Genomic DNA, 288,358 nt, shown 5'->3' on the forward strand with positions numbered 1-288,358 from the left:
ACCGGTAGGAACCCACCTCTGTACTGGTTCGCCCAAACCAATCCAAACCAGTAGAATTCCACTCCCAGTCACAACCATGAGGACATGGAATTTGACCAGAAGACAACCAACAACTATGTAAACTCCATGGTTATAAGTAGTCCTTGGCGTACGGCTACAATTGAGCCCAAAAGTTATGTTTGTAAGTGAGACAGGAAACTGAAACATCAAGAAAGAAATTTTTAATATTTATTAATTCAATTTCTATAACTGACCATCTCAAACAATGAATCTGAACAGTTTACAATTGAAAAAATATACAAGTAAAGCAATAAAAACAGTTCAAAATAATGAAAACAATATTAAAAAGTCCAAAATAAATATATACAACATATGACATACTTGGCCAGGTAGCAATTAAGCCAGGAAATGGGGCCCTAAGCACAGTCGGCACTCAGAAACACAGTCAGGTTTTTAGAGCCTTACAAAAGGCTACCAAGGTTGGAGCCATTTTAATTTCTGAGGGGAGGGTGAGCTGCTTTCTGAGCTGCAAGCCTATTGCAGAAAAGGCCTGTCTTCAAGTCTCCATCAGCCAATCCTCTTTGGCTAACAGGATGTGCAGCATGATCCTTTATAGGATGTCTGCTTGGTCAAATTGGCTAGACAGAGACTCATTAAAAAAGGCGGTCCCTCAGATAACCTGCTCCCAAGTCATAATATACCATGATATTTAAATATACTGCACATAGGAGAAATCAAGAGGACAAAGAGTCCAGATTAGTTGGAACTTGAAGGAGGTAGTAAAAGTATAACTACTAATGCAACAAGGAAAATATGGCACAAGAAATCAATGTGGAGAAAGAAAGAAAGAAAGAAAGAAAGAAAGAAAGAAAGAAAGAAAGAAAGAAAGAGAGAGAGAAAAGAAAGAAAGAAAGAAAGAAAGAAAGAGAAAGAAAGAAAGAAAGAAAGAAAGAAAGAAAGAAAGAAAGAAAGAAAGAAAGAAAGAAAGAAAGGAGGGAGGGAGGGAGGGAGGGAGAAGGGAAGGAAGGAAGAGGAAAAAAGATAGAAGATTCAATTGGTATAACACTTTCAAAATGTCTAGTTTGGATGAGGCTGAGTGGAAGATGGGGAAAGGATTTAAATTTATTATTTTATTTTATTAATTAGATTTCTAGACCGCCCCCTCTCCCCGGAGGGACTCTGGGCGGTGTACAGGTATAGATTTAAAAACCCATACAAACAATAATATACATCGTTAAAAGTAGATTAAATAACCCCTGTACAATTTATAAAAATTAAAACTAACCCATAAAACCAATCATAAAATTTTAAGAACCAAAGCCGAGGTGGGAAGGCTGGAATTAGGCCAGGCCGGCTAGCTGGAACAGGTGGGTTTTAAGTTTCTGACGGAAGGAGCGGAGATCCGTAGTCAATCTAATGTCAGGGGGAAGGTCATTCCAGAGGGTCAGGCCCATCACAGAGAAGGCTCTTCCCCTAGGCGTCGCCCGCTGGCACAGCCTAGTGGATGGCACCCGGAGGAGTCCCTCTCTGTGTGAGCGGATAGGCCGAAGGGATGTATAATCTCCTTTCCTTGTCTCACTTGCTCTTCCTTCATACTAGGTGAGATATGCACAGTGTGGCCAGTTGTACTGTACAGTGGCTAGACCACTGGAGAGCTATCCAAGTTAAAGGAAAAATAAAAATATATAAAATCTACATTTGCTGGTCAATTACCATACTAATAATAAAAATGGTGGTAATTGTGGATCTATCTAATCTCTTACTGTGTCTTTAATATAATAGTATTAACACTTATAGACCACTTCACAGTGCTTTACAGCCCTCTCTAAGCAGTTTACAGAGTCAGCATATTGCCCCCAACAATCAGGCTCTTCATTTTAGTGAGGTTGGAAGAATGGAAGGCTGAGTCAACCTTGAACCGGTCAGAATCGAACTGCTGGCAATTGGCAGAATTAGCCTGCAATGCTGCATTCTAACCACTGCATAATGGATAACTGGACTCTTTTAAAGACTTTACATACCTCCGTGCATATTAAAAAGAGCTTATTCAGATACGTTTTCTTTTCCCCATTGTCCTGAGTTCATCACCTTCATCTTATTTTATCCACAATGCTCTTTGCATGTTTTGCATGCAATGAAGAAACCAGCCTCATTCCCAACTTTTTGACCTAAAAGAGAAGTTACAACTTCTTTCCCCCACACCCACCCCTGACGGTCTGTCTGTCTGTCTTTCTGTCTGTCTTGCTTCCCAATCAACTACAATCCTGATTATTACTGGCACTGTCTTGAACAAACCAAATATTCTGCATCTCTCTCTGAGAGTGATATTAGCATTTCTCTGCTCCTTTCAGATGGTTTAACTAAAGAGTGCAAGCATTAGAATCACTTTCCTCTAAATTGCATACCACAATCCCAGCTAGTTCAGTCTGACATCTCGCTGTAACTTTACTCTCCTTGCTAGTGTGGAGTTGATAGCTAATGGAAGTTTAAGAGCATCATTTCAGAGCATTAGTGAACCCATGTTATTTGTAAGCCACATATAGGGCATTTTGCTATGACCAGTTTAGAATGTCACAATAACCCAGTAATGCTCCCCAAGAGAATTATTAAGAGAGACATGCATCCAAATCCATATAAAGTTAATAGCTGGAGTTTTACAAAATAGTATACAAGCTTTGCAGTTAACAAAAACTATTCATCAACTAAATAGTTAAGGAAATCTAGAGAAAAGCAGGAGAATAAAGAAAATATGATAGTTGTTAAAACTATGTCCTTACCAGCCTAGAACATGGAATTTGGTCATGTTCCTTGTTACGGAAAGAAGCAGTATTTGGTTGTACCATTGATCATATTAAGAAAAGGAACTAAATATATACTGTAGTAATTGGTATCTTCCCCATTTTGGGGAGGTGGAGTATAAAATATAACTATTAAATTTAGCTATTGCAAGATAGATTCTTTCTAATATTAGTTAGAGCTTTTATTAGCCAAGTTTAAGCTAATTATAAACCAAGAGATGAAGGGATGGCCTCATGGTAGAAGGTCATCCATTCAATCAACACAGTCCAAATGTACTTGGTTTTGAATTTGCATCCTCCTCTTTTTAAAGTATTGCTGGCAAAGTTTGTTGCTCTGCAGATGAGAGGCAGAGGAGGGCCATGGATGAGTATACATCCTAACCTTGGGATCATAATTGGAATCAGATGATGGATGAGTTTGTTTTTAATGAGGGTATAGTTAATATGGGGGTGGTTAAGATGGAGAGTGGGCTGGCAGAAGTGGCTTTTGGCCAGATAGCTGAATTATTTTGTTAGCGGATAGAAGGTAGCAAATAATTTTACTGATTCATTGGCAGGAATTCTGCATGATTGGTTGATGATGAACGAGTCTAGGATTCTTCACTGTGTTCCCCCATTGACAAACAGGAGAAGATATGACAAAAAGTATTGATCAGCTTTTCCAGGAAAGAAACTGGCAATTTGGTATTGGTCCCTCTTCCGGTCCAACAGCTTTCTCCATGTCCTAGAGCAGTGGTTCCCAAAGTGGGCGGTACCACTCTCTAAGAGGCGGTGGGATGACTTAGGGGGTGCTAAGAGGCAAAGGGGGTGGCAGGGAGGCGCTAAGAGGGCGAGGAAAAAAAGATCATGTATTGTGTTGGCTGCAGAGGGCGTCGCCCCTAGGTTGGTAGCTTCCCCTTAGCTAATTCTCAGATGGAAAGGAGAAACTTGTCGAGTAGAAGATGGACTGTTTAAAGCCCATCGGCGCAGGCAGAAGATGAAATTACCCAAACAAACCTGGAAATAGCTGCAGGTTTCCCTTTAAGCAACGTCACCACCCTCCCCCCCCAATCACTGCCTTCCTCCCAGGAGAGGGGTGCACGCCGCTTCAATCACCCGCCCCCCAACACCGCCTGCATCTTAACAGACCAGCTAGGCTTGGGGAGATCATGCATGGTGTTGTTAGGGGGGGGAACCCCACCAATCGAATTCTAGTTGAGCTTGCAAGAGAGCTCTGCCACTGGTTTAAAAAACGGTCACATATTTCGTGCCATCCTTTTCCTTTGTATGGAGACACTGCTGGGGGGAGGGGGTGATGACCGGATGTGCGGTCGCTCCCTTTTGGTGGTGTGGTTTTGATTAGGGAGGTTTGGATTACCAGCAGGAGGGAGCTCGCATTGCAATCTTCCGTTTCTAGCCTTGGAAATATGGGTGTTGTTAAACTCACAGGAGCATTCTTTGATATAGGTATAGTATACTATTGTATATACTACTATAGTATAGGTCAGGAGTCCCCAAACTTGGCAACTTTAAGACTTGTGGACTTCAACTCCCACAATTCTCCAGCCAGCATAGCTGGGAGTTGAAGTCCACAAGTCTTAAAATTGCCAAGTTTGAAGACCTCTGGTATAGGTTCTCCTGCTTGAGCAGGGGGCTGGACCAGAAGACCTCCAAGGTCCCTTCCAGCTCATTTATTCTAAAGCAGTGGTTCTCAACCTTCTTAATGCCATGACCCTTTAATACAGTTCCTCATGTTTTCTTTTGTTTTAATACATTTTATTTTTAATTTTAATTTTCAAAACAAACACAACACATCCTTCATTACATACTGTAGAAAGTGTATCAGTTGGTTACAAAAAGGCTTTCGTGCATCTCTTCCACAGTCAACAAACATAATTCATATTAACTCAAGTATTCAGGTACTCAAGTACTCAGATATTTATACATGTTACCATCATCATACCTCCATTTTCATTTGACTATAAACGTCCTTCATCATAAAATATACCACGATTTAATACATAACCACATACTGACATTTTATTTACTATTATTTTATTTTATTTACTATTTACTATTATTTTATTTTATTTACTATTTATTATTATTTTATTTTATTTACTATTTATTTACTATTATTTTATTTTATTTACTATTTCTAAAATCTTCCAATAACACTGGATCCTTATATCCTATTCTAGCTAAACATCCATAATATTTAATAACAAAGTTTTCTAATCCTCCTTTCCAAATCATTGTTTACAATTTACATCGAGTTTCCTTATGTTGTACCCATACCTGTATATACGTTGTTATCATTATCCCTCCTTTATTTAACTATATCCTGCATCATAACATTTTCCCCATAATAATCAAGACTTAACTGTATCTAACTTAGTTCTTTTTATTAACCTTTATATATAATCCAAAAGGATTTCTAATCTTCCTTTCATGGGCGCCATTCAATATTCATATCCAATTATTACTTATCATAACACTACACATTGTATACATTATTATCATTATCAATTATTTATTTGACTATATCTATTATCACTAAATTTCACTAAGTTTAACTAGTTTTAAGTTATGCTCTTCCGTCTATCAACCTGTATCTTTCCAGTAGCAAAACAGTCTCATATCTTCTGCTATTTTAGTGTCAGTCCTCTAATCATCTCCTTAATCAATTTTGTATGGACTCCTCTTAGCAACTCCTTATTTATAAAATCTCTCAGGTAATTTTGATGCCCTTCTTCTGTTTCCTTAATCAGCTTATCTTTGATTGTCGGTAGTGTTATCAATGATATTGCTAATAAAATTTCTCTCTTTAAATCTATAAATTCTTTTGTTTTTTCTTCTGTATCTTTCCATCTGGGGTAAATTTCCTCTCCATTTAATTCCCCCTTCAGTATTCCACTCTTTCCATTTTCAGAGACAAACCAATCACCACAAATATGAGCAATTTTAATTTCTTTATATTCATTTTCCTCTTCGATTTTTAGGATTTTAACCACTACTTTTTCTATTTGATAAACATCTCCAACTTCTTCTCTATCCTCTCATATGTGTTTGATAATGTCTGTATTTCTGAGAATATCTTTTGCAGACTTAAAATTTATTTCTGCTGTTGAAATTGTGCCATTATCTCCAGCTAACAAACACTGCTGCTCTAGCTTGGAAGGTTTTAACAAGATTAAGCATAGATTCACAATAACATTTTATTTTCACCTTTCTCTGGTTAAAGATATACATCAAAGGGACATCTGTATGCTTTTCTTCTTATCACTCTCTATAAACAAGCAGTGAGACCTTGGAGTGCCAAGCCAGGATAATCAGTGAGAAAAGTAAGAGTGTTTCGTTTCCAATACACAAACCACCAGCCTCCGAGTAGCAGTGTTATTGTTGCAATCTTCTTGTTACTTTTTGTATCTTTTTTTGTATTTCAAGTTTTAAAAAATAGTCCGATTCTTGAATGAGTTAGAAGAACACCCACAGTAATGAAAGAGGAGAATTTGTAGTCCATAGGTTACAAAGAATAATAAAAGAAAAAAAATAGAAGAAGAAAACTTAATCCATTCATTTTAAAAGGCTTGCATAAATTCCATCCATGAAGATAGCATTTAAAAAGTAAGATAACCCACTCTCCAAAACCATTCCAAGTTTAATTCCGCCACTTATTTCTTCTGTTCTCCAATTTAAATTTAAGTTTTTTATAGGCAGTCTCTTTTAAAACGGTAAAAATTCCTCACCAGCTGGAAACACTTTCTCTCTCCATATCCTTCTGTTTTGGAGCCGCCCTGACTTCATCAGACTAATGGCTGGATTTTTTGTCACCGGCTTGAAGAACTTCTCTATCTAGCTTGCCATTGCTTTCATCATAGGTCTGAGAACATTACTTTCTTTCTTTCTTTCTTTCTTTCTTTCTTTCTTTCTTTCTTTCTTTCTTTCTTTCTTTTCTCTACCTTTCTTTCCCCCTGATTTGTTTCCCTCTTTTCCCTCTCTCTCATTCTCTCCCTTCAGCTCTCTTTCATTTCTTTTTCCCTCTCCCCCTTCTCTCTCTAATTTGTTTCCCTCTATTTTCCCTCTCTCTCATTCTCTCCTTCCAGCTCTCTTTCATTTCTCTCTCTCTCCTGCTCTCTCTCTTTCTCCCCTTTTCTCTTTCATCTCTTTCTTGCATGTGCAAGCAAAATATACTCCTGGGCCAGGATCACAGCGGCGGGGACAGCAACTCCTCCCGCTGCCGCCACTGACAAGTGATACTCAGTTTGGTCCCCTTCATGTTGACTCAGGAAAGAGCTGGACTAGTCATCTCTGGATGCAGAGTTCCAGAGCCCTGCGCAAGGAGAGCTTTTCCCTCCTGCACCCAACCAGCTTCTGCTGCTGCTCCCCATTCTCCTCCTTCCTGAGCCAACACGAAAGGGACCATGGCTTGCGCTGACCTGAGTCTGGTGCTGAGGAGTCTCCTGCGCTGCATACCCAGTTACTCACCTCATTGCACAGTGGCAACAGCAGGAGGAAAGTCATTGTCCCCTTGCCTTGATACTTTGCTTGCGCGCACGTGAGCAAGAGATGAATGCAAGAAAGGGGTTGGAGCTCTTCCCGACACTGAGTTGCCTGAAAAGGACGTGGAATCGCAAAAGCAGGCAAGAGGCTCGTGCCTTCTCAGGGCGGAGAGCAGATTGCGCGATTGGGTCAGCAGGGAACCGCCGGAGAGGGGTCAAAGCCTATTAACACTGTTACGCATGCTAAGTCTTAATAGGGAATATCAGTGTACGCTCATCCCATGTTCCTTTATTTTATTTTCCCTGCCTTGTTTTACACCTCAGAAATGGTACCTCCTGGCTTCCTTAGCTCTGCTCATCAACCTCCATCACTCGGAGCGAGCTGCTTTCCCAGCGTCTCTCTTCTCTCCCTCCTCGCCTCCATTCCGGCTCCTACTTTCCCCCCACCCACACACCCTCACACACACCGCTCTCCTTCCACCATGCACGGAACCCGAGCTGCTCCTTCCCTTTTTGGGCCAGCCTCTCTGGGGGAGGCTCCTCGGTGACCCCTGTGAAAAGGTCATTCAACCCCAAAAGGGGTCACGACCCACAGGTTGAGAACCGCTGTTCTAAAGTTTTTAAAAGCTCCACTCAATGCTGGTCCCGGGTGGATTTTCTTTTAGGATATGTTTTTAGTTTTTGAAATATCTCCATTTCCATCCTTTCTCCTTGCGGAATTATTGGTTTTGAATAGTTGGTTCGGCGAGCAGAAGTTTAGCCATTGAAACCACGTAAGCACTTAAAGGCAGAATGTTTGCGTCATGCAAAATAATTGGCAATCTGAAGGACATAAGATTATATTGTATGTCTTTGTATGTGTGGATATGTGCACACATAAATTTTGCAGCAGGATTAACAATGACCAGAGCACCTCTTGGTTAGCATAACCAATAATAAACTTGGCCAATAATATTAAGGCAAGTATGAGCAATTATCTGTCCATGGCTGCTTTTAAAAAAATGATACCAGAGTTTCTTGCCATTTTTGGATGGGGACTGGATGAAAACAATAATACAAATCTTAAAATTGAGATTTTTTTTTTAAAGGAAAAATAGATTGTACTTCAGTTTTGCTTAGATGTGTGATGTGAGTCAACCATTTTTGATATTTAGACCACCAAATCTTAAAGACTATGCAGATGGTTTGGAAGGGCTTAGTAGCAAAACTAGTGTTGATATTGTGGAAATTAATGAAACTAAAAATTACAATGATGTTATTGCAAGGATGTGACTATCCAGCTAAAGTTGTTTCTCTGACATTCTAAGGCTTAGATGTCTGAGTGATATCAGGATCTTCTTTTGATGGAAATTCCAGATTGGATGATAAATCCATTTTCAGATACTGAGGATGATGGGGTAGTGGAGGAACAACTCATAGAGCTGCAAAATGACATTGAGCTGAAGCCAAAGTTTAAGAAATCGTACCAAGAGTTTTGGTTACAGAAAGAAATTTCTGATCGCTATCCTGCACTATGGACAGTGGTTAAGAAGCTCCTTGTTACATTTCCAACATCATATTTGGTGGAACATGGCTTCAGTGTGGTCATCCAACTTCTCTCCAAGCAAAGAAATCGACTCCAGATTACTGAACGTGGTGATTTAAGACTCCTGCTAAGTGACTTAAAACCAGACATTGGGAAACTGGTATCCCTTCATCAAGCCCATCCATCACATTAAGAATTTACTGAACAGTGAAGTAGTTACTAAATTTTACTGAGTTTACTAAGTTACTAGTTACTAAGGTTCCTGATAAATGACTATCAGACTTTGAAAGCCTGGTATCACTGGATCATGTTCAACAATTTTGTTGAATTAACATTAACTAAAAAGGTTTTTTAAATTGGATTTTGAATAAATGTGCAATTAATTGTTGCAGTTTTGAATTTTACTGTTACTATCTTCCTTCCGTTGTGCAAACTGCCCAGTCACATGACCCTCCCAGCCACACCCACCAAGCCACGCCCACAGAACCGGTAGTAAACAAAAATGAATTGCACCACTGCGTGGGGGGCACTGAGAATCAGTTTGTAGCACCAAGCGGGCAGTGGACTGAAAAAGTTTGGGAACCACTGTCCCAGAGGCTGTAAAACTGATGGTATTGAAGCCTCACTAATCTATCAATTTGCCCTAAAGCAAATGAACAAGCACATCTGTTCTGTGTAACTAAGTACTGGTTAAATGAGGACGGTAATGTTGCCTTAACAGATATTTGTCCATTAGATTAGAAGTTCATCTTGCAAGCCCAAGGCTGGAGGGTGATGGAGATGATCCTTTGAAACCCTGGTTGTGACTGGGAGTTCAGTTTCACAACTGACTGAATGTGACTGACCCTGCATTGGACTGAGGACCAATAGAGATATTGGTGATTTTTCTCAAATGTTGACAATGAGGCATTTCAATCTTTATGTCCTGGGATTATGATATGGGAAGGATCAGAAATTTATGACCTCTGTTGTAACCATGAACTGGTCCTTGATTAACAGGTCAAATTCATAGAGATGATAACACAATGGATCTAGCTTTTACCTTGGAACGGTAATTTGAAGGTGAAGGACATTGTGATCAGTTCTTTGTCATAGTTACATCCGTTCTTAGTTAACATGTAGCTCCTTGATACCTTTGGTTCAATGATTAGGTTGGTCAAACCAGACACCTTATGGATTTTGCCATTGATCTGGCAGGCAAACTATGTCTCAGTGAATTCTGGAATGTAGAGACAATGAGGACATTGGGTGTGATAGTCTTTAATTAGCTTCTGTTTGTTCACCAATTCTAGAAACTCCTTGATTGACTGAGGAACTCTTAAAGGTAAAAGACTAAAAAACAGTGCCTACAGCCTGAGGAATTAGTAGGAGCAAATGCAGACACTATATGAAATCAGCTTTAGGCCTACATTGTGACAATAAGCAGTTTTCAACCATTACTGGGTCAGCAAATATTAATATGTATCTTGTTGGATAGAGAGAGCTTTGGGATGATCTGTTGTCAGGCTTTATCTCCTGGCAGAAACAAACCGTGATGGCAAACTCACAAGAAATCCAGGAATCGTACATAAAAAAATATTTATGAAAGAAAATAAGAAGCCATAATTAAAGCATGTCAGAAACGGCTGGGAATCAATAATAAGCCTTATATATAGAAAACCATGTTCAAATCTTGCATTTCATTTTCCTCTCTGCCCTTTCTAACTGATTACTTGGCCTCCTCCTTTGAGTGGGCTGGTTTGTCTCCATCTGTCCTTTGTTTTTGCAATTTTCAGATTTGCTGTCATGTTGTTTTTCACCGACTGTGTGAGAACTAATTCTCATATCTCTCTTTGGATCGCTGTGACATATTTGTTAGACATTTTGCTGATAAAAAACACTTGTATTTGTTGTGGAATAGATTTGAAGAGAATCCAATGAGTGGACTTGGGCAACAATTTGCTAAGTCATTTGGGATTTACTTTAGTTTTGTATAATAAGAACAAGGATAGAATTCTCTGTAATGCAACTCTACATAACTGCAGGTCCTGGCCATGCTCTACCTCACTTCTTCAGACACTTGTATATGAATGTGTGTGTTTGGATCTGAGAGATGATCATTCTTCTTTGAATAGAAGATGACATTAATTGCCCTGAAGGAGATGGTGGTACACTACATCTCAAGAAAAAAAAATTATCCTAATATTTGGCAAAGCCTGTCTGGTCTTCCCTTCCAATGAAGATGTGTAGATGTGATTGAGCATCAGTTGTAGATAGTCCTATAGAAGACAGGTGTTTTTTTATACCTTTCAATTGGATTCAGACTGATATATAGGATCAGACTCATATAGTACCATCAATACTTGCAAGCTTCAAGAATTATTGAGACCCTCCTCACCCATCTCTCCACTTAATTTGTAGGATACATTCATTTTTTTTGGGGGGGGGGGCTTCCTGTGAATTTTTTAGAATATATATTAAAAGGAAATTTTAAAAGGCTGCATTAGAATTAATTGATTTTAGTTGTAAAGCTAAAATTTCTTAAGTAAAGTTTAGAGTTTTAAAGTGAATATAAAAGGATTTTCTCTTTAACACTAAATAATCTGAAATAGTACAATGATTTTTGTTAATGTACTGTAGATCAGGGGTCCCCAACCCCTTAGACCACAAGACCACAAACACACACACACACACACACACACACACACACACACACACACGTGTGTGCATGTGTATAGGGGAAAATAGATTGCATTAAGATGGCAATGTGCTGTAAATGGTTTTAAACTAAGAGATTTTATTTGGTCTTGTTTCTACTGCAATACTGCTTCTAGTTTTTTTGCTTGAAATATAAAAAGAAACAACATTCAGAATTTAGTTTGAAGATTTAATAACAAGTTTTAGAACTGACTTGTAATAATTCTAAATAATGTAAAAAGTTCAGGTTGCAAAAATAAAAGTTGCCTTATATATCTATAGCTTCCATATGTTCCAATGGAAGTCTGTAAATAATGGAATGTTTTACTGAATCGCACAGAGAAGTGTTATTGTTTTTGAATATCCCAAGCATTCCTTCCAAATATCTTTCAAAGCATGTACAGTCCTGGTGTATGGCCTTTGAACCGTTCCTCGGTCAGCATTCCAAAACTAGAAATCAGCCCAGTATGGACCTACCAGAAGGCCCAAACTGTACAACAGTGCACCATTAATGAATTGAATAAGTGGTCCTGGTGTATCTTTACTCTCTTTCACAGCTCGATACTATGGTAGCAACTATCTACATGTACTCAGGTAACTCCAGAAAGTAAAAGGAAAGTTGTTGAAATAGATTGTGTCAAGTTCTTGCCCTCTGGTATGATGATAAGTGATAGCTAGGCAATGGGAATAAAGCATCTCAAAGCAGACATGTTGCCTCCTGATCACTTCTTCCTAGCATCAGTTTCAGGACTTGGTTAAGTATCTGCTTTCCTTTTGTAGGTTACCCTGCCAGTTCTCTATCTCATGGTTCCCTCGGATTCAGGGCGTACATTGCAATATTTTCTGGAACTGGGAGAGAAATGCATCCTGATCCGTTTGTGTGTGTGTGTGTGTGTGTGTGTGTGTGTGTACACCATATTTTTCGGAGCATAAGACGCACCAAGATTTCGAAGAGGCAAATTAAAAAAAGGTTTTGCATTCTGCAGACCTCCCAAAAGCGGCCCGTTTTTCACAAAAATGGCTTTGTTTTTTGTCAAAAAAGGCATGCATAGCCTTTAGGAGGCTTATAGAGTGCTGCTGGAGGATGGGGGGGTGTTAGATTGGGTAATGGATAGGCACACACAGGCTTAATGGTAACAGCAGCTCTTTATAAAGTACAACAAGTGAGAACAATCCAGTGAAGGTTGAGTCTGACACCAGCCCTTTTATAGGGAGCTGTCAGACCCTTCGACCAATAGGATTAAACTTCTGTTCCCGCCGGAACAGAGGACCTTGGTGGAAACCACTGTAGTTAGAACAAATATCTAACCGGGGGGGGGGGGGAGACGAGTTAAAAACCACCCGCTTTTTGCTCGTTTTTACCCTCCCCAGCCCCCAGGAGCATTCTGTAAGCCTCCTAAAGGCTATGCACGTCCATTTTTGCAAAGGGGGCAGGGTTTTGGGAAGCCAAAAATGCTGTATTCAGTTTATAAGATGCACTCAAATGTTCACCCTCTTTTTTGAGGAAAAAGGTGTGTCTTATACTCTGAAAAATATTATATATATATTGGCTAGCTGATGAGAGCTAATTAGCTCGAAATAGATCTATCCTAGTCTCCCTTTATTTATTTATCAGTACAATTACAACACAAATATAAAAAGGCAACAGTAAAAATAAAAAAAATATGGTTTTCTGCCTGCATGGTCTTTGTGATAAGCCGAAGGACAGAAAGAGGGAGTAGTGACCTTCCTCCCATATTTAGTCATACCAGGGGTTGTAACATAAATACATACCTATTTCCCTGGCTCAACTGATAAGGAAGAGAACCCGTGGCTTAGTGGTTAAGACTCCTGCCTAAGATATATACAACCCGGGTTCTAATCCCAGTAAGGGTTGGCTAGCTGATGAGAGCTAATTAGCTCGAAATAGATCTATCCTAGTCTCCCTTTATTTATTTATCAGTACAATTACAACATATATATATATATATATATATATATATATATATATATATATATATATATATATATATATATATATATACATACATACATACATACATACATACATACATACATACATACACACACACATACATACACACACATACACACACATTTAATATAATATATATTTAATATTTAATATTTATTATTTATTTAATATAATATATATATAAAGGTAAAGGTTCCCCTCGCACATATGTGCTAGTCGTTCCCGACTCTAGGGGGTGATGCTCATCTCCGTTTCAAAGCCGAAGAGCCAGCACTGTCCAAAGACGTCTCCATGGTCATGTGGCCGGCATGACTAAACACTGAAGACGTATGGAGCACTGTTACCTTCACACCAAAGGTGGTTCCTATTTTTCCACTTGCAATCTCAGCACTTTTGCTATAGAAAATAGCAGTCTGTATTATTAGTCTCTACTGGAAGGAATTCAAGGTGCTTTATTTCAGTCTAAAGTGTTATAAAGCCATACTTGCAGAGACAGCAGTTGGATGCACCAGAGTGCCCATATAGCACGATAACTTCATATTGGTTTGCTGTTCTTTTAGGCCAAACTAAATTTATTGTCCATAATGAAAGATTGGAACTAATTTGAAAAGTCTGAGAATATAAGAGAAAGGACAAAGAGGAGGAAAGAAGCAGGAATGATTTCAGCAATCTCTTTCTTGGATTATTCCCAGGACATTGTCTTATCTCTAAACCCAATAAACTGGATATAAAATGTTGCATGCTCCACATATTTTGCTTATTTAAGATAAGAGAAGGATGGGTCAAAAATCTTCTGACCTTGCCTGAAGTTATCAATTTGCTTCCATTCACTAGAAATTCAGATTCGGTCTTTGCCCCTCCAAATAGAAGCTGGAGGTTTTAAAGAAACGTGGGCTGCTTCCCATACCACATTGTTAGATATACACAGAAGATTATTTAAATGTGTACATCTAAATACTTTGCTGTGGAGGCAACAAATAAGCATGTTTATATTTTTCCCCAAGGCAGGCTCAGCTGCTCCCTCACATTGTTTATATAAATTAGGGATAGGACACTGGGTGCTTTCCAGTTGTTCTGAACTAACTTGCTGGAACTCACAGAAGTTAAGGTCAAAACCAGGGGTGTCCAATCTGAGCAACTTTTAAGACCAATGGACTTCAACTCCCAGAACTGTTCAGCCAGCCACGCTTGGTCTAAGTACTCAGTAGCAAATCCATCTTTCCAGAGTTGTTGTAATTCTTGCTGGATCGGCCATCTCATATCACTGAGTTATTTGCAGACAAAATTAGAATACAGGAAAAGAGTGATGTAAGATGCCTTGAGTTTTATGAAGGAAAGCACATTCAACAAAAAAAGTTTCACATACTTTTAAGTCACCTACAAGTGTTGAAGAATCAAGGGAGGGATGTTGCCTTCACACCCTCAATATTTCCAAAAGCTGCTGAAATCTGCCAAGCTTTGTGTGGACTATTAGTGCGCAATGCTGTGCTGCAATCTGGATTTCAGTAGAAGGTAATCTGGAGCATACATGAGAATCAGGGGTGGACTTCAAAAGTTCCAGCAGTGGGTTCATTGCCCTGTTGCTGGGTGGGAGTGGCCATGGTGGAAATGGCCCAGTCGGCCTCCTGCACCATGGGGGAGATTTTTCACACTCCCTGGGTGAAAGCCACCCTGCGGAGGCTTTCCTGGAGCCTCCGGGAGGGCAAAAACCGCTTCCCCCAGGCTCCAGAGGCCCTCTAGAGGCTGAAAACGGCCCATTCCTGAACTTCCAGAACCTCCGGTAGGCCCGTTTTTCGCCCACCACGAGCCTCTACCCAGGTCCTGCACTTACCTTGCATGATGAACGGGCCACATGGAGACTTCAGGGAGGGGAGGGGTGGGAGGGACAGGGAGGGGTGAGCGGAGCCAGCCAGGGGTGGCATTTGGGGGTTCACTGAACCAGGAAAAATCCTTGTTAGAGGATCGCCCAAATCTGTGCAAAACCCCAGCAGCCACTCCTGATGAGGATGCATATTATATCTGACCTTGCCTCCTGGTATAAAATTATTCTTCCACAGAAAAAAAAATAAAGCAGTTACTTGCAACCTGAATAATATGGATGTTTAATTGTGCTCCAAATCATGTTTTCTCCTTTGAATACAACTTCTGTGAAAATGGCTGACAGAGGGAGGACAGAAACAGCTAAACCTCCAGGTAAACAGAAAACAGAAATTTTGGCCCCAAATTGGAAATTTTTATTCAGGAGAGCCACCAACTATGCAGAGCGCAATAAGCAAGCCAGGTTTATAAACCTTTGCAGCTTTTTATACTCAGTGTGCAGACTGCACTGCAGTACAGAATATTGGGGGTGACGGTGGGGATATCAGGAGCAGCGTTCGCACACACATCTCCTTGCTACCCAATTTCATCTCTGCAGACATTTGTGGTTCACTTGTATTCATTTCCTACCCCAGCTTGGCTCTGCCATGTTTAGAATAAAATTATACAAATCGCTGGGAGAATGGTGGGATTAACATTGTGGCTAATGTAATCACAAGAGGCTTGAACAGGTCAAGGGGTCACTTGGACAAGTCTTCCAATGTGAAATATCCCCTTTTAAAACGAATTCTGGTATCCTCCTCTTTGTCTTAGCTCTTCTAAAGTTATGGCTCCTGTCAAAGGCTTCCAGGCATTAGAGCCAGGCAGATTTGCAGATGTGGAACATTTTCTAAAGGTGATACAAACACAGTTAAAATTAAATCAAAATTTAAAAGATGCACAGAGTAACAGGTGGCTCTTGCTATTCACAAGGGTTATGTTCCAGCATGAAACAACAGATACCTAAACTATGAATAACAAGATCTGGCTTCTAGGGGGGGGGGGAGTTTCAGAAGTTTATGATTGTCTTCTTTCTCCCATAAGAATAATTGAATTTGGATTTGCTCCTCTTCTGATTCATTTGTGGCAAATATTGCTAGGTCAACCTAGGTTAAGCTCTAGATTGCCTCCCAATGACACTAACCCTATTCTGAGTGAGTTGCTCAACTGGGATCAGATGGAATTACCCACTCACTTCAAGTCTCACATTGGTTTCTAATTTTGCACAACTTCTTCATGATTGTCATGGCCAGCCTTTGGAGGGCATGGCGGGACAAAATTATTGCCCCACCGGCCACTTGCACTGGTCAAAGAAAACCACAGAGTGACAATTGTGAAAGTGGCAGAATGTGAGGTTTAGGCAGGAACTGCATACGCTGAATGGCACACCCAAGTAACTGGCAGTGAACGTCTGTACAGGACGCATCAAGACCTTCCCAAGTTCAGATGGAAGATTCCAGAGAAGGTTGTGGAGAATAATAGGGCTAAGATCCTATGAAACTTTCAGATCCAGACAGATAGCAGATACTGGCTAATCAACCAGACCTTGTAGTAGTAGACAAAGACCAGAAGACAGCAGTGGTGATAGATATAGCAGTGCCAGCAACATCAGAAAGAAGGAGCATGAGAAGCTGGAGAACTACTGAAATAGCCTGAAAGAGGAACTGGAAACGATGTGGAAACTCAAGGCCAAATTAGTCCCAGTGGCAGTAAGACTACTTGGAGCAGTGATTCCTAAACTGGGAAAGTCCCTCCAAAAGATCTCAAGATAATAATGTCAGAATTGTCTGTGCAGAAGAATAGAATAGAGTAGAATAGAATTCTTAATTGGCCAAGTGTGATTGGACACACAAGGAATTTGTCTTTGGTGCATATGCTCTCAGTGTACCTAAAAAGACAAGATACAAGAAGGGAACAACTAAGATACTGCACAGAACTTCAACTCCCAGTCTCTCTGGTAGAGGACCTGAGATTCAGGAAGACAATGCTCATAATGCAAGAAAGTGATGAGAAGGAATGGGATTGAAGAGGACAAGATCTGTGATAATGTTTAATTGGGTTTCTAAACAAAGCAGGATTTATATTTTCCAAGGCTAGTATTTTGCGTTTTGTGGTAACAGCTTTCTTTTGTCGCTCCCTTTTTCAGATCTGCCCTTGGCAAGTGGCCAGCAGCAATATTAGGGGTGTTGCAATAAATTGCTTAGTAATGCATTCATTTGCTTAGCCAAATAAGGATACTGGAAGGTCTTCTCCAAATGTGGCTTGTGGTGGATTTTAATTTATATCTCTTTGCATTGCATAGCTTGAATAGAACAGTGTATGCCAAGCTACAATGTGACACTTTGCCCATTCCTCTAGAATGGGTGAAATTTGGACAATAATATCCTGAGATTCACCAGAATAATTATGTTTAAATGATTAAGAAATTGGAAAAGGAACGTTTAGGAATTGCATACATCTTAATGCAGTAGTGAAACCTTAAATGGTATCAAAACATTACTCTCTATACTAAGTAAAAGGATACCACTGATATCAAGCAGAAATAGGATTGATTTCTAAGTGCTAAATCTTGTTAACCCTCTCTTCAGGAGGAGACAAACCTTAGACTGTTCTTCACATGCAGTAGATAGACGATAGATCCATCATGGTGAACCTGTGGCACGCATGCCAGCAGTGGCACGCAGAGCCTTCTCTGTTGGCACAAGTACCGTTGCCCCAGGTCAGATTTCCCCGGCATTTCTTTTGTGAGCTTCTGTTTCCCTGCAAACAACGAAACAGAAGCTCATGAAAGAAAAGGATCTCACCTCTTGCTGCGCTGCCAGTGTTGGGATGCCCCACCTCCCACTGGCCATCTGGTCTTCAGATCTCTGCTGCATATGCATGCATGTCCGTGTGCATGTCTGCACATATGTCCGAATGTGCATGTATGTCAGCACATTCCAGTGGTGGGTTACGATTGGTATGCCCCGGTACGGGTGTACCGGTGCCTACTGGGAGCATCAGGTACCGTTCTGGTATGGTGCTCTGGAGGGCCCACCCACTTGCCCGCGCTCCTTACTGATATTTGAAGTTTTGGGGACTTCCACACACACGCACAGAGCATACGGCACCTGCACGACGCTCCGCCGAGCAGCTGGAGTGTCACAGGTGGTAAGTATGCATGTGAGCACTGCACGCGTTCATGTGGTGGGCGCCCGGCCCCGTTGCACTGTATCAGTTGCACCAAGATCCGGAACCACCACTGGCACATTCGCACATGTATCCTTCAGTTTGGGCATGTGCATGTGCACAGTTTGGGCACTCGGTGTCTAAATGTTCGCCATCACTACAATAGATGACGGATGAATAGATAGAGACAGACAAACAGACAGACTGTGATTGTAGGTTATCCCAACCCAATTCCTAAAGTGAATCTTAATTTCATTCAGATAGTGTAAGTTATGTCCAGAATTGAATTTAGTGAACTGAATGGTAGCCAAAGAGATACCTAGAACTTCACAACTCATGTTAGATAACTCTTTCTTTTTGAACTAAAGATATTTCATAGTTATAAACATGCTTGTCTAGAGGTCGTGATCCTTGAAACAGCAGTGGTTTATTTGTTTAGGGAACTAACCATGCAAGAAGAGCAAGTCTTTTCTTGCATGGTTAGCTAAACAAGTGCATACATATGCAAAGGTATTACAGAAATGTATGTAGGTGTGGATCAGCTCCTCCTTTATTCATTAGAAATACATGGTTCCTTCCAGAATATTTATTTGCAAATTACAGCCATGTAATCAACATGTAATCGAACCAGTAAGGCCAGATTCCGAGCCAGCTCATCTCTCCAGTCCTTTTGACAGAATGTCTCCATGAAGCATCACCTACCTGCCCAGCAATAGGCTTGCTGTAATGAATATTGGTAGTGGGATCTGCATTACTTGGCTCTAATCTATCTTATTATTATTATTTTATTATTTATTCACATTTCTAAACCGCCCCCTCTCCCAAAAAAGGGACTCGGGGCGGTGTACAGTCCACAATAAATCACAGATAAAATACAAATATAAATAGGGCTATAAATATATGTATGTATGTATGTATGTATGTGGAGGAGGTTAAAATTAAGAGTCCTGTACAGAAGAATAAATAAATATGAGGCTAAAAGCCCTAAAAACAATTAAAACTAAAACATTACCCTTAAAATAACCAGATGAGAATATACTACCAGGAGTTCATAGATGTAACATTTATAATCATGCCAGGCCAGCTAGTCGGAACAGGTGAGTCTTCAATTTTTGACGGAAGGAGCGGAAGTCCGAGGTGGTTCTAATGTCGGGGGGGAGGTCATTCCAGAGGGTTGGGCCCATCACAGAGAAGGCTCTACTCCTCGGCGCCGCCCGCTGGCATTGCCTAGTGGACGGCACTTGGAGAAGGCCCTCTCTGTGAGAGCGGATTGGCCGCAGGGATGTATGTGGGAGGATGCGATCCCGCAAGTAACTAGGTCCTGAGCCATGGAGCGCTTTAAAGATAGTAATCAGGACCTTGAAACGCACCCGAAAAACCACAGGTAGCCAGTGCAGCTCGCGCAGGAGCGGTGTTACGTGGGAGTATCTAGACCTCCCCATGATAACCCACGCGGCCGCGTTCTGGACTAGCTGCAGTCTCCGGGCGCATCCCAAGGGAAGCCCCATGTAGAGAGCATTACAGTAATCTAGGCGAGACGTCACCAGCGCATGAGTGACTGTGCGTAGGGCATCTCGGTCCAGTAGGGGGCGCAATTGGCGCACCAGGAGAACCTGGTGGAACGCCCCCCTTGCCACGGCTGCCACATGGTCATCCATTGACAGCCGGGCATCTAGGAGGACGCCCAAATTGCGCGCCCGTTCCACAGGGGGCAGTAGCTCGTCCCCTATGGCCAGCGATGGAGTCAGCTGGCTGAACCGAGGTGCCGGAAGCCACAGCCACTCAGTCTTGGAGGGGTTGAGTTTGAGTCTGTTGTCCCCCATCCAGACCCCGACGGCTTCCAGACACCGGGACATCACTGCAACAGCCTCGTTGGGGTGGTTTGGGGTTGAAATGTACAGCTGCGTATCATCAGCGTACAGATGGTATTCAACCCCAAAACCACGGATGATCTCGCCCAGCGGCTTCACGTATGCATTGAACAGAAGGGGCGAGAGAACCGACCCCTGCGGCACCCCACAAGAGAGTGGCCTCGGGGTCGATCTCTGCCCCCCTGTCAACACATATTGCATCCGGCCGGAGAGGTAAGAGTCGAACCACCGTAACACGGTGCCTCCGACTCCCATCCCCTCCAGCCGGCGCAGAAGGATACCATGGTCGATGGTATCAAAAGCCGCTGAGAGATCTAATAGGACCAGGATAGAGGAGCAACCTCTATCTCTGGCCCTCCAGAGGTCATCAACCAACGCGACCAAGGCTGTCTCAGTGCTGTGCCCGGGTCGGAAGGCGGACTGGCATGGGTCTAGATAATCGGATTCATCGAGGTGACGCGGAAACTGCTGCGCCACCACATTCTCAACAACCTTCGCCAAAAAAGGGAGGTTGGAGACTGGACGATAATTAGCTAGCTCCATTTGGTCGAGTGAAGGCCTCTTGAGTAAGGGCCTCACCACCGCCTCTTTCAAGACGGTAGGTAAGGATCCCTCACCCAACGAGGCGTTCACCAGGCCCAGAAGCCAGCCTCGTGTCACCTCCCAGGATGCCAGTACCAGCCAGGAGGGACACGGGTCCAATGAACATGTGGTGGGTCGCAGCCTTCCACGCAACCTGTCTAAATCCTCGGGGGCAACAGAGTCAAACTCCTCCCAGAGTGGACTCACAAGACTCACTGTTGACGGCCCGTCCAGACCACTGGAGGGGGCCCATCTGCTCCGGATCTGAGCGACTTTGTTCTGCAGATATTCTCCAAACTCCTCTGCTCTACCCTGTAAGGGTGCCCCCCGCGTCTCTTGCACCAAGAGGGAGCGGGTGACCCTAAACAGGGTGGCAGGGCGGTTATCCGCAGACGCAATAAGAGTGGCACAATGTCTACGTTTGGCCGCTCTCAATGCCACAAGGTAAGTCCTTAAATAGGCTCTTACCTGTGTTCGGTCAGACTCGGAGCGTGAGGACCTCCACCTGCTCTCTAGACGTCTCCTCTGGCGCTTCATCACCCTCAGCTCCTCGGTATACCAGGGAGCCCGGGTGGGTCGCTGCCATAGGAGAGGTCGCAAAGGCGCAACCCGGTCCAAGGCCCCAGCCGTCGCCCTATTCCAGGCGGCCACTAGGTCCTCCAACCGAGCACGGGTCAGGGCTACAGGTAGCGGCCCAAGCTCCAACTGGAACCTATCAGGTTCCATCAGATGCTTGGGGCGGTACCAGCTTAGACAAACTGGTTCCACCTCCTCGCGGTGGGGGGTAGCGCCAGGGAAGTCTAGCCGGAGACAGGAGTGATCTGACCATGACAGGGGAGTGATGTCTAAGTCCCCTGTTCCCAGATCACTCGTCCACTGCTCAGATACAAAAACAAGGTCCAGTGTGTGGCCACCTTCATGTGTGGGGCCCTGAATTAGTTGGGTCAGGCCCATGGCTGTCATGGAAGCCATGAACTCCCGAGCCACCTCGGATGCTGCTCCCGTCGACGGCAGGTTGAAATCCCCCATAACCAAAAGTTTGGGGATCTCCACCGCCGTCTCTGAGATCAGCTCGAGGAGCTCGGGCAGGGCTGCTGACGTATAGCGAGGAGCCAAGTATACAATCAGCAGACCCCACTGCCTCCCTGGGCCCCATTTCACACCAAGTGACTCACACCCGGGTATCTGAGAAACAGTGAACTCCCTCGGCTCTAGACCATCCCGTATAACCACCGCCACCCCTCCACCCTTACCCAGGGCCCGGGGCTGATGAAATGCATGGAAACCTGGTGGGCACATTTCCACGAGGGGCAAACCACCCTCGTGACCCAACCAGGTCTCTGTTATTCCTGCAAGGTCCAGCTCCCCCTCAGAGATCAACTCATTAATGAGGGGGGCCTTGTTGGTCACGGACCTTGCATTGCAAAGCATCAGCCGCAGGCCCTGTCTCTGTAGATCCCGACCACCTAGGTTGCGGGGGTTGGTACAAACGACCGGGTGTAGCCAGCAGCCACGGTCTCCCAACCGACCTTGTGATCTTCTCTTGTCCTCGCATCCCCCCCTCCCCGCGACCGTTGTAATAAAACAACCCTCTACTGGAATAGTTTGTTCCCTCTCCCCCCCCACTCTGCTCACTTCCCTCCTGGACTCACCTGTTCATGTGGCACTGGCTTCCCTCCTGGCCTGGTTATCCCCCCCCCCTTCCCAGAACCCCCTAAAAACAGTATAAAACATTTTGCTAAAAAGCCCCTCAGCTTCCTCTTCTTCCACCTCTCGGGGTTCACGAACCCGTCATCAAGGCTGGCCCTTGAGAGAGCCAAGGGCCATACCTGCGAGAGAGGGGCCTCCCCCAGGCGAAGCAGGTCTGTCCTCGAGTAAATTGGTAGGTTGTTGACCCTCCCGATAGGGTAGGGGTGCAGATGATATAAAAGTTAATAATTAAAAACCAGTGGGCTAGAGTCTCAATGGAGGGCGGAGGGTTTTTCAATGTCCAGGTGGTACTTAGAACTTGGAGAGAAAGGGGGGGGGAGAGCAAGCCATGATTGAATATCCCAGATGGTGGGGGGAAAGGCAAAGGTGGTAAATGGAAAATGTAGGCACAGGATAGGTGATAGTTCCATTCATCTGTTTCATGGTGTATGTGGCCCCCCCGATGGATGGGGGGGCATTCTTGGCCCAGCTGCTAGGCTCCCAATGTTAGTCCGCTCGAGCCAGCAGGGGCCCGGGAGGGGGGGGAATGGGAGTAGCCAGAAGCAAGTAGCCAGGAATGACAAGATGACAAAATATCCCAAGGGGTCCCTGGCTGCAACTTCCTCCATTCAACCATCGTCGCAGTCATCTCCCCTTGTCTCTTCCAGCAGCCTCCGGCTGCCTCCCAGTCCTTCTCACCTATCAGATGTTTCCTGTTTCTCTCCCTCGGGTCCTTTGATGTTTCAGGGATCTCTCCGGTGCCTCCAATGCCTCCAATGCCTCCGGGGCCTCTCACCCCCTTCTTCTCACTCTCCTTCAGCTTTTCTGGCTCTTTTCCGGCTCTTTTAGGGTTTTTCGGTGTTTCTCTTCTATTCTTGGTGTTTCTCAGCGTTTCCCGCCGCCGCAGCCATTGCTTTTTCCTGCCGGTGGCCGTTTGCAGCCGTTTGCAGCCCTCCAGTCCTCTCCTCCCTCCAGTCTTCACCGACCACCCTGGCGGGCCAAAACAAGCCCGAAACATGCCTGGGTGGTCGGGCTATCGAACTCTCGGCCCCCTCGGATGATACGGGGGCCGGCAGCAACCCTTAATCGGGCGGGAGCTCCATGGTGTTCTTGGAGCTCAGGAGACGCCTGCCATCATCATTGGAAGCTCCTCCTCCTGTCAGCCATCTGTCCTTTTTGTTTTGTTTTTAAATATCACTCAGCACCAACATTGTGATAAAATTATCACTGGCAGCGATCAACAATGGAGCAATTGGCTAAGGGTACCAAACTCTATTATTGTTTTAATAGCAATAGCAAGATGTTTAAATAGCAGTAGCACTTATATACTGCTTCACAGTGCTTTACAGCCCTCTCTAAGCAGTTTCCAGAGTTCAGCCTATTGCCCCCAACAATTTGGTTCCTCATTTTACCATCCTCGGAAGGATGGAAGGCTGAGTCAACCATGAGCCTGTGAGAATCAAAGTGCTGGCAGCCGGTAGTCGGCAGAAATAGCCTGCAGTACTGCATTTTAACCACTGAGCCACTATGGCTCTGTTTACATTTGTTTAGTGGCATCATTTGAATATATTTATTGTTTACATTTGTTTAGTGGCATCATTTGAATATATTTATTGTGGGTGTGATATGCAGGCATGTTAATTGGTTAAAATGTCAAGTTAGTAGTTGCAAGTGTGTGATGCAAGCCCCATCTCTCTCTCTCTCTCTCTCTCTCTCTCTCTCTCTCTCTCTCTCTCTCTCTCTCTCTCTCTCTCTCTCTCTCTCTCTCTCTCTCTCTCATGTGCTACCTCTACAATGTTTATAAACAGAGAATGGGGCTGCAACCACACAATCATAATCACCATCTTTATTTTTTGACAAATACAACCTGTATGGATGCCTTAGTACTCAGGACATTTTAACCGCTGTAAGCTGCAATGAGTTGAATGAAATTGACTCATTCATTCAATAGATGATAATTTCAGTGATTATTACTATTACACCTGTGAGTCTCCTTTTTGTTAACGGTACCAGTTTTTTTTTATTAATTGGAAGTGATGCTGTAATCACAATAGCTCCATCTTTAGGGCAGGCAATATGTCCTGAAATGGACTTTTTATTATAATATTCTATGGTTATATTTTATAAGAGCTTGCATATCACTCTGAATGGGAACTTGTGCCTGAAATGGTGATATAAAAATTAAATAATAAACAGAAATGAATATTGCTAATTGGTGAATTGATTTTATAATGAGCTATTATAACCACATCATCACGACCTACTAGAATTGTGGTTAGTTTTTTAAAAGAAAAGCCTGTCAGAGCAATTTGGAGAAGTCCGCAAAGACAAAAGACAATGCTTGCCTCTTGTCTAAAAGAACAGGGAATACATGAGCTATAATATCACAGTTTTTTGTCCAAATAACTCTATTTCTAAATTTCAATTTCCCATTATTAAGAAGGACACATTGTTGATATCATTCAGAGGATGAATGAGGAAAAAAGCTGGCACACTGAGCATATCAACATGCCATATAATATTTTAATAGAGAGTAATATTTAATAGAGCGAAATATTACATTGATCAGAGCAACTGTGCAATCAATCTAACCAGGCTTCATCCAAGCGGATGGAAGAGGTGGGAATATTTGCATTTCAGATACTTAAATGTAGAGAACAAACTACACAGTCTGGCTTTTCTCTTTTGAGAAGTCTATCAAGTTTTGAAGAATTCCAAAGTATAAAAATCTGTGTCGTTTTCATTGTGAATTGTGTGGCAAACAACTAATTCCAATTTTGTTTCCAAAATGCTTTTTAGTTTGATTAAAATTATTTTTCAGATCTCTGCTGAATACTGCCTTTCAACTGTTATGTCTGTGTCTTAAGTAGTTAAAGATTCTTTATTCACTCATTTACTGATTTCTTTCAGACAGAGTGCTATACAGGGTTTTATTCTTGCTTTGCAGTAAACTGATCTGAGATGTATCTTCCTTCTTGTTTGCAGGAAAACAATTTATCAGAGATGAGTCAGTGAAAGTGCTGCTATCTAACTTCAGAATGTAGGGTTGAGTTTCTAGAGAACTGAGATTTACAATCAAACCAGGGCCAGAAGTCTGACACTTCCCCAGTGCTATCAAGAAAGGAAGATAAAATGGAAGAAAACAGTTTCTTACAGTTGGCTGTAAGGTTCATCATTGTTCCCCTTAGGGTAAAAGTAAGTAGATGCCACATATTATCCTCCTGTATGGCAGTGTTGGGCAACTATGCCCCCTTTACAACTTGTGACTTCAACTCTCAGAATTCCTGACTCAGGAATGCATAGCTGGCTCTGGAATTCTGGGAGTTGAAGTCCACATGTTATAAAGGAGCCATATTTGCCTATAGAGGAAAGCAATTGAGGCTTTTAGTTTTCCTTTTCCTCTTATTTCTATCCAAACAAAATAGCTCTCACTGTCATTTCATGAATGCATAGTTAACCGAATTAACATGCAATCAGGAAAATGTATGCATGTGGCACTATCAAGAGTCAAATCAATTCATTTTCAAATGCAAAAACTATGATAATACGGCAATGGTTGCAGTGAAGATAAGGATTTTTTTTCAAATTTAAATGTATTGTTTGGAAAATATGCATGTTGGGTGCGCGTGCGTGCGTGCGTGTGAGACAGAGTGCATATATGAAGTATCCAGACTGAAGTATCCACACTATATGTGATTAAAGTATATCTACTATATCACACAAGAATATTTGATCTCAAGCATTAAATGTGACTGAATTGTTTTATTACTGCAGTTATTACACCAGAAGTGCCTCTATAGAGCTTTTATGCAAGGATTACCATTTCTATAACAGGAAAAGGGGATCTTCCAAGCTTAAGAAAGAAAGAAAAAATGGCTACCTTTGCTTTGGGCAAATGTATCAGTTTGATGGAAGGGAAGCTGTCTTTCACTTTGACTTCGCAAAACAACTTCTTCTTCTCCCTCCTCCTGCTCCCTGCTTGCCTTGATCATAGATGTGATCAGTGTCAGAGGTGGGATTCAAAATCTGTCAATGAAGCTATGAATATGGTGCTGCTTCATTGAAGAAAAATGAGATTGAATTGTGAGGACAAGTATACACAGTGGCGTAGCGTGGGTTGTCAGCACCTGGGGCAAGGCAAGTAATTTGCGCCCCCTAAAGTGAGGGCGGCCCGACTGCAGCTGCCCCTGGGTCGGCATCAGTCAAGTGAGGCTCTCCATGCTGGCCTCCTGCCTTCCTCCCGAGGAGGAGCTCGAAGGGCAGCGGGAAAAGGCTCGACTGAAGGGAAGCAGGTGCCGCGGGGGTGGGAGGCGCACCGGGGGCTTCGGGAAGGCGCCGGCTTCCCGGGGCGCTCCAGGCGGAGCGGGAGGACGCGGTGGCGTTGCAGCGGCGGGCAGATGGAGCGCAGCGCAGCGCCGCTCTCCTTCGGCTCCGCCTGGAGCGCCCCGGGAAGCCGGCGCCTTCCCGAAGCCCCCGGTGCGCCTCCCACCCCCGCGGCACCTGCTTCCCTTCAGTCGAGCCTTTTCCCGCTGCCCTTCGAGCTCCTCCTCGGGAGGAAAGAGACGGCCACAGTCCGGCAAAGGGCGGCGCAGGGCGAGTCAGGGCGCCCCCCCAGATGTTGCGCCCGATGCGGCCGGCCCCCCTGCAACCCCCACGCTACGCCACTGAGTATACAGATGTACGTGTGGGAGAAAAATCACTAGCAGTAGCACTTAGACTTATATACCACTTCATAGTGCTTTTACAACCCTCTCTAAGCAATTTACAGAGTCAGCATATTGCCCCCAACAATCTGGGCCCTCATTTTACTGACCTTGGAAGGATAGAAGTTGAGTCAACCTTGAGCAGGTGAGATTTGAACTGTCAAACTGCAGCTAGCAGTCAGCTGAAGTAACCTGTAGTACTGCACTCTAACCACTGCGCCACCTCGGTTTTCTAGAGGTAGCACATTTTCCAGCCAACAAATTTGATTAAAAGATGTAAGCTTTCATGAGCCACTGCTTACTTCACCAGATGCATCGAATGGTTAGACCAGTTTTTCCAAACCACTGCAATTTCCACATGTGTTGTCTTCAAATCTCAGAATTCCACAATCAGCATGGAATTCTGACTTAATAAGAATTTTAGGCATTGAAGATCACAACTTGGAAGTTGTGGTTAGGAAACAGTGGGCTAGTCCGATTTAGAATTTAGATTGGGTTGAGGTGAGGTGAGGTGAAGGGAAGACAGGAAGGAAAGGCAGTTTGGTTACATAGAAGCATGTTACATGAGACACTGATTACAAGTACTTGATCAATGAACAATTTTAGTGTGTCAAAATTCCGTTGTGTTTGTTGAGCCCTTCTGAGATGGCCCGAGATGTGTGACAATTGAAAAACCCTCAAAGTCCCATTTTTCCAAAACCCTCACTTTGATGTCTACTGTAGAATGTCTTGCTCTGATCCTTTGCTCTTGAGTCCTGATATCAAATTTGTATCCATTAATTCTTTTGCACAAAGTTTGTCTCATTTGTCTTACATTGAATTTGCAGAGATGGCACATGATGGCATATACATCACATTAGAGTAGGGGTGTCAAACTGGCGGCCTGTGGGATGGAGGCGTCATGTGTAGGCCAGCTCCGCAAAGGGGAAAAACATCACGAAATGTCACATGATGGCAACGTGACGCCGTGAGTTTGACACCCATGCATTAGAGGAAGAAGATGCACAGACACTTCTAATCTCAGGCTTTCAGTTACAGTGACTACCAGGAGGAAACATTTACCAGTTTCAACCTTCTTTCAAATATTTACACATGGGCAGCCAGATGTTATTCTAAGGAGTTCCAACCCTCTACCTGGAGTTGACCTCAATCTTCACACTTTAGATGACTACTTATAGTGCATCAACTTTGGAGAACAGAGGTTTGAAGTCATGTAAAATCCCATATGTGGGGGCTGGACATAATATAAGGAGTTCTTGGGGGCCTTTGTATAGCTTCTAATTGTGCACCAGTTGTGGCCATTCTTGGATCAGGAGTCCTTATGCTCAGATACTGACATCAAGGTCATAGATTACTGCAATAAGCTATGTATATATGCCCTTGAAGAGCATCCATAAACTTTGCTGGCATAAAATGTGATGGTAGTTATGTGGACTCCTAGGTCAGCACATTCCTCAGCTCGGTGGGCTGAATGGGGTACCCATTTGCTCCTGAGTTCAATTCGAGGTGCTGGTAATGTTCTATAAAGCCCTTCATAGCATGGGTCGATTATTTGAAGAATCTACTCATCTCATCAGATCTGGCTGAAGTGGCATGGTGCACATCCCATCAATAAGAAATTCTATCTGATAGGACCTAAGGGAGGAGCCTTTTCGGCTGTGTCACTCTTCCTCTAGAACATCATTCCTACTGAAGTCAAACTGCCCACAACTTTGTTGACTTTCCAGAAGGGCTCAAAGCAGAGATTGGTTGCTACCGGTTTGCACCGGTTCGAGCGAACTGGTAATGGTATTTTGGCCTTGGTTGCAGAACCAGCAGCAACCCAGGCTAGCCACGCCCCCAAACAGGTCCCCCAATCGCCACTCCTGTTGCCAGCATGTTTTTTAGTAATTTTTTAATGTTCTGTGCATGCAAAGCATGTGTGAAGCAAACCAGTAGCAACGCCGGCGGCAACCCACCCCTGGCTCAAAGCAGAGGTGGGATTCACTTACCTTCTCTACCGGTTCACAAATGTGAGCGCACTCATGCATGTGTTCACTTCGCTAGCAGGTGCCTCATCTGTGCATGCGCGCAGCCTTCTGTGCATGCACAGTGCTCCCACATTACGTTGGGGCAGGTTGGCCAAGCTTCCTGCAGCCGCTGCTACCAGTTCGCCCGAATTGGAGAGAACGGACTGAATACCACCTCTGGCTCAAAGACATGAGTGTGTCATCTGGCCTGGGGATCAGATGACATTGATGGAGAGTCTGCTAAGTGGTTGTAACTTTAGGAAAATGAATGGTGCTCTACTGCTGATTATGTGTTTATGGTTTGAATAGTTTTATATTTTGCTTTGAAATAGTGTGTATGTGTTTGTGTGTGCTTAGCTTTGTAATCCAGAGTCCAGTATATGAAATGGGCAGCTATACGCGTTGAAAAAATAACTAAATAAAATAGATACCTGAATCCCTTTGCTCTGAGAGCTTTATGGAGGGTATGTACAGGTAGTCCTCAACTTACAACAGTTCATTTAGTGACCATTCAAAGTTATAAGGACGCCAAAAAAATTACTTAGGATCACTTTTGCCAGTTACGACCTTTGCAGTGTTCCTGTGATCGTGGGATCAAAATTCAGATGCTTGGCAATTGGTTTATACTGATGACCGTTGCTGTGTCCCATGGTCATGTGATCCCCCATTTTGCAACCTTTTGACAAGTAAAGTCAATGGGAAAGCCAGCTTCATTTAAAAACCCAGGTTACTAACTTTTCAACTGCAGTGATTCACTTAACAACGTAGGCAAGGAAGGTAATAAAATGTGGCAAAACTCCCTTAACAAATGTCTCACTTAACAACATAAATCTTGGGTTCAGTTGTGGTCATAAGTCAAGGACTACCCGTGTGCCCTTCTGATCAGTGGTGGCAGTAGTGGGTTCCGGCCCCGTTCCAGACAGCACAGTTGGAACAGGCCTGGTGGCGTCCACATGGATGCGCGCAGCATGCACATGCGCCTTAGCGTCTCCACGAGCCTCCGCAATGTTCCAGCTGCTCAGCAGAGTGTTGCACAGGTGCTGTATGTGCCATGCATGTGCGTGGAAGTGCTGAAGACTTAAAAGACAGGTAAGGAGCTCGGGTGGGCAAGTGGGCCCTCCGCACCACTGTACCGGAACTGTATCCGGTGCTCCGGGCAGGCTCCGGTACGCCTGTACCGGGGCGTATTGCCTGCAACCCACCACTGAGCGGTGGGTTCCTACCAGTTCGGCCTGGTTTGGCCAAACCAGTAGTAGTACGGCAGCTTTGGTCACTGGAACTGGCAGCGACTCAGTGACCGCCGAACCAGTTCTCTCAGCACTGCCGTCAGCACCACCATCTTTTTTTTAAAGTACTGCACATGCGCAGAACAATTTGAATTGAATTGTGCATGCGTGTGCTAGCGAACCAGCAGTAAAGCCGGGCAGAAACTACCCCTGCTTCTGATAGTGTATTTAAACTTATGGGTGAAACTTAATGGGGCCATTGATAGTTGCTGCAGATTGACGTGCAAAGTAGATATCTGGTTAGATGCAGGATCTGGTTCCAGTGGTTAACATCATTGTTTCTTATTGCCTGTGAGAATCGGCTGCAAGGTGGGTGGGTGTCCGTATGCAGGTACAGGCCCACTGTCTGATGCCAGAGAAAGTGCAGTGTTGTTTGTTGTCCAGAATGGGCTATAGTTTATTAATAAAGCGATGAATGGTTTGCGCTCCAAGCTGTGAGTGACAGCCGGGGCGTTCTGTCGTTCTGTTTCTGGATTCTGTCTTTTAATAAGTCCTCCCTAGGGCTGCGTGGGAGAGAAACCGAACAGAACGTGTGCGTATGTGAAAGGGATCTTTGACAGCCTCTTTAACTGTTACAAGCCATCAGGCTGTCATGGGCGAGACTGCTACACACACCCTGACACATGTGTACGCGCACCAAAAGGATAAACTTTCCTTTCATCTTGGCAAGAACTAAGTGATTTATGGTAAACTTTAATGTCGTGATGCGCCACACACAATTTGTCAGCGGTGCAGAGCTCCACTCGCTTTCATGTAAACAAATCAAGAGTTGCTCTTTCCAGACTGCTGTTTGACACTCTCGGTGAGTGCCAGAGCAGCGCAGTGGTTTCCTTTCCCTGCTAATCCTACAGCTGGTTTCCCACCGACAAACCTGATCCATTGGTTTCACCTCCGAAGCTTTCACTTCCTTGTGTTTGCCTAATTGACACCATCCAAAGCTCCAATCCTTGCATAAACAAAGCCTGCAATAAATCCTAACAGATTTTTAACTAGACATATAAAAGCAGAGCTGGACCAAAAAAAAAAAGGCAGCCAGAAGTTGGAGTGGCTGTAGATGACAAGGAAAAGGTTGCCTAGTTCATACATCTCCCATGTCAGGCTGTTTGTAGTCAAGGGCTATTCTTAAATTAATTCACTGAACTGGAATTTTAATGGACTACAAAAAAGTCACACAATCAGCTGAAATCCACAGCTAACAAAACTGATTACTTTAAGTGATGAATGCAGGCTGGATGGGAGAAAAGACACGATGATAAATCTGCTTTTACGCTCACTGTCCTTGCATTTGCAGCAAGTGTGAACTTTGTGAATCAGAGCAGCAATGCCTAAAGAGCAAATCCTGGCAATTCACATTTCTAAATGAAATTATGCAAGTGATAGACATCTGTGACTAAGACTGCAATGCTTGGCACAATTACTCGGCCATCAATTTTTATTGAACTCACCACAGCCAACTTAATAACGCTTGGCTTTTTTATTGTTTCACAGCACTCTCCATGTACGAAGGGCTTCACGTAGTGGCAACAACAACCCTGCAAAGAAGATCAGGAAGATTATTTTTCTGTTGAACATAAGGACCCCAGGGCTGAAAGAGGTTGTGTGACTGTTTGAAAGTTGGCCAAACATCTTCCCAACAGAATAGCCCTCAACGTTTATGGGGTGAAAATTTGTTAGAATGCATGCAGACCAGGGGTGGTATTCAGTTACCTTCCCTACCAGTTCGCAAATGTGAGCACATGTGTGCACATATGCATGTGCCACCTCCGTGCATGTGCACAGCCTTCCGCGCATGCACTTTCATCAAGAAAAGGGCCTAAACGGGATGCCATAGAGCTGGGGCAGGTGGGTGGGGCCACCCATCATTTCCGCTACTGGTTCGGGTAAACCTGTCTTTACCAAAAGAAAACCACCTCTGTTGCAGACACATACACACCAGAGATGGGTTGCTCCCGGTTCGGCCCAGTTCAGCTGAACCAGTAGTGGTAATTTGGCCTGAGTCGCAGAACCGGCAGTGACCCAGGCTGGCTATACCCCTGAACCGGTTCCCTGGTCACCTCTGCCATTGCCGGAATGTTGTTTAGTACTCCGCGTGCATGAGCAGTTCACTGTAAATTGGTCTGCGCATGCGCAATGATCAATTTACATTGAACTGTGCACATGCTTACAGCGCACACGAAGTGAACCATTAGTAAAACCGGGAGCAGTCCACCTCTGATACACACACACACACAATCTTGATGGCATCATTTTAATTCCTGGTTTAGAATTGCATTTTTAAAAACATGCTTTTTTTTTTTAAAGAACCCTTCATATTAGAAATGCAAAGGTGGCTCAATAAATTTTGCTTCTATTTGGCAGAATGCAGCAGCCAATGGTGCTCCCTCCTGCCATCCCTTCTGTGTCGAGCCGAATAATACCAAAGCCAGTTAAATTATTTTGGCAGGTGAGGAGGAAAATCTCCTAAGCACCACTTCCCCTCCCTGGTGTTAAAAATATAGTAATAATAGCATTAAGCAAACAATGTGCTGCCCTTTGCTCAGCCAAAATGCTATGGCAGGTCCCGTGCTTTTATTGTGGCTTCCCTGTTGCGCTAAGTAGACTTTCTCCTTCCTGTCTTTCGCCATTTTCCATAATTTAAGTCCTCCTCTTGAACTCTGGTTTAACTCCCAGCTTTCCTCACACTCTGTAAGAAAGTGTGAGATTCTACTCATGTTCAGAGAAAGCAGGAACGAGCCCTACCTACCCTCTTCACATCAGGCTCCGTAACTAGAGGATGACTTGTTGGAGGAGAAATCTTCTTCTGATGTTAGAGATCCTCCGCTTAGTTGAGACTCCCAGGTTTCTTGACACAGAAGAGGCTCTTTCCTATAGCTTTTTATTCTCTCTGTAAGGAAAGTGATGCAAAGGGGCAGGATGGTATGCTTGCCCTAAGCCCCCTCCGAATGTAAGTAGAAGCTTGTCTCTTTTCATCACTCTTGAAGGCTGCGAAGACTCTCCATGATTAATTCTAAAACTGAAGTATGCATGCTTAAGGTAGTCTTGCTGACCTTCAATTGTTTGCTTTTTTTTTTTGTCTTCCACATAACAGGGGAATATACATATCTGTAGTGATAAAAGATGAGGGGAAGAAAGAGAAATCAAGGGAAACTTTAAATTGGGAACAAGGACTTGTTAACCAAACCCCACCTATGTGTCATTTCCAGTGGTGGGATCCTCCTGGTTTAACAATCGGTTCGGTGATCATGTGATTTGCGCATGCACAGTTTGAAGAAATCTTCACTTCTGGGTTTCTTCGGAGGAGTAACACAGCTGATTCGCATGGCGATCTGCTCTGCCACGCAAATCAGTGAGAAGATAACGGTAGGAAAATAGCATGGGTGGGGGTAAACCAGTTCACTCCAAGCTGATTGTTGGAGCTACCGGTTCGCTCGAAACAGTCTTAACTGGTAGAATCCCACCCCTGGTTATTTCCCAAGGAGATCCTTTACACCAGGGCTGTCAAACTCATGGCTCGCAGGCCGGACACGTCATATGCTGGCCATGTCCATGCCCAGTTTAGCAAAGGGGAAAAAAGTCCCAATATGTCACATGACACGCAGGTTTGTCAGCCCTGCTTTACACAATAACTTGAGCTCACTGAGGTTCCATATATGTATAAATCAGAATCACCCTTCTGTCTAGGTAAGAGTTGCTTCTTTCTGAGGGAAAGGCATTGTGATAAATAAATAAAATAAAAGTAAATAAATTCCCTCTCACCCTTTGAAACACATGAACACAAGAGTTCTAGCCAAAAGGAATGTTACAATCCCTACATAATCCCAATTCATTTCCAGTTTTATTTAGGAATGCATAGTTTTACAAGTTTGCTTAGTTGAAAGGACAATAGATCTGTCAAAGAGTGAAAGAATCTACATTTATCTTCCATTTTTCACAGCAACAACAGAGAACCCCTTGCTAAATTTTTGAAGCCCACCCCCGGCTCTAACAGAGTTTGTCCTATAGCACCTTTATCTTCTCAAGGTTAAAAAGTTGGTAGATAAAATACTACTACTTATCAATGATTCCTTGGATGTTTCACTCTTTTTTTTTTACCCATCACAATTATCACCATGATATGGTTAATGGTCTTTTTTTCACAAGCCAAGACAGCCAACAGAAAGAGCGAAGACAACTGTATTATTAGTTTCAACTTTATTCATGAGGTCTCCTCCCAAGTCCATCACCTGCTGATGCCTTGGAAGTTCAATGACATGTAGCCAATAACCTCTTTTGAAAAACAGAGCAATTTTCAGACATAAGCTTACACCCTTGCTTTAATGCATCTGCTACACACAAGATGAGCAATACATATTTAGGAACAGTATTTTACGGGTTTAAGAAAAAGAAAAAAAATGGCATTTTTCTCACTTCTGCTTTCCTTCCACTCCTCCGTCAGCTTAACAGATCTTCCACTTCACTTCCAATCACCTAAATGCAAAGGTAGGCTACCCAGGAAGTCTATATTGGATGAGAATTATATAGCGTGCTTTGATTTTAATTATACCAAATCCTGCTCTCCACAGGGAGAGAAACTTAATTCTAAAGGTGTCTCTATCAGCATTTTATCCATTAGTAGAATGATTCTGAATGATTTCACGACATCTAATTTTTCAAAGCAACCCCTCATTTGGGGAGCATAATGGAAGAGGCATTATAAAGGCACTTTGCCACAAGGACCCATCTTCAGAAATAAATAAAGTTGCCTTTTTCTTTGTATCTGCGCTTAGAGGCTATCCACTTCCTGCTTGGAAAGGAGACCCAGTGTAGCAATTTGGCCTACTTCAGAAAATTTAGCTTGGGTAAAATTACATAGATAACAGTCTTGACAAGCAGCATGGTTGCCACAAGATGCTTTTAGCAATTACTGATTGTCATCCAAAGGGCACATTTAAAGTATTATACTTTAAATGTCATCTCCCCATTGCCTTCCTCTTTTTGTTAAAATTTGAATTTTGTTTCACTTCCCAATATAGAAAATGTGTGTCCTTTAAAACTACTTTTTTTCATTGGCCGAATTCTTTCCCCGGATGCAATTTTGAGTCTACACACATACAGGTAGTCCTCAGTTTACAACCATTTATTTAGTGACTGTTCAAAGTTACAGGGCACTGAAAAAAAGTGACTTATGGTCGTTTTTCATATGGATGACCGTTGCAACCTCTCCATGGTCATGTGACCAAAATTCAGACATTTGCCACCAACTCATTTATGACGGTTGCAGTGTCCTGGGCTCATGTGATCACCTTTAGCGGGCTTCGGACAAGCAAACTCAAATGGGGAAGCCAGATTCATGTAACAACTGTGTTACGAACTTGACAAATGCAGTGATTCACTTAACAACTGTGGCAAGAAAGGTTAGAACACGGGGCAAAACCCACTTAACAACTGTCTTGTTAGCAATGGAAGCTTTGGAAACAATTGTGGTTGTAAGTCAAGGACTGCCTGGGTACTCATATGCCCACCCACACAAAATTGCCCATTGGGGGTCAAAAGAAGAGAATATAAAAGAAGTGAAGTCTCTGAGCGACCAAGAGAAAATGGTTAGGAAAGGAGGAAAGAAGGAAAAGGATTTACTAGCAGAATAAAATGAAAGACGCTAACATTGCCAATGGTATATAGTTAATATGATGTGAGGGAAATAGATTAATACTATTAATTGTGGATAATGAACTAAGTGAAATGTTTACTATACAAAATTAAATCTGAGGATATATGTTATCTATAGTAAAATAGAATAATAGTTGGAAATGAAATGTTGAATTTGATTAACTTGGAGGGACAAATAACGATAGATATTGTTTATCTACTAAGAAAATAATATGGCTGAAATTGGAAATAAAAAGATGATGTAAAATGAACTATGTATATGAGAAGATGTTAAGGGAAAAAACCCGGGCAACACTTCATTTATATAAAAAAAGTTAAAATATGTAACAAAAAATAAATAAAAACTTTGTTTCAAAAAAAATTGCCCATTGGATATCATTTTGGGAAGGGGGGTGGAATGACAATTCATAGACTACTATTTATATAGAATGGAACACAGTAATTATAATATTGTCTCGCACGTTGGCCCCCAAAATGCTGCATCTTACATTTTGCTTCAATTTTTCAGAAGGTGCTATTCAAAATGTTCAACAGCATATTCTGAGAGATTCTTTTTTCTGTCTAACATTCTATTTTGAGAAATTGGAAAGCACTCTCCTTTACTGGCAAGATAATCCTCTTGGTCTCTACAAAAAGGTAGTTTTATAAGGACTGGGAAAAACGTTCTTGACTCAATCCATAAGAAATGCTTTACTGCAGTCAAGAGCAGTTTTATGGATAAGTTGTAAATGTCAGCCCACACCTTTTTTTAATAATGAAAAAGACACCATAATACTGTTTCCTTTGTAACCGGGACAGAAAATCATTTGGTAAAAGTAAACAAACAAACAAACAAAAAACACTTATTGGGTTTGACATTAAAAAGAAAAAAAGGAAGAAAAACGACCGTGAAGCATAGGTACGACTGTACTCCAAACACGGTCTCAAAGGTTAGGTTAAGAAACTTTTGGTTCAAAAGCAGATGTGGCAGGTACATAATTTAAGAGCTTGTGAAAGAGAAACTTCTGTAGCATACTTTTTCACGCTTCATCTCTCCTGTTAAACATAAAGGGGGCCCACGGTGGAAAAAGGGAAGCTGAAAGCATCAATCATTGTTGTGCCCATGTGAATATTTCTGTTGTTGCCCCAGACTATATTGCATAAGCCCTTCACCAACCCCTTAAAATCTTAGTGCAAAATCCTTTGTACAAATAAGGATTATAACTTCTTCATCCATTCCAAAGAGCTTAAACTTCTAGCAACTTATTTGTGTTGGAATTCCAATTTTGATTACATGTTATTTTTCCCCCCCAAAACCTTGTATACGATATAAATATACCTCAAATAAAAATATACCCAAGCAAATGAGAACTACCCAACGGCACCCGGGGTGGTGGTGGTGGGACCATATACAGATAATCCTCAACTTACGACCACAATGGAACCCAAAATTTCTGTTGCTAAGTGAGTTGTTAAGTCAGTTTTGTAGCCCCCTTTTAGGCCCTTTCTTGCAACAGTTGCTAAGTTAATCAGTGCAGCTGTTAAGTTAGTAACATGGTTGTTAATCTGGATTCCCCATTGATTTGGCTTGTCAGAAGGTTGCAAATGTGATCACGACCCCGGGACATTGCAACCGTCATAAATATGAGTCGGTTGCCACGCATCTTTATTCTGATCACAAGACCATCGGGATGCAGCAACTGTCATAAGTGTGAAAAATGGTCGTAAGTCACTACGTTCAGAGCCGTTGTAATGTTGAGCAATCACTACATGTTGTAAGTCGAGGACTACCTGCACTGTACCTTTAGAAAGCCACTTGGAAGCATGACAGCCGAAGAAATGCTGAGAAGAAAACAACTTTTAAGGATAACTTCATAATGAAAGCTTTAACTTCATTTTATCGTCAGTAAAATCAGCAGCGAGGTGCGATGGGAACAGGGATCACATCTCATCTCACTGAGAATTGATCAGTGCAATCCTAAAATGACCAGTGGCTATTTTTTTCCATTCAGTGTGCAATTGAAGCCAGTGTAGGAGCATACCAGGGATGGGCTGCTGGGGGTTCGCACGGGTTCGGGCGATCCTCTAGCTAGGATTCTGCCCAGTTCAGTGAACCCCCAAATGCCACCCCTGGCTGCTCACGCCCATCTTCCCCTCCCTGGAGTCTCCACATGGCTTGTTTATCATGCCGGGTAAGTGGAGGGCCCAGGCAGAGGTTCGGGGAGGGGGGAAAACAGGCCTACTGGAGGGTCTGGAAGTCCGGAAACAGATTTGTTTCCAGCCTCCAGAGGGCCCCCGGAGCACAGGGGAAACAGTTTTCCCCCTCCCAGAGGTTTGAGGAAAGCCTCCAGAGCCTGGAGAGGGCGAAAACACCCACCACCACCATGGTGCAGGAGACCAAGTAGGCCACGTCCACCCAGCAATGGGGCAGCGAACCCATTGCTGCAATACTTGAAGTCCATCCCTGGAGTATACTATGATGATCATGTCATACTTGAATGTTCCACTTCGACAGCATTGAAATTTACTGAACGCTTTGCCAGATGAAGGGAGACAAATACGTTACCCTCAAAATCTAGGTTGAAAGCTATAAACCAGTGTTTCTCAAACTTGGCGACTTTAAGTCCTGTGGACTTCAACTCCCAGAATTCCCCAGCTGGGGGATTCTGGGAGTTGAAGTCCACAGGACTTAAAGTCGCCAAGTTTGAGAAACACTGCTTTAAACAGAAGGAAGGGCCCTATGAATCAAACCTTGAAGGGCCTAAAGGGATAAAACAGCCTTGGAGTCTTGTTGCTTTGTTGACTCTCACACTTCTGAAATTTCTCATCTGTTATCGTCTTGCATCTCTAAGGATGACATACACTGGGATATGATCTGCTTTTTAATCTATTCATAAAACTACCCAAAAAATATTCGAGATGCAAGAATGTATTTATGTCATAAGCCTAAGTCAGGTTTATGTTTAAGTTTAGCAATGCCTTTTGGCAATGTCATGAAAAAACAAATGGAAAGTTTCTGTTGGATGCTCTTAACACATCAAGAGCTTCCAAAATTGTAGTTGTAGATAAAGACTATAATTCCGTGGTTTTTGCTGAACTGGAAATATAACCCTCCCTGATAAATGTGTATGTAAGCATAGCATTACAAAATGTAGTAAATAATTTTGGATTAAAATTGTCCATAAAATATTTTGCTTAAAAAATAATCCGAGCCAATTCACATATACGAACCATTGTCCCATATGCAAATTCTGTCTCTTTCATATTCCCCCCTTTCATCAGAATCAATAAATGAATGGATGGATGGATGAATAAATGAATAAATTGGGGGGGGGTGTGAGACTAGGATAGAGATAGGTAGCTTAAAGGTAGTTGAATTGCAAAAGGAAGAGAGAAACATGGGCACATGGGTCACACATAGAATTGTGGTGGTGAAGTGGTTAGAATGCAGTATTGCTCACTGCCAGGAGTTCAATCCTGACTGGCTCACGGTTGACTCAGCCTTCCATCCAAATTGTTGAGGACTATATGCTGATTCTGTAAGCCGCTTAGAGAGCGCTATGAAGCAGTACATAAGTCTAAGTGCTACTGCTATCTTACACCAAAATATGTCTTTTCTTGGGGTTATGTTACAGCATGGAGGGCAGTCATGTGATCGTGGGAAAAGCTGCAGCTACTTTAAGGAGTTTCTGGAAGCTGCCATGTGAGTCTCCAACACTCTTAGAAGCTGTTCGTTTGTTCAGCTGATGTAAGATAATTGCATATACCTACCTCATTCATGCCTAGGAAGCAATCTTGTGTTTTTATAGGCTGAATAAAGAACTAAGAGTGTTATGGGTCTTTGGGGCTCTCTGAGCTTTGTTGTTTTCCTGCAAGCAACAACGACCCCACAGTTCAACCCTGAAATAATAATATTCTCTTCCATCGGTACTAAGAGGTTCCCCTCCCCCCCATCAAGGATTTGTTGAACAAGTCAGAATGGCATGGCTCACATGCCACCCTAAGTTAACAACCAAACACACTGTGGTTTACTGCCACATGAAAAGCGGGTGACTACAGCTGTACTATAGGAAGAAAGATATATTAATGGAAACCATATGCTGAAACCGTATCTGGCACTAACATCTACAAAGTTGCCAAACAATTCACTTCATATAATCACACAATGTTTTTGTTTAATAAATTCATTCAGAGGGAAAAAAAACTATGGAATGGGAAATACCTTTTAATATGCATCATATGTTCTTAGAGTAAGTTGAAAAAGCAATAACATCTGTTTTCTGGTTTCGTACTGTATCACACAAAAGAAGGAAAAACTAGAAAAAATCTTTTCTTACAAGTTACTTATGTTTAATGCTTAAAAGTTTGAATGCACAAACAATAACCTACCATTATAGAAGTACTTGTGGTCAATACAATGCATTAGAACTATGTACAATGACACAGTTTAGTATCAAAATCTTTCTACACTGTAGAGTATTACGAAACTGTTAATGACATCAAACACTGAGCACTTAACACATTATTATTATTAATATTATTATTTGCTACCACATTTGGAACTTCAATGAACAGTCCATTTTAACTTGCAGCATTAACCCATTTCTAGTATGAAATTAAGTAATTTTCTACTTACACAATAAAGGTTTATCTACACAGTTCTTTTGATTTTGATCCATAGCAGCAAAGGCACTGTACATCAGCAGATCCACAGACTTAAAAGGTTTTTTTTTAAAGCATTCAAAAGGAATATGTCACAGGTCATAGTTTAACAGCAACAACAACAACATAAAAAGATAACACATGGTTTCTGGCACAATGGCTCAGCCTGCGTCCATTTCAGAGACGTTCAACTAAGACTTGGATAGAACTGGCGGTAAATAAAGCAAGTCCTTCTCCGAGTGAAAAATCCATTTTGTTCTGCACTTCAGAATGAGTGCTCTTCTAAATTCTAACTCTGAGGTCCTCACTTTTATAGTTTGTATTCGTGTTGGAATCCATTCCCTTCTCAGTGCCATCTCCAATGAATGTATCAAATCTTTTTTTCTGTAATCTTTAGAACTGCAAAATTGCCCAAAGGCGGTGCATCTTTCTTTTCAAAGAAATGTAGCAAAAACATCCAGAAAGAATGAAATGATCTTTGAGACACATTATTGTACTTCTCTCTGAAATATACAAAATAAAAGTGATATTAAAAATTCTGACCAATGCATTCTACTTAAATGTCTCAAAGTCTAGCCATTATATACTCTGCAGGGGGTTGACAAAACACTGTCAAATGGCTGCTTAAAATAACTTGTTAAGAGCATAGTTGGTTTTGGCATGTATTTTCACAATTTCTTGTATTTAATTTTCCCTTAGAAATATGAACTTACTGAATTTGCTCATAATATGGGGTCCACAAAAACACGCATGTTCCCTCATGCAGAGCACATCCTCAAAACAATATTTTAGTTTTAAGCAGGACTTAAGGAAATACTCATTTGAATCAGAAATTGATATTATCTGAACTACCTAAATGATTTGTAAAACATCGTAAGAATATAATTAGGATACCAAGCCACCCAAAAAAAACATGAGTGACTGACAACTCAGGCTAAAATAACAAGAAAGTGGTCTTATTAAATAAAACTTGGGAGATGAGTAGAAGTTATAGAACACGGGTGTCAAACTCGCCACGTCACGTTGCCATTACGTGACATTTCAGGACATTTTTCCCATTTGCAGAGCTGGGATGCGCATGGCCTACACATGATACATCCGACCTGTGGGCTGCCAGTTTAACACCTCTGCTATAGAACATGGTAAAATAGGATTTCACTCCCTTCCAATTTTTGATGGATACATATTTTGCAAGAAAGAGAGAGAGAATACAATGCAGTATAGATTGAGCAAATTTATAGATTGGCTGTCCATAATTGTTTTCAGACATAAAACTCAATTACAGTTTGGTAATTGTAATTATGGCAATCTTCCCTGACCTGAGTTTCCTCCAGATGTGTAAATTTTAGCATAAAGCAATGGCTAGGAATTTGGGAAGTTGAAAATCAACTCAACTGGATAGTGTCCAAGTTGCATAAGACTTTGCTCTGGGAATAAACCTGGCTAAGCCTTGGATTTACAAGCTTCCCCTTTCCTTTTATTCTAGAGCAACTTCAAGGAGATAAAAAAAAAATCATTCTTGATTATTGGCTGTATTGGTTGAGATAGTTGTTAACATCCAAAACAGCTGAATAGCCTGAAGTTGAGGAAAGCTAGTTTAGGAGAAATAAACACAAGACTATCAACTATGATTTGAAGTATGTTTCTTTTAATAAATCCCTCTCAATATGTCTCAGTTTGTCTTAGTAGACTTCACCAGCCATACTTTATTTATAATGAAAATGAATGCTTTTCATTTCATTGCAATGCACTACAGAAAAAGCCTGTGGTTTTCGGAAGGTTTATACAAGCAACACTTAATAATAGATTAGTGTTATTTCTGGACAAATCCATAGTCTGGGAGGTGGGCCTATCATTACTGAAATTTCTGTATCCTGTTCAGACATTATGACCATCCGTATCTGAATGGTAAGATAAGTAATGGAGGAAAGATCCTATTTCTCTAGCATGTTTCATATTTCATATCCCTACAGGCTAATGTGAACTAGGTCATTGCCATTTGTAATACTGTATTCTTTTTAAACTACATGACTTAATGAAACTCTTGGCTTAAATAATATCTGCATAACTTATAACTTATGCAGATATACATAATAATAAGCATGCACGCACACATAATATTTTCCCTTTGCTTCCCAACAGTCACACACAACCCAACAATGTAAAGTCATCAAGAATGCAACGCACCTTCAAATCCAAGAAAGACGCCGACTACTTTGTTTAGTCAGTTCCTTGTTAGAAAGATTTCTTTAACAAAATAAATACGTTACAGCTATGTTACATAATTAAAAGAGTCAGTTCCCTGTTAAGTATGCTTATTCCATCTTCTTCCAAGTAGATAGCTGAAGATTTGGTTTTATATGTTCTTAATGAGTGCTTGCTATTAAATAGCAAGTCTAGTGGGAAAATTCCACAACCGTGTTGAACATTTCCATCCCTCAGATTGGGAAACAAGAAAAAATAAAAGTAATATACAGCAAAGTGCTACTAGAAGGAGTACGATTTTCATTCAGATTTGTCTCTAATAAATAACTTCATAGACTGTAGCCTTCTTGTCCCCAGAGCCAGTGACGATGTATTTGTCATCCACAGAGATATCACAGCTAAGTACAGAAGATGACTCTTTGGACTAAAACAAGAAGAAGAAAAAAACCATGTGTTAACCATTCTCTGCATAAATCAGATAAAATAGTAAATTAGTTCCTTTTAAGAAATAAAACAGTTACAGGATGGTTCAATTATACATTTCTGCTTCCTGTCTGGTATTATTCTCCAGTCTGTGCATCTTCAAACTTAATTGCAGTTAACTCTCCAGGCTTGAGAGAATAATAAGGTTGCACTTGGCATACATGTACTCTTCTCTAGAGATTAAAATCAACAAAACACACTTGTTACACAGTATTATTTTCCTTCTTGCAGCCTTGAAGAGTTTAAATAAAACAGAAGTGACCTAATGTGTATTCATAACCAATTGGGATAACCAGATGTCTAAAAGCAGCCCACAGAGGAGGCAGTTTGTGATAGAAAATGAATGGTTTGGTTTGCTTAAATACAGTTCAAAGCCTACTTTTAGCTGAAAAATCAGTCAGACGCTCCATGCGGTGGAGAAAAACTTGGAACCTAGCTTGAATCCAGGCTTCGCAGGGGGAACAATTAGGCCTCAGTGATCCTGTCAGCCAATTGTGGTTTTGCTGCCTGATTGTGGGAAACAGGCCTCAAACCAAATAGAGGTGTGGCATGAGAAAAATGCAAAAGGCAGACCGAGTGGGGTGAAAGGAAGGCTCAGGAGGGCCAGACTCCAGAGCAGCAAAACAAGATCCTTGGGATCAAGAAAACAGATCCTTGGGATCAGGAAAACAGATCTTTGGGATCAAGAAAACGGTGGGAAACATGCCCACATGTGTTTCCGAGACAAATGATTGAAATCTCCATACTTGGTTTCAGAATACTACCCAAAGCCACCAAAAGCACCTTTAAATTCTCCCTAGTGAGTCATAGGCCTTGTTTCCCTTTCATTGCCTCTACTGTTTTGTTCAATATTACACGGATTTCTCATATTGTAACATTTATCCATGTTTGGTTATCATACTGTTGTTATTGTGTGCATACGCGTTTACAGATATGCATGCCTACCACAAAAATGTCTGATTGCTACAAAGATTCCACTTTGTAATAGGTGCGGAAGAAAACCCAGCGTTATTACTCTTTAATAGCAATTTCAGCAATGGGGCTGGAAATGGATTCAGCATAAAATGAAAGGCTTAAAAAACAGCAAGGCTTTAAAATGTTATATAATGTTCTCAAAGGATGAATACTGCAACACTACTGAGAGCAGATTTGGTCAACGGATGTGCTTTGTAAAATCTACCACTGACAGAGTTTATACAGTACATGCAATTATTATCTGACATAAGCTAAAATCAAACGAAGCACTTAAAATTCATGATATCAGTCCATCCCTGGGATTTGCCCAGAGAATATTCATCTTATCTTCCTCCATTTCTTCTTCCTGACTGCTCTATGCTGGATCATTAGGTCTACATCCAGGGCGTCCAACCCTGGCAATTTTAAGTCTTCTGGACTTCAACTCCCAGAATTTTCCAGCCAAGATGATTGGTTGGGGAATTCTGAGAGTTGAAGTCCACAGTTCTTAAAGTTGCCACAGATCTACATGATTTGGGGCTGAAGGGAGAGGGACTGGATAATGATTTTTACCTGAAATATACTGGCTCCATAGGGTGTTCTCCATGCATTCAGAAGATTATCCTTTCCAGTGCTTACAAACCACTTGCCTGAAAACACATTTTATATTACAATTAGAAGAAATGGATTAATTCTACATCAGCAAACCTCCACTTCTTATCTCCCTGTCTCCATTTGTGTTTTCTTCTGGTCAAAGCAATACATTGCACCAAACATTCAGTCACACATGCAAAATTAAACATTATTTTTCCTTTTCTGTATCTTTTAGAAATATGTTTAGCAAATAGATGATAAAACCAGCATTTACTAAATTGCTTACCACAATGGGCAAATTTAAGGGATAACACACAACTCTCGTGAAGATGAAGCTGATACTTGTCTGGTTTTGTGACATGCAACACTTCAACATTGCTGTTCTCCATTCCTACTGCCAACCATTCTCCAGTAGGGCAATAGCCCAGCGAGAAGATCTGAAATTATAAATGCACAGAGATTATTATGACTTACATACCTAGTGACATAATTATTTTTATTTGAAAGATTAAAAACCAAAATAAAAGAAAAAAAAATGTCTACAGGTTTCTTTCAAAAGATCTACTGATCTATTGCAGTAGCTCAATATAATAAATTCCTAAAACTAAAACACAATTAATGCTGGTGGACTAAAGTAATAGTCTCAAAGAAATTATTTTGATGTATGTTCTGCAGAAAGGATAATGATTATCTAGAGCAGTGGTGTCCAACCTTGACAAGGTTAAGATTTTTGGACTTCAACTCCCAGAATTCCCCAGTTACCATGACTGGCTTGATTCTGGGAGTGGAAATTCATAATTCTTTATGTTGCTAAGGTTGGACATCTCTGATCAGAGGACTCATTCAGTCTGACAGATTGTGAATAAGACTCAATAACCTCTTGGGGATCAGGAAAGAACTGCTATCTCCCCAAATCTACAATGTTAAAAAAAGCACTTCCTTTCATGGCCTAATCTAGTAAAAGAATGCAGAAAGCAAAACTGAAGAGAACAATGACTTCCATATGTGCCATGGGTTCTGTAGAAGAGTACCTGGGAGGTGAAGTCGTGCTGCTGCAGTTGCCTCCCTTCCCTCAGGTCCCAGGATCTGACAGTATTGTCCAAGCCTCCCGTCCAGAGCTTAGTGCCATCATTAGAAATGTCAATGCAGCTGGCTCCATCTGTGTGGCCCTGGAATTGCCTAAAGATGTCAAGTTGGGAGACAATCACTTTACACTGCTAAAACATTGCAAAAGCTCCCATGCCGATTTTAAAGAGCTCCCTCAAATAACAGAGAAATCAAATCAATGATTTCTTAAAGGGGAGAAGGACATCCACTGAATTTTAAAATGCTGGAAGCACTTTTCTAAATTCCTGCAACTATTTGAAGTTACAAAGGCACTGAAAAGAGTGACTTACAACCAATCCTTGCACTTACGATTGTCCCCATAGTCACAGGACCAGATCTCAGGCACTTGGCAACCAGTATGTATTTACAATGGTTGCAACATCCCTGGGTCATGCGATTCCCCATTTGTAACCTTTCCATCTGACTTCCGATAAACAAAGTCATGGGGGAAGTCAGATTTGCACCTCGAGCATATGATTTACTTGAAAACTGCAGGGATTCATTTAACAGCCATGGCAAAAACTGTGAAATTAGGCATGCTTCAATAAGTGCCTAGCTTAACAATGGAATTCTGGTCCCAAGTAAGTAAAGGACTATCTGTATAGATCAGGGGTGTCCAAACTTGGGAACTTTAAGACTTGTGGACTTTAACTCCCAGAATTCCCCAGCCAGCCATGCTGGCTGGGGAATTCTGGGAGTTGAAGTCCACAAGTCTTAAAGTTCCCAAGTTTGGACACCCCTGGTATAGATGAAGACTACAAACGAAAGGACATTTTCAAAAGCATTAATGCAATGGGGTTTGATATTTTTAAAGGCCCTTAGCAAGGATATGTGTTTTATTACATTATAAGGTTAACCTGCTACATTAACACCTTTTTTAAAGTCTGGCATAGAGCCGCATAGAAATATAAGCAATAAACAAATTAATAAATAAAAGGTTATGTTTGGAGAAGGGTTCTGTGTCATAAAAGTCCTCACCTCCAGTTTTTAAAATGCTAAATGTTTCAATAAATAATGCCTCTTATTGCAATATTTTTTCTGAAGAAATCTATGTACCGTATTTTTGGGTGTATAAAACACCCCCCCCCCAAAAAAAAAGTGGGTAGAAATGTCTGTGCATCTTATAGAGAGAATGTCTCTGACACCCACTGGCCCCCACCCTTTGGCCTCCAGACATCCCGTTTTCAGCTTCCGTGTGCCCCATTTTCAGCCCGTTCCAAGCGGCAGGCATAGGCGGCAGTGGCAGCAATATCCATCAGCTGAAACGGCCTGAAAATGGATGCACAGAGACTGAAAATGGAGGCCGAAAATGGTGTGTGCAGAGGTGGCAGTGGCAATGGGCGGCGATGGTGGCAATGGGTGATGGTGATCCCTGCAGCTTGGAACAGCTGATAGGCAGTATTCTGGGAGGCTGATCCAGCTGCCAATCAGCGGCTTGCACTAAATCAAGCTGTGCTGAAGCTGACCAGGCTGTTTGCTGCAAGGAGGCAAATTGCTGGGAGGCAGAGTTAGATTTTTTTTCTTGTTTTCCTCCCCAAAAGGTAGGTGTGTCTTATAGTCCGGACCATCTTATAGTCCAAAAAATACAGTAATTCAAAGAATGTTCCAGTTACAATTTTTGAGGAATATAATCAAATAAAGATATTTAACAGCTCAGTATATACCCAACACCATGTCTTCTAACACTGTAAAATCTTTTTTAAAAAGATATTTAAAACAATTCTTTATTAAAAAAAAAAACTAAGATTGTTAAGCACCTTCAACCGTTGATAAGATAAGTACATCCTGCATGTGACTAATAGTTTATCATTTGCTGCCATCCATGCCACTCATCATGCCTAGGGCACAACTATCCTTACAGAGCCTCCACGGAGGCTGCTTAATATTGCCTGGTATTCCAGGACCCTAAAACAGAATGGGCATCTTGCTACTCAAAGACATCTACACAGAAAGCTTGAAAAGAATACTACAATACAATACAATAGCAGAGTTGGAAGGAACCTTGAAGGTCTTCTGGTCCAACCCCCTGCCTAGGCAGGAAACCCTACACCGTTTCAGACAAACGGCTATCCAGCATCTTCTTAAAGACTTCCAGTGTTGGGGCATTCACAACTTCTGGAGGCAAGCTGTTCCACTGATTAATTGTTCTAACTGTCAGGAAGTTTTTCCTCAGTTCTAAGTTGCTTCTCTCCTTGGTTAGTTTCCACCCATTGCTTCTTGTTCTACCCTCAGGTGCCTTGGAGAATAGTTTGACTCCCTCTTCTTTGTGGCAACCCCTGAGATATTGGAACACTGCTATCATGTCTCCTCTAGTCCTTCTTTTCATTAAACTAGACATACCCAGTTTCTGCAACCGTTCTTCATATGCTTTAGTCTCCAGTCCCCTAATCATCTTTGTTGCTCTTCTCTGCACTCTTTCTAGAGTCTCCACATCTTTTCTACATCGTGGCGACCAAAACTTAATGCAGTATTCCAAGTGTGGCCTCAAAGGCATAATATAAAGTGGTATTAACACTTCATGTGATCTTGATTCTATCCCTGTTTATGTAGCCTACAACTGTGTTGGCTTTTTTGACAGCTGTGCACACTGTTCGCTCATATTTAAATGGTTGTCCACTAGGACTCCAAGATCCCTCTCACAGTTATTATTGTTGAGCAAGGTACCACCTATATTATACTGTGCATTTTGATTTTCTTTCCTAAATGTAGAACCTTACTCTTTTCACCATTGAATTTCATTTTATTAAATAGTGCCCAATGTTCACGTTTGTCAAGATCCTTCTGTATCTTAAGCCTGTCTTCTGGAGTGTTGGCTATTCCTGCCAGCTTGGTGTCATCTGAAAATTTGATGAGTTTCCCATTAATTCCCTCATCCAAATCATTGATGAAGATGTTGAAGAGTACTGGGCCCAAAACAGAGCCTTGGGGTACTCCACTGCATTCTTCCCTCCATGTAGATGCAGTTCCATTGAGGACTATACATTGAGTGCGGTTGATCAGCCAGTTACGAATCCATCTAGTGGTGATGCTGTCCAACCCACATTCTTTTACTTTATCTAGTAGTAGGTTATGGTCTACCTTATCAAATGTCTTACTGAAGTCCCAGTAAACTATATCGACGGCATTCCTCTGGTCCACTAATTTTGTCACTTTGTCAAAGAATGCAATAAGATTAGTCTGGCATGATCTGTTTTTGACAAACTCATGTTGGCTTTTGATTATTACTTTGTTTACTTGTAGGTGTTTGCTAATTCGTTGCTTGATTATCTTTTCCAGAATCTTTCCTGGTATTGAGATCAGGCTGATAGGTCTTTAGTTTCCTGGATCTATTTTTTTTCCACATCAGCTCTTTTCCAGTCCTCTGGCAGTTCCCTGGTGCTCCGGGATCTCTGAAAGATCTCATCTGACAGTTCCTTCAGAACCCTGGGGTATAATCCGTCCGGTCCTGGTGACTTGAACTCATTTAGGGTACACAGGTGCTCACTTACCATTTTCTTCCCTATTTCAATTTGTGTTCCTAATCTGATTTTTGTGCTGCTGTTTTTGATAGGTTGGACTGTTTTGTCCCTTTGTGTAAAGACAGATGCAAAAAATGAGTTAAATAGTTAATAAAATAGAAGAGGGAGATGGATGGAGTAAGCATTTTCCTCTCTGCTTTCCTTCCACACAGTTGATCCGATAGGCTTTGTGAACGTCTGAGCAGGACTTCAAAGTGGGTTTAATACAGAATATCCTCCATTTGGTTATGAGCTGATGACATCTCATGTTTTCACAGAGAATTATTCTTTAGATTCTGCACAGGCTATTCGTTTTCATTTAGTTTTCCTTTCCACTAGAGATAACTGCAAACCAATATATCTCTGTGAATTCCCAGCCTGGGGCTACTCATACTCTTATCTCTATTTAATTAGGTTTACTACCTGCCCTGCCCTCAGATCTCAGGAGCAAATTAAATTCAGACATAACATTTCTTTTCTCCCCCCTCTGCCCCCAGGACTCATAATGAGACAAAGAAGAAATAACAAAGGCAAAGATGGATTTTTTTTAAAAAAAAGAATAAAAACACAAATGACTGGTATACTAGTGACACTCTTTGGCAGGATCCCAAAATCATATCTACATGGTTATTACCATCTGCAAGCATATATTTTCTATTGCCATCTAGTTCTTCTTTATCCAGTTACAGAGACACCGTTTTATTTTAATCTCCCTACCGTATCTACACATAATTGACATTCTAGTGGATGCCCCGAGGCATCCTATGAATTTGGAAAATCAATAGAGTCCTGCACGAATCAGAAATCTAGCTCTTCCCTGCCAGCTGACAGGCAGGCAGGCAGAAAGACAGACACACTCACTCAAGCTCAGCTTAAGGTTGAAAGAGCTGCTAATGGGTCCTGTTGGGAAAACAGCACTTTGCTGATGAATTTCTTCCGTGATGGAACGAAAAGGCACACAACAGGCCCTGTCACGCTTCCCTGTCTAAAAGACGGAGCATCAAAGGTGGGAGAGAGATTCTGAAAGGTAAGGCACATTAAGAAGCTTCATAACATGGCAACAGTTCCTTTTACCAATGCTTTTTAATCTGGTTTTGATTGACCTACCTGACCAGGGTCTGATTGTGTAGGTCCCATACTGCAATGTTCCCATCGCTACAGCAGGAGAAGCACACCTTGGAATCGGGGCTGATTGCTAGAGCATAGCAGGCAGGAGCCGAGGATGTCAACTCTGCTTTTATACGTGGAGTGGGCGCTGCCAGGTCCCAAATGGATAACGTGCTGGCTTCCCCACCAACGATCAGGGTGCGGCCATCGGGGAGTAATCTGCAGGAGCGGATGTAGTTATCTCTGTTCTGTAGACACAGAAAGCACCACCAAGAGATTACTCGGAAGGAAAAAAAAGCATAATAAAAAGAAACAGAAATCTATAAAATTACTGTATTCCCTCTTGGTTTTAATGAGCTCGTGAACTATTTGAATGCAGGGCTAAAAAATAATAATGAAACAATGCTTTGTTTTTCTTTAAGATGCAGCCACATTCTCAGCAAAAAGTTCTCTTTGTAAAAAAATGTCCCCACGACTGATTAGTTGCAAAAATCTGAATGCTCCAGCAAGAGTGATCTGGTAAAATAGAGATGGATCTGTTTCACAGAGTTTTCATTCAGCATAAATCAACAGATCATGAAACCTCAAATAACAAAACACCACATCTATGGGTAGGAGAAAGATTTGGTCCTAGAGCCCTGAGAAATAGCTTTCTTTCTTTCTTTCTTTCTTTCTTTCTTTCTTTCTTTCTTTCTTTCTTTCTTTCTTTCTTTCTTTCTTTCTTCTCTCTCTCTCTCTCTCTCTCTCTCTCTCTCTCTCTCTTGAACTTGAACTTGATGCTAAGATCCATCAGGAGTTGAGAGAGTTTCCTTTGCTCTCCCAAAATGTTGTGCTAAATCTGCCCCTAACTTCATCACAATTCTCTGCTGTGCATTTGTTCCATTTTCACTGTGGAGGAAATTAACATGCAGGAAGGTGAAGATAACACAAGAATGCTGCAGATCACTGGGAAATTGTGGGGGTGGAGGACGGGTGCCGATTTCTGCACACATGCAAAATGAGAAACAGATCAGAACAGCAGGTCAAAAACCAAAGATAAATTAAATTGTTTAGTGTGAATAATGGGTCCTAGTCTATAATTAACAGCTACATGAAATCATGGATGAGACTGCTAATAACAAGGTCCACCTGTACCAGTGGTGTAATCCTATGAAGTCTGCTACTGGTTTGGTGAGTCTGCTATCGAGAGCACACTTTGTACACATGCGCGCCTGAGGCGCGCCCACACAGCACTAAAAAGGAACATTTTGAAGCCTTCCAAGTCTGCAAAGGTAAGTAGAACAGCGGGGGGGAGGGATCCGCTGTGCCACGCGATTTAGATTAGCTAGAATTAGCAGGAAATCCGACGATTCTAGCTACTATAAATCGGGAACCACAGCTTATTGTCGCCCAGCTGATCGTCGGAAATACTGGTTCGCCCGAACCGGTAGCATTTTTTACTACCGGTTCAGGTGAACCAGTCCGAACTGGTATCATTTCAACTCGGACTTGTATCTTTCTTAATTTACTCATAGAGTTCAGCATACTTTCATTTGGTACTGTTTTCAGTAAAAACAACAATATTAAATAGGGGAATAAGGAAATGTATTGTGGGAGTTTTACTTTGCCTCAGTGTACTAACAGAATTCTGCTATTTGGATTTGAATGCTTCTTATTTGAAGATGAGAAAATAACAGGGGCAATTGTTTCTTCGTGTTCTAAAAAGTACCGACCTATTGAAATGCAGTGAATCAAGCTTTAAAGTGAAGAATATGGAATTAAAATCTTACTTTAGCTGGTTATGCTTAATGGTGTTTCTATTAAACTATCCTACTGCCACACTGGTTTCAGCCAATGGCAAACCTGATGAATTTTTTAAAAAAATATGTCCCAAAGGACAAATTTGGACTGGCAAGAAAGACTTTTAGGAGACAGTCACGTGGCATGAGGAATATGGTTGCATTTATAAACAAGGATCCTTCTACTCTTCAATTTAACTACATTGTGTACCTTTAGCCATATAACTTCATTCTTAAGCATGATGCTTCTATTAAAAAGTGGAGAGGTCCTTTTAGCATTCATTAAATTCCATAGTTGGTACGAAATGGTTAAAGAATTAAGGAACTAGTAAAGCTTATAATTCTTGGCCACTTATATCTAAACCCTACAATATCACAGCCACTGAATTATGTACACATGCCACAGATATCCTTCTATTATTCTCATGGGACCCCCCATTGAAGATTTCTTGTTATTTTTACTCACCAAACAATCCAGCTGAGAGACAGGACTTTTGTTTCCTGGATGACTGATATCCCAGACCTTGACACATCCTTTTCCACCGGTATACACGTGCCTTGTTGGGTTGCTGATAGTAACTGCACATACCACTTCCCCATGGTTTAGGGTGTTAATCTGCCGAGCATGACGTGGAATTCCTGGCCCAATGAGGGCATCGGGAGGGAAAGGTACAGGTTGCATCTGACCATCAGCACTTACATGAAATGAGTATGCTCTAGGTTAAGCAGAGAGAAATCCTGTTTTAATAACTCATCTACTGACCAATGAAAACTTACTAAATATGCTTAACGCTAATGTACAGTTTGTAAAATACATAATGTTATACTGTTATATTTTAGGTTGTTGGGGAGTGGAAAAGATATTTTTATTTTGAACGGAACACAAGGCAGGTTGGAGCATTCTATATAGTCAAGGAAATAGCATTTTTAAAAAATCAGAAGTAGGACACTGTAGGACTGGCAGTTATGTCACCAGCAAATCATTTATCAACAAGTTTCTGCAAATGTTCTTCCAAGGAAAGAGCATTTCAGTGCTTAAAATTGCTATGCTTATGGCATCATGTGTTGAAGTCCTTAGATAAAACTTCATTAAAGTTGATCTAGAGCATACTGCAAGGAAATGTATAGTTAATAGAGACAATGTCCACATGGAAATCTAATTTAGGATAGCGAACATAATTCACAAATTTCTTCCTTGAAACAAAAACCTGTCTTCTTTTTTGCAGTAAAAGAAAGTAAACTTAATTAAAATATGTCAAAGAAATGGTACTTAGTGCTATATAGAAGTTATGGATGAAAACATCTATCAATTCCAACCATTGCTTATACTGGCTGGAGATAATATCAATTGCCATCCAAAACAGCTGGAAGGTTTTACATTGCCTGTTCTTTATTTTCAGATAAATAAATACTATCATATAGTCTACTTAGTGATTGAAAATGTAATCACATTATAGAAAAATATCTGAAAGGACTTAAGCTACAAAGGCAAGAATTTGAGGAGATTAAACTATTCACCCATGGCTGCCAAACTTCTACTTATAAAGGATCTAAGTGCTAAGTTACCAAGTGAACATAGTAATTCTAATAGTTCATGAATGGTATCATTCAGGATAGGTCAACTAAATATATTAACTATATATAGATCTTTTCTATATGCGATCACCCCACACGCATTATATAACTGGGCAAGTCATTTTCCTTAGTCTTATTGGACTTTATTTAAGTTGCTGCTTGCCTTCACAGGAAGAGCTCAAACAATTATACTGGATTTGTTGTGTACTTTTCTCTTGCTGAGAAGTAAAGTAGGCGAAAACTCTACACCTTATTGTCTATAATTGTTTCTCTTAATAGCCTAGCTAGTTACAGTAGGTCAGCAGCTTTTTTAGTCAATTTCCTCAAAGATCCATTTGTGCACTATGATATCATAATTCTTTTTCGGTACTTTCAATCAAACAGAACACACCAGTGTTCTTTTGTGCAACGTTGTTGTTTATGGAATCCAGCGAGTCTGCATTTCATCGCAGGGCTTCTTTTGTGCACAAAGAAATTATTTTTAAAACAGAGGGGCAGAACGCTAAAGGCATGCACTCCACAGAGCCTTTTGTAGTGTGTCTTTCTGTGCCAAGCAGAGTTACCTTAGTCCAGCATGCCTCATTGCAGAAACATAACCCTTTCCCTATGCCCTTCTTTTATCCACGGCATCTGATACCCTTGGCATATAGTCTCCTACAGGAAAAACTGCCAAATAGGCTTTTAAGATTAAAAGGAGGATTAACCACCCTCTGCCACACATGGAATTCAGTATCGAGAGGAAGCAAAGGAAACAAAAGCTTAATAATATGATTGAGTTAGTGTGTTTAACACTCACGGTTTTCCTCCTGGGATGCCTGTCAGATTCGGAGGAATGCCTGGGACTCGCATATGATGATGTGGATCAAAACCAACCTGGAGTTTTCCCACAAACAGAACAAAGAAAGTTTTAAGCATTAATGGGAAATGCTGGAACACTGCTTTTTCAGTCTTACATCAAACGTTACTATGGAGAGCCTTCTACAAAGATTAAAAACTATATTGGACTGTGCCAAGGTCCACAATTCAACATCCTGTTTCTAAAACTAGCCACTCATTTGCTTCAAAGAGACTTTCCACCTCATCAAATAATATTCCGAGGCACAGTGCCTCTGAAGATAGTGGCAAGGAAATCCTTTAAAGCATCAATTGTCAGGAAAATAGTAAACAGAAGTCGAAAGCGGCCGTGGAGAGATTAACTGAAATTAAAAATTCTATCTGTTCGATAGATGTCTAAGAAAATAAAAAAATGGAACAGCATTTATTTTGATGCCTGGAAAACCTGATGCACCAGTGAGCCTCTATGGGAAGTGTTACAAGTGGGAGGAAGGTCCTGTGTCACCAGTCAGCTGGGAAGGTTACAAATGGCGATCTCATGGGACGTTGCAACCCTTGTAAAGGCATGCCAATTGCCAAGCACACAAATTTTGATCACATGACCATGGAGATGTTGCAATGGTCATAGGTGCGAGGTCCCATCATATTGTGACTATTTTCAGTGCCGTGGTAACTTCCAACAGTTGCTAAATGAATGGTTGTAAATTGAGAACTACCTCTATTCAAAACTTTCATAATCAGGACAAAGAATGCAATGTCCAATTTTCCCGCCACCCCCACCCTGCTTAATCAGTCCCTAGATAAGCACAAAATTTGACAAGTAGTAACTCATGAAATCACAATGTATTGCTGGCAGAGAAATAGACAAATACTTCTCAATTGCAGTCATTGAAATTAAGTCAATATAATGTCCAGAGTCCTCCACTGGTATAGATTGTCTCTAACACAAAAAAATACTATCAGCAACCATTATCTTAAATAATGCCAAGTAGGTCCCATTTCCCAAGGAACCGTTCAGTTTTCCCTCAGCAAATGATTAACAGTGAGGTCTGATTCATACCTTATAAGCCACCACCTTATTGAAAACAAGCTCCTCCCAGCACAATCAACTCTTACTATTGTATAATATGCAAGAAACATACCACTGGGGATCTTCCATAGGCGGCTGCAGCAGCAGCAGCTGCGGCTGCTGCACTCATCTGAGGAGAGATGTTATGCAAACCCGCATATGCGGCCCCAGGACTGGTCAGTTCACCATTCATTCCAGCATGGGGTACTATTCCAAATGGGGCAGGATAAGGGCATGGGACTGCCATGGGTGTTCTTAATCCCGAAGCTACAAAAGGTAAGAAATGGGAGAAAAGGAAAGGTTATTTACAAATCATATCGTAAGAAAATTGACAGAACAATTAATCAGTGGAACAGCTTGCCTCCCGAAGTTGTGAATGCCCCAACAGTGGAAGTCTTTAAGAAGATGTTGGATAGCCATTTGTCTGAAACGGTATAGGGTTTCCTGCCTAGGCAGGGGATTGGACTAGAAGACCTCCAAGGTCCCTTCCAACTCTGCTATTGTATTGTATTGTATAAAATGCTGGACTGAGGAAAGGGAAATTCAGATGGGTAAGAAAAGAAAAACAAGCTGAACATTACAAGGATTCTGTACTGGATTATCTCAGTTTTTAGAGGGCTAAAACAGAGTGCCATAATTCCTTTGCAGAGGGACGTGGTGGCTCAGTGGCTAAGATGCTGAACCTGTCAATCAGAAAGGTCGGCAGTTTGGTGGTTTGAATCCCTAGCACTGTATAATGGAGTGAGCTCCCGTTGCTTGTCCCAGCTTCTGCCAACCTAGCAATTCGAAAGCATGTAAAAATGCAAGTAGAAAAATAGGGACCACCTTTGGTGGGAAGGTAACAGCGCTCCGTGCACCTTCGGCGTTTAATCATGCCAGCCACGTGATCACAAAGACTTTTTCGGACAGTACTTGGGAACGACTAGCACATATGTACAAGGGGAACTTTTACTTTTAATTCTTTTGCAAATTTACTTAAAGATATTGCTCCTAAGTTATGCATGATTGAAGAGGTCCCAAATAAAATTGAAGGAATTGGACCTAGTATTATGGACCTGAAAGAAGCTATTTAAGTTCAGTGGAGGAATTCAAATGAAGAAATCCCTGCCTGGAGGCTACTATCTAGTCTTTACACATGCAGAAGAAGGAAGTTCACCACCTCCCTAGTCAACTGTTTCCCCTATTGAATTACTTTTCCTGTTCAAAAGTATTACCTTACATTCAACTGATATATGTCTTCTTGTAACCAAAAACTATAATTTCATCATCAATTAGACCTGGTGCTATTTAATGTAATATTCTTTTAGGAATGAAAAGAATGATAACATATTCCTGCTTTGTTTTATAAAAAGAAGAAGATACTCATTTGCTCCCTTTCTTATTACTCTATTTTTCGGAGTATTAGACACACTTTTCCGCCTTAAGAGAGGGTGAAAAATTGAATGCGTCTTATACACCAAATGTAGTCCTACCCACCCGCCGGTCCCCACCCTTCGGTCTCTACGCATCACATTTTAGAGTTGTTCCAGGCTGCAGGGATCATCACAGATCCCCCTCTCTGCGCCTTGCCTTTTTGGCTTCTGCACCTCGCATTCTGAACGCTTCATTTCAGAGCCATTCAAGGCTGTGGGGATTACCAGGCACATCACTGCTGATCACCACCTCAGCGCATCACATTTTTGGCCTCCAGATGCCCCATTTTTGGCCTATGTGCGTCACGTTTTCAGGCGACGATTGGCGACAATGTCCTTTGGCGATCCCCAAAGCCTTGAACAGGTCTGAAACGGAGCATTCAAAGGCTTAAAACGCAAGGCACAGAGGCCAAAAACGCAGCCCAGCACTGCTGCTCCCTTGTCAGACCGGTTCTGACTACTGTGCGTCTTATACTCAGGAGCATCTTATACTCTGAAAAATATGGTAAGAGACTTAATTTCCAGGCTTTTGATCCTTTTTGTTACTCTTCTTTAAACTTTGTTTGAACCCTTTTTTAAGCTGAGGTGTCCCAAATCCCTATCACCCTTTGGCCACTGCTGGGTGGGATACATTTTCTTGGTTTTTCATTATCTTAGTATTTTAACATTGAGTAGTTGGTACACTGAATATTTTCTCTTCTTTTCATTTTTAAAATAAATTGCCTCCCCTCTTTTTTAAACATTTCTTTTGTAGTTCTCAACAAAAAACACTAATGTCAACATACATTCTCAGTAGTCCTTCTGACACCTTTGTGCTGTGGGGTACCTGGTATTTTCTTGGGGTATATATTGTTTTGTTTTATTTTCAGATAGCACACCCTAAAATAATGCAGCTAGACTGATTCCTATTGTTTCTCTTGAATTTTTTATTTAAACATATAGATCCTTTTTAAGGACTTTCACCCATCCTATTAGCTTTCTTCCCTGAAATCATGCATATTGCTAACAGTATTGGAGTTAAAAATGCATATTCATAAACAAAAGAAATGTTGACTCAAATGTTGACCCCCCCCCCCCAAAAAAAAAGGAAACTGGACTGTTTTTTATTTAAGGAAGAAGAAGATGTTTTGCTTTTTATCCAATAAGCTTCATCAGTTGTGTAAGAAGCAAAGTTTTCTTCTTCCTCAAATAAAAATAAAACAGTCCAGTTGCCTTTTGAAAAAAAATATATCCACAGACATTTCCTATGTTGAGTGCAAATAGCAAATTGTTTTTTACACTGAGTTATTCAGACACAATCTTTCTCCTATAATGCGGAGTAGAAAGACTAAACCTGTTTTTGAACAAGTTTATAAGAAATATTCCTATCTAGGTGTATTTCACTCTTCTCCAATCCGATTCACTCCATATATTTTGCATTACAGCTCATATAATCTCCAATCATAATGATAATTAGCTAGGCTTATTACAGATTACAGAAGTTGTAGATCAGCCCATTTGGACAATGTCAGACCAGAAAAAAACAGATGAGACTTGCCCAAGATGAGGTAGCAAATCTAAGGAAGACATAAGATCTGACCCTAGGTCTACATTCAATACTCTACAATTATGTGTGTGCAACAAGCAGCATACACTTGACAGATAAATCTACTCTTTCCCTCTCCAATTACATTTACTAACCTAATGGATCAACTCCTGGTGGCTTTCCAGGAACAGGCCTTAATCCAGGTGTAGAATTGCTTCCGGGTGTTGGAGCATCTGTACGTGGAGTTGGGGTATTTGATTTAGACACAGGGGTGGTGGATTTCTCATTCTGACAGGGAGAGAAGCAGATTTTATGAAAAAAAATCACAGTGGATGAAACTTGCATGAGTTGATTTTATTGAGATCTACATTGGTGTACTTTTAGTACGCATTAAAACAAGGAACATATGTATGATGGAGCACTTCTTTGCCCATTGTAATGAATATAAAACCACTGCATTCTTTGAACCAAAGAATTTTGATATTTCATACATATCCTTGCCACTCACCATCCAGAACATGCCAAGTTGAATGACTGCCTAAAGAACGGAATAAAGAACAGGACTAACGAATAATATTTCATTTAAAGAACAGAACAGAATGAACAATATTTCATTTAACAAGATGCAGGGTATTATATTATCCAATAGCAGTCCAACCTGCAGTTGTTTGTGCTAACAATAGAGTTCAAGCAAACTGCATGGTAGAAGCTGAGACAGTATTGAGAAATAGCAGTGGTTGTTTGAATCTAAATCTGCAAAATATTAATGGCACATTATGCTCATGAGAATTCAGCCTTATTTACTGTTAACATGTAATATGAAACTAGTAATATTCAGACATCATCTTTTTCTAAATACTCAGAATGTGAAAAATTCCCTTTACCTAATTTATAAACTAGAGCATGGTATTATAACCATACAACATAACCAAACAAGCAATACCTTTAAAAATCCTGTATTAGATTACTTCAGTTCTTTAGATTGTTGTAATTCCTTTGCATATTTGCTTCGCAGATTATGCATATTTACCTAGAGCCTATCTAAAACTGAATAAAATGAGACATAGAACCACAGAATTGGAAGATGCCTTTTAACTTCCATGTAGCAGTTAAATCAAAGCATCCCTGCTGGATGGATATCCAACCTCTGCTTGAAATTGTGCAGCAGGAAGAAGTTTAACCCTATTCCTAATTATATACTATGTTTATAGTCAACTCTTTTTTATTAGAGTTGATTTTTTCTTTACATTAAATAAGAATCCATCTTCTGTATTTTTGAATTTGTAAGAAAAAATAGTCTAATCTTAGAAAAAGCTAATGATTTTAGTGATTTGCCTAAGTCCATCCTATTAATTTCCTGAAATTGCAACTGTGTTGCTTATCTCCTGGTTAAGACCCCCAGCCCTATACTCCCTTTTAGGGGGTAGCAGAGGGACTACTGGCGACTACCTGGACAAGTCCTTGCCGTTTTCTTGGCAAGGTTTTTGGAAGTAGTTTACTATTGTCTCCTTCCTAGGTCTGAGAAAGAGTGGCTGGCCCACTGTCACTCAAACTGGCTTTGTGCCTAGTGCAGGATTAGATTTTACATTCTTTCAGTCTCTAACTTGGTATCTTAACCTTTACAACAAACCAGCTTTCTTCTATTATTAACTCATTATTCAAGGAAAATATTATTGGGTAAAGTTTGAAAAAGCTGGATTACCAAAATTCATGAAACAAGCATTATTTGAAGTATATGCCAGAAGATGACAACAGCAAGACATTTCTGCATAATTACAGAAAAACAGGGAGTTACCCATTGTGTTATTTAGAGTTAAATATGACTTGGAGATGTTCCTTTAATAATTAAGTGTATTACAATTTCAAAAAAAAAAAGTTGAATGCTACCTGAAATTTGTGTTTGACCCTCCTTAGTGTGTGTGACAATTTTATAACATCAAAATTACACGTGGCCCTCCAAAGACCTTTAAAAATTGCCACTAAATTGCACGCCTCCGTCTTATATATTCATGTGAAAATCTCAGGTGAAGAGACTAGTTGTGTGGTAATTGTGGCAGATCGAGAGCCTAGAAAAACAACTAGTCTCTCTCATGCAAGTTCACATACATGAACAGAATATCAATCAAAGGAAGTCAGTACTGTTCTCGGTTTGCAAGCAGCCTTTCTCTGAATTGTGACTTGTGCAAGAAAAGAAAGGCTATTGTAAATGACATATTATTTCTTAGGCAGAATATGACTGTAGCTAGATATAGCCAAGTAACACAAATAAAGCCAAGAACCAAATCACAACCAAGCAGAAAGCTAAAATTACTGTAAATTGTCATACCAAAATAAAATAAAATAAGGTTCAAAAAACCCCTGTGTGCTCTTATTTATTCACAGAATAGCAAGCTTCCTGACAGGAAAAAAAATACAATAAAAGATAGATACATTATTTTCAGAGTTGGCTAGCTGAATAAATACTTTCTATCACTCCAAAAGATCCTGAGGTGCAAAATATATTTTTTGGGGTAGAAATATATTGAACTTAGTGTTATATTATGATGTACTACTGCGACACATCTCATTATCTTCCACCTCAAGTTATATACCCAACGGTGCACACACAGTTATGAAGATGAATTTGGATTGTACAGTCACTTACAAGGCTAAGTTCTTTGGATTTGGAAGAAGGAGTGCTGCTTGAAGATGCTATTGAGGCTGGGCTAATTGGTGCATCTTTTTTGAGTAGGCGAGCCTTGTCCAAGCCGTTCTCCCTTGGAGAATGTGCTGGGCTTCCTCGTGGAGATGACGGATCCTAAAAAAGAAGCGTAATGATTATCAAGGTCTCCTACTTGTTCCAGTGAATAACATATGGCTCCTTTGTGACTGCATCCCATAGGGAAGTTCATGAATGGTATACTATATTCTTCTGCCTGCATAAATCATTATTCACAAAGAAATCATACTTCCATCTCAAGATATGGATTAATACAATGATACCATTTTACTACAGCAGAGCAAAACTATTTTTATGTTTTATTTGTTATACTGATTTACCACCCATCTCAGCACAAGGTGAATCTGGGTGGCTTACAAAGTTAAAAGCAGTAAACAAATACATGTAGAAATAAAAGTTTAAGTGATGGTAAAAAGATGGGGTGGGAGGGAACAAGGTGTGCAGGGGGTGAAGTAGGATTTGCTATTAGTGTATCAGCCACCTGCAGTATAGAACTCCCCCATTTTCTAAGCATCCTCAATGTTACCTGAGGAATACAGGCAATAAATTATGCCTCCCAAAGCAAAAATTCACATACCTCATTGGATACATCAACCACCAAGTTATCATCACTTTTTTCGCCATCACTATCCTGCATTGAAGAAGAAAACAGTTAAGTACCCCAAAACAGTTGCTTGTCAAAGCTGCACTTTTCATTCAATAACAAAAACTCAAGAAATGCAATGCAAAATGGGTAACAACATCAGTTAGGACTTTTAATTCATATAGCTGCTCTTGGGCTATAATACAACAAGCCACAGTTATATTTTTAAATATGCGGTTAGTAGATCATTGCTTCTGGAGTAATACAGATTAGAGCAGTGTTTCTCAACCTATGGATCGGGACCCCTTTGGGGGTCAAATGACCCTTTCACAGGTCACCTAAGACCATCGGAAAATACATATTTTTGATGGTCTTAGGAACCGAGACACCCATTTTATGGTTGGGGGATCACCACAACATGAGGAACTGTATTAAAGGGTCGCGGCATTGGGAAGATTGAGGCCCACTGGACTAGAGGATGAGTCAAAATTTGAATGAGTTTACAAAAAAGGAGCTTGGGAACACCAATCTCATCAGATTGCTCGTCAGGAATTTTAAGCAGGCAATGAGTATCTCTCCCTTTATAATTTAGCATGTTATGTTTCTGGAAGTTGCAACTGGATGTTGCAAATGCAGCATCTGACCAGATAAATGAGTAAAGAAAAGGAATCAGTCAGTGCTTTATATCATAACAAAATATTTACTTGCTTGGCAGATGTAAACGTGTTGGTATTGGCTAAACACTTTAAAATCTCATTATCTGAGAGATCACCTCTCCCACCGCAAACCTCTCTGAATGCTGATATCTGCAGAAAGACCCTTCTGGATAGAAAAAAAGCTTGTCTATCTGGTGTGCGGGAGAGGACTTCCTACTGCATCACTCCTAGGTTATAGAACTATGATGGAGAACCTATGGCACACAGTACCACACTGTTGCCAGTTGCTCTTCTGGATTCTGCCGTGCACATGCATGCTGGCCAGCTGGTCTTCGCTACTTCTCATTCAATTAGTAGGCCCCTTTCGTTTCCTTACACCGGCAATAATGTGGAGAGCATTTTAGGGCATTATGTGCACAAGAAGATATGCCTGAATGTAATTTAGACTTCAGTATTAATCAACTTTCTAACTGACCGATGCTACAAGCTCTGAAATAACAGGCCTTAGCGTGGCGGCCAACTGCTCTTCTCGGTTAGGGAGCACACGTGCATGCCGGGACCCAAAAGAGAGCAGCTGGCCGGTACGCATCACTGCATAGAACAGTCTTCTTGAGAAATGCATTTGGCAGTTTAAAAAATATATATCAAAATTAACCCCAACATTTATAAGATCAGTAAATACACATTTATTTTAGTCTGTTAATTATGGGTTACTTTCAATATCAGGCTTTTGTTATTTTATTTTTTAAATTAACTGCTCACTTAAACAGAATATAATGCAAGGTGTATAAAAGAAATACAACAGGTATAGGAAAAGTTTGCATATTTGTCAATGAGAGTCCCGCGAGATGGTGCCGTTTCCATTTTTCAAGGCATGAGGAGGAAAGCCAAGCTTGTTAAATTTTCTTTTCCCTGACCTAAGTTCATCTGAGAAGGGTTTTTTGGAGACAAAAGACAGGATTCATTTGAGACTGTACAGAAGAGCCTAAAACTCTTTGGGGCGAAATTTGTGCATCCTTATCGGCAGTATAAAATGACAAACAATAAGAAAAAAATATATTGCGCATGGTTTCCACTCACGTAACGAGTTGCTATCTCTTTTTCTTCTGTCTTCTGTTTTTTACTTTCAGAAGAGTAATCTGTTGAGTTTCTGTGCTTCTCAGAGGCTCTAAAACTTGCTGATGGAGATACAGATGAGCTCTAAAATGAGAGGGAAGAGAAGGAAAGATGACGGATGGCACAGTTTTCCAGTTTTGTTTATACCATATCCCAATGAGAGGACAAAAGCTATGCCAGCATGGACAGAGCCATCTACGCCTTTCTAAAACAAGCAGATATAAATGATCTCTCCATGAGCTGCTCCTGGATCAACACAGCAGCAACCAAAAGTCTACCGCTTCAGAATCAGGTTGCAGTTACAAACAGAGCCGACTGACTTTTATAGGCTGGCGTGCTTACATTACTTGAAAAGTAGACCTGCAACAAAACATGGCAAAGTGGAACCATTTCTTGTGAAGAGATCTCTGAAAGGAAACACTTCCATGTTACCTTTGCAATAAGCTAACAAGACCGGTTTCCCCAGAGGATGCAATTCCTAATACCGTGTTTTCCCAAAAATAAGACCGGATCTTATGTTATTTTCTGCTCCAAAAGATGCATTAGGGCTTATTTTCTGGTTAGGTCTTATTTTGGAGAAAATACGGTACTAATTGTGACAGTCTGGCAGGCGATCTTAACAGGGGCTTAGTTTGGGGGTAGGGCTTATATTATGAGCATCCTAAAAATCATGGTAGGTCTTATTTTCCGGCTGGGTCTTATTTTCGGGGAGGCACGGTAGTTTTCTGATGTCAATAGGAGAAAAAAAACCTATGCTAATTACTTTTCAAGTATCCACTTTTCACTTTGTTACATAAAAGATAAAGCTGAGGAATCCCTGCTCCAGCAAATCCATATGCTGGTGCAGTTTGTGTGTGTGTGTGTGTGTGTGTGTGTGTGTGTGTTTGTGTTTTGGTTTCAATACAAAATCTGAGAAAAAACAGTATTTTTTCTGATGTGTGAATGTTGCACAAAGGTTAATGCCACAATACATACACACACAATCCCCCCACCGCCAAAACCCCACACTGTAATGCTTATTGACCCACAAACACACACAAGAACACAAACAAACTATCCAGCAAACTATATCATAATAATACCATACTAGCATTAGTAAATTTTCTGCAAGGTACAGGGCAGCTATGAAGGAGATAAAGAAAGAATTGGAACTTTTATTTTTTTTAAAAAAAAGGACCACTTCTACTATCACTTGGACTCCTGAAAAAAAAATAACCAGAGAACCACTGAGTTGCAAAATGCCATTTCAGATCCTTCACTCAGTGGAATGGAATCAAAATTAAAGCATCCCTGAGAGGTGACTATCTACCTTTTCTATGACCTTCTAGTGAGGAGTGCGCCCTTCCTCTCTACACAAATTGGTTTCATGCTGAAACTGTTCCTTCTTCTAACTTAATTGCATTATTCTGCACTCTGCACTTCATAAAACAGAGAACAGTACGCGATAGACATCCTCCAATGTAGAAATACAACACACTCTGTTAACTCAGCCAAAATTAACTTTATAATTATTAGTGAACCTTTCTGAATAATTAAAAAGTAAGGACATAACTAACATTGATTGGTGGAAGAAAATGATGCAGTCAATATTTTTTGCAACTTTTTGTAGTCCAAGTCCTTGATTATATTTCCTTCCTGTAAGAATATCACGCCTGTTCAATCTTAGCAACAAAGGTATCAAAAATGAAACACTAACAATGTATTGTTTTGTACAAAGAAGCATGCGATGCATACAGAAAGTGTGGATCTGAGTACATAGATATCCTATGATTCATGTTTTAGCATTAGTTGACAGAAGTGATTTCCAAGTGGTCTGGTCCTATGCTGCACCAGTAATGTATGTAAATAAAAACATAGATTGGACTATAAAAATTACATCAGAAACATACAATTTTGGCATACCTCTTAATAAGTATGATTTATGTATATTCCATTTTCCTTTCCTAGATAATAGCTTTATTTCTCCCATCCTTGTTATCTCTTAATATTATATTGAGAGAGTTTGATTAAAGAAGGGATCAATAGAAAGATGTTTTAAGCTTCCTTTATCTATAAGAAGAAACATTTAGAAGCTGGGCCAGTTCCCTCTATCCCAGTGCTATTAAAATCTGTAGCTTTTTTACACATCTTTATGCAAATTGTCTTATGCATGTCTTAAAAATACCCTTGCTCCATTTATATTCATTGTACAAATGGAGAGAAGACAGATTATAATTTGAATTCAATTCACTATGACTCATCTCTCTCTTTCCCTTTGTAATTGGCTGCAATAAAGGAGAAAACTAATTACGGAATGACAATTAGAATGATGGTTTAAGAGCCAAGAGTAAACTACCACTCTGATTTCAATCCAAGTATTTATTTTCATAAGTTTGAAATAACATAGATATATTTTTCTCAATCTAGTTAGCTTCACTGCTACAAAGAGTGTTGCGATCTCTGATTGTGGTGCTTAATAAAATTATAATTTAGAACACCCTACTAGTGTGATAAAGTAGCTAATTATGATTAGCTGTTTAAAGGATGAGCTGCACACTGTGCCGATCTATGCTGCTCAGTAGCTTAACAATTTGGAACATGTGTAGACAAATATGTATTTGCAAGAAGTGCTCTTGTTATGGTACCTGAAGCCTGACCTTGATATCAGAGTATAATAAGCAGAGAGAGACAGTTCTGAGAAAAAGAAAATCATTTTAAAATGAGCATATTAGCTTTCTGATGAGTTTAGAAAGCCAGGCTGGGAGTCTCTACGAGAAGATAGCATGCATTTGAATTTTGACAGAAGTAGTATGACAATTACACCATTACCTTTTTCTTTTCTTTTTTTGCTTTCTAAGAAATGGCACACAAATAGGTGTGACTGTAGAAGAGAGGTAGGGCTGGGGGGGAGGGGGGCAAAGGCATAGTAAAACATCATCAGTTTAGAACAGGGGTCTCCAAATTGGCAGCTTTAAGACTTGTGAACTAACTCCTAGAATTCCTCAGCCAGCCAGCCAAGAGATCCACATCCAGCCCCCTTGAATTGCCTTGATCTTTATCTAGCACCAGTTTAGTGTTGATGGTTAGTTGAGCAAATACATTTATGCTGCAATTTGCACAAATGGTTTTGATTCTTTGGGCCTGACAGCCACTTGATTTCTCTCTGCAATGGGCATGAAGTTATATCAAGAAACCTGAATGACATCAATTACTGACAGGAAGGATAGCCATACTAGTTCCAGAATCATGAATTCTACTTGTCAGGCCAAAATTTAGTACCATAGTGAAGGTATATATATGTTTTAATAGATTTTCACGGGTGTAGGTATGACCTCGCTGAAACGTTGCCAAGACAATCTCAATCTTTCACGGGAAAAGACCCAAATACAACAAGACCAGCATATATATATATATATATATATATATATATATATATATATATATATATATATATATATATATATATATATATATATATATATATATATATATATATATATATATATATATATATATATATATATATATATATATATATATATATATATATATATATATATATATATATATATATATATATATATATATATATATATATATATATATATATATATATATATATATATATATATTATTATTATATAGTGTGTGTGTGTGTGTGTGTGTGTGTGTGTGTGTGTGTGTGTGGTTTTTTTCTGTTAAGATACAGCCTGTTGTGCCTTAAAATGACTTCTACTGTATAGCACAGTGGAGTTGCCATGTTAACAGCTTCACAGTATTCCACAAGGGGGCTCCCTCTGGTAAGGGGGAAAATCCAACATTAGAAATTACACTTCTGGCGACACAGGGAAAATATTTTTAACTAATTTAATTGTCGCCGAAATCAGGGCTCAGGAAGAAGTTGCTCTTGCCATCACTTCTCCAGGAATTTCAGGTTAAGGTTAGGGTTCACACTAATCACCTTTGCCTCATCTCCATGGTCACATGATTAAAATTTGGATGCTTGGCAAATGGCACATATTTATGATGGCTAAGTGTTCCGGGGTCATGTGATCCCCTTTTGTGACCTTCTGACAAGCAAAGTCAACGGGGAAACCAAATTCACTTAACAACCATGTTACTAATTTAAGAACTGCAGTGATTCACTTAATAATTGTTGCAAGAAAGGTTGTAAAATGGGCCAAACTCATTTAACAAATGTCTCGCTTATCAATAGAAATTTTGGGCTGCATTGTGATTGTGGGCCAAGGTGCTGGATTGCAGGTCCCAAAGTCAGATGGAATTCAACATGTTGCTGAAGAGGAATTAAATATATTTTGATGAAGCTTATGACAGGATCAAATTAACCTCTTTGCAACTTCTAGTTGCTGATGTGTTATTTGAGAAATAAAAATCTAAAGCTGTAAAAACAGAAACAGAGTGGGAATACTGAAAGTTAAGAAGCATGAATATGAGAAAGTTCAACACAGCGGAAGGAGAAATGAATTAATGACATTTTAGGCATCAGTAAATTGAAATGGACTGGAATTGGACACTTTCAGTCAGAAGATCATTTTTCTGTAACAATTATCCAAGGTTTTCCTCTGACCACTGATACAGAAGAAAAAGATGTTTTAAAATTACTTAAATTCAACCTGAAATTGACAGAATAACTAAGCAAGATGTGCTGCTTGTGGTTAGAGACTGGAATTTCCAAAATTAGAAATAGTAAGGAGGAAAATGTTATTGGACAGTATAGATTTGGAAACAGACATGAATTGGATGAACAAAGCATCTGTTTCTGCCCACCCTATGATTTCTTTGATGTTAAGGTACTCGGTCACCAAAATGACACCCTCTAGATACAGCCAGGACTATATGTTACCCCAAATAAATTACAATAACTTGTATTATTTAGAATGAACTAAGGCTGGTGTGATCCAGTCCAAACTTATTACCGTATTTTTCGGAGTATAAGACGCACCAGAGTATAAGATGCACCAAGATTTTGAAGGGGCAAATTAAAAAAAAAAGTTCTTGCACTCTGCAGACCTCCCAAAAATGGCCCATTTTTTTTGCAAAAATTGGCCCCCTTTTTTTTTTTTAAAAAAAGGGCATGCACAGCCTTTAGGAGGCTTGCAGAGTGTTCCTGGGGGTTGGGGGAGGCAAAACACGGTCCGTGTTTTGCTCATTTCTGCCCTCCCCAGCCCCCAGAAGTACTCTGCAAGCCTCCTAAAGGCTATGCAGAGCCATTTTGCTGAAGGGGGACGGGGTTTCAGGAGGCAAAAAAATGCTGTATACGACGCACCCAGATTTTCAAAATACGGTAGGTCTAAACTTTAAACCATCACTATATTTCTGTGAAAAGTAAGTGTGAGGGACAAAAAGGTTATTAGAAGGGAATATTATGAATATTACCTTGATTTACTGGAAAAAAATAGTGGGGAAGAAATCATATATGTGTGTGTGTGTGTGCGTGCGTGCGTATGTATGTATGTATGTATTTGTGTTACAACCCCTGGTTTGCCTAAGTCACTTCCGGTTTGCTCGGAGGGTGGTTTTAAGCGTTCCGAAGGCTTCAGGGAAGCCTCCGGACAGTCCCTGAAGCCTCCGGGGGGCCTCTGGGGGGGCGGGGGATGCTCTTTTCATCCTCCCCAGGCTCCTATAAAGCCTCTGGAGCCTGGGGAGGGCGAAAAAAGCATGTAAAAATGGGGGGGCGTGCATTGTGCGCGCATGCGCACGGGGGGGGTGCATTGCATTATGGGTGTGGCACGCCTGCACACGACCCCCCCTGCGCTCCCCCCACTTGTGGCACGCGAGCCAAAAAAGGTTCATCATCGCTGGACTAGACGAAACTGACTCTCTCTATATGATTATTATAATTAGTAATGAATCTAATCTAACTTATATAACAAAGCTCTTTTGCATTGCAGGTTTGATAATTTTGCTTTTCAAACTTACATGAAGAGTGAAAGATTTAATGCTATATACTCTATGAAGTGATGTTTCATGTATCATGCTCAAATTTCTCCAAGTTGCCCCAGCATAAATACGTTACATGGAAAATATACCTGCCACTTGTTCATATAAATAAGCATTTGGCCTTTATATTAAATAGGAAAAATGATGGAAATAGAAAAAAAAACTGCCTTACATTGCAAGCAAGGTATCAGAATTTGTCCCTGGATTAAAAGCAACAGTGGAAGCTTCAGTTAAAAGAACAAAAAAACCCCATTAAAATGTAAGGCTGGATGTAGACTGAACAACAGGATAGCAAATCCATTTCCTATTATTCAATTTACCAAACCACTTCAGTCATCTGCTTGTCTCTTCCAATATAATTCTGAAAAAATATGGGAATAACATTTCCCCCCCCCCCCAAAAGTGTAACTTAATATGAAATTTTCTGGTTTCAGATCTGGTTGAGATCTGGAAAATTCTCATTTTCTAAACAACATGTGAGTGAAAACTCAAATATGGAAAAAAATGTATAGACATCATGTTCCAAATACAAGAAATTGTCGTAAAATACACAACTATAGAAAGGTCATATATTTATTTTAGGACAAACATATTATGGTGAACTATATTGAAAAATTACTGATTTTTATAGTGTGCTGGGATTTCTGCAAAGACATGTGTTTTCCAATTTAAAAATAATTTTTAAAATTAATTGGATTTCGACCACTGAGGACTTGCACATAGTAGGACTTGCACATAGTATTACTTGCTTCTCCCTACAACATGATTTTTTACTTCATAGGCTAAGCTTAAACACTCCAAGAAGTTTCCACATTCCTTTAATTATTGCAATATAATTAATTAAATACACTGCCATGACAAGAACTGTTTTCTGTTGTTTGAAAACACAGAAATATCCCTGTATTGTTATTTTAAAATGCTTTCTTTATGCTGCTAGTGGGAAACAAATTACTAAAAGAACTGAATTAGCAAAGATCATGTAGTATGCTGCTAGCAGACTTGTGGTTTGAATACAAATCCCATCCCCCCCCCTATTTTTATATTTCACCTTTCCTGTAAGAAGCACCCGTATCATCTTCCTAATTTTGTTTTCATAGCAAACTTGCAATTAAGTCTAGCAAAGGCAATAGGACTTTTGCAATTAGGTCTAGCGAAGGCAATCGGACAAAACAATTGGTCTTGGGTCAATCTAACAGTCAAATTACTTCCTTCATCCTTTATGGAGATTTAATTTCTTATATGAATGTTCCATGCTCATTACCCGAAAATCTTAATCAAAGATTAAGACAAACATATTTTTAAAAGCATACATGACATTACGGTACCAATAGCTACATTTAGAGGGGTTTCTTTTCTATCTAGTTTGATAAGACTAAGCATTTTTAGTGTGTTTTTGTTATCATCATAGTTGAAATAACTATGTCAGGACTATTTAATGATTTACGTCTATAAGCTTCCTAGGGTTAACTCAGCGAGGTGGGTGGCACAGAAGTTTAATAGTAAATTAAAAAATAAACAAATGTCATTTCCATCCACATGGTATCTTTATAGCCAATCCAGGCTCTAGCTAAGGCACTTGATTTCTATGATACGTTAAGCGTATTATAAGAGGGACTACTTCATTTAGAAATGTTCACATTCCAGCATCGCGAGAGAGTGTAATACCACCAATTAGGATGGACGTAAATGTGATCTAGAGGATGGTACAGCGGTGAAATCCTCTGAAGTCTGCTACCGGTTTGGTGAGTCTGCTACCAAGCGCACACATGGATGCCTGAGGTGTGCCCGTGCAATGCTAAAAAAGGAGCATTTTAAAGCCTTCTGAGTCTGCAAAGGTAAGTAGAACAGCGGGGGTGGGGGGATCCGCTGTGCCACACAATTTAGATTAGCTAGAAAGTAGGAAATCCGATGATTCTAGCTAACATAAATCACGCATCTCAACTGATGGTCAGAAATATTGGTTTGCCTGAACTGGTAGCATTTTTTTAAACTATTGGTTTGGGCGAACCAGTAGCATGTTTTTTCTACAGGTTCAGGAGAACCGATCTGAACGGGTAGCATTTCACCCCCGGGACGGTACTAACGGACCTATGAATGGAGTTGGTACTCTGTCTGTTTGCATAGTTTTAGATATCAGCACATTGATGGTAACAAGTCCCATTATGACTGTGCTCATTTTTCCTGATCATTAACAAGGTGAGAGAACCTCTCTTAGAAAGTCATAAATATCTCATCAGCATGAGGGCAAGCATCGATGTCCTCTCTGCTTGCAATAATTAGTCCTTCAGATCACTTGAACAAGCCAAAAATTATTATTACCCTTCAACCCCCAATGTCTGCTGAAGATTACTTACATTAACATGCATGGCTCCAAGGGCAATGAGGGAGGAAAGCAATACAGCTGAATAAAGAACAAACTAAGCAACCGGCTTTTGCCAAGCCATGCTGTTCAGCCATTTGATAAAGCATCAGGCAGTTGACCTCAGGTGGGCATAGAAGAAAAAGTAAGGCAATGAAATTAGTATTAGAAATAATGACTAAAGGGAGGCAGGGAGTCTTCCATGCAATAAGGCTGGGAACTCAAAATCTCTGCAAGGTGTAATCATTCCCTTGTGAAGCTTTACAGCACTGGGACAATGATGCATTTAGAGTACAATAATTAAAACAATAATTCCCAACAAAGTCAGGATCATGAGATAATTGACCATCCTGAGGTATTAAACAAACCCTAGTAAAAGCCAAGGATGCTCAGCTCAATGGTCAATTACACCATAATTATCTGAATGGCATTATTGTGGTTGTAAACCTTGTTCAAAGTACAAAAGAAACTATAAAAAAGTGATAAAGTATTCGCAGCAGGAAAATGACCTTCAAAGAAAGCTATGTGGCTGATTTTCAGAACTTCCGCTGAGGTTTTCCAAAACAAAATGCATTGCTGACGGATTCTGATTTACTCTGAAGTAACGTCATACAAAATAATTTGGCTTTTGGAGTGTAAATATATTTGAAGCCACTTGGGCATTGGTGTATATCCCTTCTCATTCATAAACAGCTCACCTAAGCCTGGATCCTTTTTCCTTGGCTTTCTCAGATAATTAGATTGATGTTAGTAATTCAAGGACATGATCATTACTTTTTAATAGAAACTCTGGTTTTTAAGAGGTGGCATTTGATGTTTATATGGCATTTTACCCACTAATTAACTTCATTAATTGCTGATTAAGTAAAAGTAATTAATTAACAGAGAACAAAGTCCTATATAACAAGAATATGAATCTTCCCTTCAATAAAGTTGATAAGTTTTGGGGGAAAAATAAGTCTTATTTTCCTTTTTGTTTGCTTCTATTTAGAAAAACCACATAGGGCAAATTGCTAACAAAGTGGCAACAGCATTGCATAATAATAGGATGGAGGAGAGGAGAAACCTCAGAAGGCCTCAAGAGCTCAGGTGTGATAGCTGACATTTAGAGATTTGTATGGGAGACCTCCAAGGAATTGTAGGGCTTGGGCTAAAGTTGAAAAAAAAATAGAAAGAAAAATCTTGCCAAGAAAACTAAATTGATTCAGCCATGAAGTTACAAAGAGAGTTTGTTTTTTAAAAAACAACAACATTTCTTTAATAAATTTATCTTATGTCTTGATCACCTGTATAGCCCATACAGATGGTTTAACCTTCACAACTAAGTAAAGAATGCCAGCTTTATTGTATAACACAATTCTAACAGGATGGACTGTGGTTCTTTTGGCTCCTCCTGGGGCACAAGTGTACAGAAGACAGCTTAAAGCTGCAGTTCGGGCCACTGCCAGGATGAATGTTTAATGTTAATCCTTTTACAGGCCAGTTTCCTCTACAATTGTGGACCTGAAAACAGGCAACGCCGCTGAGGTGCAGTTACTCCAGTACTAAAAATGTGAAAGTCAATGGAGGGTGGAAAAGTAATCAACCATGCTTGAAATATCGCAGTGAAGGGAATCCAAGACCTCAGCAGCAAAGCTGGTGGGAAAGAGTAATTGGAACATCATCATGGGGTGGAAAACTAATAGAAATAAAGCGACACAAAATAATAATAAGGATCTCTACTGAATGAAACAAATAGGAAGAATTTCTCCTGCCCAAAAATAATCCCCTTCTCTATTTGTCAGTGATAAAGAACTTGCTTCATTAGGTGCACATAAAAGGCCAAAACGCCCAGACTTACAGTCTTGACAGGCAGTTGGTTTGTTTTTAGTGACTGCCTTATTTGGTGACTATTCACAGTTACAATAGTGATGAAAAAGTAACTTTACCACCATTTATCACCTTCTGTAAAGCAAAGAAAGGCTGAAGCCCAGGTGTGGTTTTAGTTAGTGACCATTTTGTTTAATGAAGGAGTTGCCAGTCCCAGTCATGGTAGCTAACCAAAGACTGTCTGTATCTGCATATATCTGTGTGTATGGAGAGTTTGGCCCTGTTTCTTGCACGTGATGAGCACACTGCTGTCTTCCATGAAAGGAACATATTTTGTAATTAATACATAATCCCCTTTCCTTTCTGGTTGCATGGATGACAAAGTTCTGCACACATAAGTCTTTGTGCAAGTTTCAGAGGAGTTGGTGTACAGTCAGCATAGGTAAAAGCTAATAAATCTAGGCAACAGATACAAACACAATTTCAAAAAAGAGAAAAAGCCTGGGGATCAAAATAGTGATGGTATAAAGCTGATTCAAGGAAACAACATGCCTAGACACAAAGGAGGTCTCTGATAATCTCAAAAGTTACAGGATGTCATTGTTGCCTGAACATCACTAGTTTACATGCACAAACCAATTCAATAAGTACTCCCTAGGATGACTTGTTGACTGCTGCTGGGAAAGAGGTACATAAAGTAGGGACAGTAGAATCTGGTTATATAGGATTATATTCTTATAAACTTGACCCAAAATATCTAGGAACAAGGATATGAATAATGTCTTCCCGTATCACCTGCTATCTGTCTTTTTGATTGGTAATGCCAATGATTGAACTTGGAATCCTGCAAATAAGCCCAAATGTGGAGGTCAACAGAAATTTAACAGTGACTGAGAGCCAAGCCACAATTTAACTGCAGATTTCAAAAGGAACGTTGTGCATGTAAGCCCCTCCAGCACGAAAGATGGCATAATCCCAAAGTCAGAGTATTTCAAAACCCAGCACCACACAATCTTGTCAGGGTTCATTTGAACTTTGTGTTCCCCATCCTAACCCTCACAGCATCCAGGAACCAGGATAAGATAGTCAAAGCAATGGTAAATTTGCCAGGGAGCCCTGCAGAACCCCAGAGATCTATACTATGCACTGTAGTAGTAGCATTTCCCCCTCATATTGATGAACAAGAATGACTCATGGATTATGGAAAGAATTGCCAATGTATATTTCAAGGCTAATAGTCCATAAGCTAAACACAACTTCTGTTTTCACTCACTTTGGAGAGTGAGCAGTAGGAAGAATTTTGTTCCAAGACTGTAGCAAATGGCAACTTATTTGACTGATCATTCAAACCATGGTTATTGCTACAGAAAATGAAATTCCCTTTATCTTGCTCTGGCTAAAAAGACAGCCCCCAGAAATAAGCTTTGCTATATACCAGTGATGGCAAACCTTTTCTCCATTGTGTACCAAAAGTGGGGACGACGACGACAGGGGGCCATGCATGGGTGTGCCCACACCCATAATTCTATGCGTGTGACTGCATGTTCATGCGTGCGCAACCCCCACCCTTCCCCCGCTTTTTGGCTCGCAATGGACCCAGCTTTCGCCCTCCCCAGCTCCAGAGGCTTTATAGGAGCAAAAAACAGCTTTCCCCCCTCAGAAACTTCAGAAGGCTTCCCTGGAGCACCAAGAGGGACAAAAATGGCCCTACGAGCAACCATGAAGTTCGGGAACAGACTTCTGGTTTGCCTGTAAGGATACTTTTTGCCCTCTGAAGGGTTCCCTGAAGCCTCCGGAGGGAGAAAAATGGCACAACGCACAAACCAGAAATCTGTTCCCAAACAGAAACAGGAAGCCTCCGGAGGGCGAAAAACAGCTGAAAATGAAGCCCAAAGTCAGCTGGCCATCACGCGCATGCACACTGGAACTGACAGGGCAACTCCACGTGTGCCCTAACAAATGGTTCCACGTGCCACCTGTGCCACACGTGCCATCACGGCTACATACAATAAACAAATGGCAGTCTGCCTGGAAAACACTGCATTTCAAATAATAGAACATGGATTTGGGAATTACTTGTTAATGAAATATGAGGTTTTAAGAGAATTAAGAATAAGTATTCTTATATTTTTTAAAAAGTGATTTCTTATTGATGTGTGTGCTAATTCTCAGTTTAATGGATTTTTTTTTAAAAAAGAAGAATTCCCATCAAAACCAAGCATGGCTTGATAGTCTCCCTGATGACTACAAAGTGGTAGTGAATTTTAAGTGTTTTTACTTTGGGTGTGCAAGCCATTTTGCCTCGTCAAAGCACGAGTGCTATGAAATGCACAATAGGCTTTGCCACGCACTTTCCCTATGCAAGATTCAGTAGCTTAAAAAAATTAGTGACACCCCCCATCTAAGCTATTTGTAATGCATTAGGAATCATGATACAGAGTTTGAGAATCCTTAATTAATTTGTTAAATTAAAATCAAACAGATCTTATTACAGTTTAATGCACAACATGAACTCTATAATTAGTGATTTTCTCCAGCATTGTAATGAATCTGTTCTAAACATCTCTAGTATATTTAGTTATGAACTTTATCAGCATTCTTTTTTAAGAGTAACTTGTAAATAAGTTAACAGAATTTGAGTTCATTCACATGCTGTACTTTTAACTGTAGTAGATTCTCCAACTGAGTAATTATTTATTATAGTTCTACTAAATGTGTAAATAATTGGCTCATTCTAAACAATTATACACTGACTTAATAGCTATTTGTCTGATTTCAAAGAAAATTCCATGCTACCATTTTTTAAAAAGAAAACAGTTCCCTTGAGTTAGTATCAGTAGCAATTATAGAACTGTAGAAATATATTTTTATTGTTCTAGTGAGACAATCATTTTCAAAGTTTTTGCAGAGAAAAGTCAGATAATTTATTCCAAATGCAATTCTGAAGACATTAAGATAATCATGGGGTACAACCTTTTTACACTTTGAACATTTCATGAGCTTATTAAAGATTGTCCTAATAAATTGTGACAGAACTGCCTTTAGTTATGGCTTTTGACGTAGTTTTAGAAACGGTGATCTAAAGCAAAGAAGAAAGCACATATATTACTAATTTTAAATAACATTTGGTAGTAGTGATTAAAAAATATTAGATACATTATCCCAATCTGTACAGTCATACCTCACAACTTAATAAATTGGGTAAGAATTAGTCCTTCTGCAGCATGAGTGATCAAACCCAGAAAGCTTTTGATTAGCCATAATATTCTCCATTACCTAAACTAGAACCAATAGTTACTACATTTGGAACAAAGGAAAATATTAAATAATTTTCAAACATTGCTTGGTTTATTATAATCACTATCCCAACCGCAAGTTCCTAAATTCAGCCAAAATGAAAAAGAAGGAGAGGATTGAATCTAATATGTGAGCATTGAGTGGCCAATAAACTTTTTACTTTACAAAAGAACAGCTGAAAAACAGGTTTTGTTGTCTACTCCCCAAATTTTATCAACACAGTAAGTATCATAGTGTCACAGCTGGATATTACACATGTAACCTTTTGTTCTATTCAAAAGAGTTATCTTTAGATTCATGAAAATGTCTTTTGATGAGTACTCCATAAAAGAATCCATATTTCATTTTGCTTTTGTTAACAATGAATTACAGTAATCTCAGTAAAACAGTGTTCTGGCATATATTCCTAAATTATATAATTTGCAAGGTCAATCCAGCTGTTACAATCACTTTCAAGGAAAGGGGATTTAATGTGTTAGTATTATAGTTCTAGCACTGGAACTGAGCTTTTCTTAGCTTTATTCCTAACATTCTCATAATGAGTAGGCATTTTAAACACAACAAAATAAAAACCAAACCATAATCTGGAAGGTTTTTTGAATACTATATAGCCTCACCTTCATTTTAAATAGTTTAGAAATGAAATTGTATAAACAGAAGGAGGAAAATATGCTTCGGTAGCAATCTGGCAATATCGTTTTAAGGAGTGTAGGCATGTTTCCAAACAAGCTACTCCAGTATACAAATAACCCAGCAGGGACAAAGATAACAATGTCTCTGGTGTAGGTTTAAATCTTTGCAAAAGTTAACATTTCATAAGTGTTGTCTAGGAAACTACATCCTTAGCTATCAGACTTCAGATGTGAACTGAAAGTATCCTAGTTTGGGATGCTTCACGAGACCTACCAGACACCAGTGGACAATTTAAAGGTGATTACTTTTACAAGGTAAAATCGAAATTCTACTTTCTAATTATCATGTGCTATGAGTCACTGGAAGTCAAGTGGCATACCAATTTAATAACTGATGGTTTGCCACACAATAAGCCAGATGTTTGGGTTGAGTTTGATATTTTTATCCCCCTATTTACCTGAGATAGCCAGATGTGGTTGTTTGATGGTGTTAAAGGTACTGTTGCAGGAAGTAAGTTGTTCTAAATAAAGCTGCTTTTTGCAACTGACTAATGGCAAATAGGGTTCAATTGGTACTCCAGTTGTTTTGGGGTTGTGCCCAAGGTGCCTATTATTATTGGCACTATGTTTGCTTTCTTTTGATACAGTTTTTCTACTTCTATTTGCAGGTCTTTGAATTTTGTGATTTTCTCCACTTCATTCTCTTCTGTCTCCAGGTTCTGCTATGTCCACTATTCAGAATTTTTTGTCTTTCATATTGACTATTGTTATGTCTGGGGCAGAGGTGGTATTCAGCAGGTTCTGACCAGTTCTAGAGAACCGATAGCAGAAATTTTGAGAGAGAACTGGTAAATACCACCTCTGACTGGTCCCACCCCCATCTATTCTCTGCCTCCTGAGTCCCAGTTGATCGCGAGGGTATGGGGATTTTGCAGTAACCTTCCCCTGGAGTGGGGAGGGAATAGAGATTTTAAAGTCTCCTTCCCCTGCCATGCCCGCCAAGCCATGTCACGCCCACAGAACAGGTAGTAAAAAAAATTGAATCCCACCATTAGTCTGGGGCGTTAGATTATAGGTGCCTATCTAATTGAATTCTAAAGTCCCAAAGCACTTCAGGTTTTTTTCATTTTTTATTACTTTGTATATTCTGTGGTCCCATCAGTTCTTGATTGCAGGCAAATGGTATTTCTTGAAGATATTCCTATGTACCATTGTTGCTACTTTGTCATGCCATTGTTTGTAGTTTGTGTAATGTTCTTGTAGCAGCTAGCTAATGGTCCAGTTTCTTCAGCTTTTTTGCATTTGCCATCTGTTGCTGTCTTCCAGCAATATGATTATTTCTAATTGTTTTGATAGGGAGTTTGGTTTGTTTCATGTTGAGATACTTTTATTTTATTTATGGTTTTTATTTTAATATGACAGTTTTATAATGCAAGCCTCCTACAAGTGCTAGATGGGATGACATGCAAATGAGGGTGAATGAATAAATAAAATAAGCAAACCTTGTCAGCTTGTATCACATAAACATAATCAACTGCAGTTATTCAAGAAAGCCAGGGTTCAACCATGACTTAAAATAATATATGGGCCTAGTCTATAAATCAACAAAGGAATACCATAGCTCATGCACAGCTGGCTCTAAAGGGAGAGTTGGAAATGACTATTACATTATAAAGTGGTTCAGTTTGCTTTGCTTTGTTTTAAAATTTTAAAGTTCACTTGTAACTACTACGCACAGAAAAGGCTTCTAAATTTGCATCTAGTTAAAACTATCCAGCACATCATTTAGGTAATACCTCTATCCAAACGTTAACACAAACAGACCTTGAATTATCCAGTAAGGCCTCAAATATTCAAGCAGCAAAAATGTTGTCTTTGCACTGAAATACCATTTCCTTTCTATAAAAGACTACTAAACAGCACAAACTCTACCACTATATTGATACATACATGTGTGCGCACACCAGGGGTGGGTTCCTGCCATTCTAACCTCTTCTATAGAAGAGGTTCCACAAATCTACAGTGCCAACTCCCTCCCCCCGCCCGTCCACACATCATCAAGATGAAGAGCGAGAGGAGGAATTCTGGGAGTTGAAGTCCACAAGTCTTAAAGCTGTCAAGTTTGAACACCCCTGGTTTTTTTTCTAAAGGGTTAGGGGTGCAAGGGTCTTGTAACTTGACAGCTTTAAGACTTGCGTGCTTCAAATGCCAGTTTCTGAGTCAACATTTTGGTTGCTAAGCAAGAGCGTTGTTAAGTGAGTTTCACCACATTTTACAAGTTGGCCATGCCCACCCAGTCACATGACTGCCAAGCCACTCCCACTCGGTCACATGACTGCCAAGCCACTCCCACTCGGTCACATGGCTGGTAAGCCACTCCCACCCGGTCACATGGCCAGCAAACCACTCCCACAAAGCAGGCCACACCTACAGAAGAGGTTCTAAAAAAAATTGAAACCCACCACTGGCCCACACACACACACTCACACATAAACAGGAAAGATTCGGAGGCTCAGCAGAGCCTTGGGATTAGCTGGAATTGCAAAAAATCCAGGGAAATTAAGTCTACAGGGGAAGGACAGAAATACTGGAGATTCCTATGATGACTTAATGTCTTCAACAATTATGGAATATAAGGGGAAGAGGGTGGGGAGAAATGAAAAGACCCCCCCTGAAAACTGGATAAGAAGAGGAGTAGGGGGTAGTAGGAGTAGGGCAGCTTCTGCCAACCTATCAGTTCGAAAGCATGTTAAAATGCAAGTTGAAAAATAGGGATCCCCTTTGGTGGGAAAGTAACAGCGTTCCATGCGCCTTGGGTATTTAGTCATGGCGGTCACATGACTACGGAGATGTCTTTGGACAGTACTGGCTCTTCGGCTTTGAAATGGAGATAAGCACCACCCCCTAGAGTTTGGAACGACTAGCACATATGTGTGAGGCGAACCTTTCTTTTTACCTTGGGGGGGGGGGGAAGGAAGCTATCAAAGACGACATGACTTTCTGGCAAAATGGCCTGGAATATTCCACTCTACAATAATTTGTTGCAGACTTCCTTTCTTCTATGACTGTTCTTGTTCTGTCTTGCGGAGAACATAGTGGACAAACGGAGGTGAGCCAGGACTTAACAAAATGCTAACAGTTTATTGCTAACAGGTTGCCAACGCGGCAATTCACATTTCGCACGTTTAGCTAACAGGCAACAGCTGAGCTCTGCTTTGACAGCCTTTATATATGCCGGCTGTCAAGCAGCCAGCCAATCAGCGTTTAGCACAGTGCCCCCTAGTGAAACGGACCAGAGGGAAAACGTGATACATAACAGTTCTCATTTTAGATTAGGAGCTCTTGGCCATATTTACCATCCATGGTGAAAGGTGACAATGACTGAGTTTGTAATGTGATTTGTTTTGTTTTGATTTGGCATGTTTCATCAACCCAGTCTCTATAGTTTTTTAGCCATTTTAGTAGAATGTATGTGGTTTATGCAAACAACTACCATATTTTTCAGAGTATAAGACACACCTTTTTCCCACAAAAAAGAGGCTGAAAATCTGGGTGCGTCTTATACACTGAATACGGCATTTTTTGCCTCCCGAAACCCCGCCCCCTTCACCAAAATGGCCGTGCATATCTTTTAGAAGGTTTCCAGAGTGCTCTTGGGGGCTGGGGAGGGCAGAAATGAGTGAAAAAAGGAGTATTGTTTGCTCAATTTTGGTCCCACAACTCCCAGGAGCACTCTATAAGCCTCCTAAAGGCTATGCACACCCTTTTTTTTTTTTTGGCCAAAAACGGGCCTGTTTTTCAAACGGGGTGTTTTTTGCTCAATTTTTTTGGGGGGGACACCCTCCAGGAGCACTCTACAAGCCTCCTAAAGGCTATTCATGTCCTTTTTTTGAAAAAAAAAACACTGGGCCCATTTTCGCGAAAAACAGGCCATTTTTGGAGGTCTGCAGAGGGCAAAACCTTTTTTAAAAAAAATTGCCTCTTCAAAATCTTGGTGCGTCTTATACTCCAGAAAAATACGGTATGTTTAGAACTAAACAGTTTACAACATGTGTGAGCCAAGCTCACCTATTTTCTTATTGTGAGCATTTTTATATCTTTTCTGATTAAAAAAAAATACAGTTGTGGAAAAAATGTTGCTTGAATGATAGTTGGGTAACATCTAGGTATACAATAGAAAACTCAGGTCTATAAAGGCAGATGATAGATAGATAGATAGATAGATAGATAGATAGATAGATAGATAGATAGATAGATAGATAGATAGATAGATAGATAGAGATAGAGGGGGTAGAGAGATAGAGATAGATATGTAGATTTATATTCATAAGTAGTAACTGATCAAGAGGTATGAGTCTATGTCTTATAATCTGTGAATCACTGTCACAATTCTACTGTATGTAAAAGAACAAATCTAACTTTAAGGGGTCGATCCCTTATATTGTAGAATTGTCCCCTCTCTCACACACCACAATTTTCTTGGTTTCAAATCCACTAATAATTTCCCCATTGCTAGATTATGACTATACTCAGTCAGAAATTCTGTAACAGACTCCTTTCACTTTATGAAGATCAGAAAGAGCAGAACAAAAAGGAGGGGGGAGAATTCAAATTTTATCCTCCTTTTAAAACACTAAATGAAACTGTCTTGCGGAGGATAGCTGTCACTCACAGTCATACTGTGCTGTCCAGTAAACTGAATTGATAATTCCTCATGAATAAAAATTCCAGCATTATCATCCTCAGCAATATTGTTGACATGCTTTTTTCCCTATTTCACTAAAAATACCATTAATTTTCTGGCTTCACAACAGCTGAGCTATTCCCTATTTGAATATACAAAAGAGCATTTTGTTTAAACCAAATTAAAAGCGTTCCAGTAAATGACTTCAATTTTGCTGGTTATACCATTCCAATGGGCAATAGTCTAATCCTGCAACTACCCTCCCACCCTACCATTCTTTTCAACTCTCTGTCTCTTCCACTCCCCCCCCTCTTTTTTTATTCTTAACTCTTACAGTATCATGTACCAGATTCACCCACATTAACAGCCGAGGGCAAAGCTGAAACTCCACCCAGAATAAAAACAAAGAAATGCTCAAGCAGAGAAAGGGGAGAAGCAGACTTACTCTGACGTATTAACAATTGAAATAGGGAAGGGGAGGAGAGGAGAGGGGGGGGGAGAGAGAGAGAGAGAGAGAGAGAGAGAGAGAGAGAGAGAGAGAGAGAGAGAGAGAGAGAGAGAGAGAGAGAGAGAGAGAGAGAAATACAAACCGCGTAGGAACTTTCTAGGCACTTTCCCATCCAAGCTAAGTGCCGACAGCTCTCATCTCAGTCAGTCTGTAAACCGGCGTGCCTGCCAGGCCCTCCTGGCACCTCACCACTTTATTTGTTCCCATTTGTATCTAATGCTTTTGTCAACAGTTCAACACAAGGCAAAGCAAACAACCCACTACAAACACTGGGGGTAACAGCAACGCACAGCAAATCCTTCACAATTATCCAACCCCAGCTGCTCAAGGCCTGTCCAGGCCGCTTTCATTTACAACAATGTCAACAAAAGGCTGAAACCCAATAACCAGGGGTGGGTCAATACTACCACTGTAAAACCCTCTGGAGGAGGAAATGCTCTTCTCCCGCTCTACTGCTTCAGCAAACATGCAGAATAATTCAGCCAGATAGATGAGGCCTTGTCTAATCATTTGTCGTGCATGAATTATTCAAGGCTCGTCACATAAACTGCTTAAAGGACAGCTCCTCAAATATTTCAGAGGAAGTACCAGCTGTCCAATTTGTTAAGCGGAAGGCGCATTAGGCAAATCCTAACACGGAGAACAGGAGTAAACTTCATTTATTTATTTTAAAAGACCAACTTATTGTTGCATTATATATTTTCTTCTCTAAATATGTTTGGGTACAATTACAAACAAAGGAGATTCTGGCATATATGTAACTGTGGTAACTACCTGAGGTTGGCTGCTTGTATCTCTGAGGTTATATTTATACTCCACAGTTTGATGAGAAAACACTCTGAGACACTCTCATTATGTGCTAACATTCAGAGGTGGGTGATTAGCAAGAAGCATCGTGTTTGAATAGTACTAGATGAAAGAGTAAGGTAGTGGATCCTTAATGTTCTAACTTCTGCTCAGCTGGGAAACTCACAAGGTAGCCTACCAGCACTACTTAGAAGGCAAGGATATAATTAGATTAGGAGAAAATGGAAAGGAATCTAAAAACAACAGTGTAATAGACAGTGCGTGCATTTAATCACTGACTCTACAAAAGTGTTCCCATGCGATGGAGGAAAAGGCATGGATAGAAATTGTCATTTATTAAATTGCATTTTACCATGACAAAAACATATGTCCTCCAATTTATTTCAACACAGCATGTTATGTGTGAAGGTGGGGAAAGATTTATATTTCACACTGTATTTTGTCTAAATCCCATTCCAAAACAGGCCTCTGGTTTGAGTAAAAGCATAGACAAAGCCACCTGTCTACAACTTTTTAAAGCAGCTTCGTATTTTCTTAGGGTTGCAAAGATGTCCTTTGGAATAGCTACCTGATGCTGGAAAAAATGGCTGCTTTAAAGAGCTACCAAGAAAAATTACATTCATAGCTCCATCTGAAGTAGTGCACATTCCGAGCAGGCCTGCAAGCATAGAAAGCATATATGCTCATACATCCTAAAAGGAATATTTACTAGCAAAAGGCAATTATCTCACTGGACAGGCAGATGTATTCCACAGCAAGCAACCATGGAGATTTCTAGTCCTTGCATTTAAAATTAATAACCAACACTTTCAATTGCACCTAGAAAGGCTAATGAAAGTTAATACAGCTCCCTGAAAAAGGATGTTAACATGGGCAAATTTAGGTGTACTTAATTTAATTCGGGGTAGTCACACACTAAATCAGTTTCAGCTTCCAGCTGACCTTCAAGGGCAGCTCAATATAGAGCAAACTGCAATAGGCAAAGTGTAAGGTAACCTGGGCATACAACATTTCCTGACCCTTGAAAGGTCAAAAGTAGCACATGTTATTGTACAAAGGTTGCTCTGCTACAGCCTTCACCTGCTGCTAAAGCAGGAACTATGGGTCCTGGTTGTGAACTAATCCCTGTAATGAGGGAACACAACCTCAACCAGATGTATAGATGGACCATCTCTGATTCAGAAGGCTTTGAATCCTCAGTCACTTCATGGAGTTCAGCATGAGTCTATTTCTTCCTATCAAGGCCTTCACTGTCTACAGACACAGGAAGGCAGAGCTGGAGACCTGGGTATCATTAGCATTTTGACAACACCTTTGCCAACAAATGATCTCACCTCATGGCTTTATACAGATGCTTAGTAGAAAGGGGAAAGTGATGAGACTTGCAGCACCCCGTAATGAACAGACCAAGGCCCAAAGTCTATCTCACTTCCCTGGGATGATATTGATTTCTCAGAAAGGAACCACCTCAAACAGTGACCTACTTTGCACAGTCAAGCCAAATATGTGACTGTTGATAACAAGGACTGTACTGAAAAAAAGTATTAATCAAGTATATACTTTAAATGTTTTATCTTCCTAAATGCCACATTAAAATACCCCTGCATTTTATTCGACTGTCTTCATGTTGTTTTCTTCATCGTATCCAGGCCCAAGTTGAAGTACCTTAACATCGCATTAAGCTATTTCATGTAGTAATGTTTTCCCTCTTCTTCCACAGGCTGCTTCCAAGTGCTGCCAGCCAGTATTTGGGAAGGTTTTTTTTTTATTTTTTGGTGAAAGGGAGAGGGACAGTTTCTGTTGAAAGCTATATCTGTAGACTGTTTTGAAAGCAGCCATTAGGCATCCTATCCATGTGAAGACCAGCTCTCACAGCTTGTTATTGATTGCTGCCTTCTGTTGTACCCAAATGCCTTAATATGGACCTGTGCTCTGCAGCCAGGTTATTCCTGGACATGGGCCTAGCGTTTAGAAGAGCACTAGACCTGTGTTTGGAAGTAGTCCGACAGATAGCAGATACAGAGCAACTCCTCACCTGTCACCTGTTAGTCAGGCGAGGTGACAAGTGGCTCTCTGTCCTAAGCATTCATCTATACTTATCCATCTTCACATATTAAGAGGAGTGATTGGTGGTAGGTGACCCACACTAGAAAGGGAAATGCAGCCAGGGGAATCCAGCAATCACTTTTCTTAACTTGTCCTGCATTACACCAGTAAGGTTGGCGCCACTTGTCAGTCTTAATACTGAGGGATAATATGGATCAGCAATGAGGGAATTAAGATTTATGCTAGGATGTACTTTTTTGTCCACTCATGCATTGGAAGGAAGTGCCCAGGTTGTGCCCAATATTCTCACACATTCCAGAATATAAAGAATATCTCCCCCCTTTAGTAAAATAATAATGCACAAAATAAATATTTCATAAAAAATACACCTCTAGTCTATCATCTACATATAATGGTTTGAGGAAATACACAAGACAATGTTAACTTCAGAACAGAAGATGAATGATTAAGACAAACATATCTATAATAAAAATATGAGGAGATGCAGCATTATGTATCTTCCATATGTGGCAATTTATGGCATATTATTTGAAACACTGTCCCAATTGTCCACTTCTCTTCCTTGTTAAGGATTAGATTAATATCCATCCCAAATCACTAATATAAAGTCATATTAACATAAACATTTTGTGTAACATTTTATTAAAAGAGGGAAAGCGGTAATTATGCCTAGTACTGCAACCTAGCTTTATACTGGGCAGCATCATTTGAGGTGGGAGCACAAGATTAAAATGCTTAATAATTGAAGTCATGAAATCTACAGCAAAACTCTAACATAAGTGCCAGACAAGAGTAAGAACGGATAATTGCCATTTATGATTGATTGGTTTGAATTTCTCAGGACTAAATGCTTGCCATTGCAAAAATGTACTATGACATAGAGAATCTTATCACAAAGAAATCACATTTCAATATCATATCATTTCAGCAATCTGTTGGTGATATACCTCTTAGTCCTTCCTCCATACTCATGTTAATTGTAGAGTTAGAAAGTATAAAAAGAAGAAAGAATGAACATAATTAAGAATGTAATATTCTTTAATTTCTAAACTTAATAGGAAATTGCTGGTGAAAATTAGGTAATACTGGCAATAAAATGATGTCTTATGTAAAGTATATTATAAGGTATCAGACTAGTATTTTGTTGACATTATTAAGAAAATGGGTTAGAGATTGGACTAAATAACCAAACTGCTCATTGAGTCACCATTATACAAACAAGGTACAAGGTACAATAAGTCAACTATCAATTAACAAGCTAATAATGATTGTTTTTTGTTTGTTTGTTAAGTTCTTTATGGCCAAAATTAGTTGGAGGTTAATCAACAGGGAGCCCTGGGCAAACATACAGCATCTCTCAGGGACGTGCGGTCAGGGGAGGCATGGGAGGCAGAGCCTCACCTCTCTTCATGAAATAATAGTAGAAAGCCAGTCGCTTTCGTGGCTTCATCATCCGGGAGCGCTGACAACATTTCTGCCTCCGCAGTTCCCGGGCGCGGCCGCACGGATGTAGCCACAGCAAAGCCGAGGCGGTCCAGGCGGACGAAAGAGCGAGCGAGGCAGCCTGATCCTCGGTCGCTCACCCGCCGGACTGCCTCGGCGCCATTCTGGCTACCTCCGTCCGGCCGCGCCCAGGAGCTGCGGAGGCAGAAATGTTGTCGGCGCTCCTGGATGACGAAGCCACGAAAGCACCTGGGGAACGACGAGAACCTTCCTGCCTCTGCTGGATTTCGCGCGCCCCTCGCGACTGCAATATGCAGTCGCAAGGAGTGCGCAAAGTCCAGCAGAAGCAGGAAGCTTCTCGTCGTTCCCCAGTCGCTTTCGAGGACTGCGGAGCGTGAGCTGGTGGAGCACACTCAGGAAGGCGGGGAATGGGATCACGTGTGCTGGAGGCTGAGGCAGCCTCAGCCTCCAGCACACATGGTCCCATTCTCCGCCTTCCTGATGATGTCACCAGCCTCACCAGCCATAAACCTCACCGCACGTCACTGCTCTGTATATTGCAAATATTTAATAAGATGGTGCTCATGTGTAGGAATCAGGTATAATAATTAACAGACTCATTGAACAAATATCACCATTTAACTATTTCATAGCTACTTGAGGACTAGATCTATACTTTTAATAAAAGTATAACTATGGTAGCTAATTTTGGGGGTTGAAAACACACACACACACACAATAAGAAAAAGACCCATATAAAGTGAATTTTCACATTTCTCCAAGGACTTGTTTTAATTTTAGTAAATTATCTAAAAATATACCTAAGAAATATATAGAATAACTGCTTCCTTTCACACAATTGAATAAAAGATGTAAAAAAGTTGCAACCTTGATGAGAGAATATCTGGGAATCCTCTAAAACAGGGGTCTCTAACCTTGGCAACTTTAAGCCTGGAGAACTTCAACTCTCAGAATTCCCCAGTCAGCTGGCTGGGAAATTCTGGAAGTTGAAGTCTGCTAACTTAAAGTTGCCAAGGTTGGAGATCCATGCTCTAAGTTGTTATATTGAAGCTGTTCAGTTATCATACCTGACGAGAGCAAGAAATTGGTATTGGTAATTCATTAAGTAGGTACTAAAATGTATTTTAAAAATCATTTTATATAATACAGAGAAAGTATTTACAATTGACTACATTTGTGAGCAAGTCTATTAAGTTGACTGAATATTTGAGCTATCATCATTGGATATGGCATTAAATAAGCAAGTCATCTAAACATATTTTAATACCATAGAATGGAAAACACATATACATACATTTTAAATAATCCAGGATTTAGGATTTTCTAAAATGTATTTAATTCTGCAGCCCTATGTTTAAATGTTGGAATAATTTTAAAAGCCATCTTAATTTAGGGAATCACAAACCAATTCATGACCCAAAAGCTATTCAAGATGGCTGCAATTCAAGTTACTTAAGAATAAGCACCACTGAACTTAATGTTACTTAAGAATACATAAATATATAGATAAATATATAAACTTAAAAAATGTTGCACAATGATTTAGATTTTATTACAGAGTAAGCACTGCATATGGATGAAATTATGGCACTTTTTTTCAATTTCCCATATATTTTCATCACATATATGTTCCCTTTTTAAAAAAAAAAATCAACATGTAAGTACATAAATAATTTGATGATATCCAAAGTCTCTTAAAGTCACCAATTGGGGAGGGGATATTTATTCATAGATTTATATACAGTATAGACATTTTGCTTAAGAGTTCAAGGAAGTTTACAAAGAAGGACAAATTTTGTCCAGCACTGGAAAAGAGATACTTTGCTGATAACATCAGACTTGGAAGAGTAACTGTGAAACCTAACCTAATGTGTACTATTAGTTTTGCAGCAATGGCAAAACTAAAAGTACACATCCAGAACAGAAATTTAGTCAATAATAGCTTCTATATATATATCACATGTCACACAACAAGGCAAATTCAGGTATTTTTGAAGGTAGGTAGTTTTTAAGGAGAAAATATTTAATGTAAAGAAAGTAACCAGAATCAATTGTATTGTTTATAAATATTTTGATGTAACTACCAGTTATGTACAATCAGAAGGAATTTAGAATTTAACATTGTTTTCCTTATTTTTAAAGCCATTTCTTATTTATTTATTTTTGTAAATTAATGATTTAATCAATGAAACAATGAATTTAAAATGTTATGTCAACTATACATTTTATTATTGATATTTTCTTTTTCACCCCCAATTAGCTTTTTCACTTTCTTTTTTTTCCCTTTATGCATTCATTTCTTTTCCCAAAAAGAAGGAGGGGGAATAGACTCAATAGTAGAGTAGAGTTCAGACCAGCTTTCACAAAAGAAAAAAAAAAGTATACGCCTCCAAAAAAATCCTCCTACTATTTTTCTGCACAATAACAACTCTGCAACAAAATTGGGCTGAAAGAAAGTGATTGACCAAAGTTGCAGAGTCCAACATCTTAACCAGTATACAATACTGATGCTCATTAACATCTAGATTCAACTGGAAAATATCACTATTCCAATTCAGGATGATTGGCAGTAAAACCGCTGAGCTGTTATAGTATTAAAGTAATTTTATGCCCAAGAACTTAATTGAAATGAGTGGCTTAGACCACTGAGTCTAAGACCTGCTCAAATCAAGGTTTAGAACTTTTTAAAAATGGTTGCCAAGCTTCCTGGACATATAACCAGTGGACTTAACAGTAATTGGTTTCACTGTTAAACTTATTTTATTGTTGGTATGTTTTTCTCAATATTCTCTACAAATTATTTCACTATCCCTTAAGGCCACTGTAATTGTATTCATTGTATTCTGGAACAATATAAAAAAGTTCTACCCACTTGCTTTATGATACACTCTTAGATATACAAAGAATGTTATCATGTACCACTTAATCTTTTTTTCCCCTCAAGGCTAAATGTCAATCACTCGTTGGAGAGCTATTTCTACTTTCTGATTACTTTTCCTACCCTTTTTAGAGTATGCTCAATTTTGTTTGTATTCTGTTTAAAATAAATACAAAAAGAAGAATTCTTTCAACAGAATGTATGATGTTACTGGTATTTATGAAAGACCCCAGGTGTTGATTTAAAGAATGGTTGGAGAGATACTAGAATTACATAGAAAAATACTGATTCTAAATACTAAAGTCATAGAAAAATACTGAGCATCAATAGTTTACTTATCTGGTAACTTAACTTTTACTTATCTGAGATGTAAGTCAGCCATTTAAGCAGTTCCATAAAAGAAATTTAAAACTTCACCAGAGTAGAAATCGTGGCCTGCTGATCAACTATGCTACAAGACTTCAAATATCTTCAAATCTGGTTAATTACTCAATTTCAGTCACATAAAAGTACTTTTAACATACTAGTAGTCCTCAACTAATGAAGAGTCACTTAGAGACCATTTGAAATTACAACGGACACCAAAAGGGGACTTATGACCTGGATCAAAATTTCCAACAGTCTCCCCCCCCCTTTGAAACTTTGGGCACTTGGAACATAAAATCATAAAATGATTTATGGTCATTTGCCGTGTCGTAGGATCAGATAACCACATTTTATGATGGTTTTGTTAAAAACTAACACTTCTGGATTTCGGCAAACCTGCGTCATAGTGAACGATGAGTTCACTTAATAACTGTAGAGTTCACTTAAGGACCTTGGCTTTTGCTTTATGACTGCCACATTAACTTAATGTTCACCACAAAAAAAGATTATAAAATCAGGATGGTCATGTGACTGAACCGTTTGGTGTGACCGTTATGACTCACAGTCATAATGGTTATACTATAATGCATAACTAAATGGACCAGCATGGGCAGGCTCCATTATAGTCAAAATGTGTAATTTACCTGTATATCACATGTATTTAAACTGTATAAAAATGCAATATTTCAACACTAAACAGATTGTCATAGTCAGACAAGTATCAGACAAAATATTTCATCTTGTTGAGATATGAAGTTATTATTTTTGAATCATTTAAAGAATTCTACATGTTTTTCTGAGAATAATGCTTTTCTGAAGTTGTTTCTACTTTTATTGCTTTTCAGCTCTTCCTTTGGTATTCGCTATCTTCAAGCTTGGTAGCGGCTTTCGGATTGTATTTACATTGAGTCTAACAATGTCATATATAGCCTTAATTTTCTGGAAATTAAGTGAGATAACTTCCCTTATCTTCCACAAAGTATGACTGCTAAGACTGCTCTGGTTAGACTAATGTACAGCAGGACCTTAGAGAGTATAATAAAACGTGGGCTGAAACAAGGGTGAAAGATAGGAGTTGATAAAATCATATAATATGAAGGGAAGTGAGAAGACATGAAAAGGAGGGATTGTAAAATAACCAATGAAGCAGTAAAGGTATTTAGGAGAAAAAATTCTGGGGACCAGATATACTTTAGCTCTGGCTATTATTAGGAGTGTTGTCTAGATATAATATGAAATAATGCTTCTCTTTCTATGTTCATACTGCTTGCTTTGATGAACATGGAAACCTTTATGTTACCTTGTCTTCAACACAGGGTATTTTTTATATGCCCATAAGACATATAATTGTTGAAAATCGGACAGTTTTGAAGTGGAATTTAACAATATTTCTATTATGTTCTGAATTCAGCAATAAAAGAGTTGCACACCCCACTTCAACATTACAGTTCTTTGATACAATAATACCAGGGGGGGGGGGGAATGAGGGAGAAAATATAACAGAAAATACATTGCTAGATTTAAACTAAAGTAATATTAATTCATAATGATTCTAAGTGATAGATTATTCATGAGAAACAATGTGGGTTCTTACCTAAAAGGACAATATTACAACTGTGTTAGACATTTTAGAATATTTGGAACAATATAATGAAAAACAAGCTGTTTTGACTTCTTTAGATGCAGAGAAGGCCTTTGATAATTTGAACTGGACTTTTCTGCCATTTTGAAAGCTGTGAAAGGTAGAGAGGATGTTTTAAAATGGTAAAATAATTTCAGCTTCAGAGAAAGTATATCTTATTGTTAATAGAAATCTAACAAAACCATATGAGTTGCAAAGAAGAACAAGATATGGCTGTTAAATGTCTCCTCTTGTATTTATTTTGGTTGTTGAAATACTGAATAGAGTCATAAAATGAGAGGATTGGGAGTAAAAGTCTATGGAGATTCTCAGTCATCCAGGTCATGGTTGTCCCAGAGGTGCTGTTCAAAAGGCAACTGGAATTTCTTGTTTTTTTTTCCTTGAAATTGTTTCACTTCTCATCCAAGAAGTTTCTTGGATAACAAGCAAAGCTTTTTCAAAGAAAAACAAACAAACAAGAAAGTCTAGTTACATTTTGAATAGTACCTCTGGGATATATATGAGTAAGAATTTTTTAAAAAGACTTATTTGTTAAGAGATTTTATAGATGACTTGATACTGGTTATGGAAGATGCTTTAAGTGAGTTTGAAATATTAATGGGTACATTAAAATTTTGGCACATTAGCAGGCTTTAATCTTACTAATAAACAGAAGAGAAAGTTGTTAACAAAAACACAAAAATACAAGATCAAAAAGAATTGATGAATAAAATAGGTTTTAAGAAGGAGAAGAAGGTAAAAATACTTGGATATCATTATGACAAATATGAATTGAATCTTATTTCAAAATATTTTGCAATAACTTACACATGGAATTAAGTTTTAAAAGGTACAAGAAAATACAATTGCCATTGCTGGGGAGAATCTCTGTGATTAAAATGAATGTCTTACATAGAATGTTATTTTTGTTTCAGACAATATCTGTTTTGACAACTGATGTACCATTTAAACAATGGCAGAAGGATATATCTAAATTTGTGTGGCAGGGAGGAAAACTATGAGTTAAATATAAGATGTTACAAGATGTACAAAAAAAGGAGAATTGGCTTTACCTGATTTGAAATTATGTTTTACAGCTTGCTGTATAGTTTGGATGAACAAGTGGATGGCATTGAAAGATATAAGTAAAAGGTTTTTAGAGCTAAGAGAGCATGACTTGAGATTGGTGTGGTGCGGATATTTATAATATGACAAAAATTTTAAAATCATTTTGTCAGCATGCCATACTGAAAATATGGAATAGATATAAAGTCATATTGTGCCCAAAACACGTTTGTTTTCCTCAGCCCAAGAGTGTTCTCTAGATGAGAAATTATAAATAAGCACAAATGGCTAGCTTATTATGAGATAGCAGAGTTTTGTCAAGGGAAAATGTAAACTAGTACAAGAAAAGATCTTATGCCAGAAGGACATACTTGTCAACAATTTTCTTATATACAATGATTAAAAAGATTTAAAGGAGACAAAATAACATTTGGTTATGAACAGTATAAGTTTCAGTTTGAAACAAAACCATGTACAAATGTTGGATGTGTTATTGCTAAAATGTATAAACTTTTACTGAAATTTGAAACAGAACCTAAAAATGAAATAGTGAGAGAATATGTGGCTGAAAGGACTGAAAGTTACACAGTGTGTTATAATCTTAAAGAGAGTTTTTTTTTCTAAATGATATATTACAGGTATACGCCATTGGAGAAATTGTCTATAATGTATAAAGGTACTGAAAAATTATGCTGGAAATGCGAAGAACATGCTTGATGACATCTAAAAAAGCCAGAAAGTATTGTGTTCAAATACATACACTACTTCAGAAGATGTTAAAGATGAATATATAATTGAAATCACAGGTTTTTCTTTGGGGACTGATGGATAAACAATGAGGAAAAAAATCATGGAACTTGCTTTCTATACATGACAACTTCAGCAAGATTTTTATATGGTTTAAAGATGTGACATTACCCACAATGGAGAGGTGGATGATAAACATGATAGAATTTGCTGAGAATGGTCAAATTGACTTCTCCGATTAGAAAAAAGAAATTATTTATGTTTGTTGCTGATAGATAAAAAACCCTTTAGAGTTTTTGTGTGAAACAGAAAAAAAAGGAACATGACTTATGATTTGATGATTAGAAAAAAAATTGATTATAGAAAAATTGAGAGTCATGTTGTAACATTAGAGTAAGAGGTAAATTTATTCTTATATTTATAACTTATAAAGAAATCAGAAGCTACTTCTTTATATTTTCTTTTACTTCTTTGTTCTGCACTTTTGGCTATTTCCTTTTTTCCTTCCTTCCTTCCTTCCTTCCTTCCTTCCTTCCTTCCTTCCTTCCTTCCCTCCCTCCCTCCCTCCCTCCCTCCCTCCTTCCTTCCTTCCCTTATTCTACACTAGTTTGCATTACCTTTTATCTTCCTTTTTAACAATTTCAATGAAATCATTTTTTTTAAAACAACAACAACCCTACAAATTAGGTTGGGCTGAGAGGCAGTGAGTGGTTCACAGTTACTCGTGGCTTTCCATGGCTCAGAGATAGCTAGAAACCACTCCAAGTTTTTAATGGAGTACTTGAAACACATTTCCTCTGTTAAGTGAAACAGAATATTACATGAATATGTGAAAAATATATGTGAAACAGATCATGTCTCATAAATACTGATGAATATTCTATGTATGTTAAGCATTGATAAGTAAACATTCCTCCACCACCACCACTCATGTACTAAGGCCATTGCAAGAGGATTTCTCTATTCTCTGAAGGCAGTCAGCTGACAATCAGTGGGGAGATCTTGTTGACTATATCTTCTGCTTTTGAAATGTCGCCCCAGGAGACTCACTTGCTATTCATTCTCGTGTCCTTTTTGATAAACAATTTTGAGTTTGTGAAAAAATTCCTAATCTCTCTCAGCTGATCCTCCTGACGTATTTCCCTCTTTCTCTTTTACACACACACACACACAAACACACACACAATTTAATGCACTGTTTTAATTATGTGGTTGCTCTTCATCTTCTGTTTTTATTGTTATCCATTGGGTTTTAGATCTATTAGCAATGTGAATGCAAAGCTAGTAGAATGTAGAAATATAAAAACAAAAGTAGATGGCATTCCAGCCATTTATTTATATAATAAAGGTATACCCCAACTTCTGCTTAAGTTGTAGAGAAGAAACAATAGTTCAAAAAAATTAATTTGTTAGAAGCAGAGTATTAAAAAAAAGAACAAAGTGGTCAATCAAAGACAGTAATGATAGCAGCATCAACCATCAACAAGCAAGATATCCTTCTTAATAAAATCAATTTAGTGCAGCAAATAAAAATACAAATTAGTTTACAAGCTAAAAATGATTCACACACTCAAAGTCCTTCTAAACAAATATGAATTATTAATTTGATTCACATCCAAACATGTTTCACTATAGCAAAAAATATGAAATAAAAATGCTAACCGAGTTACATCAGATGGTGTAATTATAAGAGTTTACAATAGTAATTATCACATCTATTATTGTCTGCTAAGTACAGGATATTTTCTTCCATCATTAAAAGTGGTTGGTGTGTGTGTGTATGTATGTATGTATATATCTAATCTATATCTATATATCTATATCTATATCTATATCATCTATCTATCATCTATCTATCATCTATCATCTATCTATCTATCTATCTATCTATCTATCTATCTATCTATCTATCATCTATCTATCTATCTATCTATCTATCTATCTATCTCCAATTTTTAACCCTGATCCAAAGATTATTATTCCAAAGTAAAAATTATTAAGGGCAATTTATCCTTATCCTTAACTCAATAATCTGTAGTATTTGGATACCTGCCATATAATTGTAATTTGATGGCTAATAAAATTTGCAATTTGTAACATTTCCTACAGAAGAAGCCTATTGAGTACAGTAGTTCATCTTCCAATTAAAGTAGCATTGAGTTTACATGTGAATAAACATCTACTGCAGCGGCAATTTCCACTTTTATTTATTCCCCAAACAAAGAATATTCATAGAAAGATATTCCATCTCAGGAGATCCAGACCGCCGAGAGGTAAAATTTCCATCAGTTGATATTTAGATATAAATAGTTAAGGGCTGACTCAATGCAGCACGCATCGCTCAAACACGGTATTCTTTGATAAACTTATAGCTCAGAGGAAAGAGAAATACAGAGCAATCTGTTGCCCTCTTAATGCAATTAGCAGATTAAAGCTGTATTTCACTTCATTAAGATACTGACTGCATGCAGCATTAACTGATTATATGACGTATGCAGTGTTCCCCCTACAGTCCTCTCAGCGACACAGTGGAAAACAACAAGGGTAAGCCAAGCAGTTTACAAGTGAGCATCTGGTATTGACATTAGGAGCCGAACACAAGATCTACGTTGTAGTGTGCCCAAGGGGTGCCCTGGAAAGATGCTCTACATACAAACGCGCAGGCTCATCTGAACAGCTCACTGCTGGCTGATGTCGATCCGCTTTGCAATTATGAAGCGCTGCGCTCCAGCTCTAGCAATACTAAAACAATACTCACCACCGCCACCATTTCAGCTCTCACATTTAAAGATCTGAGAGGAGACGCCAACATGCGCTCTAATCAAAGGGCAGCGCTTGGTCTTCTTCCGGGTTTCCATCTGATCTCTTTCCTGAATATGTTTTTTCTTTCTCTCCCTCCCTCCCTCGCCCGATAAGAGCCGTGTGTGTGTGTGTGTGTGTGTGTGTGTGTGTGTGTGTGAAGGTCTGGTAGACTATAGCATACACCCTAGTGATTATTTCAATTTTCCCCTCCGATTATTCTTTCGTGGTCATCCAATCAAGCCCATCATGCCTAGAATTACTAGAGATTTTTTTTTTTATTCATTTCCCCAAAGCAGGAAGAAAGTAAGCTAATAACGTCCCACCGAGAGGGCTGTCAGACTAAATCCCTCAACTACTGAAAGCACTGCCTGGATAAATCTCACTTCACTTTCCATTCTGCCAACCACTTAGGGCAGGGCCCAGGGGAACTCTTCAGTTTATCCCTCCTCGCGCATTGTCACAAGCGCAAGCCAGAATGGCCCAATCAGGGCCAAGAAAAGAACAAACTAAAAAAGATTAATTCACAGATGTTCATGCATTTCACATACACTGTGCCCTATGGCCCGTTGCTAGGGCAACAGGAGACCACCAGTGTGTGCTTTATTGGCTTTATGAAGTGCGTCTCAGGGACTATAGGCCAAGAAATGCTGCATGATAATAGCAAGGCTTTTCAGAGCCTTGTTTTGTGTTTATCCACATTTAACCCTCAGAGTATTATTAAGCACATTGCTATGCACAGCCATGGTGCGCACAAGCACACACACAGACACACACACACACACACATCAGTCAACATACTCATAAATAGGGTTGGAAAGAGAGTCAGTTGCCAAATCTAAGATACATCAACATTATTTCCTAAAGAGAAATTTAGATAAGTCCATGATAAAATAAATTTGTATGGGGGTGAATTGCTCCTAATCCTTTAAAAAAAAAAAAGGGGGGGGGGGGTTAAGCCTTTATTCATTTAAATTGCTTTTTTAAATTAATCTAATCCGAGCTGTCCTCCTGCAAGTGATTTCAAACTCTCCCGTTGCCAGAAACATTTGGTATCGATGATATTGAACTTTAAGCAGTTGTTTCAAAAGTGTACAGGGTCTCTCTCCCCCCACCAATACCCTAATGCAGTGGCTTTTATCTAGAATCTTCCCTTCCCCCCCCCCCTTAATTTGTTTTTTCACACTCAACAGACAAGCAAGGGTTTAGGACTAAAGAGGTTTTGTTAGGGTCTTTTCCCATCTTCCTTGAAGAGGCTAAGGGTTAAAATCACAAATGTCACAAATCTTGGAGCAGCAGCCCCTATCAAGTGTTAATCCCCCCCAAAGGAGAGGGAGGGAGGAAAGGGGAGAAAAGAGGGCTAGCAGAATGGATCAATAGATTCACAGGAGAAATAACATGCAAAGACAATCATTTCCTGGGAAAGCTAAAGCCTAATGAGAATTTACTCTGCCTCTTTTCAAACAACCTCTTTTGTGGCCGGGGTTTCCTGACTGACAGGAACTCTGGGCCCCTTAATAGGATTTCCATATTATTTCCAACACCTGCCTAGAAGTTATTTGTTTACATTGAAGGAGGCAAGATTCTTAAATCAGACATCTGCTTCTAGTTCAGGCATATCTTAGGAAGCCATCTAGAAAGCAGCTTTGTTACCATGGTGACATTTTTATTTTCTTCCCTTTAGTTGGCTGGAAAAAAAATCCATTAGCATTTCCATTTTTATTTTGTTCTTCAAAAGGCCAAATGTTGCTTAGGAAAATATAGTACTTCAAAAATTGCCAGAAGCAATGGGTCACCCAAGATGTGTTTGTTTAGCCTAATTAAAAGAATTAGGCATGAAAAACTGAAGAGGAAATAATTTAATTCCATCTTATCAGATTTTTCCAAATGGTGAACATTTAGAGCCCACTATTTTCGTCCACTATTGTTAAAGCACATTGAATTAATTAGGGATAAGTTGATTTTCTGGAATTGCAAAAGTTAAAATGTCTTTTCTGAATCTACCATTCACAAAACAAAGAATTCTACTTCCTGTGATCTTAACTGATATTTGCCATATGGGGGAAAGCATATCTTTTCACTGTATTGAAACATTCATTAAATGGGTGAAGAAGACATGGCCTTACTAAATGTGGCTGCCCCCTGCAGGAACAATCAAAATAACAATGTGGTCCTTGGTGCTCTTGGAGCAGAGTAGTTTTCTTCCAGATGTTTCTTTACCAAACTAGGACACATCATCAGAACTGATGATGTTACCCCATTTGATAATGAAATTTCTGCAAGGAAACCACCAAGCTCAGAGAGCACCAAGGACCCCAAAGTTCAACCATGAGCTATAAATATTTTCTTCTAGCAGTACAAAATAGTAATGTTGATGAATAGCAGCCACATGTCCTCCTTTTAATAAAAATGCAATATTTTAATATCATGGATAGTGAGAAAGTCCCTGTTCACTCTTAGAAATAAGACCAGCCTATCAACCCCCATAAATTTCTAGTTCCCCATAATATAGCACATTAGTATGCTGAAAGTAAACAGCAGAGGTCTTTAAAGGAAAAGGTCTTATAGTTCAATATGTTTTATATGTACAAATTTCCAGATTCAAAGTAAGTCCCTCCAGGAAAAGATGGGAAACATTCCTGCCTAAAACTCTGGAGAGATGTTTTGCATCATTGTCAATGATACTGAATTAGAATGATCAATAATCAGTTGTGATGTAAGTACAGTCCAAGCCAATTGTTCAGGTTCCTTGAAGCACAGAAAAACACAATGGCAACAACTTCTGAATATTTGCCAATAAATTTACTTGGACATTTCCACAATATCATGAGTAATCTAGATTGACTCAAAAGAGACTTACAGATTAATTATAAAATTAAGATATGAAAGAGAAAAAAAAGAAACCGCTTTAAAATTTGCCAAACAATAACATCTAACTATTTCCTTGGGCCAGAGTAAAAACTATTTTTACTGCATTTGCATTGGAATATAACTATTCTCTTTTCATAAACTTTTTTATGTGTGAATAAGACACAGCACTTTTCAATATTACATCGTAAATGCTAATCGTGATAGTAAAACTATATGACAGTTTGGGTAATCTCAAGACACAGTTTAGTAGTTTCTTTCCCCTTTTTTCTTAGAAATAAATATTCGGAGGTAGAATATTTGAACTGGGCAACAGCTTACCCATTTTTAAAACAACTGTTTTACTCAATAAGCCTCATCTTATGCTCACCTTAATTCCGCTCAGTATATAGATGTGGATTCACATGATTAACTGATTCTTACGTTACACAAGAAGGATTTCCCACAAATGGAAAGTTATGTCAGTCACAGTAGACCTACTGTTCCCTTCACTACATTTCTGTGGAGAGGATCATTCAGTAGTGAGAATCCACATTCTGGCTTGGTTCATACATCAACATAAGCTATAGTTTGCTTAATCATAGTGTATGAATAAGCCAAAAATAGCCAGGTTCATGCATCAACCTAGGCCACAAACTATGGCATAGAAAATAAAGTGGGCTAGATTCACACAACATAAAAATCCAAACCAAAACATTATACTATGGTTTACTATGATGTATGAAAAAATAACAGTTGGAAGTACTGGAAGCCCAGAAACAAATTTACTCACATTTCAGTCCCTCACAGCCAATATCACATTCTGTTACTAGTGAACATATTCTATTCAATATTGGAACTTAAGGCCTTTTAAGATGTTTGCCTTCTGGATAACTACATCATCTGCATTCTGGGCTCCAATGTCCAGATTCTAAATAATTCATTGACTAAATATATAATAAAATAAGTCATTCTAGATTATATGTTGTTATCCAGTGAGAACAATTAATCAGTGGAACAGCTTGCCTCCAGAAGTTGTGAATGCCCCAACACTGGAAGTCTTTAAGAAGATGTTGGATAGCTATTTGTCTGAAACGGTATAGGGTTTCCTGCCTAGGCAGGGGGTTGGACTAGAAGACCTCCAAGGTCCCTTCCAACTCTACTATTGTATTGTATTGTATCTTTAAATAAACATTCCACGCTTACTTAATACGCATAAAACAGCAGCAATATACAACAAACACCATAAGAAACACATGTAAAAAAACACAAAACAGGTGGGGGTAGAAAGGTCAACTGACCAGACTGTAAATTAACTCGCAATTTAAATACATACATATATGTCTTTGTATGCATACATATGCATAGGATATTAAGTCAACAGGAAAATACATTTTGGGAAAAAATGCAGTGTTAGTTATTTAAGACAAACTAATATAAAAACTAAAGCTTTGCTAATTTATATTTGCTACACTTCGGTGCTTAGTAGATGTGATGCTGAACAAGGTATCTTGTCTCACCCAATCACATCCTCAGTCCACTCAAGTTTCATCATCAGAGAATTGGCTGAGCCCCATAGATATTCATTCATCGTGTTCACAAACAATTACATTACAGATTTTAGAGCACCTGTAACATTCCTCACAGTCTATATGCCCCAAGGCAGGTATCAATTAATGCCAAATAACATGTTGTACTGCGAGATCAGAATAAATTGAAATTAAAAAAAAACCCTAATTATTTTGCAGAAAAGGACCAGCCCCTCCTTTTCCAATATTAAAATTAATACTTCCTTCTAAATGAACGGGTAATTCACCCTGGGTCTCTTTGCAAAACACACTCCTGGAAAATCAGTCCTAAATTCATGTCATCCTTTGAGTTGGAGTAAATAGTAGCCTGCCTGATAAATTGTGGGGTTCTTCGTTGTGGTTTCTGACCATCTGCCATATTTCTAAACAGAGAGCAAGACAATCACCAGGCTCCTGGGCTCTTAAAATAATCTCTTCTAATTACACAGCACAATTTTCCCCGCACTCTTGTTTTTTTCTGATCTGATCATCAGAACTACTATTTCAAGAGATTCAGCTATGTTGAGCAGGGGACCAACGGAGCTAATCCCTACAAGTCCTGAGAGACTAGAGTCAATTCCCACTACTTCTCCATACAAAGAAAAATAGAAGGGTTTGTGCCATTTTAGCCTTTTGTAATGAAAAACAAATACATCTGTATTTCAAATTGTTAAATGGTATTTTGCCTCTGCTCCGCAGTCTGGAAACTAGTGCATCTCTACAGAATTCAAGGCACTATTTTCATTCAGCTGCATCACAAGAAATAGGTTAGATTTATAGTAGGCCCAGACTGTTTTATGTCACCTTGTTCAGTCTCCCAACAGCATCACAAGTCCTCACAAAATATATGGCTACAGTTTCCTATTTCTGTCTGAAAGACAAATAAGACAAAAAGCATTCGTAGATGAATATATTTCAACTGCTTCCCAAGTGCCTTGCTAAAAAATCTCCCATAATATTTTGCACTATCAGGAAATTCTTGGGCTGTGAGACAACCTTTGCAAATCTTCCCTTCACCCATCAAGGTTGCTGCAGTTCATTGGAGCATAGATAGATTTGAAACCCACAATTTTTCTCCATCCAAGTAGCCTCTTGTTCTTGCAACCATGGTGTACTATATTACTCACATGCATGGCAGTTCTCTCTACATACACATTGATATCTGCTACAACTGTAGAATCCCATTGCCCAATTATGCATGCAACGATTTCACCACTAACTCATACAATAGTCCTGACAGCAGTCTGTTTCTTCTACTGCCAGCAGCTAAGTTGGAATTGGTGGCCAAATCCTCATAATTTGACCAGAGTCACACTGCAACTTGTTTAGAAAATGCAAATTTAACTGGCTTCTCTTCCATTAATACTGCTGAATATTTTACACAAACCTGCACTATACAAAATAATCATCAAGGTTTCAAAGACAGGATTGGATCTAATTAGATTTTCCATCTAATGGTCAATGTCAGTAGCATGGCATGGAATAAAAAAATCTTGTCTAGCAAAATATTTGCAGCTTATTATTGTAGAAAAGGCCTTTCAGATATTCAAAACCATTGTGAGTTTTGAGGTAAGAAATTTATTATTATTATTTAGACAATACCAGGCGGAACCTGACGGCAAAGACAAACGGCCCCTTGAAGTCCATCGACTCTTATCTGGCACCAATTTGCCTTAACTCTTGGTAGATCAAATTCTAGCGTATGTTTGCATGGAATAAATTTGCAGTGATTTTAAACTCTGTCCTGGCTCCTGGTTTCTTGTGCATGGTATGATGGCTGATGTAGTATTTAAGTAATGGCAAAAAGATCTTTCCGAAGTTTCACAATGGCGGTAGGGTCATGGAATAAATATGTATTTGAACTAAGACAGCTTTAAGGAAGCAGAAGCTGAGTGCAGAAAATGTGTTGCATCCTGCTGGTGCCCTTCTTGACACATATAGATTTGTGCACCCCCAGGAAGAGCTTTTGACAGTTTAGTGAGCATACACACACCTCCCTAATTTTCTCCAAATCGCTCATCACCAATATTCTTTATCCCCTGTATAGATCTCTTTCAAGCTGCATATTCATCACTACATAATGGCTTAACAGCACTTAATCAGTGGACTGGCTTGCCTCCAGAAGTTATAGGTATTTCATCACTGGAGGTTTTTATGGAGAGATTGGATAATCATTTGTCCAGGATGGTTCAAGGTCTCTTGCTTGAGCAGGGATTGGACTAGAAGATCCCCAAATCCCTTCCAATTCTGTTATTCTGTATTCTATTCTGTATATGTTAACCCACATGAGACCGGATCTATGTAATCAAGGACTGCATAGATAGGCAAGTGCCAATATTTAGATCACATTGTTTTTTTTGACGAATAAAAGCACCAGAGGTTTAGTGATTGGACAGGGAAGTGTATTGTTTCCCATGGCTTTACTGAACCTCAGTAATCCGGTGTTTCTCCTTTAATAGTCAATTCATAAGTGCTAAGGACAGAATAAGGAACCACACGGTTTCAAAAACAGCCTAGCAGTACATGCTGAATGCATGAAGAACATTTCATGCACAAGGACCAAGAGCCATACTATTCTCTACATAACCATTTGGAAGTAAATTTCACTAAGTCCCATTGCTTTCTAAAACTCATATTACTCATTTCATCAGCTAACTTACTGATAGAAACTCACATTTACAGTGAGTAAAATAAAATACATAAGGATCATTCTAGTTTATCTGAACTATGCTATAGATATCAATTTAAGATTTAGGACATCTTTAACCCTTCTTTTTAAAACGGTCAGAAAAAAATGTCTATCCATTTTTAGTATGAATAATTAACATCCTACTTTTCTTTAAGATTTTGCATTCTAGCTTAAAGATACCGCTTCATTAATTTCATTGCGTACATTGCCTAAATAGTTTCAGTTACATAGCAACTAATAAATGAAATATGTAATAAGAAGCATTTAGTTCTTTTGCTACTTCACAAATCCTTTTGGGGGGGGGGGGAATGGTGTGTGTGTGTGTGTGTGTGTGTGTGTGTGTGTAGAACTTAGTAATAGTGTAAGAATAACATTAAAGGGAAGGAATGAATGACAAAGTTGACAACCATGTGATGAGGGCAATAGCACTCTTCCAGAATATTAGAACATAAATATAATTGGACAGGTTTCTCTCCTTTGCATACCAGTGAGTCGCTTACCTTAATTATTTCACTCTTACAGCAACACCTAAATTTACATTTTATGAGCTGTTCTAAAATCTGCCCTGCTTAATAATCTGTATCTTCAAGAAAACACTTGAAAGCGTCTCTCACAATTAAACCCAGCCACAACCTTGTATAAATCAAACTTTTGCTACCATATCAAAATGTTACACTGGGGCTGCATAATGTTGCCCACATCCTCATTACATGGTACACTAATTACTACCAGCAGATTCAGAATTTTCTGCACATTAGAGGCTTTTAGAGAAGCTATAAAAAATTTCAGGCACCATTAATTTAAATTTGTATTGAAATTTCCTTTTGACAGATGGCCAAAAATTACTTATTATTTAGAGCACCAGAGCTGCCTGTTTGCACATTAGAAGAGGAAAGGGAAAATTAAAAGCAAGCAGGAAATTTATGTCACGTTCATTACCTGTTAAATGTTAAGGAGCATTATCTTGCATGAATAAATTATTTCATACAAGCACACAGTCTCCAGCTGCTGGCAACTGGCACGTTCTGGCCAATAAAAACCATCTCAAGTCACACAGCAGACAATCATAAAAAGCCTTTCTTAACCAGGAGCCACTTAAGAGAGAACAGATCAATAGAACAAGCAACTAACTGCTACTCTGGGTATTATGGATAACATTTAAAGAAATTAGCAAACTATTTCACCTTGCAAAGCTGGCAACAAGCCCTAGATGCAGAGACAATCCAACTTTGCTACTTGATGGCTGTACAAGGCAAACATTTATTTATAGCTCTCATCGTCTAATAAATCAGTGGAAAAAGAGTTGTACTTTGTATGCTGTCACACTGGATGCCCACCTATGGTTTAGAAAGGAAGAATCCAAATAATGGCAGGTGAATTAGTCTCATCTACCAAACAATGACACACCTCATTGGTTCATTTCCATTGCCCTTTCTTGACTTTTTGAGCATTGCTGGCCAGCAAGCAAGACAATTTATACACACTCACAATTAACACAGCAATGTATTAATATGCCTTTCTTAGGTTTAATTTCAAAGTATACGTAACCATAAATTTTCAGTGCTCCTGCCCTGGAAAAAATGAAACAAATAACCCGCCAAGCAACTGGAAGGTATTTATGATGGTTGCAATGTCCTAGATGTGATCACCTTTTGCAACCTTCTGACCAGCAAAGTCAATGGGGAAGCCAGATTCACTTAACAACCATGTTACAAATTTAACAACTGCAGTGACTCATTTAATAACTTTGGCAAGAAAGGTCATAAAATGGGGGCAAAATTTACTTAACAACTGTCTTACTTAGCAACAGAAAAATTTGGCTCAATTGTGGTTGTAAGTCGAGACTACCCTTTAAAAGTACAATAAAAAGAAGTTATTCAGTTGTATATGATGAGCCACCTAGTAGTTGCCTGACAACTACTGGTTTGGCATTTCTGAGTAACCAGAAAAAAAAAATGGAAGAGCCACTATGAATGGCTGAAAGATGCAGTTTCTTGATTAGTCACAAGATGCCTTATTGGGGGAAGAAGGGGGTGACAATGTTTATATTAAAGACATAATATTATTTGGAATTAGAAGGTTGCACGTTCAAAGAAAACTGAAAAGTGTATTCAGCATTCATTAGGCAATTCATTAAGTATTTATACACCCCCATCTGAAGCAACTGGAAAAAATAGCAGACTTTAATCTCTTAATTATACATAGGAAAATAAATTTGGCACACAACAAATATGAAACATTAGCAAAAACATAGCAAAAGCAGTAAATAGCACATTAGTTCATTAATCCAACACCTTTCTAAAGTTCAAAAAGCAAACAATCTGGCCATACACACTGGGGAGGAGTTCTAAGAATGAAACTTCACAACAATGAAAGTCTTCAGACTTGCTATCTCAATCAGACCTCAAAGAAAAGACAGGACTTGCTGGATGCATTCAGCACATGTTACCACCGAAGGGGACAGTTGATAAGATTTATTCTTTACATCAGGGGTCTCCACCCTGGAGCCACAGCCCACTAAGGGGCCGCAGCCTATTCGGAACTGTGACAAGAAAAGTCGACCGTAGCTGTGTCAGGGGGACATGTGATCGTCTCTTGCAATCGTTTGACGAGCAAACTCAGAGTCACTTAACAATCAGGTTACTAGCTTACCAACTGCAGTGATTCACTTAGCAATAGTGGCAAAAAAGGTCATAAAATGGGGCAAACAAATGTTTCACTTAGCAACATAAATTTTGGGCTCAATAACTCAAGGACTACTTGCATGTTTGTGTGAGGGCATGTTAAGTTTCTTTTTCCACAAACTGGAAGGACATTTTTAGACCTTGTTCTTTGGGAAACTGTTTTTTTTTGTAGGTTGGTGCCCCACCTCTCCCCTCCCTCCCCCTCCTTCCTCCTTTTCCTCCCCCACTCCCTCTTTTTAACCTGCCACTGCTACACATACTGAAAATTGTTGCGGATTTAAAACTGACAGTTCCTATCAGTTTGTAGCTATTAGGAACCCTGAGGTTAACTGTGAAGTTGACAAGAACAAGGTCAATTCTACTCTGTTATAACATAACAAAACCAGCAAAGGATTGATTTGGGGATCAAGCTTCAGACCTTTGTCATCATATTAAAAAAGAGAGAGAGAGAGAGAGACCAAGAACTGGTAAAATATGAACCCATGAAGCCTCCAAAAAACAGATGTTAGGTATCTCATTTCTCTACCCTTCACCTGGTTAATGAAAACCTATTTCCCTCATCTGTAAACACACTCATAATTCCATGATCAATTCAAAAGTACAACTTCAGTGATTTTTACTATGGACAGGTACTCTAGTCTTTGATTTACAACAGTTTCTTTAGGGACCATTCAAAGTACTGAAAAAATGACTTATGACCGTTTTTCACACTTATGACCTTTGGAGCATCTCCATGGTCACATGATCAAAATTCAGATGCTTGACAACTGGCTCACACGGTTGTAGTGTCCTGGGATCATGTGATCAGCTTTTGCGACCTTCTGACCAGCAAAGTCAATGGGGAAGCAAGATTCATTTAACAACCATGTTGCTAAATTAACAAATGCAATGATTCACTTAACAACTATGTCAAGCCAGGTCGTAAAATGGGGCAAAACTCATTTTACAAATGTTTCACTTAACAACAGAAATGTTGGGTTCCATTGTGGTCATAAGTTGAGGTATCAGGTATATACAATAAATATAGGTACCTGATTAATATCTGTTCTAACGTGCAGAACTGGCTTTTTTAATGTAATATTTTAGGAGAAGAGCGGAGGAGGGCAGAGTTAGATAAGCCATCAGCCTAGAGATGTTACAATCCCACAAATGGCCTAAACACAACCCTCTTGAATTTCATTGACCTTTATCTGGTGCCAAGTTAGTATTGAACTTTATTTGACTAGATTCATGTATATAAGCTGGATAATAAACTGCAACTTAATGTAATATTCTTTGTGCTTGACAAATACAGACTGAGAAGTATGAAAAACAATATGAGGACTAGTGAAAGTTTGCTGTTTTTATGATGGAAACCAGAATTTTCTTCTTCCATCCTCCCCCTACATCCCCCACCCCCGATGCTTTTCCCCATACCTTTTCCTTGCTCAATCTAAACATTAATTATTTTTAGGCAACTAAAAACCTTTATTATCTAAGGTTTGTTTGCCAACGTTGTATCTTCTTTGGAACATTGGCCTAGTCACTGCGATACATAGCTTGATTATGTCTAAATTAAATAATAGCTGTCTTACAAAAAATGCCAAATAATTAACTCAAGAGAAGAGACATTGCATTCATACTTGAAGTATTGCTGTGACTTTCAGTTGTCTGCTGTTTTCCCTTATTGTTCTTATTTTTTTTTAAATTTCAGCCAGGCCTTGAGCATTGCCCAGAATAGGCAGAATAGAAATATTAAAACAAACAAAAATAGTATTGTCCTTTAAATGCTATAACCTATATGAGTTCTGTTACCAATGGAGACGAGATTGGCTTTTTCCCATCTATGGATCTCCTTCAAAAGAACCAAAATGAAATGTAGAATCCATTCTGGATGTGCAGTCTGCTCTCAAACGTTGATGGCATAAAATGTTGATGGCATGAAATTAATTCATTTTATGCTCTGCCAAAGCTTTTTCTGATGTCCTTATGCCACAGGAGTTGGCGGGTTCATTGGTTTTGTTTAGAAAATAAAGATTTTTAATTTATTTTCTGGCTTAAGTAATTTTACTGTGCTTTGGGCAGATTTTTATTTGTTGCAGCCTTTTTTGTTCTTTGATTAATGAAATTGTCTTAGTATTTATATTTTCATATTAGTCGTTTTTCAAACTAGCTGGCAGAAACATTGTTTTAAAAATCCACAGACTTCAGAACGATTAAAAGGACTTTAATATTCTGCTTTATATCGTATACAAGCTGAGATGCCCCTGCTTAGAAATAGATTAGTGCCAGATCTAGGGTGCATTTCTGACTAAATATTCTGAAAGGCAGTGTTTTGTACCGGCCTGTTGAAATATAAATAATCTTCCAGATGCCAATGCTAACCCCACTGAAATATGCATAATAGGGCTCATAGTATGGGACTTAAGCCATTTAACAGATAAAAGTCATGCCCATGATATATTTATTATCTGCCATTTCAGCCCTCGTGGAAGCACACACTAGAAATAAGAACTCCTTGGAGATTGATAGGCAGGAAAACTCTGATATGAATCTTTCCTGCCATGGAACACAAAACATCTCCCAGAAGGTTCTTCCTCTCCTGCTTTATTTCCCAGTAAGTTTCTGACAACAGCAGATTGTATTTTTAAGAATTAGACAACAAGCAAGAATATATATATATAGATTCATATATATATTTATTTCACTCACTGACCAACAGATCATCCAGCAACCTATCTTACATTAATATTTACAATTGTCTTGAGGGATTTTCATGAATGGAAGGAATGCAAGTGTGGGAGGTCTAGAGTTGCAAGAGCCAGCCTGCTTTCAGCTGCTGATAGAAATAGCAATAGCACTTAGACTTATATCCCACTTCATAGTGCTTTTACAGCCCTCTCTAAGTGGTTTACAGAGTCAGCCTATTGCTTCCAACAATCTGGCTCCTCATTTTACCCATCTCAGAAGGATGGGAGGCTGAGTCAACCTTGAGCCGGTGAAATTTGAACTGCTTAACTGCAGCTAGCAGTCAGCTGAAGTAGCTTGCAGTACTGCACTCTAACCACTGATCCACCTCGGCTCTTCTGAATCGGTTTTCTTCTGCAGAATGAGGCCACTTTTCTCCCCTGTCTGCACAAGGGCTTGAAAATGTTCTCCTCAGGTGATAACAATGCATCTTCACAGAGGTTCTTCACAGTAGATGTGCTAGAGCCCTTTCCCAGTGGAAGGATCTTTTCCACTGGGAAAGGATTTCTGATCAGAACAAAAGTAGAAGCATATCAAGGAGGAGCCAACGTCACGACTATTTGGATATGCGGTCTCAATGCTCCGAGACCACTGTCCACATTTTTGCCGCTGGGTGGTCAAATTGGACCTAAACTGTCCCATAGAGCCGGTGAACAGGAAGAATACATCTTGCTGATCTCAGGGACACCGCAAAGTCCCTGATCTATCCAAGAGAAGTTCTTCAAGCCAGTGACAAAAAGTCCAGCCCCAGGCTGATGAAGTTGGGACGGCTCCGGAACAGAAGGAAAGAGGAAAGAGAAAGTGTGCCCATCTGGTGAGGAAACTTTATTGTTTTGAAAAAGACTGCCACAAAATTTCTTTTTTAAAGTTAAATTAAATTCGAAAGCAGAAGAAAATAAGCGGCAAAATTAACCTATATTGGATTGCTTAAGAACTTTGTTTCTTTTAAGTTTGAAATAACATTAGAGAGTGGGAAGCAATACTGCCACTTGGAGGCTGGAGGCTTGAGTTTTTGAAACAATGCACTTTCCCTTTTCCTTTTGATCTCACTGACTTTGTATCTTGAGGCTTGGCAACTTGTATATAGAAAATGATAAGAAGTGATAAGAAGCAAGGGCACAAATTGTTTTTACTGACAATGGAAAACCCTTCTGATGCAGTGGTGGACTGCTGCTGGTTTGGGGCAAACGCCCACCCAACCACCCTGGTGCTATTTTGACCATATATTGCCATGCTTTTGGAGCCGTGCACGGGCTCACATTTCCGGTGCTGTGCAAACCAGTTGTAACATTATGTGACACCCACCTCTGTTCTGAAGACATGGTACATAACAAGCTCAGAGTCCAGCAGTGAATTTACACTTTTATATAGTGTTTTAAAATTGTCTATCCAAGACTAATCAATATGGATATCACCACCTAGTTACCATAATAACTTTTCCTATGCTTTAGTTCAATTGTAATAAATGCACTGCAATTCCTTTAGCCCACTCCTTCCATCTGTGAAATAGAATCTTACCTTTATGGAGTCTCTGTCTTCAAGCAGAACAGCAGCAGCAACATGAGCAAAGGAGAGAAGGAAAGAGACAGAGATAGAAGGTATTTTATATCAGACTGTATATTTCTTCTTCCTCCAAAAACATACCACAACCTTAGTCTCTGTTAAAAGATAAGTGTCCTTTTTTATATATAAAGTTAAATATTAAGCGTGCACAACCAATGTTTAAAATTGATTCCATTAACCACACCTGGTCGATCAAGAGCCTTTGAAAGATGCTATAGCAGTAGCACAAAATTATATAGGACTGAGCATCTTTTTCAAAGAGAATTGTAAACCAGTTGCATGCTTACTTCTGCATTTGATCCTTATTTCTTAGCACATAGACATCCTCAATCTTTAATGTTTAATAACACTACACTTCCAAATTGTGACCTATGTATTATAAAACACCAAAATGCCACAGTTATTTAATTACACACACTGAGATACACTGGTTTATTTATGATCACATTTTCCTGGCACCTTTCTTCTCCTCCATTATTCCACTGTCATGGAACTAAAGATGCTTTCTTTCTCATTTAGACAATTCACAGTTTTTTCTAGCCATTATTATTGTACATTAACTAACCCTATTGCACACATGAACATAATAACTGGCAGTTATTGGCCACTTTCTCCTGTGGAAGTAGAATAAGAATTGGTCAAGTACGGCTGATCTAGATTGGTACTTGCAAAAATGAAATCGGTTTCAAAAGATGCCATAGCAGCTTATAGTCTTTGTATGAAGCTGAATGGGACATGGGATAGTCACTTTGGCTCATACAATTCTTTGGAGAACCCTGTTTGAGGTTGGAAACATGGTTCTGATCTCAGAGATCAGATTGTCTCCCATTATTTAAAACAGGCTGGACATTTGTAGAGAAGAATCCAAAGTCAGAGATAATCCCCTTCAATGGATAAGATTAGGGCTTCTTAATATCATGGAAACATAAAAGAATTATTAGCTCTTCCCATTTTCTTTTATGGTCCTAAACACTGCGAACAAAAAGTGATCGAGTTGATTGCCTCCCATTATTAAAACAGGTTGGACATTTGTAGGCAAGAATGACACTTTCTCTTCAGTTCCACTTACTGACCAACCAAGCTTCAGAAGAATCAAGAATGAACCCTTAACCTTTCCCCATTAAATAGGCAGGGCTCTGACCCAAAACCTAGTGTCTAAAATAGACAAATAGAGAACTAAAAGAATGCATTTCCAAATCTGGATTCTTTTGGCTAGCTTGAACCAGTGGTGAAATTCAATTTTTTTAAACTACCGGTTCTGTGGGCGTGGCTTGGTGGACGTGGCAGGGGAAGGATACTGCAAAATCTCCCTTCCCACCCCACTCCAGGGAAAGGATATTGCAAAATCTCGATTCCAATCCTACTCTGGGGCCAGGCAGTGATGGTATTTGCTGGTTCTCTGAACTACTCAAAATTTCCGCTACCGGTTCTCCAGAACCTGTCAGAACCTGCTGAATTTCACCCCTGGCTTGAACTATAGCTCCCATACTTCCCAACTCAGATCAACAGCAAGACTGATCTAGAAAGTTACAGCAGAAGAAAAGACAAGGGTAGGGAGTGAAAAAGAAACCCCAAGGAACTTGGCAAGGACCTTGTACCTTTTAACATCTGAAGCAACTTTCTCTGAAAGCTGAAACCTAGAAAACAAATCTTACCTCTTTGGTGATCACTATCGTGATGCTTCTTTTCATCTTTGATTGGAAGGTGAGACTGCCCCCCAAGGGCACTTGACAAGGCTAGGAGGCCCGCACTGCTGCCAATGGGTGGAATGGTGGGTGGCTGCAATCCGGAAGGATGTGGAGTGAGAGGCACCGGAAGACCATGTCCATGTGATAAATGTTGGGCCTGGAGTTGCTGCTGCTGTGAAAAATTGAACAGAGTTATTGCATTTGTTCCAAGGAAGAGAAACTTTCAGGGTGGCTAACTATGTGCAGGTCCTGGACTCAGGTGTCTTCAAGGGCTGTCAACTAATCAATGATCCTGACTTGCTACAAATTATTCCAACCCTTGAAGAAACAAAAGGGGCAGAAACACGGTGTACATGAGAATAAGGAATGGACGTGACCGATGCTTATAACCAAAGCTTAATGCAACGACTTCCTTAAACAACAACTCTGGCTCAAGTCAAGATTAGGGGGAAGACGCTGCAACATTATTCGCTCTATGATATTATTTTGGGGGGTCTATGTTCAAAAGAAAAATAACCCCTTGCCATCTGAAGTGAAACTCCTTCAATCTTATTCTTCCAGTCTCGTAAGGACACCAAAAGTCTAATAAAAATGCACAAGTTGACTATCAAGGCAGCCATTAAGTTTTGCTTTTAATTTATTTATTTATCGAAGGAAAAGAAAGCTGAAAATTGAGAAAGCAAGCATTAAGCTGTTCTCCCCAAGCAGCCACCCAGCGTGCAGCAAGAGTTCATTTGAAAAAAAAAGGAAACCTGAATTAACAATCCAGAAAAGGAAACTGGTTGCAGCCACCGTTTAAAGTCCTTTAAGTGTCCTCAGCGGTACTTGAGCAAATTACTAAAGAAAATCTAATGTAGCAAGGCTTGGGTCCTCCTGTAGGCTTGCTCAATAATGCTGAAATAATTGGGCACTCTGTGCACGTTTAGTGATGCTCGAATGAAAAGCTAGAGGCCTGCCCTTGTACTCTTCTCTAGCTGCTGACTCTGTGTTGTGACAGGTTTATTTGAGTGGGACTGCGATGCATGCACCAGTAGCTGCGCTGACAAGAGTTTAAAGTCATTTTTACCAGTACACTGGCAACACATAGAGAAAGCCCTTGAGAGGTTAGAATTGGAGTGCTTGACCTCAGCCCAAGCTGCTTCAAGCTCTCTGCTGTACTAACCATTGTGGCCTAGATGGTTTGTTGATGTCGCTGCTGAAGGAGAGGAGGGTGGGAGGAAGGGAAGGAAGGTGGGTGGAGGGAGGGTTTATGTCACACTCAATCTCCCCGAACAGGGAACTCTTTCACTTCATACTTGCACCTACAATAATTCGCAAGATGACTTTAAAAATCGGCTTTCGCTTTCCCAAACCATGCTATTTAAACAAAAGAACTCTCATTTTGCTGTCTTTCCTTCCTTCCTTCCTTCCTTCCTTCCTTCCTTCCTTCCTTCCTTCCTTCCTTCCTTCCTTCCTGTTTTCAAACAACTGTCTTGCTATACATTAAAAAATACACCCACTCCTTTGCTTCAAAACTCTCCCAATTTTCCCCACATATTCATTTTTTTAAACCCCTCATAATTGGGTTTACAATCTGTCAAACCAACATTATTCTAAAGTTTGGGAAAGATTAATCAGTGCTTAGTTTTTGTTTAAATGAAAACATAGGCTTTAGCCAAAGAAATAAATTCAAGCCAAATTTCCTAAAGTTAGCCAACAGTGGGCATATGTTCAAATTAATATTAAATCTTAAAACACCAGCAGAATTACCAGGCCAATATTTCAAAGATATGAATTTAAGTATTTAATTTAAGTATTTCTGCTCCATTAAATCAGCCCGTCATACTATCAATGCAAAACCATACATTCCACTCTCCTCTGCTCTAGTCAATAATGCATAAATATTATATTGGGCTTTTCCAAGCCTTCACCGAATTGCAGCCCAAAGGTGGTTTTTCCGCATTTACTGACTAAAGAATTTCACCTTATTCTTCCCATAACTCATCACTGTACCATTTTGATGGACTGATCATAATTATACAATAATACAATACAATACAATAGTAGAGTTGGAAGGGACCTTGGAGGTCTTCTAGTCCAACCCCCTGCCTAGGCAGGAAACCCTATACCATTTTAGACAAATAGCTATCCAACATCTTCTTAAAGACTTCCCCTGTGGGGGCATTCACAACTTCTGGTGGCAAGCTGTTCCACTGATTAATTGTACTAACTGTCAGAAAGTTTCTCCTCAGTTCTAAGTTGCTTCTCTCCTTGATTAGTTTCCACCCATTGCTTCTTCTTCTACCCTCAGGTGCCTTGGAGAATAGTTTGACTCCCTCTTTGTGGCAACCCCTGGGATATTGGAACACTGCTATCATGTCTCCCCTAGTCCTTCTTTCTCTTAAGCTAAACATACCCAGTTCCTGCAACCGTTCTTCATATGTTTTAGTCTCCAGTCCCCATATCATCTTTGTTGCTCTTCTCTGCACTCTTTCTAGAGTCTCCACATCTTTAACATTGTGGCAACCAGAACTGAATGCAGTATTCCAAGTGTGGCCTTACCAAGGCATTATAAAGTGGTATTAACACTTCACGTGATCTTGATTCTATCCCTCTGTTGATGCAGCCTAGAACTTTATCTATTGCGTCCGCAGATAACCGCCCTGCCGCCCTGTTTCGGGTGACCCGCTCCCTCTTGTTTGAGAGACCGCGGGAAGCTCCTTTACAGGGCAGAGCAGAGGAGTTTGGGAAATATCTGCAGGACAAAGTCGCTCAAATCCGGATGGGATGGGCCCCTTTCAGTGGTCCAGTTGAGACGCCCATGGCGAGTCTTGAGGGACCGCTTTGGGAGGAGTTTGACTCGGTTGCCATCGAAGATTTGGACAGGTTACGTGGACGTCTGCGACCTACCACATGTTTATTGGACCCGTGTCCCTCCTGGCTTGTACTGGCATCCTGGGAGGTTACGCGCGACTGGCTCCTGGGCCTAGTGAACGCTTCGTTGGGTGAGGGGTCTCTGCCGGCCACCTTGAAAGAGGCGGTTGTGACCCCCCTGCTCAAGAAGCCTTCCCTGGACCCAACGGATCTAGTCAATTATCGTCCAGTCTCCAACCTTCCTTTTTTAGCGAAGGTTGTAGAGAGTGTGGTGGCACAACAGTTCCCACGTCACCTGGAGGAGAATGATTATCTAGACCCGCGCCAGTCCGGTTTCCGACCCGGGCACAGCACGGAGACGGCCTTGGTCGCATTGGTGGATGATCTCTGGAGGGCCAGAGATAGGGGTTGTTCCTCTATCCTGGTCCTATTAGATCTCTCGGCGGCGTTCGATACCATCGACCATGGTATCCTGTTGCACCGGCTTGAGGGGCTGGGAGTCAGGGGCACCGTTTTACGGTGGTTTGGCTCCTACCTCTCTGGCCGGACGCAACGTGTGTTGGCAGGGGAGCAGAGATCGACCCAGAGCCCCCTCACATGTGGGGTGCCACAGGGGTCGGTGCTCTCGCCTCTCCTGTTCAACACATACATGAAACCGCTGGGCGAGATCATCCGTGGTTTTGGGGTGGGATATCATCTGTATGCTGATGATACTCAGCTATACATTTCCACCCCGAACCACCCCAATGAGGCAGTTGAAATGATGTCCTGGTGTTTGGAGGCCGTACGGGTCTGGATGTATGGCAACCGACTAAAACTCAACCCTTCCAAGACGGAGTGGCTGTGGCTTCCGGCCTCCCGGTTCAACCAGTTGCTTCCATCTCTGGCCATTGGGGGCGTGCAACTGGCCCCCATGGAACAGGTGCGCAATTTGGGCGTCCTCCTGGATGCCCGGCTGTCCATGGATGACCATGTAACAGCCGTGGCAAGGGGGGCGTTCCATCAGGTTCGCCTGATGCGCCAATTGCGCCCCTTATTGGACCGGGATGCCCTACGCACAGTCACCCATGCGCTAGTGACGTCTCGCCTGGACTACTGCAATGCTCTCTACATGGGGCTTCCCTTGAGATGCACTCGGAGACTGCAGTTGGTCCAGAATGCGGCCGCGCGGGTGATTATGGGGAGGACTAGATACTCCCCTGTAACACCTCTCCTGCGCGAGCTGCACTGGCTTCCTGTAGTCTACCGAGTGCGTTTCAAGGTTTTGATTATGATCTTTAAAGCGCTTCATGGCACAGGACCTAGTTACATGCAGGATCGCATCCTGCCCCATGCATCCCTACGACCAATCCGCTCACACAGAGAGGGACTTCTCCGGGTGCTGTCCACTAAACAGTGTCGGGGGGCGACACCCAGGGGCAGAGCCTTCTCTGTGATGGGCCCAGCCCTGTGGAATGACCTCCCCCGTGACATCAGGATTATTTCCGATCTCCGCTCCTTCCGTGTACAGCTGAAGACCCACCTCTTTCAATTATCTGGCCTGGCTCAACCGTAAATTTTTCTTATTCCTCCTGACAGTCCTTTTAAATTTTTTAAATTTTAAATTTTAAATTGTGTTATTATAATTGGGGTATTTTAACGGTGATTTTTAACTGTCTAATGTGATGTAACTTGTTACCTCCTCCGTGCATGTATGTCCTTGTATATATGTATGTTTATGTGTTTGTATATATGTTTTATGTTTTATATGTTCTATTGTACGCCGCCCCGAGTCCTATCTGGAAAGGGAGCGGCTAATAAATTCAAATTTATTATTTATTATTATTAACTGTGTTGGCTTTTTTGGCAGCTGCTGCACACTGCTGGTTCATATTTAAATGGTTGTCCACTAGGACTCCAAGATCCCTTTCACAGTTACTACTACTAAGCAAGGTATCATCTATACTGTACTTTATCATTATGAACATCATTTGAATTGTTCCTCCCCCATCCCTCTGTTATTCTTGTAGAATAAATGTATTCAACAAGATAATTAGATGCTTTATAATTAAGGCAATCAGTTATCACTTTATTTTCTGGAATCAAATGTTTTAAGTAATATCTTTAAACCAAGGGGCACATTAAGCATGGCACATTTTATCTTTTTAAAAAAAACCTGGAAGGAAATTCCAGGTTGGATTACTGCAATGTGGTTTACATGGGGCTAACCTTGAAGATACATGGGAGCTACAACTAGCCCAGAATGAGGCAGTGTATGAAGCAGAGGTGGTATTCAGCAGGTTTTGACCAGTTGTGGAGAACTGGTAGCGGAAATTTTGAGTAGTTCGGAGAACCGGTAAATACCACCTCTGACTGGCTCCGCCCCCATCTGTTATCTGCCTCCAGAGTCCAGCTGATCGGGTGGAAATGGGGATTTTGCAGTAACATTCCACTGGAGTGGGGAGGGAATAGAGAATTTACAGTGTCCTTCCTCTGCCACGCCCACCAAGCCATGGCCACAGAACCGGTAGTAAACATTTTGAATCCCACCACTGGTATGAAGTTTACCCATATGACGTCTCTGTTGTGTGAGCTGCACTAGTTCCCAGTTTCCCTATGGATACAATTCAAGGTGCTGGTTATTGCCCATAATGCCCTATGTGGCACAAGGCCAGGGGCCACCTCTCACTAAAGGCATCAATTCGTCCTATTGGACCAGATAGGAGGGCATGGTCCTAGACCAAAGATGGCGAAGCTATGGCACGCGTGCCACAGGTGGCATGTGGAGCCATTTGTTAGGGCACGCAAGGCGCTGCCCTGTCAGCTAGCCAGTGTGCATGCGCGCGCTGGCCAGCTTTCACCATTTTTAAAAGTCATTTTTCACCCTCCCCAGGCTCTAGAGGCTTTATAGGAGCCTGGGGAGGGTGAAAAGAGCCCCCCCCGGAGGCCCTCCAGAGGTTTCAGGGGCCGTCCGGATGATCCCTGAAGCCTTCGGAGGGCCTCCGGGCGGGCGGGGCAGGCTCTGGAGCCTAGGGAGGGCAAAAAAAGCATGTAAAAATGGGGGAGTCGTGCCTATTGTGCGCGCATGCGCATTGGGGGGGTCGCACATTGTATTATGGGTGCGGAACGCCCGCACACGACCCCCCTGCGCTCCCCCCACTTGTGGCATGTGAGCCAAAAAAGGTTCGCCATCGCTGTCCTAGACCCTTCCCTTAAATACTGCTACCTTATGGGATCCAGGAAGTGTATCTTTTCCGTGACAGACCCTGCTCTGTGAAATACCCTTTCCCTTAAAGTTTGGCAGTCCTCTATTCTCCTAGCCTTCCAGAAACCACTTAAGATCTGGCTTTACCGCCAGGTGATAGGAAAGGGTGAGTTGGATGAGAGGCTTTAACAAGGATTTGGGAAGCTTAACTTTCATGCCAGTTTTTTAATGCTTATATTTTAGTAGATATATGAATTACGTTGTTGCTTTTTTGTTGTTGATTGGGAGACACCCAAAATTCAATATAAGATGAGCAGTTACACTATGTTTTCAATAAATAATAAATATTTTGAAGTATTTTAAAAGAAATATGTCCAATTTTCCCCCTGTGCAACTTTCATATTTGACAAGAGAGCTTAAATGCATTCATAAATATTTAAGTATCAGTGCATGGCATGCAATTCATTCCATCCCTAGGTACAAAAATCTAGAAATAATAAACCAGGCTGACATTTGGTATATTTGAAGGAAAAGCTTACGAAGGGGAAAAGAATCTTTAAAAGTTTTTAACGTTGATTTCACTGTCATTTCCTAACGTGAAATCTGAAATATTGATTAACGGAAGTTTGGAGGACGCCTTCTGCCCGTATCTAAAAAGTTAGCGAATAAAAAAAAAGTACATATATCCTATGGACAAATTAGCTGATAATGTTCTCTAGTTGAAGTCAGCACATTCAGAAGCCAATTTTCCTGGAAAGTATTCAGGTTTCTACTGGATATTTTCCAGCCCGCACCATGCCAGAGCAATCTAGTGCTTTTTTTTCCTTTACAGACCCTGAAAGCTTACTGCCATTATCCAAACAGTCCTAACATCCTCTTCCAACTCAAAGACACTTTAGTGTTAACTGACAAATTAATCTCGCAAAGAACTCACTTCATATCTCAACCCACATACATGCTGTATGTACATCCTTTCCTCACTGCTGGGAAAAAAAGAGGAGCAACATCCAATTAAAAATATTCTCAACGGTATTGTGATTCAAATCACGCTGCATATGAAAACAGCTACAAAGGGAGGGGAGGAGTATGAGTATCAGATGGGTAAGGCAGAATAATAAGGAAACCTGGAAAGTGTGTTATGGAAACAGCAAGGCAAAGTAAGGCTAGAACGCTAGAAGCACGTTAATTCCGGAACACTGAATCAAAACACTATCAGCCCAAATTATGCATTCTTACAATCACGAATTGAAGGGGGATATTTAGACCAACAAACTCCAACCCTCCCCCAAAGCTCAGTACAGAGAAGTTTCCATGTAAGGCATCCCCAACACATGACTGTCTAACCTCTGATGGCATATACAAGTAGTCCTCAACTTACAACATTTCATTTAGTGACTGTTGGCTCTGAAAAAAAGTGACTTATGACCATTTTTCACATGGTCACATGATCAAAATTCAGATACTTGGCAATTGACTAATATTTATGACAGCTGCACTGTCCCGGGGTCATGTGATTAACATGTAAGCAACCTTCTGACAAGCAAAGTCAATGGGGAATCCAGATTCACTTTACAACCATAAACCGTAACAGCTGCAGTGATTCATTTAACAACCATAGCAAGAAAGGTCGCAAAATGGTGCAAAATTCAGTCAACAGTTGTGTCGCTTAGCAATAAAAATTTTGGGCTCAATTGTAGTCATAAATCAAGAGATACCTGTATTGGATGAAATCTACTACCTTGTTAAAGGGTTGGTTCCACTATCAATATGCTCTTATCATTAAAAAGACTTCTGAACATTAAATTGGAATTTAGTCTTTTGTAGTGTGAGGAAATGAGGGGGTTGGACTAGAAGACCTCCAAGGTCCCTTCCAACTCTACTATTGTATTATTATAAACTTCCTACTATTTAGAAAAAAATATGTTCACTTTGTTAAATGCAGACCATCAACAGAATTCCTTCTTTCCAGAAAGTAAACCAATTTCGCAGAAATATTTCCCACCAATGCCTTTGCACTCAAGTCTTCACCTTCAGAAATCTGTTTTCACTTTTTAAGGCTTCCTCTGGATGGGAACACCACCTGTTATTAAAATGATTCCATGTCTTGCTCTTTGGCATGACAGAGAACAGGTCATGGCCTCCAATGCAATGCCCCCTTCAGATATAAGAAGTAAATTATCACATCTTTCCCAAAATCATTCCTGGCAGAGCTCAGTAGCATTAAAAAAAAATCATTGAATGATTATTTCTGGTAGTATTTCTAGATAAGTGCATATCCCAATCTCAAACACAATGCAACAGTCAAGTTGCACAACATAGACTTTATCCACGGAAAAAACACAAAGACAATTTCTGTGTATGAGTTTCATGGGGGGAAAAAACACTTAGCTAATAATACTTTAGTCTTGCTCCAGGCAATGTTTTAATATGTAGTTCCTACTGACACTGCAAGTCTGGGCTGCTTTTCACTTTTCAGAAGTTACAACTCTAGCTTTCTACTTTTAAAATTATATGGGAAAATCTATATGAATGGGAAAGGTTCATCACTGCAGATGCTCAACGTCAGCATAGAGAAAATAAAGGAGCATGTACATCTATGCCCTGTAAATCTGTGTCCTGTTTTATCCTTTTCTCACATGTTAATTATCTATGACATGCCTGATTGGGTTTTCTTCAACCAAGAAGATGTTGTGTTGTTGGGGTGACTATTTTTTTCTCTCATCTATGATACAGCTTGGCAAACTTGTTTGGGCCATCTGGCTCCTCTGTCCAATACTAACTTGATTAAAAGGTGTCAGAGATTTACATATATGAGAACAAAGTTGATCCAGTTCCCTTATCTTTGTCAAAATCAATGTGATTATTGTTTTTAGAGAAGTACACAAAATCAACATAATCAGTCTAGTACTGCCTGGCATTAGGAACTGTGAATCATTTACTTTAGGAAGGACATAATTTGATCACTAGTTTGATCAAAGAGTTGTGGTGGCGCAGTGGTTAGAATGCAGTATTGCAGGCTAATTCTGCCGAATGCCAGCAGTTCAATTCTCACTAGCTCAAGGCTGACTCAGTCTTCATCCTTCCGAAGTCAGTAAAATGAAAAGCCAATTTGTTGGGGGTAATATGCCAACTTTGTAAATCTCTTAGAGAGGGCTGTAAAGTACTGTGAAGCGGTATATAAGTCTAAGTGCTATTGCCATTGCTATAATGCCATAGTCCATCTTACTAGCAAAATTTGTCATAGATAAATAATCTGAGCCATTGTATTACATACTGTATGTAGAATTGGCCAAGAATTCTCCTGTTCCCCTAAAACTATCCCAAACAAAACTGACATTACCTCTTTACTTCAAATCTCTGACTACAAGATGTTGGAACCCGTTTGCCAGCCTTGTATTAATAAATCAAATCTTGCGAAAAAAGGGGGATTCATAGAGAGCTGTTATGTCTCCCTACAATTTCATGTGATGCTTATCCTACCAACCTTCTTCTCCATTCAAAGTGGAATGATTATGCACTATTTTTTAAAAAAATAATATTTCAGTCTGGAATGGGGAAAAAATCATGATAAAGAAATACATGTTGCAGTTTTAAAGCCAATGATAACAAATACAAGATCATCATGGAACAAAACACTTGAATATTGAGCATGTATGTATGAAAGCTTGTATCTGGAAAGATAAGAGCTGGGGAAAAATATTGTGCTGAACCTTTCCATTTGGGTTTATTGAAGTAATTGAGCTAAACAGTTTTTTTTCCCAATTGTTTGCTTTCCTTATGAATCTAAATGGATCATTATTAACTTTTAGGTTAATTATTTTTTTCAGTAGGACTGAATTTTTGAGAAAAAAGATCCCCCCAAACAGATGGGTTTACTTCTATTTCTCTTTATACAATGGAGAGAAAAAAAACTCACTGGCAAAGTTTGCTTAAAGTAAGCAAAGGCAAAGTGAAAAATCAATAAAAGTAGGCATATCTTTGTTTGGTTGGTTTTTAAATGTAACTACAGGCACTCCTTTCCATCATCAAGTTTCCACAATGACTCACATGGGAAACAAAAGCAGGATAAAATACATAAATTAAATCAGATAAGGATTAAAATACAAATCACCAGGAAAAATAAAGCATATTCAAACTGTGGACAAATAAAAGTACATTTTTAAAAAATGTACTAGATCAGGGATGTCTAACCTTGGTAATTTTAAGACTTGTAGACTTTACCGTCCAAAATTCTGCAGCCAGCATTTCACTCATTTGAAAAGCATGGTTGGCTGGGCAATTCCAGGAGTTGAAGTCCACAAGTCCACAAGTCTCAAAGTTACCAAGGTTCTAGATAATATTAATCCACACAGACAATACTACAACACCAGGAACTAGATTGCTGAGAACTTGTATACTCTGTACACTGTATTAGTGTCACCACAAATGAAGCAGTTTCAGAAGGCTTCGCTGCCCAACAATCATAGCTTTCAAGTTAATACGAATGAAACAGAGGATAAATAAAACTCACTGGAAAAAAATGGGATTCATTAAGAATGCATTAAGCCGATTTACGCTGCATAGAAAGAAACAGAATTAACAGAAATAGGTACCGAATCACATAATAACCAATCCCAGGGCAAATCTGAGCCAAGTTATCATTCCTGTTCCATGCATAGTATTATGATTAAATAAGATATATTTTGGCATTGCTTACAATGTAAAACAACAATAACATGAAGTCGGTACCTCATTAAGCCAAGCCTCTTTTCCAACTTGCCATCACAGCAATCTGTGTACAGTATACAACAGGTGGCCAGTTTATTGTTCAGCTTTAAAGCTCCAAGCACAGTGTAATATAAGCAAAGTCTTTGATCAAACAATAAAAAGCCAGGAAAATAAGTAATCATTGCACAGAGGTCATAGTCTATTACTAATTTACCCTACACCTTCTCTGATTCGGAGAAGTGGCAGTTCTAAAAGCACACACATTTGGTGGAATGACTTCACTAAACAGAGTCAGGTTTAACCATCCATATTTGAAGGAGAGAGAAAAAAATGTGGAATTCCCTTCCTTCCCGTCCACATTAAATCAAAATGTTCTGAATCAGCGGGCACAATCAAATTCTCTGCCCTAGTACAGATTCAGGAGCAGACACTCTCAACCGGAAGAAATCAAATGAAATCAATGGAGCTATGCCAAATTATGCCAACCGAAAGCCTAGCCTTTATTTCTTAACCTTTGTTTCAGACCTGAGACCCAAAGAGTAAACTCATTTGAAAAGCAAAAGGCAACCCTTTCACACACAGAGACAGAAATCCCTTCCTGTGTTAAGCACCGGTACAAAAATGCATTAGCATTTAGCAGCATGAGCCACGGACCAGTGGCACCGTGGGGATAATAGCATGCACTGATGCTAAATTTTTATTAGAATGTCTATGCACTTATCTATCCCACATGACCATCCAAAGGTTTCTATTCCCTCCCAAAGCTCAAATTTATCAAGCTAAGATAATGTATTGTCCGTTTGACTGTCACTCTTAACCCAGCCTGGCGAAAGCTATGACCGATGGGCTACTTGTTAAAAAAGCAGAAAACCTTACAAAATGGGGGGGCTCATTGCTTTCTCTTGCATGAATCTGGTATGTTGACAACTAAAGAAATATTAAATTCCTTCAGCTAATCATTGTGCAATATGAAGGGGAATTATTATAAAGTTTTTAGCAATTCTTAAACATATTCCAAATTATTATATTTTAAATTCATAAAGCAAAACACTTAAAAAAGTACCCCAGCCAGAATGATGTTTTTTAAAATAATACATTCATACATGGTGTGTGTGTATATATGTATGTATGTATGTATGTATATGTGTGTATGTATATGTGTATGTATATATATGCATACATATATGTATATATTTCATATTCATATACGAATCAGAAATAGTACAGGCAAAATCATTTAAATAATTTCCTTAGTAATACAAGTAATATTTAAATAGATTTAATAGCACTGCTCCAAACCAGTGAATTATGAGTTTAAAACCTATTAAAATGTAATGTTTTTTTCCCTGAGCTTAGGGGAGAGAGATTTAAATCCACTGAATTTTAATATTTCAGCTTGAGCTGCAGGAGGTAGAGAAAGTCCAAATGAACTATTCCATCAGCACCATTCAAGCATGAACATTTTAATCAGTTTTACTTCCTTGGAGTTCTCTAACACAGTTTACGCTGTCATTCTGAAAGCACTTAATACAGAGAGTGTGAAAAACCACCAATGCTTGTTATTGCCTTCACAATTGATAGCAAATAATTTTGCAGGCTTCCTATCATTAAAGTGTCACTGATAAAAATTGAGGTTCAGCACTTCTGGTGCTAAATTGTATTTTTTGGAACATCACTGCATACCTGGTTCTTACATTTTAGCTATGTTTCTCTCAGTGATAAACAGGTGCAGAAATACTTGTCTTCAATTGTGGACTGTAATATAAATAATAAAAAGTGGAAGTGTCTATTTGTATGTCAGACATATAATATGTACATTACATGTACATGTTACCAGTAGCATGCATACAGGAGGAAATAAAATCAATAGATACCAAATGTGGTAAAGAATTATCAAGTTTTGTAAATATATAAATTTGAATATTTTATATTGTATGCGTGTGTATAATTTTAAAATACTGTATAGTAAAAATTAAGAAAGAAAAAGGTAGAAAGAAAACAAAAAGAATGCAAAAAGAAATGAGAAAAAACAAAAACAAAATAGAATTATGCCTTCCACTGTTCGCCCTATCAAATAATTATCACCATAAAATTTTCCCCATCCACTTCATGCCTTTCTAGTGTCCAAATCCAAAAATAATAAATTCAATATTTTCTTTTTTCAACCCAAAAATTCATAGAAGGTCTTTCAAAATGATTTTTGTCATTTTTTTCCTCAGCAAATTGGTGAGTTTTGCCATTTCTGCAAATTTAGTTAATTTTATAATCCACTTGTCAACCATGAAGCTGACCTGACCAAAGCCATTGAAGCTTCAGTGTTGCCACATTGGAGCTGAGGATAGGGTGAGAGGAATAGAAATAGCTGGACTTTTGCAGCCAAAACAAAATACTTTCTCCTGGAACCCCAAGGACATTCCCACAGGTGGCCGGAGAGGAGGAGTGAAGTTACCAGGCAACCAGAAGGCACCTTGATAGGACCATGTGACTGATTGTTTGGGAAAAGGGGAAAACTTTTAATTAGAGTTGGTTTTCACCAGCTTGTGCCAATATGATATGTCCAAAAAAACTATTCTTTGAGGAACCTATCTGCCTTGGAGTCCTGTTTGCTATGGGCGTATTACTTGGAACCCTGACGCTACTCTTCTATTGTGGGTATTTCATTGCTTTTGTATACTTTCCATTGTGTTTTGTACATTACAGATCATTGCTTTGTTTTAAAATGTAAGCCACCCAGACTCTCTTTTGATGTTGCCAAATAAATAAATAAATGACTCTTCTTGTTAAGAAGTAGAGTTACGGCTAATCTAGGAGACTTTGCTGCTTTTGACTGAATCTAGTGGCAACTAGAATATTCTGTCCCTGAATATATAACACAATATTTGTAGTCCCACCCAATCTGGGCAGTTACGTGTTGTTTTAACATATTTTTAAAGCCATAAAAATGCAAGAATAAAACCAATTTTTTTAAAAAATTTACACCACAAAACTAGGCGGGGGGACCGGACCCTGTGAAACTAAACTACCCTGAAGGGGAAAAAAATCAGTCTTTGTTTAGTGAGGGTAATTATTGATGGGAAAAGGGCAGAGTGACAATCTCCAAAGATAAGAGTGTCATCTCCCAATATCTCTTTCTCTTTCAACTATCTATTATAGCTCATGTTGTAAACAACTTCCAAAAATGACGCCAAAACTAAAGAGACCCGTCTGGGCAATTGACAAGAGTCAAGAGTAACTCAAAGACAGCCTCATGCAAAAAAAAAAAAAAAAGCACCTTACTTCACATTTCATTATTTATTGTTAATTTTCTTTTTTTTTAACCTTTGAATAAATCACACATTCAAAAACCATTCAAGGTAACTGGGGTAATAAAGAAATGGTTGAAATTTAAGAAAATCGCAGTCTTATGAAATGTGACCATCTTTCTTTGGATCCTGTAAAATTTCAATCGACAACACTGAAATTTTTAAGATTTCAGGACAGATGTTGGTATTCTTTCACACAAGATGCAAAAAATCTCAAATGCTGTAAGAGTTAATTTTAACATTTATAGAGGATATGAACTGCAGCTTCTTGCTTCCAGCTTAATTCTCTGGAGAAGAAACGCAATTGTATCAGTTTGCTACAATTTTTCATCAGGCAAGCATTCTCCCTAATTTTAATTTTTCTCAATAGTTCAAAACTGATTTGAGAGCAGTTTTGGTGTAGTGGGTAAGGCACCAAGTTAGAATAGACTGTGTTGTGAATTCTGATCTTGAATTCTAACAAGCAGGCAATAGCAAACCACTTCCGAAATCTTTCCAAGAAAACTACAGGGCAATCCCAAGAGTCAAGACCAATTAGAAAATATACCCACATGAAAAAAAAAAAACCCAAACCCACACCTCTTTAGTCATGATTTAATTAGTTGAATAAATAAAAGGAAAAGATACTTTGATCCCTTCCTCCTGGAGTCATTACGGCCTCAAAATTAAGAAAGCAAGATGCAACTTCAGTAAGGAAACACCTTTTACATATTTAAATTGCTCTCTCCAAGGAGAATAACCTCCATATTTACAGATATCTCTCGACTTAGAACCCCAATTGAGCCCAACATTTTTGTTGCTGAGCAAAACAGCTGTTAAGTCAGTTTTATCCCATTTTACGACCTTTCTTGCCACTGTTTTTAACTGAATAACTGTAGTTGTTAAGTTAGTCATATGGCTGTTAAGTGAATTTGGCTTGCTCATTGAGTTTGCTTGTCAGAAGATTCCAAAGGTGACTACATGACCTCAGGATAGAGCAACCGTGATAAATGCATGCCAGCTGCCAAGTGTCCAAATTTTGATCCCATGACCATGGGGATGCTGCAACGGTGGTAAATATGGAAACTGGTCATAGTCACTTTTTTCAGTGCCAGTTCGGCTTCAAACAATCACTAAAAAAATGGTTGTAAGTTGACGATTACGTATAAATATGGGGATTTTGAGGACCGTGTGTGTGTGTGTGTGTGTGTGTGTGTAGTGCACCATGTAAAAGTGTGTGCATCTGTTTGTGTCTGTCTATGTGTGTCTGTGTGTTTGTGTGTCTGTATGAGGTATACTTTCCAGAAATATGAAAAAAAAAATACTCGAAAGCATTTGTTTCCTTCAATAACAAAGGGAATCCTATTCATCTTCATCAGTCTTCTGCTTACCTTCTACCCTAGGTTGACAAATTGCACCATTGTGCAGCCGGTTCCCAAACCAGATTTCTGTAGAAAACAATAATCACACATATACACTAGCCCCACCACATTTGAATTTTTTTTTAAAAAAAAACTGATTTAAAACTAGGTAATGTGTATTGTTCCAATAGTGTGTGACCTTTCCATTCCTACGCCATAATCGTACAGATAGGGCTAGCTGATCTCATTGCTTTTAATGAGAGTAACACTTTACTAATGTTTTACTGCGATCAATTAACATGCTATAATGGGATCTACAGCAATATTATAATTACAAGTCTAATTAATTTCCATAGTTCTCTTTTCAGACTGCCCCATAGCCCCTACAAATTTACTTCGGATTTATGGAACTCATCAGAAAGGAGGAAACAATGGGACTGGAGTGAATTAAAAATAAAAAGTCTTTCCAAATTTATCCTGAGCAAGTCTCCTGCATGGTCAACTTGTTTTGTGAATAGAAATAATCCTTCTATATCAAGAAAAACTCAAAACCAAATAATTATATATAAGCTGTTCTGAAAATGTGAAGAAACAAAAGAAGAGCGCTAATATTAAGCATCTAATCTGATCATGAAATGCCTCAAGTTGAGTTCTATTCCTGATGACTCTACAGACAATAGAGCAAAATAGCTTCTGCAGTAATAACAATTGCTATGTTTTCACCAATAATTGTTGCCTTCATCTTAAAGCCAGCCTCCAATCATTTTTCTTCCCCAAAATAAAAAAAATAAGAACAGCTAATATTTAACTTGTGTCAATCTGTCAGTAATTTTCAACAGAACATAACCTGAGAAAGAAGTCATTATAAGTGTTTCATTCCATTAAACACAACTAGTTTACTGTCAAGTGAACAACCCATCTCTCCATATTTCAAGTTCACTTTGGCATTCCGCATTTAAATAGCACGGATCAGTGATTTGCTTCATTTACCAATGAAGGGAGAATATTGTAAAGTTAACAAGGTGTTTCATTGAATTTCATGAAATTTTAACATCAGACTATGAAGGATCGATAGTATAAGCGTTCAAACAGGATTGAATTCCTTTAAACAAATTCTTGATGAGCTCTGTATCTTTCTTTCATACATTTTTAACTATATAGAACTACACTTTTTAAAAATTTACCCACACTTCTAATTATTTATATCTTTTACGTCTTGTTTTCCTGGATAAAGAAAATACACTCAAAGCAATGGTATAAATATAATATTATTATTATAATATTATAATATTATTATTGGTTATAGATATTTAGGAAAATTCATAGCATAATTAGATATCCTTTAGGGCTATTTTTCTCTTGGTTTAAATATACATGCTAAGTAGAAAGTTTTCTCCAATTCCGAGTCCAGTACCCTGTTTCCCTGAAAATAAGACCTCCCTGAATAATAACCCAATTGCCCTCCCCAAAAATATTGCAACACAGCAGCAGCCATGAGGTGACCACGCTTTCCGCCTCCTGCACCTCAAAAATAATAAAACCTCCCCGAAATTTTTAGGGGGTCAAAAGAAAATAAGACTCTGTCTTATTTTGGGGGAAACATGGTAGATATGCTGGATTTCAACTACCATGATTTTTCAGATAACAGCGAGGAGTTTGAAGGGCAACAGATTATGGAAGACCCCCTTAGTTAAAGAATCTAAAACCTCACCATTTCTAAAATCAGTGTTGGAGATATCCGCTAGAATAGATAGATTTACAGATACAAAAGATTAAAGAAGATAGTAAGGAATTCTGAAGTATAATTTTCATATCAAAACATACCAAGCTATATACATCCAAGATCATACACTACAGACTCCCAGATTAAAATAATGCCCAGTTATTTTAATGTCTAAAAATTAGAGTGAAGCTAAGCTTGCACTTTCATAACTTATCCTGAAAAGAATTACATTACAGTGGCATTTAACAATTTAATTTATCCAAATAATATTTGGATAGGGGTAGTTTTATCAGATAAAGAAAACTAATTAGAAAATTGTTCATCTTCTGGTCTCCCTATTGGAATGTAAAGACATACAGCAAAACTTGTTCATGATTCTATGCAATCTACTCTGTCTGATTCCCCCCTTCTTTCTAAGGGGCACTTCAGAGGACATAAAGGTTACTTTCCCCCTCATTTATATTTTTTAATTGACTGCTGATATTTTCTTGTAGTCAGAAGGATAGGAAAAACTCCTCCAAACAGCTTATTAAGAAAAACAAGTCTTGCTTTTAGAGTACTGTTGGCCATGATTAGCGAGCACTCCTATGTTCTTGTTAAACGTAAGACGCATAAATGAAGGAATATCTTCACAACAGATTGATTATTCACCAACTCTTATCCACATCTTCACTCAACAATTTGAATTTTAATGAAAGTAAATGGAATAATTAGCATTTCAAAGTGTGTTTGATATGCTGCATTTTCTAAAAGATTGACTTTTCTCTACATTCTGTATGGAAAAGGAAAAAGACTTACAAGCGGGAGAAAAAACAAAGGCACAATGCTATGGTCTTCATTACACTAACTTAAACAGCCAGCCCTAACTGAATAATTACAAACATCAATCATGGACTATTATTGACTTTTTCCCCACCTGTATTTTATAATTCTTCTAAATAAGGTTTTTTTAAAATAATTTGCTACTAATGAGTCATACAATATAATGAAAATAAAAACCCTAAGAAAATCATAAAGGGGTATTCAACGTTGCTTAATGACCCTAACTAGGACCAGGAACTCCATCCCAAAACAAAGTGGTTGTTAAGCAGAAATATCATGTGATCACCCTGTTGAACATATTACAGCAGTCCCAGTTGTTAAGGGAATCACACAGTCATTAAGCAAGACAACATGTGATCATGACTTGTGACTTTCTGCCGACTTCCTCACTGACTTTGTTCATCAGAAGCTGGCTGGGAAGACTGCAAATAGAAATCATAGGACTGTGGGAAACATTATAAATGTGTGATGGCTTCCATCCATAAATGTGTGATGGCTGTGTGATGGCTGATTCATATGACCATGAGGATGCTGTAACAATCATAAATATAAGAACCAGTCATAAGTCATATTTTTCAGTGCCATCTTAATTTTGAACAATTACTAGATGAATGGCCATTAAGCAAGGACTTAATAGTATTTAGTATTAACTAAATACTATTCCTCATGCTCCATATAGAGAAGGAAGCTTTTTTGGCCATATGTGAACAATAATATTTCGCAATAAAGTTAATATATAAGATTAAAAATCTCATCCCAGTTGATCCTAAAGTTAAACATGCCAGTTCTTAAACAATTGAAAGTCAATATAAACATAATGGCAAATGGACACTAATAATTATAGTGCATGATATGTCAGTTCTGAAGACCATTTACTTCAGAGGAAAACTGATGATTTTCAATGAAATGCCAAAGCTGTTGCTAAAGTTCTGGTTACAACTGAACAATGTCGTGTACAAACTGATTTCCCCCTGGGACCTGTGGCTTTTTGTGCTGTATTGAACATACAGTGTATGTCTTCTCAAGCTCTAGGACTCATAAAGTCTTTCAAGATCCTCTTTAGGGATCCCAGGAATCCCTCCATAGTGGCCTTTTTTGTTGTTGTTGAATTGCACTTTTTATCTCTGAAGACATTTAAAGGAACAAAATAGGTGCTTTAAGATTTTCAGATGTTTAAGACACCCTTTTTACTCTTTAAACATCTCACTTCCCCCAAAAACAGGGAGTTATTCTGTCCATTTTAGGAGTGCAACTCCTTCAACCTGTTGCATAAAATTAGATGTGGCCCTTTCGCCAACAAACGTCATGCCGGTGATTTGGATTTAATTTTCAAATGCAAGTAGCTGAATTTGCAAGCGCCCTCCCCTCTATCTCCCGCCCCCCCCCCTCTCTCACACACACACACGCCTCCAATCTAAAGCTCACTAGATATGACTACACAGTCCAAAATATAATTACTTTACTGCAATATAACCCACTTATGCAGAAAGACTGCTATCATGCCAAATTACAAGAGGCTATCAAGGCCTCATTGTAATGGGGGACAAGTTAAAATACTTAATTGTATGATTCAAGATAAATAAAAGAATACAATTCAAAGTTGCAATATGCTTTCCTGCAGTACCCTGATAAGGCAGCCCAGCCATTTATAGCCTAATGGGTTAGAAGCATTGCCCTGGGCTTTTTTGCCACATCAAACCCTTCTTCTAAGGTCCATGTTCTAATTCTTCCTCTGTGTGTGTTTAATGCACCTTGTGAAAACTGTTAGATACACAGAATATGACATGTTTGGGAAACCTTGTCTGAAATGCATTAAAGATCCTCCACAGATGTTATTTTTGGACTTTTTTCTTCATTCACCAAAGGCATCCACAACCATAAACAACTTGTGCGGGCGAAGGAAAAAAAACAGCCTGATCTCAGGGCCAAAATACACAGATGCATTTGCTGTAGCTGATAGTTTGTTCCTCTTAGGAGATGTTGTCTTGCATTAACGATTTATCATGCTTTGACATGGAATTTTTACAGTTAGCCACCCTGAGAGTTTTGGCTTGAGCAATAGATTACAATTTGAAAAATAAATGGATGATTAAATGCAGAACATGAGAGACACAAGGCTTCTGGAAATCCTCTTATCTTATACATGATTTTCCACTGTGGATGCTCTCCATGTTCGCATTGCTACATTCCAGATTGATATCACAACTGATGCTGTAAAGTGCTCACGAAAGTGGATACCTCAGGTAAATAAAGGTGGACATATACTACTATTATCTAGGAGGACTAACAACAAAAACATTGTTTGGGTAAAAAAAAAAAGGAATGTGAGCTAATTTTTAAAAGACTAAAATGGAAAGACCACATACCCCAATGATTGCGTTCAGTTCTGCCATGGTCACTTGCTTGGCACGTTCCACAGCCTGCACCACTTGTTGCTGGTGCTATAAATGAAGATCAGAAACAGAATAAAATTATTTGCTTTCTAGTGAATTAAGCATAGGTTTTCCTAATTCTTTTTCCCTCCTCTAAAAAGAAACTAAAAACTGCATGCAGGCTTGAAATAATGTGTGCCTTAAACAGCAAGAATTCTAGGTGGACTAATCAGATAGGTCAAAGTGAGGGTTTATTTTATCTAAATTAAGGGATTATAACTGGAATTCAATATCCATTTTACTTCCCAGAGAGAAAACTCAGCTAACTCAATAGAAGCAACAGCAATCAATCCTTTACTCCAAAAATAATTGTCTTGGGTTGCAAGAACAACTGTCTGGGCTGAAGACAACAGAATACTGTGAACAAAACAATATGTTTGGAAAAGAAGGTGTGTGTTAGACCTTCATCACCAGTTCATGATTAGGAAAATACCCCCCCCAAAAAAATAATAATAATAATAATAAACCACCACACAACGTTCGGTCTTATTCTCTGCTGTTCAGATATCCACTTCCTTCTTTAGCTTTAATATTATTCAATTTGTTCCAGACTTGCTATTATTTAAGCAACAAAGGAATTAATCAAGAGCTAAAGCAACTGAAAGGCAAGAAAAATAGAAAGAAGTGGAAGAGCAAGAGAGCATAGCTTAAACATCCTGACATTATTCTGAACGTAAAGCTTTCTATATTTAAGATTATTACAACGGTAAATCTAATTCAAAACACAGCTATTGGACACTTCTTAAAGAAGCTCAAGCTACAGGAATTTTACACATAGATTTTTTTGCTCATCTTTCAATTGTTTTGGTCTCTGTAAAGCTTAAGGTATCCATTTTAAACATGTTTCCCTGAAATGTGTACACTTACTAACCAAATAAAATGTTCAGATGTTCAAAATGTTTTGAACACGAAATGCTCAAAATTCTCTCTTTCTCTATATGGGAATTAGCATTAAAAAGTAATAAGTAATCTAAAATTGAATTGATGTGGGATTATTAAATATTACGTTGCTTTAACTCTTATGAGTTCTACCTTCAAAGAATTGGAGAAACTACCGTTTTGTAAGGAGTTTGATAATTTTTGTGATAAATAATTTTAGTTCCACAAAAGAACTACAGTTTCCTCTCAACTATGGTTAAGAGCCATAACAGGCATACGGAGTTTGTTTCAGAAAAGATCAGTTGGAAAGACCATATGTTCAGTTAGAAAATGTGATTTGATGCTCAATAGTCATCCAACAGCTAAGAAGAGTATTTCACAAAACAGATTCAGAGCCTTATAAGACCAGAACAACCAATTATTTTCATCTAGGGAACGATGCTTCAAGAAGAACGAGGGTGCTAGCTAAACATATAAAAGAAACAAATTTTTCCATCCTAGCCAAATGCTAGGATAATTCCAGTTTTGCCCTACTATCACCGGCAGAAGAAAAGAAGGGTAAGAATGCTTAAATCTTTTAAGAAAAGAAGCAACTGGACATATGGCATCCTTATCAGACATGCTGAGATGAGAAATGAGGAACTGCTTTATATGTGAGGGATCTATCCATCAGACAAAAGCACTACAAAGATCTACAGCTTTACTACCTCCAAGATCTTAATAGAAATACTGAGCCTGTTGATTGCCTACTTTGCCAAAGAGGCAGAAGGAACCATTTCTCTTTCTCATGAGGTATTTCTACATCCTAGGTCCTGCTTCTATTTATTTCTTGTTCATTCCCCATCTAATTTCTGCACTATTGTATTGTTTTTTACATATTCAGCTTTCTGAGGTTTCGCATTATAATCTATTACTTGTTAGATCTCTTTACTTACTCTCCACCATCAGCTACTTCAATTCTTGTACTATAAAATGTAAACTAGATATATTTTTAATGTTTTTACTTGTTTACATTAGTCAATTTTATGTATAAACACAAATTGTTAAAAAGCATAAAATAAGAAAACAGCAAAAAAGACTGACAAAATACTATGTAAAATCCTGCCAGGGTGACATGGCAAATTAAGACCTACACATTGTTGCCATGAATTGTCATTTTGTTAGTAGTGATGACAGTAGATTGGTTGGAAAGCATTCTATATATATTTTTAAGACTGCCCCTTCGGTTTTTATTCTTTCTTGGTGTCTTGTTTTATTTATTCACATTTTCTTCTTCAGATCTTCTCTTTGTATTTGTATTCCTTTCTAATCTTGGGACTATTTTTGTCTAATAGTTTAATAATTGTGTGTATTGTTTTTGTTATTATTTTTATCTTACTGCGAGGAACAAATCTCCAGTTACACATTAGTCAAAGCTGGGAAATTGGTTTAACAGTTGACTGTATTTCAATACAGGCCTATAAATGGAAAAGATGTAGACATCCTCAGAACCTAACAAGGATTCTGACTTCCAAACACCTACTGGTAAATCAGTGGTGGGTTCCGGATCCCGTTGCTACCGGTACGGTGCAATGGGGCCAGGCATCCACCACATGAACACACGCAGCATGCACACACACGTGGGCAGCACGCGCATGCATACTTACCGCCTGCAATGCTCTGCGACGCCCCCGCGACGCCCCAGCTGCTCGGCAGAGCGTCGCACAGGCGCCGTACGCTCCATGAGCGGAAGCCCTGAACAGCTCAAATACAGGTAAGGAGTGCAGGCGGGAGGGTGGGCCCTCTGAAACACCATACCGGAATGGTACCCGGTGCTCCCAGCAGGCACCGGTACACCTGTACCAGGGCATACCGGTCGTATCCCACCACTGTGGCAAATAGTTCTCTCCCGCTTTCTGTCCCCAGCTCCAAGCTAAGGAGATAGAAAGGAATAGAGATACAAAATATAGAAATAAAAATGAAGATATATAACTTATCTAAAAAAATTTATAGGTGTTCCAAGAGAAGGCAATGCTTGTCTAAAAGCCGTTTTGAGACACAAAAGTAAGCAAATGTAATTCTAAATCTAATGGATGTTCCCTGACCAGTACCTCCTAAGCAAAGTTGGGCAACTATGGCCCCTTTATGATCTGTAGACTACAACTCCCAGAATTCCTAAGCCAGCCATGCTGGTTCAGAAATTCTGGAAGTTGAAATTCATAGATCTTAAAGGGGCTATAGTTGCCCACCGCTATCCTAAAGCTATGTTTCTCATCCTTGGCAATTTCAAGATGCCTGTTGGCTCAGGAATTCTGGAATTTGAAGACCACGCTTCTTAAAGCTCCTAATGTATTCCCAGATACATTGGAAGCTTTAAGATGCATGGACTTCAATTTCCAGAATTCCCCAGCCAGCAGGCATCTTGAAGTTGCCAAAGATGAGAAATAATCTCCAGATACAGTATCGTAAGATGCAGCGCATGGCAAGTCTATTTCTCTCTATCATATTTAAAATGATAAAATAAGAGTTTCTCCTCTATATTTCCATATTCTAAACTGGAGAAAATTGTTAGAAATTAAGGTAGGGTTCAGAAAAAATAAGATTAATCTTGGTCAGCTGGCAAACCCAATGTACTTCATAGGGAATTGGTAAATGCTAAAAAGTAGGAATATTTCTTTTCAGGTAAGGAATAGTTAAACAAACAAAATCAGGGACAAAAGAGTATTGTATGCAAATGCCGAAACAGCAAAACAGAGATTCTTCAGTATTATATCTGCTAATTCATTCACACAAATAAATGCCCTCAAGCAGTCTACTTGCATGAACAATAAGTAGACACAGCATGTAACAGTTATTTGTACAAATAAGCCAATGGATAGAGCTTATAAACCAATAATTATTGAGTGTCTGCAAATAAAATAATATAGATACAGCAGACAAATGAGAAATCTGGTTGAATAATGAAAAACAATGAAATGCTGTTATCCTAGAATAGATCTATTGCAGGAGCATTACACTGTATATCAAAAGTAACTACCTTACAGGAAATATATTTATCCAAAAGAATTCTTGAGGACAATCCCCACAAAAAAAGCATATATTATTAGGCTTATACAATTATGCCTCATTAAGTATTGTTTATTTGTTTCCAAATATGGTTAAAAAGAAAGAAAAAGTAGGAAATAGGAAAACAATGATGGGTCTAAAGCTAAGCTAAAGTTCATCTAGGCTCGTGATGCCGAACCTGTGGCATATGTGCCAGAGGTGGCATGCAGAGTTGTATCTGTTGGCACATAAGCCAGCTGATTTTCGGTCTTCCGGAGGGCCAGGAGAGGCCATTTTCACCCTCCCTAGGCTTCAGGAAAGCCTCCGGAGCCTGGGAAGGGTGAAAAACGGGCCCAATGGGCTATGTTCAGCCCACTTTTCGCTCTCCCCAGGTTCCGGAGGCTTTGCTGGAGCCTGTGGAGTGCAAAAACTGCCTCTCCTAGCCCCCTGGATGAAATACCAAACTCAGCATGGAGGCAAATAGTGTGGCGAGTGGGGGGGAGCATGTGGGGGTGTTGTGTGTGCATGTGCATGTGGGAGGCATGCTTTGCATTATGGGTGCCAGCACGTGCACAATTGCACTCGCGCTCTCGCATTTTTGGCACCCAACAACAAAAAGGTTAGCCATCACTGATCTAGGCCTAGGTCTATTTAGGCAGAACGCTACCAGGGAATAACAGAAATGTAAACTAGACTTAGAAATTGGAAGCGGGGTGGTGGTGGTGATAACATCCTGAAAAAGGCAATGAATATATTGCCATTTTTTGTTGCCTAGAATATTACATGAATGTATCCAAGAGATCACCAGGAATGTTCATAGTTATTCTGAGTCATGTTGAGCTTAAAATATAATTAAAATACAAAACTTCCAGGTACAAATTAAGATCTATTTAATCACATGCAATTTCAAAGAACTGATGTAAGACACACAGAACGTGTATTTATATAGAATGGAATTCCATAAAGCATGAACAAATGTAACCAATTGCCAGTGAAGGTTAAATAGTAAGAAGACAGGCATATTTAAGCTGAAGCCATCTTGCCGATTCTGGAAATTCTAAGCTTACTAAAACTCGAACAACTAGTTTAATACAAACAAAAACCTTCATATAAATCTTTGCTATTGACGATGTTGCATAACATTTTTTTTTTAACCCATATTTACCAGTATCGCTGGAAGATAAAAACAAAGGCAATAGAAATGCATTATTCGATTTTGCTATTGTAAGATGGTGGCCAGGCATTCCCTGTAATCATAGTGCCACTGTTTCCCCAAAATGATCCCTATTATTATAAATACTGTAAATGCTGATTCCTTCATCTTGTCCTCCCTAGCTTGTCCTCACCTACTACTGGTTACATCCACATTTGGAAAATAAGACAGTGTGGCCGTGATGAAATTTAAAAACAATTGCCACCGGTTCTCTGGGCGTGGCTTGGTGGGAGGGGAGGTCATGTGACTGGGAAAGTGTGGCCAACTTTTTAAAAAAATTTTAAAGCATTTTTACTATCTATTCGCCCGAACTGGTAGTAAAAAATGCTTTCAAAAGTGAAAAAAAAAGTTCCCATGATCGCACAGCACAGTTGAACTCCCCCCCCCCCATTTTAAAGCATTTTTTTACTACCGGTTCGGGCAAATAGATAGTAAAAAAAAAAAAAAGATTCCCACGATCGGACAATGCAGCTGATTGTCATGGAACCTTTTTTTCAGTTTTAGAGCATTTTTTTTTCTGTTTAATCGCCCAAACCAGCAGGAAAAAATGCTTTAAAAAGTGAAAAAAAGCTGAGCCATGCGATCCTTGGCAGCTTTTTTTTTTTTACTATTGGTTCATAGAACCAACAACAATTATCCCTACAGTACTGCGAAATGGTAGCACTTTACCACTGCAGTTTGGTCTAGTGTTTAAGGCCCCCTCCTGGAAACCAGGAGACTATGAATTCTAGTACTGCTTTAGACATGAAATCTGGCTGGGTGTCCTTGGGTCAGTATCAGAGGTGGCATTCAGCGGGTCCAACGACTTCTGGAGAACTGGTAGTGGAATTTTTGAGTAGTTTGGAGAACAGGTAAATACCACCTCTGACTGCCCCAACCTCATCTATTCTCTTCCTCCCGAGTCCCAGCTGATTGGGAGGAAATGGGGATTTTGCAGTAACCTTCCCCTGGACTGGGGAGGGAATGGAGATTTTGCAGTATCCTTCCCCTGCCATGCCCACCAAGCCATGCCACGCACACCAAGCCACACCCACAGAACTGGTAGTAAAAAAAATTGAATCCCACCACTGCTCAGTATCTCTTTCTCAGCTCAGCTCAACTCAACCAGCTATTGTTGCGGGGAAAATAGAAGGTGGAAGGAGTATTAAATAAATTTTCCATCTTTCTAAAACTAATAAAGGTGGGATATAAATAAAAACTCAAAGCTTCTTGTAGAAGTCCGTCAATAACATGTTAATTCCCTACACAACTCAGAGCTCAGATTGAATGCTAGGTTCTAGATTTTAGAGACAATATGAGGCACCAATCTCTGCAGAGAATTGGGAGGGAGGTTATGTGGAGATGACGCCAAGGAGTACTTTCCTGCTCATAATAGCATAGGAGTTCAAACAGGGCTTAATATGTTTAGGAAAGCTTAGCCTAATAAGATTACTTCTAATCAATGTTTGGTATATTAGACAACAGAAACTTCCATCTGACACAATTTATCAGCACCACTCAGGGCAATGCTAATAGGTTGGGACTACATTAATTCCCAGATAATCCAAAAGCTGAGAAGCATAAGGAAGGTTTAATCGCATCCTCTTTCCAAATCTGAGGTCTCCTTTCAGTATTTGGGCAATAATAGAAAGGTACACAATTCTTACACTTTAAGCAATTATTGCTAGGCATTAATGTATGCATTTTTGAGTACTTGTTTAGTCTTCAAGGCAATTTGGAATCCATCTGACTTTGCACATATTTTGAAAATAATTTTAAATATTTAGAAAAATAGATGTAACCAAAAATATCGGTAGTACTCCACAAAGAGTTAGCCAATTTATTCATTTATTTCTTTAAAAAAATGCCTTAATACTACATAGCGGCAGAAAAAATGATTTAGGAACTAAGGGATTTATTTTATGCTGATGGGAAATGGGTGAGTTAGAGCATATAGGGGGGAAAGCAGGTTATAAATATAGTAATAGACATGTAGTCAATTATAAAGAACTGGATAAAGAGAAATCAAAGACATTGTATTAGTAAGCACATGAAAAGTAAAGAACATCTTTATTCTATCACATGATAAAATATACAGATAAATTTGATGAATTTAGATGTGTATATTTAGGGGGGGGAAGTGGGCCTGCGTAAATTAATTCTGATTCTGAATCACAGATTGAGAGAAGGCATTATTTTTTTCTTGAGTTTGCAACCTGAAAAGAAACGAATTTAATATGAGCCTGTTTCAAGATTCAATCGGAAAATAAGGGGGGAAACAGCTATAAAATTTGCCATAGGCAATAGAAGGGGGGCATCTCAAAACATTTCACTAACTTTTGACAGACTTGCCAGACTATCTTTAAAAAAAAATCATTTTGCTGAAAAAGTTTAACTGAGCTGAGAAAGTGAATGAAGCCGTAGCAAAGTTAGTCTTTCCTTCCTAAGAGTACTGATAGGCAAGACAGTAGTAAAATACAGGTAATCCTTGACTTATACCAGAGATGTCCAAACTTGGGAACTTTAAGACTTGTGGACTTCAACTCCCAGAATTCCCCAGCCAGCATGGCTGGCTGGGGAATTCTGGGAGTTGAAGTCCACAAGTCTTAAAGTTCCCAAGTTTGGATACCCCTGACTTATACCCACAACTGAGCCCAATATTTCTGTTGCTATATGAGACATTTGTTAATCGAATAGCACACCATTTTATGATGTTTCTTGACATAGCTGTTAAGTGAATCACTGCAGTTGTTAAGTTAATGACATGGCTGTTAAGTGAAACTGGCTTTTCCATTGACTTTGCTTTTCAGAAAGTCACAAAAGGGATTCAACATGACCCTGGGACACTGCAACAGTCATAAATACGAGTCAGTTGCCAAGCACCTGAATTTTGATCACATGACTCCTGGAAAGCTGCAATAGTCGTAATTGTCACCAAACACCAATTCTCTACTATCATAAATGCAAATGATCCGAAAAAAATAATAATATCATAGTTAAGGAAGATGGATAGGAATGAAATCAAGACACTCGTTACTTGCAGAGGGAATTTATTATCATCCATTCTACCTATATAAACCAATGGGAAAGATTTAATTTGTACCTATTGGTAATGTTGCTATATTGCAAGTTATAGAGACAGAGTACATACTCTCATTCATGAACTATTTAGCTTCATAGCAGTGATCTAACTCATGTTCTTATTAAATTCTCCTCAATCTTCCAATATATTTTAAATATATAAATAAGAATGCTTTGAACATCTTGATGAACTGTAATTACTCGACATTAAATTGTTGTCTAAGTCTTCTTCCTTTAAAATAAATACCTAATGAGATTACAAGCTTTTGCAAGGAATCAGGCACAAACTGGACCACAATAAATCATGTAGAGTGCCACAATTACACCATAACCTACTTTCTGCCCAATGCTGTATTACAGCATGACTCTGGAAAAATGCACCACAAATAAGTTGTCATAAATATTTATGTCAAATCTGCACTTTATTAATGCTAATGTGTGGGGTATGCCCTTCTTACTCTGCATTATAACTCCTGGAAGACTAGAGTTCTCATTCTATAATATTCACATCACTTCTATGACAAATATGCAGTATACCGTACTAACAACAGGATATGAAATTGTTGAGCTTTTCTTTTACCTTATAAAGCATTTCTCAGATTTCATGTTGAGTATTGGCCAAAGGCTAATGCTACACTATTCCCATCATAGGCCAGCTAATCATAGTAAACTTACCATTAGGGCACAGTTGCAAAAATATTTTTACAATTGGGGTAATTGCTCAGAGTAGAAACTGCAGCATTTCCAAGTGAAAAAGAACAGTATGGAAAAGAAGATAGTGCAACAACGTATAGGGATATTTTGGTATCAACATATTCATGTGCAAATTAAATATTAGCCTTTTTTTAAAAAAAAATCAGAACGCCTGTAACACTCATCTACTATTCTGGGCATCCTGAAGAGAATTGTGACAGTTATTTCTCAGTCACACATAAATTGACATCAAACATACTGGAAGCCATGTCTGGCAAAGAAAACCAGGCCAGATATTCTGAAAGTCTTCGAGATTTCCATATGCTGATAAATTTCTAAAACAACATTTCTGAAAAAGAGAATGGAGATTTTACATTCCTGATTATTACTGTATTGATAAAAACAAAGTGGAAAATAGATAACAGGAAGATGAAAAATGTAAAAAACTAAGAGACAATCTCAGAAATTTTAGCCAATTTATACTCTAATAAAAGGATGTCAGTTTGCTATTACGTTGTATTGCGTGCCTCAAATCTGAATTAAAAAGATGTGGTAAAAGAGGAAGAAAATACATTTTCCTAACAAAGTATGGTATATTCTTAATAGGAAATAACTATGCTTTCCCCAACACAATTATATAGGTTTACAAAAAGTTGACAAAAAAGAAAAACAGTCTCTGGACTCTATTAAATAGTACATTCAACACTTTTCCAACATGCATCAACTAAATGTATCCTGTATTATTGTGTTACATTTAATGTAATATTTTACATCCAATCTCAGATAGGTCTCTTGCAAATGTAAATATAGAAACTCCCTCTTTTCACCATGCTTTTTCATGGTGTCCTTTCATGGTTTCCTGTTGTTTATTCATCATGCCCGCTTCTTGAATGAGAAGCAAAAACGTCTTTAAAGGAAAACAATGTCTAGTTGCTTTTTGAAAAAGCACCTTTGGGACAACCGTGACCTGCCTGACTGAGAATCTCTATAGACATCTATCTTTTCACAATAAAGCTCTAACAGCAAAGCTGTCCTTTCTCCAGGCACGATGAAAAAACAACAGGAAACCATGATAGGACATCCTGCCAGTGGCCCTTAAACATGCTATTGTAACTATACGCTAAACCCTGATTTGTTTATTCTTTAAAAACATCTCACAAGCTAAAGAATGGGATGAATCAAACACAACCCTAAGGAATATACATATATACATACATACATAAATTCACACACACACACAAATCATTTCATACAATATACAAGAGGCAAAATGAAGTATTAGACTACAGTTTCACAAGACAAGTCTATGATATCTATACACAATAATAATAATAATAATAATAAGAAGAAGAAGAAGAAGAAGAAGAAGAAGAAGAAGAAGAAGAAGAAGAAGAAAGAAAGAAAGAAAGAAAGAAAGAAAGAAAGAAAGAAAGAAAGAAAGAAAGAAAGAAAGAAAGAAAGAAAGAAAGAAAGAAAGAAAGAAAGAAGAATGCTATGTCCCAGAGATATCCCTTGGAATAGAGTTATTGAAAATGCCAGCAATTATGGCACCTTGGCTAAGAATTTGGGGATTTATAGAATATTCCTATACTTGGAAGGCAGTATGTTAGGAATATCACTCTAGGTCCTTCCTCACTGCTATGGTCTAGACCAGTGATGGCTAACCTTTTTGTTGTCGTGTGCTGAAACACCCATAATGCGATGCGTGAATGACTACGCCATGGCCCTGTGCAAGCATATGCAACCCCCTTGAACCCTGTTTTGGGCCTAAAAGGCCTCCTGCAGCCACCTGAAAACCAAAATGGGGTGCCGGGGTGTTGCACGGCCCCCCCAAAATGCAATGCAAGCACCCCCCCACATTCACCCCGCACATGCACAGTAGAGATTTGAAGACCAGATGGGTGGAGGGAGGCACGCACGCATACTCAGTGGAACTGGGCTGGGGCAATGGCTGGTGTGCCCACAGAGAGGGCTCTGTGTGCCATCTGTGGCATGCGTGCCATAGGTTCACCATCACAGGTTTAGACCAGAAGTAGGCAACGATGGCCCCTTTACAACCTGTGAACTTCAACTCCCAGAATTCCCCAGCCAGCATGAGGCCCAGTCCTGGTCCAGACCTAGAAGATCTACTGCTAATGACATCATGATCTTTCTGTTCTTTTTCTTCACCCATATTATGGCAAGGGAACTCATGAAAGTGATAGCAGCAGTATGAATAAAAAGTAACCGCTTCTACCAGTTCCCTTTGTGGCAAGCAATTAAATGGTAACATAGCAAATGAGGCTCCCCAGAGAGAAGAAAACCATCTTAAAGATGGTTTTGGATGAAATGTAATCAACACTTACACTATATCATGCCAACTCAGGTGCAACAGCGAAATTATTATTCCTTCTGCATTATTTCTGGCATTACATGTTTTTAATGTGATCTCACAAAGAAGAAATTTACAAAGTTTAATAACCCTTCTCTAACTATAGCACCAGTCTGATAAAAATGATAACAAGAGCAGCATCTAAACACAAACAACTACATCTCTAGAAGGTAGAATTGAAGAAAAAATACTATTTTCAATAACTACTGCCATTCAGTAGGACAACCAGGTATTTACCCTAACTTTTAGTTTGGTTCTAATGTGCAAAATTAAAACAACTTTAGAACAATAACATAATGTAGAAGAATAAAATATAAAGTACTAAATGATAAAATGTAAGAAGCTGATCAAACTGTCCACTGTCATAACCAATTTGTCTTCAAGATCATTTATATTCTTGAAAAGTTCTACAGATTACTGGTTAAATTGCCCTGAAAATAATGTGTACAATAGTGACATAGTAGGAGTTCAACCTTAACAAGAAACCCCTGGTGAATTTGATGATGCTCTCTTGCATCAAACAAGCCACTGATCTCTTACAAAGTTAACAAACAGTGCAACGAGTTAACCTGGCACTATTATCAGTGCATGCAGTCAACAGCATTTTGTTCATTTTTCCAACAGGCACAATAAAGAAATGAATGATAATATTTTCCAGCCTCTTTTAAATTCCTTTGCAATTATACTTTATACTAAAAAAGAAAAGAAAAAGAAAAACCAAACCTCAGGGAGTGTTTTCACCAGACCATAATGCTTCCATCTTCTAAACTACAGGCTTCAAACACAACTTCTTTAAGCTGCTTCTATTCTGATAGTCACAAATAAAATAGCCCATCAAGTGAAAAAGATTCATTACTTTTTCAGACCTTTTGTCCATAAAGTGCTCATGAAGAATATTAAGCCATTGTGATTTCAGCTAGGCTCACTATGAACACACTCTTTCTTCTGGTTTTTACTGTGAGTCAATTGGGTAGCTACAACTTCTCCAATGAGCCAGTGATGAACTCATGGTGTATGAACAGAGGCTAGGCAGTCACCTGGTAGAAACAATTAGTTCTGCCCTAGCTCTCCCTTCTCCTCCAGCTTGTCCAGAAGAAGGACCAGGCTTGCAGGCACTTTGATCTCTTCCAAAATAGTCCTTAGGGGACAAAAACATCAAAGAAGCCTAAGATACCATCTCACAATTCTTCTGAACTTGAATTTTTGGAATGTGCTTCTCCTTACTCTATTTGCCAAGAAAAGTTACACAGTGATTTGGATTCAAAACTCAAAAAAAATATTCAGGTGCAAAAGCCTGCCTTCACTTCTTCAAAACTGCTGCAGCTCCTTCAGGGATTGCATCACTGGCAACCATAGGCTCTGCACAAAGAAGCTAGGCAAAGATGAAGTTGCAGAGACAGCTAAGTGTGTGTTCTGGTGCACTTTTAAGCCACTTATTGATTACTAATTAGAAGCACTGCAAAGCCCAATTTACCATATATTGTATAACTCAGAGGGACAAATTATCCAGTAATGTACAGATAGTGCAAGCCTTAAAGTTATCATCTATGGATTGTTTATAGCCATGACCTATCATCTTTTTTTATATTATTTATACTCAAATGAGTTAATTCTCTTCCTAAAGTCTCCATTCTTAAATATTCACTTATAAAAAAAAAAACCCACCAAAATACTGTAACTGGAGAGAGTTCCATTGAACATGACTATTGCACAAGGTTAACTTACAAAAATTTAGTGACCAAAGTGGAATCTTCAACTTTTAATTAAAAATGCAAACAAACTAGCAGAGAAAATGATACCATGGAATCTGTCAGAGTTAAATAGCAATTCCACCAAAGTGAAAGAAAAAAGGAAACACAATATCTGCATGATTATTTTTCTTATTATTTAACATTTGAAAATAAATATTGTAACATATAAAAGACACAAGTTATGTCATTTACTTATTTGAATCGGCAAATGTTAGCATTGTTCTTCTATTGGTGAAAAAAAAACCTTTCATAGCTCTCTTTCACCACAGAAAATCTATTGACAATCCAAGTAAAAACAGTAAGCAGTAAAATTCCATATCATAACATTTATTTTCTTGTTTGCTGTAGAATCTTTCATTTTTCAAAACCATACCACATGCTGTTTTGTCCTTTTCAATTTCTTACAAAACCTTTTAAAAGGATTTCTAAGCGTTGCATTCCTTTCTAAGATATCTAATACTTTCTATACTGGAACATCAATGCTTCTAAGATTGAGGAGGAAAAAAACACCCCGAGGAACTCTAATATTCCATTAAATGTGCTACTTCAACACTATCGAAGCTAGCAGCATCAATAGCAATGGAGCCAATGGACATTGGTGCGCAGTGGCATCATTATAGCAATCCTGCAATTGGGTCCTTGAATCCTGACGTCTGCATAATGCCACTATGCATATTTTATCATTTGCCTCTCTCCTTCCCCTCCCTACAGACCACTCACAAACAAGACATCAATTCATTTAATTAAGAAACACGCAAACAAACAAACAAATTCATGATTATGATGAGGAAATTTTGCCTTTTTTAATCTAACATTCTCTGGTTTGTTTGTGGAGTAGAAATGCCTACAAGAAGTCCCATTTAGTTGGTTGGGGTTTGTGAGAGATTACAGTTCCAGTATCATCATGGCAGATGGCAGCAAATGGATGACCTTGTTAAGAGACCTTAAATCTGGCTAGTAAATACTCAGGGGTGGGGGTGTCACTGAGAAATCCCAGGGCTACAAACTAGATGGGGAAAATCCAGGAAGAACATAATAGAAACCATTTTAGTTTAGAAAGCTACTTGCACATATCCACCCCATTCACCAGAAACTTAACTTGAAGTAATCCTTAAAGCAGCTAGGAAAAGCTGTGATAAATTCATCCCTATGATAGCTGCTTCTACTGGTAGTTCTCCCTTAACAATGACAGATCTCCCTAGAGCTGCTTATGACCTACTTTTGAAGTTTTGATGGTCTCCCTCACATTTTGGGTAAATGGCTTACATTTACAGACATTTGCAGCATTGTACAATCTCACAAAAATATCCATTGGGGAAAATGGTTTCACTTAATGATCATAGTGCTTGTTTAACCACTGCTGCAAAAAAAAGGTATTAAAATTGAGCATGGTTACATGGTGATCCACTTAACTTAATTTATGACCATAATTCCGGGCTCAATTATGGTTAAAAAAAAGTCCAGGACTACCTGTAATTTTCTGCACAGGGGATCCATTTTGAGCATGCACTGGGTAGTAATCTTTCTCAAAACGTCACTTTGGAGACCCCCCCCCAAATCCCACCCCTGGTTGGCCCTGCCCACCCTGCCCAACCCCTCCCAGGCATCCCCATGTGGCCAGTTTTGGATGCAGGTAAGAGCAGGGCTCTGGGAGGGTGAAAAACAGGCCTACCGGAAGTTCAGGAAAGCCAGAGGCAGGGCCATTTCTGGCCTCCAGAGGGTCTCCGGAGCCTGTGGAGTCTGTTTTCGCTCTCCCGGAGGCTCAAAGAAAGCCTTCAATGCCCAGGGAGGGCAAAAATGCCCCGTCCCTGGTGGTGCCGGAGGCGACTAGACCATGCCCACCATGGCCACGCCCACACAACGACTGGGCAGAGAACCCCTTGCTAAAAATTTTGAAGCACACTCCTGGTCATAAGTCACTTTTTTCAATGCCACTGTAACTCTGAACAGTCACTAAGTGAACTCTTGTACCTGTATTAATGCTGAAACTGACAATAGGAAGTAAGAACGACCTAACATAATCTTTACAAGCGCCCCAAAAAACACGTGTAGTAAATTCTTTGGGGCACATATCCAGGGTATCAATGGAACCATCTTTCTCCAATGGAAAACATGCCCCACTCATGCTTGGCCGATCCCATCGGCCAAGAAATATCAGCTGGTGGAATCCAGGAAAAGAGCTTTGTCTGCCATGGTCCCTAAGGAAGAACACATAGCTAACATTATGGCTGGTTCGGAGAACCTCCAAATCCCACCCCTGGCTGACCCCACCCACCCCTCCCCTACCAGGAGTCTCCACGCGGCCCGTTTGGATGTGAGGTAAGTGCAGGGCACACACGGAGGCTCAAGGAGAGGGGGAAGGGGCCTCACGGAAGGCCTCTGGAACCCTGGGGGAAGCAGTTTTCGCCTTCCCAGAGGCTTAAGGAAAGCCTCCGGAGCCTGGGGAAGGTGAAAACGCACACCCCCACCCCTCCAAAACCAGCCATCGTGCAGGAGGCTGACCCTGGCCATGTCCACCCAGCAACCAGGCAGAGAACCCGTTGATGAAATTTTTGAAGCCCCCAGCCCTCTGGAATATCTGCCACAGGAGGTAAGATCCACCCCCTTTCTTTAACTTTCAGGAAAAGCCTTAAAACCTGGCTATGCCAGCTGGCATGAGATCCTGAAGAAGAAGCTGTTGGCTGGAGATGGTTGGTGCATTAATAGAGAATGTCCTTCACCTTTCCCCTCCAAACCCATGTTTTTAATTTGTTTTAATAAATGTAGTTTTTAATTTGTTGTTATATTTATAATTGTTTTGATATGTGTACATTGTTTAGATATTTGGAAATAAGATGATTGGAATCACTTTGAACTATGAAATGAGTGGCAAATAAATTTGATACTAATAAATAAATAAAAACCTTAGATACTGATTCTGAACTTTTGCTAGACTCTCAACTTTCCTTGAACTCTCACTTTCTTCATTCTGGTCTGTCTTCTAACAGGACTATCAACTGATTTTTATAGCACATAGCAAAATGAACATGGGGTATTATATAGAGATATAGATAACTAGATACATAGGCACACATATACACATATACACAAAATTTATATAGCCACCCATTTCACAAGAACTGACTCTGTGGCATACAACAAAGATATAAAACAATAAACATGTCAAAAGGTCATCATTAAAAGTTTCAAAAGCATGAAGTACACAAGACATCATTTTATATTTTTATCTATATCAAATTTATATGGCCATCTATAATCCTTGGGGGGTTAGTTTGTCAAGTTAACAAAGGTAACAAAGAATCATTATAAAATTTGGATTTTGGAATAAAGCAAAGAGTTTCTGACCCAAAAGTACATAAAAATTATCTCTCAGCCATCTATTCCGCATTAAAAGAAAATCCCAAATATATAATTTAAGAAGAACGCACACTTAACATTTGGCTTCATGGAAATAGAAAAACAAATATGGAAATTTCATGAGATATCACATTTCAACCCCCATTTCCCCCTTTATAAGAATCCCATATCTCCTCATCCTATTCCATGAATGTGTCAACCTAAAATCAGAGCCAAAATAATGACACCAGTGTCACTTTGCCACTAGCTAAGCCCATTGTTTTAAAACAGCTCCTGCATCTTTTAGATTAAAAAAGCCATGGCTTTATCTATCATGGTCAGATGCCACCTATCTCTTCACTCTTCTGCGTGGCAGTGTTGTGCCTGGTAGCATCCATTATTCCTTGGCTCTCTCTCTTTAATTACAGCTTGTAACTAGATACTGCCCAAATGCTCTTCAAATGGACCATATGTTTGCATTCATTTACAACAGAATAACACTAATATAGCCTAATAAAGGGAACACTTAGCCTGGATGTGGCTGGCCTAGTTGTCAACTCCACCTCCAATTCAAATCTGGTAAATTACTAAATAAATCTTTACCCATGCAAGGTAGAGCTGTGAAATAATAAGCTAAGAAATAAATGTTAGAGATTCAATATTCTGCATTTCTCAACTGTGTTCCACTCTAAATAGAGTTCATTTGTGGATATGATTTTTAAAAACCTTTTAAGAAAGAGAAGTGAGAGAATTTGACACATTTCAGCAATGAGTAGCACAATTCTAGGAAGACATTGCTTAAACGAAAGTCTGTGGTTATTGCCATTTAAAAATATGTTTCCTGTGGACACCAGATGTTTGATGGTGAAAGGAGAGAGCAGGGTGGTAGCACTGAAAAGGAGAATATTCTAATTTAGTTTCCAGTATGAATTCCTTGTTCACAGTACTGGGAACATGCCTATGTGTAGAGCAGAGGGGAGACTAATATAACCCTTCAGTTAATGTTTTCCTTCTAGAATTCAACCTAAAATATATTAGAAAATCTGATATGTGCCCTTTTCAGAGTCACGTTATCCCAATTAGGCAAGTATGTGACAGGATGTACGAAAATTGGGGGGGGGGGGGGAGAAACACAGAATCTTATATAATTAGCACCCAAGAGATTCCCAAGATGCAGAGATTTATCCTTAAATACCTGTTTAAGAAATCAATAAGATCAAGCAGTACAAGAAGGCACTTTGTATTGTTGATCATCTGCTGCAGGTGTATTTGTAATTTTAGTGGATAAATCAATAAATACTGCCCACCTCTATTTTCAAGTTTGCTCTGTTGCTTATAAGTGGAAGAAAAACTGATTGTAAATTGGGATACTACATAAAAATGGGCAGAGAGATATATCCTCTGAATTCCAAAGAGAAACATTCAAAAGCAGCAATCACCAATGTAAGTAAAGAAACTACAAATCTAGAAGAGAATGTTTAGTATTCTTAACTACTAGCATGTTTCACATTACAGACTTGACACAAACTCATTCAGGGGACTATTAGCCTTTTTACTAGAAACTCAAGCTCTATTAATTGGAAACAGATAAAAAATACTGACTCAGGATAGATATTATGAGTAAACTAAGTTCCAAGAAACGTACACCAAGAAGTTTCATTTAACATCAAAAACTGAGTATTCAGCACTCCTTGCCCGAAAAAAATACTCTTGCTTCTTTCTTCCTCCCCAAAGCAAAACTTTTTCTTGATATGAAGAATTGTGGGTGGGAGGGGAGGAGGTGAATAGAGAAGGACACACCTGTATTAATCCACTTATTGCCTAGAGCATCATATTTTCTGCCAAGAAAACTGCATAAATCACAGCTTTCTAGCAATTTTTCAATATCTCCTATTAGATACCAGCTTGACAGGCTCATATTTTTGAGCACCAATGTACTGGCATGACAGGCAAACATTTGTATAAAGTAGCCTGAACCTAACTGGCATTGCAGCAAGATGAAACACTATAGGATGCAGCTGTTTCAACTGGTTTTACAAGTCAAAATTGCCCTTCTCGTATTATGATGTTAGCAACTAAAGCAGATTTAAAGGAAAGAGAACAAAGACTATGTCTATGCAAGGAGGACAACTGTCAGTGGCTTTTTCCTATATAGCTTGATAAAGTCTTGCTTATCAGTATTACTCCACTTATTTCTTGTCAAGGGGAAAAAATAAGGCAGACGGTATGTTTTAAGATTACAACTCCTACTATCCCAAACCATTGGCATTGCTGACGAGGGCTGGTGGAAGTTGTAATCCAAAACATCTGAAGGGCACCAGGTCAACAACTCCTGTAAAAAGATTGCCTATAATTTTCTCGTCCAGCCTGCAGCTTCCAGAGCCACCCAGCTGGCTGCTGTCACAAACTGAATCCCGAGTCCTGCTTGCTTTTGCTTTGGTGCTAAGTACTCAAGGCGGAGATGCTGCTGGCACAAATAAGGTAGATCACGATTTTAAAATTGCTTCATGCGTCCACAGAATGACCAAGTTAATATTAACCCAATGGGGCGGACAAAGAGTGAAACCCACAGAAAAGGGGAATGTAAAGACTTTCAAGCTTTGTGTTGCCCCGTAGCCCTTGGCTCCTCTTTAGTTAAAGCAATTCCCTATAATTTGAGGTCAGCACACGTAAACAACCACCCTTACCTCCTGGGATAAGAACGGGATGACCTGGGCACATATGGCATTCAGCCTCTTGACAATTTCCGCCTATGGATGAGAAAGAAAAAGTAAGTGAGCAACAAGTTGCCAGCATATAATTGTGGTCACAATATAAAAAGAAAGTGCATTTAAAGTGGTGATTTAGATAAAGACAGCTCAGCTCTTTGGACTGACTCCAGATGTTATAATGGCATACTTTTCAGTTTGCACTACAGCAGCTACAGTAGCTTGCATGCTTGAGAAAAAAGAACCACCAGCGGTTTGAGGTATGTGGTATCTTCCACATTTGCAATAAAAATCCCCGTTCAGTTCAGAACGGGTGGGTAATCTGCAGTTTATGGGTCACATGCAAGCTCCTAATCCCCCAAACACCCACAGACTGTGTCATTAAATGCTGGTGGCAAAACCGCTGACTTCCAGCTGCAGAAATTTTAGTGATTTTTCACATGAGCATTTTAACCTTCAAAAGGGCTTAATAAACCCTTTTCTCCCTTTGAAACCCCTAATCAAACAAAACTGACTGAAAACACTTGATCCCATCCCTGATCATATTACTCTGTTTCCAGACACATCCTTGGAGTCTAAACAACTGGGGGGGGGGGCTGGGGGGGAGAGAAAGTGTTTCTTTTCTCTAGCAGAAAAAAACAACAACCCAGTTACCTGTTACTGGTATACAATAACAGTAGCTGAGGTTTCTCCCGATATTTACAGTTCCCATAGGAGTCTAATTCTACTTGAGTTCATACCTCTTGAAAAGTAGGAACAAGGCTAGCTTCAGGGGACTCTACTACCTCAGAATGGAAAGCTTGGCCTTACTGTTAGATCAAGAACAGAGATTCATTATCCAAATTGTGAGTTGCGCAGTTGCTCAGGCGAGATGGGCAGCTGTATAAATCAAATCAATAAATAAATGGCTAGGGCAATGATGGCGAACCTTTTTGGCACCAAGTGCCCAAACCGACACATGCTCCGGAAACCCAAAAACCAGCTAACTGGTGTGCATGTGCACACCAGACAGCTGGTCTATGGATTTCCAGCATGCGCATGTGCAACCGGACAGCTGCTCTTCGGTTTCTGGTGATCCAGTGTGCGCACGAAGACCAGCTGGCCAGCATGCATGCATGTGCCAGAAATCAGAAGAGCAGCTGGCGACAGCATGCGTGCCCGCAGAGAGAGCTCTGTGTGCCACCTCTGGCACGCGTGCAATATATTTGCCATCATGGGGCTAGGGTAAGTAACCAAAGACCCAAGGCCATCTATAAGCTCAAACCATCTATTTTCTATAGACTCCAGAATTATTCTGATCATACTTTGTGGCATAATTTCTTGCTATTTTAAAAGGGGAAAATATATTTTAAAAAATCTCTGAAAAAGAAAACTTCAGAAATTTCCAAATTCAAGCACTTTGTAATGTCATCTCACTACTGTACCATCCAGCTATATATATGTCTTCTGTGAAAATGTATACCATTTTGTATATCTCTTTTATCTAAGTAAAATTTCTCTTCGAGTCCCCTTGAAAGTGTTTCTTTTTCCTGTTATTTTCTTTCTTTATGTTAAGACACAGCTGAGAGTTTCAACTTGGTGGTATATTTTCTGCTCTGTGGAATGTATTCTAGCTAAGATTCTGCCACTATGTTTTTAAGTGACTCCAAATATTCTGAAGAGATATGACTGTGTTCACTTCGCCTTTTCAATGTTATGTTTTACAGACCCGTCATCTTCCAATTGTCTTCTCTTTTGAAGTCAAATGTATGCAGGACCTTCCTTTGCTCTTTTCTTACATATTAAATATGATGGGTATGAGACTTATTTCCACAAGATTCAAAAACATTCTGACATTCCATACTGAATCATAATATGCATCAGCTAGTTCTATGTAGCTTTTCTCAGCATCACAGACATTTCAGGTAGCAGGTAGTCCTCAACTTACCCCCATTTGCTTAGTGACCGTTCAAAGTTACAATGGCGCTGTTAAAAGTGACTTATGATCGTTTTTCACACTTATGACCACTGCAGCATTTTCTGTGGTCACACAATCAAAATTCGGATTGTGTGACTTGGCAATTGGTTCATATATTTGACACTAGCATTGTCTCAGACTCATGTGATCGCCTTTTGTGACCTTCTGACCAGCAAAGTCAATGGGGAAGTCAGATTCACTTATCAACCATGTTATTAACTTAACAACTGCAGTGATTCACTTAACAACTCTGACAAGAAAGGTCATAAAGTGGGGCAAAGTTCACTCAACAGCTTAGCTAACTTTTGGCCTCATTTATGGTCATAAGTCAAATACTACCTGTATAAAATTTTCCTTCCTTTAATATAAGTGGAACATGTCTTTACCCTACTTTTTTAATTTCCTGAAACATTTTTTCCAGCATTGGATACAATCTAACGCCTATTAATTTTCCTTTAGACTTCATTTAAGGAACTTTCCTTCTATCCTTTACGTTCTATAATGTCAGTATAATTTCTTTTCTCTTCCTAACACATCTGAGATCTCTCAGCTACACCTCTCTAGTGGAACTATGCATACAATAGGCCAATTTCACACACACACACACACACACACACACACACAAATGGTAGGAAGCTTATAACTGCCCATTGAACCTTTTTACTTCTAGGATAGCAGAGTAATATTTTTTTTCCATACCCGCATGTGTAGAATTCAAACTAGTACAACTTTTGTAAATTTGACAACTGAAAATTATAAAAATATACAATGCTTACAATGGTATTAGAAATGACATATGACAGTAAGGTACAGCCTCCCTCTCTATCTCAAAAAAAAGGATACAGATACCAAGATGGACATGTAAGTCCTACAAAGTCTTACAGAACCTATAAGAAACCAAACTTCATTGCACCACTTGATACTTGATCCAGGCATGATAGACTGAGACACTGCTCAGGCGGTATTTCTTTCTCTTCAGACTGCATTCTCTTAAAAGGCCAGACATGCAATTTGGGTGGTCTGGAGACAAAGACCTATATTTTTGGAAGGTCAGGTGTGGAGCGTAGAGCTGGCCACAGTCATTGTATGCTTTAACTGCCTCATGTTTTGATAACTGTGCTATAATGTGCTCTACTGATGAAAGTTAATTTTTGAAACTGTCCAAAAAAGTACACCTAATACAAAATATAAAGCAGGTGTTGTAATAACATTTTAAAAATAACAAAGCTAGAAGGAAAAACAAGAAAAAACGTATCTGGAAAAGATATAGTTTGAAAATATGAGGAGACGGTGATGAGGTGGTCAGGATGGGAAACAAAAACAGTAGAGGCATTGACATCACAAAGACAAAATAAGTTATGACGAAAACGCCACTGATTTCTTTGAGTCTATTTGTAGCATAAGGCAATCTGTATTGAAGACAGTGAGATGTAGTTCTAAAAATTCTGGACCGGCACTGTAGTGTCTCAGGTTCAAGTTGACCCTTTACCATAATATCCTATTGGATGATTTTGCACCAGGCGCAAGCAAAAACAAAATAAAATATTCCCTTTATTTAAATGTACAGTGGTAAAACAAAGTGTACAAATTTAACATAGAAACGAATTGGTAAAATAGTTGTATAAAAAAAGAATTCAAATGGTGGAGGGAAAATGTTCAATTTAGAAACCACAGAAGAGAAAACTAATGATTACATGCAAGAATCAGTTTTAAAATCAAAACAAACTTAGCAGAACTAAATGAGATTTAGAATAGAAAAAATGTTAGAACTCAATGAAAGTGCACAAATTCAAGACAGAAAAACAATTTGCTTAAAAGATATATCCTATATATATAAATATATCAAATCAAGTTTAAGGGCATAAGTAATCATTTTAGGAGGCAAAATAAAGAAATCATTCTAGGTAGTTGGATAAAAATAAGTGAAGAACAAAGCTTTGAGGATGGCAGAGATTATTTGGAAAAACTAAGGAAAAGTAATAAAGACTCAAATGACAGAAACAGCAAATGAAAGACAATATAGAGTTGTCATTAAGAAAAACATAAACAAAGTTCAAAGGGGTACAAGTACAAAGAATCAACCAAATGAGAAGGCTTAACAATTGCAAAAGTAACAAGAAAAGATTTTGAAAAATAAAATGGTCTATAGAAAGAACCTGAGAAAAGAAAGTAAGCCAAAATTGTACTAAAAAATGTTGATGTAGGCCAAGGGTCCCCAAACTTGGCAACTTTAAGACTTGGGGACTTCAACTCCCAGAATTCTCCAGCCAGCTTCTGGGAGTTGAAGTCCCCCAAGTCTTAAAGTTGCCAAGTTTGAAGACCTCTGATGTAGGCTGAAGACTTTTATCAAAAACATTGTGGGTGAGAACCAACTCTGAGGATGGTAAATCACTGCAGGAGCAACAATTCAGCCCATTAAGGAAATAAGCATATATAAATAGTCCTCAGGTTACAACGCCATTTGGGATTGGGATGTCACGTGACCATTTCGCTTAGTGAAAATCCCAGTTCTTGTTTGCCTTTGAAACCGCGAGATGTGCAGGTTAATCAGATAGTAGTGAGAGTCCCAGATAAGAAACACTGCAGTGTTGTGTGGGATGAGGGGCTATCCCCCAGAGATCTGGGGGACTGGTGCAGGTAGTTGGGGGTGCCAGGGAGGGCTTGTTAAGGCCACATGCAAGTGCAGAAAGGGTATAGATGATGTGGCAGGACATGAAAGGACTGAAAGAAAATACCACATTGACTTGTGGTTTTCTGGGCTGGCTCCTCCATTAACTTTACATGACAGAAACTGACAGGGAAGGTCACAAATAGCGATCATATGACCATCTGGTACTGCAACCACTGTAAATGTAAACACCCAAATTGCTATCATGTTGTCACCGAAGTGCTGTGACCAAGAGAATTTTGAGCTCTGGTCATAGATGCCTCACATTCTGGGCCATCACAAGTTCAAACAGTCATCGAATGAGTGGCTGGTAAGAGAGAACTACTATTGCACCTGACGACTTATGGCAAGAGAGGAGAATAACGGTCAGAAATAAGAAACTAATTTCAGATAATTCTAAGAATGAAAAGAGTTTTATTAGCAGATAAACGCTACTAAATCTGTTTTCTTTTCTTGCACTACCCTGTTTTCCTGTAAATAAGACCTCCCCAGATAAAAAGCCCAATTGGGCTTTTGAGCGCATGTGCTAAAATAAGTCCTCCCCTGAAAATATTGCAACACAGCAGCAGCCATTAAGTGACCATGCTCGCTGCCTCCTGCAACTCAAAAATAATAAGACCTCCCCGAAAATTTCGGGGGTCAAAAGAAAATAAGACCCTGTCTTATTTTCGGGGAAACAAGAGTATAACCATTCCAAAAAAACATCTGTTGCTACAGAGCAACAGACTCTTGGTAGAACAAAGAATCAGACTACCTTCATCTATTTAAGAGAATTGCTGTCCTTGAAAAAAGTCTTTCAGATTGGACTGAATGGGGAAGTATCCTGAAGTTCAACATGCAAGGCTGGAAACAGATACAGTATAATTCAAAATGTAAATCTCAATTGCTTTCAGCAAGATATCCAGGTATCATCTATTATATACTTGTCAAGAACTTCAGTTACTTACTAGTACAGTATTATTTTTTTAATTGATTGGAAAGGATTTCATAAGATTGCATACCAAGAAGAACAAGGGGTTGCAGCCAAAGGAGGAAATCAAAATTGCACAAGTACAAGTGCATCTGTCATCTGGGTCATGATTTTGCATGAAAGAGCATTCTGCCCCCAAAAGTAATTGCAAACTGTCCAAAAGTAGAAAACAATGCGAAAACATACCTTTACAGGTAATTCCTCATGTTATTTAAGTCAAATACAGAGGGAAGTTTACAAAGCGAAAGGGTGCCTTTTATTGTATGTGAACTATCTTAAAGAGTTTGCTCTCATTTTTAATAGACTAAATTTCAGCAATACTTTACACTCCACACAAATAACTGGTGGTTTTCTGAGAAAAATATATTAAAGGGGATGGGAATTCTGCTGAAGTAGGATGAGAGAGAGAGAGAGAGAGGTAACCAATGTCCAGCAACTCCATTTTCTTCCTTCGTGACTTTTAAAGGAATATTTACATAAGTAGACTGATTCGGTTTCATAGCCTGCTTAAGAAAATTCTAAATCTTGAATAAGCAGTCTTTATTGGCATATACAATTCATTCATTCATTCCTCATATTTATCTGGATCCTCATCTTACAAAGGTCAGCAAACAATAAGAAAAGAACCATAAACAAACAAACATGAAAACATTTCATAATAAAAAACATCATATTGTTAACAAAAGAGTAAAAGGGAGAATTTTTGATATTAAGATCAATGTAGCTATCTCAATAAATATCCAGTTAAAAAACACATGGAACTATGAAAAGTATAAAATACAGTACAAAAAGTGTAAAATGTAATGTGTAAAGTAATGAAGAATATCCTTTCCCCCTTTTTTTGAGAATTGCAGATTATTCTATTGTTTTAACAAGATAGAAAGGGTCATTTATATATTGGCATATGAAAGTGCACTATTTGGCATTTTTTAAAATCTTTTTTTTCTAGGCAATGTTTTATAAGGTGCCCTATATAAAATAATCCGACTTGTTTTTAATTAGAAGTAAGCCTCATTCCTACCATTATAACAGAGCTTATTTTCAGTAATTCCCAGTGAAATGCCTACATTTCTATTCAAAAGTTTTGCTGAGTTCAGCCAGACTTCTCAGGTAAGCTGATTGTAGCTTTGGTTTTCTATTTCTTTAAGAAAGCATTAGTTTTGTAAAAGCAAAGCTAGGACGATACCTAATGCTAAAGAGAGGGGAAAAGTGGCATCTTATGTAATTTAAGCAGTTGTGTAATATAAAAAAATCTGAGGAAAAACATATAAAAAATCAATGAGAAAGAGACATCCATATTGAGGCAATGAGTTATGACATCAGCTAAAGGTTTAATAAGATTTCAGCTATCTTGCTACAAAAATATTTTAGAAGTTGGAAATAAATCCCACCAATGATGCCCTTGCCAAAAAGAAAACTGATTGCTCAAGCCAATTTTTTATTATATGGCACCATTAAAAACATATTAAAGCCTAGCAGCATAGCTGCCTATTAGTTTAAAACTTGATAATGTATGGAATTAGTTTCTAATGCTATACATGACTTCATCTTGCATATTTTCAAAGACTAATCTTAAAAAGGGGGTATTATAATGCAAAACTAAAAGCACTGGAGAGATGGAACTTCATTATTTAAAAAAAAACCAAGGAAAGAAACATTTGAATATATATATTTGAATATATAATATTCAATGCCATATTATATATATTCCTCCTGTTTATAGAGTTGCCTGATTTTTCTCCTTAGGTCTTCTCTTCTTTAATCCTGGTTAACCCAAAAGAAATAATATTAAAATCATTACTCAATTATTCAATCTCCCCTTCAAATTGGTCTCCAGTACCTTCTTTGTCAGCCCCTTTCTCGCTCAACATTCTCCTTCATTGCTACTGCCATTTTCCCTTCCCAATTTAAAAGGACTCCAGTTCTCTGTGGCTGCCTGTGACAGCAGGGATTTAGCTGCTAAACCAAACACTTTGCACCAAACTATGCCACAACAGTGTGGCCTAGACTGACACTTTCTGACACAGAAACTGCAGTTCAAAGCGTAGAGCTAATTTGGTATAGTAGTTAGGGCACCATACTAGAAAATGGGACACCATGAATTCAAGTCCTACTGTAGCTGGGTGACCTTGAGCCAATCACTCTCTCTCAGCCCAACCCACCTCACAGGGTTGCTGTTGTGGGGGGAAATAGGAGGAAGGAGATACACACATATTCACCATCTTGAGGTATTATTTAAAAATAATAAAGGTGGGATATAAATAAATGAATAAACAAACATTAGCAACTTCAACTGCTGAAATTGCCCATGCTGGCTGTGTGGCATTCTGGGAGCTGAAGTCTACACTACTTAAAAGTTACTGAGGTTGAGAAACTGGTACTAAGTATGGAATTAGGAACCTAAACTATAAGTAATAATGGGATCTGGTAGTTTAAGAGAATCAGTGAGGTTTCTGGGTAATGATAGGACTTCTTATGGCCACTACTTTCAGATGAAAAGGCTAGAGAAAACAAAGCAATGATGTTCCCGCTGCGTAGGAAGGCATTTTATAAATATTTTAATAAGGCAATCAACTTGTGGATTCCGATGCAGTCTCCCTGCATGAATAGCATCTTTCACAATTTCTATCCAATGCTCTCTTTACAGTAGATGTAAAGAGAGTATTGTGGCCCCATTTAAACCATTTTAGTTAATCCTTTTTAGGAGTAGAAGGATTGCAAAGGAGCACCCCACTGTGTGGATTTTGACTTACAAATCTCTGGATCTAATTCTAAGAAATGTTAAGAGGGTCTGCATTTACATATGAGAATATCTTTCATCAGCGTGCATTGTTAACTGAAAAGAAAGCTTTTACCTAGGAAACCTTGGGAAAAAAAATACTTTGTATTTATAATACAATAGACTAATGGAGCTACTGTTCTGGAATTTGGCTCTAAATTGGAAGCATGCTGAGGGAAGGTCTAAAATGATGGATGGTGTAGAAAAAGCAGAGAAAGATTATTTTTTTTAAACACACATATACACACTCTCCCTTTCTCTCATAATCCAATGAATGATAGGCAATCCAGAATAGTTCAAAGGTGAAGCTTGCTGCCTGAAGTTAAAGCAATGACCTTCATTGAGATGTGCTTTAAAATGAGCTAGGTCCATGGCGAATAAGGTTACCAATTGCTGTTCTTCACCAAAACTGTAAGATGCACCAAAGGCATTTGCTTTTGAATATAAGTTTCGGGGAAAATACATTTGTCAGCATTTTTTGAGGTTTTTTTTTTTTCCTGCTGCTGATAAGTGTTTGGTGAGGCACTGTAGAAACAGAATGATGGATTCAGAGGCTTTCAGTATGATTCAACAGTATTCTTTTTTATTTTGCAGTTCTAATTTTGGACAGAACTTATTAATTACCAAAGTCCATATTTCCTACTGACAGGTGATACTCAAATCAAGAAACTACAGGCAGTTCTCGACTTAGGATCACAATTGAGCCCAACGTTTCTGTTGCTAAGCAAGACGGTGTACTGCCCCATTTTATGACTTTTTTTGCCACAGTCGTTAAGTGAATCGCTGCAATTGTTACGTGAATCATGGTTGTTAATCAAATCTGCCTTTCCTCATTGACTTTGTCAGTCAGAATCTGTCTTGGGAAGGTTACAAATGGCCTGGGGCAATTCAAATGTCATAAATACACACCAGGGGCCAAGCGTTCAAATTTTGGTCACATGACCACTGGGATGCTGCAATGGTTACAAGAGTTTTAAAAAAACGGTCATTTGTCATATTTTTCAGTGTCATTGTAACTTTAACCGGTCATTAAACAAATGGTTGTAGGTTGAGAACAACCTGTAAACGCCTCTGTGCCCTCAAGTGTTTAAAAGATAGATAATATTCATAAGAAGAAATAAGAAGGCAACTGAACAGAGTACATTTGAAAGAGAAACTGAGAGAAACTGAAGACATATAAACATTAAAATGTATAGATTTAATTGTATAAAGGCTGAAGGGGAAGTCTGTAGGAAGAGGCCTTTGTCCCAATATAAACTGTTTACAAATCAGCAAAGAATGGCAGTTTACATGACCTCAGAGTGATGTTAACTGCTCCAAATGCCTATGCATCCTGGCTCTGGGCCAACAGCCAACTGAGTGTATGTAGCCAATATGTACACGTATGTTTACAATGGCATAAAATTTTAATCCTGTGTGAAAGGAAGCCGTGGTTGATGAGCCAACCGAAGCAGGAATGTCAAGCAAATATCACAACAATTGTCTGAAGTGACCCTGATACAAGGTTCATTGCAGAGCTATTTAATTTGGGACTTCAACATCCTTGTTTTTATTTACTCAAGTAGGTTAGGCCGGAGTGCTGTAGGCCAATGTACACCTGTTGATCAAGGCCGTGGTTTATCAGCATGCAAGCTTGTGTACACAATAGAGTCCAAATGTTTTGACAGAATTCATTTCGGCATTTTTTTTTAAAAAAAAACTGCATCCAGTACTAGTAAAACAGAAAGCAATCTGTGTAACTCTCTTCTACTATGGACCTAATTTAAAAGGTCTTGCTCTAGTATATCATCTCCCCTGCCCCCCATATCCTTTCTTTCTGAAGGAGATCAAGTCATTTACTACATACTTGGGCAATTCAGACTAAAGCTACAATTTACCTCTTTATAACACTGTGCCAGTGGTTGTAGTGAATTCTGGGCCCTTTGCTCTATTCCCTTATTGTTGCTATTAGGTTATTTCTAGATCAGATCTTGTTCTCCAATTCTTACATCTGCTCGTTCTGCAATTATGCCTTTGTTTGCAGAGTCAGATATTCCAAAAGGAAGCCGAGGAACAAAATTGTTTGTCATTAATCATAATATTCTTTCCCCCTTCCGTTTCTAATACTCTACAGATTTTTTTTTTATCCCTTGATCATATGCAGCATATTGAAAAGACGTTCAATCCTGTAAAAATCAGAATATATGAACATGTTAAAGAAGTCTCGGAACAATTTCCAGCTTGAGGAAATTTAGGTCAAATATATATTAGTAGATCAAAAGAAGATGGAATATTATTTAATTAGAGTATTATTCACTAAGGGGGGAGTAATGTAAATGTGAAATAGTATCTAGACCATCTTTTATTATTTTGAAGAAAAATACATTTTTCACCCCTGTGACAATGTAGCTTAAAGAAATGATCTGGGTTTTGTTTTGTTTTTTAGAAAAAAATATTTTAAGAAAAAGGAAAGTGTATGAACAATAGCTTGTTAGGGTGTCGTTAAGGTCTCAGGAAGTCTTTGCAGACAGACTGGTTCAGGGATGGAAATTAATTTATCTACCCTGCACTGAATCTCAGGCACATGCTGTTTACAAGGAGCTCTCAGAGCAGCGAGTGATTATAGTTGACCATTATTCACTTCCTAATTGCTGATCTTGGTCTGCTGCTGTTCCTTGCATTTTATTTCCTGCTGAAGGGTGCATACAAACTAGAGAATTGTAAAGTTCAAAGAAATCAAGTGTAACTTAGGTCTAAGCTTGTGCATGACAAAAGAGCTTCCATACTTCACCATTAAGCTTGTGTAAATTGTGGAAGAGCAAAGAATACTAGCAGCACAATTAAATAGCAGACACTGCTCCTGTGGTGCTCGCTTGCTCTCTCTCTCTCTCCCCCAATTGAATCCCAAACAGCTTCTTGGTTAGCTGCCTGAAAAGATGCTTGGAGAGAAGATAGTAGAAAAGCACAAATGGACATGACTGAGCACTGGCAAGAGTTCACGTCTGAGCCTTTGGGGTAACATTAAGAGTGGCAAAACGCTCATTCTTCCCTGTGTTTACTGCATCCACAAACTCCTATATAACAGTAGATGTCCAAGGCTCTTTGAAGGGAAGATGGATGCAACTAAGCAATTAGGCAGAGTCTGCTGTGGTGAGCAAGCATCTGATGTTGCAATATGGGGTTCTTCTGGTTTATGGACCTCAAAGGAAGTAAGTGGATGGTGGAGTTGTGTAATTTGAATTGTGTCAGCTATGGATTAGAAGGCATAGTCTTGAAACCAAATATTGTCTGACTTTTTAAGTGCCTTTATTTTATTTTATTTTTTAGAAAAATAAAATGGATTCTTTTCACAACAGAAGCCATTTAAACGTTTCTGTATTGTGGCCTTGAAAATTATCTCCTCCTTTTCCCTTGTCCATCAACAGACTCATCAACAGACTTAATTTATTTCCTGATTCAGTCCATCCCCTTCCAATCCATGATCACTGTTCTCTATTGATCACTGTTCTCTGTAGATCACATGGCTCAACATAAGATTTCCAAGGTAAAGTTTGAAAAGAGTGTTGTTGGTCATTCTATATTATCATTGGCATATGTTCTTAAAAATAAAGATTTGTGCAGAAATTATTGCAATTGAAAAATCAATCTTTCTGGAGCTGGAAAAACAAACTTCATATGCAAGTAGGTCTAAGGTTTTTTGGGGGAGGTTGCTATGTTTTTTCTGCAATTTTTATTGAAGATACCAAGAAAATTAAACAGGTTTCCTTGTCCTTCCACTTATATATTTTTTAAATTATCTATGTCCTCTTTTCAACACACTTTCATTCTCTTATTTTCCCTACAACACCCCAAGGAACAATAACCCTATGAAGTTGGTTGGACTGAGAGAGAAGGGGTGGTCCAAAGTTATCCAGTTGGCTCTCATGGCTAAGGTGGGTCTAGAATTCACAGACTCCCAGTTTCTAGCTGGGTGCCTTAATCACTAGACCAAGTTAGAGAAACTTTGTTGGGATTTAGATGGTAGGAATTTGCCCTTCTGGTTCTATCAGTCTTCTTCATAGCAGTTGATATCATGAATAGTGGTATGTTTCTGGATTGTTTTTTTTTTTTAATTTTGAGTAATCAATGATCATGGGGGGAAAGGCCTTGAGGCAATCAGTAGTCCATATGGCATATTAAGCCTTCCCCCACCCCAGTTATTCAATAAGTATAGGAAGCTGCTGGGAAAGGCCAATCATCAGTTCAGGATGAGTATCATCAACATGTTGATGACATCCAGTTCTACATAATTTCCCTGAGCCAAAATCTTTAACTGGTGTCTAGAAGCTATGAGGAACTGAATGGGCTGAAACAAGCTGAAATAAACCTGATGAAGTTGCAGTTGCTGTTTGTGGGCAACAAATGGAGAAATACTATAACATTGGCCCTAGCAGTGACTCAGGATGAGGTCATGTTGCCGCCCACCCCACTCCCGAAAAAGGAGGTAATTCATGACTTGAAAGACATCCTGGATTCTTCAGCCCTGCTAATACAACAACTGGGAAACTGGAAAAGTCGGGGTGGGTGGGTGTTGACATCCAGATTTAGCCAGTCTCCAAGTTATAACTCAATCTGGGCCAGTGAACTCTGGTGATGGCAACTCACAACTGATCATCATCTAGCTGAGCTACTATATCAGCTTTCTGAGGAGGACCAAACTTGAAAACCAAAGCTATAAATACTAAAACTACATTTATTACCGTATTATAGTACCAGAATATCAATAGCACTTAGACTTATATACCGCTTCACAGTGCTTTTACAGCCCTCTCTAAGCAGTTTACAGACTCAGCATATTGCTACCAACAATCTGAGTCATTTTACCAATCTCGGGAGGATGGAAGGCTGAGTCAACCTTGAGCCTTGTGAGATTCGATCTGCCAAATTGCAGGCAGCCAGCAGTCAGCAGAAGTAGCCTGCAATGTTGCATTCTAACCACTGTGCCACAATCTTGCAAGTTTGAATGTGCCTCCCCCTTCCCTGCCTTTGTCCTAAAGAGAACTAGAGAGCCAAGTCTCAAACATTTCTCAAATTACATTCCTGCTTTGAATACAGATTTCTTGACCATTGTCTTGGCTGCCTCTCTCCCCCACCCTCTTCCTCAAGGTTATTCACACCATCCACTACATACCCTAATACACACTACATGTGGCTGACCTTTGGAAACAAGTCAGAAACTTCAGCTGATACAAAATAATGTGGCTATACTGCTGATGGAACAACACTTAGTGTAAAAGAACATTAATTTTAAAGTTGTTGAATTGATGTAATCTTGATCTTGGGGAGGAGTAGGTGAATTATTAACGGTAGTGGGTACTTCCAGAAGAAATTACACAGTCCCGAGAAAGAGGGTAGTATTGTTGTTCATTGTTCAGGGCCCATTAGAACTGCAATGCCCTATAATTATTTCCAAATAAATATAGAAAATCTTCAGATGCACAGAAATCAAATTTAAGTAGAGCAATATATCTTATTTAAATTACAAATCTTTTTTTATAGTGCTAACTTGAGGATGAAAATCTTGAAAAATGAAAACTTTTTCTAAAAATAACTACCTGAAGGCTCAAGAACTTGCTGAAATTGGAATGTTCCCAAGCTCCAGTGAAGCTGCTCATAGTGCCTTGGGTGAAAAAGAATGTAATGTCCTTAAGCATATTTTATGTATAAATAATTATGAATTACGTTCTGCTTGATGAAAAAGCAAGAGTTACAAAAATCATTGATTTAGTTGTAATAACAATAATACTATTCTCAAACTATCATTTCCAGCATGGTTTGAGGTTAAACATCAGTTTTTAAAATAACTGATAAGACAACAAATCTATAATCTATATATATAAAAGCGAAATGCCACTCATGCAACATCACAAAATCTCCAGAACTGTAAAACCTACAAACTTGAAATTTGGCATGTATGTTCCTCTTGGCTTCTAGGTGCTTGATAAGAAAGGATTTTTCGAAATGAACATCAGATCATTAGTATTTCTTATATTATTATTAACAGGCCAATTGTAACTACTCATTCATTTTCAAGTTGTACTTGTCAGTTTAGCAAGTGCAATCACATAGTTTTGTAGCGCATGGGTATCCAGCTAGTAGGCCAACTAAAACAAAGATTTCAATCATGTTATTTATTTATTTGACTTATGAGCCTGTCTATCTTGTAAATTTTAACTCTGGAAGGATAAAAACATGTTGAAACAATATTAGCAAAGAGTAAAAATTTACAATGGTCACCGAGGATAATCCCCAACAAAACAATTAACAAAACCTCTCAACAGGCCATCTAACCTTCTGACTCCCAAGCCCTGCAGCATATCCAGATGTTCAACATTTTACTACATGCCAGCGGGGTTGGGGACAAACTGATCTCCTGGTCTATGGTGTTCCAACAGGCAGGCACTGTAACACAAAAGGCACTTCCAAGGTCCCATAAGATGATATTTGTTTAACTGAAGGGATCTGGAGTATGCACCATTTGTTGAACCTAGAAACTGGGTAGAAACTATCAGGGAGAAATGATCCCACAGATAACCCATCTCCATGCCATGAAGAGTTTTACAGGATTGGCATCTTTAATTGCATCCAGAAGCAAATTAGGAGCCAGTGAAGCCCATGAAACACTGATGTGCATTAGACATGCCACAACTTCCTACATCACTGCATTCTGGACCAGCTACAATCTTTAAATGGTCTTACAACAGCAATCCTATACAGCGCATTATAGGAGATATCTAAGATAAGAGTGACCATAAGCAGCAGTCTTACTCTTGGTCCTCAATCCTCCTTGAAAAACACTATTATTTCTTTTGACTTAAAAAGAACAGCATGAAAGCATGTAAGCTGACACTAAGAAAGAAAAGATTTAAGAAAATAGTACTTAATCTAGTATGTAGATTGAGCTCCTAAAATATTTACATCCACTAAATCTCATCTTCTACTCCAATTGTAATAAAACCTTAAGGAGGGAGGGGCAACAAAAAAAATTAAAAATAAATAAATTCAATAAATAAAATGAGATATCATTAAATTATTATTACGCAATAAGTGATTAGGAAGAATTTTCTTTGGATGATAGTTTTGAAGTGGTACAAACATCTGCCCCATGAACAAAATTCAGTGTTGTACTAACTAGAATATTTTAAGAAGCGGTCTGTTTCCCCACGAAATTCAAAGAATATATGGTGGAAGTGTGTGTGTGTGTGTGTTTGTGTTTGTGTTTGTTTGTGTGTTTGTGTGTCTTTCAACTAGTACAACCTTCTTTGATTTCCTATATAAAACATAAATCTTGCAAAGAGCCAGAACATAGTATAAATATCATTCCATTTTTGAAAATAAAATTCTCTGTATCTAGACAACTTAACACCCATTAGTAAATCTACTTAAAGAGATAGAGTTTTCACATCACTAGCCAGCAACCTGCCTGCAAAAAGAAAACAAACATAAGTATAAGATAAAAAAACAATTGGAAAATCAGGTGAAGAGAACAAATGGAAAGAACAGTTGGAATGAAGTGAAAGTGTCAACAAGACAAATGCAATGATAGTACCAACTAGGAGGTGAAATAAAAAGTAAAGTATTTCACCAGAACATACACTGGAAATGTGTCAGGGGAGGGAAAAGCTGCTCTTGCCTGCCCTGTGCAATTACACTTAGTCATCACTGCCACATTTTGCATAGTAGAACACCATGTAATTTAAGAGCAACAACTAAGAAGGATCTTAAACAGGGGTGTCCAACCTTGGCATCTTTATGACTTGTGGACTTCAACTCCCAGAATTCCCCAGCTAGCCATGGGGCAATTTCATACTGGCTGGGGAATTCTGGGAGTTGAAGTCCACAAATCTTAAAGTTGTCAAGGTTAGATACCCCAATGTAAAACATTCGAAGAGCTACATATGCAACTTCTAGTGATGAGGTGTGCACTTTTGCTATTCCTGTTTTTCTGATGGATGAAAGCAAACAATAAAAGATCTAAAGAATGCTAGAAAATGAAGTGAGAACCAAGGTTTATTTTAATGTTCTCATGATTAAACAGCGATTAAACAGAACAGTTGACTCATTGTTTTTACAAGACTTGGGGCTGGCCACCCAGAAGGTCTATCTAAATCTTTTCCTCAAAGCCAGATATTTATCTTAACCATCAAATAAACATCTATGGCAAATAATTGGGTTGTTTGAGGTATTCCTCCACAGCTTGCTATAACCTGCCACCTGTTAAACCAGATAATTGTAAGAGGAGATTTGGACAAAAGAAGAATTCAAGATATCTCTCCCTTACTGCGAAGAAGAAATCATACTCTAAGAGGACACACACAGAGACACCTGAAATTAAAACACCCGGATACTGTATTATAAGTGCCCTATAAAAAAAAAATGACAGTGGGATTACATAACATTCCATGCATGAGAAAAACCATTTGTTCTATCTGCAGAACCTTACAAAGATATTATTAGTGGTAGAATGATTATTCTGGTCACTGGGCTTCTTAAAACTTTTCTTCAGTCCTTTCTTTTTATACAGAGGGTTCTCAACTTAAAACCATTCATTTATTCACCGTTTGAAATTATGACAGCGCTGAAAGCAACTTATGACTGATTTTCACATATATGACTATCACTACTTCCCCATAGTGGCATGGATCAAAATGTGGGCACTTGGCAGCCAGCATATATTTACTATGATTGTGGTACCCCGGAGTCATGAAATTGCCATTTGCAAGAGGTGGCTTCTGTCAAGCTAAGTCAATCAAGGAAACTGGATTCGCTTACGATCAACCAAAAAGGTCGTAAACTAAAGCATGACTCACATAATGACTGTACTGCTTAGTCATGGAGGTTCCGGACTCAATTATTATGGTCATGAATGGATTATTACTTGCACTTATTTCCTATTAAAGACAGTAACAGAATAGCAACACACCACAGTTGGGCAATGAGGATGTGGCACTCCATTGCAATTTTCCATAATGACAATCTGACTTTGTACATGTTTATTTATTTGATTATTTACATCCCACCTTTATTATTGTTGCAAATATCTCAAGGCGGTAAACTTATTCCACACAGCTTCTTCTTCCTATTTGCCCCATAACAACCACCCTGTGAGGTGAATTGAGCTGAAAGAGAATGACTGGCCCAAAGTCACCCAGCTGGTTTTCATGTCTAAGGTGGCACTAGATTCACAGTCTCCCACTTTTTAGCATGGTACCTTAACCACTAGACCAGTGTTTCTCAACCTTGGCAACTTGAAGATGTCCAGACTTCAACTCCCAGAATTCTGGCTGGGGAATTATGGGAGTTGAAGTCCAGACATCTTCAAGTTGTTATAGTTGGAAAACACCACACTAGACCAAACGTGCTCTCAAAAATGATTAGCAGCCAGGATTTGAATCCCGGTCTACCACACTTAAGGCAATGCTCTAAGCTCTACATTACCTAGCTGAAATTCCAGAAAAATCCATTTAAATGTCTTAAATGTCAAAAATATCCTCCATGGTTACCCTTTGTTTCAAGGCCTAACTATCAACCCACAGTTACCAATACAGGCTTGGATTTTTACATAAATCTTGCAGATGGTGTGTGTTTGCATGTGTCCCTATTTTTTTTTTTTTAAAGAAAGCCCCATTCTAGATTTGTGAAACGTCTTGTTGTTTTGATTTTTAAAGGACTTAATAAAACATATAACGAACCATTTAGGGCAGGCAATGAGTGCTGGAAAAGAGTCAAAGGCCGAAGGCCAGAGTGAATCCAAGGATGAAGCACTAGTGGTGGTTAGTAGCACAAGCCATCCATTCAGTTATGATGCACAAAGAGACAAAAGCAGCAATGGGGCGAGGAAAAAAGGCAGCTTTACATCTTGCTTTGCTGGCAAATGGCCAGACACACACACACACACACACACACACACACACACACACACACACACACGTGGAAAAAGAAAAAGACCCCTAGGCTGCCTGGTTGATTTGTTTTAGTCAGTTTGCAATTCCTCCTAGGAATCACTTGCCTTTGAGTCTGTGTGTACGCACGGGTGTGCAACTACAGGCGTCTTCAACAACCACCCTCACATGTGCAATCTCCTGAGAGGCGTCAACAGCACCGAGGTTCAGACCACAGGAAGCATAACAAACAGGCAGGGGAGAAACTGAACATTCACAGTTGAAACAGGACTCTACAACTTTTTAACCGTGGTAGTCAAGATGCTCGTATGCCTTTCTATGAGACCTCTATTTCTATTAAAAGCCCATGTGACTCTTCTTTGCTCTCCTTTACTTTACTGCACTCTTCTCATTTCTAATTTTTCCTCTCCTGACCCTTCGCTGAAAAACATTGCCGCAAAGGAAATCCTGAACCGCTGGTTTAGCAATGTTTCCTTCAGATCTGTTAAAACGGCAACTCTTAGAATTTCCAGACAACATAGTTAGGCCTGTGGTATAGGATGGAAACGTCTGGGTGGCTACTAGGCATTCTACAGCAGGGGCGTCCAATATTGGCAACTTTGAATACTTGAGGACTTCAACTCCCATGCTGGCTGGAGAATTCTAGATGTTGAAGTCCCGTGTTCCCCCCACCCTTGCGCACACAACCCCCACACATGCACCCCACCCTACCCATGTGCACGCAACCCCCGTGAATGCACATGTGACCCCTGTGGTTGTCCTACCCCCCCATGCTCCTTCTGCCTCCCCATCCCCACACACATGCGCGCAACCCCCTGCATGTGCAACAAAAACCCAAGAACCAGTTGGCTAGTGGGAGGTGCGCGCACATGTGTGCCATAGGTTTGCCATCACAGGCCTATATCATAACCCTAAATGTAGCTTTATTTGTGACTGCACATTTACTGTTTAGCAGTAAAAGGCTTAAGACTGTAAGAAATTCTAATATGAAAGGGGGAGCGTTCCTATTTTTCTATCAGTACCAGTAGCTATTAAAAGCCGGAAACCATATGCTGTATAACACACAGTGGCGATGTGTGCTGTTTTTACAGGAGATACCATTAAAGCCTACTCTTCAAACAGCTGTAGAAGTATCCAGCATGACTTAATTTAATTTATTTTGCACAAAGAATTAAGAAAACAGAGAGAGAAGGAGAAAAACAAGCCTTCCTCGGGAGCTAAATATTTATAATAAGATTTCTTGAAGATAGACGCTGGCCTTTAATACCGCATACAAACTTATCTGCATTGATTTTCTTTTTAAAAGCTAGGGCAAAATGTTCTCCTATGTTCTGCACCCTGTTTCAAGGAAGTGACTTTTGCTTAAGATGCTCTTTTTCTTCATTCAAGGGATTTGCCGATAGAGTTTTTATGATCCTTCCTAATTGGCAGGAGGAGGCATTGGTGGAGGGGGTGGAAAGGGCACAGCGAGGCAGAGATGGAGGGGGAGCAGCAGGATTTCACAAAATTAAGTAGGCAATTCTTCACTTTGAAAGCTAAAGTTGCCTCGGAAACACTGCTGATTCCATGGTCATCTAATTTTTGCTCCTTTTGTCCCAGGGGGCCATGCTTTAGAGAGGCATTTATTTACAAGCCTTTCCAGTGGACTTCAGTTATCGGCCAATAATACTGTGGACACACACTTCTAATGGCCTCTGTTTTGAAACCGAGTCTAATCTAATGGCACAGCGCCCAAACTCCCTTTTTTTTTTCCAGCACAGCCATTAAAGGATGTAGGTTATTGCTGTTGTCACCATTGATATTTGTCATTGTAATGTAATTAGGGCTCTAAAATGATGCATTACAGCCCTTGGCAGAACTTCTATTAAAATCTTTTCTTCTGCTCACTGAACTGCGACCTGCTTTCTGATGAACAACAGACAGACAGCTTTAGGGCGAGGAGCAAATTCATCAAAGTTGTATTTTCAGCAATGGAAATGGAATGGGGGGGCATTTGTGGGGGAGGGGGATATAAAGACAATATCCCCTCTGAAGAAAAGGAAGGGGTTGGCAAGGGTAGAAGAGAAGAAGCTGCCTAGCCCATTTGAATTTCATCTGACCACTTGAAATTCTGATTGCGTCTGATGAATCTTGTTTAGACAATATATTGCCAGCCTGAGAATCACATGGTTAATCAGAGTTCTAATCTGCTATCCATCAGCCTATGCCAGAGCTGTAACTTCCAATCAAATTTATAGGTTATGTGGGTCACACACATCTCTGAACAACTAAATGCACAGATCTCCCATTTAGAAGCAAGCAGATTCTCAAAGGCTGATGTGAGGGCCACTGGATGTAAGGAGACTATTCAGTGCTTTATGAAAGCTTCTGATAAACAGCTGCTAAATTATGGCCTGTGGACATGGCACAATGTTCTGAAAGCGCATTAATGGCCCAATAAAAGGGTGATTGTTCATGCCAAACCCTAAAAAGGATAGCCGGGCTTGCCATACATTGTCAGAAACATTAACAAATACTGACATGTCTGTGACTTCTTTCTCTTAACAGTTGAAAGCATTTTACGGGTGTTAAAAACACTCTGGTGATGACCAGAGAACACAAACCGTTTCATTTTCTTAAAGTACTATTTACTGACAATCAAATGATGGGGGCATTTTAAAAAGTATCCTTTCACAAAATCACTTTTGAAAAGCAGCATTAGCATAGCCATGATATTTTTTTTGAAGTTTTCTAGAAAGATATATGTATTCGCTTATGCATGTGTGTATCTTGATTAAAGTAAGTTTCCCTTGTCCAGTCATGTCCACCTCTAGGGGGCGGTGCTCACATCCGTTTCTTAATCAAGGGAGCCAGACATTTTCAAGGTCATGTGGCCAGCATGACTATACACCAAGACGCACGGAGTGTTGTTACCTTCCCATCGTAGTGGCGCCTATTTATCTATTTGCATTTGTATGATTTCAAAAAGGTAGGTTGGCAGGAGCTGGTGCAAGTAATGGGAGGTAATTTTGTCGTGCGGCGCTCGAGTCTTGAACTCAGACTCTTTAACCGCGGAGCCATCACCCCCTGTATCTTGATTCCAGGCAAATAAATACACTACCTTTATTCATATTGCATGTACATTCCTCACAAGAATTCAGAGTGAGGGGGTTTGGTTCCACCCACCATTACAAAGTACCATATATTCCACTGTATAAGGCGACTGAGCATATAAGACGACCCCCTACTTTCAGGCGCCCGCAACCCAGCTGAAGGCCTCCATATTGCTGGGCTTTTGTAGTTTGAGCTCAGCGCCTTCCTCCTCCAGATCTCCAGCCAGACCTTACTAAGCCATCCCAGTGCTCATCCATCCACATGCCCAGGTGAGGAGCGCAAAGGTTATCGACTGAAAGCCGGCGTCTACGCTTGTGGCAGCGCCTTTTTGCTTGGTGGCGTTGCTTTTTCTTTTGTGTTGGTTTTTTTGTATACCCGGCATATATGATGACCTCTGATTTTTGAAATATTTTTTGTGGGTTAAAAAGGTGTCTTATACACCGGAAAATATGGTAATCCTCTTTAGCCTCATAATCACCTTTTTAAATATTCCTTTATGTACCGGGGTTTATCGTCTGTTTGACTGAACTCCTGGAACTGCATGCAATATTTTTGGAAATGGCTTCCTATTGCCTTCTTCCTATGTTCCCTGCGGCCCAAGAGTAACGCAAAGTCACCTAGTTTTGTATCTAAGGCAGAACTAGAACTCAGATCTTCCCATTCCTAGTCTAGCACCTTAACTACTACACCTAAGTGCCTCTCATGGCATTTATATTCCTTTTTTTTCTCCCTCTGCAAGCTAAAGGTAGTGAACTAACAAGTATATTGTCTATTCTCAAAATAACTACTTGTTTGGGAAAGAATGATTGAGTCACATTTTGGTAAGATTCATAGTCAAATGGAAGCTTGGTTTGAACTTATGTTTTCGACAATCCTAACCCAATCCTACTTCAGTATTATAATTACTTCTCTAGACTAGAATAGAGTCAAATATAATTGAACATACAGTTGAGATTGCCTGTACTCCGCACATTTTTATATCAATTTTATGAATTTGGAATTGTCAATCGCAGAAACAACTAATTTATTCAGATGGATTTTATGTTCCTAAAGGTAAAGGTTCCCCTTGCACATATGTGCTAGTCATTCCTGACTCTAGGGGGTGGCGCTCATCTCCATTTCAAAGCCAAAAAGCCAGCGCTGTCTGAAGTCGTCTCCATGGTCATGTGGCCTGCATGACTAAACATCGAAGGAGCATGGAACGCTGTTACCTTCCCACCAGAGATCCCTATTTTTCTACTTGCATTTTTACATGCTTTTGAACTGCTAGGTTGACAGAAGCTGGAACAAGTAACGGGAGTTCACTCCGTTACGACAATCCACAAAACTGCCGACCTTTCAAGCTTAGCGTCTTAACCACTAAACCACCATGTCCCTTTATGTTTCTACTGATCCATAAATATATGTATAGGAGTAGATAAACCACTTGGTAAGTAAGTGACCTTCCGTTGGTTAAATTTCAATCCCAGCCTTCCTGCAGATTTCTTATTTTGCTCAAGCCATTCAATTTTACTAGTAGCTCAACAACTTCTAGAGGGCTGTAGGTTCTCTTTCTCCAGACAATATTCAGGAATGGCTCAGGCAAGAATAGATGCTTAAGTATTAAGTAACACTCGAGTGTGTTTTCTGAACACACTTATTCACAGAAAGTGACTTTGTCTTTAATCCCTTATCTTAGGCCCAGGGATTCTGGGAGTTGAAGTCCACAGTTCTTAAAGTTGCCAAGTTTAAAGAGACCCCTGCCTTAGGCAATAGCCACCTGTTTAAAGAGACCTCTGCCTTAGGCAATAGCCACCTGTAAAATATGCTGTTCCAGGATTGGCCCTGAACCTCAATTATTCCATTATATTGTCTCTTTTTGGCAGCTGAACCATTTGATTTCCTGCTCGGCTGAGGTGCTCTTGAAAGTTCTGCTAAACTGGTAGTTTATTTGTGATGAGATGGCGTGATTCTGTCACTGCTGAGGCTGAACTGTTTCCCGAGTTGCACAGAGACCGTGTTCACCCCACCTCCTAGGCTTCCAGTACTAGCTGCAGCTGCTCTTTTGAGAGGGAAGGTGGCGGATGGGTTTTCAGCCCATCCCAACAGGATCTGCTGTGGGGCTCTTTCTGCAGACAGTCAGACAAATGAATGCAACATGAAGGAGGGAGGGTGCAAGTAATTTATTTCTTCCCTTTAGCATAGAGTCAGAGTGAGATGTTGTTGATAATGCTCTTGCTACAGGATCTGCAGCAACTGGAAAGGGGACAATGATTTCTTTCTTTCTTTTTTTTGTCTCCTTTGTTCTCGGCATTGTGAGATTGACAGATTTAAGGACATGGACCTGCAGCAAGACTTCACATCTCTCTCTCTCCACCCTCCCCTCCCAGCCCACTTCCTTCTCTGGAATCACAGAAGGTTGGGTGATAGTCACATACTCAGTATGAAACTATCGTTTTTTTAAAAAATCAGATTTAGTTGAGGCACCACATCATTGCATGTGTTAAGCCAGCCAGCTTCCAAAATCAAAATGCATCTCAAATTCACCAACAGATTGGTCTGGTTTCAATATTTTTTTATTTCTCTGTTTGTATCCCGCCTTTACTATTTTTACAAATAGCTTTAAACTTTTTAAAATCCTATTATCCCCACAAAAACAACCCAGTGAGGTGGGTTGGGCTGAGAATAAGTGTCTAGCCCAAGGTCATTAGCCAGCTTTCATGGTTATGGCAGGACTAGAACTCCCAGTCTCCTCAGAAGTGGTATTCAGCAGTTTCTGACCAGCTTCTGAAAAACCAGTAGCGAACGTTTTGAGTAGTTCGGAGAACCGGTAAATACCACCTCTGACTGGTCCCGTCCCCATCTATTCTCTGCCTCCGGAGTCCCAGCTGATCGGGAGGAAACGGGGATTTTGTAGTAACCCTCCCCTGGAGTGGGGAGGGAATGGAGATTTTACAGTATCCTTCCCCTGCCACGCCCACCAAGCCATGCCATGCCCACCAAGCCACGCCCACAGAACTGGTAGTAAAAAAAAATGAATCCCACCACTGAGTTTCCTGGTTTCTAGCCTAGTGTCTTAAGCACTAGACTAGACCAAACTGGATCTATCAATGTTTATATTAATGTTTGGTTTCACTATTACAAAAAAAAAAAAACCTAAAATATCTTACAATGTTTTATTAGAATATAATTCTTTACAGTACCATATAGTATCAGCTGCATAACTAGGCAGAAGGTTTTTGGAAGCATTAATACCTCTCTGGAAACCATCTGCAAGCAGCGTATTTCCCTTTGTTCCTACAATCTTGAGCTCTTTTTTCCTTTAACTATTTGGGCAATTTTACCAAACCCCAATTATATTGGCTTACACAGACTTGAACCTAAGCGGCTTGTCCTCCCAAAGTATTGGTATTAAAGCTCTCTATCCAAATATGCACAGTTGGTAAATTAACTAAGCACCCTGGTGGGTCTGAATATGGGGATTATATTCCAAGTAAATGTGTCAGAATAATTGTCTTCAAAACAGTTTCCTGATGCCCTCCAGATGTTAACTGAGAATATTGGGAGTTGCAGATCTAACAATTTTGGAAGACAGCAGGCTAGGAAACTGGCATTTTTAAGCAGTTTTTCTTTGGCACTATCTTTCCTGATGTACTTTATTAATATAAATGTAGTTTATTTTACAAATAAAATTGAAAGCAAGTTTTAATTACTTTTGAATTTCTAGATATGGTGATTAACATATAGGCTTGTTCCATCCATGAAAATGTATGCTAGAGCTCAAGGAAATATTTCCTTTTAGTCCCCAAATATATAATAATAATAATTTTAAAAATTTGTCGTATAGCAAATCATTGATAGTTACATTCAAAAGCATGCCTCCTATAAATATGTTTGTATGTTTACAGCTGTATGCACATCCAGAGCCAGATTAAAATAGCCATGTTAGTAATAATGTGAAATTCAGAAATTCATGAAATGAATTTAGAATATGCAAAGCTTTAAACAAATATTATGCAAATGCTCAGGTTGACTATAGTTTGAAAAACTGGTCTCCCTGTACAAGGTTGCTGTTATGGTTTGTGCTTCAGTTTCAATCTTTATGTGATCTCAATTTGAATTTGCAGTATATAGCTCTATCGATGGCCAGATTCTATTCAAAGCATTTAAACCTGCATCATACAGCACAGGGAATTACGAAAGCAAATGCTTTTGACTGAAACTGAGCAGCACAATATATCACAACACTTGCAGCAGCCAAATGATCTCAGATACTAATGATAAGGTTAGACACTCAACAAGGTACTGTGTTCCTTGTAAGTTGCTCTGCATGTCTAACCTGCCAGTGTGTTAAGTATAATTACCAAAGTATTATATCCCCTAGTCTACAAGTGCTATCCAACTTCAAGTCAGAGAAAAGTAATCTACTGAAGATGTAATCCTCCTGTTATTCAGAAGAAAATGATACAACTGGGGGGCGGGGGGGGGGATAGAATTTGGCCATAATCCATTCATTTAAAGACAGACCACACAAACACTTTCTTATACTTATGCCTTTCAGGGGAAAATGGGCAAAAAATAATAATAAAGAAAATACCACGTAATAATATCTCAATAAAGCCATCTTTGTAGACTGCTAAATATGTACCTTAGAAATTATCTGGAAATATACTCTAATTAGATTTTATTATAAGAAGACTTGGCAAATGCATACAATACTTGTTTTTTATGCACCCTGACCAGGCTTGACAAAGTTAAATATACCCAACACTGTTCATCTTCACAAAGGCAAAGACATGAAACTCCACCCTCTTAACAATTTGTGGAAGCCATATTGTGGGTGAGGCTGCTTTCAACTCTCTTTCAAACAGACCAGAAGAAGAAAAGGAATCTCTGAACTCTTTACAGTAGAGATGATGAGGACGATATCTCTCTACTAGTGTTTAATGCTCAGGATTCTCTCTGTCCATCACACTCAATATCCATAATACCTGCTAATCAGAAACTAATTGCTGAGCCTAAAACTGAGTATATATTGAATTTATTAGCAAAGCAAGGCAATCTCCAGTCATGGATCCAATGCTACTATCCAAAAATCTCACAATTGATTAATATATATAAACACATATACTGATAAACAGAATATTTTTCAAAAGTAAGTGTTGTTGAACTCAGTGACAGCCAACCAGAGTTTGTCTTGTAACCAAACACTGGCAAAAAATGAGCAAAGGGTAAAGGAGAAGCCACTTTCTAATGGTATCCACTGGTTGCAGCCCTACTACTGATAGTAGGCCAAACCAAACAAGTCAATATCCAAAAAATTAGAACTATACATTCTTCAGATTGTCTCATAATAACATAATCCTGCCAGCCTGATAGTAGTGCTGTACCTCTTCTCTTCTGATCCCCTAATGAACCAGGGATCTGTCTGCCTGAGGCACTTTCAAATATTACCTTGTTTCTCAAGGCTTAAAGAATGGGAGCGGCTGTTAGGTAAGGGCATGTGGGGGGCATGGGACATATTTCGCCCTCCCTTTCCCCCCCTCCAGCCTCACCTCGTGTTGTTTGCCTAGCAACCAACCAGAGGAAATGGCAGGCATCAGTTCAGCATACGTTTACATATTTTCAGGGAGGACTTATTTTTGGAGGAGGGCTTATTTTAGCGCATGCACTCAAAAGCCCGATTGGGCTTATTATCTGGGGAGGTCTTATTTTTGGGAAGGCAGGGTAGTCACAAACAGAAGCTTTATTTCTAGTCACCTTGTAACAAGAATCTCACCAGACTGACTGCATTCCCTTGCATCAGATAAGGCTTCAGGGATTCTGGGGTAAGTCAGGCCTGGGCTGCTTGCTTCAGTGCAAAGAGTCTAAATTCAGTTCCCTCTTAACACTTCCTCCATTCTGGCTGGAGATTCCACCACACATCATCCTTTTTTTTTAAAGGGGGGCTTTTTGGGTGTAAGAGATATTATAGGTGTGAGAAATTGTAGGTGTGAGAAATGTAATTCCACTTTCCAAATAACAATTAAGGGTTAAATCAATGGGGCTTTCCATTTAAGGCTCATAATATACAGAGAAAATAATGCAGAGTTTGGATTGAAAGACACAAAGTCAAGTTATGAAGAGATGGAGAACTATGGCACAACTAGCCACAGGAAATCATGGGAACTGTAAAATGTGTGTGTGTCTGTGTGTGTGTGTGTTTACGCAGTTATTCAATGTAACATATATTAAACTGCACGTCATTTCAAAGCCTTCAGCACTTAATTGATGAGATTTGGACACTTGGGGTTTTTTTTTCCCCCAAAGAGAGAAGGTGGGAGAGAATCACGCAACCTGTAAGCCTGTGTGATCATTTTAGCAAAGTTTGTTCATTCAGCCACTATTCTCTTTTCTTGCACCCACAACCCTATTAAAAAAAAATATGTCCAAGAATCAGGCACTTGTGTAAGACTACCCAGTGAAGTTCACAGACAAAAGTGACTCAAGCAAACCTCTCGTTTTCAAACACACTACCCATTCACCATAGCTACTAAAGCATTCTAAGTCTCTTGAGGCAGGAGATGACAGATTCCTTTAGTCGTTCGCTCAGGGCAAGTAGTGATATTCAGAGAACTGGTGTCAAAGAACGTGCAAATCCGATGGTGTTTCCAGCTATCACTGAACAAGATAGACTGACATCTTTGCAGCAGAAACGTGTGAATCCTACTTTTACAAATTACACCAAACAAAATCTCAAATAAGTTTCCCCCAAATGCCTTTTTCATACAAAGGTCAGGCGTAAAAACCTTGGTTTTCTATTTGTTCCTCCTCCAAATCCTATTTAAATAAGGGTTGTAATATTTCTGATCCCACGATCTTTTGTGTCCCACATCCAGTGCCTTTACAACCAAATCTTACCAGAAGACTTATGATTTGTAATGGGACAGGGGGGATTATTCCATATTTGGGGAGGTAATATTAGCCATATTTAGTAACCTATAATTGAAATAAAATATTCTTTATCCTGGCCACATTCATTTCTTGGTGAACAGGTCCTATCATGCCGCTGAAAATCGATAATCTGGTATTGTAAGTATAATATAAAAATACTATAATGAATAAGGTCTTCAGTCTGGAAACAGATGACATAGCAATATAGTAACTCATTCCCGTTATTATTTAAAAGTGAATAGCAAAAAAATTACAAGTACTTTTAAAGTACTTCGATGGCAATAAAATAGATGGCGGTATGTGAAGGAAGAAAAAAAAATAACACTGGTCAGATTTGTGAAAGCTAACCATAAGTCATCCGGTGACAAGACATATCCAGAGAAAACCACATCTTTACTTCCTTAATGTTCTTATTTTTTTTAAAAAAAAATAATCTTTGTGGTTTTGCTGCCACTGAGCCAAACTGAAGCCTTCTGTAGGCCTGTGAGCCCTACAATTTCCGTACGCTTGCTTGGCAACATCACTACTCTTTGAACTTCCTCCCATATTAATGTTGTCACCCAATTTTGTATACTGCTAATGGAAGACAGCAACCCTACATTCTGCTGCTGTGGATGAGGGTGTAAAGCAGTGGTTACCAACATGGGGGGCCCACCCCACATTTTGTGCAATTTGATTTTTAATGGGGGCAATTTGAACCTTGTTTAAACCTAGTTAAGGTCCTTTTAGGCTTCCTCCACGTGAGTAGAGTTCACTTTTTGAATAAAGTAATCATCATATGTCATGGGCGGGGAGCATCAGGATTAGGTGGAGAATGGCCAAAATAAAGTTTGGGAAACACTGGTGTAAAGGGATTCACAGCAGTAACTCTCCAAATAAGCATTTCATCTAGATCTGTAGAATATCTCCTAATTTGAACAAATGAATAATTACAGAATCCTTAATACTTTGGACTCAGCACATCTTTACTTTAATATTAATATAGATTTGTCGCCTAATATGAGAGCCAGTTTGATGTAGCGGCTAAAGGCACTACATTAGAACCAGGAGAGCCCGGGTTGTAGTCCTACTTTAGGTGCAATGAATATCCTAGCGCCTTGATGGCGAACCTATGGCATGCATGCCAGAAGTGGCACGCAGAGTCATCTCTCTGGGCAGGCGAGATGTCGCTCATTGCTCTTCTGGGTTCCGGCATGCTGGAACATGCAGGAACACAGGAAACTGGAAGAGAAGATGCCCGGTGCGCAGAAGTTCATCTTCCCGGCTTGCACATGCACACTGGGTGATTCCTCTTCCCATTTACAGCATATGCACCGGCCAGCTGGTTTCTATGTGTGCAAGTGCACCAGAAACCGGAAAACCAGGTGGCCGCCACGCATGCGTGTGCTGGAAATTGAAAGATTCATCTTCCCGGCATTGGGTGGCTACTCTTCCGGTTTCACACACACACACACACACACACACACACTCCCGTTTCGGCACTCAGTCCCAAAAAGATTCACCAACACTGTCCTGGTGTATCTCTAAAACTGGGAAGAAATAATATTTTTTTCCTTACTAGTTTTGTCCTTAATCACTGTATACAGTACATGTGGTTTCAGTGGGAGCTGGGGGGGAGGGGTTAATCCCTGTTGGTCCTCTGCAGGGTCCATCTAAAGCCTTGGTTTCTACTTGGAATAAGGGGGCAGCTGACATCTTGGATCAGATCACACTCATGGGGCCTTTCTCCTCTCTAGGATTGTGTCATTCCTCATAGCTTATGGAAGAATTGAGGGAGACGAAACAAGGCCTACCTTGTGGCAGCAAGGACAGCATAGTGTCAGTACTTCTCTGCCCTAAGTGCACCTACCAACTGCTGTCCTGCAGCCCTGCTTTGGGTGACATGAGTCCTGCTGGGTAAGAAGGGTGAACAAATCTTCTTACAGGGATGTACAAGGGGATTTGCCCAACATCTGTTGGATAAAGTCATTTGGATTCGTTCCCAGTTGGACTCTGACTTTGTCACAGGGCCAGAGGAGATATTTAGAAGAGTCTTGCCTGATTATCTGGGAACAGTTTGAACCTGTTGGACCTGAGGAAACAGACAAGGTCTCAGACAATGAGCATAGTCACTGCTTTTAGGATCCATGCTCCTCCTGGCTTGCTAAATTATCTGGATGGTGTCATGCAAGTGGGCTCTGGAGATGAGTAGAGATATACAATTGACTATCATCTATAGCATCTTCTCTGTGTGACCAGGTTGTTCCTTTGCTTCTCAAAAAGGCTGCAGTTCTCCCCTTCCTCAAAAAGCGATATTGTGCCGGTCCATTGCCTTCCTTCAGGATTGAATCAGTCAGTGATGAGAGGAGAGGTACTACCCTCAGGCCCTGCTATGTGGGGTGCCACAGGATTCAGCTCTTTCTCCTCTCCTTTTTAGCATCTAGCTGAGACTTCTGGGTCAACTCATCCATCATCATAGGGTGAGGTGTCATTGATATACTGATGTTACTCAATTATACATCTCTACCCCTGGCAAATTAAGCAATGGCATGGCCATCTTATCCTGATGCTTGGGGGGAATTGGGTGAAGAACCGCAGGCCTCAGCTAAACACCAGCAAGATTGAGTGGCTTTGGGTTTTTAGGACTGGTAAAGAGTGACAGACCCAGAGTCACCCTGCTAGTTTCATGTCTAATAGAAGACCATTTTCTAATCTGATGCTTTAATCGTTACATCAAACTGGCTCTTAACAGTTTCTAGACATATACATAATTAATCAGTTATTTAAAAGGCATACAATTAAGTTTACAACTTTAGAAATTGACCATAATAAATCACCTTAAAAGACATAATGTAAAGAGATATATCATTTCACTAGTAGACTGCATTTGAGGGAGGGAGGGAGGGAGGGAGGGAGAGAGGAAGGAAGGAAGGAAGGAAGGAAGGAAGGAAGGAAGGAAGGAAGGAAGGAAGGAAGGAAGGAAGGAAGGAAGGAATCTTAGCTTCTTCTCTCAAAAACAGTTGTCTTTGTATGCGTCTGGCACACACTTTCTTTTAACCTCCTACCCTCTTTCAAGAACTGGAGACAGTGTTTATTGCTGTGGTGGATTCTCTCCCCTTTCCATCTAGCTGTCTTACATGCTAATACATTGCCATCTTTCAAAGAAAGTACTGTGAAATGGGAAGGCTGTCATACAGAGTGAATGGTACTGCAGGGAAATCAGAGACGTGTAGAGAAAACTAATTAAGTAATTTCTTCCCATTGTTCCTTTTCTCTGCAAGGTTTCCTCAGACTAAGGCTTTAATGTAGACTTTGATTGACTTGTGCCTGATGTGCACGATACCTTTTGTGCCAGGATAACTACATTGGCCAGTTTGCCAAAACAACCCATAATAGGAGAGGAAAGGAAAGAAACAGAATTTCTACTGCATCCATGCAGGAACACGTCCATCCTATTCTCAGATACTTATTAACATAGAATTAGTCAAAGGGAAGCAAAGTTTACAGCAGAGTAAGGTACAGAGAAGAGATTCTAGCAATTTATTTCATATTGTTCATGAAACAACAATAAGGGAAAGTTTGGATATCCTCTACACTATGGGTGTCCAACCTTGGCAAAATTCTAGCTAGGGAATTCTGGAAGTTGAAATCCACAAGTCTTAAATTTGCCAGAGTTGGAAATTATTGATCTGTTTCCCTGAGAACCATATGGAAAATTCCAATGACATTGGCTCAGACATTTCTGATCAACTGATTCCATGATAATGCCTAGAATTATCTAGGAGTTAATTCCTAGAATTTCCAGTCAACATGGTTAGGTCTATGATATATGAGATGCAAGCATCTGGAAATCTACTGTGCACTCTAGAGCAAGGGGGTCCAACATTGGCAACTTTAAGATTGGTGGACATGGCTTGCTGGGGAATTCTGGGAGTTGAAGTCCACAAGTCTTAAAGTTCCAAGGTTGGACACCCCTGCTCTAAACAGTGTCTCCCCTCTCCCACTTTTTCCAATACCCTCCTATCTGATCACTCTTATTCTTTTCCACTCTATATTTTCCTTTTGCATATGTTTATAATCCTTTCTTTCTTCCCCTTTCCTTATTCTAATCAGGAATATCACTGAAGCATAAAAGCAGTGAATAATGACTATAATTGTCTTTTCCAAACAAGCAGCCTATCAGATGCACTGCACTTCTGACTCCCATAATCCTCATCTAACAGATCAATGCCCAAAGAACTGAAATTTAACACATCTGTGAAGAGAGCAAACCTGGAGAAAGCAGGAATACAGCATTCCCAAGAACATTTACTGTCAGGCACAAGGGATCAAGACTGTACATCAAAAGTTGCAAATTCAAAAAGGATTTATTGCTCAAGCTTACACACAAGAACCTAGTCAATTAAAGTTCAATACTAAGTTGGCACCAGAGACTGTAGGGTCAACGGAATTCAAGAGGGGTTGGACCTGAGCTCTTTGTGGCAACACCATCAAATTGATGACATGCTTAACTCCACCCCCAATCTTTTCCTATGTTTACATAATAAGTAGTCAAGAGTTCTTCAATGTTCTAAAGCAGGGGTCAGCAACCTTAAACACTCAAAGAGCCACAAAGGTCCTAATCAGAAGCCCCCCTTTCAATTCTGGAGCCAACCGGAAGTCTGGTTCCCCCACCATAGAGTTTCCTGTTAGCGTGACATCCTTTTTCCTTTTACCAACCAGCGACAGGGAGCTGCAGAAGAGGGATGATAGAACCACATGCGGCTCCAGAGCTGCGAGTTGCTAATCCCTGTTTTAAAGGCATTTTCCCCTGTCGAAAGCTAGGATGTAGGTCCTCCAGAGACTCCCAAATGTTGCCACTGAACTGTAATCTTTAATATTACAGAGCAAAAAAAAAAAGTGCATACTCTGGGGCAATAATGATGTTATTATAGTTACATGAATTAACTGCCATTAGACTTAAATTTGAATTATGTTAAATATAATGTAGCATTTGTCCTTTCTCACTTATTAGTTGAGAGCATAGCATGCCACTCAAAGCATGTTTGACAGTTCAACTCACTTAGATTAAGGTTGCTGGTTGGGTGATCCCTTTGTCTAATGAACAACCATTTCCTAATTTTAGACCTCCCATCGTGCTCTCCAAATCAGTTCCCTAACTATCTGCATATTGGGTGATGCAGAAAATATTGCACTGAGTGTTTTTAGTCTGTGAGAGCAACATTTGAAGCTGGACCAAAAAACATTTTTTTAAAACAAACTATATAGGCAAAGGTAAAAGTTCCCTTCGCACAAATGTGTTAGTCATTTCTGACTCTAGGAGGTGGTGCTTATCTCCATTTCAAAACCAAAGAGACAGGACTGTCCGGAGACGTCTTTGTGGTCATGTGGCCAGCATGACTAAATGCCAAAGGCGCATGGAACGCTATTACCTTCCCACCAAAGGTGGTTCTACTTGAATGTTTACATGCTTTAGAAGTGCTAGGTTGGCAGAAGCTGGAGCAAGTAACTGGAGCTCACTCTGTTACATAGTGCTAGGGATTCGAACCGCCGACCTTTCTGATTGACAAGCTCAGCATCTTAGACACTGAGCCACCACGTCCCTGAACTAATCCCAATCCTCACACATTCTGGCCAGCAAACAACAAAGGTAACATTTGCAAATTGATGTGCTAAATTAAAACCTAGTCTAGCTATGGTTTCTACCTGCTGTCTCAGCAGAGGTCAAGTGTTCAGAAAGACCACCAATTCACCAACCGCCTACTTTTGGATGGGGGGAGGGTAACATAAGTCAAGAATGGCCAATGGGAGCAATGATATTGGGTTGTCATCTTTTTTCCCCTTGTCTTGATAGAATTTAATTTGAGCATATCTTCCCAATCTAAATCTTCTTATCTTCTATATCTTCTTATCTTCCCAGACTTCAGAAGTTCCACAGGACCTTTAGTTTAACCTGATATAGCTATATAACTAGGTTTTATCTGCAGTTGAGATCTTTTCATCTGATTGGAGAGAGGGCCTCTTCCAGCAATTTCACAGTGCAAAAACTAAGCGATACAGAAACTGTAATATTTAACAAAGCTTTGATCTGCTATCACAGTATTTATATCTAAGTATTTTGATATAAAGGGGACACGTTGGCTCAGTGGCTAAGACGCTGAGCTTGTCAATCAGAAGATCAGCAGTTCAGTGGTTCAAATCCCTAACGCCGCATAATGGAGTGAGCTCCCATTACTTGTCCCAGCTTCTGCCAAACTAGCAGTTCGAAAACATGTAAAAATGCAAGTAGAAAAATAAGGACCACCACAGCGTTCCATGCGCCTTTGGTGTTTAGTCATGCAAACCATATGACCATGGAGACATCTTTGGACAGATCTTCAGCTTTGAAACGGAGATGAGCACCACCCTCTAGAGTCAGGAATGACTAGCACATATGTCCGAAGGGAATCTTTACCTTAAATATAAAAGATATGTACAAATATGCAGTGATCTAAAGTAGCTACATGTAAGGGAACAGTCTGCTGCAGAGACTCACTTATTGCAGACAAGTTCCACACATGCTATTTTAATTGTAGGGATAAAGCAAACAGTGCTTTTCACTCAAGAGAGTCATAATATTCATTTACTTGAATAAAAACTCTAATTTATCAAAGATCTCTGCCAATGTTTGTTTCAAAGATCTTGTTTTAAGCTTGAGCGGTATCACTTAGCACTCCTACTTTTCACATCAGCCGAGACTCCCCCATCCTTGTTATTTCAATGATAGGTTATTTTTATCCTTTCATTCACAACCATCAAAGCTTCAGTATTCTTCCCGATCACATCCTCTGTTCTTGCCAAGCCATTCCCTCAAGTGCTTTTCTCCACACTTACTAAATCCAGTTGCAATTTCTATGTTTTTTGAACCATAACACAATAAAAACAAGCATGCTTCACTGCTGCATTCTCTGGTGTTTTGCTGGTCTACCGAAGGAGTTCCTCAAAGGATTAATGCATTCAGTGGGGACAATAACTAGGAGCTGGAATTCTACTATGCATGCTAAATCTCTTTCCTGTTGTCAGCTGGAAAACAGGAAAGCCTAAAATGTGACATTCAACATAGCCTGGGTAGAGCAGAGACTTCCTTTTTTCTGCCTGCAATCTTTCCTCTGGTGCAGAGCGCAAAGTGGCAGGAGGAATCCATTTTCCTCATAAATGATATGCCATCAATGGATAGGCACAGATAAATCTCACCTGAAAGCCCAAAGCGCAATTCAAAAGAAAGATTTGTTTACAAGTAGCGTACCCGATGCATTTTAATGTACTGCGTGCATTTGGATAAAGTGAGGAGCCCATTCCATTCAACATTAAAACAAGTTAAGACCACATAAGATATTTTCTCCCACTGCCGGCAAAAGCTATAGCTGCATTGCATATTTCAGTTTAATAACTATGAATGAGACTTTTTGCCTGCACATTTAAGCTTCTCTCCCTTTGCCTGAACAAAATGCAAAAGTCTCCAATCAGCCATTATTTCTGATTTCATCTGAATCCGAAAAGTAGGATTTCTTACTTTGAAAGAAATTAATCAGATAGAATTCTGCATTAGATGAACAAGACTCATTTTACTTGCTTTTAAATTTTGGACAGAGTATTATTTTAAGGGAAATACTAGATTTTACAGACTTTTAGCTTGGGTTCTCTAAACTGCTGTATTCCGAAAATCACAACGTTAACTAACCTGATGATTAAAAGCACAACACATCAATGGTGTTAATTTCAATCTTACAAGGCAATGAACTCCTGACCAAAAGAAGTACCATTTATAGCTGTGAGAGACTCAGCAAGTGCACTACTTATTCAATATTTATATTCTGCGCCAGGACACGGGAGTAATCACTACTGTGCAAGGCTAAGAAAAACTACGTATGCTGGACTTCTACCCACCCCACTGTGAAGGAAAGAGCACCCAAGGTGTTGCAGAAGGTAAAATTCATTCATCTGAACAACTTGCAGCCTCCAGACAGGGCTGCCAAAATTCTATTGCCCGTTTTATCAATATAACAGTACACACACACACACACACACACACACACAACAAACAACCCAAATCTGGCCACAACCTTAGCTGAATCTTTCCTTCCTTCAATAGGTAGCAATTGTGGTTCACAATGCTTTCCCCAACTTCATTTCTATCTTCAGTACAGACCTTCAGTCTAAAGCTTGTGAATTGCTCAAATAAGTATTCTTGTTACTATCTCTCTCTCTTTCCTTCCGCTTCCTTTTCATCTCCCCCACCCCTGTGTGTGTGTGTGTGTGTGTGTGTGTGTGTGTGTGTGAGAGTGAGAGAGAGAGAGAGAGAGAGAGGGGGGGGGAGAGGGAGGGAGGGAGGGAGGGAGAGAGAGAGAGAGAGAGGGAGAGAGAGAGAGAGAGAGAGATCTATTTCTATTCCAGAATCCCTCTACTCAAGAGTGTTACCGACACTGCCGCCAAGTAGCAAAATACACTTTGGTAGAGGACACATGTTGGTCTTGTTGCACTGAGGTTGGTAGTTTTCAGAGCAGAAACATAGAAAGAGCAAAGTGAATTCAGTTTTCTTCTCTGTACTTTTCTCAAATACATCTCTGGCTTAGAATGCAAGTGAAATAAAAGGTAAAGGTTCCTCTTGCACATATGTGCTAGTTGCTCCCGACTCTAGGTCATCTCCGTTTCAAAGCCGAAAAACCAGTGCTTTCCACCGACATCTCCATGATCATATGGCCAGCATGACTAAACACCAAAAGCGCACAGGACACTGTTACCTTCCCACCAAAAGTGGTTCCTATTTTTTCTACTTGCATTTTTATATGCTTTCGAACTGCTAGGTTGGCAGAAGCTGGGACAAGTAACAGGAGCTCACTCTGTTACATGGCACTAGGAATTTGAACTTCCAAACTGCCGACCTTTCTGATCAACAAGTTCAGTGTCTTAGCCACTGAATTAAGGGTTATGCCTGACAGTGCAAAGAGACTCTAGTAGGCTGAGTTAGCGGGCTGTTCCTCATTTTATAGTCAGCCTCCTGCCCATTTCTAGGTTGGCCCGTTTGATGACTTTACCCAGATTAAAGCAGAGGCAGTACAGGTCCTGCACCCCCATATACCCAATGCAACTTTCAATCCCTCCCTCCAAATTGGCCTTACAGTCCATTGCAACACCCATAGCCAGTTTGGAGATAACTAGTATTTTAACAATTCATCCCGTCAAACCTCACCTAGCCATCAAGGCCAAGGGAGCAAGAACAACACAAATTTTGTCAGGCCTCTTTAATGCTAGTCTGGAGTAAATATAGAATCTTAAAAACCATAATTGGACCTTCCCAGCCTCATTTATACTGTAGTGAGTTAATTAAGTTGGAGACTCTTTGAAGTGCTTTTTCCCACCTCTCTCAGCAGCTGGACTGAGTTACCTTTTTTGAGATAGACAGCCAAGTGGCTTGCCTCCAGCGTTCCCACAACCTGCTTTGCTTCCTCACATCCTGCTTGCCCACAACTATTTGCACTCATCCTCATGACTTAGCCGCCATCTCATCCCCATCCACTGTTAAAGTGGCCTAGAATTATTCTTAGTTATTGCAGTTTGAAACTCCTTTAGTTTTCTACTTCCACCCCTAATTTTTCCCATGTGGGTAATCTTAACCAGGGGCATGCAACTATGGAAAATTTACAACCTAATTAAATTCCCAGAAGTCCTGAGCCAGATAAAGCTGCCATATTTGCCCACTCATCTAGACCATCTAAAGCATGGGTATCAAACTCGCAGCGTCATGTTGCTGTCACGTGACATTTTGCGATGTTTTTCTCTCTGCAGAACTGGGGTGGCCATGCCCTGTGCGTGACGCATCCAGCCCGCGGGCCACCTGTTTGACACTGATCTAAAAGAATGATAATCTGGAATAGTGACCAACTCAGCACCAATTTACACATACATACATATATGGGTTGGGGATTTGGAGGAGCTGACATAGGAATAGTGGTTGAGCAGGGTTATCAATTTCCCAGAAGATCAATATTTCTCTGAAATAAGTTCACAGATATAGAAATATAGAGGTTATCGGCAGGTTGGAATCAGAATTTTCTGATTCCCTACACTCAAAGGTGCTTTTTCAAAAGGCAACTGGAATGTCTCATCCAAGACGTTTCTTCTGTTCTAAATGAATGGTGGAGAATGGAAGGATTTCTGCAGATTGGAAATACATTTTCTACTAACTGATAACCTGGCATTGCCCAGATATTTATTTATAGGGGGGAAATGTCAGACCAAATGTAATTTCTAATGTTGGATTTTCCCCCTTACAAGAGGGAGCCCCCTTGTGGAGTACTGTGAAGCCATTAGCATGGAAACTCAACTGCGCTGTACAGTAGAAGTCATTTTACAGCAGTATGGTAGAAATCATTTTAAGGCACAACAAGCTGTATCTTAACCAAACACACACTCTGATGGTGTTTGGGGTGTCTTACCTCTACAGCAATTTTGCAGAGAGTAAGTCGTTTTATATCCAATCTGTAATAATCCAGACGGTCTTTAGATGGCAGCATCAAAGATGCCAAGGAAACTACTAGCTGATGCCCTGAAACTACTCTAGGTTAAACTGCATGAGAGCAGCGACACTATCTGGCTTAAGTATTGAGGCATGTAAACAGAACCTGCAGGACAGCGCAAGTCAAATTGATCTCAAGAATTGACATGGCTGTAAGGAAAAGGCCTAAGTCTTCATGGTTACTAGAGGGATATCTACTCAAGTTAATCCACAGCATTATATAAAAAGCCCCAAAGACAAATGTTTTCAATTTCTCTCCCTCGTTCCCTCTCTCTCTCTCTTTCTCTTTCTCTGTCTCAGGAATACAAATACTTGTGGGATCCTTGGTGCTCTCTGAGCTTGGAGGGGAGGGGTTTGCAGCACTGATGATGTTACTGCACTGCTCTCTTGCCACACTAATAATGTTAACTAGTTTGGTAATGAAATGTCTGCAAGAAAACCATCAAACTCAGAGAGCAGAGTTCAACCCCTAAGCTATAAATATCCTCTTCAGTTGCACGGATATTTTAAAAACAAATTATCCAATTGAATTAAAATGTAAATAATACCTTATCTATCCATGAACAAAAATGTTGAGAGATTGTGAAAGGAAGAGAAAGATACACCGCAAACCATAAACTACTACCATAGTTGATCGTTATGCTCCAGTTTCACTCCATTGAAGCTGACGAGTTCCAGCCCGCAAGTTTGGAAATGTGAAGAGGTGGGAAGAGACAGAATAATAAAATATCTGTTCAAAATCTATTATGTAAATTGTTTTAAACTGAACCACACAGAGAACGCGTGCCCTTTTTCATGGTTAAGGGAGCACAATATATGAAACCTACCAAACAAAAATAACAGGCTTTTCCAAACATTACTTTTGTAGTCATGAATTTTAGATTCCACTCCAATGTTGCACAACATTATACAACATATGTTGGGAAAGGAGCTTGCTTATTATCCATTGCACAGGCATCATCAGTGCTACTTCAGACGCATGAAGCCTTCTTCTTGTATCATTGTGATTGCAATATAAATAAATAGGTCTATGCCAGGGGTCCCAAATCCCCTGTCCGTGGACATGCCAGAAACTGGGCCACGCAAACAAGCAAAGCCCCATCCATGGAATGCAGGAAGCACATAAAATCATGCCCCTTCCTATCCTTTCTCCTTGGAACAGGTCCCTGGTGCCCAAAAGGTTGGGGGCCACTGATTTACACTATAACTTACCGACAACCGGTCTTGGGTTTACCCACTTCAGTTAAGTATAATATTATAGGTTTGCTATCATAAGCTGAGGCATGTTTTCAATTAGAAGCAGTCCAACCAGGGGTGGGATTCAGCCGGTTTGGACTGGTTCGGGCGGACTGGTAGCTCCAACGATCAGCTGGGGAGAGAACCGGTTCACTCCGACGATCAGATGGGCCCCCCGCCCCTGCGCTTTACTTACCTATATCCTCTCAGCTGATTGGCACAGCAGAGCAGATTGCCGCACCTCCGCTGTGTTACTCCCCAGAAGTAATGTGGAAGGTAAGTTTTGTGAAAACTGCGCACAAGTGTGGATCACACATCAGGCATGCGCGCATGCATGAAGCACACAATCATCGAATCGGTTGTTAAACTGGTAGGATCCCACCACCGAGTCCAACTGATTCTGGTTCTGCTTAGCAGTCGGCAAGAAATTGCAAACACGATCGCTCATGTGTTTGGGAGAACCAGTAGCCAAACTACCTCTGAATGCTGTATAGCTAAATGATTGTCCGCAACAAGCTGTGCATTTAGGTTCCATAAAAGGGTACTCGGTTTCTAACAAACAAATTCATCCATGGCAATTTATTTCATCTGGAAGCAGAACGCTTAAATCATTCCACAAATGCAAATGCAAATCATCCCGAGTTATTTGATGGGAGTTAAGTGGAACTTTTAGCTAAAATTTGATCGGAACTTGTATGCTTAAGAGCAGCCAATGCTGAATAAAACAACCGCATTTGGCAAAAGTATATTGAAACTGCAACTCTCTGTGCAAAATTGCATTTTTCCACTTGCAGGATTTGCCCATAGAAAACACCACTACTGGAATGACTCCCATGTCTTAGATGGCAAATAACAATTGCTATTGATAAATTAATATTGGTCTAATGTTGCCTCCCCCATTTTAATTGGTTGTCATGAAAAGATAATAAAATACTTTCATGTTTATATGCTGCTTACGCATACCACTGTAGAATTGTAGCACTGGTATTTAAAGATGTGGGTATGTCAACCGTAGGTTGTTTCTGGTTTGAGAAACAAAGCAATCATGAGCGCTCAACAGATAATGCGGTGCTAACATTTGTATGCATTTAAAAGGCAGCCAGAAATTCATGCTAAGAAATATATATATAATCACGGAGCCTATGATCAAACAGCATGTATGCATGCAGTACAGCCCATCCCCAATTATGCAAACTAGATACCTTCTTCCCTATGCATCCCTGTGGGACAATGTAACCTTATATAAACATTCTTCCCAATTAAAAGAAAATGTAATTATTCAAATGATTCTTCTCTCTTAGAAGCAGGAAAATGAGGCTCATGCTAAAAAGGGAGAGACAGAGAGGCAGCAGTGAAATTAAAAGGCTCCTTCCCCGTAAAAAAAAAAGTATTTGAATAATTTATATTTAAGAATGTGTATGCAGTAACTCTAACTCTATTGTTGAAATATTCTTCCCCTAAGAGTTATTACTCCATAGGGTTGCTTTTTACACTATTTGGATGCTGAAGGCATACCTAAAAATTATTCATTAGATTTAAAATATCTAATCTAAAATTCTACACCTTTGATTGGAAGTGATTGGGTGAGCTAATTTCCAATGATAATTTCCTCCTCTCCTATGTAGGTTTCTGCAAGTTTGCTTATGCCATTCCTCCACTGCCATTAATATTTCCATATCATTATTATTTTAAAAAAAGCTGAATCAATAGGAGACCTGCATGAGTTCAAAGTCAGGTAGAGTTTGACCATACCAATTTTAAGGTGGAGGATATATCTTCTTAAATGAGGAAATTCTGAATGTCATTTTGGCTCATCATCTCTTGCTTTATATTTTTCAATTTGATAAGTAAGCTTTGTCATTGGTGTTTACCTTTGCATTTCTAATCTACTTCCTCTTCGCTTTCCAGTCCTATAGTACGGGTCCCTCATTGCTTATATCTTGAACAAATCTTTCTTAAAAGTTTAAAAATGGGGAGCAAATTTTAACAATGTAATTTTAGCTGGTTTTCCAGCTTCTTCTCAAATAGAAAACAGTACATCTCCAACCAGAAATCAATATTGTACATGTACTTTTTCTAGTTCTACTAGCACATACAGTCCCATTTACAATCCAAAACATCTGGCTAAATAGCCGGTCAAATAAACAGAACATTACAAAGTGATCTTGTTTAATCTCTAGCGATCACCAAGATGTTTACGAGAATAGATAGAGGAACAGAAACTTTCCGATACAATAGCTTCTTGAAAGCAAGCACACACTAATGCTTACAAAAGAGTGTCTGCTCTCTACAACAGTATTTCTCAACCTCGATAACTTTAAGAGGCATGGACTTCAGTTTCCAAAAATTCCACAGCCAGAATGCTGGGAGTTGAAGTCCATATATCTTAAAGTTGCTGAAGAAATTGAAAAACACTCCTCTAAACTCTTGAGTTACAACCAACAGTGCAGCCTTCACACCGTGGTCCTCTCTTCACATGAAAAAACCTCTCCTCCTTTCTGGAGTTATTTGTAGGCCTTACAAAATTTGCACATATGTGAAAAGGGTCTTATCAATAAGAGAAAATACTCATTACATTGATCAGTATGTGGCATTTCTAGGATGGAGAGCAAGATGTCATTTCTACAGGTAGTTCTCCACTTACGACCTTTTGTTTAGTGATTCTGCAAAGTGACAATGTCACTGAAAAAAAAAAAAGATTTATGATCATTTTTCACACTCGTGACAGCTGCGGCATGTCTATGGACACATGATAAAAATTTGGATGCTTGGCAACTGGCTCATATTATGATGGTTACAGTGTCCCAGGATCATGCAATCACCTTTTGCGGCCTTCTGACAAGCAAAACCAGAATTTTTATAAACCTCTGTGTTACTGATGGAGCAAAATTCACTTAGCTACTGTCTTTCTTAGTAACAGAAATTTTGGGCTCAATTCTGTTTGTAAGTCAAGGACTACCTGTACTGTGACAAATAAGCAAATAATAATAGTGACTTGGAACAGTTGCTAGCATATAAAGCACCTTTCACAATGTACTCACAGACAAGGAAGTAGTCCCAGGCATTCCTATTAGTTTGGTAGGGGACGCAGGGGAGAAAATAAGCAAGCATTTTCCATGATGGACTAAGATGGGGGCCTCCAAACTTGGCTGGCTGAGGATTTCTGGAAGTTGAAGTCCACAAGTTTTAAAATTGCAAGGTTGGGAGACCACTGGACTAGCAGGTATGCCAAATCAGCTGAAAAATAGCGGTGGGCTACTCTGGGCAGAATGAGACAACTCAGCATGGCTAGCTCGGCATCACCCACTCACTGCTCCCCGCTTGCCACCACCAAGACACCTCTGCCAACTCATCACTGCCGAGTTGCTGCAGGACAACTCCACATGGCCAATTCACGATGCAGACAATCCACCATGGAGGGAATGCTGAGCAGTTGAGTGACCAGATGGGCAGAGCGCAGAGCAGCGGCAGTGGCTTCCCATGTTCACACCAGAGATGGTATTCTGATGGTTCACCCCGGTTCAGGTGAACCAGTAGTGACAGCAGCGGGAGTCTCCGCCCACCCGCCCAGATGTCATCACAGATGCTCTGCACATGCACAACAGTGCAGAAGTGCCATTCATGAGCAAAGTGAGCACGCATGTGCTCTCCCAGTTGCGGACCGGTAGCGAAGGTAAGAGAAAACCATTACTGTTTCACACACATACACCCGTTGCTGCGAAGCTTCAGGTCAAAGAAGCTAGGGATGGTGGCAGTAGGCGGGGTGGACAGCGGTGAAGCAGCAGCAACTGGGAGCATCCCATTTTCACACACCCTGATGCTGCCGCTGCTTCCATTGCACCAAATTCCAGGCCAAAGAGGCTGGGTATGTGGTGGCAGTCACATCCCCACCATTTGCCCTGCCAACCACCACTGCCACCGTCCCCAGTCTCTTCAGAGTTTGGCAGCAGTGGCGGCAGCAGGAGGTGTGAAAATGGGAACCCCCAGCTACTGCCACCACTCTGTGCTCTGCCCACCCACTCCTTCGCCCATCTGCAGCAAGTTATTCTCAGGTCAAAGTGGCCATGTGGAGTTCTCCTGTGGCAATATGGTGGTAGTGAGTTGACCAAGGTAACTTGGCAGTGGCAAGCTGACGGCAGTGAGCTGGCTGTGGTAAGTTGGCCATGCCAACTTGTCCTAGACCCACACTGGATGGATCAGGGAATGAGCCCTTACAGAGGTCCTGGGCTCACCCAACCTTGCTAATCTTTTATCAGTCGTTCTTAGATATCCCACAAAATATAGGTAACTCTTCACCTACAACCACAATTGAGCCTTAAATTTCCATCGCTAAGCAAGGCAGTTGTTAAGTGAGTTTTGCTCCATTTTACGATCTTAACGAGCCATAATTGTTAAGGAAATCACTGCCATTGTTAAATGAACCATCTGGTCATTAAGCAAATCTGGCTTCTACTATCGACACTGCTTTCGTAAACTGAGTGGGAAGTTTACAAATGATCACATGACCCCAGGCCAGTGCAGCCATCATAAATACATGCCAGTTGCCAAGTACCTGAATTTTGATCACCTGACTGTGGGGAGGGAACAGTCACGTGAAAACTGCTCATAAGTCATTTTTTTCCCCAGTGCTGTTGTAATTTCAGACATTCAGTAAAGCAAATAGTTATAAGTCAAGGACTACCTGTATACTAGCTGCTCTCAATAACCAGCCTCCTATAACTTCAGGGCTGAATAAAAATGGTTGGTTGGTTGGTTGATTCTAAATTAAACAAATAGATTCCCATCTAAGTCTTGGATGCAATAATTCACCCAAGCCCAAGCAGTAAGTGGACTCAAGGCTAGGTTGTCATACAAACCATATATTAACTGCCGTCAGCAATAAATCTCCTCTCCCCCCCCCCACCTCAACCCTCCACTGCTCTACTCTGCTCTTTTCTTAAATAGCTCCATATAAAAGCCCCCAACCTAATTAAAAACAGCTTCCTCTGCAGCAACAGCAGCCTTGATTTCACTTATTTACACATTAACTGCCGCCTCCGCTTGGCCAATCCAGCCTATTCCCTGTACTACTGCCGGGGCCTTTTATCTGCCCTGGACAGCATTTTCTCCAGCAGATGAAGTAGATGCCGATTGATTTGCTGTCGAGCATGGTAAATTAATAGCAACAAATTGCTGAGGGCCCCATCTCACTGCACGGCCATGCTTTGGCAGTTTTGCTTTATTCGCTCCATGATGGGCAGCAGTCAGGCCTCCTCAAGTCTATTTCGTCTTAACAACCTGCAATACTTTTCAATGGTGAAAATAGAGCTGTTCCTTGTAAGTCAGAAATCAATATCCTATTGCCCTTAGAAAATGCTAAACAAGCAGTATTGGCAATCCACTTGGTACCAGAGGGTATCAGATATAATGCAAATCCATACCACTTCCCTCTGTGTAGTTATTACAGTTTGCTAAAAGGTTCCTAATGCCATTTATCATCATTTACCATCAACTACGGCAGCTACGATTATGATATCCTATCAGCCGGCCAGAGCCCTTTCATTTCAGCCTAATTAATATTTTAGTAGCACTCCAAAGGTTGTTGCCTAAGACCTGGAAGAAAATTTACATAGATTGGAGCAAAACGGGAGGGGGGGGGAAGGAGCAAAGAATGGATTGAAATTCCCTTCGAAATGATTTTTTCAAAATATGCCTAGCTTCAAGTTCTGATTTCTTCAAAGACAAAATAAAGAGAAAGAGATTTGTTTGAGATTTCCTTCAAGTCTAATGAATTTAACTGACTCCCCACCAGTCCTATTTGCAAGTGTCTTATCTGTAGCCAAGTGCTGATTCTCATTATAAGGGAGCAACCCACAAACTCTGATTTAGAATATTTTTATGCACTATGACAATCTACTGAACATAACAAAAATAACATTCAAATTTATGCAACAAAATCCTGACTTTAAAAAAAAAACTATAATATATGGCACACATATATGCATGCCCATCACACACTATCCCCTTTTGGGGTAAGCACCATTATGCAAAGCTCAGAAATTGAGGGGGGGGGGAATGATGAGCCAAAGGAATTCAGACATGTAAGAAGAAAAAGGGAAGGAAATGTAGCAAAAATCTATAGCGCATCCCACACCATTTATTTGTTTATACCTTTCTATCCTGGAAAACCACATTCACACATTGCTTTTTACATTCATAAGCCATAAAATATTGGAGAGGGGGGAGATCCAGAGAATTTTCAAGGTACTGTCAACAGAGATAAATATATTCATAGCTTTAACAGTAGCCAGTCAGAAGGAGAAACAGTGGCATTCTCTGCCCAATTCTGGAGCAAAAACATGCTATCTCCTCCCTCCCGCACCCCGTGCCCTAATCTGAGACCCTGAAATGCCTCTAGGGCTGCTTTCTGGTGTCAGCAGACATTGCGGAAAGCAAAAATTAAACACAAATTAAACACTTAGGCTTTTATACCACACGCCAGGTTGTTAGTTTCTATTATTATTGTTATTATTAAAAAAAAAAGACCAAAATAATTCAGAGAACTCATTTTATCAGTCTAATGCTATTTACCCAGTTACCAAAATCTAAATTAATTATGTTCTCAAACATAATTGTTAAAAATTGGCAACATTATGCAGGCTTAATTAAGATTAAATCCAATTTACTAAATGTACTTTAATTGGTACTAATTACATTAGCTTTCCTTTCAGAATGACAAATTCCCCATAGGTTTCACTTTAATAGTCTTCTATCAAAACCAACACGGGATGACTGATGATCAGCCTAGCAAAAGAGATGGGGGAGGCAAGCAAGCATACCACATCCTTTTCACCCCACCCTGAAGTCAGTGTGGGGAGAGAGAGAGAGACAGAGAGAGGGAGGAGGGGGGAGAAGGAGAGAGGGAGGGGAAGGGGGAAGAGAGAGAGAGAGAGAATGCTCTATGCATTTATCCTTTGATCAATCTGGTAAATCACAGAGGTTTGACACCAGCACAGCAATCATTTTCGGTTCCAATGAAAAATTTCTCTAAAAATAAATACTCTGTGGCCGGGAGCAGCCAAGAAGAACAGATGCCTCAACAGAAAAAAAAAAAAAAACACACACACAAAGGTTTCAAATATCAGGGTCACCAATTACTAGGGTACTTCCAAGGGACTCCAGGGAGCCCCACTTTTGAGAGGCAAATCCAATAAGCGAATAAGCCTAACCTTATCTAGAGAACTAGACCCAATTATGCCGCAGGGCAACTCAGACGCATTATTGCCTGCTTTCCATTACAAGGGCATCCAGCCACTACATCTGGAAAAGAAGCTGAAAGAAACCAAGGCTATCTGCCTAGGAAAACAAATAAAGATGGATAGGTCTCTTGGCTTTGTGTTGGGGCGTGGGGAGGTGGAGGAGGGGCACGGAGAAAGAAAATATAATAAGTTGGTGGTTTGCCGAGCTGCAAGGATTCCATAATGTGATAAACTGCCCTCAGGATTTTTTTTTGTTTTTACGTGATTGAATTGAAAAACAAAACCCACAAATAATCCCCAAAGCAGATCAGTCAGTCTGAACTGGGTTGTAGGAGGAGGTGGAGGAGGGGGGGGTGGGGAGAGATCAGGAGAGGAAGAACAAGATGGAAGGATTTAAGGTGGAGGTTTGAAGGTTTTGAAAGGGCGGCCTTCAGTATTTCTGTAATATCAGATGAAAAGGGTCGGAAAAGAATGTTACAGCCGAAGCTTGGATGGGAAAACATATTTGAATCCGCATCACCAATCCCTCTTGTTGAACAGCAGGGAGAGGAGGACAAAGATTTTTAAAAAAATTATCCTTCCATGAAGCTTTCCATTCATCTACAGCATGTGATGGAAAAAGTATTAAGTTTTGTGAAGATGCAGCATTTATATCACTAATCTTATAGAAAGGAGAGTAAGTGGAGGAAATGGTAGCCTCATGTTAACCCACTCCGTCAAAACCACCTTACGTATAAAATGGAGAAGTTTCTCAATCCCCTAATACAGGTTGTTTACAAAGTAAGACTTTAGAAATAAAAATTAAAAAGTGCCATTTTTTCCCTCTCTGCCTCCAGAATCCTCAGTGACTTTGCATCCAAACCTTTTATTTCTAACATATATGTTAAAAGAAAGTGTCAGTACACTTATTTAATTACTCAGTGTAAATATGAGACGTGCAACAACTGGCTGATGGTTCATTGGGAACACCTGTGGGAAACTCTATAGATGGATGATACATATGGGTTTTGGCGATCATCCTATTTATACAAGTTAGAGTCATTTATTCTAGTACATTAAAAGGATAAAAAGCTGAACTTGGAATTAATTTCAGCAAAAAGTTTCCCTTTGTTAAAGACAAGGTTCATAAAAGGTCATACACCTGACTGTCACTTACAGTATCCATTTGTTGACTTAAGCATTAATTTCAAAAGCTGTGCATATTTCCAACACTGAACTAGAGACAATTAAATTTTGATAGTACACAGTTCATTATATTGCAAGACAGTGATTTGAAATAAAACACATTATGAAATACACTGATATTTTGGCCAGTGTAGCAAGTTTCTAATTACACTATCCTCATAAATTGTGCAATTATAGGATGAACTCACAAGTAGAATTTCAAGTTAAATGTTCTCAAGTTTAGAATTCGCTACTGATCAAATAAAACAGATGTTTCCCTTGCCACACTTCTTTGTTTTAGGAGGATTTTAAAAAGTAACTTTATTTAGGAATGCTTTTAAAATAAAATCATGGTAAAAAAGAAACTGAAGTGTTTCTCATTGTAAAACTAATCAAAATATTTGGGTCTATGTCAGGAAATTTTTTCCTTTGTTATCAATGAGGCTATGCTTATTAATCAGTTAACAACTTATTAAACTTAGCCAAACTGCTAGACTGAAACCCAACGCTAAACTTCAGCATGGAATCATTTACATGAACAATATCTGGTTCTAAAAGATACAGATTCAGGCACAATTGATTGAGCAAATAAATTAATGAATGGAAGGAAGGAAGAAGCAACAATTCATTTTTTTTGCAACATTTTTAATCTACTTATCCCGATAAACGTATCTATTTACATATAATTTCACTTAAAATAAAGACAACTACTCATTCACGATAGATTTACTTTAGGGTGGGAGTTGGTATATGCATCGAAAGGCAGCAATTGACAATAATCAACCTTAAGCTACAATCCTGATTTTGCAAGCAACAAATACTTGAAAGAAGGCATTATTTAGACAGCTGTTAGTATAAAACAACAGTTTCTCTTAGGCATGGCTAGAAGGGTTTGTCTCATAAAATAATTAAGACTGGCTCCCTCAGTCTGCTGAAACAATCACATTTTGCAGAATTGAGTAAAATACAACAAGCATTTTTTTTTAACCACAAGGCAAGTCAAAAATCTAGTTTGCCTACCTGTTTATGCATCTCTATATTCAACCCATACGACATTTCGTAATACTAAGGGGGGAAAAGAACATTGATTTATGTTAGAATTGGCAAGGACACAATAGCGACCAACATGTAGACTTTTGAAGAATTGTGCTAAAAGTTAAATGTTCCATCTTTCCTATCATAACACATCTATTTGTTGTCTATTTTAATTCTACACTGATCAAATTTCCAAAAAAGGAAAGTATTCACTTAAATACTGGCAAGGGGGAAAATCCAAATTAAGTATTAGATAATCACATATATACATTTTCAGTATAAAAATGCTAAAATGTTGGAAATGCTAAAAAGCAGACATTAAAATGCATTAAAATTAGGCAGTAACAGAGGCCCTATATTTTATATTTTAAAAAGGAATAGCTGCATCTATATTATATTATATTATATTATATTATATTATATTATATTATAGATTATATTATATTATATTATATAGATTATGAAATCAACACACAGGCAAAGCTACTGAGTTACATCATTGTATTTTCTTGCACCAAATGGTTGCTAAATTTTTGCCAGATAGCACCATATGTACCAATCACATTAGATAAGAGAAAGCCAGAATATAAGCTTTGATAGATAGCTTTGCTTTGACTAGAAGGCAGCATATCTCTCAAGGTTACTGTCCTCCTTAAAACTGAGTCACTCCATCACATAAAAAAGCAATTATTTTCCCATCTAACTACAGAGGAGCAGATTTAAAAAAAACAGCTCTTTGGGTGTTACCAGGATCTATCAGAAAGATTAGGTATGGAGACACCATCATCTGCCAAGTACCGATAAAAGGAATTTGGACAAGCCGGCAAATAAAAACAGTATCTAAATATTTTCCAACCTTCTGATAGCTGACATCTCCAATTAAACATGAAGCCTGCTCATAAGCAACAGGTTTAAGAATGAAAAGCTGATTAAGATGTGAGCAAACAGTTCCCTTACGTCTATTAATGTACATTTCTTCCTTTGACACACAGATACAGGACTATTCCACATCTCAAGGGAAGGGAATAGCATAAACCTGTCAGCTTTCCCTTTGAAGTGGTATGAAAATGCAGACATCACCCGCATCAGTCAATAGATAAAGGGGTGCAATGATTCTGTACACTTTAAATACAGAGTGCAATCTTAAAGGACTCTCAGCCTTGCAGGACCCATGGAGGGCATCTATCTCTTTCAAGAGAAGCTTGATCATAAAAAGGTCCAAGAGGACTCTGAGCAGCTATAAAAGGAAAATCTCACACCTGGACTATCAACATTAAGCATACAAAAAAAAGGGTTTCAAACCCAGCCTTTTATCCTGGCACCTTCGTTCTTAACAGCATCCTAGCTAGCTGCCTGCAGCAACTGGAACATTAGGATCTGTTCAAAGACCAAACTAATAAAACAGACACTCGGAAACTGGTTATGCTGCTTACCATGACATAATGTCGCTGCATCTCTGTCTTTTCACTGGCCAGTTTTTCACATTCTAGCTTTAAACTGTTGGGAGGGGGAGGAGAGGGAGAAAGAGAGACAAAAGACAACCATCTCTGAATATATAACAAAACAGCCCTTTTAAAAATATCTTAATATATATGTAAGCATTCCACGCAAGTCACCTATGTAACGTTGATAAATTTTATTTAAAAAAAAAACTTTGAACATCCCTTGTGTGTCCTTTGTTGACAATTACCCTGGTCTTTTTTCACACAAGATATAAGAAAACTTTTTGAAGCAAATGGACAAGGTATTTGGGAGGAGAGTGGAAAACGAGCAAAACAAATCATCTTCCTGGGGGGGGGAGGGGGGGAGAAGAGAGGGCAAAAAATATTTAAAGACCAAAACTGAGAAAGCTGATTGTGTCCAAAGCGTAACATTGTGTGCTACTGTAAAAATATCTTTCAAAAAGACCACTAAACTGGTTTTTCCGTGTGATCTTGCTTGCCCTCAAACAGACAATGTAACTCAAACCACTCGAAGACAAAAAGAGTTGAAAGGTTTTCAGTTTTCAAAGAAAGCAGCACAACAGCATCCACAAGCGACATCTTGTGAGCAATAAACCCTTTCTTGCACTCTTCCCACTTAAGAAAAAATAATAAACCACACCACACAGGGTGGGGGGGGGACCTTGCTTGTAAAAAAAAATAAGTATAAAGTCTTCCCCCCCCCCCCCAAGGATAATGAGCAAACACTCCAGCTCCAGGTCTTATTAATCAGCACTTGATACCGTCCTGCTGTCACACCACCAATGAAGAAAATGAGCAATAACAAATGCACCACCCAAACAATATTTAAACCAAAATGCACCCAGGAGAAAAGAGGGGGGGGGGCAAAAAGCACACCCCTTTTTTTTCTTTCCCCCTTTGCAATCCTAACTTGAGGAGCAGGTGGTGGGAAATGTTAGCCTTCTCCTTTCCAAAGCTCCCATTTCTGAAACAGCTTCTCTGATCGTGCTTTGTTGAACTCATAAGAGCTCTTTTATTTATAGGTTGGTAACAGATCTGCCAAGGCTAAGCTTCAGGGCGAAAAAAAGATTTCTTCTGTTTGGGTGAATTCAGGGAGAAATGTAAGTGCTCCACCGGATAAAGGGTTTTCAAATATATTCGGGACCATGTTTAAAAGCACACTTGTCATATTTGGGAACCTTGTTCAGGTCGCAGTTTAAGTCAGTCTTTGACAACAAGATAAAACAGGTTGATAAAAGCTGAGACCTCAGAAAATAGGAGAGGGTCTTTTTTTTTTTCTGGTGGGGTTGTTACCTTTTGAAAAGAACAATTTTAAAAGGAGAGAGATGCATCCCAAGAAAGACTAAAAAGAACAGCCTTCAAGGCTACAACTGGAAATGTTTAGACTGAAAAAGCTACCTTCTTTTCTTCCTACTGATAGGTGTATAATTTGTGTAAAGAACACCCCCATACTTGTCCATGAATTTTAGGGGGAAACAGGAAGCAAGAAAGCTGAACTAGAAACAAGTTGCAGGATCAGAGAAAGTAAACACAATTTAATTACCTGTGGTACTGAGCCTGTAAAAACTGAAACTCCTCCTTAATCCGATCACAGGATTCAGAAATGGTGAATTTGAAGGGTTGAGCAGGCTGATGCGGTGCCTAGAAGCAGTCATCAGAATATAAAATATTTTAATTACTCCTGTGTTTAAGCCAGCCTGCTGGTGTGCACATAACACATATCAACACACCCAGTGAAATCACCTCACCCGCGACCGATGGGAAAAAGCAATTAAAACTCACTTTGGTAAAGGTGTGTGCACGCACATACACACACATGTTTCCCCCCCCCTTTCCTCATCACAAGAGCTGCCCTTGCCCTACACAAGCACAAAGTCTAAGTCTTGTCCACACCTCAAGTAAGCCTCTCTAATTGAGGGAGCGTCTTGCCTTTGATTGCTCATCTTTCCAGTGCCAACAAAAGCACCCACAATCACAAAGCTGAGTAAGGTGAAAGTAGACAACAGTTGCCCCTGGGGGAGGGGGGGGTATTAATCAGGATAAAAAGGAGGAGGAGGAGGGAAGGGGAAGGGCAAAGAGGGGGGGGGAATCACAAGGCAAAAATGGACAGCACACCCAGAGAGAAACAGAAACCGAATTCAGATTTAAGCAAGCTCCGCGCTCCCAACTCCAGATCGCCTCTGAAGCTTTGCAAAGGCTAGCAAGACGGAAGTAATGTAAACATAATTCCCTGACATCGCGTAAGCCTGGAAAGCCAAAAAGACAACAATAAGAAAATGGCTACAACTCAATTGTTTCACCCAACTCTCCCTCCTCGTCGCTCCCCCCCCCCTTTCCCCTCGTTTGCGGTCTCAAAGCAGGAGGCAAACGGGGAGGCGGAGGGGGGGAGGGGTGGTGGAGGAAAGAGATTTGTTCTTTATTCCTGCGGATCGTCCCTAATCTGTTTTCTCTCGCCAGTCCCCCGCCGCCGCTCCCGCCACCAGCTCCCGGTTGCGCCCCTCCCATTTCGTAAACAAGACTTTCGCGGGTGGGGTGGGGTGGGGGGGTGTCGTCTCCCCACGGGAGCCACCAAAGTCGCCATCGGGGGGGGGCTCCTTCACCCACCCCCACCCACCCCTTTCGCCTGCCTCGCCGCTACTCACCGGGTGTCTGCTTTGAGGGTACATCTTGCTCAGATCGCGAATCATCCAAACCGATTTATTGGGTGCTCTGGGCCAGCCGGGAAACTCGGTTCATTGATTTGAACGGCAACAATGCAAAGGAGACGGAGGAGGGAGACGGAGCTGCCCGACGCTGGCGCCTGGAAGAGCGCCTCCGGCTCTGCCCGGGCTCTTTCACCCCACGGACACGCGTGAAGAAGGAGAAAAAGACACAAGAGGTGGAAGTGGAAGTGGCGGCGGCGGCGGTTCTCTCCCCGGCGAAAGGGAAGCCGAACAACATTCCACAGAGGCTGTCACTGCCCAGCTTGCATGATCGCCGGTCAGGCCCCGGTCGATTCTCCCGGTTGCTGCGCTCCCACGCCCAGGGCCTTGGCGCTCCTTTCGCCCCGCGCGTGGACCGCTTCCTCGGTGAGCTCTCTTCTTTCGGAAGGCTTCTCGCTGGCGGCTCCCGGCGGCGCCAGCTCCCTCGGCTCGCTCTCGATTCTCCGGGTCGGCTCTTGCCTTCACTGCGGCTGTCCCTCTCTCCGTCCCCCTAAACGGCAAGCAAAGGAAAAGCAAAGGACAACTCCGTTCATACCAGATCGGATCCTGTCGCCAAGATCCCTCTCGCAGCCGCCTCTTCCGTTTGAAAACTTTTATCGATCTTAGTTGCTTGGCCCTTCGCAAAGAAGGAGAGACGAGCGCGGTAAGGGAGGAGAGGAAAAGAAAGAGGAGGAGGAGGAAAAAAAAAACCAACCTCCTCTTTCAGAACTCCCGAGATGAAAAAGAATCGCTTGTTATTCCCGTCTTTTCTCCCTAGCAATTATGCGCGTCCTCAAATAGCTAAGTGCAATAACCTTTTGTTGTGGGTTTTTTTCCTTCTTCCTTCCCCTTTAAATGGTTCTGGTTCTCCCTCCCCTTTTGTAAAAAACAATTAAAAAATTAAAAATGAAGAAACACGGTCTTGATCAAACGAGTTTTTATTTTCCCTTTAAAAAAAAAATCCTCTCCTTTTCCTTTCCAACTCTGGCAAATCGCAACAATATAACGCGAAACCGCAACAGCAGCCCAAACCCACCGCTCTGACCAGCTCTAACAACACGCTCTGGCGAGGTGACTCCTTTGACCAAATTTAGCAGCAGCGAATCATTAACATTCTGATACATATTCACAACAATCGGAAGACGAGACTGTCGCAGAGCATCCTGGGGCACGTAGTCCTTCCATGCATTCGTTCGCGCTGACAACGGCGACATACGCCAATAAAAAACTACCATTCCCGTCAGGAAGCACAAAACCTTTTTAGCCTTCTGTCTAGTTCCCCCCAACCGCTCCTCCCACCGAGGGCGTCAACAACGACCAATCAGCGGCGGCCACTCATTAATCGCCGTTCTGTATTAATGCCCATCATTTCGCCTCTGACAAATGGGCTTACGGCTCGGCGGCGCGGGGGGAGAGGGGGGAGGAGAGACGAGTCTCGCCGACCTCCCCACGTGGGGAAGTGACGCGTCCTGAGCGGTGGCCAATCCGAAGAATCCGTTTGAAGGGGCCCTCCTCCAACCCTCCCTTCTTCCCTCTGCCCGAGGTGGAGCTTTGAGATTGCTGACGTTCGATTGCGCCGGCGTTCGAACAGGGGAAACATTTGTTCAGCTGTCAATCAAAGTAACGTGGGCCGGCTGCTGCTGCTGCTGCTCCCGCCGCCGCCGCTGCTGCCGCTTGTCTGCTGGGTGGTGGCGCGATGAGGGAGGTGTGTGGCTGGAGGAGGAGAGGAGGAGAAGGCCTCCATTGAACCTTGCTGTGTCCCACCCCCAGCCAGTGCCACTCACCGCCGCTGTATCACCCACACCGGGAGGAATGCGGACTAATTAGGGGCCAATGTCTCCTTAAAGAGACAAGCTCGGCCTTGTGTAACGTGCCGAACCCCCTGTTGAGACGAGAAAGAGAGAGAGAGAGAGAGAGAGAAATGGAAGATCGCGCCGATCCCGCTTCTTCTTTCAGTTCACATCAATTTTACGCGCCACTGGAGCTGGCATAATTTTCATGTGAACGGGACTGAAGCGCTCCGCCGAGTGAGAGCCGGGGGGGGAGGGGGGCTAGACACTCGGGGAGAGCGGGAGGAGGTTGTGGGGAGCGAGAAGGGGGAGAGAGAGGGGCTTAGACTCGGAAGGAGAGATTGGGATCTTTTCATTTTCTCCCATTTAGGGAGGAAAGGCAGGATTTCCCCAGGTTATAAAAGAGCTGCTTGTTAATTGGGCACAAAGACGCCTGGCACTGAAAGGGAGAGCTGGCCGAACTGGGGGCGGGGGGGAGAAAGCCGGGCGAATGGAAGGATTTTATCCGGAGCTAATTTATACTCCGCGCCGATGACCTCCGTCCATCGGGGCGGCAAGCTAACATGGAGGGGGGTGGAGAGAGAGAGGCGCAAGCTAACATGGGGAGTGTGTGGAGAGAAAGAGGCGCAAGCGAACATGGGGTAAAGAGAGAGGCGCAAGCTAACATGGGGGAGTGTGTGGAGAGAGAGACGCTACCGCGGCTGCACAAAACGGGGACGGCTGGGCTTCCTCCGGGTCCGGGATGGGGAAAAGCTTCGGCGGGATGGATCCGGATCGGGAAGCCTTTGCTTCCTTAGCCCGCCAACGCGGAGAGCTGAGCTGCTCTTTACTCGGAGATTGTCCAAACGGGCCGAGTCCGAGATGCCTTTTAGCTTCCCTCGTCAAAGGGGAAGTGAAAGAGACAGAAAAGAAGACCGGGGCTCTTCGGTTTAACCCTCTCGGGTTTCTGCGAATCGCTCCCCGCGGGAAAGCTGGCACTTTTGCTTCTTATATACATCAACCAGATGGAAAGGAAGCTGCCTTGCGCGGGGGGGGAGGGCTTTTGGAATCATTGCAGCGTTATAAAGGGACCTTGGCAGCTAACTAAGGCTTGCTAGGACGCAAACAAAGGTGGATGTGGATCCGGTTTGATTTATTCTCTCTGTCTGTTTTCTTCCTCTCTTGAGTTGTAAAACAGGCAGGCGGCCCTCTTTCAAATCCTGAAATTTGCGAATCTGAGGAAGAAAATCACTTGCCCACTGAGAGGTTTATTTTGTGTTGAGTCAAGCCATAGCTGTACTGTGTTGCCCGAATTATGTGGCATGCAAGCATGGTGCCCTTGACCACTGATGTGGCAAGGGAGTTACCACTGATGAGTGGTAATTTACCCTTTAAATAGGAGGGGGGGTGGGAAAGCTTGAGGTTAAACATGAACATTTTCCACATTGTGTCTACTAAAGGCTGCAAAGAGAGAAATCAAACTCAACCACCCAGAAATTTAATAAATGTAAGCCAGAACACTACTTTGTAGTTCACTCCTCACACAACAATCCTGCTGTTTTAATCAGAGCTTTACCCCTAAATCTCATTATTTTGCTTATAACCAGAAATGGTTACTTTCAAAGAGAAAATCAATATTGTGTATCAGGATACCAGTCACAACTTTTCCCAATTTAGCATACGTTGGACTGCAATTCCCAGATTTTCTAGCCAAGATGACTTCTGAAACTCATCACGCTGTATGACTAAATAAGCTGCATTAATGTTGTTTTCCAAATTGGGGCCAAGATGTGTCATGCCAATCGCTGCAGTGATTGACATGACACATCTTGCCCCCAAATTGGAAAACAACATTAAAACAACAACATTAATATGCTTCATATCTCCTTGTGATCAAGTAACAGTTCCCGCTTTCATCTGAAAAACATATCATGCTGCTCAATAGGCACTCTTCTTTTCTAAAATAACCTGAGCTTTGTATGCTGCCTGGTAAACAGATCTATATGCTGCCCAGATTGCTGCTTCAGTGTTCTCGTGCAGGTTGACAATACAGGAAAAAGGGTAGTGGAAAAATAAAATGTATTGCAAACTGTGGGCAGTAACCCAGGTCATCTAACAAATGCTACCTCTAAAGTCTGTCTCTTGATTTGTGCCTCAAAAATCAATACAGCCCAAAAAGAGTGTCTCCAGCTCATTGTGAAGGTACTTCTGTTGTCTGAATCAGTGTGCTTGCAGCCTCACAACAGAATCTGAACAAAGAGAACATTGTAACCCGGTACAGCTCATGTAGTGTGCATACAAGCCAGCGCCAGAGCCACACGCTCTGGGTAGAAAACGAACTGTTTTAGTACTTCATGGGAAGTGTACAAACGATTAAATAGCACTGTTGATCTACTTTCCTACCAAATCAACACTTCCTGGTAATTATTTCATACTTCTTTTTTTTTATGAATCCTAGGAAGCAGTCCGGAATTACAGGAAACTAAATGTTGCCTTTAGAACAAAACCAAATACGATTAGGCTTTTTGTCCTGGTGACATTGTTTTAAAACTTAGGTTTACTTGGCATTTTTATCAGGGTAAGACTTAATATACCATAGCTTTTGACCCTAATAAGCTTCATGAAAATGGTCCAACATTCCTTGTTCAGCAGATGTTAATAACTTTATACATAGTGGGTATAATTTCAGTCCAACTAACTTGTAAAGAATCAAGATAAGTCTCAAACCACTGGAAGGCCCTGAAATTCATGTTCACCTGAAAGACAGCTTGCTAAATGGCTGGGGGATAAACTAGATAGAGTATAGGGCAGAGTCATTCATTTAAACTTTCATTTATTCTACTGATCTAATGTATAACATCAGTGGCCAATTTTTCCTCCATTGAATGTTGAATTCCAATCTTTTTGTGGTCATATGATAGCAGTAGGACAGGAAGGTCTGAGCTAAAGATGCAGGGAAGTACCAGTACACAAATCCATCTTTTTTTTTTTTACATCTTACTCTCTTTCATTCCCTCTTCTCTCTTTCTCCGCAAGCAATTGGAACATATAACATTTTGCCAGCGCTTTGAAATGATTGCTTGTTGAAGACTTGAAATTAATCTGATTTCTAGTAAGAAGTCAGAAGGAAGGAGAGGGTCAAACAACTCTACATGATGATCCTGGCTGCACAATCAAAGGCCCACACTTTTTAAAACACACCACACATACGGTGCTTGTAGGAAAAAAAGGGGGGCGGGCTTTCAAGCACACTGTTGTGGCTGCCCTTTTGACTTCTGACTCTGTGGATGCCCCCTTTTGAGATCAACAGTTTGTTCATGCACACCCATGCTGTTAGGTAAAGACTAAAAACTCAGCTACATACAACACCATTCCAATGGAGTTGGTAAGATTGGCAGGCTAGTTTCAGTAAGATTCCATAGCCATTGGTTTCTGCCCATTGAGTGCCACAGTGGCTTTTCAGTGGCATGCAAAAGACTGCACTTTAACATCATAGATGGGGGGCCAACATAAAAAGAAAACTTATCATTTGACTAACTTTTGATGACTGTGCTGAAATATCATTAATAGATAGGAACAAAATTTAAAAAATAGTCCAGGCCAAAAAACCTTTGACAATTCTAGCTGTAATTTAACTTGCTGTCAAGCAATTGGTTTTCAAAAGCTGGGAGTAGGAAGAACTGAGCTATGAAAAGACACCTGAACTTTTTCTAAAAGTCCTCCCTTTTTTAATGGGGTGGGGGGAATGGTGATTGATCAATTCTACTTGTACCCACCATGCAATCATGGGAGTTTTAGGGCTGGGTACCATCAATTGAAATTGATGAAACACGGAATAGGATTGGAGAAAAGCTTCCACCTATAAGAAGGAAATGCTTAGTCTTCTCAGATGAAGACCACGTTGTAGTGGATCTTGATATAGCTAGAAATTGGGATAAGTATCCTGGAAGCCCAGTGACCCAATCCAGCATTTAATCTTCTTTCTTTATGGGTAAACTAGGTTTACTAGGCAGACTCAGTGTCTGTGTCTTGATTTGCATGGAATGAGTCACTGGGCAGAGACATTGCTGATACCTCTTCAATTCTTGCTGAATTCAGATGGGTTCCAATAATATTTGCAATCTAGAGGTTAAGCTAACCAAGAAGTTTACTTGTTTTATTTAGTGAAAAGGTTGGTAGACCTGCTTCTCTCACACAAGTGAGTTTGGACAGTGTAAAAGAATTAAAAATGTGGAACCCACCACCACTATCACCATTGCAATGTATAACTCTGGGCATCCGTGGATAAACCGTGATGTCACTCACAGGTGGGGACAAAAGCACATCCACAACAGCAGAGCTCATTTAACCATGACCCACCGGCCTAGAGAGAGACAGTCAGATCTTCAGTGCCTTTAGAAAGGCCAGCAAGGTTAGGGCCAGCCAAATAATTGAAAAATGCTATTCCATATGGCAGGCACTGCTCCTGAGAAGGCACAACTTTGAGGTCCCACAAGATAAACATTGTTTGATTCTGGCAATGGAATGAGCATGGTTACATTCAGAGATGGTATTAACTTATCTTCCCTACCGGTTCCCAAATGTGAGTGTGCACACTCAGCCTTCCACACATGTGCTTTGGTTTTAAAAAGTGCCTAAATGGGACGGCATCGAGCAGGAGCAGGTGGGCAGGCCCACCTACGATTTCCGCTACCGATTCGGGTGAACCGGTCTGAACTGCAAGAATACCACCTCTGGTTACATTGCATTCTGTGATCCCAGATTATTAATAACATTAACATCAGGGGTGTCCAACCTTGATAACTTTAAGACTGGTGGATTTCAACTTTTAGAACTCTCCAGCCAGCGTGCTGGCTGGAGAGTTCTGGAAGTTGAAGTCCACCAGTCTTAAAGTTACCAAGGTTGGACACCTCTGATCTAAATGCTCCCCTGAGAAGCATATGGAGAATTCCAGAGTCACTGGCTCAGTGGCTTTCTGATCAATCGATTCCAGAATTTGAAATAGCTGTAGCAAAAAATAAAACAAACGACCTAGGGATTTATCTAATGTACACCTAGCCCATGCTAGCCTTTCTGCAGCCTTGAAATGGCAGCTCTGAAACAGAAACGGGAGCATAAAACAGTTTAGCGCTTAAATGTGAGTTGAACTGGGATTCTCGTTCTCTCCAAGCCACCCTACAAAATCCGACTTCTGTCATTTTAGTGCTCAGCCGAGGATTTGGGGGAAGATCTCTCAGGTGTCAAAGTCTCATTTTCAGCCAGCTGTCATATACTTTTAATGTAAGTCATTAACCTGAGAACTGTTGGGAAGGCATGAAACAAGCGAGCCTGGAAGCAGCAAAGCCCTGTCTTGCTAAAAGCTTCCTGCATTGTTATTTGCCAACTGATCCTAATTACAGTGTCCCACAACTGGGCTTTGGCAAGTCGAGACACACAAAGTAAGCAGTTACTTCATGCAATACAATAATTGAGGGTGTGGATTCCTAACTCTTGTATATCTGAGTAATTAGTACTTTTGGCAACAGCAGTAATACTCCCACAGCAAAGCCTTTTTTTTCTTCCCATTAATGCAAACCCTACCAATGTTCAAATGCTGCCTGTGAGGAGACAACTCCCTTCATCGCCTAACTATAAGAGGAGTGTTTGCCTCCAGGACTTCATTACACATTCCAAAGGGTTACTTATTTCAAGCAGAGGCAACCTAAAGTATAGGAAATGAAGGAGAGGCTTCTTATTCCTTAAAGACTTGACGATTCCTCCCCACCATGTGTCTGCGGTGTTTTCTTAACAGTCCCTTGCTCATCTAATACTTGGGTAACCTTAGAAGTTTATTTTGACAGACCAAAGTCCCAATTAGGGGTAGATCAGAGGAGACTCATTTCGAAGACTAGTGAGCTGGGAGAAAGAACCTTTTGGTTTCATTAACCCCTAGGGTACCATTAGACACAGAAGTGAGCCAGCTTGGCATAGTGGTTAAGGTATTAGGCTAGAATCTGGGAGACTGGGAATTTAATTCTGCATTAGGCACAAAGCCAGCTGGGTGACCGTGGGCCTGCCTTCTCAGACTTAGAAAGTAGGCAATGGCAAACCACTTGTGAAATCTTGCCAAGAAAACTGCATGGACCAGTTCAGAGAGTTGCCAGGAGTGAAGGCTGACTCAAAGCATTCTCCCCTCCCCCTCCCCCACCCCCACACCAAGTGGTACCAATTCTGGGCAACAGAAATCCAGATGATCACTAGAGGGCAGCAAAGAGTAATCTAAAACAGCTTCTTCCTCCCTCACTTAGTGGTTATCCATAGTTGTGTAACCTGGATTTAATAGTTCAAAATATGTGTGTGTGTGTGTGCGCGCGCGCACGCACGCGCATCCATACAAGGGAAATGCAGGAACTTTTGAGATCTTTTGGACTTTGGCTCCAAAAGTCTAGAACAGCTAGAAGGCACCAGGTTGCCTGCCTCTAATATGAATATAATCACATACTTTAAGCAGTTTCATGTACCATGACTTAACATTAATTTGTAAGTCATTTGTTTTTTCAGCGTAGAAGAACGTTGCTGAGAAATGTTCGTGGGTGGGGTGCAGCGCCCTGGCATTCACCTTAGTTATGAGTTGGCTGAGAGATGTGTTTGAGTGCCATGCCTTTTATCACACAACCATCTCCTCATTGGTCTGCCACCATCCTGCCTTTTATTCGGTTCCATTCCAGTCATTTCCAAGAGTGAATCATGAGAAAAGTCCTTTGCTGTGGCTTTGTCATTCATATCAGAAAGTGTAAACAACCAGGGAGTGGGCAGAATCTACTACTTCATAAGATTGCAATCAAGTCAAAAACTTCATCCAAAAAAAGCTCCAAATTCAGAAATGTCCCTTCCTGAGGTTTTACAAAAGCTTTGCAAGGAGAGAGATGTGTGAGAAATTGCAGGTCAGTTTATAATAACTATATAGGGAGACAAAGTTTTAGTAATGCAGTAACCGAATACAATACAATACAATACAATACAATAGTAGAGTTGGAAGGGACCTTGGAGGCCTTCTAGTCCAACCCCCTGCCTAGGCAGGAAACCCTATACCGTTTCAGACAGATGGCTATCCAACATCTTCTTAAAGACTTCCAGTGTTGGGGCATTCACAACTTCTGGAGGCAAGCTGTTCCACTGATTAATTGTTCTAACTGTCAGGAAATTTCTCCTCAGTTCTAAGTTGCTTCTCTCCTTGATTAGTTTCCACCCATTGCTTCTTGTTCTACCCTCAGGTGCCTTGGAGAATAGTTTGACTCCCTCTTCTTTGTGGCAACCCCTGAGATATTGGAATGAAGCAGTCCTAAGAGTTCCTTATTCCTGCAGACAGTGGTGTATTAACCATTAAGCAGACTAGGCATGTGCTTAGGGCAACAGGCCAAAGGGGGCACCACAAAGTTGAGAAAGAAAAAAGAAAAACCAATGAAGGTTTGTATAGTATGTACAAAGGAGGGGAGCACCAAGGTTTGTCAGTGCTTAGGGCACCAGTGAGCCTTAATCTGCCACTATCTGCAGATATTGTAATCTGGCACATTTTTTTTAATATTCTGCGCCTAGTAGATGCACTTAGTACATCCATAACTATTTAAACATAGTGCCCATTTTATCTCATCATTCAGTCATATTATAAGAGGAATAAAACAGCACTCAGGGCCACATTACTGCTGGTGAGTCATGAAGTCATACTTTAATAATTTAATTGACATTTTGTAGTTCATGACCAGCTATGTATCACATATTAGATAGCAATTTATTTCAGTATTTCAAATCCACACTGCAAAGGTTAATTTGCTAATTAATAAGCCACCACATCACAATTTTTGAAGTACAAATTATGAAGTCAAGAACTGCAAACTGAGAAGCCATAAATTAATTAATGGGGAATTAAAAGACTGCAAAACGAAAAGTCAGAAACTGCAATCACAAATAATAGGCACGCTGTTCCAGATGCTACTTAACTTAACACAAATAAGTCTTAAGAACAAGTCCAGATAGGCACAGGGAATATAATGGTGATTTCACTCAATCATCTCCCTCCCTCTCTCCCTCCCTGTGTCTCTCTTGTTCCCACGATTCTCATCGGTTCCTGTCATCTTCAGTGGGAGACAGTAAGATGTTCTTTGTAAGGATGAGGAACTGCAGGCCTAAAATGGTCCATTGAAATTTTCCATCACAAGAAATTTGAAAAGTATCTTCCTTCCACTGAGGGACAGACCCTTCCCCCAAGTTTCCAAACCCACCGACTTCATTTTTTCCAAGTCTTTAGCCCTTTCCCATGCAATTCTACCCTCCCCTATTCATATGGGAAAGAGAAAAATGTATATCCCAGTTAGCAGCTGAAGATAATAAGAACTTCTTCCTGCCTCTACAAAACTGCAAAATAGTCTCCATTATGCTCAGTGGAGGCTATTTCAAAAGCCCATCACTGCCTAGAGGCATTTTTTTGAATGGTACAGCTACTGGAAAAACAAGAACTTACTTTTCAACTTCAACATTGTTAATTCCTCCTTGAAAAATCACTCATCGTGTTCCCTCAAGGCTGCAGCGGGCCAGTGATATTGATGGAGGCTTTTTGAAAGTCTTCTTGTCATGATGGAAGAATTTCAAGCTGACCCTCTCCTCCCAGTTCTCAGAGCCCGTCAGAAACCAGCCCATTTTGAAATCAGCTACCACCATTTATACCAACCGTGGTTGGCATCCATGGCCCTTCACGACCTATCACGACGAGAAATCAGAATTTCTGAATCAGTTGAAGTCCACAGGTCATAAAGGGGCTATAGTTGCCCACCCATGCACTAAAGCCTCATCAATAGAAAAGCACAGTATGGGAGATGCAAATGTGCTGAGAGGGCATTCTTGAAGTAGTACCTATTTATTTACTCATATTTGTATGCTTTCAAACTTGTCGGTGAGCAGAATCTGGGGGAAGAGCAGGAGCTTGTTCCCGTTATGTGATGCTCGGGATTCAAACCCAGGCTGTCAGTTTTCCAATTGACAATCTCAGAGTCCTTACCTGCTGAGCCATTGCAGCCCCTTTGTTGATCTACACAAGAGCTGTGGTGGCGCAGTGGTTAGAATGCAGTACTGCAGGCTTCTTCTGCTGACTGCCAGCTGACTGTAAATTGGCCGATCGAATCTCTCCAGGCTCAAGGTTGACTCAACTTTCCATCCTTCCCAGAGCAATAAAATGTGGACCCAGATTGTTGGGGGCAATATGCTGACTCTGTAAACTGCTTAGAGAGGGCTGTAAAAGCACTGTGAAGTGGTATATAAGTCTAAGTGCTAATGCTATATGGTATATGGTATATATATGTGTGTGTGTGTGTGTGTGTTTTGGGTCACAACCCCTGGTATGCCCAAATATGGGAGGGAACACACTGTTTCCCTTTGTCTGTCTTTTGGTTCACTCCAGGATACCATCCAGGCAGAAAACCATATTTTTAATGTTGCCTTTGTTATATTTGTGTTGTATTTGTGCTGATAAATAAATAAAGGGAGACTAGTATAGATCTATGTCAAGCTATTTAGCTCTCATTAGCTAGCCATACCCTTACTGGGATTTGAACCTGGGCTGTATTACATATTAGGCAGATGTATTAGCCACTAAGCCACAGGCTCTCCTCCTTTATCCTCCTTTATCCCCTCCTTAGCTGATAAAGGAGGAGAGCCTGTGGCTTAGTGGCTAATACATCTACCTCAGTGACGTGCGGTGAGGTTTATGACTGGTGAGGCACTGACACAGTGCTGGGTTTCAAATATTTTTAGACTTGTGGACTTCAACTCCCAGAATTCCACAGCCAGGCATGCTCAGTTCCAATTTAAAGCGACAGCATTTGTTTTTCTCCTTTGCTCCTTCTTTCTTTTTCTTTTTCTTCTCCTTCCCCTCCTTCCTCCCTCTCTCCCTTCCTCCCCCTCTCTCAAACACACACACACATACACACACACACACACACAGAAGTTGGATTGGACTATCTCTCCTACCCCTTCCCTCTCTCACTCACTCTCAAACAACCCCCCCCCCCACACAAAAGTTGGATTGGATATCTTTTCCAGTGGCTTGAAAGCAGCTCCTCTGCCATTCCCCCCCCCACATTCCCCTGCTGCCTTTCCCAAACACCTCCACCAATGCAAATGCAGCCTGCTGTCTGGGTGGGAAATGCCTGGAACACAATAAAGCCCACCCACCACCTCCTGCTGGCAGGCTGGGGTGAGAGGAGAGGCAGAGAAGCCGGAGGGGAGCTGAGCCGAGCTTTCCAAAAGAAAGAGGCTGGGGGGAAGTATGTGTACTACAGCATGGCTCTTTGCCTGGCTTCCTGCCTCCTCCTGTGGTCTCCTCAGTGCTCGCTTGTGCTCTCCCTCCCCAAGTGTAGTTTGATTGCAGGTGGAGACACGTTGCCTTTTCAAACTTGTAATCAGTGAAGCTGGGCTAGATTTTTATATAGTTTTATCCAGCTGTGTGTGTGTGAGAGAGAAATGAATGGGGGCCTGGGGAGGAAGTCACTACACTTGGGGAGGGAGAGCACCAGTGAGGTTAAGCAGAGTCATCCACGGTGAGGCAGCAACTAGCTCAGCTTTTTCCTTTTACTTTTTTTTTCATGATGAGAGTGGTGAGGCTGTGCCTCACTTGCCTCACCTGACTGCACGTCACTGATCTACCTAATATGTAATACAGCCCAGGTTCAAATCCCAGTAAGGGTATGGTTAGCTGATGAGAGCTAAATAGCTTGACATAGATCTATACTAGTCTCCCTTTATTTATTTATCAGCACAAATACAACACACACACACACACACACACACACAGAGAGTCTATGTGCTATATCTATATGTTTTCCAGGAATTCTTTGCTAAGCCACAGAGTTGCTAAACTATGACTATTGATTGGTAGAAGAGATTTTAACAGCAGAGAGTAAAAAGTTATGTTTCGTAAAACAGTGTTATAAAAAGAGCTAAAATCCCTGAGATGTCTGCCTCTTGAAAAGATGCTGTAAATTAAGTTGATCTACAGTATTTCTTCATCTGTTCCTCCAAATGCCTATTTGGGCTGGCAAGACATCTCCAGGTCTCTAACTATGACCTCTGAAGTCATCTTCAGAGGAGATGCCGGGAACAAAAGTATTTGCTTTAACACAACACATTTACTGAATGTACCTGATAATTAGAGGCATTTGATTTAGGGAGGAGTGAGTCTTTAATAGAGAGCAGAGTTAGAGAAGATTCGAACATGTGGATGCCTAGAAACATGTCTAAACATATAAGCACCCTGTTCATAGCAGAAACAATGCTAGCAAAATTAAACTTTTCTATATGGGAACTGACTCATCAATATCATTAGGCAATCTTATTTTGTGTTTGTGCATCTCAGGATGACACCTTATGAATGATGCTCTCCAAATTAAAGCATTGTCTCATCCCAATGGCATATTGCACATGTGCAGAGGCTCAGGACATTTGTTAAGGCTGCTATTATGCAATTGTAGTCTCATTTGTCAATGCAGGGACACCAATAATTAAATAAATGTCAGCACAGTAAGAACATTCTGATATCAATAAATAAGAGTAACAGGTTCCAAGGATTGCAAACGGCTGCCTCTGTACACAGTCTGAAAACTTCAGTTTATACAAAATTCGCTGGAGACGTTTGTCTCCAGTACCACCCAAAGAACAGTCAAATGCAAAGTTGATTACTATATTTCAACTTTTGAAAAAGAGAACACTCTGGGGGGAAAAGGCTTTCATATAATGTTCCATTCATTCCTTGTCACACACAAGTTACTATTTTTATTTGTTATCCTTTTTCCAGAATGAAATTATGAATAGCTTATTAGGTACGTTTTGGTGCCTCCCTTTCGTCCCTGCTACCAGAACTAATTGGGCCTGAAAAAGTCTTTTAAAATCAGAGGTGGCTATGTGTGTGTGTGTGTGTGTGAAAAATGTCAAAACAAAAGCTGTGACTGCATAGTTAAAGCCACACACCGTTTTACATAAATTATACATGCACCACATGTTACAAAATGGGCACGGTTTTGATTGTGCAATCGTGGACATTACCGTGATCCAACAGTGAAATTCAATTTGTTTTACTACCAGTTCTGTGGGTGTGGCTTGGTGGGCGTGGCAGGGGAAGGATACTGCAAAATCTCCATTCCCTCCTCACTCCAGGGGAAGGATATTGCAAAATCTCCATTCCCACCCCACTCCGGGGCCAGCCAGAGGTGGTATTTGCCGGTTCTCCGAACTACTCAAAATTTCCACTACTGGTTCTCCAGAACCTGTCAGAACCTGCTGAATTTCACCCCTGCCATGATCCCTCTGTTTCAAAATTAAAAGTTCCTGCCACTTAGAGATGAATGCTTATTACAAAATCATAAACCTCAGATACTCCAGCTAGTACCTGTAACATCCACAGTAAAACAACAACTCTGCCATTTAAATCAGGAGTTCTTGTATGAACTCTCCCATCTCCACCAAAGCTGGTTCTTACGAGGTCTGATGACAGATGCCTCTGAGTGAAATTAATACCTCTGGTATGAGATCACAGTCCTCTGCTACTAACCTAGCACAGACTGATGACATCCAAAGTTTGTATGATTTAAACCAATGATTCTGGTACGGCCCCACAAGCCTCTGCAATTTAAATCTGTGTTTATTGTGCGTAATCAAAAGCCTCCGTGACCAATGTTGGCATTTCTGGTAAGAAATTACAAATCTCTGCCACCGAAGCTGCGCTCGTGAAATCACAAGCCTCTGTGAGCTAAATTAGTATTTATGGTATGAAATCACAAGGCTCTACCATTTAAAATAGAGTTTGTGGTGCGAAATCACAAGCTGTTGCATCTAGCCCAGTATTTGCCATAGGAAACCAAGAGGCTCTGAAGATTAAACCAGTGTTTCTCGTAGGAAAGAAAAGGTCCGGAATTCCTAATACAGATGGTCTTTAAGATTACCTTTTTGATCAAATGTTTCGATATAGGACTTTTTAAAAAATCACTTTAACTTCATCTGAGTGTTCTGCCCAACACCTTGAAACCAATGTTGCAGGATGTCAGAAAAGATGCAAATAAAAACATGCATCCATTCCTGTCAAAACAACAATTAACCCACTTCGGTAATTGCAGTCACAAGAGCAATTCAGTCCAAATTTCTGCCTATACATAAAATCATCTGAAACCTATACTAATAGATGCATTTTCTTTTTTTGAGCTAAATATACTTCTGTGTATATGTATATGCATATAGGGATGCGGTAGTGCTCAGTGGCTAAGAAGCTGAGCTTATTGATCAGAAAGGTCGGCAGTTTGGATCCCTAGCGCTGCATAATGGAGTGAGCTCCCGTTACTTCTCCCAGCTTCTGCCAACCTAGCAGTTCGAAAGCATGTAAAAATGCAAGTAGAAAAATAGGGACCACCTTTGGTGGGAAGATGACAGCGTTCCGTTTACCTTTGGCATTTAGTCATGCCGGCCACATGACCATGGAGAAATCTTAAGAAAGCACCGGCTCTTCGGCTTTGAAATGTAGATGAGCACTGCCCCCTAGAGTCAAGAACGACTAGCACATATGTGCGAAAGGAACATTTATCTTTTATAGTTCTATTCAAGAAATTCTCCCAGAACTTCCAATTTAAGAGCACATATCCCCAACCCTTTTAGCCCATATTTTCATTGATGGTCTTTAATATTTATATTTTTAAAAGAAAATCTTCAAAATATAACACTTAGAAGCAAATTGTTGGTGAAGCTAGGGAATTCAGCAGAAAATGGAGAAGGCTGTGGTATACCCTTAAACGCATATGGAGGGTGAAGCATGACATCACTGGATTGCAATGTGTGACTTCCTGCTGGCTTCCCTCTGATTTTGCTTGCTGGGAGCCAGCTGTGAAGGTCACAAATGGTGATTCTGTGATCACAGGATGCTGTCATTGTCATAAATGTGAACCGCTAGCCAAGCATCTGAATTACAATCATGTGATTGCAAGCATACGCTGCAGCATCTCAAATTATCTGGATTTTTTACATTACTGTATTTATATCGTTAGGTTTTATAGTTTTATTTTTTTACTATAAAACCACCCAGAATTGCCTTAAGGGAAGATGGGAAGCTAAATCAATTTTATAAGTAGAAAGAAAAAAAAAGAAAGAAAGAAAGAAAGAAAGAAAGAAAGAAAGAAAGAAAGAAAAGAAAAGATAGATAGAAAGATAGATAGATAGAAAGATAGATAGAAAGAAAGATGGAAATATAGAAAGATAGAAAGAAAAAGAAAGGTGGATCAAAGAAAGAAAGAAAGAAAGAAAGAAAGAAAGAAAGAAAGAAAGAAAGAAAGAAAGAAAGAAAGAGAGAGGGGGGGGAGGAAGGGAGACCTGTATATTTTAAAGCTGGGATGGGAAGTTACGAACCTTGATCAATCCCAAAAAGTTGTAGTTAGCAACTTCCGCAATGTTCTTCATTCTTACTTTAGCAATGTTTTCAATACAGTAAATATACAGTATATTTTCTTTATATAGTGACAATGTGCAGAAATGATTCTCTGCAATGGTACTAAATCAAAATGAACATCAGAATCAATTGGAAAATACAAGTTACAAAAGAAAGATACTTAAATTATTTTGAGAGGATAAAATATGATTTCTACATTCTTTTGCTAGTACTATCTGCTTGTAAATAGCCTGACTGCTCTTACAATGCAAAGACATTGCTTCTGTTCTAATTTTCAACTACACGTGGTTTTATTTTATTGCACATTATTTTGGTGCAGAGAATCAGCAGAAATAAGGGGGAAAATACAAAAACAGAAACATGATATAATGTTATCAAAGATTATAATCACAATAGTACAATCTAATGCAAACTAAAAAAAGATAGAAGCATAAAAAGAAAGAATAGAAAGTGCAAAAAAAGGAAAAAGGAAAGAATAGGGAAAAACAGGAAAAGAAATGGAAAAGAAAAAATAAGAATATAGTAAAATATCTCTGCTGACTCTAGTAAGAATGTCCATTTTTCAAACATACTTTTCTATATATCTAATGTTAGAATTTTTGCTTCATTCTGTAATTGTAAGTTGAGTTTTTGTGTTTCTCTCCTTTACTTGTAATCATTAATTCCCCCCCGGTCCAATTTTTTAAAATCTTATCTTTGTTTTTAAAAATATCAACATAATAGGATTTTCCCATGGGAAGGATTCTTTGTAATTAATTCTTAAATCTCATTTCAAATACTTTGACCTTTAGTTCATTCATAACCTTCTAAAACCAAAGTTTTAATCAATCAGTCCACTTTTCACAGAGCCATCTTTAGTCTGTCATTTCTTTCTCCAGAAGTCAACTTTCCAAGTTTCTTCAACCTTTTATAAAGCAATCAGGGTGTGAAGCAGTTACAGAGAACAGGTGCAGTTATTGAAAAACAGTATTTCTGGGCCATACACCCTGGCCCTCCTCAGTTTAGGGAGATGAATAACAGGGAATTGCTAGCATCTTATTCCAGAAATAGAAATTTGGGTGTGTTGATTCTGTTTCAAAGAGGCATCCCTGAAAATACCTAGGAGTTAAGCCATGTAGAGCTTTAGATGTCCCAACAACATCTTTGGATTATACAGTACATCAGAAACTTATTGGAAGCCAATACAGGGTTTGCAGCATCAATGTTATATGGGCAAAGTGATGAATACCAATGAAACAAGTAACCACTGCATTTTCCCACTGCAGCTTTTTGATGGTCATCAGCGACAGCTCTAGGTAGATCACACTGCTGTAGTCCAAACTAGTATTGATGAGAGCATGATTTACTATTGCAATGTCCTTCCACTCCTGGTAGGGATGCAATTGGTACACAAGGCAAATCTGGGCAAAAGCTTTTCTGGCCAAGCCATCCATCGGGAGCTGTGAGTCCAAAAAGATACCCAACTTGTGGACCACTTTTCAAGAGGAGCATCTCCCCAATCAAGAGACAGCACAAGAATTGGCAAACACTTTGACTAATGATTAGAAACACACATTATTGTCCCAATCATACGGTCTGTGCTTATGTTTGAATCGCTCATGCAAATTCTGAGACTCAGAAATATCCATATAGATAGACCCTGAGGAGGCAGGGGTATACGTTTTCCAAACCCTAGCCAAGATCAGCAAACTGAGTAGGCAATCACAAAAAGCAAAAACAATATGGAGAAGGAGAACGTGAAGGAGTGAATATATGTGTGTTGTATTTGTGCTGATAAATAAATAAAGGGATGTGATGAGCTGAATGACAGAAAGAGGGAGTAGTGAGCTCCCTCCCATATTTGGGCATACCAGGGGTTGTAACACACACACATACATACATACATACATACATACATACATATATGTATTTGTGCTACAACCCCTGGTATGCCCAAATATGGGAGGGAGCTCACTACTCCCTCTTTCTGTCATTTGGCTCATCACAGAGGACCATCCAGGCAGAAAACCATATTTTTATTTTTAATGTTGCCTTTTTATATTTGTGTTGTATTTCCCTGGCCTAGCTGATAAGGAAGAGAGCCTGTGGCTTAGTGGCAATTACATCGGCCTAATATGCAATACAGCCCTGGTTCGATTCCCAGTAAGAGTATGGCTAGCTGATGAGAGCTAAATAGCTTGAAATAGATCTATACAAGTCTCCCTTTATTTATTTATCAGCACAAATAGAACACAAATATAAAAAGGCAACATTAAAAATAAAAATATGGTTTTCTGCCTGGATGGTCCTCTGTGATGAGCCGAATGACAGAAAGGGGGAGTAGTGAGCTCCCTCCCATATTTGGGCATACCAGGGGTTGTAACACAAATACATACCTATTTCCCTGGCCTAGCTGATAAGGAAGAGAGCCTGTGGCTTAGTGGCAATTACATCGGCCTAATATGCAATACAGCCCTGGTTCAATTCCCAGTAAGGGAATGGCTAGCTGATGAGAGCTAAATAGTTTGAAATAGATCTATACTAGTCTCCCTTTATTTATTTATCAGCACAAATACAACACACACACACACACACACACACACACATATACCACCCCTGTCCTACTGTCCCATTTATATGTACTCTTTTTATGTGTTTATGGCTATGTTTTGCTTATTTAAATCCATTTATTTGTGCCATTTTTTCACGTGTTTTCATATTTGTTTCCTTGTACTTGTTGACAAATAAATATATAAATAAATAAAAATAAATAAATATAGCCTTGATAGATTGTCTTTAGGATTTAGAATACTGCCTATTACATTAGCATCTTTACCAACAAAGGGGTGAAAGGGGGAAGGTCAGAACACACTAGGATCTTCCAACAAGAGTCGCTCACTTCCTGCAATTAAAAAAACCCACTATATTATTTTCCAAATAAAAATTACTGGGCTGGAGTCAATGAATAATAGATGTGTGCATGTGTGTGTGTGTGTGTGTGTGTGTGTGTGTGTGTGTTTATGGGCTGCATATCTGTCAAATGTGTCATGCCACTAAGGCACTGAATTTCTGCCAAGATCTTTACCTTGAAATGTGTGCATTTTTTAAACAGTCACACTGTGCTCTCATGTTAGTTTGTAATGATTCCCAGGTTATTTTATGAAATCCCCCCCATCTTGTTTGCTTTTATTGATTTATTTGTCTGTTTATTAAAAATATCCAGATGTTTCTGCTGTCTCTAAATGGCGTATCTCTGTTGCGCTATTATCTGCTTGTATTCTTCTTGGATCTGGATACACTCCCTTTAGGTGCCTTTCTCTGATTTGGGCATCATGTCTTTGTAAGCAAAGTTTCCCTAAAATAGGCTATAACAAACAAGATTTGTGGGCCTTTCTCTGGGCTGCATCTTATTAACTGATCTGTGGGAAATGCTCTTTAGGCTATTGAAGTACATGAGCGATTGCAACAATAAATTAGAGTTAACTGGAGACAACTCTGTGGCTCCTAACACAATCATCCATTACAAGTAGCCTTTGCAGGGGAAAAAATGTTCTTTAACTTATAGTGGCTGCTTGCTTTCAGATGGCGTTTCAGCTTTGATTATACTTCATCTCCCTTATCTTTGAACCAGCCTAAAAGGTATATATGTCTTAAACTTCAGTTGCAAGTAATAATGAATGTTTCCCTGATAACATCTAGCCATGCATGTAGTAAAGCCTGGAAAGTGTTCTTTAGTGTCGTCCTTTGCATCTCCCTTGCTTTCTCTCTCTCTCCCATGAAAGAGTATTAATCTACCCATCAAAAGGTGTGGGTGTTTTCCACTAAATGATTGAATTACAAATCTCAAACCTACAGAGCTGCAAATAGCACATGGCGACATTAAATCTAATGTTCTTGAAGTACGTTAAGAAAGATGTACCCATATAAGCTTTCGCTTCTACTTTAATTGTGCATTCTACGCCATACAATTGACTGAAAATATTTCTCCATGTGAAAACATCACTAGGAGTGTGAAGTTAGAACTGATGTGTTCTGCACTTTCCCTGGAAATAAATGTTATTTTAAACAGTTATTTATGTAGGCGTGGAACATATTAGTTGTATCCTTCCTTCCTATCCTTAAGTTACTCAAGATGGCAGATTATAAAAAATGAAAACAGGAACACTCAAACTTCCATAAAAACAACTGAAGTTATTATTAAAATCAGGCTCAAAAGAAAAAGCTTAGCTAAAGAGCTTTTCTTGGAAACAGAAAGAATGAAGGCTAAGCATAACGTTTATAGATTCCATAGTTTCCAATCAGCATAGGAGGATCTCAACTGCATGCCCCAAAAAACTTTAACATGATCTCTCCATCTGATCCTAATGTTCAGAGAGGTTTGTATTGAGAAATGATCTGTCACAAAGAAGTAAGTCATGGCATCAGCATAGGAAAGAAATAATATCAAATATTGTGGGTTGCAATCACAAATGTATATATACTTTCTTGGATAGGGTTACAGCTGTTAGCTGCGGTCATGACATAGACCAGGGGTGTCCAAATAATAATAATAATAATAATAATAATAATAATAATAATAATAATAATAAATTTGGATTTATTAGCCGCTCCCTTTCCAAGTAGGACTCGGGGCGGTGTACAATGGAGCATAAACAACAACACCAAACGTACATACATATACAACACACATACATACACGGAGGAGGAAACAAATTACATCAATAGACAGTTAAAATCAGCTTTAAAATACCCCAGCAGAGCTGGCTGGGGAATTCTGGGAGTTGAAGTCCACAAATCTTAAAGTTGCCAAGTTTGGACACCCCTGACATAGACTAAAGCAACGGTCTTGGACTTGTGGGATGAAGAAGGCTCCATGGAAGCGAAGCTGATGGCCAAGGGGGCGGGGGGAGTCAATGAATGGATTGATTCCTTGGAACTCTTCTTCAGATCAAGGAGAGGACTGGGATTACCCACAGATTTGCTCCACACAGGGACTCCCTGCAAAGAGATCTGAAATAGTGATCTCCAGTAGGTTTCAGAGCTATGGAAGCCAGGGGAATATCAATTTGCCTAACTGTGATTTGATGTCTTCAAACAGACACTGGATTTGTCAACTTCCTCTCTTAATTTAGGAAGTTGTTAAGAATAATTTTCTGGTTGTTGTTAATCTTCAAAAGGGCAAGTTTTATCACACTGTGAGAGTTTACTTCTACTCTAGTTGAAAAGTTAAATTGAGCCTAAAGTTTTCTGTAAATTTAATAATTAAAGGGGGAAATATTAACTTTGAAAGATTGCCACAATGGATTTACACTTGAAACCAACCGATATCTTAATAACTAAATGGGGTATACAAATACTATATGAATCAGAAAAATGATTGGAAAAGCTTTCTTATTTTGAATTCGCAAAAGGGACATTTAAACTATTAAAGCTGTCCCCAAAAGGAGGCAAAGAAAAAAATGATAAGAAGTCAACTTGTGGAACATTATTTGATGGGATTAAAGATCAAGCTTTGTAAAACAGAAAGAATATAAAGTAAATTCATATAAGCAGGCTTAAAGGACATATGTTTTGGTTCCTGATATCTATTAATAGAATTTATTTTTGCTCATGACTGAATAATAAGGCTTTAATGAACTTTGTATAAATAAGAAGAGATTTGTTTTGATTTATTTCTTAGAGAAAGTGATAAATTGGAATACAAAATGGATTTATATGATTAAGGTCAAAACATTTATTTCTATTTCCTTTAGCTCTTAATGGACATTTGCTGATTAATAATAATAATAATAATAATATTTAATGCTTCTAGACCGCCCGCTCTCCCACAAGGGACTCGGGGCGGTGTACAGTTCATACAAAATATAACAGGATACAATAAGATTAAATTAAATATGTACAGTTGACAATTGACCTGGAGGAGGTTAAAATGTAGTTAAAAGAACTGTACAAAGCAGATATAAAATAAATTCAAACCCCTAAAAACCAATACAGTAAATTAAAAAACCCCTAAAATAACCAGATATAATACATTTGCCAGGAGGGACAGTTGAATTATGCCAGGCCTGATTAGGGCTGAATGATGAGTTTTTATAATTTGATTATTGATAAAGGGCGAGATTTGGAAATAATATTTTTAGTGAAGTATTAGAGAAAGTGCTAAGTGATTGAAGTTGTTTATACCTGCCTGGAGAAAGGGGAAATCATTTTTTATATCTTTTGATCTCATTTTTGATTTTTTTTGTTGTTAATTTTAGTTTTTCCATCTCATCACTCTTCTCTTTTTCTTCACTTTTTATATTTTCTTAGTTTACATTAATCTTTTATTTTTTTATTGTACACTTTAATAAAATTATTATTTTAAAAAATGACATAGACCAAAACAGATGATTCAAGTACCAGTAGTGAGATTTAAATAATTTAACAACTGGTTCTCTGCTCTAATGATTTCTTCCAATAACCAGTTCACCAAACTGCTCAGAAAGTTAACAACTGGTTCTCCCAAAGTGGTGTGAACTGGCTGAATCCCACCACTGTCAAGTACCAAATGTTAATGAGTAAAGAATACAAGCTACAGGGCTTGTTCTATGTTCTCTAACTCTGTCCTAGAGAGCAGTAAAGAACTAAAATCACAGGGGAAGTAAGAGCAAATTGCAAATGTAGATATTTTCTGTATGTTAGTTGTGACAAGTGTCATCTTTGCAAGTCATCTTTTCTTTTGGAACTCTGGCTTGTCACATTTTCTATTATTCTACTATGCATTTTTCTATTGTGGGAAAATGGGAGGGGGGATTATACAGAGTTGGGTGATATGTAGCCATAACAACATTCTATCTAGAAAGCCAAGGTCATCCTTTGTCTCTGCACCTGACCAGAACTGGATGGGTGGAAGCTGCCAGTGTGGCAGTGGAAGATTGGACCATGTGATGGACTTGTGGATGTAGGGGCAGGAACCTGAACTTTCAATTGGATGTAAAAACCTGGAAGCTTTCAGAATCCGGTTTTCCCAGATGTGCCAACATGGTTCTCTAAATAAATTGGAACTTTGAGGAATCCTTTGCCTCAGACTCTGATTTACTTTCGAATGTTATTTGGAACCCTGATAACAAGACTGTCACCTTTGTTTCAAACAGCCAGATTTCTTTGGTCAGCTGTGGGCATTGCAAAGCTCATCCAATCTGCAAGAGAAGATTATAACCATGTTTCTGTTTGCCTTATTACATCTATATTATATTGGTTTTAGATACCTGACAATCAATGTAAAATAGTATGAGGTTACATTATACAATGTAATATACATTATACTATAAAATACAAACAATATTTTCTGGATAGCTGTAAATGCTAAGGTTAATATTTCAAACCAATTCAATGTTTTTTTTAAAATATTTTAAAATAATGTGCATTTGTTTATGACAAGTAGGTTTGCAAAACGTTTGTATGTATAAGGAGTGGCAACACCTGGGGGCAGAGTTAAAAGAGAGATCAGCCTAGAATCTCTATGTAGTCACAAGCAAACTAAGTCCAACCTCCCTTAAATTCTGTTGACCCTTATCTAACTCCAAGCAGGTGCTAACTGGTAGTTCAGAAGATTCCTATGCATAGGAATTATTAGCAATAAATCAGTTTAATTGGACCTTCACATGGACCTAATATTTCACTCTTGACAGTATACTATAAGACTGTGATGGCAAATCTATGGCACGCATGCCACCAGTGGCACACAGAGCCCTCTCTGCGGCCACGCCAACCGTTGCCCCAGCCCAGCTACAGCACGCATGTGCATATGCCACCCAGCTGGCTTTTCAGTCTCTGTCACACATGTGCAGAGATAGGGCACATATTCAAGGGCATTCGCATTGCATTTTGGGGGTTTGCATGCATGCCCCCCGCATGGCCTGTTTTGGGCCTGGAAGGCCTCCTGCACCAACGTGGAAGCCAAAATAGGGCGCGGGGGGCGCAGACACAGGGAACATGCGGCATACATGGGGGGGGCACTTGCATGGTGTGTGTGATCGCCTTGCATTTTGAGGTTGCAGGTATGCGCTTTGGGCACTCGGCACCAAAAATGCTAGCCATCACTGCTATAAGGCAATGGTTATCAAATTCAGCCTAGACTTTGGGGAAGGCCATTTTTATTACAATTACTTTCAGAACAAAAAATTGTTTCATACTAAAAGAAAAAGAAAATAGGCTTCTCTTCCCAACAGCAAGCTCATTCAAATGTTTTGATTTACCAGAGCATTTTGTGCTTACTTAAGTAACACATTTTCTTATCCCTAGAGAAGTTCATAATGTGTTCAGCGAAAACGGAGTGTCAAGCAAATGATGTAATCAAGAGCTCAAATAAAAATTCAAGAGAGACAGCTCAAGCTTTTCCTCCTAATGATATTTATGATGCTACAATAATTGGTATGGCACTGTACATAGCTCTAGAGAGGAAATTTAAAGGAGGAACTGCTTTACTGCTTTATTTGGCAGTATGATGTCCATGAGTTAAAAAGCAGGGATGGAAACCATAATGTTTTCAGAGATTTCCCAAGCATATTAACTCCAGATTCCCATAACAACCCAATGCCTTTTTCGGTTTAAAGGACTTAATATTATGAGTAATAGAAACCATAAACATCCTGCCATCCAGGAAACATGATATGGGACTCCTGCTCTTGTTCGCCATCTTTAGCTTGTTGGACATTGAAAGCAAAATCAATTCTTGCATGAAAAATTATATTTGTCCATATATCTGCCAACCATTAAATAAAAAAGATGTTTTCATCTGTATTCTTTTCCTCTGAAATAAGCCAACATCATCAGTAAAATTAGTGCTGGCATATAGTTCTCACCGTATTGGAGGAGAGGCAGAAATGGAGCAACTAATTTTAAAGAAAGTGCCATTCTCATTTGTTTCTTGAATGCTAATAAGACAAGAACTAAATAAATCTCCGAATTATTTATATCTGTTATTGAGGCAAAAGGGAGCAGCTGCTGAATAGTGCCCAGTTAATTCTCTTTAACAGCCCTGGCTAGGAAATGACTAATATTACGTCCAACTGAAATAATGAACAGAAGCTAGAAAGGCATGAATTAAAGTGCTCAATGTTTGAGATTGGTCAGATAAATTGATTCAACATCCTTTCCATGCTGAAAAAGATGTTTGGATTGTATTACATGTTTTAGCAAGCTATGATTATGGATTTTTTTTTCCTCCCAAGCAGACTGTTTAAACCATTTCTCTAACCAACATAAAGCTGTTTTCAGCATTTCAAATTCTGGTCCATAAAAATGAGTTCACTGGGGGGAAAAATACAGAGTTTAGAAGTTCACCCTGATTATATGCAAGCTCTTTTTTGCAAAAAAAAAAAAAATATGGGGGGGAGGGAGAAGTGCATGATATCAAATGCAGCTAGAATAGAACCATGGCACAGGACCTAGTTACTTGCGGGATCGCATCCTGCCCCATACATCCCTACGACCAATCCGCTCACACAGAGAGGGACTTCTCCGGGTGCCGTCCGCTAAACAGTGTCGGGGGGTGACACCCAGGAGCAGGGCCTTCTCTGTGATGGGCCCAGCCCTGTGGAATGACCTCCCCCTTGATATCAGGATTACTTCCGATCTCCGCTCCTTCCGTGTAAAGCTCAAGACCCACCTCTTTCAACTGTCTGGCCTGGCTCAACCATAGTTTATCCTTTTCCTCCTGACAGTCCTTTTTTAAATTGTATTATTATTTCGGGGTATTTTAATGACTAATTTAATTTTATTATTATTAATGTAATGTATTTTTAATTATTACCTCCTCCATGCATGTATGTATATGTATGTATATGTGTGTATTTTTATGTTTATATGTATGTATGTATATTTTATTGTACGCCGCCCCGAGTCCCTTGTGGAGAGGGTGGGGCTAACAAATTAAATTTCTAATTCTCTTTCTAATCTTAAGGATGGTAGGAAGAAAATGCTGGCAAAGAATGAATATCAAAGAATCCAGGAGATAATAGAAAAAAAGGCACTTTTAGTGAGATTTTCAAAAGGTCAAGGTGAGTCCGACTGATTTAGTAGTCTGGCTTGGCTATACTAAAGTACTTGGAGGATGTATGCTCCTTCTATTTCCCTTCCTTATCGCATATTCCAATTCCATTCTCCATTTTCTCTTGGTAGGAACTGAAAAACTAGGATATTGCAGACTATTATCTACTTCCCAGCTAGAATGGAAAATCAGAATATTCTGTGCCGTGCAATAACCACAGTTTATGTGACTCTGAAGCTTCGCTAGCTGCTGAATATTATGTTGTTGATTCACAAAATGTATCTCCTGCATTCATTGCCATGAACAAAACAAGAGGGGAGAAAGAAGGAGCAGCAGCTAGTGTGCAAGCTGCAAATTAATTCAACAACTGGCACAGAAAGTATTTATTATGTCTAAATTATTAGAGGTTGCTGGTTGAGCAATGTCATTTGGCTTCAGTTTTAAAGCAGAGGAGTCCTAAATCTGCCATTCTGAAGGATGGGCTGCCATTTCTGGGTCATTGTGGCCTGGGTTAAAAGTGGTTTTAGTTTTTCTCTTTTGTTCTTTGTTTTTCTTTTTCTTTTTGCTGTAGATTTTTTTTTATTCCTTGCATTAAAATTAAGAACAATTAGTACATCTGCTCGGGCTTTTCTATTCAAATCACTGTTGAGAGCACAAGGGTCTTCTGATCCCAAAGCATGAAGGCAACTCTATGTCCTGTCCTTGCCATAGTTCTGTTGGTGGAACTGCTACTTGCATAGGTCTATATCCACAGAGATTTTCACAGATGTATCAGTGGTTCCTAGGATGGAGTTACTCTTGTGTTAGCAGAGGAGAACTTCTGCTTCATCCCAACTCACTTTAACCAACCTTTAATGCTATTAGTTTGCTTGATGTATTTCTCTTTCATGTGAGGTCCCAAATATTTTAGGTCTAGTTTTGTAGTTTTACACCTTTGAGATTCTGTTAATGTTGCTTTAGAATAATGTAGATTTAATTCATCTAGTCATGTTACTGGGAGGGCTGACATCAATCTTGCAAGTCTGAAAATACAAGACTTCCCACTTCTACTTTTAACTGCTTAGTATGATCCATTAGGGCAAGTCCTTCCTAACTTTCCTTCTTTGGCCATTATCCACTGGGGGCCTCTTGACTCTACTATCTGAGTGTCTCCTAGGCAACTTTGCTTCTCTTCATTTCCCCCAAACTATCCATACATTCAGTTACAAGGAAAGTCATGGTTCTTCCCCCAGGACTGAGGCAAGGATGTTAGGGGTGCTCTAACATGAGTATATGTGCATAGAACATGATTTCAGATTTTTACAGAAGGAATCTTGTTTGTCTTGAGTTTTTGTTTGTTTCTGGGGGAGGGTTATGGATTGTGTTTTCATTCTGTTCATTGTGCAATTTCCTTGGCTACATGGATGGCCATATAAATTTGATTAGTAAATAAATTCCAAGACTTTTAGTGACTCTTGCTTCCTTATCCGCCTCAAGAACCTGTAACCTCTGAGGTATGAGGAGACCTGAAAGCAGCTAAAATACTCTTATTCTAACGGTCTATCCGTGCAAGTGATGGGCCCGGGCTTGATTTTTATGAGTTTTGATTATGTTTATTATTCTCGGTTCTTAATTTTGTCTTAGTTTGACATCATGTAAAACCACCTTGAGTCTTCTAACGAAGGACAGTATATAAATATTTGTAAATACACCTATCGGGTCTCAAAACTTGGAACTCCTCTTATATTTCATTTTTCTAGTGAAATATTACCATATTTTTCAGAGAATAAAATGCACTGGAGTATAAGACGCAGCAAGGTTTTGAAGAGGAAAATAAAAAAAAAGTTTTTGCACTCTGCAAACCTCCCCAAAACAGTCTGTTTTTTGCGAAAACGGACTTGTTTTTTCCTCCAAAAAAGGCATGAATAGCCTTTAGGGAGCTTGCAGAGTGCTCCTGGGGGAGTGGGGTGGGGGGCTAAAAATGAGCAGAAAACGGCCCGTTTTTGTAAAAAAAAAAAGAGGGCAAGGATAGCCTTTAGGAAGCTTATAGAGAGGGCTCTTGGGGGCTTGGGGGGGGGGGTCAAATTGAGAAAAAAGCTGGCCATTTTTGCTCATTTCTGCCCTCCCCAGCTCCCAAGAGCGCTCTGCAAGCCTCCTAAAGGCTATCCATGGCCATTTTGGTGAAGGGGGCGGGGTTTCGGGTGACAAAAAATGCTGCATTCAGTGTATAAGACGCACCCAGATTTTCAGCCTCTTTTTTGAGGGAAAAAGATGCATGGTATACTCCAAAAATACAGTAATTATATGAAACATGATTATTATTCTTATTTAGCATTCCTATTTTAGGAGAAGTAATGTTCTATATCATAATTCAACATATTCTAATTGGTCAACGAATGTCTTTCCTATATGTGTCCCAGCTGTACATTTGTTCTCACAAATAACAATAAAAGTTTCTCTCCTTTTAAACAGAACATAGAGCATTAAAAGGCATGCTTCCAGATATCAACATGTATCTAGATCAGGGGTCTCCAAACTTGGCAACTATAAGACTTATGGACTTCAACTTCTAGAATTCCCCAGCAGCATGGCCGGCTGAGGAATTCTGGGAGTTGAAGTCCACAAACCTTAAAGTTGCCATGTTTGGACACCCTAGTCAAGTTCTAAAGAAATGTGGAAGCAATAATTCTGTTCTATATGAAAGTAGAGCAAGCTTATCTTTAAACAGATAGATCTGTTATATAGGACATTATTTTAGTCAGTGGTAGGATTCAACTGGCGCAACAACTGGTTCGCTGAGCTCTGTCCGCACGCACTGCGAAAACTTATCTTCTACTGCAGCCCCGGTACAAAACAACTGAGGTGTGGCAATCCACTCTGCTGCCCCTGTTAGATCGGGTAATGGAAAGGCACACAAGGCTAAAGGCAACAACAGCTCTTTATTGTAACAGAGCAAGTATGTACAATCCAGCGAAGGTTGAGTCTGACAGCAGCCCTTTTATAGGGAGCTGTCAGACCCTTTGACCAATGAGATTAAATCTCTGTTCCCACCGGAACAGAGGACCTTGGTGGAAACCACTGTAACTGAAGCTAGTATCTAACAGCACCTATCAGCTGGGATTCAGAAAAGAGAATAAAGGTTAGTATAGCACAAAGGAGGGCGGTCGGGCCCACCTGATCATCACAGCAAAATGGTTCACTCTTAGCTGATGGTCAGAGCTACCAGTTCGTCTGAACCGGTCCAAACTGGCTGAATCTCACCCCTGCTTTTAGTCCTCATCTGAGCAGAGTTTCCACTAGATTCGTATCCTGCATTAGAGACACTTTGGCAATTAAGAGGATCACACCAGAGTTGGTATCGTATAGCTGCAGGTTATTCTGTCCACTCTGGAACATCAATCTCAATGAAATGTGTATTTTGCCTTTGGGCACAAGAAGCCTAAGATTTTATGAAATAGCTTTCATTCCAAAAGAATAGCCTGAACTGCCTAAAAACAAATTCAGTCGGTAAAATCCAGACAGCCCACTGCCACAAAATGTCCAAGAATGGCTTTCAATGCTGAGCCATGCTTTATTATCTGGATTGCTGCTTGTGTTTTCATTTGCACGCAGGTGAACCCACAATAAACACATATAAATTAAGCATAGCACTTTGCAGAGACATGGGAAATGCATGGTGATTATGCACTGGGTAAATTAGCTCTAGACAAAGATTTGCTTTGCAAGTTTTATGTTTTCTCCAGCTACTTGCAGAAAGGAAGAATGATTGACAAATATTGAACCAGGACAACCTAATGATGACAGAGCAAGAAAGGACAGTGGTAGGGAGTGGCAAGTTACTACATAAGGAGGAGGAAGAGTGTGGGAAATAAAGGGTGAGAACTTCAGGGTTTTTTAAGAGTTTCAGTTCCAGAAAAATCATATGTGGTCTAATAGAGCAAGCTGCACCATGGAAGCCACAGAACATAAAGACATCGGGAGCTAGGAGAAGAAATGAAACGAGTATGGCTGTATTTTCCCTTTTTAGAGAAAAGAAAAAGCAACAGTTTCCATTGATCATTGCATATTTGAGATTTCACAGTGATCATACAGGTGAAACTCGAAAAATTAGAATATCGTGCAAAAGTTCATTTATTTCAGTAATGCAACTTAAAAGGTGAAACTAATATATGAGATAAGACTCATTATATGCAAAGCAATATAGTTCAAGCCATGGTCATAATTGTGATGATTATGGCATACAGCTCATGGAAACCCCAAATCCACCATCTCAGAAAATTAGAATATTACATGCAATCAATAAAACAAGGATTGTACATAGAACAATATCGGACCTCTGAAAAGTATAAGCATGCATATGTACTCAGTACTTGGTTTGGGCCCCTTTTGCAGCAATTACTGCCTCAATGTGGCATGGCATGGAAGCTATCAGCCTGTGGTACTGCTGAGGTGTTATGGAAGACCGGGATGCTTCAATAGTGGCCTTCAGCTCTTCTGCATTGTTCGGTCTCATGTCTCGCATCTTTCTCTTGGCAATGCCCCATAGATTCTCTATCGGGTTCAGGTCAGGCGAGTTTGCTGGCCAATCAAGCACAGTAATCCCACGGTCATTGAACCAGGTTTTGGTGCTTTTGGCAGTGTGGGCAGCTGGAAAATGAAGTCAGCAGCCCCATAAAGCTCGTCTGTGGAAGGAAGCATGAAGTGCTCCAAAATCTCCTGGTAGACGGCTGCATTGACCCTGGTCTTAGTGAAGCACAATAGTCCAAAATCCTGTTGTTCAGTGGTCCAAAGTCCTCTTTTCTGATGAGAGCAACTTTTGCCAAAAGCACTAAAACTTGGTTCAATGACCATGGGATTATTGTGCTTGATTGGTTTCTCCATTCTTCCTCCATACTCTGGGTCCTTGGTTTCCAAATGAGATGCAAAAGTTGTGGCGACAGGGGAATTAGTTCGGGGTGTGTGGCCAACCGGTTATCACTACCAGTTTGCCAAACATGGCAAAATCTCCACCACCGGTTCGGGCAAAACGGCATGAACCAGCTGAATATCACCTCTGCAGTGCAGAATAACTATCTACTGAGTCCCACCATCAGATTTTAAGCATTTGGCCTTGAAAGAGTTTGAAAAAAAACACCCAAAGTAGCTTCTAGATCTGGATAGATTTTAAATAAGGATAAACAAAGGAATTAATCATCCAACACTGGGGAATAAGTACTAGTCTTCCAGAGGTTCCTGCCTATTCAATTCAATTTAAGTTGCCCAGTTAAGCATTAGAAATGCTATACCTCAGAAAGACAATTAAGGAGAGATAACAGAGGAGATTACTGATTACTATCTACGCTGCCAATTCCATGCCTTTTTCTGAGGTCCTGTAACCTATCTAGGGTGAAGCTGTTTTAAGCAGCTACTAAAGTTCCCTCCAAAGTGCTAGTGTGGTTCAGTTTTGGTTACTTTTGTGGAGTTCCATGTCAAGAATCTTGAGCATTTTAGTTTTTTTAGGTTTTTTTTTTAATGAATTAGGTAACTTTTTATTCATATGAAATTCCGATGCTTCAGAATACAGTACAATACAGATTGGTGCAATGCAAAAGAACAGCAACTTTTAAACCAGTTTAAAACAGGAGTATCTTTTTAGTGTAGGCCCTTCTAAAAATAATCAGTCCCTTTGTGCAAATTCATGATTCTTACCATTAGCATAGCAATAGCACTTAGACTTAGCTACTGCTTCACAGTGCCTTACAGTTACCGCTTCACAGTGCCTTACAATCCTCTCTAAGCAATTTACGGAGTATTGCCTCCAAAAGCTGGGTCCTCATTTTACTGACATCAGAAGGATTGGAGGCTGAGTTAACCTTGAGCCAGTGAGAATTGAACTGCCAAATTGCAGCTAGCAGTCAGCAGAAGTAACCTGAAATTTGCATTCTAACCACTGCACTACCATGGTTCATTACAGTGAAAAACCAAGATAGAAGCTATGGGATCTTTTTATGCCATCTTCTGGGTATTGTTCATCAAGCTAATGAAAAAGTCCATTTTCTTGTTCCTTTAGCATGCCATATATTGGTGATACTTTCAATTGTAACCTTCCTGGGACAAGGACTTTGGCCTCTGATACCCTGAAAAGCTCAGGGACACCAAAGGCTATATCACTAAATCAAAGCCAAGGAAATGATAGCAACCAGTCTAAGAAAAAGCTATCCTTTCTCTTTCCTTCCTCGCCATCTCACAGAGTATCCTCATAATGCCCGAACATCAATGAATATTTTACTATCCTGACTTATAAAGTTTTTGTGTTGTTAAAACAAGAGATTTATGGAATGGAAGGGAGGTATTATAATAAATAGTCCATCCAATAGCTTTTTTTTCTGTCCTAGAAAAGGAGACAAGGCAACAAACAGCCGAAGCATGTGCCATCCCTATCCACTCCCAAGGGAATATCTGGACAGTAATTATGTAGTCTCACTAGTATAGCCAAAACCCTTCAGCTCTTTATAATAAAGGTCTAAAGACTAGTTCTTCCAAATGGCTAGGTTTCAAGAGGAGTCAAGCTCATGATGATAACAACCATATCTGAGCTGCCAAAATCCAAAAGACTAGTAGATGGCAACAAGTATCTGTTAACCATTTAGTAGATATCCCATTTCTGCAACCCAAAGTTCTGGGATAGGTCACACATGGTTTGTGTGTGTGTGTGTGTGTGTGTGTGTATGTAAAGATAAGGGTAAGATAAAGGTAAAGGATCCCCTTGCACATATGTGCTAGTCGTTCCCAACTCTAGGGGGCAGTGCTCATCTCCGTTTCAAAGCCGAAGAGCCAGCTCTGTCCGAAGACATCTCTGTGGTCATGTGGCTGGCATGACTAAATGCCAAAGGCGCACAGAATGCTATTACCTTCTCACCAAAGGTGGTTCCTATTTTTCTACTTGAATTTTTACATGCTTTCGAACTGCTAGGTTGGCAGAAGCTGGGATAAGAAATGGGAGCTCACTCCATTATGCAGCGCTTGGGATTCAAACAGCCGAACTGCCGACCTTTCTGATCAACAAGCTCAGCGTCTTAGCCACTGAGCGTAAGCCTTCCGTTAAAAATGACTCCTGCTAATTATGCCATAGAAAAACCCTGATGCCCAGGACCTTATAATGGTGACCATTTTTTCCCCATGAAAGTCTATCATGTTCCATTATCATTATTCATTGAAATATTTTCCGCAGAAGTGCCTTGCTCTAGTTTCCTTCTGGAATTGTTTTCACTTTCCACTACAATCTGCAATTCTGATACTCTTTGGCAGTCTCCAGCCAAAGGTTAACCAGACCCAATTGTACTTAGTTTCCAGACCCAAATACATTGCTGCCATCTGCTGAGACCAAACACACTCTATGCATTTCTCTTTCTTCTTGTGAAATCTCCCAGATGCTTGGGCAAGCTTAGAAATCAATAAATAAATCGCCTGGGACTAAGATCTGTTGGGAAGCTCTGTTAGTTGTGTACCTCATTTCTTTTTCTCTACAAATGGGTGAACACTGAAACATCTACTTCCAGATGGTGACTTGATTCACTTAAATGCCTAATATCCACTAATCACCACAACGCTATTTGAGTGTCAAGGGTAAGATTAGGTTCAAACAAAGGTTTGTTTGTTGTTTTTTGACCAAGAGCATAGGATCCAGGTCTTCATGCATTTCATGAACTCCACTTTTTATGGTTATTAGAGTCTGCCCTAAGGTCCAAAATTAATGGCCATTCCCTGATATGTGGCCCAATTGAATAAGTGTAGCATAAACTCGTGAAACGTCTATGGAGATTCTCAGACATCCAAGTCATGGTTGTCCCAGAGGACAACTGGGCAAAATCTAGTTGCCTTTTGAAAAAGCACCTGTGAGATATAAACTGGTTAAATGGGTTTAACATGACTAAAAGTGAGATAATGCAGGTAGTCCTTGACTTATGACCACAACAGAGCCCAAACTTTATGTTGCTAAGTAAGACATTTTTAAAGTGACTTTGTCCCATGATCTTTCTTGCCACAATTGTTAAGTAAATCATTGCAGTTGTTGTTAGTAAACCAGTTGTTCAGTGAATCTGGCTTCCCCATTGCCTTTACTTGTCAGAAGGCAATCACATGACCCTGGGACACTGTAACCATCATAAATCTGAACCAGTTGCCAAACATCCTAATTTTGATCAAGCGTCTCTAAATGCAATCTTGTAAGTTGAGAACTACCTGTATTGTCTCCTAATTAAGGCCTTCCTTCCAGAGGTGGTATTCAGCTTGTTCGTACTGGTTCTGTTGAACTGGTAGCGGAAATTTCGAGTAGTTTGGAGAACTGGCAAATACCACCTCTGATTGGTCCCGCCCTCCTGTCCCCGTCCTATATTCCCATGTTTTTTAGCTCAGCTGATTCATGTGGCAGAGTGGATTGCAGTGCCTCAACTGAGCTAAACAACAGCTCAGGTCACCAGCGCTGACACTGAGGGTGGTCTCTGAATGCTGTGCAAGTGTGTGAAGCATGTGTGTGCATGCAAAGCGCTCTCTCATAGAACTGGTAGGAAAAGATTTGGAATCCCACCGCTGCTTCCTTCCAAATTTTGACCTACATGTACAATAAGAGCCTACACACATCATGTAATCATTCTACCCCTGGTAGTGGGTAGTGTAGAATGAAAAAGGGCTGTTTATGGAGTTCATTCAGTTCAACTCTTTTCAGTGGTTTCATAATGCAGGATTTTTCCATCCTCACATAACACTCTGGATCCTTACACTTGGCCTTCAGGCTCATGGATTAAATATGTGACTTTCTGATACTCAATGCTTCACAGTAATGACAACTTTGCTATAGAAGTCCATTAAGTTGCCACAGTAATCATAAATTTATTTATCAAATTTATATAGCTGCACAATTCTTTTTTGACCGCAATGAAACATAGCACATCAATAGATTTATTAAAGGTCAGTGGAAACGATAACTTCTTCTCCCCTATTTTATAGACAGAAAATTTATTGTGACTTATCCAAAATCACAGCATAAGTGAAAGTGAGAGAAAGAGAGTTGAGAAATTGAGAATTGAGGTATGTGTGTTGCTTGTGTATTGTCATGTAATTGCTATGCTTTGTAAATTATATTTTCATTGGTATAATATAATATAATATAATATAATATAATATAATATAATATAATATAATATAATATAGTAATGTAATGTAATGTAATGTAATGTAATGTAATGTAATATAATATAATATAATATAATATAATATAATATAATATAATATAATATAATATAATAATGTTACAACACAAATATAAAAAGGCAACATTAAAAATAAAAATATGGTTTTCTGCCTGCATGATCTTCTGTGATGAGCCGAAGGACAGAAAGAGGGAGTAGTGACCTTCCTCCTATATTTAGGCATACCAGGGGTTGTAACACAAATACATACCTATTTCCCTGGCTCAACTGATAAGGAGGCGAGCCTGTGGCTTAGTGGCTAAGACTCCTGCCTAAGATATAATACAGCCCAGGTTCAAATCCCAGTAAGGGTATGGCTAGCTGATGAGAGCTAATTAGCTCGAAATAGATCTATACTAGTCTCCCTTTATTTATTTATCAGTACAAATACAACATATATATATGCTGGTTTTGTTGTATTCGGGTCTTTTCCCGTGTAAGGTTGAGATTGTCTTTGCAACATTTCGGCAGGATCTCACCTGCCATCTTCAAGCGTGGGCTCAAAATGTGGGCTTAAAATGGGAACGGAGCTGCCGTCTTTCTGTAAGTCTTGGTGGGAGGAGATGGGGTGCTGGCTTTGTTTCAGAAAGACGGCAGCTCCGTTCCCATTTTAAGCCCACATTTTGAGCCCACGCTTGAAGATGGCAGGTGAGATCCTGCCGAAACGTTGCAAAGACAATCTCAACCTTACACGGGAAAAGACCCGAATACAACAAAACCAGCATACCTACACCCGTGAAAATCTACGAGAATATATATATATATATATATATATATATATATATATATATATATATATATATATCTGATCCTGACCCACTCTCTGGCATGGTAGAAGAGGACACATCTGGAATTTTACAATTAATGATTTCTCATTAAAAATACTCTTCATGGGGGATTAAGGCTAAATATCATGGGGAATGATATTTCAGAGATAGGGGGGAATGCTGAGATGGGCTTACTTAATTTGTTTGAACTTGCACAATACTGCTTCCTCCTCCCATTTTCCTCATAGTAGCCATTCTCTGGGCTGAAAGAGAACGACTGGCCCAAAGTTACCCAGCTGACTTTCATGCTCAAAACAGGACTAGAACTCATGGTTTCTGGTTTCTAGACTGGTCACTTAATCACTAAACCCAACTGGCTCTCTAATGGCATTCAGCAGCAATTGGCAATCAGTACAGTTCTTGAAGCAGAAATACTATACTTTCTTCTTTGCTCACTTATCCACATTGGGCGAATGCTTGTAAACATCCACCAAAGACAATCGCTTCCAATCTTGTGAGGTAATCCTCAACTTACCACCATAATTGAGCCCAACATTTCTGTTACTGAGACATCTGTCAAGTGAGTTTTGCCCAACTTTATGACAGTTCTTAAGGGAATCACCGCAGGTGTTAAGGTAGTAACATGGTTGTGAAGTGAATCTGACCTCACCATTGATTTTGCTTGTCAGAAAATTGCAAAACGGGAATCACATGAGGCTAGGGCATTGCAACCGTCAAAAATACAGACCAATTGCCAAGCATTTGAATTTTGATCACGTGGCCATGGGGATGCTGCAATGACCAAAAGTGTGAAAAATGGTCATAAGTCACTTTTTTCAGATCTATGGTAACTACAAACGGTCCCTAAACAAATTGTCGAGAACTATCTGTGTACATGTTTGCAAGGAAGCCTAGTTTTTCATACATGCATAAATAGATGATAAAGTTGGAGAGGTTTGCTTTGGATCATGGTGTGTGTGTGTGTGTGTGTGTGTGTGTGTGTGTGTGTTGCTCAAAGCAGCTAATTCTCAATGTACAAAGTGTCTTGTTTAAAGTAAACAAATGCAAGGCAGAGATTCACTTGACGTAATGAAAGCAAAATGGGACTTTTTATATGTTCTCAATTAAGCCTTCTGCAATAACAAGAATGGTGGGAGAAGCGAGGGGCAGAACAGATGTTCTCTTTTAGTTCTCAAAAAGCCTTCAAAATAGACATTTCTGCTGCCACCTAACTAGGAAAGGGGGTGGGGGTGGGAACTGTCATAGTCCAGGCCTTTTGGGGCATTTTGTCTCCTCTTCTAATGAAGATCTATCGATTATAATTTCAAGAAATGTATACCATAAATTTTTGGTGAGAGAGAAATAAAGAAAGGGAATATGCCCTTAAATATGTCAATGGCTGAGGACTACAATGTAAAAATGTTTACAGGTAATCCTCAGCTTACAACAGTTCATTTAGTAACTGTTCAAAGTTACAACGGCACGTAAAAAAAAAAGACTTATGATCATTTGTCACAGTTATGACCTTTGTAGCATCTCCATAATCATGTGATCAAAATTCCGCTACTTGGCAACTGGTTCATGGTTATGACCGTTGTTGTGTCCCACAGTCATGTGATCACCTTTTGCAACGTTTTGACAAGCAAAGGCAACGGGGAAACCAGATTCATTTAACAACCAGGCTACTAACTTATCTACTGCAGTGATTCACTTAACAACTATGGCAAGAAAGGTTGTAAAATGGGGCAAAACTCACTTAACAAATGTCTCACTTAGCAACATACATTTGGGGCTCAGTAGTGGTCATAAGTTGAGGACTACCTGTATTGTCTCACTTTCAGTCATGTTAAACCCATTGAACCAGTTTATATCTCCAAGGTGCTTTTTCAAAAAGCAGCTGGATTTTGTCCCGTTGCTTTTTGAAGAAGCTCCTCTGGGACAACCATGACCTGTATGACTGAGAATCTCCATAGACATTTAGCCATCCTATGCTACACTCCAACTTCAACTTAGGCTGCAGCCATGAAAGTATCCGCTCTTGACTGTTATACCACAAAGGACGGAGTAGTTGCAAATGTCCCAATATTTGTCTCCAATTGTTTGTAGTTTGTCTCTTCGCTTTAGTACAACTGCTGCCTTCATAAGTTGAAACGTAACAGCTGCTTCAGTGTCTCCATCGATGCATTTATGCCTAATAACAACAGCAGAAATAACAGCTTGCTAGAGCAAACGTAGACAAAATGTTGAAACGAACAGCACAATCAGATGCAGGCTTACTTCCAAATAAAGCCATTGTGTTTAAGTTGTGCTTGCAACACCTAAGTCTGCTTAAGATTGCAGCCAAAGAAACCGGACGACGTAATAACCATGATCGAACCGCTAAGTATTGAAATTTCTCATTATCAATAATTCAACAGATCTCATAGCCTCCCCCCAAAAAACCCTAGACCACGATGCAGGCGAGAAACCTTCTCAAACATGATCTAGGAGTTCGCATAAATCCTCCTTTATTTCCCAGTGAAGTATTTCCCGCCTTCCCTCCCTCTTTCATTCTTTTCCCCTTGCTAGGAGTCTTATGAAGCTGAAATGTCAAGTGAGGGTTGCTTTATATCGTGTTCTGTCAATCAAACAAACGGAGGCTTTATGCATCTGTTGCCAGTTATATTGGCACTTTTTGAAGAGGGTTTCGGTGGGAGTGAGAATAAATAAAGATCCTTCAGGCGCTTTCTCATTTATGGATGAGGAATCAAAGCAGGCTGAAACTTCATTTCCAGCCTGATACTCTGAAGATTGTTGGCTGATAATTCTGGATGGAACAGCTTATCTGGGAGGATTAGGAAGAACATGAGCTTCCTATTACTGCGGGCTTCAGTCTATTCAGCCGCACAGACTTTGTCACACAGTATCTGTGCCTTTACATATGTCACTAATCTTATCTCTATCTTCTCAGCTCTTTCTGTTGAAGCTCTGCTTCCTTGCACCTAACCCTCCCCGCCCATTTCTTCATTACACTGGCTGTGTAGGCATTAGCCTCCCCTTAGCAGCCTTTGCGGTACCCTGTCATTCAGAAAGGCTAGCAAAGCGAAGGCTGTAGCCTTCGAGTGAAGGTAATGGTTGGGCTTTATCTCAGATCCCCCGGGTCACACACTGGTATATTAAATGTCAATTCCCGCTTCAGCGTTCTCTCTTTCGGTCCTCCAAAATCATACCAAAAAAATAAAATAAAAACCCATCCACGTATACCTCAACCTCTGATCCAGTAAAGTGAGTTAATGAGCCCTAAAGAGAAGCAGAATTAATCTAGTTGACCTCAAGACCTCTAGCAGGTCCTTACGTATTGTTAAGTCCTGGTTGGGAGGAGGGGTAAGGCATCTCCATCCTTGAAGGTATTTTTTTAAGAAAAGAAGATCTAACAAATACCTGATAGAATTCTCCAGAATTGCAGGAATTAGTTATGTCTAGACTGATAAAAAGAAGGCCTGGTATGACTAGAAGCACTGTTCCAACATTTGAGGGGCTACAACCAAGAAGAGGTCTCTGTGTGTGTCCACTTACTCTCCAAAGCACCTGAAGGTGCTTTGACAAGGTCAAGAAGCAATGGATGGAAAATAATCAAGGTGAGATCCAACCTAGAACTAAGGAGAAATTTCCTGACAGTTACAACAATTAATCAGTGGAACAACTTGCCTCCAGAAATTGTGGGTGCTCCCAACACTAGAAGTGTTAAAGAAGAGATTGGACAACCATTTTTCTGAAATGGTATAGGGTTTCCTGCTTGAGCAGGGAGTTGGTCTATAAGACCTCAAAGGTCCCTTCCAACTCTGTTATTCTGTTACTGTTGTGCAGAACAGTTCTGGTGCACTTTTCCCCCTTCCAGCTCTTACTCAACTTCATGAAAGGAAATTTACTTTATGAATTATTTCATAAGAGAAAGCAGTTATCCAAAGGAATTATTTAGGTAGTGTGTGGCATTATTTGATTCTATTCATGTACTGTCCCAATTCATGTAAAAACAGCCCTCATTTAACAATAACAATTGGGACCAGCAACGTAGTCATGAAATGAAACAGTCGCTGAGTGAAACTGCAATGGTGTTTATGATCCTACTTTAGCTTTCGATTGCTTTACATACCTGCAAAGATCGTAAATGACAAGATTGATCTTAAAGTTAAGTTTTCATCACTGCTATAACTGTGAATGGTGGCTAAACGAGGACTACCTGTATGATTCCCTGGAGATGGCCAAGGGGAGTGTGCACAAAAAGCCTTTCTTTTATTCTGAAGCATCTGTTCCACAGTTGGTGGCCTCCCATGCTTTAGTTAAAGCCCAAGAGAAAGCATCATGGGGAAATTACCTCCACCTTATCTCTGAATGGAAAAATGCTTCATAAAAAACAAGAACCGCACCACTGGCAACCACACGCTCCATAATCTCCCACAATAACATAACCTCAAAAACACTATCAAGGTAAAGTCAAAACATTTCAAGTACCTTGAGGTTCAAAGAGAAACAAACATGATTTTCAAGAAATGAAAGCAGTGGAGTAACTGCAGAATAGATTTTAAGTATAACTTTGGCTAAACTGTTGCCCTATGATTATGTTAATTGTTTAGTCCTGTGGGAGAGTCTTCACTTTTGTTGTTTTTCAATGTCTGGTTTGTGCTCTTTTCTGTTTATTGTAGTGCTACCCTGATGTTTCTCTCATATAATACTGTAGATAGAGTTTTAGATTTTAATTTTGCATTAGTTTTTAATTGCTTGGAGACTCTCTCTATCAGAGTGACAAGCCAAAGTTGTTAAACAAAATTTTGGCAAAATGCTAACAGTCTTTTTTCATAACTAGAAAACACTCTAAATCAGGGGTGTCAAATTCAAGGCTCCACGGGGCCACCCTGGAAACATCAAAGGACCAGCCCACGATGCATCTGCTAGTGGGGCTGCGTGCAGCCCTCCCAGGCTACATTTTTTCCGCAACGTACTCCTGCAGTCCTCTGCCAGGGAAAATGGAGCTTAGGGGCCCGTTTCACTAGCACAGCATTAGGCCAGGGGTGAAATTCTCTCAGTTTGGCCTGGTTCGGCCAAACTGGTAGGGATGATTGTCCTTGGTTCTGCGAACCAGTAGTACAAAAAATAAATAAATAAACACTTCCAAGGATTGTGTGGCTTAGCTGTGAGCTGCACGATTGTCGGAAGCTTGCCCCCCTCCCCGCCCACACCAGCAGGGAAAAAATGCTATAAAAAGTGAAAAAAAATGGCCACACCCACCCAGTGACATGAATTCCCCCACCAAGCCACACCCACAGAACTTGTGGGAAACAAAATTAGATTTCACCACTGATTCAGGCCACAACAGGTGCCCTGATACAAGTGACATCGAGCTGGTCATGCCCACTTTAGCCATGCCCACTCAGTCCTGCCCTCCCTCCCCCCAAGGTCAAACACAACCCTGATGTGTCCCTCAATGAAATCAAATTTCACACCCCTGCTCTAAATGATTCAGTTTGTTATGCAGTTGTCCATTTCTCCTGCTCAAATTCAAATGCAGAAAGATGTCCCTCTACTTCTTTAGGTTTCATATTGGCTTTAGGGACAATTTTACTTTCAACAGTCTTTCAGACATTGCTGTCTAGTGGCAGGATGGTTCAAAGCGATTTAAGATGGACTTCCTCAGTTTCCTATCTCTAGTGACGTATTGGCCTTCAACTCATTACTTGGGAAGGTTGGTTATCCAAGATCACCTGGTTGGAAAATGCTGGTGTAAACACTCCTACATTTCATTCATAATATAGGAGTCCAGGTCAGCATTAATTAACTAGAGATCTTTGAACATGTCATAATTCTTGAAGTTCTTATTGTTCTCATTTTAGGAAGAAAAGCAGACAGAGTTAATCTGGAACTTTGTTAAGACATTGCTAAGCACTTTCTCTAGCAATAGTTGAACGTACCAGATCAAGAATTACAGACTACAAGAACAATCCTGTAGATTCATGTGTGCCATCAACATCATCTATTTCTTTGACATTAAGACATGAGACTAATGGAAATCTGCAAATGAAGTTTTCTTCCTCAGGTCAAAAGCACGTAAAAATGCAAATAGAAAAAATAGGAACCACCTTTGGTGGGAAGGTAACAGCATTCTGTGCACCTTCGGTGTTTAGTCATGCGGGCCACATGACCACAGAGTTGCCTTCGGACAGTGCTGGCTCTTCGGCTTTGAAATGGAGATGAGCACCGCCCCCTAGAGTCAGGAACGACTAGCACATATGTGCGAAGGGAACCTTTACCTTAGTGCAATGGGAATATGAAGAGCATTGCTCATGTCTATTTCCTAAATAATCTCTCAGGGCATTATAAGCCATTAATGTGAACTGCCCTGGAATGATTAGAAGCTCCCACATATAGGTATTCATTATGAATACCCTACATAATCCTTATTAGTGTAACATGAATGGCATGCCACTTATCTGAATATTATATACAGCACACACACACACACTTTCATTTTACAACCATAGGGTTCCCCCCTCCCCCTTATTGTTATTCTGCAGAGTTAGTAGGGATCTGTATCATGACTGCTACCTCAAGGTTGAAACAATAAGCTTTATCTGAAGCTGACGAATGTAATTTTTCTTTTTCCTATATGAATCCCACAGATGTCATGGTGTGCTCATTTTGCAATAATCACCCCAGCCAGGACTGTGTCATTTACCACAAGCCCATCTTTTATTCTGTGACAAGCAGAAGCAATAAGGAGGGTGACTTCTGTCACAAAGCATTTGCATGTTGCTAAATGATGTCATGGGGACAGACACTAAATGCCAGATTTAGCCATGCTTGCCTAAAGGATCTTACACCTGGAAACTTTGAAAAACTATTTGGTCCGGTAATGGAAATGTTTCTTCCCTCTTTAAAGGATTTAAAGCAGCGTTTCTCAACCTGGGCAATTTGAAGAAAAATTCAGCTTCTGGAATTTCAGGTTTGTTGGCTGGGGAATTCTGAGAGTTGAAGTCCATATAATTTCAAGTTGCCAAGGTTGAGAAATACGGACCTAAAGCATTCCAAAATCATCTGAACAGAGAGTCAGCAGGGATCTGTATCTGGGATAGTCACGGTCACTTTCAAGGTCTATAAGAAAATAAATTACAGACTATCCTAGGGAATACTTTTTTTCAGGATGCCAATCAAGTTCAATTGTTTTGTCATTCAAAATGCTTGCATGTAGCAATTTACCAGTCATTCAATTTCAAGGAGGGAAAATAAATGTTCTGCTGGATGGGGCGAGAAGTGATCTAATGGTTCCAGCAATATTTCTTTATGATGAAATTCAATCTCTTGCAATTGGCTCTTCTCCTCAATTCCCAATCATTTCCCCCAAACCATTAGACCCAAAAGCCATAATTCTAGAAAATTATCAGGGTGCTTTTGCTCTCAGGTGTATCTCTCCTACCTTTTAATTCTTCTTGCCTATATTTATTCCTTTTCTGAACATATTTGTATACATTTCTCTACTCCCAACAGTTACTATCATCTTGTACCCTCTCTGCTTAATATTACATTCTAGAAGACAGACAATACAGGGATAAATCATTCAGGGAAGAAAATACCTAGAACAACATATGGGATTTCACCAGATCATAGATTGAAAGGGATCATTTATGCCATTAAATTCAACCCCATGTTCAGTTTAGGAATCCATTTACAGCATCTCCATCTGTCTGCTTAAATTCAAGGAGGTTCCCCCAGTTCTTTGGGCAATTGGCCCACTGTTAAGCTACTCTCACTATTAGGAATGGGTTTCCTCCCGTAACATTGAATAAAAATCTGCCTTCTTGTAACTCTTATTTCATAACCTACATCTAGGATGGTGTAGAATAAGTATTAATCCTCTTCCATGTCATTTGGCCTAGTGATTACGTCACCAGGCTAGAATTCAGAAGACTATAATTTCTAGACCCACCTTAGGGATGAAAGCGATCTGGGTGACTTTGGGCCAGTCAGTCTCTCTCTTTCAGTCCAACCAACCTCACAGAGTTTTTGTGGAGAAAATAGGAGAAGGAAGGAATTTTACCGTATTTTTCGCCCTATAAGACGCACTTTTTTACTCCAAAAAAGAGGGTGAAAATCTGGTTGCGTCTTATAGGCCGAATGTAGCCACCTGGGCAGTGGTGGGTTTCTGCTGGTTGGTCAATGAACCTGGAAGCCCCGCCTCTGTAACTCACTCGCAAGTCCATGGCATTTTTTTGCACCGGGGCTCGTCCTTCTTTTTAAGCAGGCAGCTATCAGAGAGAAGAAGGCAGCGCTTGTGCAGCCGAATGGGAATCCTCCCATTGAAAACAGCGCTGAGTGGGGTGGGGAATCCTTGCTTTCCTCCTCTCAGGGATCTTTTGGGAAGGAAAAAGTGAGGTGGGGAATCCTCCCATTGAAAACAGCTCTGAGTGGGGTGGGGAATCCTTGCTTTCCTCCTCTCAGGGATCTTTTGGGAAGGAAAAAGTGAGGTGGGGAATCCTCCCATTGAAAACAGCACTGAGTGGGGTGGGGAATCCTTGCTTTCCTCCTCTCAGGGATCTTTTGGGAAGGAAAAAGTGAGGTGGGGAATCCTCCCATTGAAAACAGCACTGAGTGGGGTGGGGAATCCTTGCTTTCCTCCTCTCAGGGATCTTTTGGGAAGGAAAAAGTGAGGTGGGGAATCCTCCCATTGAAAACAGCACTGAGTGGGGTGGGGAATCCTTGCTTTCCTCCTCTCAGCGATATTTTGCTAAGGAAGGCTTCTCAAAATGGGAGGCCCCCATCTCTTTGCACCCTTCAATCCGTCTCTCTCCCTCTGACGTCCCCCAATGGCTCAAAAACTGGGAAAGAGGAAAAGGAGGAGGAAGGAAAGGGGGGAGAGAAATGGGGGGGAGGGAGGAAGAGAGAGAATCTCTCCCTTAAAGATCGCCTGCTTAAAGATCCTGCTTAAAAAGAAGCCTCGCTGCCTTTTTCTCTCTGATAGCTGCCTGCTTAAAAAGAAGGACTAGGCTTCTTTTTAAGCAGGCGATCTTTAAGCAGGCGATCTTTAAGGGAGAGATTCTGAGAGGAGGAAAGCAAGGATTCCCCACCCCACTCAGTGCTGTTTTCAATGGGAGGCTTTCCCCCCTCTCAGCTCTTTCACTTCCCAAAAGATCTTTAAGAGGGGGAAAGGGAGGATTCCCCACCCCACTCTGGCTCGGAGCCCATCTGCGGGGGGGGGGATCCCCCTCGCGTTCCTCATCTTCCCGGATGGGCTGGTAAGGGGACAGAAAAGGTTGTTCTCCAGTTGGGATGGAGAGAGGGACAGACAGACAGAGACACACACAGAGACACACACACACACACAAACACACAGAGTGAGTGATTGAGTGAGTGACAGACAGACAGACAGACAGACACACACACGCACACACAGAGTGACAGACAGAGAGGAAGGGAGGAGAGAGAAACACAGAGAGAGAGAGGGAGGGAGGGAGAGTGAGAGACAGACAGACACACACATACAGAGTGACAGATGGAGGAGGGAGGAGAGAGAGAGACAGAAATACAGAGACAGACAGACAAACACACAGAAAGAATGACAGAGAGAGACAGAGAGGGGGGAGGGAGAGAGAGACAAAGAGCTACACAGAGAGGGAGAGACAGGCAGACAGACACACAGAGAAACAGAAAGAGAGAGAAAGAGAAAGAGGTAGAAAGAATGAAAAAAGAAAAGAAAAAAAAGAAAGTGGGAGAGAGAGATGAAAGAAACAAAGAAAGAAAACTTATGACCACAATTGAGCCCAAAATTGAGTGGCAATTGAGCCCAAAAATCTTTTTTTTCTAGATTTTCCTCCTTTAAAATTGGGTGCGTCTTATATTCCGGAGCGTCTTATAGGGCGAAAAATACGGTAAGTAGATCTGCCACCTTGAGTTATTCATGAAAATAATAAAGGCAGGAAAAATATGTAATATATATATAAATAAACCCTATTTGAAGAATATTTGAAGAATATTGTTTTCTGAAGGTTTCTCAAAAAAAATCTAACCACTTCCAAATTCTTTATTTTGCTCTGGGTTTTTTCCCCCCTAAAGGTACGGCTTGTGCCTGAAATATATCAGGCAAAATGGAGCAAATTTCCAGAAACCAACAATAATCTTGGTCTAGGAAGGAGGAAGTTAATAAAGTGAGACTCTAAGCTACAAGAACTGCTAATCAGAAGGGCTGAAGGTGAGGATCTATTCTGTGTAACAGGGGCGTCAAATTCACAATGACACATTGTTGTCACGTATCCCAACTTTTTCCCCTTTGCAAAATTGGGGGTGGGGGTGGCCAGCACGTGATGCATCTGGCCTGCGGGCTATGGGTTTGACACACCTGATGCAGGGGTGGGTTCCGGCAGGCACTACTGCCAGTTTGCTCATGTGCGTACTGCGCGCACATGCTTGATATATGCTGCACACGCCTGCACAGTGCTATTAAAATTGTTCAGCGTATACGCAGAACTGAAAATCAAGATGGCGGCGCCTATGGCACAACCCAGGGAACTGGTTCGGGGGTGTGGCAGGCCTGGGTCGCTGCTGGTTCCGGCCTCCCAGGCCGCCAAATCACTACTGGTTGGCCAAAAACACTACCTTGAAAAAAACCAGGCACCCCAAAGTGTAAATTTGCTACCTTAATAAAATAAAGTGGATTATAATAAAAGAGCAACTAACAATACAAGGAAAATAAATCATAAAACTCAAGACACAAAATCCAAGCAGAACAAATATAAAACAACAAAACTAGAGAATTGAATGGAAGATTCAGATTCAGAACGTTCTCATAGAGCAAGAGATCACAGTAAAACAAAAACACGACAGGTATTGGCTAGGAGCCCAGGAGGAAATTTGATCTCAATCCAATTTTTTTTTTAAAAAGCTAAACATTCACCAACAGCCTAAAAAAAAGAAGGTTAGGCTTGATGACCCAGGAGATATTCTTCTAAATTGAGACCATGGGACAGAAGATCCAGCTTCACACAGATGCCTTCTGAGCTTCATTTGCCAGTCAATGAAGTCTTACGACACCAAACACAGCAGAATATCTGAGGCTCTGTGATTCCTGCAATCACTTTGGTATCAGTTTTATGGGCTGAAATAAATAACTGGGGAGACAGTTGGTATCTTCCTCTCTTGCTGCTTTGACCTTTATCGCTCCCAACAAATTAGGATCGAGTTTTGACACGCAAGGAGGCTTTCATCTTTGCTCACTGAAGCACCGGCCAGAGAAATTTTTATTGTACTCTGACACAGAAGCATCAGCAAGCTGTTCATGTACAACTGCATTACAGCGCTCATTTTAACACGAGCAACTCATCAAGGTTGTGGCTCTGCTTTGAGAGTAACGCAGAGCTGGGTCTTTGTGAAGGGCTGACACATAGCTCAGCTGTGCCGATGGAAGTTAACACTTCAAAGCAAAAGGAGCCCAAGTTCATTTCAAACACATCTGGAATTAATGCATTTTTTTTCCCAAGCACATTCTATTCTTTCATGTTATACCCGCTGTACGGAAATGGAAATACCAATTACTCCTGCTCCCTTCTGCAAGTACCCAGGTAACGGATAAGAAAGTTGATGTAATTCTTTAAAAAGTTCTTGGATTAAAATAACTCGTGAGTGTACAAGGTGTGCGTCATTTCAGGCATATATCACACTATCTTTTGTGAGCCCTATAAACTCGAAATTATGTATTTCAAATAACATGCTTTCAGCATTTTAAACATTAGTAATTCAAATGCTGCTTTTATCTGAAAAGAGGCCTACTTCCCGTCCCCAAATAATTTAACTTTAAAATGGAAGAATTATCTTAAGGGCCTAAGCATATAACGATGGAATAGGTGAGGTTGTTTCTTGTTAATCTTTATTTTATGGTGGAGGAAAGTCTAATTTTAAATTCAGTGTTATTTTTTTTTAAAGTACTGTTGTTTTTCAGTTTTCATCCTGAAATCTGTACAGATCAAGAAGAAAGTGTTGTCAGAGGTCAAACAAGTCAAGATGGCGTTACGACTGGCCAATTGCAACCACCATTTTCACTTTATTTATTTATCAGCTTTAGAAATTGTTCTCCACAGGTGCTCCTGCTAAATGCATGAGAGAGGCTATGACAAAAAAGGTGTTCCTTCAACTCTGGTTTTAAAAAAAACAGCTTACACTTTTACAAAAATAAAATAAATATTTAATATAAGCATTGTTCAAAATAATTTGCATAATTTTCTCTTTTTTTCCTATTGAAGTAGCTTCACGCCATCCATCTTTCCCAGGTCCTGCTGTACTACCTCAACATAGGATGTAGGGGGAAGGGATGAGCACAGAATGCCTGGATTGTATCCCAAAATTATATATTCCCAACAGAATCATCCAAGGTAGGAAGGTCATCCAGCTGTCCAACTATGTTGGGTCATAATGAGATGGAATGATGTTAGAGGCAGATGTTCACTTTAGTGACAACTGCAAAGGCCTCATTCCATACTGTGTAAGAGAAAGCAACGATAAGCCTCGCGGACAGAAAATGTAAAAATGTTAACATTATAGAGACAGATGATAGCGGGGTGGTAGCATAAAGGTAAAGATGCTTGCCTCCCACTTAGAAGGTTGAGAGTTCAATCCTAGGCAGTGGCAGATGTTTTTCTATCTGGGCGCAAATAGAAAATATCTGCTGCGAATTCCGCATAAGTGTCAGGAAGGGCAACCAACCAGTAAATGCTCAGCTCTGTTTAGTTGTCCCAACTCCAGCCTGAAACAAGGGATTAAAGGATCATAAAAAGAAAAAAAATAGTGACAGATGATAGCCTATCAGATTGGAAGGTATTCAACATGCTATTGAGGAAAAGTTGAGGATCTTTTAGAGTGCTAATAGAATTTCTAACATGGCTAGATTAAAACTTTGGCAATGTCTAGTTGCAGACGTTGCCATGCAGGAAAAGAAAGCTGCAAAGACAAAATTAAAGTGGAAACATAGAATTTAAGGAACATGAACATGAGAAAACTCAGCACAAGGAAAGGCAAAATGAATTGATTCTACATTAACATCTCAGGCATCAGAGAATTTAGATAGATTGAACGGAACCCTTTCAGTTAGAAAAATCATAATGTATTCTACTTAGGACATGAAAAACAAAGAAGGAACAGAATTCCATCGTTAGGAAAAGTATAGCAAGAACCTGACTACGGTGCAATCAGTCAGCGAATAATCATTCAGATAATAGTTTGCCCAGTGGAAGCAAAAGTTGGATTTTGAAGAACCAGCGTAGAAAAAGCATAGACGGTTTTGAACTTTGATGTCAAGAGAACATTAGCACGAATATCCAAGAAAAGAAACAAATGGATCATCAGACAAATCAATCAGGCTCAAAGTATCATACTTTGAATATGTTGTTAGAAGGCCTAGATCTCTGGAAAAGTTTGTAATCTTTGGAAAGATGGAAGGAAGGAGGGGAAAAAAGGATAATCATTAGCAAGGGAGATGAACTTAATTACAGCAAAGAGGGATGCACCTGAAATATCTTCCTGGAGAAAATGTGATTGCTAAAAGATAACACCAACTTGATGGTATATAATTAATCAATCAATCAATTAATCAAGGTCATTCATTGTTCAAAGGGGTTTTGAATGTTATTTCAGGTTCAGTGTAACTTTTTTCACAAATTCTATTTTATGAACATCAACATTCCTAAATATATGAATATGTGCTTGTTATATATCATAAACATTTGATTTAGAATGACTAACATTTTTTAAAAAAAAATGTGTGGCAAAATATTAATGAAATGCAGAGAGTAGAGGTAGGTTGAATATTAGTCATCCATATTTTTAAAAGCAGTATAGTACATTCCTTCTTAAAGGATTCCAAATCAAAAATAAAACATCAGTCGTAACAAAAAGATGAGAATTAATTTCAAATAGCTTCTTGATAGAAAATGAAAATAGTGCGGTATTATATTTTCCTTTTTTTCTTGGTGTTATCTTTGCAGCTAAATGCTTGCAGTTATCCTTTCATTCATGTGGAAAATAGTTCTTAGGAAGTTACTGGATAGATCCACTCCAGCGGCGATAAATAAATAGAGATTGTCCAGAAAGATTAGTCCGTATTTTGCTCTCAAGCTTCAGCTGGCTAGAGAAGGATTTGGCTTGATATGAAATTTGGTTTGTCAGATTCAGTCATCTGAGAGTTATAGAATTAAATGTTCTTATGATGTAGCAAGACAAGAACATTTATTTTTGCCTTTCTCATGAAGTTATAGAAAACATTCAGCTCTATTCAATAGTTAGGGTTTATCTTATTCAGTTCTTCTCTTCAAATGTAGTGCTTTCAAAAAATGGGACTTGATCAAAATGATGTCACAATGCAAACTCCACCCCTGGCACACTTGCAAGTAATGTGACACTGCAAGGTGAAGGTTATGCCACAAGATGCTTTTTTTTTAAAAAAAGTCTTCGTCTTCCCATAGATGACCCTGGACATCACCCTTTATTTCCCTTATTTCTGATGCTTTTCCTTCCATAGCTTGTGGCATAATGGTTGTTACTTTATATTGACGTTTTCTTGTTTTTCAGCAACATGGCTCCAATAAACAGTCTTCCTATTTTGAGAATAAGAAAACACACTGGTCTATAATGGGGTAACATTTAGAAAAACAAAATGTCAGAAGTAGAGATGGTACAAACTTGAAATGCTCATATGACTTTTAAGCAGGGGTGGGCTTCAAAAATTCCAGCAATGGGTTCTGTGCCCAGTTGCTGGGTGGGCATGGCCATAGTGGGCGTGGCCTAGTCAGCCTCCTGCACCATGGCGGGAGGGGGGCATTTTCTTTTTTTATATATATAAAAAAGTTTTATTGTTTTTTTCAAATATTTTGGGGAAAAGGGTACATAAATGTGGAGAAAAATTTTGACAGCTACATCATATGGAAGGTGGTACTTCCCTGGAGTCTTACATCTCTCTCTTATTTTATATATATCAAAATATCATTATTGCATACATATTAGCAGTTTAGGTTTACTTCAAATTCTTTAACATCTTCAACCATACTTTATATCACTTCTAACCATTTCATTATATTACCAATTGCACTGTGTTTTTAAATCATTTCGGTGACCTAAGTCTCATTTCTGTCTTTTCTCCCCTGTCTGTTGGCTGAGCCATGGCTCCTCCCCGCTTCATGTCTTGTGCAGTGTCTCTTGTTTCATCTAGGAGGTTCTTGTGTTTTTCTATGAAAGCTTCTGCCTCCACTACTGTATTAATTCTCACTCTACCCCCCTCCCAGAAAATCAACAAGCCTTCTGGAATTAACCACCTAAACCAGATTTTTTTTTCATATAATTTTTTAGTTAGAAAGAAGAATTTCTTCCTCTTATCTCTTATTCTTTTGGGTATCTGTTTCAGAATGGTTATTTCTTTGTCCTTATATCTTAAAGGTTCCCCCCTTTGAACTCCTAAAATTTCATCTTTTGTGGTCTTTCTAAAAAAATTAACATGAACTTCCCTTGGAACATTGTGTGTTCTAGCATATGCTGAGTTAATTCTATATATCAGATCAATATCCCACCCTACCTGTTGCTTATCTCTTTTAATATAATCTGCTAGCCTTGTTGTCATAATCTCCCTTTAATATAATCTGCTAGCCTTGTTGTCATAATCTCCCTTAAGTCTTCAACCTCCATTTCAGGTATATTTTGAAATCTAAGAAAGAGAGACATCCTTTCAAATTCCACTTTTTCCATATAATTCTCAATCCCAGTATATATATATTTTGTAAAGCCTTCATCTCTTCTCCTACCCCCACAGCACCCTCGTCCAGAGCTTCTATTTTCTGGCTATTTTGTAAAGTCTGGTGTTTATTCTCTCTGAGTTCTTCCCTTAAGTCCGCCAGCTGTTATTTTATTTTGTCCTGTCCCTTTAAGATCGACTGGAAGATTTGTTGAAACATTTCTTGAGACTGCTGCTCCCCCTCGGAGGTTTTTGGTTGTAAAAAGGAAGATAGTTGTATTTGTTGTGGAACAGGACTTGAAACAGAAGAAGATGGAGCCGATGCTGGTTTAGGAATGGGGGCCTTTTTCGCAGGCATTGTGAAGTTCAGAGAAAGTTTATAAGTCTAGACAGAAAAGATGGTGTCTACAGGAGCGCGCTGTCAGGCGAGGTCTACAGGCAAGCAAGGTCCAGTGTGGGATATCAGTCTTCAATAAGGCTCCCCTCTAGTTACAGTCAATTTCCCCAATCCAAGGAAGATTGTATAAAGAGATTCCTCTAGGGTTCACCAGGGTTTTATAGTTCCAACCCAGAAGATTTTTCAAAGACAACAGTTCATTTGTAACGGCAGCAAAAACAGGGGAAGAAGCGCCATTTTGGCTCAGCCCCGGGAGGGGGGCATTTTCACCTTGCCCAGGCTCAGAGCCTGGGAAGGTGAAAACTGCCTCCACTGGATTCCGGAGCCCCTCTTGGGGGCTGGAAACGTGCCCGTTTCTGGCCTTCCAGAGCTTCCGGGAGTCCTCGTCCCCCAACTCCAGCCTCTGTATGGGCTTACCTTGCATCCAAAACGGGCTACGTAGAGACTCCTGGGAGGGGTGGGAAAGGGAGGGAGGGAAGGCGCTGAGTGGGAGGCCCAGGCAGGGGTGGGATTTGGAGGTTCTCTGAACTGGGCATAATGTTAGGTACAAACCTGGGCGAACCCGTAGCAGCCCATTCCTGCTTTTAAGCATGCTGATACCAACCATTTACTAGATGCTAACAGTTAAACCATTTAAAATAAAAGTACATTTAAAATAACACCCACGCCTATTAACTAGATGAAGTCAAAATATTTAATTGTTTACCAAATATTTATGAAATACCTCACCTATATTTCACAGCTGGAGGTACTTTCTTTCAATATTTTATGTGTGATGGCATTTAATAATTGTGATACTGATTAATAATTGACAAGCTATGGTTCTGAATATCTGAAAGCTGACAAGCGCTTGTATTTTATAGACCACGTTTGATATTTAGCATGTGGCGGCTGATAGCTTATGAAATTTATCATTTGATTCTTCCAAAATTCCAGAAGTGTCAATACATTTTTCAATTCAGCATGAAAATATGACATTCAAAATGTAAGGGCAAAATTAGAAAAAGAAATTGTTTACAATTCAATCCAGACAGTAACCTAAAGGAGTAACTCCAATGCAACTATTGTATCATGAAAGGCATATACATCATACTAGGTGCAGGGGGGGGGGGGGCTTCCCCAAAACATAGAACAATAACCAGATGGAAAATGATATTGATTAGGGGACTGGAGACTAAAACATATGAAGAACGGTTGCAGGAACTAGGTATGTCTAGCTTAAGAGAAAGAAGGACTAGGGGAGACATGATAGCAGTGTTCCAACATCTCAGGGGTTGCCACAAAGAAGAGGGAGTCAAACTATTCTCCAAGGCACCTGAGGGTAGAACAAGAAGCAATGGGTGGGAACTAATCAAGGAGAGAAGCAACTTATAACTGAGGATAAACTTCCTGACAGTTAGAACAATTAATCAGTGGAACAGCTTGCCTCCAGAAGTTGTGAATGCCCCAACACTGGAAGTCTTTAAGAAGATATTGGATAGTCATTTGTCTGGAACTGTATAGGGTTTCCTGCCTAGGCAGGGGGTTGGACTAGAAGACCTCCAAGGTCCCTTCCAACTCTACTATTGTATTGTATTGTATTGTATTGTACTTTTTTTTCCTCCTCTTTTTTTCAATCTTTTGTATGGCATGGAGCAGTGGTGGGATGGATTCAGTCAGTTTGCACCACTTCGGGACAACCGGTTGTTAACTTTCTGAGCAATTTGGTGAATTGGTTATTGGAAGAAATCATTAGGACAGATAACTGGTTGCTAAATTATTTGAATCCCACCGCTGGCCAAGGAGGCAAAGTAAAAAAAAAAATGCTACTGGAAAAAGAACTCCAGAAGGATGCCACACTAAAATACAGAAAGGATTTCCTTCCTTCCTTCCTTCCTTCCTTCCTTCCTTCCTTCCTTCCTTCCTTCCTTCCTTCCTTCCTTCCTTCCTTCCTTCCTTCCTTCCGTAGGAAGTTAAAACCCACCCCCCTCCTAGAAAAATGAAATATCCTGGGAAATATTGAAAAGGCAGAATATTATAGTACCCTGGATAAGAAATAGAGACATGTTTTTAGGCAGGAAACAGGCTCCCTCTTAATAGCCCCCACCTTTGTCAATGGGCCATTAAAAGCATGAGCCAGTCTATTCTACATAACAAAGATCTCTCCCTTTCAGCTCCAGGGTGATGGGATTAAGGAATGATAGTATTAGCTCTTTACTCATCTCACTACAGGACCCCTGGGAGGAAGCAACGCTCAACCAAATGTGGACTCAAAGCACAGCCTACAGAGTTGCCCCTGTATGGCCCAATGGGAATCTGAGAACCAATCAGAATACAAAATCAAGATCAAAGCCCAGAGAAGGCATAAAACCAGAGACTTTCAGCATCTCGGTCTCTTTTCTTCTTCACTCAACATCTTGAAGCATCTGGTCCCCCTTTTCTTTTCAGGAGCTCAAGCCATGTGATCCTGTTCACCTTAAACCATCTTTCCTAATAGTCTCTACGTTTCCAGTGGTTTTTTTTCCCCACTTGGAACTGAACCCAGAAGGAAATTTCTTCCAACACATCCTCCCTACGTCTCTCCCTTCCTTCTTCCCTTCTTCCTTCTTTCCTTCCTCACCCCTTCCCTTCTTTCCTTCCCTTTTACTTTCACTGTGCCCTGCATGTTGTTATTGTATCACTTGCTCATACTTCCATTCCCATTTCCTTGGTGATCCAGGTGCTCAGGGGGCATTCCAGCTAGCCCAATCATTTAAAGCCATTTACCTAATGCCGGCTGAATGTTTGACCATTTTAGAAGTTAGGCCTTTTTAGAGGTAAGGGTACCCTTGCAAAAAGAGGAGGGGGGGGAGTTAAAAAAAGATGAATAGATTAGAACAGAAAACAAGGCCCAAACGCAGCTGACAGAATTTTTAATTGAAAGTCTCATTCTTGCCTGAGAGGAGATGCCATTTGTTGTTCTGCTTCAAAGAGCAAATTATTTTGGGATGGTCCAATGTAAGGCGATTTAAAAAAATGGAATCCTCCAGCTTGCCACACCTAGCTGCACATTCCTGTAGGGCCAGTATACCTTCTTCCTGCTTAGGGAAGGAGACAATGGGAGGATTATGCTGCGTAGATAATTTGTCAGGAACCCAATAAAGGTTGCTAAAGACCACCACCCCCCTTCATTCTGCAGGCATCATTAGAGAGGGAAACCTTGGGTTAGGTCCCAAGCAAAAGCTGTCTGACTTTTTTGTTTGTTTCTTAAAGATTTTGGAGACCACACACAGCAGAAGCATTTTAGGGAGGCATTATAGTTCAGGCTGTTAAAGAAATCAGTACGCTGGTGATAACGTGTATATTCGTTCAGCGTAAATGGCTAAGTTAAGGGAGGGGAAAAAAAACATGCAATGAATCATGGTCACAAGGCCAGGCTTGCTTTGATTAACTACACTGGTATAATGAAATCCAACAGAGCAATCACTGAAACATTTAGCTCCAAATGTAAATCTTCTTGAACTCAGGGAGGGCTGCTGGTGGAAAGCATGTCAGGCAACGAGAGGTCGCATATAAAAAAGCCATATTTCACGTAATGAAAGCAGAGGCAACTTTAAAGTAGAGGGAATGCATAAACGTTGGGCGACATTTGGCATGTCTGGGGGGGAGGGAAACCACACACCCAACAACAATGTTATTTTAAAACTGTCAATCAAGGTAATCCAACATATTTTTAATCTAAAGGTCAATAGAAGCACATTCTACAGCGGTTGCAGTAGTTGCGCCAAATATGAAAACCATCTTTTAGGAGATGATTTGCAGTATTAACATATCAACACACTGTTTCTTGGAGAATTAATCTCCGTATCACACCCAAAGAGCACATTTTGTTATTATTAAAATGGTACCATCATGGTAACGTTCTCATTTCAGCAAAAGGTCTGGCGAAGAATATTCCACATGGCAAGCAGGCTGCATTGGAGGAAGAATGACCTACATTTCAACCGAGGTAGGAGTTACTCCAGTAAGTCTGTCTCACTAAATCAAGGATCTACTTGCTTCAAATACTGGACAGGGATAGCTTCTGGAAATAGCTACTATTGTGAATATGAATGTTTTTCCCATGGGGAAGTGGAACAGAACCATGTTCACTTTAAACATGTGTTGCAGAGAGTCTCATTCAAAACAATTGCCATTAGTATTGGAAAGAGGATATTACGGTAAGGTGGTTTTCTCCCCCCACCCCCTTCTTCCATGCCCTGTTATTTTTATGACAAGAAAAATGGATTTTTAAAGCAATAAAATTAATTACAATTAGATCATGTCTAATGAAGAATGAATGAATTTAATTTGGGGTAATTGATCTCAGAAATGTTTGAGCAAATCATGAGGACACAAATAGAAACAAATGAACTTTTAGTCATGGGCTTTAGAATTCACGTGGTGCTATGAAGACTTTCCTTTATGCCTAATGAAACACATAACACATTGGGAGAAACTAGCGTCGACCAGGAAAGCTGGTGAAACAAATATGCTGCCTCTTACAGTCAGGCATCCATGGGGTAGGCTTAAAAAGATAAGATAGGGGATACAACTTTATGGCTGAAGCTCTGCCCCTTAAGATGCTTGGTATGCATACCAAGCCACACCTGCCATCTTGAATTTTTGATCATTGCACATTGCTGCAATGTAATTGTATCATCAACTTTTCAACAAAAACCAACTTATAGTATAGCCTTTATTGTCATTGTACATCATGTATACAATGAAATTGGTTATATAGAAGTATCATTTGATTCTTTTACACTAGTTTTGTCACATACACAGACCCCCTAAATTAATGTTTTTCTGGGGATGGTCAGCCCAGATGACCAGCTCTTCCAAACCACTGGACACCTCAAAGGTGATGAAGCAGTTGCTGTGAGTTGTAAACAGTGATGACAATGATTGTAAGCTTAAACATTAAGTGTCAGCTAACATCAACCTGATGCCCAAGGCAATTCATCTATTGGTGCAGCACTAATAGCAAACATATTTTTGGTTAGTTGTAAACTCCATCCTGTGACCAGAGCAGAAATCACCCTGTGTTTCTGAGCACATTGGATTGATTTAGAAATATTTTCAAAGTCTATCTGGAAGTGGATCTGTAATTAATATATCAACTGGTGATCTCATATTTAAGATACCCTTTTAACAATGGATTCCAGACAATCTTAAAACAGAACCTCATGAACAATGCACTATGAATAACAAAAAGAAATTATATGAACAATACTTGGGTTTGGGGGTTCTGTTGGAAAGAAAGTTTTAGCTGAGATACTGTGTGCAGATAGATGTTCCTTTGACATTATGCCAAGTTGGAACAAGTAATATTCTTCACACAAGATTATTGACATTCTGAAATGAACTGGACTGACGTTTTGCCAAATCACAGTAATTTCTTTTCTTAAAAAATATTAGAAGCAAACATCTTTTGCTAGTAACTCAAAGACAGATGGACTCTTGGTTGGATTTCTGGAAGACTGAATTGGCATTGAGACTAATAATTGTTGTTGTTGATATATTTGATGATTCTGAATTATTGCAATGTATTGTGCAGTTTATATTGTATGTTTTGCTATAATCCACTTACAGTCACATAATTGAAATATCAGAACAAAAGCCTGCATAGAACATTCCTCTCTTTGAATGTGAAAAGGTTAAAACAACGAAGAGCATCCTACCGTCATCCACATCCACAGTTTTCCATGTTGTCCCACTAAACTCCAAGAGTCAAAGGTTAATGTCTCCTACAGGAAGCCAGGCCTCCAAATTTCTTAGAAAACCTACATTAGGGTCCTGTTCCCATGACACTTGTGACCCAGTTAATCACTAACTCAGCCAGCTGTCCTTGCCAGTAATTTTGGCAGCACACAAGCAGTACCCAGGGATTCTCAGGGCAAGACGCTGTATTTTCCCTTACTACTCTTCTAGAGAGCATCTACTATATCATCCTACAGAGACAGGTGGTGGGTTCTGGATTATGTTCCAACTGTACCATGCGTTGTCCACAAGGATGCGCGTGGCACACGCCTGCATCGTATCTGCCTGCGACACCTCCGAAAGTCTCCGCAACACTCCAGCTGCTCGGTGGAGCATTGTGCAGGCGTCGTATGTGCCATGCATGTGTGCGGAAGCACCAAAGGCTTAAAGGACAGGTAAGGAGCTCAGACGGGCAGGTGGATCCTCCGGAGAACCTTACCAGGATGGTACCGGTGCTCCGGGCAGGCTCCGGTATGCCCGTACCAGGGCGTACCACCTGCAACCCACCACTGTCCTCTCCTGACATTGATCTGCTACTCATTGGTTCCTTGGGTTGTGGTCGCTTGGAGTACTTCACAGGCACCCTTAGATGGAAGGTAATTGCCAAGTTGGCCCATGGTTCCCTAAGAGACACCTGCTGTTTTTGAGAAGTTGTAGCTCCTGACCATAGTTGGAAGCCTCTTTGCAAATACGTAGCTAAGTCAAAGGATTTCTGCAGAACAAAAAAGACTGGCTGTTTGCAGGTCTGGTATTTAATTTGTTTTTAATAAGGGTTATTTAATATTGTCACTGTATATACGGTTTTTAGCTTTTGTCTGTACACCGCCCCGAGTCCCCTCGGGGAGAGGGGGCGGTCTATAAATTTAATAAATGAAATGAAAATGAAATGGTGTTTGGTATATGCCAGGTATAAATCACAAAATGGGTGGTGGCTAGCTGATTATGGAAGGGTTTCTGCTGTGACCTTTCTTCCTTGGCTGTGAATTGTAACATCTTTGAATTTTTGTTGTCGTTTGTTTTTGTTATCACCTGGTTTAATGTTGGTAGGATCAATGAAAACTCTTCTTGTGTCGGTTTTTGTAATAGAGGTGTTGACAGCTTCTTTCATAACAGATTCTGATTTTCTCCTTTTTGCTACTTATAAATGATTTCCACAATGATCCATGGCTTCCTTAATATCCTTTGTCTCATAGATAGATAGATAGATAGATAGATAGATAGATAGATAGATAGATAGATAGATAGATAGATAGATGATAGATAGATAGATAGATAATAGATAGATAGATGTAGAGATAGAGATAGAGATAGATAAAGAGATAGATAGGTAGGTAGAGAGATAGAGAGATAGATAGAGATAGAGATAGATAGATGATAGATAGATAGATAGATAGATAGATAGATAGATGGATGGATGGATGGATGGATGGATGGATGGATGGATGGATGGATAAATAGATAGATGGATAGAGATAGATAAATAGATAGATAGATGTAGGGATAGAGATAGATAGATAGATAGATAGATAGATAGATAGATAGATAGATAGATAGATAGATAGATAGATAGATAGATAGATAGATAGATAGATCTTGGTGTGTCTGCTCTTTGTGTTCAATCTGCTTTCTATATACTTGATTTGCACCTTCCCGTTTGCTTCAGGCACTGGCTGGAAATAATGGTGGACTTGATGTTCTAGTGTTGATATTTCTTGGATCTGAAAGTCACTGGTGCTTTGATCTAGGAGAGACAGATCCAAGCATGGAAGAGGAGAATGGTGCTGGATTGGGTGGCTTCCAAATAATGCTACTGCTGTGAAGTAAGATTAGGAAGGTTGGATTTTTTTTAACGATGTCCCAAGGGAATAACTGGCAATTTACTTCAATCATTTGTTGACTCCAAGGGTAGCTGTACCTCAGTGGTGGGATTCAAAAATGTTTACTACTAGTTCTGTGGACGTGGCGGTTGTGGCTTGATGGGCATGGAAGGAAAGGATGCTGCAAAATCCTTATTCCCTCGCTACTCCTGGGGTAAGAATATTGCAAAATCCCATTCCCTCCCCACTCCAGGGCAAGGATACTGTAAAATCTCCATTTCCACCCCACCCCACTAACCTGCTTTCCAGCTCCATTCTCCTGTGCAGGGCAACAGAAGAAGATCCAGCTGATCAGCTGGGACTTAGGTGGCAGCAAATAGATGGGGGCAGAGCCATCCAGTGGTGGTATTTGCAGTTCTCCAAACTACTCAAAATTTCTGCTACCGGGTCGCCAGAACCAGTGAAAACTGCTGATTACCACCTCTCCTGTATCTGCATCACAAGATGGGGACAATCTTTCCAGGTGAGGTTTCCTTCAGCTGCACCTAGGGATATCTAAATTCTTGGCATCCCAGTTGTATTTTTGAGTCCAGTTGCTTGTTTACCTTTGAAACAATATAGAAGTATAGAAGATGCTTGCCATTGTTTAGATACAAGATATTTGTTTTAATTGTTGGATGCAAGTGTTCAGTGGCTCCCAAAATCCATCCTGTTTTTCAAAATGTCAATTTTTTTTTCCAGCTGCTCTTTCTCTCCAGTTTTTTTTTAAAGATTTAAGTATGCAAACTGGGTCACTTGAGTGGGTTTAGGTGTTCCCTCATGACTGACAGGGTGGAATTAGTTTAATCCTGGGCATGACTCAGTCTGTTTGGGGTCAAGTTTAGCCCTGCTAGGATTAGCTCGCTGGTTCAATTATCCAATTTGTGTCTTTCTGTGTGTGTTCCTATGTTAAACCAATTAAGCATACTGTAGAAAAAGAGCAAATGGAAGGATGAATGTATGTATTTCAGACAATATCACCCTGATTCATGTAGAGTGACAAGTGGTGGCGGAACCAATAAGGTCACCTTAGCTTTCTGGTTTCAGTATTAATGGTATTCAGAAGAAAGACCAAGGAATAGAGCTTTTTACTGATTAGAGAGATTAAAATGGACTTTTCTTTGCTTATTTGGTTGCAGCAATGGCAAATCCACAGCCAACAAACCATAAACCAGGGGTGTCCAAACTTGGGAACTTTAAGACTTGTGGACTTCAACTCCCAGAATTCCCCAGCCAGCTGGCTGGGGAATTCTGGGAGTTGAAGTCCACAAGTCTTAAAGTTCCCAAGTTTGGACACCCCTGTCATAAACCTTCTTGTGGGAGCCCCAAAGCATCCCCTTTATTTTGTAGAGAAATTACTAAATAGATCTGAGTATAGGTAGTCCTTGACTTATGACCACAATTGAGCCCAACATTTCTGTTGTTAAGTAAGAAATTTGTTAAGTGAATTTTGTCCCATTTTATGATGTTTTTGCCACCATTGTTAAGTGAGTCACTGTAGTTGATAAGTTAGTAACCTGGTTGTTAAGTGAATCTGGCTTGCCCATTAAGTTGGCTTGTCAAAAGGTTGTGAGAGATAACCCCATGACCCCAGGACATAGCAACGGTCATAAGTATGAACCAGTTGCCAGGCATCTGAATTTTGATCACATGATCCTGGGACTGTCACAAAGGTCATAAGTGTGAAAAATGGTCATAGGTCACTTTGTTCAGTGCCCTTGTAACTTTGAATGGTCATTGAATGAACTGTTGTAAGTTGAGGTCTACCTGTATTTTTACAAAAAAGAAATCTTGGAGCAAAGATTTCCCACCCTGGCTATCTATCCAAGCATTGCCCATTTTGGTAACTCATTGCATGGTTATAGTGCCCACCCACATGCAGTTCTCCCTTCCATAACATTGCTTTATAACACCTTCCTGACATTTATTTGCAACATTTTATATCCTACAGCTGTGATGGCAAACCTATGGCATTGGTGCCAGAGGTGGCATGCAGAGCCCTCTCTGTGTTGACATGTGCCATCGTCAGCTGCTCTTCTGGTCATTGAGTTTCCGGGGCTCTGGAAACAAAACTGTAAAAAAAACTCTGGGGCTCTGTCATGCGTGAAAACCAGCTGCAGAAGACCAGTGCACACGCGTGTGCCGGAAACCAGGTGACCAGTTTCAGGGGCTCCAGTTCGTGCATGCGTGCACACACGTTCCAGTTTGGGCACTCGGTGCTGAAAAGGTTTGCCATCAAATCTGCCCTATGGTATTTCAGGCCCTCTAATCGCAAAGTGGCACTGTGGTGGATGATGGGTTAACATCTCATTTTTTTAAAAAAAAAAAAGTTGTGAAGCTCCACGGTCTGCAGACTAGGTCAGAAAAATAGCTGTGTTTTCACCGCTGAATCTCAGAGATGCAACTGAGGATTTCTGAGGCTGCAACAGGACTTCTAAAAAGATCACGGGAGGACCTCCAGTTACCCAAATTAGGCCAAGTAATTTGCTTGTAATATTTTGAGAGATGCAGTGAAATGTGTCACGTTCTATCCCCCACACCCCACCTCTCTCTTTCTCTCTGAAATAATGAGCTTGAAACAGATTGGAAAATGATCCTAAAGGTATCTATGGAACCTGTAACAAAACATGAAGTGTTTCTGTTCAAAAATCATGCCCTTTTCCAGAATTTCATAGCTATGAAACATGTAGTATGTTCACTGGGCTTCCTCCTCCTTGCTTGTCCTTCTCCTTTGCTATCGTTTCTTCTTGTTGCTGTTATCAATTTATGGAGTGAAACTATTGCTATCACCCTCTTGGCTGTGAGCTATCACCCTTTTGTTCCATGGGGATCCAGACCCAAAAAAACAACTTAGTGTTAAGTAACCTCACAATAACACATAGCTGGAACAGAAGGGTGCATTAGTTACCACAAAAAATAGAATGAGGTACTGAGTCTTAGAGTGACCTCTATTGGCTGAGCTTTAAAAATCCAACTTAATCCAATGTTCATCCAAATAGCTCCTGTCTTGCCCTGGGCTGCAGTTAGCTGACTACAACTATGGCTTTTTAAGGGGAGGCCTAACTAGACTCCTTTTATGACTGGGAGCCCCTTTTCCTCACCTAGATACAAGACTATTTCTTCCCCATCAGGATAAGTCACTTTAGTTATGATTAAAGTTGTTGATAATGGACTCTGCTAGGAGTCCAGATTTCCATAAATCACCCCTTTTACCCTGAAAGCTGGGGGAATTGCAGCTATTATGCATTTTTTTTTGACACGCGCCTTGACCAGCTAATGGTGAAAATGTGTCAGCTTTCTAAAATTAAAAGAAATATAGCGAGGAGTTTCAACCAGGAGGGTTGAAGCAGCAAAGATAGAGCGGCAGGCAAAATGAGTTACAGCTTGCCTTTCCTTTCATGACAGCAGATTATAACAGGGAAGGAGGAAAAAAAATACAAATCCCCATAGAATAACATATCTGAGATAAACTTCCTTAGAGGCCAGAGGATGGAACAATCTCAGCTCTGACCCCTTATTTATGCAGCAAATTTAAGAAGGCCCATCCTCTGCAATGGAAAAACAAAGAGAGGAAAATACTAGCCATCCACATTGTTTTCTGCCTGTCTGTCAATACAGACGTATCTCTTGGGATATTCCCAGTGGTTATGCCAGTATCTGCCTGATTAGGATCGGATCTTTATTAATCCAAAGAAACAAACCTTGAACTTTTTCCAATTAAAATGGAGAAGGAGAAGTGGGGGGGGGGGGGAAATAACTGCAATGACTAAATGACTAAATAGGGGCCAGAGAGTGCGAGAGAAAGACCAATAACTTTATCCATAAAGCAGAGTGGCATAAGCAAGTATAAATCCCACTTGAGTTATCATAATGGCTGCCAAGCTAATTGAGAACACATTCGCTTCTTTAACTAAATAAATTATGGTTGCAATTATATGACCTCAAGGTCACCTCCTCTAGGAGTTGCCCAGCACTTGAATTAGCTATTCAGCTCTTCACAGTAAGTGGCCTTAACCAATCACTGCCAGATAAACACTGTTGAAATATGCATTTAATTATCTTAGCCTTTTAACTTTCAAAATCTTTTCATTGCCAGCAGTTATTGGCTAATTTATTTGGGAGTGGCAGAGAAATTCAGTGCCTCGTTAGGATGTGGTCTGTGGGTAGATTCTTGCAGCTCAGGCAATTTTTCCTCATGGAAAGGTGAGGTGTTGAAAAACATCCTCTTCTCTGAATGAATTGAGGTTGTTGTTTTTTAACCACACTGTACAAGCTTGTTCACAAGTCAAATATAACCAAATGAAGAATTCCAGAAAAAGCCGGATCCTCATTTTAAATCTAATCTCTTTGATAAGACTGGCACAAGGGTGATCACCACAGTTCTGAGTTCATTGATAAATAAGCAGTCAATTTCTCTGATTGATTCATTGTCCTATAGAGAAACGTCTGTCAAAACATCAACTTATTTAAATTTAATCAACTCCTAATGTTTTCAAAGGAAAAATGCCCAATCAAATTGAGTTAGCTTTTCTATATATGTGAATAATGTTTATAGTCTGTCGGTCATTGGTGCTTTGTTTTCTGAATACAAATATTCTTAATATTAATTCCAAAACAAAATAACCAGCTTGGATCCAGACTGCAGTTCATCCATGGAACAATTCAGTGGTGAAATTCATTTTTTTTTACTGCCGGTTCTGTGGGCATGGCTTGGTGGGCATTGCACGAGAAGGATACTGCAAAATCTCCATTCCCATCCCACTCTGGGGCCAGCCAGAGGTGGTATTTGCCAGTTCTCCGAACTACTCAAAATTTCCACTACCAGTTCTCTAGAACCTGTGAGAACCTGCTGGATTTCACCCCCGGAACAATTCCTCTCCATAAAGACAGAGATTCTTTTGGGGCTTATGGTATTTTTGACGCTGAGATGGGATTGATGAACTAGTTATGAACTTCGTATTTTGGGCCACCTTCCATATTGCCCAGACAGATCTCCCAATATTCCATATGGAAGGATGCAGTGGGCTGAAGGAAGACCCCATATCTGGTATGGAATTATGATCTGTTCTCACTGATGGAAAAGTAAAGGAGTCCAAGAAAAGCCATATTTGCCAATTCTACCCTTCTTTTTGTTTTTGCAAGTACCTCATGCCACCTCCTACTACATTGTCCTCCCAAGCTACTTATAGGGAGATGCTGGTAAAGATAATCTCTTTTCTTTTATCAGGTGGAGCTACTGAAATAAAAAGTCCCAATGGCACGTTTAATGGATCCAAGGCAAAATCTTCATTCTTCTAATCCGGTTAATGCAACAGCTTCTTTCCATTTAATAAGAACTACCATTATTTATGGCCACCACTTTAACTTTTCAACTTTTTAACTTTTAATGTTTTAACCCTAATGTTTCTACCATATTTTTTGGAGTATAAGACGCAACAAGGTTTTAAAGAGGCAAAAAATTTTTAAAAAGTTTTTGCACTCTGCAAACTTCCCCAAAATGGCGCATTTTTTGTGACCCCCCCCCTTTTTTTAAAGGCATGAATAGCCTTTAGGAGGCTTGTAGAGTGTTCCTGGAAGGGGGGAGCAAAAATGAGCAAAAAACATCCCCTTTTTTTGCAAAAACGGGTCCATTTTTCATTTAAAAAAAAGAACATTAGGAAAGCTTATAGAGTGCTCCTGGGGGCTGGGGGGAGGCAAATTTGAGCAAAAAAATGGCCCATTTTTTGCTCATTTCTGCCCTCCCCAGCCCCCAGAAGTTCTCTGAAAGCCTCCTGAAAGCTATTTTGGCGAAGGGGGAGGGTTTTCAGGAGGCAGAAAAATGTTGTATTCAGTGTATAAGGTGCACCCAGATGTTCAGCCTCTTTTTTGAGGGAAAAAGGTGCGTCTTATACTCCGAAAAATACAGTAATTCTGTTTTTAACCTTGTTATTTTTTATGCTTTTGTATTTTCAATTTTTGTACACTTAGGTGAGATAAGTGGGGTCAAAATGTGATAAAATGAAAATAATAAAATAAAATAGTTTATATTTATATCATATCCTGTGCCTAGAGTCAAAACAAATAGGGAAGAGTGGACAGAAGATCTTCTTTCTCTGGCAAGAGAAGTATCCATCCATAAAGATGGTATAAAGTGGGGGCAAGAAATTGAGGGAGGTTAGCAATTGCAAGGGGCTTTCCTTCAAATGAAACTATTTATAAAGAAGACAAATGGCTGCTGGGGGAGCAGAAATAGCCAGTAAAGATTAAAGAAGGAAGAAAACTGATTAATTTGCTTTTCTTTTTCCTCTTTAGATATATGGAGTATCTCCCTTCTATAACGGTTTTCAGGACTTTCATATTTATTAGAAGACATTGAACTTATTGTACAACCAGAGGTTCCATGGGATTTCCTTCTGTTTCTATGACTCTATAAAAACTCTCCTGCAATTTTCATAGAACACAGAGATATATTTAACTAAAGAGTAAAACATAATCAGTGCCAAAAAGAATTATGATTAAAATCAGATTATGAAGTGATCTAATGCAGAAGTATTATTTTACCCAGTGAAACATTGTAGAAAAGAATCCAGTGTCATGATAACAAATGTTGTTCTTTTATTGTTCATTTTCATACATTCAACAGAAATAAAATAAAAAGAATCACGGGTTTATATTTTCTCTCTGGAGATGGGTAGTACCATCCTTTGCACTTTAACTGTGGCTGCTAATTTTAGTTTTGGATCACTATAATTTTAAAAGACTGGCATCATAATAAAGAACTCAGGCTTGGAAGAAGGGGGAAAAGCAAAATACATCACTGTTTCTATTAAGGACAACTTGATTCTAAAATTAACACAATTTCAGAAATGCCGCACATTCCTTTTCTTCCCTCCCTTTCTTCCTTTTAGTTTCTTGTCATTTTGCATGTAAATAAACAAAATCCATAACATATACATATATTTAAATTGGGGGGAGGGGGTTGCCATTGTTCCAAATTCATTTATTTACATTCTAATTTCTATTAATATTAATCCCTCTAATTGTCTATAGAGTTACAATTATATAAGACTCCCCGCAGAAAGTAGACGCTTTGTACCTTTAGGGGAAAAGTGGTTCATTGCCTTTTAAATAAGAGACATTCATTACTATGCTTTCTCTGACAGAATTTGATTTCTTTTGTAAATGATGACCATAATTAAGCTTCACATCATGAATATTGCTTTAGTGCTAAACAGCACAATTTATATAATGTCTCTTCTCTCAAAGGCTCAACTTTTAGTGAAAAGTTAATAAATAAAAGGCTACAGCTGGGTTTATCCAGGGGGTAAGTAACACCTATATGCTTAAGTACTAAAGTACTTAAAGTAATGAAGATTCCTTTAGTACAGGGCTGTTAAACTATCGGTCCACAGGCCCAGATGCATCAATACAATACAATACAATAGCAGAGTTGGAAGGGACCTTGGAGGTCTTCTAGTCCAACCCCCTGCCTAGGCAGGGAACCCTATACCGTTTCAGACAGATGGCTATCCAACATCTTCTTAAAGACTTCCAGTGTTGGGGCATTCACAACTTCTGGTGGCAAGCTGTTCCACTGATTAATTGTTCTAACTGTCAGGAAGTTTCTCCTCAGCTCTAAGTTGCTTTTCTCCTTGATTAGTTTCCACCCATTGCTTCTTGTTCTACCCTCAGGTGCCTTGGAGAATAGTTTGACTTCCTCTTCTTTGTGGCAACCCCTGAGATATTGGAACACTGCTATCATGTATCCCCTAGTCCTTCTTTCTATTAAACTAGACATACCCAGTTCCTACAACCGTTCTTTATATGTTTTAGTCTCCTTAATCATCTTTGTTGCTCTTCTCTGCACTCTTTCTAGAGTCTCCACATCTTTTCTACATCGTGGCGACCAAAACTGAATGCAGGATTCCAGGTGTGGCCTAACCAAGGCATTATAAAGTGGTATTAACACTTCACGTGAGTCTATCCCTCTGTTGATGCAGCCTAGAACTGTGTTGGTTTTTTTGGCAGCTGCTGCACACTGCTGGCTCATATTTAAATGGTTGTCCACTAGGACTCCAAGATCCCTTTCACGATTACTACTGTTGAGCAAGGTATCACCTGTACTGTACCTGTGCATTTCGTTTTTGTTGCCTAAATGTAGAACCTTACTCTTTTCACCATTGAATTTCATTTTATTAGAGAGTGCCCAGTATTCAAGTTTGTCAAGATCCTTTTGTATCTTAAGCCTGTCTTCTGGAGTGTTGGCTATTCCTGCCAGCTTGGTGTCATCTGCAAATTTGATGAGTTCCCCATTTATTCCCTCATCCAAATCATTGATGAAGATGTTGAAGAGTACTGGGCCCAAAACAGAGCCTTGGGGTACTCCACTGCATACTTCCCTCCATGTAGATGCAGTTCCATTGAGGACTATACGTTGAGTGTGGTTGGTCAGCCAGTTGCGAATCCATCTGGTGATGATGCTGTCTAACCCACATTCTTCTATTTTATCTAGTACTAGGTTATGGTCTACCTTATCATATGCTTTACTGAAGTCCAAGTAAACTATATCGACGGCATTCCTCTGGTCCACTAATTTTGTCACTTTGTCAAAGAATGCAATAAGATTAGTCTGGCATGATCTGTTTTTGACAAACCGACATTGGCTTTTGGCTATTACTTTATTTGCTTCTAGGTGTTTGCTAATTCGTTGCCTGATTATCTTTTCCAGAATCTTTCCTGGTATTGAGGTCAGGCTGATAGGTCTGTAGTTTCCTGGATCTCTTTTTTTCCCCTTTTTTGAAGATGGGGACCACATCAGCTCTTTTCCAGTCCTCTGGTAGTTCCCCGGTGCTCCAGGATCTCTGAAATATATAGTTCAGTGGTTCTGAGATCTCGTCTGCCAGTTCCTTCAGAACCCTGGGGTTCTGTCATCACAGACTGGCCACGCCCATGCCCAGTTTAGTGAAGGGGGGGAAGTCTGGATGTGTCACATGATGCCGCCGCTTGTTTGACCCCTCCTGCTTTAGTATCTTCAAATACTAAAGTAAAATCAACTATTGTAGGAGTTAAGAGCTCCAACTGCTTGAATATGTTCAGAGGCCAGATACGTGTAGCTTTCATTTAGATTCCTCCCTAAGTCAAGATCTGATGGCCAATGGGCCCTTTCTGATTCCTTACTTAGTGTCACTAACTTGGTTTAACTCCAACCCCTCCTCATGACTAATTTAGTCTAGATTCAAATGTTCAGCATTTTCACAATGTCTTGAGTCAACACCATATGGTGAGAATTGATAATGAATACGACTACTGTAGCAGATGAATAAGTCTACTGTTCAGTGAATATCCCAGACATATGTTAGCATAATTAAGTTTTTCAGCTTGTCTGAAGTGTATTAACAATGGAATCTACTGTGTACCTGGATAATTTAACCAGGTTCCATGGTTTACTTTTTTCTTTTATCACTAGGATCAGTTCTATCTTTAGGCAGAGTCCAGCAATGATGGGGCAGATGCTGGCTGAGAGGATGGGTAAGCCATATTAATTTTCCTGGCCATTGAAATGAGACTTCAGATTCTTATGCATTAGAATAAACTATCCTAAATGCCTATATTTTATTAAGACCTACCTGCCAGTCTTTTTGGCTTCTGAACCAGGAATGCAAAGGTGAGCCATGGTTTGTTTAAAGCAGTGTTTTTCAACCTTGGCAACTTTAAGATGAAGATGGACTTCAATTCCCAGAATTCACCAGCCAACATGATAAGCCAAAATCAATGACACAGCTTACTTACCTTTTTCTCCTATTACTGAGGAGGCAATGAGGTTTAAAATGTGAGTGCATGGAGCTAACTTTACTCCTTTGATGACAATACATAATTATTCAAAAGAGTTTAAATGAATTATGATTTAATATATAATATTAAAAACAATATCCCTGATATTGAGAGTTTTGCTGCTCAGCTTCATTAATGACCAGATGAATCTTAAATTTTCTTTTTGCATGTTGCTTTATAGCAACAGCAATAGCACTTAAATTTATATACTGCTTCCCAGCCCTCTCTAAAACAGAGTCAGCATATTGCCCCCAATAATCTGGGTCCTCATTTTACCTACCTCAGAAGGATGGAAGGCTGAGTCAACCTTGAACCTGGTGAGATTCGATCTGCCAAATTTCAGGCAGCCGGCAATCAGCAGAAGTAGCCTGCAGTACTGCATTCTAACCACTGTGCCATCACAGCTCATTGTCTATGGAACTGTCACTAGCTTCACTCATCAAATAGTGGCTTGTTTATTTATAATTTGTTGATGGCAATTGGCTCTTGATAATGTTACTCAATTTGGTAATGAAACGTTTGCAAGAAACCTCCCAAGCTTAGAGAGCATCAAGGACCCCACACTTCAACCCTAAGCTACAAATATCCTCTTCTATAATTTGTTGAATTAAATCACAGTGGGCTCAGTTCACATAGCATATTAAACCTGACCCAAGCAATGGAGGTTTTCCCACAGTGTCCTCAGCTGAATTCTCATTCCAACCCATTGCTCTCCATGACATTGTTGCTTTTAGACAACGGTATCAACAAGATCCAGGGTTTGGGTCAGAATTGTAAAAGCAGCATCATGTCCCTCTAATGCAAATTCCATGTCTCTCTGTATCAGTGACGTGCGGTGAGGTTTATAGCTGGTGAGGCAGCAATTTTTTTAGACTTGTGGACTTCAACTCCCAGAATTCCACAGTCAGGCATGCTCAGTTGTGACCTGCCGCCCTCCGCCCTGGGATTCGGCCACGGCACTGCCTGCCAGAACTGCGCGGAATCCGGGGGGCACTTGTCAGGTGAGGGCAGTGCAGATGGGGAGTGGACGGAGTGGAGGAAGCCTCTCCTCCCCCTACGCTTCCCACACCCGAAAGAACAAAGGGAACCTCTGCCGCCGCCCAGGCAACCTGGCCGGCCTCTGTCGCGGCGGCTCTCTGGTGCCGAGCTTGTGAGTCCCTGGAGGAGCTGGCGGGGCTGCAAGCACCTCAGGCTGGACTGGAGCCTCAAGTCTAGGGCAGCGAGTCATTCGATAGGAAACTTGCCTCTTGGAAGGAATGACTCGGCTTGGCTCCTGCTTTGTCTCTCCTGCCTCTTCGCTTCTCCGTTCGGTCGTTGGGCGGCAGATCGAAAGCGGGAGCCAAGCTGGGTCATTCCTCCCAAAAGGCAAGTTTCCCATCGAATGACTCACTGCCCTGTTGATGAGAGGTTAGGCTGTGCCTCACTTGCCTCACCTGACTGCACGTCACTGCTCTGTATGTATTTCTAGTGTTGTTGCAACACATGTACAAAAGGTGTGGAAGGGCTTGCATTGAATTGGTATGGTACTACTCCCCCCATCCCACTTTACTGGTCCTATTAAAAGAGGCCGATTTTCTAACACATGATTCAAAGTCTCCAAATCTCTTCAAGAACTGTGGAGGTAGCCCCAGGCAAAGCATTACACCAGGTCTGTTGGTTCTATTTATATTTAGGGGCAGCAATGCTAATTTTGGATTGGATAGATAACAGCATCACTCACTGCTGCTCTTCAGCTAACTTCTCTGCATTCATTTTATAGCATCTTCCTTCTTAAATGCTGATTTTGCAAACATCTGTTTCTCAGTTGCAAAGCCATTACTCTTATGAGCCATACATATTTTAGATGGATTTACTGTTGACCTTTGTTAGGAAATTGGATGTTTTTGTTGTTGTTAACATTTCTATAATTGATAATGTTGTTACTGTCACTAGGGTACTCTTTTTTTTTTACAAATGAAATACTGCAACTTCGCCAATCTTTGTTCTAAATATAGTTAATCAGATAAATATTATTTAACTTCTTCTGGCTTTGAAACAACAAGTGTGATTAATCCTTTTAGAGTTAAATATACATGTTTCCTCCATTCAGAGGAAATGAGTAGCTAATCTTTATTTTAGTTAATTTAGCACTTGTCATTTGGTAATAGGTTTTAAATAGATAATATAAACAATCCAGAATAAATTACAAGCATTTAAGATTAATTTGAATCAATAAGATAAATAGGCTGATCTGCTGCTTGACTGAGACAGAGTTAAAATTTAGGACATCTAACTCACATAAGATTGAGAATTTAATCTGCCTACTTTTTTTTCACACTTAGTTCCATTCTATTACTCAATGTACAAATTGAGATGAATGAATGACCAGCATTTTAAACACTTTTTAAGTGTTATACTAACCTATTTAGGACCATACTCAATCTGATACTAGCACATCTATACACTAAGACATTGTGGTTCAAAGGTTAAAATGTTAACAGAAAAGCAGAGTTGGGAGCACCTTGGAGGTCTTTTAGTGTAACCCGCTGCTCAAGCTGGAGACCCTATACCAGTGATGGCGAACCTATGGCACGTGTGCCAGAGGTGGCACGCGGAGCTATTTGTCAGGGCACGCGAGGCGCTGACCTGTCAGCTGGCCAGCGCGCATGTGCGCGCTGGCCAGCTGAGTTCACCCTTTTTAAAAGCCATTTTTCACCTTCCCCAGGCTCCAGAGGCTTTATAGGAGCCTGGGGAGAGCGAAAACAGCCTCCCCCCCCGGAAGCCCTCCGGAGGCATCAGGGAAGCCTCCAGACGGTCCCTGAAGCCTTCGGAGTGCTCAAAACGATCCTCCAAGCAAACCGGAAGTGACTTCCTGTTTGCTTGGACGGTCGTTTTGAGCACTCCGAAGGCTTCAGGGACTGTCTGGAGGCTTCCCTGAAGCCTTTGGAATGCTTAAAACAACCCTCCGAGCAAACCGTAAGTCACTTCCGGTTTGCTCAGAGGATCGTTTTGAGCACTCCGAAGGCTTCAGGGACCATCCGGAGGCTTCCCTGATGCCTCCGGAGGGCATCCGGGGGGGGCGGGGGAGGCTGTTTTCGTCCTCCCCAGGCTCCTATAAAGCCTCTGCAACCTGGGGAGGGCGAAAAAAGCATGTAAAAATGGGAGGGGGAGCACCTGTAGTGCGCACATGAGCCCTGGGGGTCGCGCATTGCATTATGGGTGCGGCACGCCCGCACACGACCCCCCTGTACTCCCCCCACTTATGGCACGTGAGCCAAAAAAGGTTCGCCATCGCTGCCCTATACCATTCTGGACAAATGGCTGTCCAATCTCTTCTTGAAAAAACTCTCAGTGATGGAGTATCCACAAATTTTGGTATCAAGCCATCCCACTGATTAATTGTTTTCACAGTCAGGAAATTCTTTCTTAGTTCTAGGTTGGTTCTTTCCTTTATTCGTTTCTATCCATTGATTCTTGTCCTGCCTTTAGGTGCTTTGGAGAAGAGGTTGACTCCCTCTTGCTTGGCAGCCCGCTTGCGTTTACGATCACAACATATGTTTCAACTCCCCTCCCCCACCTGATTTCTAGGTCAGTACCTTAATGACTATACTAAACTGGGTCTCATTTTTGTATGTCTTTATCTATATGTATATGCCTGGAAGAACGTTGTCCATGGGGTTGCGATGGGTCGGACATGACTTCGCAACTAACAACAACAATAAATATCTATATGTACATCAGAGATGGTATTCAGCAGGTTCTGACCACCTCTGGAGAACCGGTAGCGGAAATTTTGAGTAGTTCGGAGAACCAGTAAATACCACCTCTTACTGGCCCCATCCCCATCTATTATCTGCCTCCTGAGTCCCAGCTGATTGGGAGGGAATGGGGATTTTGCAGTATCCTTCCCCTGTAGTGGGGTGGGAATGGAGATTTTGCAGTATGGGTCTCCTGCCATGCCCACCAAGCCACGCCCACAGGACCGGTAACAAAAAAAATTGAATCCCACCACCGATGTACATATATAATACATATAGAAGGGCTGGATAGGCAGTATCTCTTGTCTAAGACACTTCCAATTTGAAAATTCTTTGGGATTCTTTCACTTGCATCAATTGTAGAGTGGAAATTTCTGAACGTGCTTCATGTAGGCATCAAAACTGCAAAAGCCTCAGAGCAGAAATGTCCTATGGTGAATCCTCTCTGTCCTTATACACGTAGTCCTTGATGTACGACCACAACACATTTCTGTTGGTAAGTGAGACAGTTGGTTAAGTGGGGTCTTGCCCCATTTTTATTCTTTCTTGCCACAGTTGTTAAGTGAATCACTGCAGTTGTTAAGTTAGTTACATGGTTGTGAAATGAATCTGGCTTCCCCATTGACTTTGCTTGTCAGAAGGTCGCAAAAGGTGATCACATTAACCCAGAGACACTGCAATCATCATAAATATGAGCCAGTTGCCAATGTCTGAATTTTCATCAGCTGACTATGGGGATGCTGCAACAGTTGTAAGTGCGAAAAAGGGATCATGATACATTTTTTTCAGTGCCATTGTAACTTTGAATGATCATTAAATAAATAGTTGTAAGTCGAGAACTACCTGCACTGGTTCTGTCATATTCCTCCATGTCGGGCTTTCAATTAATTTTAGATATGGTGAAAAAGTCTCATTAGTGCTTGACTCAGCTTCAAATGGAATTGTTAGTACATGTACTAGTACTGTGATGATGAACTAGGCATGCGTGCTGGAAGTCACACACAGAGCCATCTCTCCGGACATGCCAGCCGTTGCCCGTAGCTCTTCCGGGTTCGCACGCGAAGCTAGTCTTTGCGTGTGTGGGATCATTCGAAGCTGGAAGAGCAGTTCCCTGGGGTGCATGTGCACACTAGGAAGCTGAGCTCCCAGTTTCCGGCACACACATGTGCACCAGCCAGCTGGTTTTGTGCGTGAATGCGCTCCAGAAACTGGATGACCAAGTGACCAGTGCACATGCGCATGCCAGAAACTGGAAGCTTGGCTTCCTGGTGTGTGTACTGCTCCTTCGGTTTCTGGCACTCCCATGCGTGCAAACCGGGGAGCTGCTCTTCCAGGTTTTGGTGCTCCCCCACATGTACATGCTCCCGTTTTGGCACTCTGTGCCAAAAAGGTTTGCCAACCCTGTACTAGTATAAGCATATCTCTTATGCAAAGCAAGTGAATGATCACTTAGTCATTTGGTAATCCAACCAGCCAATATTGTAAAGCAATTCAGAAAAACAGCTCTTAAGGCCTTCTATTAATAGCAAACAATCTTTTCTCAATCTCAGACTCTTCTCTATTAATAGAAGGACAAGCTTACAAGCAAAAATGTGAAAACTTTTCTTGGAATGTACAGTGTCTTTGCATCATAAATTGCAGTGCAGTTGCAAGAATCATTCAAATCTGTTAAAGAAATCTTATCCACGTCAAGGAATCTTGAGAAGATGCTCTCAGGAAAGCAAACTCATGAAAAGGTACTTTCCCAAACTCTTGGTATCATCCTTGGATATCAGGTAAAGTATGCTTGCTTTAGAAATAAATGGTAGTTGTAGTAGCTTGCCTACTGTTGTTATAAATCGGTTTAAGGAAATTTTTAAAGAATTTTAATTGGGCATTTTGAAGTTTTGGTTAATAAATGGTTTCTGTTCCTATTATCAAGTAAATCAACTCAAGCTGTTTCTGGATTTTGCTTACATCACTAACTAATGATTATTTCATATCACGCCTGGGAAAAGTGATAAAAAAGTATGTGACAATTTATGTTTATTCTTTTTTTGCTTTTGGTAAATAGACTTATAACATATGCTCCTATGTTGAAAGATAATGAATAATAATTTAATTAGCTAAGAACCTGTTTAGCAATGATTTAACATGATATACAGCAAGGTGTTTTCGATCATCTGATTGCATATTTACTGAAAACATACTGCAGTGTTTTATCTTTGCTACAAATTGTGTGCCTCTCTGAAACATTCATTGTTGATTTATTATCAAGAAGATTGAAAAACTTTAGGTGTGCTTGAGCAGGGGTTTAGACTAGAAGACCTCCAAGGTCCCTTCCAACTCTGTTATTCTGTTATTCTAAGGATAAATATAAGCAATACATTGTAAAAGAATAGTTGGGAAATATTTGAGACGTGTTTTAAAAGGTTAGGGTAAATCTCAAATTATTATTTATGATAATACAGTTATAACATGATTACCTTTTACAAAAATACAGACAGATGCTGTAACAAAACTGGATAAATCCTAAAAACAAACAAACAAACACTAACATCACATAATTTTCCTTTAAGGTTAAATAACATGCAAAGTACAGAAAGGGAATTAGAAGTAGAAAAATAAATTAAAGTTAAGGGCACAAGAGAAATGAAAGGAAGTATAGCTAAAATTCGTTTATATTAGTGCCATTAAATATATTTTATTATCCTTGCAAACCATCTCTGTTTCTACATATCCATATATTACTCCATAGATTATCTTGTTCTTTAAAATTCTCACCTCTCCTTATGAGGATCTTGTCAATCCCATTCATCCATAACAATTTCAGTTTTCAACTTGTTCATTATCATTACATATTCCATTACATTTTTTTTTAGTTTGAACTTCATTCTCTCTATCTGACCAAATTATCTCAACATAATTATTTTGGACTGATCACTCACTTGTCTATTCAATCTGTATTCATTCAGCAACCATTCATTTTTTACTCTACCTGTTCTTATTGTATCTCACGTTAATTAAGTGTCCCATTTTCTCTGTATTAAACTTACTTTTATGTTTCTCCTGACTCACCCACCTCTCAGCTGCACGTAACAGTATCGGCAGAAGTTCACTCATATATATATAATTATTACAGTTTCTTTTGAAAGCATTCATTCCTTGTGAAACACCAGAAACTACCCTATCTTTTTGCAAACATTTGTACATCTTAAGATTTGTCAATTACTTTTCCCACTTTTAATATACTTCCCATTGAGGTATACAAATTCTTCTATGTGCTTTAGTTTATTCATCAGTTTTATATCTACTTTGCAATCATCCATTTCATCAGATAAACATAATATTGGGTTTTGAAACATTATTTCCAAATCTATTCCTCTCATTGCATAACACAGTCTATCTAATAGTCACTGCAAATCATCTGAGTACTCAGCCAACACTTTGATACAATCTGCATATAATGCATTCAGATCTATAATTATAGAACTGAAATATCACTACAAGCATGCCCTAAAATTGCTAAGGAATACATTAAACAACTAAAGGGACATGATGTTGCTTTGTTTTACTACCTGTTGAGAGTTTTTATAAGCCTTCTATTTATTCTCATACATGCTATCCTTTCTTCCTTCTTTTAATTTTCTAAGATCATCAATGACTTTGGCCGGCTTATAGAAGGTTAAAACAATACAGCCATTGTTTTAACAGGCATGGAAAAACAGCCATGTTAGGCTAAGGGAATGTGAGAATTAAAAAATAAAAATACTTTTATTACTTTCAGCAACCAATGCTCAGTTCCATATTCCTGCAAAATCTTCCATCAAAATAATCTTTATTGTAGTGATAGATCACTTCAGTATAATTCATACTTAGTCCCTTTATCACCCAACAGAGGTACAGTGGCATTTGGCCAGTTTGGACCAGTTCACCTGAACCAGTAGTGGAAATCCCGGGTGGGCTTGTAGAGACTTGCAGGTGGTCGGCCAATTATATATTTGGTTTTAGGAACTTTTTAATTAGTTCACTCCAAGCTAGTCTCGGATTCCATGTGCTTCTTCTACAGTATTGTTTTAAAAAAATAACCATAAGAGAGGCAGCTGCACATCACATAATTAATATAACATATGGCTTTGTTTTTCGGTTGGCCAATAATAACACTTCAAATTCAAAAGCAGGACCATGAGATCTGGACTGTAAAGAATCAGGTTGCCACTAAGGAACAGCAATGTGACACAGCTCTTTGCTGCATTCTACTGCTTATCCAGATTTTAGAAATCATATCTGGTAGTCTACTCAGGAGGGACTCTCATGTTTAAATATCCCTGCATGTAAAGTAAAAAAAAAGATACACCTATAGAAAATTAACAAATCAAAAACGTAGAGACCCTATCCCTTTTCTGTAAGAGGCAAGACATTAACACATTCACTGGAGAATGGATCATGGATCAATTGCAAAGATAAAGGACTGATCATCTACAAATGCATCTTCACCAATCAATGCCTGCTTGAATATGCACACGAAAGAGTATCACTCAGATTAAAGCTTTCATACCATCTAGCAGGGGTGAAATCCAGCAGATTCTGACAGGTTCTGGAGCACCAGTAACGGAAATTTTGATTAGTTCGGAGAACTGGCAAATACCACACTGGCTGGCCCCAGAGTGGGGAGGAAATGGGGATTTTGCAGTATCCTTCCCCTGCCACACCCTCCAAGCCATGCCTATCAAGCCACACCACACCCACCAAGCCATGCCCATAGAACCAGTAGTAAAAAATGTTGAATTTCACCACTGCCACCTAGTATCCTATATAAGTCTGAAGCAGTGGTGGGTTCCAGATTCCGTTCCAACCAGTACGGTTGGAACAGCCCTGGAGTCATCCACATGCATGCGCGTGGTGTGCGCGCACACATGTGCAGTGTACACATGCGTTCTAGCATCAAATGATGCTTCCGCAAGCCTCCGTGATGCTCCAGCTGCTCTGTGGAGTGTCGCACAGGTGCCGTATGCACCATGCACGTGCACGGAAGAACCAAAAGCTTAAAGCACAGGTAAGGAGCTCGGATGGGCGGGTGGGCCCTCCGGAGCACCGTACCAGAATGGTACCTGGTGCTCTGGGAAGGATCTGGTACGCCCGTATTAGGGCGTACCGCCTGCAACCCACTACTGGTCTGAAGACATTTACTGGAACTGTGCAAAAATAACTACAAATCAATAATGATCAACTGGAGGGTACGTGAAACAACCATATTATATGATATTTCAGTAGTAGTATTTATAACTTATCCTGTTTTCAGAGATCACAGTTATGGTGACTGTTACTTCAGTGTCACAAAGGCCTTAGGACAGGAGTAGGGAACGATGGTCCTTTTAGGATATGTGAACTTCAACTCCCAGAATTCCTGAACCAGGCTGGTGCAAAATTCTGGGAGTTGAAGTTCACAGATGGTAAAAGGGCCATAGTTCCCCCGCCCCTGTCTTAGGACATCATCTGACATGCTATCAGTTCCCTGAGTGGATTACATTTATTACATTTACTATCTAAAAGATACAAACCTAAGCGGCACTAAGCTAGCAGCCTTACTTACTGTATATTAGTTCTCCTGTTAGAAATCCATTCCTAAGACCATCACTCTACAGTTGTTGTATTCATATCTCCAATTGTCCATCTCACAAGTTGCCTTTGCTAGTATCAGTTAACTGCATTTCTATGAAGGCCATGCAAAGTTTTGCTGAGAATCACTAAAGGTCATGTAATTCAGTGAAAATGATCAAATAATATGTGAACTGGCCTAGGAGCCGTGGTGGTGCAGTGGTTAGAATGCAGTGAGTGCACTGCCAGGAATTCGATCCTTATTGGCTCAAGGTTGACTCAGCCTTTCATCCTTCCGAAGTTGTTAAAATGAGGACCCAGATTGTTGGGGCCAATATGCTGACTCTGTAAACTGCTTAGAGAGTGCTGTAAAGCACTATAAAGTGGTATATAACTCTAAGTGCTATTACTAAAGACAGGAAATGTCTCTGGACATGATATCAGAACAGAGAAAGGGGATGGGTGGCTGGCTGGATGGATGAACAGAAGCAATTTATGGAAGTGAATGAAGTCCAGGGAGAAAGATGTTGAGTCCAGTTTGGAAGCTGTTTCAATTATCGAAGGCAGCTTTGGTCAAAAATGGCAATTCCATTAGTGGATCATGCTTTAAATTCGTGGGAATACTTTCATAACTCATACTACTGACAAAGAAGAAAAGTATATATCTATTTTTAAAGAAGGTATTGCTGAATTTTTTTTGGCCTATGCAGATCTGGCTAACACTGAGCTCCTTTGTCCTTGAAAACAGTTAATGACTCTAATAACGTAAAATCCTAGAGCAAAAAGCAATCTTCACTTGTCTAGGCAAATGAATTTCTCACCAGACTCCATATCACAGCTACTGTTGAAAAGCTGACAGTCTTAGCAAAATAATCCATTGGTTGTTAATTAATTATGCTCCTAATGAGTCTCTATGAATACAACCGGGAAGGTATGATCTTACAGTTAGTGTTTCAAGACCTATAGGTAGAAAGCCATTTCTAATACTATTAACACACACACACACACACACACACACACACACACTGCAATTAGGCAAGAGGTTTCTTAGACTAACCAATATTAACACGTTGCCACCACTGCTACCAAAATATCAAAAGGATGGACATTGTTGAGCTCTCCAGAACTTTTTGTGGGCCAAGTGATGCAACAGTGAGAGAAACCGAGAAAGATTTAGAAAAATCCCCTAAAACAGTGTTTCTCAAACTTGGCGACTTTAAGTCCTGTGGACTTCAACTCCCAGAATTCCCCAGGCAGCTATGCTGGCTGGGGAATTCTGGGAGTTGAAGTCCACAGGACTTAAAGTCACCAAGTTTGAGAAACACTGCCCTAAAATGAGTCCGTTGTTTCAGGCCTCGAGGTTTGCAAATTAGAATCGGTTACAATAAGGACATTTGCAGATGGAATGTGACTACAGATAGGCCTCTACTTACAACCATTCATTGAGTGACCATTTGAAGTTACAACAGCACTGATAAAAGTGACTTTTGACCATTTGTTCCACACTTATGACCGTTGCAGCAGTCCCACGGTTATGTGATCAAATTTTGGATGCTTGGCAATTGTCTCATATTTAAGACAGTTGCAGGCTCCCTTGTGTATGTAATCATCTTTTGTGACCTTCTGAGAAATAAACTCAATGGGGAAACCAGATTCACTTAATAACAGCATTAGTAACTTAACATCTGCAGTGATTCACTTACCAACCATGGCAAGGAAGGTTGTAAAATGAGGAAAACTCACTTGCCAACTGTCTCGCTTAGCAACCAAAATTTTGGACTCAATTATGGTGGTCAGTGGAGGACTATCTGAAGTTGTTGCAAGCTACAGGTAACAGCTTATACACCTAATATGTAAGGAGGAGCACTGTGGCTAGAATGCAGCATTGCAGGCTGACTCTGCTCACTGCCAGGAGTTTGATTCTCACTGGCTCAAAGTTGACTCAGCCTTCCATCCTTCCAAGGATGGTAAAACAAGGACTCAGATTTGGAGGAGACATATGCTGGCTCTGTAAACCCCTCAGAGAGGGCTGTAAAGCACTATGAAGCGGCACATAACTCTAAGTGCTATTGTTAAGTGCTATATTTAGAGCAGTAAATGCTGAGTGACTCTTCCTGCTCTTGTGAAAACAGGAGCCTCAGAGGCAGGTCCTGCCCTGAGTGAAGCTCCCGGGCTCTTGGCCAAGCCCAAAGCAGACAAATCCCTCTAAGAAATAACGTTTGCATGTTTCCCATGATTCATTCCCCCACCCGAAACACAAGCCTGCCTTTTAATAAAGGCCCAATAACAATCCCCGCTTCAAAGGACAAGGGCTAATCACTTCCTGCTTAGCATTCTAGCCACATTAGCAGAGAGAGGATAAATCATGGAAAGCAGCAAGATACGGTGCAACTAATTTTCATGTTTAAAAAAAAGAGAGAGAGGGAGAGAGAGTGATTACCTTTAAAGAGGAGGGAGAGAAAAAAAATCACACGGCTTCCCTCCCCCTTACAAAACCATTAAAGTTCCAAACAGTCTTGTCTATCAATGTATGAATTATTAATCTATTTTTTTTCTAAAAAAAAAAAAGGAAAAACTAGAAAGGAAGCTGCTTCTCCTTCTCCAAAGGAGAAAAAAAAAGAGAGAAAAGCTCATCTGGTAAGCCACCACAGAGTGAAGTGCCTCATACTGATTCCTGATTTACATAGTCCCAGTTGGAAGCTAATGAAGACTGCTGAGGCACCTTTCAACGTGCAGCTAAACCTTCATGTATTTAAAAGCTGGGAAGGCGCGCTTGTTGCTGGCAAATTATTCATCTCAGATCTGAAGTTTCTGACACTGCCTGCGTCAGATAAACTGTCACCCAAATTGCAAACTAATTAGTGATTCAAACATTTTCGAGCTGATTGATGACAGAATAATTTACGCTTGTTTCTCAGTTTCCAGCTGGCAGAGGCTGCTGACTGGAGCCCTAATTAGCGTGAGTACATCAGTCATTTTCTTGCAAGGCAGCACATACAATTAAAAGGCCGTTTAAATGGAATATCACATTAAAAAGGCTGGTAGATGCAAATGTGAGGAAACAGCACTTTAGGAAGAAATGACAACAGAACCCCATAAACCAAAACAGAATAGAACAGCGCTTTTTAAAAAAGGGGGAAAAAGGGGGGGGGGAAGAAACACAGAAGGAACTTTTATTTTACATGGGTTATTTAACTAAACAAAATAAGCCAGGAGGCAAATTGTACGTGCTAAATATTTCTTAACAGGAGAAGCTGTTTCTCATATGAAGATTCTGGGCAAATAACTGTGTGTTTAAAAAAAAAAG

The 288,358-nt window shown here is 39.9% G+C and overlaps 1 protein-coding gene across 6 annotated transcripts; it reads right to left on the reverse strand.

Moving 5' to 3' along the window:
* Positions 1-41,044: 41,044 nt before the first annotated feature.
* Positions 41,045-207,109, reverse strand: LOC309386548 (transducin-like enhancer protein 4). 6 transcript variants are annotated; one of them, XM_081942049.1, is made up of 22 exons: positions 207,015-207,109; positions 205,940-206,489; positions 204,841-204,938; positions 203,268-203,331; positions 201,820-201,864; positions 152,308-152,370; positions 133,228-133,302; positions 112,898-113,102; positions 111,198-111,214; positions 64,086-64,205; positions 62,344-62,397; positions 61,692-61,844; positions 59,203-59,335; positions 56,184-56,377; positions 55,004-55,080; positions 53,099-53,348; positions 50,855-51,102; positions 46,175-46,322; positions 45,430-45,580; positions 45,123-45,199; positions 43,095-43,536; positions 41,045-41,410 (listed from the first exon to the last, which is right to left on the reverse strand). In XM_081942049.1, the coding sequence occupies exons 2-21, from the start codon at positions 205,982-205,984 to the stop codon at positions 43,429-43,431; spliced, it is 2,325 nt and encodes a 774-aa protein (XP_081798175.1). In that variant the 5' UTR covers positions 205,985-206,489; positions 207,015-207,109; the 3' UTR covers positions 41,045-41,410; positions 43,095-43,428. The 6 variants fall into 6 exon arrangements, with proteins under 6 accessions (XP_081798175.1, XP_081798174.1, XP_081798176.1 ...); XM_081942048.1 differs by having other exon boundaries at positions 206,694-207,062; XM_081942050.1 differs by having other exon boundaries at positions 112,898-113,099; positions 205,940-207,062.
* Between the last annotated feature and the right edge of the window lie 81,249 nt (positions 207,110-288,358).

The sequence above is a fragment of the Natrix helvetica genome, assembly GCF_964273705.1.
Source record: "Natrix helvetica genome assembly, chromosome: 2".
NCBI classification, from domain to species: Eukaryota; Metazoa; Chordata; class Lepidosauria; order Squamata; family Natricidae; genus Natrix; species Natrix helvetica.

Coding starts and splice junctions, on each gene's coding strand:
- LOC309386548 (XM_081942049.1), bottom strand. CDS start 205,984: ATGATTCGCGATCTGAGCAAGATGTACCCTCAAAGCAGACACCCG. Junction 133,303..152,307: donor TCCCGTTCTTATCCCAGGAG/GTAAGGGTGGTT, acceptor CTTCATTTATAG/CACCAGCAACAAGTGGTGCA. Junction 113,103..133,227: donor AACTGAACGCAATCATTGGG/GTATGTGGTCTT, acceptor AATTTTTCACAG/CAGCAGCAACTCCAGGCCCA.